At 43.1% G+C, this 288358-nt stretch overlaps 4 protein-coding genes across 8 annotated transcripts; 2 read left to right on the top strand and 2 right to left on the bottom strand.

Annotated features, from left to right (window-relative positions):
- Positions 1-124314: 124314 nt before the first annotated feature.
- XYLB (xylulokinase) lies at positions 124315-210249 on the bottom strand. Its single transcript, XM_082046303.1, has 19 exons — positions 210172-210249; positions 207691-207773; positions 206727-206796; positions 205307-205387; positions 203305-203391; positions 202013-202141; positions 200451-200516; positions 196529-196601; positions 190678-190796; positions 189446-189527; positions 188408-188448; positions 187885-188000; positions 185603-185718; positions 183279-183352; positions 181830-181926; positions 138912-138970; positions 135086-135173; positions 132771-132865; positions 124315-124594 (listed from the first exon to the last, which is right to left on the bottom strand). The coding sequence occupies exons 1-19, from the start codon at positions 210214-210216 to the stop codon at positions 124511-124513; spliced, it is 1605 nt and encodes a 534-aa protein (XP_081902429.1). The 5' UTR covers positions 210217-210249; the 3' UTR covers positions 124315-124510.
- A 10231-nt stretch (positions 210250-220480) lies between these two features.
- Positions 220481-226535, top strand: LOC309436441 (uncharacterized protein C9orf152; the record flags this gene model as incomplete). Its single annotated transcript, XM_082045606.1, has 2 exons — positions 220481-220709; positions 225982-226535. 2 exons carry the CDS (start codon positions 220481-220483, stop codon positions 226533-226535), a joined length of 783 nt encoding a protein of 260 aa, XP_081901732.1.
- A 5171-nt stretch (positions 226536-231706) lies between these two features.
- On the top strand, positions 231707-248376 carry NUB1 (negative regulator of ubiquitin like proteins 1). Of its 3 annotated transcripts, none has more exons than XM_082044009.1 (15): positions 231707-231744; positions 234540-234657; positions 234744-234905; positions 236450-236508; positions 237727-237797; positions 238646-238828; positions 241326-241414; positions 242799-242905; positions 243771-243957; positions 244316-244423; positions 244577-244729; positions 245655-245801; positions 246086-246181; positions 246899-247091; positions 247701-248376. In XM_082044009.1, exons 2-15 carry the CDS (start codon positions 234541-234543, stop codon positions 247865-247867), a joined length of 1839 nt encoding a protein of 612 aa, XP_081900135.1. In that variant the 5' UTR covers positions 231707-231744; position 234540; the 3' UTR covers positions 247868-248376. The 3 variants fall into 3 exon arrangements, with proteins under 3 accessions (XP_081900135.1, XP_081900137.1, XP_081900136.1); XM_082044011.1 differs by lacking the exon at positions 231707-231744 and adding an exon at positions 231789-231934; XM_082044010.1 differs by lacking the exon at positions 231707-231744 and adding an exon at positions 232031-232623.
- A 1731-nt stretch (positions 248377-250107) lies between these two features.
- On the bottom strand, positions 250108-273462 carry WDR86 (WD repeat domain 86). Of its 3 annotated transcripts, XM_082044019.1 has the most exons (8): positions 272900-273076; positions 272417-272452; positions 272152-272328; positions 269167-269308; positions 267240-267672; positions 257968-258103; positions 253261-253364; positions 250108-251392 (listed from the first exon to the last, which is right to left on the bottom strand). In XM_082044019.1, the coding sequence occupies exons 3-8, from the start codon at positions 272312-272314 to the stop codon at positions 251174-251176; spliced, it is 1197 nt and encodes a 398-aa protein (XP_081900145.1). In that variant the 5' UTR covers positions 272315-272328; positions 272417-272452; positions 272900-273076; the 3' UTR covers positions 250108-251173. The 3 variants fall into 3 exon arrangements, with proteins under 3 accessions (XP_081900145.1, XP_081900144.1, XP_081900143.1); XM_082044018.1 differs by lacking the exon at positions 272900-273076 and adding an exon at positions 273388-273462 and having other exon boundaries at positions 272152-272452; XM_082044017.1 differs by having other exon boundaries at positions 272152-272452.
- Positions 273463-288358: the final 14896 nt, after the last annotated feature.

Raw genomic sequence — 288358 nt, 5'->3', positions numbered from 1 at the left:
CTCCTTTTCATGAGACACAACACAGTGGATACCCTGGGACATGGGTAGAAACAGGCTGAGATTTAAGAATTGTGGTTTGCTTGTAGAAAACTACCTCCTTGAGAGGGCCTGGCGCCTTTCTCCAGGGTGGGGAGCTTTGCTCCTACCTTGCTTGTGAGCCTGCACTGATCCATTTTGAATCCCGAGTTATGCCTGAAATCTCGTTTTGTGTATGTGGGTTTGGAAAGCCTTTCCTTCCAGTGATAACTGTGCATATGCCCATGCCACTCTGGATCCGAGCCCTGATGTGTTCCATCAAGGCTGGGTCCCGCACCATGGTGCGGCCAGGCTCTTCATGTGGCCATCAGCTGTACTGGCCATCAGTGGTATCCACAGATCCTCTTGCCCTGCAAAGGTCCATTTGGGATGGTAGAACATGATCCTAAACAAACTCACCTTTGAAGTTTACGTAGAAACCCCCACCCTCTTCAGGGGGTATAGAATCATTTAACATCCTGTGTTGGAAGGAACCCACAAGGATCACAGAACCGACTGTGTTGGAAAAGACCTCAGAGATCATCAAGTCCAACCCTTGGTCCCACTCCAGTCCATTTACTAGATCATGGCACTAAGTGCCATGACCAATCTCAGTTTAAAAACCTCCAGGGCCGGTGAGTCCAGCACCTCCCTGGGCAGCCATTACAATGCCTGACCACTCTCTCCGTAAAGAATTTCTTTCTAATATCCAGCCTGGGAGAAGAGACCAATCCCCACCTGGCTAGAACTGTCCTTCAGGTAGTTCTAGAGAGTGCTGAGCTCACCTCTAAGCCTCCTCTTCTCCAGACTAAACAAGCCCAGCTCCCTCAGCGTCTCCCCACAGGTCTTGTGTTCAAGTCCCTTCTCCAGTCTTGTTGCTCTTCTCTGGACCCGCTCCAGCACTTCAATCTCTTTCCTGAACTGAGGGGCCCAGAACTGAACACAATACTCCAGGTGTGGCCTCCCCAATGCAGAGCACAGGGGAAGGATCACTGCCCTTGTCCTGCTGACCACGCTATTTTTGATACAGCATCAGATCATCGAGTCCAGCTCCAGTCCTTGCACAGGACAACCCCAAAATTCACACCATGTATCTGAGAGCATTGTCCAATCACTTCTTAAATATTGTCAGGCTTGGGGCTGTGACACCTCCCTGGGGAGCCTGTTCCAGTGCTCCAGCCCCCTGTGGGTGAAGAACCTCTTCTAAACATCAACCTGAACCTGCCCTGGCACATCTTCCTCCCATTCCCTTGGTGGCAGTGACCACAAAATAACATTCATTGCAGAGGCTCTTGAGGCTGTTCTGGCTTCTTGCTCAAGGTGTAATCTAACATATTCAAACTAAAATGTAATTCTTTGATGAGGGGGTTCACCCAGCCACTTGTCACTTCAAGCCCCCATACAAGGCATAAGTTGTTCTCAGAGACTTCCAGGAAAACAGTGAGCAGTAAGCAGGCGGCTTTGGCTGAGTGGGCCTAAATCCTGAAATTCTCTTGTTTTCTTGGTTCACCAGAGGACAACTTAACAGCCAGGGCATGGTGCAATGTTGAGTCATATCTACACATCGCAGCTGACTGAGGCATATATGCAGGTTTACTCCAAATCTCTGCAAAGCCATGCAAAGTCCAAATTCATGCAAAAGTTTTGCTGTTAAAGGGTTATCTGAAGCCTGAGTGAGCCCATACAGCTAGTAGTGCTGTTCAGAGCCCTGGGTTTTGTGGGGCAGAGAGAGGATGGGTATGCGGGGGGCTGGTGCTGGTCCAGTATCCCTCCCATAGCCCCCTACAGACAGAAGAAAAACTTTTCCTGCAGCAGAAGCACCTGTTGAAGAAAGAGACCTAACTAATAGGCCTGCAAATTAGCAATCCTCCATGAATACATCTTTCAGGATTAAAACATTTGTTTAAAGCTGGACCCCATCCAGAAACAAGCATTTGGTGAATCCCTAAATTAACATTTGCAGCCATGATAGACTCGGCCTAAAACACCAGGACACAATCAGTCAATTGAGTTGCAGCAACTTAAATTGGCAAGGTAACTAATTGCTGCTTCTTGTGAGTTAAGCACAATAGCTTGTCACAGTGAAAAAGGGGTAAGCTAAACAGCAGGTCTCGTAACAGAAATATGCAGAGAATATACACAAAGATAGCTGCAGCACAACATTTGACAGATAGGAACTAGATAAGCCCATTACTACTTTTCATGTTCCTGTGTGCTATATCCCTATATATGTTTTGCAAATCCATGTGATCCTTTCATTTAGAATCAGTTACATTTCACTGGCATACGCCTTAGTGCAGATGGAGTTGAATAATTATAAAAATGTCCCGTGCTTGATGCCAGCCTGGATGGGTCATGGATCAACCACTCAATAAACCAAGTTCTAGGGTGTCCATAAAAGGCACCGTGGCCAGAGAACACAAATGTAACCCTAACTAAAAAAACAAACACTAGCCCTCCCCACCCCAAAACAAAACAAACCACAGCCAAATTCAGATTCAAAGGTATCCGGATGTTATCTAGTCCAAAAAGACGTTATGCCAGATGTGGATTGTTTGTCCATATTCTCCTATTCAGGTTAGGATCTCCATCTTCTTGTGGTCAGCAGATGGGCAGTGTGAACACCAAACTGCACACACTGGCTGTGGAAATGTAATTGTGTGCTCAAGTCACATCAAGCCACCTCATATTGATGTAACTGCCTGTGTACTTCAAAAGCCACATCCTTTTTCTATACAATGAAAGCAGTGTGGACACATCAGGTGACATTTAAGTGTCTATTTGTGGTCATCTGGGCTGTCTTAGCTTATCCTATGTGGACCCAGCTGCCACTGCAGAGAGGCACAGGTCTCCAGTGGGTCACATCTGCCTAACCCATGAGGACATCTCAGCTACCCAAGGGCACATCAAGTGGCGTGAAAAGTTGCCTAGATATCATATTTAGGAAACTGAACCATGTCCATGGTGATCACTGGTGATGCTGTAAAAGCTACAGTCGGGTGTGCACATCAGCAGCTGAAGTAGGGGAGTAGTTCTCCTGACATTAGCTGCACATACCTCAGACCAGCTGGCATCATGGCATTTTTTTGGGAGATTTTAATTTCTTTTAAATACTTCATTTCACAAATCTGGCAAAGAGTGCAGTCATATGATGAGGTGACTAGGTAATGCCACAACAGCTGGATTTCCCCCAGGGAAAGAAACTGATGGAGCCAAGGGTGAGCAATCCTGAAAGAGACACCTGTAACTGTATCATGAGGGCTTTCATGAGGCAAGTGGGCTTACGTAGAGATCAAGGCCACCTCAAAGTCAGGTTTATCTTACTTTACATTTTGTTTTATTGTGGTTGTGAATGATCAAGACTCATCCTGATAGTTCTTCTGTAGTCACGTGCTTATCTCTAATGAAAGTTGAGAGACAGATTAAACCACAATTCCAGGAACTGGGTGTTTAAGAAAAGTGCAAATAAGTGGACAAGGTAACTGCGCTGAACTTGGTGTCTCAGCCTTGGACTAGCTCTTCACATCACAAACTTTGCACTCAGCCGTTACACAAGAGCTGAACCAAATGCTACCATCACCATAGCTTGGGCCCATGGGCTACTGAAAATGCCCTTGCCTTCTGCCTGAAGGTTCTTGGAGTTCATCAGTTAAATCCAGAGTACATCTGGCCTTGCAAGCCAAGATTACACAACAATTTGAGCTTAACTGGAGTCAGGCAGAAGACAGGTATCAATTAATGCCAAACTTCATGGCTTTCTGGGGTGACTGACAGAAGGCTGAGAGGGGACCTTATTTATGTTTATAAATGTCTCAAGGGTGGCTGTCAAGAGGATGGACCAGACTCTCTTCAGTGGTGCCCAACAACAGGATAAGGGGCAACAGGCAAAGACTGAAGCACAGGAGGTTCCATCTGAATATGAGGAGAAACTTCTTCACTTTGAGGTGCCAGAGCCTGGACCAGGCTGCCCAGAGAGGTTGTGGAGTCTCCTTCTTTGGAGACATTAAAAGCCCACCTGGACACGATCATGTGCGATCTGCTCTAGTGAACCTGCAGGTGAGTTGGACTAGATGATCTCCAGAGGTTTCTTTCAAACCCAACTATTCTGTGATTGAATGTGGGCCACACTGTCAGCCCTCTGGGGCAAATTCAGGGTGATTGTGAGCCACAGCAGGGGACAGAGTTATAACAGAGATGGTTTGTATTGTCTGCTTTACATACACATGAGGGTTAGAAAAGTCACAAATACTCAGAGTTGTGCAGTGAAGGTTGTGGTTCACACGACAAGGTTTCACAGCTCACGGTGCCAGTTCAACTTCAAAACCTCCTGGTGCTTAAATGGTGACGTTCACACTCCCTCTCTGGAGGGGACAGAAGGTAATGGTACTCAGCTGTGACTATGACTATGCCAAATACCATTTGCTCATCTGAGATGAGCACAGATGGTCATATTTCCCTCTGTTTATTTTTGCTGAATGGCCTTTTCAGCCTGCCTAGTCTGTGACCTTCTCCTAAAAATGGGTAGATACGCTTTTGCTGGGATGCTGGGTTTCTTCTTTCTTCAGGAGGCAAAATAAACTCTTTGCTGGTATCAGCTGTGAGGACACAGGTGGACCACATAGTCTTGATGCTTTCAGTTAATCCCCTACAGAAATGCAATTGTCAGAGCAACAAAAGGATCCAGATACACATGTGAAGAGTGTCCAACTTGCTGCTTCTCAAGTACAGGTTATGCAGACTGTGAATAACATGAGTTATTGCACCATAATTTAATACATGGCACTTTTCATCTTCAAAGTAAAACTGCAGTCTAATATAAAAAGATATTCTAATCACTACATTTAAATACAAGGGGGAGTAAATCACTAAACAATATTTTAACATGTCAAAGGTAATAAAAAAAGGAATGAATAATAATCAAACAGCACCTGCCACCTTGGCCACCGATGAAAAGGCAGCTCTGGTGGGGTGTGGTGGCCTCTGAGGAGCTTTCAGACTATAAGGCAGAGAGCTGGTGGAGTCCAAATATCATGAAAACCCAGCACTGCCAACCCCAGCAATATTGCTGTGCACCTCACACTGCTTGAAGATCCATTCTGCTCCCCTTTTAATTTTTATTTAATTTATTAAGCTGTCGGCTTCAGTATGGCAAAGGCAGTATTGAAAAGCATGTCTGCTGCATCTGTTACTGAATAGTTTGAGACCCTTTGTACTGGGTCATTCATATACATATAATGAGAGGCACAGCAGATCAGCATTCACATTTTGTACAAAGTAGTAAACATAAAGAGTGAGAAATGTCTCTTCTCTCAGAAAGCAAACCATCTAAAAAGAAAAAAGCAGTATCATCTCAATTTTAAAGAGAGGGAAGAGGTACAGAGGCTAGATCTGTGTGATCTCTGTGGGACAACAATTCCTTTCTTGGCTGTTGTCCATGGAGACAGCAAACCCAAAATAATTGCCTCAGCAATCACTGAAGTTGCTCCCTGGAGCCTGCATCAGTCCTACTGGACATGATAGGATGAATCACCCATGCATGTAGCATGCAAATGCAAGGGAACCTCCCTTAAAAGCATGATTGTTGAGCCAAATCAGGTGCTCAGCATGATCACCAGAGGTGTATGGAAGAACCACAGAATGAAACTACTCTCCCAGAGCTCCAACATCCTCCAAAATTCCCCATTTCAGTAGGATTTCAGAGAGCACAGCACTACATGGGTTCTGACCCACCACACGCCAAGACACCCAGTTGTATTTTGTACTACTTTAATGGTTCAGGTTCCCTCTTGATCCCTAACTGGGATGCTGGTTCCAGGCAAAACCTACCTGCTGTGTAAACAATGGCTCTGAGGAGGTGTCAATGGAGCAGTTGACTACAGTCCACATGGTTTGGATGACAACCAGCAGGATGGTCTCCAGCCACGCTGTTTCATTCATTGCATCATGTGGCTGTTTCACGTTGATAGGCAGTCTTAGATGATCCCCTCGGGGGTGTGTTGACAACAGAAAGTCCTATTGGCTCTGAGATAGTTTGTGAACTTCAGAAGCACAACCTTTGTTCTGTAGGGCAAAGGTGCTCAGATAACACCCTGATGGGATCTGTAAAGCATGAATAAATGAAGTCTCACAGTGGTCCTGTCTCCCTCTCCTGTGGCCACCAGCTCATTGCAAGGGCACCCTGAGGCTCAGCTCACACCAGACTGTCTTGTTTGGACAATATGTGGCCCTGCTGCCCATCTCTTTGCAGCCTGGAAACAGCCCTTCAGCTCTACTGAGACAACAGTCAGGCAGAAAGCTACTTTCAGAGGTGCCTGGAGCTCTGGTTTCTCAGCTAATTCCTTAGCGTTAGATGACAGCAAAGCCAAAACATTGGTGAGCCACAGGAATTTTTTAACACCAAACAACAATCAAAAACCACAGAAAGCAATCAATTATGAAAAGCAAACATGCTTTGAGAACATCTCCCCTCAATGGAGTCTCACCATTTGTAGGAGGACCTGTCCTGGACCTCGAGCCTGCCAGATTTTCTCAGGGGCTCAGGTGAAATTGCTGCCCTTGCCTCAGAAAAGCTGAGTGCCTTAATGATCTCTCTCACTTCTTGTCAACAGATCAAGCCATGATACTGCAAATCCCAAAGTACCCCATCTGTGGATGTCTAGGTCTTCCTCAAAACATTTCTGCACAAAACCCATTCAAAGTCAACTGTCTTCAACAACAACAGACCTAATATTTAAAGTGAAAGATCCCTCAATGGCTCCTTCTCTCTGGTAGCTGTCCAGAAGGTCTTCCAAGAATGTATTGTGCTATTCTTGCCATCATGCTGTATTTAATACTCTTTATTTTAAAACCAATGCATCTCAGAGTCATGGAACATCCATTCAACCATCTGCTGCACACTTGTGGAGATGCTTTCTCTACAAAGCAAACTTTGCTGTATTGGGAGCTGTATTGATGTCACAAAGACACCCCAAAAGTCAATTTAGGCATACAATAAGCTCCATACAGACTTTATTCTAACCAGAACTGTTTAGCAAAGAAACCAACTAGAAACAGGTCTATCCAAAATTATTCAGCACTCCAACAACATTACAAAACACAGGCTCAGATACTGGTTAGGAGTTCAGCTACTACACAGCCAATTCAAAGTCAAAGCATCAGATTCTACAACTCTAGAGTGATGATAAAAAATGTGCATCTTTTCCCTCTTACAAAGTGAGGACTCTCAAGGGTACCCAGAAGGTCACTTACTAGTTCAGCAAGGTGTGTCAGTCCTCAAGGAATGTTCCTCAGATGTCCAGTCTTAGGAGGAGAATCTTCAACTGCAGACCCACTACTCTAAAGAAGATAAACCCAATAGCGTTCTCCAGCAGCTCTATTTATACCCTAGCTGTTGTCATTTATGGTAGTGGTCTAGAACCTTCTCTCAATCAAGGCATCTCACTGGTCAAAGGCCCTGTCTGTCAACCAAGGGGTGTGTGCATGACCATAGTGGTCCATGAGCCTAGAAGTTTCTAATGCTTTCAGGGGCAGAGGGGTGCATCTCCTACAGGAGCATCCTGAGCTCACTGTGGCCAGCTCTAGAATCTCCATGAATAACACCACATGAAGAGCAGCTGCCAGGAGCTGCTGTGGGGCTCAGTAACCACAATGTCATTCTAGCAGCAAACACAGCTTACATTACTTCTTACTGATAATATAACAAACATGCCACTGTTACACCATGGCAGTGACGTTTGTGTATCACTACGAAGTGTGCTTCCCCACTTGGTACCCAGGCCAAGGTGGAGAGGAGAGGCAATCAGGATGGTCTAACTATTTGAGATGCATCTATCTTCCATGGAAAGGAGAAGGAAAAAGCATTGTTTGGTGGCAGTGAGTGGTACAGGCAGCCTTCTCACATGCAGGTGAGTGATTTTGTTTTAAAGGGGAGAAGTCTTGATCTTTTCGATGAGTCACTCAAATTATTACCAAGGAAAAAACAAGCGCTGCTCACTTCAGCTGATAGTCTCCTCTGAAAGACCCAGCTGAGATGGATGGCATCACCAGACAGAAAGCTATCAGACACTTCACCGTTATGCTTCGCAAATATTAACCCTATATAAATAAATACGGGTTTGACTTCACAGAGACTGATCATTAAAAACAGAGACAAAATTGCTCATTCTACAATCCCCTGCTTAAAAAAAAGAATACCTGGGTAATAGAAGAATTTTAAAAAGATTAATGGATGTTGTCACAACCTTCTCTAATGACAAACAAGTCTGTCAGGCCAGGTCTCTGGCCCAGATCATTCACATCGTAGCCTAGGCTTGGGCTAGGAAAACAAATACTCGCCTGTCACAGCACAGCAGTACTTTGATTTGAGTCCTTATAAGTGCCACTGATTTAGGCACAGGGAGATATTCTGAGCGGTTTTATCATCAACAACCATGTTAACTGGGCTTCTCCCTCTCTTTCCAGCACGCTGCACACTCATCCCCCTTTCTATAACCTACTACCTCCATGTCTCTTCCCTGCCAAGAGGATGAAATGCATGGAAAGTAGCGCTCTTCTCTTATCCAGCCTTTTCGAAACCGAAGCCACAGTGGGGACAGATTCAGTCTCGCATGGCTGGAACTGGGGCTGGGTCTACGCCAGAAGCCCATTAGATTAGCAAACATTCCCTTGTGCTCACTCCGTCGGCTCAGCAGGCAGGGAGATAGCAGGCATCTACTTTCACAGCATGTTTCTAGTTTGGGGGGAAAAAAAACATCCACACGTCCCAAGCTATTACATCAAATATAAATGACATGAGGGCTTCTGCCATCTTGTTGAGCTCACTGATTCCCGCAGCAGACAGAGATGAGGGAGGTTAAGTAAGGATAACAAATGGCCGTAGTGGCAAAAAAAAAAAGTCCATGATTTCCCAGAGGGAAAAATAAATGGTGACGCTCTCCCAGGATCTGCTTGTTGCTGTTGACTATTCCAGCACAGACTGTCATCTTCATAGAAAAATCATAGAAAGTAGGACTGGAAGGTGTCTTGACCATTCCTCTGCCCAAAGATGGGGTCAGCTGCACTCTCTTTTTGTAGACAATTTGCTAAGTTACGTTGTCCTTAATATCAAAACCAACACAAATGTCATGGCATTGCAGCACTTCCACCTGTTTGAGGAATGACTCGTGTTCCCTATTCCCTGAAGCCGTCTGTAGTCTGTCTTCAGACTCAGGTGAGCATCACTGTACAAATCATGTCTGGGTAAGAGCAACAGTGATAAGGTCTAGACTACTTTTGTTTATTTTAGGTGTAAAATTGGATTCTAGCATTTCAAAGCACAGGCAAAAGAAGGTCCAGGTTCACATAAACACTTATAGGCAGGGTTAAGGTATGTGAACAGATTGACACCTTTTTGGTTGTAACACAACTGAAATCACTTCAGTCAAGAACTCCTCCCAGTAGACCCACAGGTATTTCAAGACCATGACCTGAATGTCACCTCCTCATCTTTTCCTCCCATTGTGTCCAACAGAGAGTTATCTGGGCACAGAGAGGAGCAGAGATGGTGCCACAAACATCTTGAAGAGAAGATGGTACCCAATCTGAGAGCACTTGAGTAGGGACACTGTCAGATCTGCCTCAGGCATAAATCTATATGCATGTTCAAGAGAGGGTCTGATTTTGCCCCGGCAGACACAGTACAACACATTGTTTATGAACATGCTATTGCATCCACTTCTGAGAACCAGACCTCTAGCAGAGGGATTCATGGGTGACATACCAGGTTCAATATTCCCTGAGTACCCAAATACTCCAAATCCACAGGACAACCGTCATTTGTTTGGTGAATACTGCTACATCCTCCTGCTGAGAAAGAAGGATTTCACTGGACCCAAAGCAGACTTTTTACTATTCCAATTACAAAAAGGTACGTTTTTAAATTGTTTGTTCCTGTGCCATTATTGTGCCTGAATGGATTATATTAAGGGCTTGTGATATGTACAAGTACAAATGGGCTTTCTTAAATGGAGCAATGCTAATTAAATAATAATGCATCAGTTTGAGTCTCATTTTGTGACATGTCTAGCTGTGTTAAGTATTCCGCTGCATACATAATTGTCCTCCTTCATTCCAAAAACTTCAATAATTGAGTTTTATTTGCTCAGGAGTAAAATATATATCAGGACCTCTAATACACCACCCTCCATTCATGCCTTGGAATTTGCCACACCTGAGGTATAAGACGTTGTCTGTGGGAATCCACAAAGGTGCTTGTGATCCCAAAGTGGTTTATCTCCCAAGTGAGACTGATCCCCTTCCCAGAGATGTTCATAGTCATCTCATGCGTGAAGCAAAACAGAAAATTTACATTTAGGCTTTGCCTTCTCCACAAACAACTCTATCTTATTTCTTTAGCTGTAAAGAAATAATAAGGCACGTATCTCCCTTCCAGCTCCTCCTTGTCTTCAGCTTACCCTAAGCAGTAAGTCTGTCCAGAAAGAGGCTGTTTGCAGACTGGCTAAAACCAAGAGACTTTAATATTCACCATGGCCTACAGTTGTGAGCTTCAAATGGGTGTACATTGCAGTGACATAAAGTAATAACAACAGTGTCTGTTGGCTCCATCATTGCCTGAAATATACAGCAAGATCTGCTAAAGAGATGTACAGCTTGGTATGGAAATCTCTGGGTTCCTTCCAAGCTGGTCTAGCCTAATCATAGCCAGACTTCATAGGCAGGTAAGTGCATCAGGTATTTTTTAAACAACAAAAAAATACAACACATCTCAATTCACATTGCCTGATTTTGTTTATAGTCTAAGACAGAACTGTTCATTTCATATACATAAACATGAATTTCATACATGCTTCTTAGTCCTGGACTTTTTTTGCCCGGAGGGGTTATCAGTTACTCAGATCAGGTCTCAGTCACAGGTCAGACTCCTGGAGACCACCATGCTACTAGCTCATATTTAGGTGGCCTTTTGAGAATGGATCCAAATTGCTGATCAGCTAATCCAGTCAGGGTGGAATTACTCTCATACCTTCAGGCAGCTAAACATTGAGTATCTAATGTCAGCGAGCAGCCTAGGTTTCTCCTGTGCATGCCTGTGCATCTGCAGAGGATGGGCAGCCTAAAACCAGCATCTAAGCTGGAGGTCTTGTCATCGTAGCTGCCCTCACTTTTGACTGCAGAGGGATCTGATTAACTGTTTAGATTAGGTCCCAAATTTATCATAAGGCTAAAAACTTGGAGTAAGATTCATCTCAGCTACATGATGTCCTGAAGCCCAGACACAGACAAGAAGCCCAGACACACACATGAGGCCCAGATGGCTTTGCTAGGACTGACTTCCCAACTGCAGTACATGCAGGATGAGAGATGTTTTTGTCTCAATGGGATACTTGGAGTGTAGAGCTACCACTGACAGAGGAAATGAGGACACCAAGCTTGGGAATCCCAGTCTCATGCTTCCCCAGATTACTGTGTCTGCATTTTGGAAGTCCTTTTGGGACTGGTAAAAATTATGCAAGAACAGGCTGGCCTCCTGATACACTAAGTCTAAGGTTCACCTCTCTGACTATTACTCCTGAAACTTGCTCCAGCTGGAACCCAGAAACACAGAGCTCTTCCCAAGGGTTAAAAACAGCAGAGGAAAAGTGCTATATTATCTCCTTTACAGATTCACACCTTGTTGGGCAGCTGTCACTCACCTTCAGATATAGCCAAGGTTAGCAGGATTCATCTTGAGAGGCTTGATTTTTGGAAGTACTGGGCACCACCATCTCCCATAGGGAATGTGGCTACACAGAACCACCAGAAAACAAGATCCCAGATGCCCACACATAAAGTACAAGTGAAAAAATAGTCAGTCACAGCGTCAAACCCATCTCCCCTGGGCCTGCCCTGATGTCTATTACCATTACAGCTGAAGGCTTTGCTCCAGCAATTATCTGACAGAAAGAGCTCATTACCCTGAGGAAATAGTTTCCTCCCCTATTGACATTATCACATTATTGAGCTTTATATCAGATATTTTGAAATATTTATCAGAAGGGTTAGATATTATCCTATTTTTTAACTAAACAGAGTTGAAGGTACAGAGGGAAAGGATACGTCTACAGCTTTGGTGCCAAACTGCAACTCTGAGGTGTGCCCTGTTCTGCATTTGCCCCCGTAAGTGTCCCCTGGGCATTCTTGGCCTGATTTGCTACAATCATGATGGGATGGAGACGGAGGGGTTATCTTTCCCTGGATCTTTGTGTTTGGTGGTGATCTCCTCCATCTCCCCACCACCACTGCCATCACAGTGGTGAGACAGAGGAGCAGAAACAAGCGTTAGAGAAATTTCAGCTTGGCTGATAATATTTTACAATAACCCAGTAACAGCCATTCATAAAGCAGACCTTGCCACACAAAATTTACAATGTAAAGCAGACATATAAACAAAGTGGGAATAATATGATGATGGAAACACATGGATAGGGAAACTGTTGACCACAGCCATCCAGCCATGCATGGGCAGAGGTGAGAACTGATCCCAGACTGGGAATTTGGCATCCCTGCCCAGCACCCTGCAGAAAACCTGCCTCTACAGCAGTCATTTTCCAGGAACAGTTATCTGTCTATTGACTGTGATGCTTCTGTATCCAGTATAAGCTTCATCTCGCAGGCAGCTGCTATCAGCTGCAAAGGACTTACTTTCTCCAGGATATCCAAGGTCTATATCCATGGCAATTTCAGTCAGCTGAGTGTAGACAATAGCCACACTTATCTGAAATGCTACAACACTGGCAGCTAATGCACACTAAGTTAATCACTGGCATATTTGTAGACTGCCAAGTATATAATAGCACAATAATGAATTTGTATGGCTGGGCCTATAAAAACTTTGCTTTTTATACTCAGGCATTTTAATTGACACAGAAATACATTTTAAAAGAGAAAGCAGGCTTGATGAGGTCAGCTTAAATTCCTTGGTATAATTACCAAGTCCATTGAACACAAATCTGAAATCATTTAGGTTAAGTTAATAACTTATGCCTTTAGTTTATAAGCACCACATTACATTTCAGGCAGCTCAGATCTTGGCTTTGCTAAAGTGGCCTGGCCTTTAATAAATTCCTCCCCACGTTTTTCATGTTATAGTTCTTTTACAATCATGGTTTTCAAATGGCAGTGCAGGTACAGTGTGTTTAAATCACCATAAATTAGAATATTTTTTTTTCTGGCTATAGCACCTTTATTGTAAGTTGTCAACTTTTCTTTCAGCCATAAAGGTTATTACAGGCACAGATCGGAAATGAAAAATACGCCATGTGCCGTCTGCAAATGTCCCATGCCAGACCCCTTCTGGAGCAGAATCACTTTCAGAGTTTTCCAGGGGAGTTCAATCCAAGCATTTTTATCAATTTGATTAGAATAACCTTCATGTTTAACACCTCCATAGATGGACAGAATTATATTTTATATGGCTCTGCAGTACAGGGTAACTCCATCTACAGGACAATGCTCAAGTTGGGTCAGGTTTTCACGCATCAGACAGGGGTATTGGTAAAGCTTGTAGGAGGGAAAAATACTGTCCATCACCCATAGTCCAAACTGACATTAACCACTGGGACACACATTTCCCCGGAGGTTTGTTACCCACCATAGGATGGGTAAATAACTTGCCCACTGTCTTCTGATGTGCTGCCTTTCAGTTAGACAGATACAGTGAGTTAAAAGTGGGCAAGCAATAGAATCATAGACTCACAGAATCATAGAATCATTTTGGTTGGAAGACACCTTCAAGATCATCAAGTCCAACTGTTAACCTGACACTGGCACTAAACCATGTCCCTAAGAACCTCATCTACATCTACAAAGCCCTCCAGGGATGGTGACTCCACCACTGCCCTGGGCAGCCTGTTCCAATGCCTGACAACCCTTTTGTGAAGGATTTTTTCCTAATATCCAATCTGAATCTCCCCTGGCACAACTTGAAGCCATTTCCTCTCAACCTATCACTTTTCACTTTGTAGAAGAGACCAACAGCCTCCATGCTACAGTTTCCTTTCAGGTAGACAGCAATAAAGTCTCCCCTGAACCTCCTTTTCTCCAGGGTAAACAGCCCCAGTTCCCTCAGCTGCTCCACTTCAGACTTGTGGTCCAGACCCTTCACCAGCTTCACAATGATAATAAATGATAACACGATGTTGTTAATAAATAGGAAGGAGCTTGTTGGAAACTGTAACATGAGAAAAGGCTCTGCTTCTGCTAAGCAGCCTGGGGAGAGGCCGTGGGAGGTGTTTTTTGGAAAAATTGCTTAACCAAAGCACTCAGTGTGCAGGTAGCTTTGAGTTTGTCCATTCATTGAATGGGACATGCCTGCTGCTGGACTGAGGGCAACAGACAGGCAGGGAAAGTATCTCCATGGCCTGTGTGGGATGTGGGAACCATAAGAAGCATCTTAGGGTACCAGGAGGCAGCCACCTCTTCTCACCTCATCTCCTTTCCCCTGCTCTCTCCTCCCCAACCTCCCTCTCCCTGTGCACATCCATCTTTCCCAAGGATGTCAGGGGATCCCTGTGCACGGTATATAAGATAAGCAGCAAATAATACTGGGAGGAATTTGCTGAGCCAGCTGGTCTTTTGCACCCTGTAGGATGCACAGACCAAAGAGGCGTCTGCCACACATGTCACACAGATGAAGCCAACTTTGCATTCAACAACTGCACCAAACAAAAGATAAAAGCAGTTTCAGCATAATAGATCATTCAAAAGGGCTCCAAATCCATGCTCCCTCCCCTCCCTTTGTACCCTCTCTCCAGGTTGCTTAGCAAAAGCTGATTTTTATTTCCAATTAAAGGATTTCAGAGCAGCTTTTATTTATTATTTATTATTATTATTATTGTGTGACCACTTTGAATCACACTGCTTCATTCCAGTTCTTTAATCTAATAAAAAACCTGCAGCACACACAATTCCTTCCTGTGAAACGTTCCTGGGTTTTGTTTAATGTTTTGCATAGCTACACTGAGGTTTTTGGTGTATTTTTAACTGGCTCCAGATTCACGCCTGAGTCACCTCTAGTCCCACCAGTAAAAACGAGAGGAGCAGAAGAAGCCAAAAACTCCTCTCTAGCCATGTTCCTGGGATCTGCTTTTGTCAGAGATATACTGGCATCACAGAGTAGTCGACACAGCACTGTCATGTTTAGTGTGCACAGGCTGACACTAAGACAACAGCTTGAAACGCAAAGAAACACAAGTACAGTAATTGCAGCATCTTGCGGCAGTGCTCTAAACGCCAGCGCTCTCCTGACTGCCAGCCAAGAGGAATTTCCCAGGAGGATGTACAGCGAAACCCTCTTCTCATGGGGCCAGACAAAGTGACATTTTGTTATCAAACAGTAGCGAAGAAAAGTTTTTTTAACTGTGCAATGTGAGTATTCAAATTCCTACTCCGTGTTTGTGCTGTTTACTTTAGGGATGAAATGAGCACCAGCCACCGGAGCACTTGTGGAGTGATATGGAGATGCTGTGTCCAGAGAAGGGCGTTTTTCAGAAGATACCAATGGCAGAGCAATGCTCAAGTCCTACAGAGTGACTCCTGCAAGTTTGGTTCTCCAATCTAATCAGAACATTTGAAAACCCAGTGGTGCTCTCATGCAGGATATGTATGCACTGACAGGGCTTGCTGTGCTTGAGCAGCTTCTTATTTGAGACTCAAGAAAAGAGCCTGCAAAAAATAGTAAACTTAGTCCCACAGCCATTCTGGTAAACCAAGAAACTATGGTTTTAATGACTTGGAGACCAAATGACTCTGTGGCTGCTACAGGCAGTACAGAAACAGCAAAGGCCGGGTGATCTCTGGCCGTGGAGCATCCCTCAGTGTGACTGACAAGAAGCAGCAAGAGGAAGGAGCATAAGAAGGACTGGTGAGCAGAGGGGCATCCAAAGAAATGGCAGAGATCAGCATGACAAGAGAGAATGGCTCATCATTAATCCTGTTGCACGGGACACACCTTCCATCTAGCAAGAGGCACAGAGCTGCCTTACATCAAAACGCAATAAAAAAAAGACTTAAGAATTGGTCCTGTGCCCTAACTGGCACATCACAAGTTGCCACAGGGTATAGGACTCATTGGGAAGTTCCCCAGTGACTTGGGAATATCAGTCCTAGGATACTGTCCACACAACCCAAGTCACATGGAAGTAAAACTCCCTCTAGGAGCCTCAGAGAGCAGGTCAGCTTCCCACACTCCTGTGCCAGGTTCTAAAACAAGGCCAAAAAAACAGACTTGCTCTCATTTGATATTTTTCAAAAGCAAAATTTTACTTATCTCCTGCAGTCAGAAGAGGAAAAGCATTTTGCATTCAATTGCCCAGATGGGGACCATGTCATTAATTTTTAAGTGGCACTATTTTGATGGAGACATGCTGGGTGCAGTCCTATGGATTCAGTTTTGTGGTATGAGTCTCAGAGGCTACGGCCACCTACATCCCATTTTAGAAGATGTGCTTGGCTAGATGGGCTCGGGTTTCAATGGCAATTAGGCACCAAATATTTCAGGAATATTTTCAGAAATATTTCAGGTGCCAAATTGCATATTGAGATTGCTAAATGCCCCTAAAACTCCATGTCTTGTAGCATAAGGTAGGGTGCCAATGAAATAAGCTAACTCTCAAAAAAATGGGATGTAGGGATCAGATATAAAGGAAAAGTCAGCCACATCATGGGTGATGTAGCGGCTCGTGTGTGTACTTTCATCCCACAGCGAACACAAGGCAATTTGGATGGGCTGAATTTTTGGCAAAAGAGAGTCTGGCACCACTTCTATCCAGGGGGAAATTGGCCACAACTGTCAGGAGGGAAACAAAACCCTCTGGAACTGAAAAGTGAAAATACAATATTTTCCACAGCTGGAGATATTCTTTAAGGAAAAAAAAAAATCAACATTTTCTATTTCCATACTTTTCTTCCACAATCCCTTCGCGATCAGAAGAGAGTGGGCTGAATACATTGCAGCAGATTACGCTGCCGTTATTTTAGGACCCATCAGAAATACTGTAATTTTCCTGAAGAATCTTGTTATCACAAAATTGCAGCCTAATTTGGCACACTCGGAGATTTCTGTAGGTCAGATAAAATTTGAGTAAACATTTGAATCTCTATAACTGAACTGTACTTGTCAAACATAGTTAAAATACAGTTCATGATACAAAGGAGGATCTCCCCCTGACTTTTGAAACTCCTGTTTCATATTCTGAAGAGCCCTCCCAAGCCTAGATAATTCATTTCTTTAGAAAAATGTTTCCGGGGTACATTTACAGACAGCTAGAATTGTGAAAAGGTACAACCACTCATACCAAGACTACAGTTAACTTTTCGACTTTCCCTTTTTTTTAAGGTTCTTAAAATTAAAAAGGGAAGTTTCAAAGTTTTATTACAATTCTTAGTATGAGCAAACATTGTGCCCTATCTTCCAAGATCCCCCAAATCCATGTATTAACAGCATTTTAAGGGCTAGAAGGCAACATTACAATGATCCTTTCATTTGACCTCCTCTGTCACCCAAGCCAGATGAACACCTTTGACTCCAGCACCTCAAAGCAACATCCACTTACAAAATTGTTCATTTGTTCTGAGACACATGGAGATGTTTCTCTACCAGCTCCCTGAAAACATGTTAAGACAGGGACTAGGGAGCAACAACAGGATGTGGAGGCCAACCCCTTGGCAAATTGTCATGGATCCAGCCACTGATTTAAACTCAGCATCACCAGGGCCCATTAAACTGCAATAGTTTAAATTCTTCGAAGATAATAACCGGACTGGGCTTTTAACTGTTTATTTTACAATTCTGTTTATAATTTCTATGACACAAACAAATGGAAAACTCAAGAAGCAGGAGCTAACGGTGACTTCAATGGTGGTTTTCAAAGTGAGGTTGTCAGAAAAGAGGACATGCAAATACAGCTTTTTGTCTATTTAGTTATTTTCTTTACGTAAGCTTTAGGCATTTAATATTATTTAGTGAAGGATGATTGGTGGTATTTCCAATAGAATTTTCCTGTGGTCACTCAAAAAGCTGCTGCCCCAAGTACCCATCCTGCCAGTCCACAGGTAATGGTGACCCCTCCACATGTTGCCTGTCCTTCCCTCTGCTGCTTTGGTTTCCACACAGGTATCTTAGCACAAATTCACTTTCCTTGGACAGGTGAGATGCTTAAGCATGATGACACCTGAAACTGCAGCTACAGGGTTTGTCAGAGACCAGCTGTCAGTGATCCATGTTTCAGAACGTCCCTTTTCTGCAGCTAAACAGTGTTGTGTCCATCTTACGGGGAGCAGAAGGACAGATGACTACACTACACAACACCATGCAGTGACCATGCTCTTGCTCCATTCATCATCTCATGACTGCAGGTGTAAAATTGCTGTCCTACCCCAAAACTGCTGCTGTGGATATGAAATCCATGGAGGAACAGATTACGAGCTACATAGGGCAAGGAATATAGTCTAGCAGAGCTAGTCACTTTGGATAGAATCCAAACCAAAAATTTAAATAACAGTGATTAAAAAAGAAAGCCACAAAACCCCTTTGTTGCTTCTGCATTAAACTCAGGGAGTTTTCTCAAATCTGCCTAAATACATGTTATATTTAATTCCTCTCTGTTATCACTGTTACAACTCTGTTGAAATACTGTTGAAAATACTTGACGACCTAAGGCTTGATCCATAGTGCAATGAAGGCATACAGATATATTCCCCAATCTGTGATAAGCCATATAGCCAGCAAAAAGCATATCAAATTCCTATTTTATAGGAGTTATTCTTTGCTGGCTTTATAATAAATGTGACGATACAGAAAATTCTACAAGGAATGCAGGAAACCCCTTCTTTCTGCATGTTCTTAAAACATGAAAACACTTCTATTTAATTAAGAATTGGAAACATTGTCATACTGCATCAAAAAAAAAAATGTATAATTTTGGGAGATGAAAGCCTACCTGTCTTCTCTTTGGAGACAATCCTTTTAGCAAGCAGAGGAATTCAAAAAACCCACAGCCACTTTTGATGTGTTGAATATCAGAATCCTCACTTCTTTTCTTGTGAGACTCCATTCACACCCAGAAGCAGGAACGGGTCACATCTGTTCTATACAAGAGCCATTTTAGAGAAATTTGGCTGCTGTGGATATTTTGAAGTTGCCAGAAACAGCTGAAAACCAAAACAGTAGGAAACATAGCCAGAGGATATTTTGACAACTCGTTGTTGTTGTTGTTGTTTTGGGGTTTTGTTTTGTTTTGGGTTTTTTTTTGCTTGTTTTTTTAATAATTGATCGGGGAGGTCAGATTTCATGGCCATAAACCAGGAGTCAACCCACCCAAGTCAGTGCAGTTTCACCAGCATTCAGACTCTGTCAGGAGGACTCATGGTTACTCCGTTTCTATCTTCCATTGCCAAGGACTAACAGCGTGTGAACGATGCCCGTTGAAAACATGGTAACAATAAAGAGGGTAAAGCATGGTGACATTTTCTCAGCTAGTCGGTGTAAGCAAACAAACAAAAATACAAAGGGAGGAAAACAGTCTTGGCACAGATGGGCTCTTTTGCATGTTGCCTTCCACACACAGAGCATTTAATCTTGAGTCAGCACGAGTTAGCAAAGGAATGACAGGTTGTTACAATTACAAGCTGCTTTGGAAGTATTACTATCAGTGCTGCCGCTATTTATGTTTAGTATTGTTATTGATGTTATTAATACTGCTTGTACAAGCATTTAATGTTACTGTACCGATGTAAATAACATCTGGATTAACAGTTGAGAGAACAACATGATGCGAAACAGATTGACGGCTGAAGAAGCGGCATTTATTGGGTCACACTTCTGGGTTACATTCCTGCGGATGTTGTGCATTCATACTGCAGGAATCAACGGGAGGCTTTTCTAAATAAGCACCCCAGGATCTCGCTTGTGAAAGAGGACATGATGCTGTGACTTGTTTTATTTTCCTGCCTCTGCGAGGCCAGATTTGTTACCAGATCACAGTGGCAGAACTAACCACAGAAACTCCAAGCCTCAGTCCTTCTAAATTAGCCACAAAGAAGCATTATCCAAGAATTCAGACCAGACTTCACTTGCCATCTTGTTTGTATTATTTGTGGTCTCTGAGTGAACACCACAAGCCACCCTTTGCCCCAAACTGCTTTAATCACAATCATAGCCAGGGGCTCAGCAGAGACCTGAGCCTCACAGCACTGAACGCAGAGGAAAAGCTGATACATGCTCCCCAGATTGTGTATAGTCTAAATAGATGACAGGAAAAAGGCAACTGCAATATAACTTCTCTATCTAGCAAACCCCCAAGGGACTTGGATAAACGTTCACTTTAACAGGTTTTTCACTGCGATAAACTTTTTGTAAGTCTCTGCCTTTGATGTACGAAGAACTATCCCATTTGAATTAGATACCTTCCCAACACGCTGTTAGAAGCTCCATCCAGATCTCTGGGGCTCTCCCCACCAGCTGCCTCCCAAGTCACCCAACCACAGCAGCCTGATCTGTCTCCATGGAGTGTGATAGCACAAGCAGAAATGCAGCCTGGTCCTCTCTGGGTGGTCTGAAGATGTGCTGGGACACTGGTCACAGAGGATTGGGTTCAGCTCCTTCAGTGCAGGCACCTAATGTCATTTTAGGTGCTGTAGTCTGGCCTCCTGCTCCTACCCCGGGAGGGTGCAGGTCTCCCCAAAGTTCTGCATCATAGGTATGTTTAGGTAATTCAGTTCCACTCTAAGGGAAGGACCTAGTGCTCCAGGTTTGAGGTTTACTGCATCTTCCATCAAGGTTCCTGGGGGGCACATCAACATCAGCATTTTAATCTGGAGCACACATGCATTTTGGAAATGAACCCTCTTATGGTCCGTTCATATCATGGTGCAGCCTGACGGCACATGAAGGAGATTCCTTCTCACTTAAAGGGCCCTGGAAGATGGTTTTTGGGAGCACATCTAGTAAAGTCCTACCACTAACGGGTACTTAGGAGCGATTCTGGGGTAAAATCCAAAAACACAGTGCTGCTTATCGGCACTCTTCATTAAATGCCTGCTCCTCTGGCACTGCACTGTATCAAGTTTATGCTGCTTGTAAAGGCTGCTGAAGTCACAGATAACATAAAGTAAAGAGAACAGCACTGGACTGAGCTGTTGCCAAGTGAGTACACCCTTAGTCCAGAGCCAAAAGTCTGTCTCTGCACTGCTCCCCAACTGGCTGATGAGACATAGACACTTCCCTAACACATTCCCCCTGGCCCAGGTGCATTGCCCATGGGGATGCCACTACACCAGTTTATTTAGGGTTTATTCAAGGTCAGATGTCCCCAGGAGATCATGTTCCCTAATTCCAGTCAACATCACACTAGGGCTTCCTCTCCCTGTCCCAAGCCACCAAAGTCCCCCTCACCCCAAAACAAACACACGGGAGCTGATCCTACAAAGATAAACCCCTTCTTCCTGACTGGGAATTGCAGAGTTTAGAGAAAAGCCTTTCCACATGCTGAACATTAATATGCTTTATATTAATATGTAGATAAGGCTCGTCCCTGGCCCATCACTGTAACCAAGCATGACAGCAGTCCGCTGTTTTTGAGCCATGGTGTGGCTTTGGCTCTCGGTTTTCTATGGTGTCTGTGAGGGACCACTAGAGATAGAAATGGCCTAATTTAGTCAATATTTAAATTACAATTTCAAAATAAATAAGTAACATTTAAAAAAAATATCTGCACGTTAAATAAAACACAGCTGCCATATGCAAGCTGCTCTCCAAGCAGGTTTTCTCCAAAAAAAATGAGTCTTTTGCTGCTGAGAGTATAGTAAACAGGGGCTTGTGCAAGTGCATTAAAACTGCTTTGTTCCTTTGGTTTCTAAATGGGAAGTGAAGCCCCATGTAACTGCTCTCAGCCACGGGAAGCCTGTGGGAGCTTGCAAGTGAAGCCAGCTATTTGGCGTTGAAATGTAGTACCTGAAACCCAGGGCCATTTTCACATCTCTTCTGATCATTTCAAGTTCCACTAAGTGTCCTCTCCTTTATTTATGGAGCATTTATCCTGGCCATGTTTCTAGGGAATGGAAAGCTCCTCTGGAGAGGCTTTTTCAAGCAATCAACATTAAAAGTTAAGAATCTTAACTTCATACAGTGGAGTTGTCCCCATGATCCAAATGTACATGCTAAACCCTTTTATTCTTTGTTGTACATTGATTATATTCACTTCAGTGGCAAAAGGTAAGAAAAGTAATTTCCAGCTGCAGTTGCCCAACTTTTATGATATTTTATGTCTATCACTGAAACACATAGAATGACCCATTTAATTTTACATTACAGGCATTTCAGTAGCTATCATCACCAGATTGTGTGATTACCTCATCAGAATTAGCCATTAGAGAGGGAAAGTTGCTTCTTAAAATGTGAAGCCTGCAGGCAACACAGAAAGCCATCCTACATATTTGAAAAAGGCCAATTTTTAGCTTTTCTGGTTTTTAAACCTGTAGCATCAATAGGCAGACTGACATCAGGGAACAGTACGTTCTTGGCCTGAAAAGCAATGGGAGGTGAACTGTATGGTTTTGAACAGATACAAAGCAAGTACTAAAGCATCCCAGTGAAATATCTAGTCTAGTGTATGGTCTCCCACGGCATCTTTGATCAGGTGCTTTGGATAAAAACAGTCAGTACGAGGTATCCAACCCACGTGTACGAGGCTCGTTCAGCACACACCGGCTGTTCATTGTCAGCGTGCCAGCCACATAAGCCCCTCTGCATGGATACATCTCCCCATCCAGAAGGAAGCTGACTAGGTTTCTTTAAGACCAGGTATTTCACTTGTATTTAAAGTGAACCTCTTTGTTTCCTGTGGTTTCACTGTGATTTTGCTGCTTTCAAAGTATTTCTCCTTATTCCTTGAGTTCTGGTGAGGTATTTGGAGCCTTGTGAGATGTGACTGCACACCAACAAATTACCCCGTAGAGCATCTGGCATTGGCATCAACTAGAGGAATGGGCTGATATCAGAGCAGACCTATTACCTGGCATCTACACAAGTCTCTTAACCTTTACATGGAGCAGGGACTACCAACAAGATGAAGTCCTATCTCAGGTTGCTTTGAAATGTGGTGCGTGTGCTCCAGAGTCTGGAGCACAAAGAATGGAAAGATATTTCCCTTTGACAGTGTGGGCAAGGGAGCCTTGGAAGGACTTTGCTCAGCCTACAGAGTTAATAGGAGGATCTTTGCTGTTGAGTTGCATACAGAAGGACACAGAGAAGATATAAGAGTCAGCCCTGCATGATGGTCCTTTTGTGATACAGAGATTTTTATAAAGAATATGATAATCCTTTTACCTCAGTCCAGTTCTCTGCAGTGGTTTTCAGTCACCTAAAGAAAGAGCTCTTAATTTCAGTAATGCCATGATGTACCACTGAAGGTACAACTGGTTTATCCAGTCCTAAGAAAAACCAGTAACAAAACCCTCCAATATTTAGAACATATGTCCCACTTGTGGAATTTGGTCATAGATTAATTTTACTTGGTATTGTATCTAAGCTCCCTGATTCAATTAGTTTATCTTGAAAATCCTGCATTCATGGCAGCAGAATACTCAAAAATTTGGCTGGAGTGGGTCACAGTTTACATTCTGGAATATGAATAATTCATGTTCCAGGTGATGCCCATATGGCTACTTGAACAACTGCATCAATACATATCAATTGTTTCTACTTCTTAATTTGTTTTGGGTTTTTTTTTGTTTCTTTTCTTCTTTTCTTTTCTTTTCTTTTCTTTTCTTTTCTTTTCTTTTCTTTTCTTTTCTTTTCTTTTCTTTTCTTTTCTTTTCTTTTCTTTTCTTTTCTTTTCTTTGCTTTGCTTTGCTTTGCTTTGCTTTGCTTTGCTTTGCTTTGCTTTGCTTTGCTTTGCTTTGCTTTGCTTTGCTTTTCAAAACACCCGTGGGCAGGACAATGAAGGAAGTGAGGTGGCTATTCCAAATCCTTTATTCCACTGATGTCTAAATACAAAGATCTTCTGACATAGCATATTTCAATGTCCTTTGTTTAACCTTCTGCCTTGAAAGCTCCGAACACAGAACCTTTGTTTTCTCGTGCTTTGTAGGCTAACCTATACGTTATGCTCTGATAAATATCCAACGAGCTAAGGAAACATCGAGGATTTTCCTTTAAGATGCATAGTTGCTATTTTGTCTGACATCTTCCATTCTTGCTAGACATTATCATAAGTATTTAGGAGGTCCTTCTGCCTCTGAAGCTCCTGTTTGCTGTTAGTATAGCATATTGAAGTACCCGGTGCTGGTATTTTATCTGTTTTAGCCACTCCAGATTTCATCAGGTCCTTTAGAATTCACACTTGTGACTCCATCTCAGGAGAGGAGGAAGCAATTTTCGTCTTTACAAAACAATCACGTCCCTGGGGCTTGACACACACTTTAAAGCAAAAGCAGAAACCTGATAGGAGTGACGTTGCAGTGCTCTGGAAGCAGGAGACTGGTAGCAAATTACTGTTCTGGCATAACATGAATAAGCTCATGACAAAGTTCCTAGCACAGCCATGTCCATGCATATTATTTCTGATATACAGCAGAATGTACACATTCCTCCAGTCTTAGGCTCAGAAATTCCACCTTGGTGAGTTCATTGGTAGTTAAAGACCCCGTACTCTAAAGTTAAGACAGGGCTGATACAAGTTGCTGCTTTTGCTACCTTCTAGACAAGGCATAGGTTTGAAAAGGAAAACCATTAATATTGGCACTGGTGACATAAACAAGGCTTTGGAATAGAAATTGGTGGGATAAACCTGTATGATGACACAGGAGGAAAGGAATGGTTGCTGCTTGCTCTGTGCCTGTGGTTTGCTTTGCATCTTCACGGGTTTGAGATATTTGGGTGCACTTCTTTCCCAGATTATAAAGCACCCTAAGTGCTTTTCCTCTCCAGAGTCTTTCTTTGAGTAACATTTCCTTTCTGAGTTTGGCCTCACTACTTCCTGAGGTCAACTGAGTTTGGATTTTTTTTCAATGCAGCTTCAGGTGAAACTCAGGTTAACAGATAGTCCTTGTCAGCCTCCAAGTCATCAGGATTAAGACTCCTGCAAACAGTCATATTTCCCTCCTTCTTCCATGAGTACAAACATGCCACAAATTAGTCAAGAAATCAGAAGACAGTGTCTACACCTCTCAGGAGAAAGGTGACAGAACTGTCTTCAGCAGGCAAATGACCTGAGCACCTCCAAGATGAAGCATGGTCCATTCCTGGGAATAATTTGCATTCCTCTTTGCATTTTTGATAAGCCAAACATGTCCTTAGTTGCCCACAAGAATCTGCTTGTTTGGGTTTGCATTCCTGTCTTTGGGTTCCCATCAAAGTTAGTAATCTCAAATACCCCAGGTTCCTTGGGTATTTGCTTTCATATTCCCTGTTCTTCCTAGAACTGGTTTTGGTCATTATTTGAACATAGTAAGGGCTATCAAATGGCCAGAGAATGTTGCAGGTCCAAGGGGATGGTTTCAAAGCCAGTATGAGCCCATCAAGGGTTGTGTTGTTATCAAAAGCAACACCACCCATGGTCTTCTAGCCAGCCAACCATCCCTCTGCTCTACCAACTGCAACCATAGGGTTCACCTGTAATTTTTCAGCTAGACCAGAAAATAGAGCTATCCCCTCACATGGCAGCACAATTACCAGTGCCAGGTAAAGGAGGAAGCAAGAAAACATGGCTTGCGATGGTGAAAGGGTGCAGATGCCTCTTTCAGCTGGTTGCACAGTCCTCAATTTCAACTGCTCAGGAAACTGTACCTTTAACGATACTGCATGCTGAGGGGGCTTTTCTCTCACCTGAAATGTAAAAACAGAAGCCCTGACCTCTTGTGGTCATTAAACACTGGAAAATCAGTAAATTACAGTTCTCTCATTCCTTAATCTTCGGTCTGAGCATTTTCTAACATAAATGGTTACACTCCAGTGGCTGGGTGTTCCCATCAGTCACATTTTGTTGGGATGGCACAAACCATAATTATTCACATTTGGGCAAGCCCCCTGGAAACCTTATCTGAAACAGGCCAGGAAAGTAAGGCACAGTTCAGTCCAACCTACAGTCCAAGCAAACTTCCCTTTACAAACGTAAGCCTATTTCTGCTGGGGCCACATCATCGTTCTCAATTTCAGGATTGTTTTACAGACATTTAACAAACCACGTAAGTAATTCATGGCACGTTTGGGACAAGTTAAAGATGAGCTTATGCTTAAAAGATTCATATCCCCATTCCTGGGGCTGGAACTGAATAAAATACAGTCTCCTGGTTTATTGCACATGTTGAATGATGAATGTTTGTTTTAATGGTAAGGGACTCATCAGGACAGAATGGAAACCAGCAGTGCCAGAGTGTGAGGCTAATACATATTGAGATGCTGCTGTGGTCCCTGAGAGCAGAAAAATGCTTAAACTGGAAGGCTGCTTCACCTGGGCAGGTGTAGAGAGCAAGGCCAGAAGGTAAAGGGGAGGATGCAAATATCTGTACCACTCCAAGCACACATATCCAAAGATTTTCTGATGGATAAATGCACCAGGTTCTTCCTCCTTTCCCATGCGGATTCCTTCAGTGCAAGAAGTTCACAGCTAAAATAGCACAGAGCATCATTCGGAACATCTTGCTGTGCCTCCTGCAGCCAGAGCAGCCTCCTCAGGGTGAGCTCCCATCACAGGCTATTGCCGAGATAATTATTATTTGTGACAAAGTGGAAAACTGTACACTGTCCCTTCAGGGAGGTGGATTAAGCTGTAATGGGGAAAGAAAATGCGTGCTGCATACACAGGAGCGCTTTGTGTCAGTGCATTGCACACACGCTGTGTCCTCTCCTCATCCCATGGCACCAGAGGGGCCAAAATGCCAAAGAGTAACTGGGATGGCTCTTCTCCAATCAGGATGTAGCAATTGGCACCTCTGCGAATGTGTCACCCACGATGGCATCCCACTCACAGGCATTGTGTCAGTAGGTTGTATAAACCTCAGACCCTCAGGAAAACTGAGCTGGCCGAAACAAGGTTTTAGTGTTTACCCTCCTGGTTTCATCTTCCCTTCGCTGTTCAAATTGGTGTTTTGCAGTGCCAAGCACAAAGGAATTTGAGATAGGATCAGGCCACCTTGTGCTCCAGGAGCAACAGAAATAATATTAAAAACACAAAATGTGGTGATACTTACTTTAATTCTGCAAAGATTGGAAACAGCCCAAATGATAGTGCATTTCATCATAAAGTTATTAGATAACATGCACACATTTTGGAATCATCTAATTTTATACGTTTCTCATTAAATGTATTTCCTTCCACATGCTTTTTCCTCCTAAAGAGCACAGAGCATGTTTATAACTTCATTTCGTTTCAGCTGTTTTCCCTGAGAAGAAGCAAAACATGCTGTTGCTGGGCATGTTGTGATGTTTCCCCCCATCAAGCACGCCAGGTGAAGGAGCAGGATGAAGCCACCTGCAGGTCTGCACGATGAAGGTCCCCTCCATCCCTGGAGCTGCTCATCTTTCCTCTGCTCGAGTACCTTCTGCATGTGCGCCATCCAGGCTCAGGCAGGACTGTGCACGCACCCATGGAAATACATACGTATATTGCCTCTTCCAAGCACTTGTGGTCTTCAGCTTGTTGTTTTCAAGCACACAGAAAGCCCTCTTTCTTCAAAAAAGAAAAAAAAATAAAAGGTGTGTGAAAGAAAACCTCCAGAGTGAGGGCAGTGGCCTGGCCTGTGTTAGTGCTTGATTCCCATCCCATTCTGCTGTAGTTCTTGAGGTGTCCCATCATTTTAGATATGGGGAAACTGAGGGACAGAGGTGGGAAAAGATGGAGTAACGGTCATTCAGGTGGGATTGCACTGAGCTCTTCCACTCAAACAACTATATGCTGGAAAACCTCCAGTGTAGGTGCAGGCAACTGTATTAAAGATTTGGCCGTAGCAAACATGCCGGTGTTGTTACAGGTGGGCCGTGTCCTTAGTGAAACAGGTCCCTTTCCAGGGAAATAACCACAGATCGTCTCAAAACTCTGAATATAAAAAATACACTTCTATGGGGTTTGTTTTCCCTCCCCCTCTTTTCCCTCATTTGGGCAACACAAATCCCCTATTAATTTCCCAAAGACCTCTTCCACCATGGGGGTTCATTGCAGGTTTGTATTAAGCATCTTTTGACATTTATGAAACCCAGGAAGAGTTTTATGCACTTGCGAAGGCCATGTGGCTGCCAGTGAGGAACTCAACAGCTCACAAGAGCCCTAATTAGTGCCAATTACTTTTCTGATTGAGCCTCCTCGTCTCTGAGGGCCATGTTGTCATTGCAGAGTGAGGCGGGAGGTGCCATTGAGGCATCCCTGTTGGCATGGACCAGCCCTACATCACTAACCTATGGACAACACTGGGCCATGGGAGGCTGTGAGCAACCCAGAACCACATTTTGCACCCCACTGAGAGCTCTTGCAGAGCTCCTCAGGTCCTCTGGCCATGCAGGAGGGTCACAGGAAGGTAACAAAGAGTCAAGACATGAACAGTGTAACTTGTATTCATACAATCATAGAATAGTTTGGGTTGGAAGGGACCTTCAAAGCCCATCCAGTGCCACCCCTGCCATAAGCAGGGACATCTTCACCCAGCTCAAGCTGCTCAGAGCCCCGTCCAGCCTGGCCTGGGATGTCTCCAGGGATGGTTCATCCACCACCTCTCTGGGAAACCTGGGACAGTGTTTCACCACCCTCAGTATAAAAATTCCCTCCTCATGTCCAGCCTGAATCTGTCCTCTTTTAGTTTAAAACCATCACCCCTTGTCCTGTTACAACAAGCCCTGCTAAAAAGTCTGTGCCCATCTTTCTTATAGCCCCCTTTTAAGTACTGAAAGGCTGCAATAATGTCTCCCCAGAGCCTTCTCTTTTCCAGGCTGAATTCATCCTCTAAAACAGGCTGAGGTGTTGTAAAGCTTTCCTCGGTATTGTAGGAAAAGATAAATAACCAGTTTGTGAAGGACAAATGCACCTAGGAAAGAGCAGGGTGCTTGTTTGTGTGTGTGTGCACACAGACAAAGAGGGAGAAAGAACAGAGAAACAACGCAAACCTCACCCTGAAAATTAAAGCAAAGTCCTTTTTCTGGGTGTTCTCTGTCCTATGCTCTGCTGTGGGGAGAGAAGCGTGACTGGTGCTCCACAAAAATGGTGTGCACAGCATGGGAGAGATGTTCCCCGCATCCAGACCTACCCGACTGTTTGCTGCAATGCTTTCCTGGTGACAGAAGGGCAGAGCATCAGCGATTCTGCTTCTGCTCTGCAACGCACAGCTCTCACCGGGCTCTCTCTTTTTGAAACATATGATGCACTAATGACGCCACCCAGGGATGACAAGCAGCTTAAGACCTGGCTCTATGCTCTGGACACCTGGCACATTAAACTATGGAGCAAGTAGCATGTGCTTGCTTGGGAAAAAGCCATTACCACTTTGGATGGCCACCAGACCCAACTGTTAATCCAGTGCCTTCATATCCCTTAATGCTATTAATATCAGAAAGGAAAGGAAAAAATATCCAGGAGGAGGAATTGACTCAGGCATTGAAGCATGTTATTAGATTACCGATTCAAACCTCAGATGATGAGCCATGATAGGATAGAGTAAAATAACAATTAATTAAGCCAGGGAAAGCTCATGCAACGTCTAATCATTATAGAATAATGATATCCATCCCTAAATCAGCTCAAACTTTCTTTTCTGGGACTTGAAAATCAAAACTTGTCACAGATGTAGGAGAAGCCCCACACACAGCACCCAAACTTGGACACCACTTCTGAGGAGCTGCTGTAGCAGGTCAGGGCTGGGTCTCCCTGCCTGGCACTGCCAGGGCAGAAGGACTGGTGATGTGAGGGTTTGTCCCCAAGGAAGATCTCCTTGTAGCTCCCAGAGTGTGTTTCCTCCTCACACATGAAGGTTGATGTCATTTCCATTGCCCGTATTTTCGCAGCCTTCATTTAGTGTTCAATTCGACGCTGTTGCAAAAGGCTTCCAGAAGGGTTCAAAATCTGGACATTAGTCAAGAGGATCTGTGAGGAAGTCCCTCCTTTGACACAGAGGAGGGTCACAAGCTTAGATTAGCTTGGACATGGACTTCTGGAGTTCTTCAGCAAAGGAAGCTAAATCCTTTGTTATTTGCAGAGACCAACACCTCAACACTGCATCACTTTACCTGCAGAGAGAATTGGGTCCTGCAGAACTTCGGGGCTGCAGAAAAGACAATGAGGAAAAGTCACTAGACCCAGCCATGAGGAGAAGGGTGAGGGAGAACAATCCTTACACTGTTGTCTACATGGAACAGAGCCACAGGGCTCTGGGACATCTCCGTTCATTAAGCATACAGCTATCCTTCCTCCTCCTCAGCAGACCTCTGGGGTCTGCATTTAGTGTGTTTCTGCAGAGCCACCCAGAGACACCACGCACTGAAGTCATAAAAAGCAAAGGTTGCATATTCATCAGAGGTGGCTTTTGGACTGAGACTGCAACTGCAAGGACCCTCAGCTTTTATACTTGTGTCCTACCCATGCACAGAGAAGACAGAGCTGCTCTGTGTGGTCAGCCGCACAGCAAATACTCTAATGTCACCAAAGCCATCCACGCTTGTGCAGCTGCCTACAGAAGTAGTGTCAGCACCTGGTCTCAAACTCTGCCCAAGCACAAGAGGAACATGTGCTGCGGTCTCCAGCACACAGACAAACCACGAGCTACTAGGAGTCTAAAATAACATTCTACCACATACTGTGTAAAAATAAATAAAACAAAGCCCTTTTCTAATTAAATAGATGATGAAAGGGAAAGCTAAGAAGAGGTGCAGCTGGGAACCCTTTGAAATAATTAGATCTACCTACTTGGCTCTAAAGTTTTTTTACTATCAGGAACATCAAGAAGGGTGTCAGCAAGGGACCTCCTCATTTCTTAGGTGAACAGCACTGAAGGATTTAAAATCTATTGAGAGAAGCCTGGGATTCTTTAAATTCATTGAAGCCAAAGTAATTCACCCTGAATGCGGGCCCCGAAGGTGACTGTGGAGCTTAGAATAAGGATGTCAACACGATGCTTTCATCGTTTGCTAGCAGAGCTGGTACTGCACATGGAGCTTGTCTTGACCATTTAATTAATAAAGGGACCCACGCAGCTGGAATTAACGTGAACTTTCAAAGCATCAAAAAGTCCAGCAAAGGATCAAGCTGATATTTTCATTTATATATATTAGCTTATTCTGGGCCATTGTTGCGCTCCTCATTCACATGATACAGCAGCCTCTTATTCACACACACCCCCTTACATATTTCCTTTCATTTTACCTCCACAGTGCTTCTGTGTGATGGGGGCTATCACCAATTAACACTGACAATGGGAGCTGGAAGGGAATTTTAGCAAGCACAGCAGGGACGTTTTTTCTCCCCAAAATCTTTGAGGAAAGGGATTATTTCTCCCCTGCCTTTCTCCCTCAAAAAAAAATGGTGATCTCCATGCCAAAGTTTTTCTCTCATCTTTTTTTTCTATTCTTGGTTTTACTCTCTTTTCCTTTTTTTTCTTTCATTTAATGCCAAACAATAGCAAAAACAGTCCTTCAAAAATATTTTCATTGTAGTGTATCGAACAGAACTGACTTCAACTCTGCCAGGTCAAAATGTTCACTCCTCAGCACTCCACAGGGTCCTATAAATTAGCCCGTGAGAGTCCAGCATTTATTGCTACCTCCAGTCAGTGTAAACCCTGCCTTTCCCCCTCTTCCTGTGCCAAGGGGAAAAAGTCTCAATTAATATGATCACAAAATAATATTTGATAGCACATTGGTCTGTTTATAGACTCAACAGTTGCCATTTTGCTCCTGTAATTCTCAAGCAAGATAGGACTTCTGGTTAAAACAGTCTGCAAGCAGGAGTGACAGGGATTTTGAATTGATGTAGATGGTTTAATCAAACATGAGAACCTGGGCTCAGTGCAGGCATTACTGCATGACATTTTCTACCCTGTATGTTCATGAGAACAGAACATAATAATCTAATTGTCTCTCCTAGCCTTGAATCCTACTGACCTTTGGTACCATGCATTAATCAACTATTGTGGCTTTCATGGTTAAGCTCTGTAGATAACCATCATCAATGCCACACTGGATCGCCATCCCGGATGCCGAGAAAGCATGCACTTTAAATACATCTTCAAGTTAGGTAGGAAAGCAAGTAGAAATTGCTTCATATAAGTCCCTTGTTCTAGGGAATGTTACCTCTTTAACATTCATGTCTTCTTTTATTCTCAATGAAACAGCCACTGAGGCCATTGCAAAGATTCCTTGTGATACAAGTTTACAGACCAAGAAACTGATTCCCAACCAATGTCTTACCAAGTAGAGGCCCTTTGGATGAGAAATAAAGCTGAGACTGGAAGCAATTGTGAGCACAGCAAACCACAAACATTTTCTGAAGAGCAGGAGAGCTATCTTTGGTGTCCTCATCACTTTGCTTGTGTGGTGTTCCTCTTGGCTTTTCAGGTGGAGCTTCATTTCTAGTGCTTCAAGGCCATTAACCAAACCCCTACCTCAAGGACATGCCACATAGGTGCTGTGATCCATGTGTTCATCAGAGCTGCTACATTTCACCACAGAGAAGTAAAGTCATAGTTATTCACTCTTGTTCAATATCTGCATTTTGGGAGAGAGTGCCAGACACAGTCTAGGGCTGGCACTAGATCATTGGGGATCTAGAGGTGACAATACTCTGAGAGCAGTTGGGGCAGCTCATAGAAATATAAATAAAAATCCTTTGAAGCAGATTAGAAAAGTCAAAGAGAACAAGAAACCAAAAGAGTGAATGCAACTTGCTTAGCCTACTGATTTAAACTGATAAGCATGCATCGGATAATTCCGAAATACAGCTGTTCAGTGAATGGATAGCACTCCTTCAGGCATTGGTGTGAGACAGCACCCGACAATATCCCGACTGAGGTGCTTTGCAAATGCTAGGTCCTGGTGGGAGCAGGTTTAACCCCTCACATCAGTCATTAAACTATGCCCAGCTGCCCATTCCTTCTACCTCTTTCAGCTTTGATGATTTTTCTTGCATAGGCTGTTGTCAGGTCAGAGCCACAACTGAACTGGAGCCCAGTTTAGGTCTTCAGTCACTCATCCTTCCCTAGGCGGTCAGTGAGGAGCATGGAAGTAGGATGATTCTCCCTCCGCGGGGCATTTATTTGCCCCCAGGGAATACTTTCAAGGCAGACACTGAGGAGAGCATGGAGTTTAGCACACCAGGACCAGGCAGAAACTTGCTAGGGGGTGCAGTTTGCAAATTGCAGGGCTAGAGTTGAATGTCCCACATCCAACTGGAGCTGGATAGCACAACACAGCTCCCCTGCGCCCTGAACATTAAATACTTTGCAACTGTTCAGATACCTCCTGATGATGTCTCTCCGAAGTTTGAACTCAAGGAAGTTTCTGAATAAAACACTGCTCAGTGTCGAATGCCACTGCAGTATCTTTTAGTAGAAACCCAATGTCTCTCTGAGAGTCTTAGTTAAATATTTTGGTAGCTATTCTAGTTGTTCCTTTCTACAGCCCGACAAACATTTCATACTGGTTGCACGGCTTTTGGTTGGAAGAAATCCCAGCTTTGTTGACACTGACTTCAGTCAACTTCAGAGAGCCTCTTAGCTCTGCTTTTGGGCTTGTCAAAACGCAGTGAACTGAGACACACTGCCAGCAGGCAGCTCCTTCTAGAAAACATTATTTGAATCCAAATTGTCTCCCAGGCATTTTTTTTTTTTTTTAATTTCATATTGTGCGAGTTACATCCTTGTCAGAAAAGAAAATCTGGGTTAATCCTTCATTGTTCACATTTACAGAAGATCATCCCCCCATTCCTGCCCCACTGACCCCAAAAATATCCCATTGTGATCATCCAAATGGCTTCCACATGGCAATGTGCAACCAAAGCTAACGTGATGCTGCTGAATAATAACCATATGCAAAGACAGACGAGCACAATAGCACTTGGTAATTATTTATACTTAGGAAAATAACTTCATAAGGGGCAATTTTTATCTTCTTTTACCTGAATGATCAAATGCTATTATGTGGAAAGCTTACACTCCACCTTCTGCCTGTGGTCTCCAGTAGCAAAGCAACACCTCTACTTTTACATGGATATTGATATATTTAGCTCTGCTTAATCAATGCACTCCTGGGGTTCTCAGGTTAGATCTCTTTAAAAATAGTCCACCACTTGCAAAACAAAAAAAAAAAACACAACAGAAGAAGCACCCTTTATACATCCTTCACATATTTTCCACTTTATTCAAAGGAGAAAGTAGGGAAATAGCATAAAAAAGAGAACTTTGCTCTTCACTCAGTAAGACCAAAGACTGATTTTATTACAAGCTCTGTTTTACCAGAAGAAATTTATCAAGACCTAATTGAAGATGCTGTAGTTTATAGAAATTATAATCATTTGCTTATATTAAAGAAGAACCTAGAGACCTTCAAGAAGGTGAAAGATCCATGGTACTAGGCTTTGTACTAACAGTGGAAGACATCTAGGTTTTTGAAGAAATTCTGCTCTAAACAGTCCAGAACCAACACAGGTGAGAAAAGAAAATAATCAGAGAAAAAATGTTTTATCCAAGAGCTTAAAAAAGTCAAGAATAAAACTGCTTTTCCTGCCACAGCACTTGGTGCATTGACAGAGCTTCAGGTGGATATCTGGGAGGTAAATCTTTGTATTTACTCAATGGTTTAGATTTACCTACTGATTCAGCTAATTCATCCTCAATTTTTAATTAAGAGAATCCAAGTGCAACTTGGCTGGGGAATGGCATGTTTGTACAGAAAACCCAACAAACTCCAACACATGAAAGGTCCATCCTATCACTGAAAGTAGAGGTGGAAAGAGGAATAGAAAGACTGGAAAAAACATATTGTAATCTGGTTTACCCCTCCAGCTTCTGTCAGTTGGTAGCTCAGGGCTTTCTGAGCTGAAACTTGGGCATGATCCATCATGTTCAATGGGTACCAGTAATGCTATTCTTCATAACTATTCAGTTTTTTTTAAAGTATACTTAAACATTTGTTCTCTGCAGCATCCAGTGGCAACAAGTTTCATAGCTTATTAGGTGGAAAATACTGTCTTTTGGTTGTTTCAGGTATGTCACCTGATAATTTCATTGGCTCAAAGTAGGTCTTGCATTTTGAGAAAATGTGAATAATTCTTCACTCTTTGCTTCCTACTTTCCATTCTTTATTTTGGTGCCTTCAATTTTTTTCCCTCACTGTTGTCTGCTTTCCAAACCAAAAAGACCTGGCAGGACCAGTCCCACCAGCAGTTCCTTGTGATGGAGAACAGGATATGAACACAAGTTGTCTCCTTCCATGAGGCAGCACCACTTCACTAGTAGCTTCAGCAAATGGCTTTAGCTCTGTGCCCACCCAGAGAGGATGGATGTCATGGAGGTAAATGTCAACTGTGCTGGGGAAGCAGGATAAAAAGTGTTATAAAGAATGCATAGCTCTGAATATTGTGTCTGCTTCAGATGTAAATGCTCTCCGAGGCATTAATGGGGGGGAAAAAAGTGATTAAAAAAAATATTGCTTGCTTTTATCATGGGAAACCAAAGCTTCAAGTTTTTGTCCATCATGAATAAAGAGAAAATGGGATGGCAGTTTGCAGAGTGTTTTGAAATTTTCTAATTATTTTTCATTAAACAAGGTCTAGAGTAAGCTGCTGTGTTTTTTCCCCACACTTCAATTTCCCTTATGTTGGCTTCATTTTTGCCTCCTTTTTTCCCCAGCCATTTCAAAAATATCTGAAGATAAGTGGCTGAAATTGAAAATGAAAAGGAGAGGATGAAAGACAGAAGAGGCAAAAAGAGAAAAAAAGGAGGGGAAAAAAAGCTTGAAAATAATTTCTCCAGAATGCAGATGACAGGTATTTTCAGTGCTCCTTGAAAATGTCCCACCAGGTTGTGACCTCAGCTCCCATGGCCACGCTCAGGGAGCATTTCCCTTTTTCCCTCTTCTTGCAGCCCATCAGACTCAAAGCACCATATGGAAATGACTCATGTTGCTCTGACCGCAGATTTGGGCCGCGATTGCTCTTCTCTAAGCCTCATCAGAGACCAGGAAAAAAACTTCTTTCTGCGAGTGCCAGCAATGGTCCGTACCTACAAAACAAACACCAGATGCTAGAACGATAGGCAATAGTCCAAATAGATAAGACAACCCTAATTAAAAGAAGTTTTCTTGTGAAAAGCTGGAGATTATTAACAAAGAAATGCTTAGCTGGGCAAAACCCACCACACTGCTATGCAAGAGTGCACTGTACTGTACCATGAAGACATGCAGAAGTACAGTTGTCTGATGGCAAGTTGCAGCATAATCTGTGATTAACTTGCCCCATGTTGTCAGAACTGATCAGTCACTTCAAAAAATTCTGATTTCTGCCTCTTACCCTATGTCTGGCAAACTGTCATATCAGGAAGCTGTTCCCATCCCAAACAGCTCTCAGATTTCCAGTTCGTCTTGGCAGAACTGTAGGACCTTGGATCCAGACTGTCCAAAGCCAGCGTCTGCTTGGTTCTCCAAAGACCATGGACCTCTCAGCCCTGCAAGGGAAAACGTAGTTTAAACGGTGTTATTTTTCTCACCAAAGACAGCTCCTCAGCTCTTGGAGATCTGTGTTGAAGTGGATTTTTTGCTCCAATGGACTACATTAACTCTTTTCCATTATTTTGTTCACCTCTGCCAATGGACACGGGTTTTCTCCATAATTGTTCAGTATGCAGGGTGTGCTGATGAGTGCTTTCTGTCTCAGGGCATTTCCTTCCTAACTTGGAGTCAATCAGGGATTGAAGACATCAATAAAGGTTTGGGGGCAGAAATCAAGCTCTAAGAAAACTGGATGCAAGGAAAAACTTCTGGGCTACTGAGAACAATGGTACAATATCACAGAAATCTCCATCAGCATCTTCAGATGTTCATGCAGCAACAGCGAGCAACCTAAATGTACCTGAGTCAGCTGCTGTTCAGAAGAGTCCAGTATCAATATTAGAACTGCACAGATACTGAGAGTGTTTGTGAAGAGTAAGTATTTTTCCCAGGATAAGAAACAAAGCCCTTGAAATACTAAGGAAGCTTTTTACAAGCTTCAGGCTGGTATTATACAGACATAGGATGATTAAACAAGTTACCCTTTAGTGTGATTCAGTGATCAGAAGAGAGAACTGGGAGTCAAGACTTCCCACTTATTCTTCTATTTACCTTTAAACAAATCCCCAATGGCATCCCTGCTTTTCACAGACATCAAATACCCACAGCTCCTCTACACTTCAACTCAAACTGTGTGCGTGTGTGTGTGTGTGTGTGTGTGTGTGTGTTCAGCATCTTCACAGTGTGGACCTTTAGTCTCTCTGGGACATTAAATTAGCCAGTGTCAAAATAGGGGTTAACGCTACTGACCTTCTTTGGTAGATTTTGCACCTTAACTTGCAGAACAATTTGAGAACCTAAAATTGGCTGCTTTAGAGGTGCAGAAATGTTGCAGTGATGCTCCTAAACCAACCCTGTGACAGTTACCATGCAGAGAGAGCTGCCCCAGAGCTGAAAGAGCAAAGGGGTCCACAGCTACGGCTCCAGGCAGCCTGGCAGGCGAGTTCGTAACACAATCAGAAAAGCTTTTTTAGCATGGTTTTATCCAAAAATCAATAAAGGAACTCTTTCAAAATTGAAAGAAGAAGCACAGTCCTTTGCTCAGTCTGTGTGCACTTAACACACTCTGTGCCATCAGAGGCAGAACCTGTACTCTTGCAAGCAGGTGACAGAAGAACCCAGAATTTCTTTGGGCCACAAAATGTCAACTCAAATATGTATAAAACCAACAGCAAAAGAGCTTCTGATTTGTTCCATAGGGCACAAAAAGTGGAAAAAATATCAGCAAGTCAAATGCAGAACTGACACGGGGGACAGGGATAGGAGTTGGGAGAGTCATCTTGAGAAAAAGGATGTGGATGGAGAAAGGAGGGGGACAGACAAGAAGTTTTAGACAATTGCTTTTCATTGGCCTAACTAGCAATAAAAACAAATTGGGCAAGCTCCCAAGAATTCCTCTTGGATAATCAATCACACATAACAGAATTAGGCAGAGGCACTAAGCAAGTGGCAGGATGCTAATTCACGCTACATTTTTAACAGCCCTGGGTGAATAACTCTCAAGAAAGTATTTCCCAGCTGGAGTTTATGCACTTCTCTTTTTCAAATTTTTATTTGCCACGTGGCCACATGCAGAATACCGTTGTCTCCAAAATTGCCCATTATTTGGAATTCTGCACTAGATTAGTTCTTGTCACATATTTAGGATCAGTAATGTATCAGCAAAGAGCTTTGTTTGGTGGCTGGAGGAGGCTGGGATGTCTGTGGGAAGGGCAATGCAAGCAAAGCAGCACCAGGTCAGTATTCCTAAATTTAGCTATCCAGATCCTAGACTATGTTCATCCCTGCTTCTAACCTATTCAGTCTCTGGTGTACTCAGCAGCATCCTGCTCCTGGCAAGCCCCAAGCAGTGCTCCTGTAATAGCACCGCACACAAATGCTCTTGTATTCATACTAATATTTCTCCTCTCCAGTTGGAGAAAGTCTGATCTTAAAATTAGGTTTTTGCTGGGAACAAAAATAGTCACTCTGAATATTCAGTGTTTGTTTATGTCTCGCTGCTTACACTAACATTCCTGCCATTTAATTTGTTTGAAAGACTATTCAGAGGAAACGAATATGTGGCACGAAGACAGGAAGAGCTATAAAATGCTGAAATCTGAGCACATATTCAGTGATGTTATCCACATTATTAGCCTGGCTCTACTATTTAAAGTTCAAGTCAAAGGGGAAGTTTTGTTTTTAATAAACAAAGGCTTGCACATGTATGGACTGCACTGCCTTTCCTCGGAAGCTCTGCTTGGATCAGACAGGTTCAGCAATCTGCATAAAAATGAAGAGCAGCGATACTGCACTCGCAATTAGGCAGATTCAGATCTGATGCAAGCACAGCCAGCACAATTCCCTGGCTTTAATGGGAGTTGTTGCTGTTTTTTTCCAGACTTGTAGCTGTTTCTAAGTTTGCTAGCCTGTAAGTGTTATCGACCCTTTTACTTTTGGAAACACTGACTTGCATTGGAGTTTCCAGCTTCTGAGACCTTAGGTTGGCAGCATTTTCAAATATGAGATCACTCCTGTAGTCTGAAATAGGACAGAGAAAAATCAAGTTTTGACTTAAGTCAAACGTAAAAACTTCAGTACAAATACTAGGAAAGAAAATATATACCACAGCATTTGTATACAACACAGAGTTTTTCCATTAAATGTACTAGTCTTAGTGTGATATGGTGGTTTCTGTGGATTATTCGCAACATTAAAAGACAAAACATGAATATTGCATGACCTTTCTTTGGAGAGAATAAACAAACAGAGCACCTGAGCTTCAAGTGTGTGTTATTCCTGATTGGCTTGCTGTAAAATTTCCCTTTTAAAACTGAAATAGTCAAATCAAAGCAATTTTGCTGTGAAGAATGTGTGTGCTAACAAAAAATAGATTCCCTGCATAGTGTGTACATAAATAGAAGAGATTTAGCCTAACCTTCTGATCTCAACTTTTGTATCTACACAGTAGTTGCTCAGAATGGGCACTCTATTGTGAATATTAACTGGAGTGGCTAAGGCAGGCCTGGGGCTGATAATTATAATTTGGTCCCCTGGATGATTGAGAAGCCTTCTGCAGGAGTGCGCAGTGCAACTTTAACAGCCCTTCCCGATGCCTAACTAGAAAATCTGTTTCAAAGGGGCTCCATGAATTGTAGGGTACAGTCAATTAACTTGAATATTAATTATCTATAATGAATGTACCCTTCTTCGGGGCTTGAAAAGAAGCAAATTACTTGGAGAGGGACTAATTAAGATGATGTAATCTTGACCATGAAGAATAACTCCTTCCTAGTGACAGAAATGATCTAATTGAAGTATCTCATTAATTAATGTCTCATGAAATTGACTGATAAAATGCCTCTATGAATGTCTCCTGAACTCACAGCCGGCAGAGCATTGTAGCACATACACTCCCGCTCCAGACCCTATCGCTGACAATATAATTAGGCCTTAGAAGCAGGCGGTGCTCAGAAGGATTTATAACTCTGTGGTGTGGATAATCTACAAATGCGAAGTTAAGACAATGCAGCTTGCCACTGCGAGACTTCTGAAGTCAATGAGCGGGACCATAAATCAGGTATAACCCAATGGATGACAAGCGAATTCCCCCTCCCATTGGCTTTGTCGGCCGGTGCTGAGACCAGGCCACAATGTGCCGATAACCCTGTACCAGGTGCCGGCATCTCCGCACGGCTTCTTAGCGGCACCACGTCCATGTCTGTGTCAGTTTCCAGCTAAATAAAGTTAAATTGCAGGCATATTATTTTCACTTTTCCCTGTGGGTTTTAACTAATGATGCTACAAGCACTCTTTGAACAATGGGCAGCTGAAACACTCTTCCCCAGAAGGTCTTGATGGGGAGATTGCCATGGGTGATAATCAAAGCTTTATCAAGAAGACTTCAGTGGAGGGGCCAACACGCATGACCTGGCTTACCGTCTTTTTTGGAATTTGAAGAAGAGGGTTCCTGTTATTCAGGAGTCATGGAAGATGCATGATTCATTCATGCAAGTAGATGAAGTGGGACCTCAAAATGAGGAAGACTTCACACCTGCAAGTGTCTGTGGCCTTATCAGTTCATCTCAGTGGGATGAAACACCCCACGGTGCCCTCTGCAGCTGGGTTCTGGTGTGGTGACCCACACCCCATGGATGCCCAGAGCCATCTCACATGCCAGAGAAGGATGTGCTGACACATCCATAACAGCAGCAAGAAGAGATCTCTGCAGAGCTGTCAGCTTTCAGATGTGCAAGGTGCTGAGATAGCACAAATGCTATACAAAAGCTGAGGAAAAGCAGAAGAGTTTTAAAGGGAATGTTCTACACCTCTCCAGTGTGCCTGGACTTTAAACCTCACTTGCCTCACATTAGCTTACCATAAAGCAGAAATAATAACCAGAGCTCCAGGACTGCTCTTTCGACAACCAGTAAATACGCTAAAAATCCTTTTTTATTTATCCTGGTGTTATTTGTAAATTTAGGTCTCTAATTCAGACAGAGAAAATTGAACCTGAGCCTCTGCACAGAATCACAGACTCCACAACCTCCCTGGGCAGCCTGTTCCAGTGCTCTGTCACCCTTACTGAGAAGAAGTTTCTTCTCAAATTTAAGTGGAACCTCCCGTGTGCCGGTTTGAGCCCATTACCCCTTGTCCTATCATTGGTTGTCACCAAGAAGAGCCTGGCTCCATCCTCGTGACACTGACTCTTTATGTATCTGTAAACATTAATGAGGTCACCCCTCAGTCTCCTCCAAGCTCAAGAGCCCCAGCTCCCTCAGCCTTTCCTCATAAGGGAGATGGTCCACTCCCTTAATCATCTTCGTTGCCCTGTAGTTCTGCAGTTCAGGTGAACATCTCTCAGTTTATCTTGCTGGAGTTGGTCTGCTTTGAGCAGGTGACCCTCCTTCTAGGCATCCAGGACATCCATGTTAGCAAGTGGTAGACCCATATCTACCCCTGCTCCTGTGAATGTTTGATTGCATAAAGTGGAATGGAGCCAAAGAGAAATACCAAGTGCATCTCACCCAAGAACAGCTTCTCTCTCAGTGATTAAAGTCATCTTCTGGGAGGTGCATGAGCAGGTGCTGGTTTTCTCAGACCAAAACAGTAGCTCAGGTTGGGTCTCCAACATCTTCTGCAAGTCTTCTGAAATAACCACAGCTTTGGAAAGTTGGTCTTTGAGTCCTTTATTTTCTGGACAAATGGTCAAACAAAATGCATTCCTCCAGGTTGAAGGGAATGTTTTGATTCACATAAAATTGCATTTAGGGTTATTTATTTTGTCCAGATAATCTGAAGGAAAACATAATTTGTTTTTATCCAAATGGTATATATTTTATTTTATCTGTTCTGCACTTCGAGTCTTGAGCAAGGACCTCTAAAACTGGTGGAGGTTCCTAGGTTCCAGTGAAATATGATAAGCAGTAATAAATGGTCTGTGGATGGTATAAAGGTAAATTTGAATCTTAGAACTAACAATGATCAATTTACCACAAGCCTGCAGGAGCTCAAAATCATATCAGGAAACCCTAGAAACACAGCAGCCAGGCAGGCAAATGAGATGAAACTAGGCCAGTCTGAGGATGCAATATTGTTATTTGTTTATGACTTTTCTGTTGAAGTGAATTAAATGCCCGCAGCTGATAAAAGGTTCATCTACCAGTACTGGAGCTCCTGAGTATCTCATACTATTCCAGCACTAATTACATTTCGTAAAGCTACCAAATATACCATAACTAACATTTATTGGCCAATGAAATGTTGCTGTAAGTTAATAATTACAGATATACATAGACAATAAAAAGAGGAGCATCAGCCTGGATGCTGGATGGGAGATTAAATGCTTCTGTTCTTACTGAGTGTTGCTGAGAGGCTAAATTTAAGACTAGAGGCCCTAGTTACCCAGGAAATCCTGCAGAGATAGAGTTAAAAAAAACCCAAAACCATGACTTTGGGGAATTATGCAGGAGAGGGATATTTGCTGCACCTATCTGGAATATGCCCAATGCTCTGAGACTATGAATCCTTCTCTATCTCTGAAAGAAGAGCTCAAATGGTAGTACTGGGACTTCTGCTTATACCCAAGCAGAAACACCCACAACCCAAATGACAGGGGAATGTCCCATGTAGCTGTGAGCAGATAACCCCAAACTCTTCCCAGAGCGCTCAGGTCTATACCACGCACAGCACAAACATCTCTTCCTTGCATTCCCAACGCATCCCTCCAACTCTGCTGGTGATGTGGGGATGGATGGTCTCCTCTTTTGGGGCAGGTTGGGAGTGGGAAGGAGCCTGGCCAAAGCAGAGCTGCCAATCCTCCTGTGAATGCAAAGCAAATGTTAGACTTGCTGCAGATTTTGCCATGAGCCAAATCAGCCATCAGCAGTCCCCTATAGAATCAGAAACCAAGAGGTCACCTCCTCTCTGATGTTTCACCAGGACAAGTACGAATCCTCATTCTGGGAAAAGCCCAGGAGTCAGTGGCTGATTCTTGTTATTACTTTTCTTTACCCAGATGAATTGGAAAACATCTGGTTAAACCAAAGGGAAGCAGAGGGAGGTATCATCCTCCTTCTAAGTCTTTATGTCACTTGGCTGCCAGGTCACATCTTCACTCCTGTTGATTCCCATGTAGCCAGTAACCAGATACTGGGGTTTTTTCGCCCTGCAGTGCTTAGAGCGTTATCTGAGCTGGCCCGCTTGGGCACAGATTCTCCCTCTAAGGCTCTTACTTCCTTATGTAATGAGATTAAAGCAGACTTAGAAGAGCAGTAAGTAGATGAGGAAGGTCAAAAATGCCATTACCTATAAATAAATGTTCTGTCACTCTGAAGGCACAGCATCATCATGGTTTGGGCAAACCTTCACCTGGCTGAAGGGGTAGTGTTGAGGAGGCTGTCACTCCTTGTGGATGTGTCACCGTGCATGGGAGGGAAGGCTGGGAGAAGAGGGAGAGATCTATAGGGCACTGATAATGTAGGATGATGTTTTCCTGTTCTAGCTACTTTCTGCAAGTAGAGACAGGATCTCTGAGGGGCAGGCCAGGTTTGGTTATCATCATGACCCCTGTGGTCTTTAAGGTTTTGAACAGAGTAGATGCACATTCTTGGCAGCTACTATCACTAAAGCACTAACAAATCCCAGCAAAAGGCAACCTGGATTGTCTGTGCCAGGAAAGCACAAAGTGGTGCAAAGCACCACGACAACACAGCCCCCAAATTTATGGGCATTTTGAGGCTTAAAAGTTCACAACCACAAGGCTAGTCACCCTAACTAGTATGGCAGGGACAAAAATGAACTCGGGAGAAGGCAAATAAAATTAGATTTAAAAATGTTTAGGGAACAACACTAAAGAATTACAAGAAACCACCTTATTTTCACTAATTTTGTCTAACTAATTTTTTAGAATAACAGATTGTTCAGAGCTATGTCTAGAGCTGTACTGGTGATGTTGAAGGGGACACAAAGTGGGATCTGCTTTAAAAAATGAACCATTGCACAGTTACAATTGGACACATGCACATGCCTATAAGGAGACACATATCTACACCATCGCCCTGCCTGGGGCTGGGCCCAGGCTTGGTCTGCTACATGACGTGTGGGACACACTCTCTATAGGACAATATGAAAGTTTCCACCCTGCATGTGCATCTCCCTGGTCAACGGGACAGGTAAGATGCTCCAGACTCAAGACAAAATGAAAATCATGTATAGTCACACTGAGTTGCAAATAGGTCCCAACTGTGGAGCTATGCAGTTATGGCTCTAGGAGTAATGTAAGAGCAGATCCACCAAGTCCTCCTCTGGAAGTCCTCCTCCTCCACTGTCTTTCAAGGCTTGCAGGGAGCAGTCTTCTCCACAGTTGCCCCTTGCTTTTTCACACCTGTGGTCATGAGTATTGTTCTGTTTCTGGCTGACCACTCTTCCAGAGTTGAGGAAGCCACAAGACCACAGCACTCCTGAAGAAAAGAAATAAGTTGGTCACCGATTTGTATTTATCTTGGTTATAGCATAGATATGTCCATAACTGCTCTGTTATCCACAGCTTGTGTGTCCTGCACCAAGGAGGAGGGGACACAGAGATGTCCGTGGGCTCACCCTGACGCACCCTGAGGAGGGTCCCATCCTTTTCATATCCCACCCCATGACTGCTGAGCAGGGTAAAGTCCCCTCACAGAGGCTTCCAATTCTGTACACATTTGAATTCCCAAAGTGACAAGATTTCCCCTCTTAGAGACTGTTCTACGAGCTGAGAAATGCAACAGTAAGAAGTATGACCTAATATTCAAACTAAACTCCCCTTCCCCTCCAATTTTATCCCATTACTCCTAATTAATCCCCTTTGCAGCAACTGCTCTTCTTCCCTGGCATACATAATTGCTGATTGTTGCCACAGGGCTAATTCCTTTTCACGTAGGGTTGGCATAAATCTATTCTATGGAGGTGTCAAAGCATTTGGGAGGTTAAGTTTTGTCTTATTTCAATTCCATGGGGAAAACATTGTAAAACTATCTATTAGTTGTACTATTAGCAGAGAGAGAACAAAGATGCCCTGGGCCAGGCACCATCGTGGTGTAAGAGAGAAAGGATCTCCGGTCTATGTGTAACCATGGCACCATGCCGGTGTATTGGCGTTCACTCCTGACTCCCTCAATTTTCAGGTCATTTCAGTATCATAAATGATGAAACAAGATGTCAGGCATTGGGGAATAGCCTCCTGTGGACGTAAGCACATAACTCCCATTAATGTGGACGAGAGTTATGCACATGCATTGAGCTGAGGATATAGTCTCCAGCTGCAGAGCACACTCGGCAAGTCTGAGTAATCTGTGGTTGATTTCAGTTTTCTCCCCAGAGCTCCCGATGAAGGGTGATGCATGAGAAAGCCGGTGTACAAGGCATTAGCATCAAGGCGCAAATGAAAGGGTGCTCAATGGGATTATTAGTGCTTATGCAACACAAGTAATGGATGGTGTCCTATAGGAATACTTTACATTCAGCAGTCATGAGTCGAGTCCTTCTTTTCAGTGCAAATCAGGAGTGGTGGTTAAAGCAGAGGGGAGCAAAGCTAAAAGCAGAGGAAGAGCTTTTTCTCCTTCCCTTTTCATGGTCAGGAGAGGTTGTTTCTTGCTCCCTTCTTCATTTAACTGTTGGCTGAAAGCTGCTCACATTGCCCATGTACTCTGCACACTCACATCCTTTTCTATTGACAAAACCCCAGCTCTCTTGCTGCCAAACCAGCTCACCACCAGTGCTCTGGCAGGATCTGGTCATCACCCGCGTGGAGAAATGAGGGTCACATGTAGCAAAGAGAGAAAGAGCTGCTGGAGAAGAATCCTCACCTACATAGGATGAGAAGTAACAGCAGAAGATGGTTGATGTATTGAGCCTACACTGAAACACTCAGGAAAATTAATTCATTTTCTGTTCACACTTTAAGTTAATTTGGATTATTTAATCCACATTAGGCTCCTTTATGCACACTCTTATTCAGAATTAAAGTAATGCTAATTCAGTTTGCAAAGTAAATTAAGCTCAGCCAAATTAATGTGATGATAAACTTGAATGAGGGTCTATGAAGAGATTTAACGTGGTTTAATTATCCACTTTACATATCAAAAATTGCACAAAATATCACATTAATGACAAAAACAGTCCCTGGAGCAGGAGGGACTGGAAACCAAAGCTCCTCCTCCCAGAAAAAAGCAGTGGATGACAATCACAGAACCACGACTGGTTACAGTTGGAAGAGACCTCTGGAGATCATCTGGTCCAGCCCACCCACTAAAGCAGGTTCACCTGGAAGCTGGAATAGAGCAGGCCAGCTCCCCTGACCCTCATCATGACTGTGAGATAACTCTCCAGAGACATGATGGATCAAAGTCTCCTGGCTGCTGAGAAGTGCTCCAGCCTTTAGGTGAGACCGCTCACCTTCCTAGTTATGATACAGACTCTGAATATATGCTCCATGCATCTCCCAAGGATTTGCACAGCAGATGAAGAGTATCCAGCAGCCAAGAAGAGACAAAATGGCCAAGAAATCATGACATTTCAGAAGTGGGCTAAACGATCTTAGAGATTTTGCAGGGCTCAGCTGGATCTCCTGAAGGTTGGTGGTAATTACAGGGAACCAAAAAAAGTCGATGTAGAACGAAGGGAGAGAAAGAGTGGAAAAGCAATTTAACTCAAATTTCTATAAAAACACAAGCACAAATGATGAAGCTATTTGCAAATATCTAAGCCATACCCAGAAACACTGAGCAACACTCAAGTTTGGATTTTTTTCTTAGATGAAATAATTTCTAAATCAATCTGATGCACTTTGGCAGGGTGAAGGGAAGAAGAGCAGTAGAGATCATATCTCAACTTCAGCAGCTCATAGCTTTTCATAATGAGGTACAGATATATGGTATATGTGAAACTGCTATTAGAGTATGCAAAATTATCTGGAATAAAATATGTATTAGCACAGCAGTAATCAGCAGCTCACTTGCAAGAAGGAGGTATGTATCAAGAAAAAGTCGTCAAGGTTCTGACTGGGATGTCACACTACGCAATATTTTCCTTAACAATTTGGATGACAGCATAACCTTTTTGTTTACATATTCACACACATCACCACAGAGGGACGGGCTACCAGCATGCCAGAAAACACAGCGCTAGAGTTCAAAACCACCCTGGCAAACAAAAGAACCGGTCTGAAAAAAAAATAGGATGCAAATGAGCTTTTGTCCTTAACAAATATCAAGATCAGAGATGAACAACAGCTGCACGGCTGAGAGCCAGGAACAACAGACCGGGTGGCAGCTCCGTGGAGAAGGACTCGAGGGTTAGAGTGGATCAGCAGATAGATGTGAATCAACAGGGTTACGCTGTAAACAGCAAACACCATGCTGAGGCATGTAAAGAGCACCGTCATGTTTGAGATGTGTGAAGAAAGCCTTCTGCTCCGTTTGCTGCTGGTAAAGGAATTACTGGAGAACTTTTCCACGTTTTGGCCGATGTATGTCAGGAGAAGTTAGATTAAGGGGTGAGCGAGGAGATTTAAAATATATATATAAAAAAAAAAAATAAAAATTAAAAAAAAAAAATCCAAACCATTACCGGAAAACCAGAAAATACTATTTGTGTAGAACACGACTAGGGGAAATCAGAGAATATGGAAAAGTAACACCATGGTAGATTCAAACAAATACAAAGCAGCTGCAAAGACAAAGGGGATAAAATTTTTCCCATGACCATGATGGATAGGAGTTCTAGACTCACAGGTCAGACTAAATTAAGCAGGTTTTAGTTTGGGCAACAGGATAACTTTCTCATTCAGCAAGTGCAGGGGTAAACTTTGAAATTTATCCTCACTAGAGGATGTTAAGAAGAAGATAGAAAAGTTTTTGTTTGAATCGAAGGGACACAGCGACTGAGGAACAGATTAGATCATTGGTTGGGGTCCCTCACAGTCTTTTTACACCAGAGAGTTTTTAGGTTGGTTCCCATCTTTGGGATTTTGGCCAGATCACTACATTCCTCTACTTATCATTGTTCCTATAGGTAAATATATAGAAACAAAACTCTCATCCATTTCCAGAAAAAAAATAAATGCAACTAGAAAATCTGTCTGATTATGGATCTTTTGGGATGCTACTGACTTCTGAAAACAGGACCTGACCCACCCTACTATAGATGGAGATAATGTAGATCAGAGTCCTCCAACTAATTTTGTGTTTCTGCAGTAACCATAAAAGAAAGGCTTTGCAGACTAAACAATTGCCTGGTTTTAGCCTTAAAGCCTTATTTCCTGGCAGAAAATCATTGAATAAGTATAGTTCCTATAAAGATTCCACCCATTTGCAGCAAAGCAAAAACAGTTTTAAGAACACAGGACTGTATAGAAGTAACCAAGTGTAACATTGAACCTGCACCCAACTGCTTCTTGCTCAAAGGGCAGGAAAAAAAATGTGTGTAAACACAATGAAAGGAGGATTGTTTATGTGCTACCCACATACTAGCAACCATGAACTCTGGCTGATTTTGCTTATCTTCCATTAAGGGAAACAGCTATAGGTCATCTCCGTGATTACCTAACACTCAGGAGAAGCAATAAAGCTCAGCTGGAGGTGTCACACTGCAGCAAAAAGTAAAGCAAGCTCAACTCTCATTTTTGTTTTTCACTACATTACTTCAGTTAACATAGTGCACTGTTAACATTAACTCCTGGCCATATATTGCTTTATAGATAGACAATCAATATTGCAACTGAAATATGATTTTGTTAAAACGTCTAGGGGGCTGTATGCATTTAGCTTTCACACTATTTTCAGAAAATGAACATCAATATAAAAATAATGAGGCTCATAAAATAAAGCCTAGTTCATGTGGCTGAGCTGGCTTTTAAGAAAAGGGGCAGAGATTTATACTAAAGGCATCACAAAAGAAACAGCTTAGAACAACATCCAGCATCTCTTTCAACCCCAGTCGAAGGACGTTCAAGGCCAGCACTGGAAGACAGTTTGCCTTTGCTCACTAGGGCATCCACTGGGGTGGCAACACTTGGCAGGAGTACATGGAAACACCAGCAAGAGGAAACTGCAGCAGAGCCTTTGACAGGAATACAAAATCACCTCTGATTTGGAGATCATCATCATAAGTCACATGCCTCATTTCTGTTGTCAAGCTGCTTTTGCTTACAAAAGAACTGAAGAAGGTCAGCAGAGCCCAGCCTGGGTACTGCAGGGCCAGCAAAGAGGATAAAAGTCCACGGGACTATAAGGGTGCTGGTACCAGAGGTGACAACAGAGGGAAAGTCCTGCTCTCCCTTGGTGAACCAGAGCCTTGGACAGCAGTAAGCACTGTATGCAATTTTTGTTCAATTTTCCCCAGGACAAAAATACTGGGGGTAGGGTTGGGGTTGAAACCAGGTAAAAAGGAGCATTTCATCTCTTTGACAGGCAAGTGATGTAACATGAACCTTCATAGGCTGCACCTCAAAAAACAAGGAGTGTGGTCATGAAAACGTGAGTGCCACATGCACAACACGGTCTGTGCTAAACTGCTTGAGACACGAGCTATACATCAAAGCCAGGAGGAATTAGGACACGTACATTGAAAATGACGTCCTCTCCTTCTCATCCCTATATTTGTCAGGATTTCATGCTACTACTTTTTTTTAAACCTTTCTGAAACATTTGTAGTGAATGAAGAGGTGACAGCATTCCAGAAAGTAATGTTGAAAGGGAAGCCTGTAAAAGAGTTGAATGACAGTAACCTGAATCCAAGCAGACAGGGTACAGGTCCCTTTAGGATCAGATCCCTTTTAATTTATCTAAAGCAAGTCTTCCTCCAGCCCCTCCAGCTCTTTTCACAGGATGTCTTCATTCAGAAATGAAGGTACCAAAACACTTTCCTAAGCCGTGAACAACCTTCTGTTCATGGCTTTCCCTTTCTACTCAGGGGATATCACAGGCTGGGATGTCCCCAAGGAAAAGACAATCAAATGTGGAATACAGCTGGGACATTTCGAAGTTACACCTCAGACACAGCTAAGTCTGACAATGTAGTGGTCATTGGTGTTGGCAGAATAGCAGGAAGCACCACAAGAAGCTCTGCTCAAGGTGAGATCTAAATGTGTATTAGCCCATCAGTGCTTCCCTTAGCAGCAAAACAGAGGTTAAAGGTGTGCACATATCAAGAACGAGCAGACTGTACTTTGCATCAGAAGAGTTTGAAACAAACCGATCATATCTTACATATTGTAGATGTTCACCTGAGCTTGTTTTTTTTTTCTTTTTTGGGTGGGTGGCTGATACAAATTCACAGAAACTTTCATTTGTTTCAGACCAAATAAAACATGCTGTAGTTTTTTAAAAAACAATTAATCATTTTGAGTTTTCAATTAGGCATGTGCATAGACTGAACAACTTGCAACCCCAGCCAGGCACAAGGAGATTATTAAAAACCCTTCCTTTTTGCAGGTGCTGTACAGTACCAGCTGGTTTCTGCTTGCCTCAGGGAAAGTCCTTTCATCTATCACATGCTGTGTTATGGGTGTATTATGTCATATCAAATCCAATTACCTCATATCGTGTCAGCTCCTTACATAATGCAACAGAACATACATGTGAGGTGCAGCTCAATGTAGCAAGATGCATCTGAAATGTTTAAAAGACACAGCATTGCCTGCACCCATAGGCTGGCTTTGGGTGCTAAGTGCCTCTTGGCAGCTTTCTTGCTTGTGTCCTTTGCAGGAGGAAACTCTGACCTCACTATCCAGCCCCTACATGGACTCAAAAGCTGTTGTGAATAGTCAAACATCATATCCAAACCTGTTTCATAGAATCATCAAATCATCAAATGATCAAATAGTTTGGGTTGGAAGGGACCTCCAAAGCTCATCCAGTGCCACCCCTGCCATGAGCAGGGACATCTTCACCAGATCAGGTTGCTCAGAGCCCCGTCCAGCCTGGCCTGGGATGTCTCCAGGGATGGGGTATCCACCACCTCTCTGGGAAACCTGGGACAGGGTCTCACCAACCTCACTGCACAGAATTTCTTCCTCATGTCCAGTCTGAATCTCCCCTCCTTTAGTTTAAAACTATTACCCCTTCTCCTATCATTTGCAGAGGAACTCTTACCAGAAAAAGTCCCACTCTGACTTCAAAATTTTCAATTCACTGTACAGCTCAGGCACAAGGAGAAACAGTGATGAATACAGAGATAAAGACGTAGGGAGCCTGCAGAAAGGCTAACACAAACAGAAGTAAGCACAGAAACACAGACACACATACCTCCTTCCAAAGGCAAGCCAAGCAACAGCCCAGAGCCTGATTAAATCTGGGAGGCTGGTCTGTCTGTTTAATATTTGTTTACATGTTTCCTTTCCTTTTTTCATTTGTCCCAGAAAGGCAAGCTCCCTGGGAAGGAATTTAATCACTATCCGCTCTTATTTAAAAGCCTGTCTGAAAAGAAGCTCCTGGGAGGATGACAAGACTGTTGTCCTTTCCTGCTGAGAGCACAGGGAGTGGATTCCCTTTAATCCTCAGTCCTGCTACTCCATGTGTTCTCCACCAGCTGCATGGGCTACTGTGGATATGAAGCTCTGCCTCTCCCTCCTTGCACATGTTTGCCAGCTCAAAACTCACCTTTTTTCCAGATCTGAAACCAGACACTACTTTCCCCCCCACAAAAAGATGTTAACCAAGCAGGACTGTACAGACCTCAACCTGGTTCCAGTAAGGTCTGACTCAACACATATCCTCCTCTTTTCCCCTTCACCTCCCAGAGCTGGGTCCAGGGTGCAAATTGCTGCCTGCTTCCTAGCTGCAAGGAGTCACCAGATCCCAGCTAGCCCATCTGCATGTAAATGTGGGTACCACGAGAGTTTGTGATGGGACCCTGATGATCTTCATGCAAAGACCTAAGGGAACAGCTCTTGGCTCAGGTGAGATTGCAATGTCAGGAGAGTAATGCTCAAGGCAGGAGTAGGCTAGAGAAAAGCATGCACCATTTTGGAGCAATGACAAGGTACATTATTTCTTATCCCTCTGGAGTTTTCTTTCAATTGCCTTTAATGTACCTTATCCTTCTGTTCTGGTCCAGAACCAGAGCTGACATACTGGCTCCTTCCCGTTGTGCACAACAGTTCCCATAAAGTAACTTTTATTCCCGTAAAAGTTACTCTGAAATTTTTGGAGGTTTTTCTGGTGGTGTAGGGAGCTGAGGAGTGAGCCCAGAGATGGGAAAATGTCATGGTTTGCCATGGAGGTTCTCCCACCCAAACCAGCAGCCTTTGCCATGCATTACATGCCTTGCACGTCTTGCAAATTCCCTAGGGCAGGAGATACAACTTCACTTATTTGTGCAGTATATAACACAACATGGCCCAATTGTTCCTCATTTATTTTGCAGCATAAATATTAAGTAAGTAATGTTATGACCTTTTGCTGATTACAATACCAGGGTGATGAGGCTTTTGGCACAGGATGAGAAATGTGTCCTAGACGATTTTCATTATACCCCTGATATTTCATTCACTCTACAAATGGCCACCTGAAGAAATCTGATCATGCTAAAGATTTGGACCCTTACCAAAGAGATTGAGTCTCCTTCCCATATGACACATACCTTATATACTCATGTCCCATTTTGGCTGTTTTACAGCCACCACTAGCACAACTCCAGAGAGGGAACTTCAGGTCCTCAGCAAGCACTCAACTGCACTATCAAAGCCATCCTCTAAGTCAATGCTGATGGGTAAAATCTGACTAGGCAGAAGCTGAGTTGTGTTGAGAAGAGTAGAGACAAGAGAATAATAGCCCAGCCCGGTTAGTGAGTGACGTTACTGTGCAAAGGTTAATAACAAAGCTTCTGCCCAAAGATACGTAGAGTTTCTGACACCTTGAAGTGCTTTGAGGTGTATGTCAGGCCCTACACACCACACAAGGCAGTTTTATGCAGATGTTAAAGAAAAAGCTCCTAATGGGGAACAGTGTACTGAGATCAGCACGAAACTATACCTGAAATAATTAGTCAAGACACTTTGTACAGGTAATGACCTTCTCAATCATTCTTCAAGACACCTGCCTCTCATCGTTGTCTAAACAGGGACATAAGGAAATACTCTGAGTGCAGAGGTTCACAAGACTTACCATCCTATAAATCATGTCCTCTCCGGAATACCTTGGATTATTGCAGTTTTCATAGCTTTGGCCAGCAGGCTCCCAAAACAGAGAAAATCATGGGCGAAGATGAACTGAAGGTGGAGCACACAAGAGATGAATATAGGTTCTCACAGGTCTAGGGATAATGGTGAGAATACTCTAAGCTCAGAAGATTTACAGATTTGGCCTGATATCCCAAACTCATCTGACCTTGCTAATCTTCTGCATTTCCACTATCACTTATGATAAAGGGGACCATGAATTAGATGGAATAGTTTCACACACCTTTCAGTAGCAAAAGATACCGTAATTTACGGAGCCTTTTCTTTCTAGTGGAACAGTGAGCAGCAAGACTATGGGGCTTTGACAGGTTCCATATAACATTAAAGCAAACAGTGAGATAATAGAAATCACATTTAACTGCCAATGAAGAAGAGAAAAGCCCTGCAGTTCTTATCTCAGCTTTATTGGTCCCTGCGCAATGCTGTTAGCTTTTACTGTTGTTGAAGCACCCAATGTCCATTCCCATAATTTGTGCTGCATTGCTTATCACCCGAACGAGAATGTGAGAGGAATCTAGGTGCATCTGAGGCACAGAAATTAAAGCAACTGGAGAGGGGGAGCATCACTGCACACAAGTTCTTGCTGTGTATTAGAGCTGGAGAAAAATCTAGTGATAAACTTACATGGAAGGCAGGGTCCCTTGCACCTGATTTTAGGTATAAATCTAATCTATACATGTGCTCTCCTTTCAGTGAACACACTGTGATAATTTTCACAAAGAGCTTCAAAATACTCACCTATACTCTGAATTCCTGGCCTATCAAAATCACAGTTATATCGCAATGCCCTTTTCAGGCAAGAAGTCTCTAAGGTCCTGACTTCAACACACACAAAGACATATATCAGAAATCCTCCGGTGAGCACTGAATGAGCCACCTCAGAGCCAGAAGCCATAGCTGGACCATCGTGAGTCTGCTAACTAGTCTTGCTGAGAAATGGGGCTTGTTAAATTGGGCACAGCACCTCATTAATGTGCTCTTGGACGCCAGATAGATCCTAAAAGTGGTCCAATTATTGAATTGCCCTGCACAGATCAGGCCATGCTGTTCTGGTTAAAGGTAAAAGTAAACCAGGTAAATAGGACAGGCAGAAAGAAAAGAACAAATATATCTGAAACATCAAGATGGCACAGCTCTCTGCTACTGCTGGGTCACAAGTACCACAAGGGCTACTGGAATAAATTTTGAGCCTTCATATAACAAAACAAATCAAATCCACCACATCACAGTGATCAGCAGGATATTTAGAATAAAGTCTATCCTGCCCATCTAAGACAGGGCTAACACCTCTCCACAAGGCCCCTTTTAACCTCCACAGCAACTGGCTTAGTTCAAACAGTAATCTTGCTGATGGTCTCCTGAGGAGTCCCAGCTGATGGACTCATTTCCATTTAGATGCCAAAGCAGCAAAGTATCTATGAACTTCATAATCTTGATCATCTTCAGCCCAGGGAGCCAGAGACAATTGTTTCTGTTCAAGCAAGAAAAATGCTTGAAACACCAATGTGGGGAAAAACACTTAACTCTCTAAAGTCCCGGTCAATGTCCAGTGCCAGCTGTCATGTTTCACACTGTTCTTAGAAACAATAGCTTGGAAGGTAGTTTTTTTAGTGTAGGAGCAACTGAACCAAGAAACCTGTATTTCCATGCATACAGGACATGGAAGAAAAAGCAAAAACTGTAACAAGGTGCACTTGACATCTCTGGTCATCCCAAGAGGCTCCAATAAGCTCCCATGGCATGGAAGCCTTCCCCCATTCCCACCTCTCCCCAAGCCATGTGCCCAATAGCATCCTGGGCCAGGTACAGATTTATTCCCTGCAGAAGTCATGTGAAACAAAGCAGAGTTTTCTAGTCCATGCGGTGGACTGCTTCTCATAGCATGTCACATCAGACATTACTAATGAAGTCACTGAAGATACTGGAAGCTTAGTTAACTTCATACTTGCGATAAAGAGACTTCTGACTTACTAGGGACCTCAGCTAAACAGTCCCACTAATATGTCTCTTTCACATACAAATTAGAATTAGAACAACTAAAGTGCAGCCTGGGGCCAGCATTTGAACTCCAGTCATGCTCCTTCACCATGGGATCTTCCTGTCTACCTGGCTCTCCCTTACTCATAGATGCTACAACCCAACTAGTTCTGCTGCATTTTGAGACTCAATGCTCCACAACAGCATTTGGCTCAAGGATTCAGTTTTCAGGATTAGCAAACAACCCGGTGTGAGTCACCAAACGCACCAGACAGTACAGACCTGGAGTGTCATCGTGGGATATTTTTCCAGACACAATTGTCAGACAAACTCTCAGAAGCCTAAAGAGTCAATCTGTACAGCACCTATGTGCATATTTCTGATATCTAAGAAAAGGTCTGACTTGGAAAGAGCCTGAGCTGTCTGAGGTCTCATTAGTGTTCAAGGGTTTGAAAAATCAAGTGAAAGTTGCAGGGGTGCTTGAATGGCTGATTTCTCTCTCCAAGTTTCCTCCCTGGGGTGCTTAGTTTTAGAAGTGGCAACAGAGTTTGATTCATCAACATAAGGCAGCTTTGCAACATCTCAGCACCTCTTTCTTATATCCCTACAGCTGGGCCACCATGCAAATTGTCTTTTAAGGTTATGCCTGGGCATTTTTGAACTGTTACCTCCAGGTTAGCCCGACCGTACCAGCTCTGTATTGATCATTTGTCAAATATCATGCACATAGATCTGCAGCTGGTTACGAAGCATTTCCTCTAAAAGTCAATATTTATTCATTAACAACCTTTTAGCTGGTTAATTGAAAGTGACAGGATGCATTTTGCTTAACAGATTGCATTTTACTGAGTAATTTCTAATTTACAGTAAATATGATTGAAAATAAAAGTTCATTTCTGGTATCAGTTTAAAAATGGTTTGTGCTTCCAACAATTGTACCACAGGGAACTGCTGGGCACCGATTTATTTGTGTGTGTGCGTGTGTGCATGTTTTTTGAATTGCAGCAACTTAGCCGAGTTTGTCTCTTAATTCTGGGTATCAGAGCAAAGGGACCTTGTGGTGAAGGTGACAGCAAATAGTGTTAAAGAGTGATTATTCTGCTATTTCACCTTCTGGCTCTTTTTTAAGCAGGATTAGATTTTTTTTTTTCCCCTCTCTCTCCCTCTGGCATCTCTTATGCATTTAAAAACCTAAACACCCAGGGGTTAATATGCTCCAGATAATAGTGTAACAGAGATTTAAAAAACAAGCCAGATGCAGAGAACTCTGAACAACACTACTCGCATTGTGGAAACACTTATAAACGGGTACAGAAAGGAATAAGAGGTGCAAAGAGATTTTATTCCCTCAGTAACAAAGGCACGAGGCTTGTTAGCATGCTGAGCTCCTGCCTTCTCCTCAGCTCCTCTCACTCTTGCAGGTGAAGAGCATGATCCCTTTTGCTTCAAGTGTGTATCACAGAGCAGAAGAGATACTGAAGCCTCCCAGACTGTATTCCCAGCTCAGCCAGGCTCTTGTGGTGTGCAGGAGCTGCTATGAAGCCTCACTCTGTAAAGATACCCCCATTAAAATCCATTTTATTGTTGTCCAACAAGGTTATACCAAATGTGCTCCATTTCCAAATAAATCGATAAAGAGAGGGTCTCCCCTCTGCCTGCCACCTGCCTTGCAAACCCATCCTTGGTTTGGGATGTCCAGTGGGTCATGTATTGAGGAACAAATAAGCATGAGGTCAGGAAACAAACCCAACAAGGAGGCAGCACCAGCCGAGAGCCCGTCACGGGGGGTCCCATGGCCCAACTCGCATTGAGGGGAATGTCAGGGTGCAGCCCGTCTACCCTAATTTAAATATCCAAAAGTCTAACCAAGACATATTCACCCTTGGCCTCCTCTGCAGCTGACGGCAAGACGGGAAGTGATCTCATCCTAAAATAAGCACAGCAGAGAGGTCAGAAGAACTGCCCTCTAGAAAAGGACATGTTTTTTCCACTGAGAAAATGTAAAAGGATCCTGGCGTGATTGTTCCAGTGAACACAAAAGAAACCTGCAATCACCAACTTTAAACTTAAGCACCTCTATAACTTCACCATCGAAAGCGTATCTAAAGCAGATTAAATGACTCCTGCTTTTAATTGATCATTTATCGCACTGAAGTCCTTTGAATCTGAGCATAAATTCATCAGGCAGCTCCCGTTTGAGGTTGAGCTGCAGAGGGAGAAGCTGCCCCCAGCTGATGGAGTGGGCAGATGTTACCTGTGACTACAGGTAGTTAGCAGATCAGCGCAACAAAAAGATTATATTTTTTAAATGAAATATTCCTTGGAGACAGAACAATGCTTTTTGATCTCTGTAGGAATGGATAATGGACTATGAAGATAAACCATGCACAGCATTTAAATACCAAGCAGAATTGTTATGCAATTTAATTAATAACCACTTTGTGGGGTAGGAGGGAAGGCATAACTTAATTGCAATAGCCTTACATTCCAGTGGAGATTGCTTAGGAGTCACTTTTGGACAATTTTACCTAAGACAGCAAGCATGGATGTCCCAGAGGAGCCAAGGAGCTCCTCTTCACAGGACAGCTTGTCCCCTGTTCTGTGTCCAGGTTTCTAGGAGTTCCCTTTCTTCTAGGGTGAGAAGTAGAGGCAGAAGGCTGGGCTATGCAAATCCTAGGAGCATTTAACCCATCCATATGCACTGCCACATCCCCATCACATAACCACTAACATCAGGAATGCACCATAACAAGTACTTTATATATATATATCAGTCCTAAAACAGGGTAACATTTATCAAGCAGAATTTCTTCTTTCTTCATCCAGCTCCTATTAGGTTTCACCATAAATTTCTTTGATTTTATGGTGGATTTGTCAATAAGTGAAATTATAGAAGGCAAGATACTTTTTTTTTAACTTTTTAAATTTATTTTTGACCCATTTTGTAGTTGCTGTTGTTATTTTAAGACAATCATGGAATATCTCAAGCTGGAAGGAATCCATAAGGATATTGACTCCAACAGCACTACCTAAAACTAAACCATATGACTAAGAGTGTCATCCAGGTGCACCCTGAACTTTGACAGGCAATGTTTTCACTAGTTGTGATCTCAAAAAAAAGCAAACCTTCTTGTCATTCAGTCCAAGGTATGTCTTTTCCTTCTAGTCCAGTCACTCACATCAGAAGAAAAGAAAAATTAACTCTCCATCTGGCTGCAAACCACATTTCCTAGAGTAGAGCTGATGTGTTCACCCTTCACCTAAGACACAAGCACCCACAAAGGTGTTGTTATAAATGGATGGAGGAAAGACCTAGATGCTCCTTCCTTGGCATTTTGGGGCCTTACAGAGGAAGAAGAAGTACTGGCACTCCAAACCTTCAGCACAACTGTCTCAGGACCTTCAGCAATCAGTGTTGTTTATTCACAGTTATTTTGGTGAACATTACTAGGGCTGCCTGTCCACTTACCTCCTCCTCCACAAACCCCCAGAACATATCTTTCTCCCTTTCAGAAGGCAGCTCTACCTATCACAAAGCCAATACCCAGACGTGTCCCCTCCAGGTAGCGAGGGACATATGTCAGCTTTTGGGGATGAAAATATGTCCCTTAGGATTGTTTCCACTGTGTGAATCCTGGATGTGGGCAGATAAATCCTTTCATGCTTCTGGGCATCCAACACCCTCTATTCACCTTTTAACTTATGACCCTATCGTAAAAGTAACAGGTATAAATATGTCTGTCAGTCCTATAAAAAAATTATCACTAGTTTTCAATGGCTTTTTTTTAAATAATGAGAAATTCTATTTCAACATTTTGCTTCCTGAACAATCCCCCGGAATGGTCACAGGACAAGGTCCCATGTGGACTAATAACCTCATTCAAGGACAGTGGCAGCTTGAATACCTCGTGCAGTATCTTTTACGGCTCAGAACACAAGAAATGCTGCCCTTCCAGCATGACATTACAGGGAGGGGAGCAGTATGTTAAAACAGCACGTTGGGCTCAGTGGAGAGTATTATCGTTGCCAAGTATCACAGCTCAGCCTGGAGACAGACCACTTTTGTTTTAAATCTCTCTGGCTACATTTCCTTCGGGATGATGCAATCCTCAAAGCAAATTAGCGTACACAGGAATCTCCATTGCATTGGAATATGTCATTAGAAATAACTATTTTTAACAGCGTTTTACCATGGTTATGACAGAGTCAGAAAGTCATCTGAATACAAAGATGTTGCTCTTCTGCAGTAGCCCAAGTGGTGCCAGAAGTCCAGACTCTGTGAATAGTCTTTGAGTCTTTGTTGTTCTTTAAATGTCCTCCATATGGAAGTGGGAAAAAAAAAAAAGAGAGGGAAAAGAAAAAAAAAATGTTCTGATTGCAGGCCAGTCTGAGTTGAAGGTTACTGTTATTTTTGCTTTGCTTATATTAGTCCAGTTGCAGAAGAAAAATTTAGCTCCACTGCCTTTAAAGAGGTTTGAAGAAATGAGTGTTTGTACTTGGAAACCCCTGCTTCTCTCTCCCATTCCTACAGAAGAGACTACCAATCCTCTGTTCAGGGCTCAGGCATGGGACTCAGGAGACTAGAGTTCAGTTGTCACTGCCACAGATGTCTTGGGTGACACCTGGCAAGCCATTTAGGCTGGCTTTTTAAGGCTCATTTCAACAGGAGAATATGTCTGAAGACCTGAGCTTCAGTGGATGCTTCAGCTGGTCATCGCCAAATGCCTTCTACTGGCTGCAGAAAGTATAATTACATGATGTTAAAAAAACAAAGCCACATGATGGGCCATAACAGGAATGTCAGCAGTCAGGTGAGAAGTAACCCCAACAGCAATGCTACTGGCTGCCACAAACTTTGAAAGGAAAACAATAGACATGTGAGCTGTCAGCTCATGAGAGATGTAATTCACTGCGGTTTGTGTCTAACAAACTCTCTGGAGTTTCCTTAAACAGGACAAAGCGCTTCCTCAGCAAGCAGCCAAAAAGGCTGATTTTCCTCCTGATATTGGTTACTGTCTCCAGAGCTAAGAGAGGAGTCATCATATCCAGAGGAAACTAGGGGGAGGTGGGAATGTGTTGTCAACAGAGCTGTAAGAAATTAGGGAAAATCTGCCTGAGGAAACAAGCTGACCTGCATGTCTTCTTAGAAAGGTCATCAAGATTAGGAGTCTTGGGAAAGCTTCATTAAAGCCAGTAGGAAAAATTACAAGTGGGGAAATTAATTCAGGCAGCAAGAAATTAAACATATACAGAATGAGACCTTGAAGTCAGTCAAAAAGGCTCGAAGAGAGAGATGCTGGTGCTGCTCACCTGGCTGCAGGGGTGCAAGAAGTTAAGGGCAGGGAAGGTCTCGGTTAATGTGGAATAATGAGGTACGTGCCCTCATTGCTGGTGTGCACCCTCTCGCCCTGCAGACACGCAGATTGCTGCAGTGCTTGGAAATTGAACCTGCAGATCAAGAACCAGGGGAAGGAATCCCTGCCCCATAGTTTGGGCCAGGTGTGCGTTGCTTAACCGGACACTCCGGGTCAAGGCTGGTTGCAAACTGATCTTGCCAAGATGTGCAGCAGAATCTATGGAGGAAAAATCTCTCTCTCAGAGTAGGGCTACACAAGATCGCTTGGAAGTAGAGTTGCAGCAAGCTGGTCAAGATATGAATCTTATCAAGTGCAACTCATTGATTAACAGATACAGTGAAAGCCTCCTGCCCAGGGGAAGAAGGTTTGTAAAAATATAAACATGTAACTTGGGAAAGAACTGTCTGCATTGAATGATGGGGCAAGGGGTTGCTTAAAAGTCAGGCAGACTAAAGAAATGCCGTCTGACTTGCTCTTCTTCATGAGACTACTGGAAAAGCCAGAGGTTAGGATGCTGGGCTTGTGACACCTCACAACCCGCAGTAGGGTCTTGAACACAATATTTGCATGTCTAAGCCAAGTGTCTTACACATAGAATTGCATATTGGGCAGGAGTTAGTATCCACATGTCCCATTCTTATTTTATATAATCCTTACCTTGAGAAACTCACCCTTCAAAAGTGTCACTGATTTATATTTTTTTCTGGGAAAAACTTGCGTTTGAAAGATGGGTGTTTCCTGAGTGGAAATTTCTTTCATAATCATAACAAAAGTGAAGAAGAATCTGCATTTTTAAAGCATAGGTCCTCTGCGTGCCTTCAAAGACAACCGCTGAAGATGTGTCTTTCTCATGGGTTTTCACTGCACAAGTGAGCCAGGACTGAAACTTGCACCAATGCACCATTGCATGTTACTAAGGCCCCATTTCAGCTGGATTTCAGCTTCGCTGTCTAAGCCTACAGCAGCTTCATTATCCTAGGTGGAGCTTAAAACAGCAAAAAATGTAAGAATAGATTATGACCTTAAGCTCCTCCTGACCATTTTCTCAGGGGATTACCACTTATAAATAGAGCATCCCTACTAGGAAATACCAAAGAGGCCTCTTCTCCCCAGGAAGGGCAGGAGAAGACCTTCTGCTCATCCCAGGGCAGGATCAGGCTGGCACGGAGCGACTGGCACCATCAGAGCTGGTTTATACCAGCTTGTGAGCCACAGCCGTGTGATGCTCTAAGAAAAGGCACAGGTCAGACAACTCCTTTCTTTTCATCTTTGCGATTTCTAGCACTACCTAAAAAAGGAGTTTGACACCAAAGAGGTGTGAGACAGCATGTCAGAAAGGAGGCTAATTTAGGACAATTTGGGGCTGTTTTCTACATATTCAGAAAAACAAAAATTGAAAATTCGAGAGGGGTTGATCATGGTCTGTTAAAGTTTATACGTAGCTCTGTTCTGGCAGGGGACCCAAGGGCAGCACAGGCTAAGCACTGGCATCTCAACACCCTTTCCACCACTCAGCAGGATCAAGGAGCCATATACTCTGTCACCTTCCATTTCCAGATTCACATACCCAGAAATGAGCAGGGCACACCTAGCAGAAGAAACTAAAGGTCTCCATGTGCACCACAGATTTGATGGCCTCTTCTAAAGAGGTTCCAACTCTCTTCTCGAGCAACTCAGTCATTATACTTCCTCAAATGCTTTTTTTACATCTTTGCTACCCATATGCATGGAAAATGATGGCTATGAGCATGCACAGTTAGGAGTGGACACTTGGGGACACGATTTAGCGCTAGATTTAGGTTATGGTTGGACTCAGTGATCTTAAGGGTCTCTTCCAACCAAAATGATTCTATGATTCTAAAAGCCTTTTTATCCAGGGCTCAGGTATTGCATTATTGCTTTGGCGTGACTCCTACCTGCCTTGTGCTTTCCAGCCAGCCCTTACCACCGAAAAGTTGCCAGGTACCTCCTCTGTGTTCATAGCAATTTGCAGCTCTGATCCAGGGGATCTACAAGGGATAGGGAGCTCCATCCTCTGTTTTACAGGGCACCGAGAAGAAAGCCAACTCATACAGAGCTGGGTGACATAGTTTCCTTGCCAGTTCCTCCTTGCAAGGCTGCTGTGTGCTACAGAGTGATTAGGAAGACAAAAATACAGGTACTTTTGTTTAAAAAAGAGAACAAAGAAGCAAAACTGTTTGGAAAAGCTACTTTTGTCATGAAAGAGGAACATAATTAACGGCCTTTTATGTGGTACTAAATATGGAGAATAAATGAGCACCCTCTGATCTCCAGACTTTTGTGTTTACTTCTCTATTTTGCTATTGCTGGGGGACAAGAGTTGCTTTTTCCAACAAGCAGGGACTCTCACAATAGCAGGTAATTAGTCAAGGGGCCCAAAGGGATCGAATCTTGTCCAGGGAAACTCATTTATACAGTCAGGTGATTAAGCCACATGATTGCAGCTGAACACTGCAATGGTCTATTGAGATACAACTGCAGACTTGTCGCACGCCCTCAGTGGCGTTGAGAAATGGCTATTTTCAGACGTCCCCTTTCCCCTGCAAGAAACCAGAAAGCGCAGCAATAAGTTTGGGTTCCCAGGCAGGAACTGCATGCTGGGGTAGGGGAGGGATGGGGAGATGCACTTACTGCTGCAGGGGGGTGATGCTGCACAGTCCCTGCCTGGGAGGGGGAAAGCATTCGCACAGCGACGTTCCCCATGAAGGCTCTCCCTTTTCCTGGGAAGAGTGTAGGTCTGTTTATAAATATTGCCTATAAATAAGCCTCGTGCTACCCCATGTGAGCTGACCAAGGGCTATAATTAGGGCTGTGATGAATCTACATTGTTATGGACATGCTGGACACCAAATATCAGGCTTTAAATTTCCACGGACGCCAAATGCAAACGTGGCAGATCAGACACCCTATCTCATTTGTTGAAAATAAATGTCTTATTTACGTTGCCCTGGTTGTAATCTCTATCCCCAAGCTGCTATTATTAACTAACACGAGTTTTCTTGCTGAGCTGCATCGGATAGCTGAGAAGGAGACAAAGATCTTCAGGGGGGCAGGAATGTCATGGGTGAGGCAGGATTAGGAGCACGCTTTACACAGAGAATTATTTTCAAAGCCTGTGAACATTTAGGCCTTTATTATCTCCTTAAGAGCAGCACCGTTTCTCTCTGCCTCTAGAAACCAAGGTGCGACCAGCTGCTTTTGTAGCGTAATTCCCCGTACACAGACAGCACAAGCAGTTTCATGTGCTGAAACGGGAGAATATTCTGCAGCACCTGGTACTGACATAACTCAAATCCTCCCATGCACAACTAGTCCATCTCTACCACCTCTGAGCCCACTGTCCAGTCCAGGTCTACCTAACATCGATGTGGTTTGCACATAGTCCTGCGCCTAAGCTTTGCTCCAGAGGGCTCTGGCAGGGGATCAGCATGGATCCAAAACTCTATCCATGCAGGCTGGATAAATGAAATCCAAGCTCAAGTCTTCCTAACCAACATGGAGGTGTTGAACTTAAGCTACCTAACACAGGTGACACAGACTGAAGGTGGAAGAGTCAGGTTATTGTCACAGCTTGTAGCTTTCCGTGAGTCTGAGCATCATCTCACAAGGCAAACAGCAGCCCTGAGCTTTGCTCTGGGACTAAACTGGGGGTAATTTTTAGCATTTTCTAAAAGCCACCCTCAGCCTTTACCTCCTGCCACCAGAAGCTGAAGCTGCAGCATCAAACGGGGAGTGAGAATTTGTGCTGCAGGCACCTTCCCACTGTGTGCTGAAGAGACTTTCCTCCAGGGTAATTTAAAACTCAAGGCTGATTATTCTTTGCTTTGGGAACCATCCCAATTAAAACGGTCTAACTGAAACTAAGCTATGAGCTTAAAGCCTTTCCATCTGGGACCACGGCATGAGCTATTCCTCTCAAACAGGGGTCCCAGGGAAGCGTTCCTGTCCAGGGGAGAGCACTGCTAAGTACAGTTGTGTAGATGGAGAAAGGCAGTGTTGAACTCGCCTTCACCTTTGTGTCTTTAAAATGTCTAACTCCATGCATAAGCACCCTGTTTGTGCAGGCAAATATGGATTTAACATGCACAGCCAGGCTCCATGAAGTAATTTTACAGTCAGTATATACGTGCCAACCTCTGAAAATCTGTCCTCAAACATCCTTTAGATTCCAGAGTTTATCCATCCAGGAGTCAAAGCAACTTCTGTATTTGCACTTGTCATGAAGTGCCTCCTCGGCAGAAATGAGGCAGAACCAATTTCGTCCTTTCCTTTCTTATTTGCCTGGGCCTGGAAAGACTTAGAGCTGGAAATGCTGGTCACCCGGGAGCTCCATGCAGCCCTGAAGCACTGTGATGAAATGCTGCTCTAATGCACATGCAGACCACAGCCCAGTAGTGTTGAGAAGCTGACTGAAAACCTGCCTCGCCAGCCTGGGGCTCTGTCTGCAGCTGGAGGTATGCAGGTATTTTGGTGGGACGTGCAGAAATGTAGGGTATCGCCAGCCGTGCGGGCTGGGGGATGGCAGGTCAGGCTGAGGGCATCGGGAAGGCTTTCTCCATCACTCATTTTTAAAATCCCCTGTCAAGCACAACCACTCTCTAGCTGTGGTAATAAGTTCCCAGAGGCCATGAGAGGCCAGGGAAGCAGGTGGGTATTTGGGTTAAACCTATACGGCATGTTTTTGTGAAGTCTTTACTTCTGTCCTTTATGGACTCCCCTTTCCTTCCCATAATCTTCTTGCCACTCTCATCATCCTCCATCCCACTGGGCTCACCGGAGAGGCTCGGGGAGGTGAAGGATGTATTTCTTCATCTCCTCTCCTACTTTCCTAATGGCCTCAAAGAGTCAGAGACCAGGAACCCCAAATGCAGCCCAAGTTGTCCTAGTGGTGATACCACCGAGCTGAAGGCAGCAGTCTCATGGTGGAGGCTGTGGGGTAACCAAAGCTCAGCCCTGGGGACCAGCAGTCCAGCTCACGGTTGCAGTGACTTCTGTGCAAGCAGATCATGGGGTCCAATGTAAAGGTCACACAACCATGTGTATCTTCTCCCATAATAAAAGAGAAGAAAGAGACTACAGATCATAGCATAGACATGTATTGATGACTAGTTATTGACATCGAGACACTGACATCACCAGAGCATGTTATTTAGGATATTCAAGCTCCAGACAACTAGCAAAAGGGACGGTAATAGCCCGTTCTGAATTGATACAGTCTGTCCAGTAAACACTAACATAAAACCTAATTCAATAAAGCTGCTTTCTTCAGCATGACTAAAGCTTACATCAGGTAACGTATTAAACACTGTAAAGTAAAACCCCCAGGACACAAAGGTTTAGTAAATCTGACTGGCCTGCATCATTACATTGAGAGTGGGTATGCTGCTCTGGATGTGGCACAGCTTCAGATCCTACCTGGAGACCACAGTCAGCCAAGGGGACAGGAGTCAGGCAGCCCAGGGAAGTCCTCACTCCACTGAAGTCAGCGGCACATCTGCCATCAATGATAGTGGAGGCAGGATTACACCCTTCTTCTTCTAAGGGTTGCACAAATTATTCACCATTAGCCATTGAAGCCCCCTCATACAGATTTACGTTTTCAACTGCTGGAGTAGAGGCAATCCAGCCTGAGGCATCTAGCGATGGTTTGATCCCCATAAAGCATCAAGTACCTCTCCTGGGACAGGGCCTCCAACAGGTCACCCTAAAATTAACACCACTCTGAAATGACTAACCACTGTGGACCACATTTTCCATAACTCTGCTCAGATGGAGTGCCCAGTTTGCAGCAAACGATCCAATTCTACAGGAAACCAGCACATTTTTCTCCTTCCCTTGAGGATCATACAGCCCGTGTTCAAACTGTGGCTGGTGGGAGTTTTCGCGTTTAAAAATACACGTCCCCATCCTCTCACATACGTGCACGGCTTGCGCATGATGATCACTTATTAAAACTCCTCACTCGGAGGCGAGTGGCTGTTCCAGACGAATTGCTGCAGGAGAGCTGGCGACGGAGGAGGTGAGCACATACCCACGCCATCGTCGGAGGTGCTTCTGCAGAGCTGGCCATGGCAGGTGGGATTTCGCTCCCTTCTGGACCCCCATTTCTTGGAGGAGCAGCAGAAGGAACCTCACTGGGGCCCAGTCATGGTCCTTATGTTCTCCCTCCCAGTTGCCATCCTGTTTCCTCACATTATTCTGCCTCTTAGTTAATGATGAGCTCTGATGCAGCTAAACACTGACACAGCCAGTGATACTGACTACGGTGATATATTTTTATTATTTCTTTTGTACAGCGCTTCATTTACAGTGGTTCATATTGCACCGGGAATCAGTTTTAAACACACTCCAGGGTCTCTTCTTCCTATTCACTGCATCCCATTAATGCATCCTGAAAGGGTTTCTTGCATGCACATACTTTCTGTGGTTACTATTTTCTACTCTTTCTTCCCTTTACCAATCTGCATTTCTCCATCCTGACAGGGAATTAGGGCCATTGTTGCTATTTAAAACAGGTTCGCTTTGGTCTGTGCTCTGAAGGCTGGACGCTGGCCCATCACTTTCCCACCTGCTTGCATAGTGTCTGCTTGGTACTGAAATCCCTCATTATGTCCTTCACTTCAATGACACGCATCTGCTGGGGAATCAGGGCCATAAATAATAGGCAACCTCTCTGGTCCTGCCCCCATAAGTACCAAATCAGTGCAGTCTTTGAACCAATCCAGTTGGCCCACTGAAACTTAGAAATGATGGCTTTGTCTCCACCACTGTATAGAGGGTGGGCTTGGTTTCTCCTCTGTCTTACAGAACCAGTCCTGAACCATGCAGGTACAAACAGATGCAACTCCACTGACTGAGTCACATCTTCATTTCCAGCTGTGCTCACCTTGGTAGAAGATCTGGGATGGGAGTTCGGGCATTGAGGGGGTGAGAAAACAGCAATCAAGAGAAAAATTTAAGCCTTCTTACATATTTATATACCATATAGATATAAGATATGGGGAAGAAATCAGCTTCCATGCAAGTTCAGCAGGAGTAACCTCCACCAGCTGTGATTCCTCTCGAATTCAGCTCCCTCCAGCCTGCACACAGAGGAGATGCAAATAGGAGCTGCCTCATCTTTATGCCACCTGAACATTAAGATGACAAGACAATCTCTGATCGCAAGACTAAAGCAGCTTTCCGTCCTTTTAGTGTAGCTGGAGCAGTTTAAGAGACAGATCCAGGTGCTCGGGTCCAGCCCATTATGTTCAATGGAACTGCATCTATTTGCAGCCGTGCTACATTTGACTCGTGTAAAACATATCAACATGGGGAATAAATGAGTTTCTATAGGTCTTGGAGTTGTACACAAATGCACAATGCTCTCAGATCCGTCTGCTCCCCAAGGCCTGAAAGTGAAATCTGCTTCCAGTCTTATGTTTTATGCTTATTGCTGTCATGCTGTTTATATACCCGAATGCTGCACATTCTCGTTTTGTTTAACATAAACAACAACTATGCACCGTCTGCTGAAACTTTGTCAACTGCCTCTTCCTTCTGTCTGGATAATGAAAAGACACAATCTAACAAATGTATCTTGTTCTAACTGTTTGCTTCCAGACATAATACATCAAGCCTGAACATAAGAAGCAAGGGGAAAAAATTCGATGGATGTGGTTTCGATAGATGTAATTCAGCTTAGCTTCATGGAAGTCAGTAGAGCAACACCAAGAGAGCATCAGCCAACAACACAATACCCTTTTCAAACCCATCCCAGAGCTTGCTGACATGCTGAGCCAGAGTGGCCCAGTCCCAGGTTTATGCCTCATGTATGAACACTGAATTCACTGGGACAAACACAGTATCACAGTATGTTTGGGATTGGAAGGGACCTCAAAAGATCATCCAGTCCAATCCCCCTGCTGGAGCAGGAACGTCCAGGTGAGGTCACACAGGAACATGTCCAGGCAGGTTTTGAATGTCTCTAGCGAAGAAGACTCCACAACCCCCCTGGGCAGCCTGGGCCAGGCTCTGTCACCCTCACTGAGAAGAAGTTTTTTCTCAAATTTAAGTGGAACCTCTTGTGTTCCTGTTTGAACCCATTACCCCTTGTCCTATCATTGGTTGTCACCGAGAGGAGCCTGGCTCCATCCTCCTGACACTCACCCTTTATATATTTATAAACATTAATGAGGTCACCCCTCAGTCTCCTCTTCTCCAAACTAAAGAGACCCAGCTCCCTCAGCCTTTCTTCATAAGGGAGATGCTCCACTCCCACAATCATCTTTGTTGCCCTATGCTGGACCCTCTCCAGCAGCTCCCTGTCCTTCTTGAACTGAGAGACACAGAACTGTTCATTTTTAAGAAGTAAATCAAGACCTATATGTATGACAGCCTTCCCACGTCTGCAGTGTTAGACCTTCCCCTGATATATCCAGTTGTGGGCTGCATGGACATTGTCCAATGTAGAAATACAGGATATTGTGAACCTTTTAGCTACAGGATGTTTGAAGATTTGAATGCACATAGCTATTCTGCCCCATGATACATCCAGTCAACACATCTGCAGTGGCCAACACCTCTAGGGGAGCTGAAGCTATTGTTCTCCACATAGTCTCCATTAAACCAAATGTGCCATGCACTGTGCTAGGAATCCTGCTCCTCATAATTAGACGTAGCTGTGGTAATTCCCCTCTGAAAGTGAATTTTCTTCTAAATGAATTCTCTTATGGTCACAGTCAGGATTTGAGAAATTATGTGCAGAAGAAAAACCCTATCTGGCTGTCATTTTCCCCTGGACATCAGAACTGCAAGAATGTCAGTCCCATCCAAACAAAATGCCATTGCTGTTCCCTCAACAAAATGACATCCAGCTCCTCAGCTGAGGCTGCAGAACTTTCATGAAGAACAACAGAAAATACAGAGAATGAGAAAAGAGAAAAAGGAGAAGAGACATTGATAAACTGATTTTAAACTCACAATGTGCACTACTGTTCTAAAACATATGTATCATCTTAGCTTCTGTCATGCTAACTGTGCCAAATTCAGAGGGGAAAAAAATCTACTAAAAAGCTCAGCAAAGCCTCGTCCAAAAATACAGAGCCTGGAAACTTTCAATTTGGTCTTGTTTTCTTCTTTCTTTCTTTCTTTCTTTCTTTCTTTCTTTCTTTCTTTCTTTCTTTCTTTCTTTCTTTCTTTCTTTCTTTCTTTCTTTCTTTCTCTCTCTCTCTCTCTTTCTCTCTTTCTTTCTCTCTCTCTCTCTCTTTCTCTCTTTCTCTCTTTCTTTCTCTCTTTCTTTCTCTCTCTCTTTCTTTCTCTCTCTCTCTCTTTCTCTCTCCCTTCCTTCCTTCCTTCCTTCCTTCCTTCCTTCCTTCCTTCCTTCCTTCCTTCCTTCCTTCCTTCCTTCCTTCCTTCCTTCCTTCCTTCCTTCCTTCCTTCCTTCCTTCCTTCCTTCCTTCCTTCCTTCCTTCCTTCCTTCTTTTACATAGTTGTGTAGCTGCAACAAAACCAGTTGCCTAAAATTATGTCCACTCTGCTTTTCTTTAACTTCTAATGGCTGAAATTTGCAGAAGGACGTTGATTTATACAGGTCTCATCCTCTACTTACCTACAACATTCTTTCCTTCAAGATTTCCTATGAAGCTGCCCTCTGTTTTCAGTGACACCCCATAGCTCTCAGGGTCCCCCACTAGAACCTGCCCATCACAGAGTGCTGTATTCATTAATCCTAGCATCCCTAGCCCAAAAGACAGATATTTTCACCTAAAGGATGTGAGGATGCTCCCTGGTAGGTGAGCACAAGTCAAATACCCATCTCCACTCAGGCAGGGTAAGAGTAAACTTGGTGCCTCGCTGTTGCAGCATCCCCGGTACCACCTCTGTGCATGGATCCAGATTCCTGCTTTGCCAGTGCACTGCAAAAATCACTGTCTCTGGCTTACCACAGCCTCCAGGCAGATTGCAGCAGTATTTAAAACATCCTCAGTGCGTAGAAAACAAACAGAAACAGGCTATCAAAATGTTTCACAAACATAGAAAGACTCAGGAGTGATGGGGAAAGCAAGGGTATAAAGAGTCATAGTGATAATAATCGCTGGTTTTGATATCTACTAAGTAAACAGTAAAAAATACAGCATTACACATAGCTCTTCTCTGAGCTGTTCGATAATTTCATTTCCATTTTTGAATAAAGAAAAGCTTATTTTGCTATTTCGGCTTCTGAACCAATCCAAGACATATGCAGGGATGCCACGCGCAAAATAAAACACACACACATCCTCCACCAGAGACAACCCGACATTTTCCAAACCTAAAAAAAAAATAAAATAAACTGTGAATTTATCCTGAATGTGGGCGAGTTCTCGTTTCACTGAGACAACTTTTTGGTGAAGATGGCTAAATAATCAGCTGGGAAACTAAAGCTACTAAAAGTAGGCTCACTGAAGGATTCCGGAGGCCCTGGATTTGACATAAGACACAATTTATCCATGCAGTTCACTGCTGGGATACATCTCTACAAGCCACATGTTCAAGGTAGAGTGGGACATTTTGGTAATAAGAACAGCAAGAGTGAAAAAAGCAATGACTTACAAAATCCCCATCAGTTCAGCTGGGATATACAACCCCTTGGTTGGAGGGATGGGGAAAGGAAAAGAAAGCAAAACTAGAATTTGTAGAAAAGTTTCTGCGTAAGTTATTCCACAACAGCAAGGTTTTTAGCATCTGCCCTGAATCAGAGACAGTCAGGTTGTGATGGGTACTAAGTTGAACTGGACAATAGACTGGACATCAGTTTGCTGCCTCCACAAGAAATACATATTCATCTCAAAAGAGAAATGTATCTGGAAGCCAGGAGATTAACACTCAATCCTTTTGCTTCTATTCCAGGTATGTGTAAGAGTCGACCCTTATTTTGGCTAAAACCTATGTCTTCTGAGACCACCAAGGAAGCTCATGGTCCTTGACACATGGTGCTGATTTGGGCATGCAGGGACAAGCTGCTTGGAGGTTTCACGTCGGATGTGCTCACCAGGCTGCTCAGGTTTTACAACAACCGGTGCTGTGCACTCATGTTCCCCATGACCCACGTTTTGAGCTCAAAATCAGGAAACGGTGAGGTCAGTTCCTGAGGCAGCAGCCACGGGGCTGGAATAGAAGTGGCGGTAGCAGACCTGATTTGATCATAAAATCTCCTGTCGAGGGCTGTCTTTGCTGGCAGCAGCACAGTTGCATTGCTCATGTCTGGGAGTGCTGGGAATGACAATTTTTTCAGCAAAAACCCATCCTGAACCAAGGTGCAGAAGCAAGATGTCCAGTCTAGCAGCTGCCCCACCTGGAGAAGACCTCAACTCATTGCTGGAGTCCACAGAGCACAGTGTGGGATGTGACAATCAGGCCCCTACATGACAAAAAGGAAGAGTTTGGGGGAACTGATGCACTAAGACAAAGCAGTCATGAGATAAAAGAGCCCAGCTCACCCTTTCCCTCTTCATTATGAAGAACAAGAGGCTGACCAAGGTGAGCAGGTGAGGGTGAAGGGAGCAAGGAAATGCATTGTGGAAGCCTCATCAAAGTGAGCAGACATCAGCTTGTTATCTGGGGTGAAGCAATCGTTGAAAACTCCCTTCTGTTTGTGGCATTTTGTCACAATGAATATTTAATTAAGTCAAAGCATGCCTGACAGTTTACAGACACGTTCCCCCTGCCATGGGGCTGCTTGAGAGCCTCCAAGACAGAAGGGCTGCACAAAGGAGTCTACAACCTCAGGCCACCATTTCCACCCTAAGTCCCTCCTGTAAGCAGTTAAACCCTTGACCACCCATTTGAATACTTGACTTACTGGCCAGAAATGCTATAAGCACCAAGTGAGCAGGAAAAACAGGAGTTTCCTTATGCCTGAGCATGGCCAAGATTCAGAACTATCTCTTTTCTTGGCCGAAACAAGGATGTTGGTGCCCATTTTAAAAGCCTTTGTGAATGTACATCTGTAAGCGTGAAGTTCAGGAGGCTGCTTGCTCTTGAAGAAAGCCCTCAGGAAGCTTCATTACACTGAAAAACTCATTAGTCTTCTGGTCCTATGGTGGGCAAAGTGGCACCCTGTACAGAGCCAAGGTTAACGTTGTCCTGCAGAACTAGATGTGGCTGTGGGGATCAAACATCAATATTCGCAGTAATCAGAATCCAAATACAGCCACAGTGGCTGGTGGTGTCTCCAACACATTAACACCAGCTTCTCACATCCAGCCTTTTCAAACCAAGGTCTTCAGAAACATGAGTCTCTCATCGTCCTCCTGCCATTCCGATCCTCCCAACACTGGGGAGAGCAAACAGCACATGTCTGCAGCCAGCAAAATTGCATCTGGTAGCACAAGCCTGGCTGAATCCTGTGCCAAAGGCAGCCACCATCGTGAGGACGGTGGGCTTGAGGTCTCTGCTGGGACCTGAGCCTTGTCTAGGCTCCCTGAGAAATTCAGTCACAGCACACTGGATCTGGCAGGATGGATAACTTGACTCCAGGTCACTGAAATCTCTCTCAGAGATCACCACTGTCAAACCAGTTCTCATAAATGGGTAAATCTCAGGCTTCCCTTTCACTTTCTCACGTCCATTTTCTGGTGTTAGAGATGAAGGGAAGCATCTTCTTCAGCGAAAAAATATTTTAAAAAACAGGCCTAGTCTTTTCTCTTGGGCTCACATCTTTCCCATGAGCACATAAACCTCAATCATTCTGGCATTTTCATTGATTCCAATGAAAGGACAAATTAAAAGCTGATCATTAATGCACAGACTCCCTCTTCCCCTCTCTCACAGAGGAACATGGGCTTATTTATGTCAAATATTCACTTTGTGCTCCATCCTTACGCATGCCATTATGCCCCAGAAGTTTAAGAAAACCCTCTGAAATGTGGGGGCTTATTTGGGAATTAACTGGATGTCACCAGATCCTCGCCTGCCTGAGGCCTCCCCTCAACCACTCCACAATCATCATCACAATGAGTTTCGACTTTTCCAAACATTTAACCCTATGATGACCCTTCATCCCAGTTTGGCTCAGTTTTGAATTCACAGCAGGTTTCCAAAGGAGGAAATCAGCCTTAGGACCCTTTGACTCACATTTGCCTGCCATAGTCCATTGACATTTACTTTTCAGTGGTGAGCCCTTGGCTTGCAACCACTTTGTGCAAAACAGCTTCCCTGCAGCATTAGACCTGGCCGAGAGCTGGCTTGAAAACTGCCCTTGCACTAAACAGTCAGTGGGGGAAGAGATCTCAGCCTATCTGGGGCTTCAGCAGATATGTGGACATGTAATCGCATTGCAAACAACTCCAATAGATGTGCCCAGCAGGTGTGAATCCTGACATGGGACAACAGCTCATGTTCCAAAATGTCTTGCTACCTGTAGCCTAACTGCTTCCCAAGTCTTCACTTGGCCAGCAAGGGGAGGAATAGCTGGAGTGGGGCAAAATCCTGACTCATTTGGCCTTGAAGGCTGCATCTGCTTGTGCACAGCCCCTCACATGCTCCACCACCTCAGCACAATATGGTCTGAGCCTTTCCACCAAGACTTCATCCGCAATGAGCTGGACTAATAAACGGGATTATCTCTCCTTCGCCCCAGACCTTGCAACTCTGCGTGTGGCTTTGCTTTTGCTTGGGTTTTCCAGGCAGAAAACATGAGGTGTGTTAAAGACCCCAGAGCTGTAGCAGGAGGAGGTCAAACGAATTAGGCAAAGTCACAGGGGAATGCAGATGAGCAGATAAGAGAGGGCACGGTCCATCTAAGGTCTCTCAGCCCTGTGTATTAACCACAGCCATCCCTCTGCTTACATCTCATTTTATTCTCTAAATGCTGGAGGCTGTTTAGTGTCTTTTTTTCTTTTCTTTTGTATTTTTCTGTTCAAATATTACTAGCTGCACTGAAAAGAGAGCTACAAACAGTAGGGGAGAATCTCTCATGGCCAGAATACAATGAAGCGCATAAGTGCGAGGGATTGCTCCTTACAATCTTTGAATCAAAGATAAACATGAAAAGAGCTACCTCCTTAGAGCATAAAACAGAGGAAGACACCCTTCCCAAGGGAGCCAGTAATGTCTTTAAAAAATAAGCCAGCCACCTTGGAGGTCAGAGCAATGTGGGGAAGAATATTTTTTCATTCAATAACTCACCTGAATTTCAAATGCAGACAATTTTCTGGCAAACAGATTTTGGGAACAACACTGGGATACGAGACTCACTGCAGGCAGAGTCCATCTTCCAAGGACCTCAAAGAACTTTGCAGCCTTTTAATTAAGGGAACAGCATCATCTCTAGATGCTGGGTTAGAAAGATCTCATCCTTAAAATAATGTAATGCCTGAATTGGGCTGGCAGATCACTCCTGGGCAGCTGTGGGCACAGTGAGCTCCTCAGCCCCGGTTTTCCAGCCCAGCATTGCCTTCTGGACTTGGGCACCACTGTGGCAACCAGCGCTGGCTGTACCCTGGGGAAGTGGGGAGATTCATTCCCAAAAGCAAGGGCTGCCTTGGGTGCCTCCTGGCAGATCCTCTGAAGGGCAAGGGGAAGGCAGCATTTTCAGATCATAGAATCATAGAAACATTTCAGTTGGAAGAGACCCTCAGGATCGAGTCCAACCATAACCTAACTCTCGCACTAAACCATGTCCCTAAGAACCTTGTCTAAATGCCTTTTAAACCCCTCCAGGGATGGTGACTCCACCACTGCCCTGGGCAGCCTGTTCCAATGCCCAGCAACCCTTTCCGTGAATAATTTTGTCCTAATATCCAATCTGAACCTCCCCTGGTGCAACTTGAGGCCATTTCTTCTCATCCTATCACTTGCTACTTGGGAGAAGAGACCAACCCCCTCCATGCTCCAAGCTCCTTTCAGGCAGTTGCAGAGAGCAATAACGTCTCCCCCAAACCTCTTTTTCTCCAGGTTAAACAGCCCCAGCTCCCTCAGCTGCTCCTCATAAGACTTGTGCTCCATGCCCCCTCACTGGCTTCATCTCCCTCCTCTGCACTCAAATGCTTTAAGAAATTTAGCACTCAAAATATTAAAGATCCCTAAAACATACAGTTACACAAAATTAAAAGCCATAAAACAGTAACAGGCATTCTTAAATCACTAAGGTCCCACTAATGTCTCTCCAAGGGACCCCATTGCTCTAGGTGGATCTCACCGTACCAGCCTGGGTAATCCCAGCTGAAGCCCCCGTAGCAGCATGGTGCAGCATCCCAGAGGGGAGAGGAGCCCAATGTGCAATTCACTTCTACAAGCCCCAGTGGCCCTTCACCTCTGCTGGGGTCTGTGTCAGCATCCCCAGGCCCCAGGGTCAGCAACACAAAAATCACTCTTCAGCCCTTGGTTTGGGGTGAATCTGTTCCACGAGAGCATGGTTTTAGGAGGGGACTGCAGACCACTACCAGAGCTGCAGTAGGCTGAGGTCTTTGCTCCACTTGAATTTTCCAGCCAAGTTATCCGAGCAGTGAGACATTGGCATCAGGAAAAGAAAAGCAAGCCTGAGGTGTCTTCAAAATGAATACCCTTCTCTTCTGCCTACCTGCAGGGAAAGACCGATATGTTTCGCATGTCTTGGCCTTAGAAACTCATGCAACCTCCCAAAATATGGGAGCTTTTATTTGGCTGTGGGGAAAACCAGAAACCAGCATCATAGCAGTTAAACCCCAGGATGAGATGGAGTGGCACCATGTGTCCCAAAAGCATCAGGGCACTTTTGGAGCCCTGCATTGTCAGCCACCCAAGTGAATTGTTGCTGTGTTCAGGGAAAATGGAGGGCTAATGAATATTTATTGCCCTTTGAGAAAAGCTGCCTATTGCTGACTGGTTCAATACACTGTCAGGGCTCTGCCACCATCGGTTGTAGATGTCAACTATTCTACACTTACACCTAGCCTATAGCACTGCAACTGCCGTCCACCAGGGTCTGCATGCCTGGCTTCTGTTGCTGCTATCAATACCTTTATTCTGCAAATCATAGAATCACAGAATTGTAGAATAATTTTCATTGGAAGGGACCTTCAAAGCTCATCCAATCCCACCCCTGCCATGAGCAGGGACATCTCCACCCAGATCAGGTTGCTCAGAACCCCATCCAGCCTGACCTGGGATGTCTCCAGGGATGGGGCATCCACCACCACTCTGGCCAACCTGGGACAGTTTTTACACTGCAGGTGGTGAAACACTTTCTTTCTCATGTCCAGCCTGAATCTCCCGTCCTTTAGTTTAAAACCATCACCCCTTGTCCGATCACAACAGGCCCTGCTAAAAAGTCTGTCCCCATCTTGCTTACAGGCCCCTTTTAAACACTGAAAGGCCACAATAAGGTCTCCCTGGAGCTTCTCTTCTCCAGCTGAACACCCCAGCTCTCTCAGCCTGTCCTCCCAGCAGAGCTGTTCCAGCCTCGGATCATTCCTGTGGCTCCTCTGGCCCCTCTCCAGCAGGTCCATGTGTGTCCTGTGCTGAGGAACCAGAGCTGGACCAGCACTGCAGGGGGGTCTCACCAGAGCAGAATCACCTCCCTCTACATGCTGCCCAAGCTCCTTTTGATGCAGCCCAAGAGATGATTGGCCTTCTGGGTCACAAATGCATATTGCTGGCTCATGGCCAATCTTTCATCCACTAGCACCCACAAGTCCTTCTCCACAGGGCTGCTCTCCATCCCTTCATCCCCCAACCTGTATTGATATCAGAGTTTGCCCCAACCCAGGTGCTGGACCTTGAACTTGGCCTTGTTGAGGTTTGCATGAGGCCCATTTCTTGAGCTTGTCCAGGTCCCTTTGGATGGCATCCTGTCCCTCAGGCACATCAGCCACACCACTCAACTTGGTGTCATCTTCAAACCTGCTGGGGGTGCCCTCTAACTCACTGTCTACATCACTGATGAAAATGTTAAACAGTACTGGATCTAAACAGGACCCCTGAGGGACACCACTTGTCACCAGCATCCATCCAGACAGTGTGTCATTGACCATTACTCTCTGGTCATCTTTGCAAATGGTGAAAAGATGCAAGAATCAGTGTGGTGGGGGAGAGGCAGGGACAGGCAACTGGCCAGGATGGACACAGGCACGCTCAGCTGCTGCAGGCATGGCCTTGGGAACACCAGCTCTTGGTGGAGAGGAGAGTGTTTTGGGGAGGAAAAACAAACAAAACAAAAAAAAAACAAAACAACAACAAAAAACCCCACACAAATATTAGAGAGCATGAGAAATAAAATGAGGATGCACAGAAGGACTGAAGCAAAGCAGAGCTCCTTTCATTGGTATTCCCCTAGCACCCTGAGGCAGCCAAAAAGTTTTGGGGAAGAGGGTGGCGGTGTCTTTCAGTGACTAATCCTTTGAGAGAGAAAATCAAATTGATGCATTGCCCAGGGAAAATAGGAGCCCACCACCAGCACCAGAGGAATTTGATTGTAGGAGGGCTAAGTGAAGAAATTATTTTTTACTTGATTTGAAGACATATTTTCCTGAAAAAGGGAGGGAGATTCTGTTGTTAAGTTACATTAATGCTCTCCTCAAGTCCTGTGAAAGCTTTCTGCTGACAACCATGACCTTGGGTATGGGTTATTTGGGGTATGTCACAGCCAAGGAGAGCTCCCCTTGCTGGATAGATGCCAAACAGCTTTGGGTACCCCGTGGGACACTTGTGCTTTACGTTTCGAGTCTGAGGCGGCTTAGCCTGCATGGTTACTATGCAGTTATTTTGGACAATTTGTTGTCTTTTGATGGAAATTGAACCTTCTTGTCTTGCTCCCAGAGTCACAGCAGCCTTCATTCTTTGACACAGCCCTGGTCACCTTAGTGCTCCATCCTTGCATGTGCTACAATTTACTGTTTGTATTTCATCTGATATATGATGGGCAAGGTGAATAACACTCATGTTTCACAAAGGTATATAACAGAGTTACTCTAGTTAGTGCAAGAAACACACTGCTTTAGACAAGAGCAAGAAAACACCTGTATATTTTCACCTGCTTCAAACTCCAGTTTTTAAAACACAAGGCAAGCAGCAAAAGATAAGATAACCTTTAGCAGCTGCTGGCCTGCCAGGAAAACAACTCAATTTCCAGCTAGTGCCAGCAGAAAGCTGCTTCTGATCCTCCCTCTTGCAATGTGGACAAGTAACACAACACAAAGTTGAACGAGCACTGAAATGTGGTAAAGGGGGTGAGGTCCATCGTGTGCTCAAGAAGGGGTGAAAGTGTTTTGGCTCCAGTGTCACTGGACTGATATGAGTCCATGGAAACGACTGCAAAGATAATTTAACCCAGTTCACCAGACCACTCATCTCTTCCCCCGTGCTTCTTTAACCTCAAGAGATATAAAAGAAAAAACAGTTTAACTACATTTATGGCAAATTCATGATGTTTGTGAGAGCTTTAGCAGCCCAACAGGCCAAGCACAAGCAAGTCTTGGTCTCAAGAAGGAATAAATTACCTTTGTGCTCTTTCCATGTGGATACACCCCACTAGGAAAGAGGGAGCCACTGGGCCAGAAGTTTTCATATTCTGGCTTGAAATTCAGTTTTGCTTAAATGGGTCCATTTTAAAGGCAACCTGGGACTGAGTACATGTCACAGGCACATTTTTAGCAACGGCATCATTGTTTGCAAAGAGCACTGGGGAGACTCAGGCACAAAAACACACATTCACCCAGCGTCCAGGATGCCCAATATTAAAAGCAAAGGAGCTCCCAAAAGGCAGCGAACGTGGTTGCCAGAGGCCACCCGTTTGGGCTGCTCCAGGTGGCTGGGTTCCCAGGCAAACAAGCACGGGGCTGGGGGAGTAGAAAGGATTTTGCATGGTTCATGTGTCAGACGCAGCCCAGAAAGGTCAATCAGTTTTGCATCGGGAGCCAAAGGAGAGGGAAAACTGCAGCTGATTAGGAGGAAGGGGGGAAGGGGAGAAGGAATCTGCGGCGGTGCCAAAACCTTTGTAAATAAACTTCACTGCAATGTTGCAGATGAAAGAGCAACGCCTGGCGAGCGGGATCTAGTTCTTCGGCATAAATCAGGAGCCGCTCCAGCAGAATCAAGGAAGTCACGCTGGCACAAGCAGGAGGAGAATCACCCCCTCCTGCTCCCAAACAATAGCCCTGGGCCCCCAAACACAATTCCCCCCTCCCACATCAGAGCAGCTCGCTTGGGTGGTAGCAAGGCCGAGTGCCTCTGGTGTTGGAGGAGGAGCATTGAGTCCCCAAATGTCAGTCCCTACCTGGGTTTGGGAACCAAGGTTGCATCCACTAAGCCACAGCTGGTCCAGGGGGAGAGGGTTGTGCTTTCACTTCCAGCTTCTGGATTTCCTTTGTTCCTTCTTCCCTGTGGGTCTCTCAGATGTCTGTGCACACGCTTGCCCTGGAAGGGAAAGGGCAGTTGCCCCGAAAGCAGATGAGCAGTGACACAGTCCGCAGCTCGCTGACAACACGCTGAGCCACAAGCCACTTTTTGCACCCTTTTACAATAAATATTAGCTGGAGGGGGTCACTGCTTTTCCCACTCTCCTGCCAGCAAGGTCTCTTATTGTTTACTCTCCCCAGCAGTCCAGGCGCTCTTGTTAATGTGCTGTGATTGAGTATGTTGGAGGGGACAGGGTTTGGGGTTAGCTCCCGGCTCCCTTTGGAGAGATGTTTACTCTTTAGTGGTGCCTATGGCCCGCTGAAGACAGTGCTCCTTCACCCCTGCTGGGTCCATCTGCTTTGTCTGCCTGTTTTCCTGCTGCCACCGGCAGGCAGCTGGCCTGCGTGTTTCAGCTAGCTGTTCGTAAACCCCTGGAGGAAAAAATAAAATTAACCCTGTAAAGAAGGGGGCTGGGAAGGATGGGGAGGAAGGAGAAAGTGGAGCAGCCCTGCCTCCCAATGCTGGTCCCCCTCTGCAGCCACCAGCTCTCCCACAAGGACAGGCACCGGCACGGGGCCAAGCTCCGGCTGACGTCAGGACGCTGCTGGTACCAGGTGAGGATTTGGATGGGTTTTCTGCCTTGTTTTGTGGGTTTTTTTACCTGTGGCAGACAGCATGCAAACAGAAGGTTTTAGCTCTTCTCGGGTCCTGACTGACGTCCCTGCCCCCCAACATGGGCAAGGCAAGAGAGCTTCAGACCCCATTGCTCCCGGTCATGACGTTGTGTTGTGAGTTCCTGCTGGTTCCCCATCCCCCACACACCTTTTGGCCCAAGCTGCCAGTGGGCTCATTCCCCATCCTTCCCCCACAAAGAGTCCAAAGTAAGAACGTGACTACCAGACAGTACAATCAGGGCCATGGGGCCAGGTCTGCCCCCCAAACCGTAACCCTGCCTGTGCCTCAGTCATCACCCTGCCAAAATGCTGCTCTCTGGTTGCAGCCAGTGGCCCCTGGGAACCTACATTTGGTCTGAGGGCTCCAAAAGTGGTTTGAGGAGCGCTGTGACCAGAGCCACAGCCAGCACAAACCATGGGGTCACAGGCCACCAAAACAGAGATATCCTGACTGATGCCTTTTGAAAATCTCTCTGCATCCTTCTGCAAACCAGACCCTTTGCAGTCCAGGTGAGGGCCCAGGAGTCTCCCAGGTTTGCAGCATCACTGAACACACCAGTGCTCCCGGTCTCCCCAGAAACGTGCATTGCCAGCGGCCTCAGGGGTCAGCTGCCAACCCACAGGGACTCTCCATGGCAGAGCCAAGGATGACATGGAGTCACCATCTACATCCCGACCCTGTGGGGAAGGAAGGAGACATCTGGCATAAAGCTGGTGCAGTGCCTGGAAAGCTGGACCTCCTGCAAGGGGCTGGACTTTCAGGTCTGGTGAGGTTCTAGGCTACGGGCTCATCCCTCTGGCCACCACAGCCTCTGCTAGCAGAGTATCCAGACCCCTTGATCTATCCCCAAACCCTCAGAAACAGTGCTCACTTCTGCACAGACTGACATGATTTGGGAACTATTTATCCAACAAAAATTACAAATGATAAGTGAGCTAACAAGTTAACATGCTGGGTACACGCAGGCAGATGCAAGCACATACCTGCATCCACACTTCTACCATGCAAACAGAGCTACTATGTGAATAAATGTACGTATATCTGTGTTTCACATCCATATATACACTCATGTAGTGCTCACCCATTAGGGGTTATTCACATGGAGTTTCCCCCAAAACCCTCCAGCTCTGAGTGGAAACAGGGGCCATTCCTGGTTTGCCTTTGTCCTCCCTTAGATCTGCATGTGTATACACAACCTGCTCCTCTTCACACACAACGTTTCTGGCTAACAGGAAAAATAAGTGGAACCAGAAGTTAGCTACAGTTGTCAAGTCAATATTATATGCTGGGGAAACCAGCAAGAGTCGCTAATCTCCAGAGAAAACTGTAAGCCCCTATGCACACAGACTCCTATAGATAAATAGGTATGTAGGATCTAGCATCCCCCAGAGACCTCAGCTACTAAGCCTGCTCCCTGGGGAATCTTCAAAGCATCTTTTCTTCTCCTTCACGCCACCCACGAAACCCACTGAAGGCGCTGGCTTTAGTGGTTGCTCGGTGACACGTATCCTGCCCGGCGAGGCAGCCCTGGCAGCGGCAGCGAGCAGCGCGGTGCTGCTTGGCACAGGTAGAGCAGATGCCAGGTGCACATCGGCAGGGAATCACGCCTCGAGATCTCACGTGTGCACACCGCTGCTCGCTGGAGCTGCAACCAAACCCCTTTGCAAAATGTCCCCCCCGCCCCGGCCATGCCACCTCTGCAACAGCAGCTGGGCGAGCAAAGCCGCATTCCTTGTCTCGCATTTGCCCTTATATCCCTCTCTCCAGGTGTGCGTAGCTCCTACTAACATTAAATGGAGACACTCTGGTGCCTTCAACAGAAAACAGATAGCCCTCATTGCTTGAGACCGCATGTATAATAGTCAAAGGCTCTGTAAATTACAATCACGTGGAGGTTCTGCCACTGGTCTGGGTCCATTAGAGACACTTATTTTTCTTACCCTCATTTCCTCTCCCTTCTTCCAAGTAACAGGCTTTGCCAGTGCTAGTTCTATAGTGCTGCCCATTGAAAATAGCTGCAGGCAGAAGAGGCTGAGCGTATTTGCTCCTCAATGCCTTTGACTGTACAGCAAGGAGAGAAAATGCCACCTGCTACCTGATGGGGAATAATTTCCTACCAGGAAAAGCTGGTTGCTAAACATCTGGCCTGACAGTCTAGCGAGATGATTTCCAGCAGAGCTGGAAAAGGCAGCAGAATATGCATGTGCTGGACTGGAGACCCTGGCCACAGTTCAGCAGTGCCAGGCTGCCCGTGGCGATAGCAACAACAACAACAAAACTGAGTTAGTCTAAATCTCTGGTTACCAGAATACACTGCAAACTGTTCAGGGAGCAACAGCACCTTTATGTAGGGGCATACACCACCACAAATAGTATTTTGTGCAAATTGGGACCTCAAGCTGTGGTGAACCACAGTTTAGCCTGGTTCCACCTACCAGATGCATGTGCCTAGATTTTTCAATATACCCCCAACAGCTGATATAGTAACAGCCACTCATACCCTGACTGTAAGGCAATAAACCACTGACCTGGGGACCTGACCCACTGAGCTGGGGCTGTTCAGAGAGAAGAGAAGAGAAGCTGAAAGGGGATCTCATCAATGCTTATAAATATCTCAAGGGTGGGTGTCAAGAGGATGGACCAGGCTCTTTTAGTGGTGCCAAATGACATGAGGAGGGGAAACGGGCAGAGACTGAAACACAGGAGGTTCCATCTGAATATGAGGAGAAACTTATTTCCTTTGAGGTGCCAGAGCCTGGAACAGGCTGCCCAGAGAGGTTGTGGAGTCTCCTGTGGAGACATTCAAACCCACCTGGACACATTCCTGTGTGATCTGCTCTGGTGAACCTGCTTTAGCAGGTGGGTTGGACTGGATGATATCCAGAGGTCCCTTCCAAACCCCACCAGTCTGTGATTCTGTGGGGAGGAGGTAATCTGAATTTTCCTTCTTCTCTCTGCAGCCCTTTGAGTGCTGACATCTTAGCAGGGTTACTGGTTCCCTTTCATTATGGGATTTGGGCTCCTACTTTCACCCCAGGCTCTGTCCAGGCTGTTTCTGGAAGCCCTGGCCAGTTGTCTGATCCCACAAAGCAAAGGGACCCCAAGCAGCCGAAGATTTGTGAGCTGAGATGAATAAATAGCCTAGAAAAGTAAATGTGCCTTTTGTATTCTGGGGAGTACAGCACATTTCCAAAAGTGAGCCCAAAATTCACCTATAAGGCCCTTCACACATGAAAACTGGAAGCAGACCTGGATGATGAAAGTCTCCTTCCCTGGGGGAAAGGAGAAAAACAGGGAAGTGTCCAGGAAATAGAAATCCCAGCAGTGATGGGACACCCTGGAAAACAGCTGTCGTGCGGTACCTATAGCATCATGGTACTCTGTCTTTTGCAATGTGGCTTCACACTAAGAAATAAATGGCCTTGAATTATGAATTATTTTTTTGAAGCAGTAGGTTGTGAGGAGACACTTGAGGAGGGAGGGAAGATAACGTAGCTCTGTCCATGGCCACAGAAGTAGTTAAACATGAGGACCTCTAGGTGTTACAGCTCAGCCTCCTGCCCCTATTTCTTCTTCTAAGTCACAGCATCATAACAAGACACATAACCTCTGTCCAGACTTCAGAGACTGATCTGATTTTGCTAATTTTTTTCAATATTTGGATGAAACCGAATCAGCTTTTTTAGCAGTCTGACAACAGAGGCTTGGCATTGTCAGCACAAAGCATGAGAAAACCCATGAGCCAGGTTTGGAAATCATGAGATTGGCTTGAAAAGCAGAAGATTTCTTCTTTAATTTTGCATCTGTTCAGAACAGTGCACAGTCTCTATGTTCAGTTCCAGTTCTCTGAAATGTCAAGGTCTGGGCTTTTAAGGAAATTTATCTTTTTCAGCCAGAAGGAATAAGAACTTTCTTTTTTTTCTCATTAGTGATTCTTGTGCAGTTGCGTGACACTAAAATCTGGGCCTTGAGGTGGGGGAAAAAAGCTCCCAGCAACTTTCAGGGGGCTCCCTGTCAAATTAATCAGTGAAACGGCTGGTCGTTGGCATATAAATGCACACCTGACTTGTGCTCCCACCACGTGTGCATGGCCACTTTGCAGAGTTCACCTCCCATGCTGCACGGCTACATGAGCCAAGAGCATCCACCCAGGACATGTGAAAATCAGCTTAAAATAAGTGAGGTTATCCCCCTGTCCATTGCAAATTTCTGCTGAGGTTCGGCAGACCGGAGCCTTTGGACATGAGCACCCAACCAGGGCACTCAACAGTTTCAAAGAGTAGGTGGTAAAACCCTTCTTACTGCTTTGATGGAAATCTCATGGTTGAGAGGCCTCACGATGAAATGCATTAGGTCATGCAAAAAATAAACTCAAAACATTTTTCTGCCCAAGGTAAACCCCACTGTAGTTCTAGTGTTAGGCAGAACCTAACCCCTGATGCCAACTACTGTACGTCTGGTGCAAGCAAGACCAGAGTCAAGCCCTTTATCAAAGAAATGGGCAGTTTTCCCCAAGTATTACGGTAAAAAAACGGCCATTAGTTTGCATTAAAAAGAAAACGCAAACTTCGTATGAAGCGTTCAGCCATGGAAACGTGCTTATGTGGCTCTCGAGTTCCCTTTATTTTCATCAGAATTCACATGAAAAGCCCTCTCGCTGCTTCCTGTGTCAGCATTAACTCTTCCAAAATGATTGGCATCAAAGGTAGCAAACACTCCTTCCCGACAAAAGCCGTCCCCCCGCCTCCCCCCGGCAGCCCCTCGCCCGCCACCGTCCCTCTCCCCACCGCTGACAGGTCCCATTGTGCGTCCCTCCCAAAGCAGCTGCACCACGAACAAAGACATCAAGGTGCAGGGGCCGGGGCTTGTTGAAGTTGTGGGAGGAAACACAAGCAAAGGAGAAAAGTGGAGCTGAAGGGAAGGGAGCAACAGTCGTTGACTTACAAGGGCGCTTGGGTGCACGTGTAAAGCAGCTAAAACCTAAAGGTTTTCTGCAAATGTACCTGCACAGGCATTTCTGCCTCTGATTATCCACTGCGCTGGGCTTCCAATAGCATTGAAATCGCAAAGCTAATTGCACTGTAAAAGTAACGGCCTATGAAATTTTTAATGGAGCAGATTGCACTTATAATTCTTTTCCTCTGTGGTTCAATATACTTCAATATCTTTTCTCTCTTGCAGCATTTGATTCAGGCTGGCAGTGGGTTTATACAAGTGCATTTCTCCATGTGACAAAGACTGATCCACTGATCCACAGTCCGTTTTCAAGCTGGATCCAGGCAGCCAGGGGCCACAGCTGGATACACAAATATTTTGAGGAACATCTAAAAATACATCCTCTCCACCAAATCACTGATTCATAGATACACAGAGCAATCACTTACTATCAGTCATAGAGTTTTGGCACCCTTCTGCCATGGCACAGCACAGGATGAGGACAACAGTCAGTGGCCCTCGCACAGCACGACGTGGCTACTGGGCTTCTACTGCTCTTCCAGGAAAAACTTAACTAGGAAAGGGAAAAGCAGAAAATTTTTGAAGAGTCAGTGTCAGGGATAGAAGTAAAGCAGCATTTAAGGTAGGATGAGGATAAATTCTAAAGGCAACATGGACCTCTGTGCTAAAATGCAGCAACAAGAGTACTGATGGGGGCAAAAATCAAGGGAAGACTGAAGGCACCAGGCATCTTTCTGCACACCATTTAGGTCCAAAGTTGTCACATCTCACATTCACTTCCAGCCCCCAACGCTGAAAAAAGCCTGCCATTGGCAGATAGTTTGTTCCTGTCTTGCAGTCGTACCTCTTGAGCAGAAATGGATTGTCTTCTGTTGATGCTGATGTCCAAGAGAGCCAGAGACATCCAGCTACAATCAGATCCTACAGACCCATCTCATCCACTGCCACCTTCATGGAACTGAGGATATAAGCTTCCATCTCCCTCTGAAGTTCATCACTCATCCAGAAACGAGACATCCCACTGCCTGAGTCCCCTGAGGGACACACTCCATGTTCAGTTGTCCATGTTGCAAAAGGCAACAAGTCCTGCAAAAAGCACAGTACTCAGGGTCACACGAGTACAAAAACATGGCTAATGGAGAAGAAGGAATAGAATAAAGTGACGTATTGGAGCTCTGCATATGGAGCATGGAGAGCCAAGGAGTGCAGGGATCCACAGATGTTTTTCATAAGACATCAAAATGAAACATCCTCTCAGCTGTTTCATATCAATATCCTTAAATTCCTATTCCCTCCGAGATAACAAAATGGTCCATTTTCCATACTGCCTGAGAAAATTCCTGGGTGAAATATTCCAGTCCTAAATATTGGCAGACAGGTTGTAAAGCATCTACAGACCACAGCTCCACTAGGCTAAATCCTCTTAGAAAAGATGGGATCCCCCGATGGGAGTGTGTCATATGAGGTAAAGAGCACAGAGGAAAGGCAAATCAAGACATCAAGAAATATGCCCACACCCCAAAATTAACAAGCAAGCCAAGGTGCCAAAAATAACTTGATTTCCTAACTGAGCCCACTCTAGAAATGATCACCCATCGTCTGCACTGAAAAATCATTGTCAAATGAAATGACCACAGATACAGCGATGCCACCCACTTTCACATCTGCAGAGAGTATCAATTTTAACAGCGTTAGTGGTAAGCTCGTGTTGTTAGCTCGCACAAACACACGCACAATTTAGATATATTCTAATAGACAGCTCTGGCCCATGACATTCCTGCAGGTCAGAATTAAAATAAAACGCAGAGACGCAGAGTGCACCTCTGGTTAGACTGTTGGCTGGCTCGGCGCAGAGAGAGCCTGCAGTTAATCAGCCTTCTTTCTCCACTAACTGTCACTGCAAACAAAGGAATTAGCAGAAGGTCTGCAGGGAGTATTGAAATAATTTGGCTGGCTGAAGAAAAGAGAAAGAAAAGAAAAGCAAAACAAAATTACTGAGAAATTTACTTGCACTGACCTCTCCATAAATATTTAGATATAATCATCATTACCTTGGAGTAAATTAAGTTATAAACAGTCTTCACAATTGCACATGATGAATGCGTATCGGCATCAGAGAGCACGTTATTGCAAGTTAATGTGGAAACAGAGCACCTCAATCAATCAGGATGCAGAAGTGCTGTCTGATGATATCAGCCTATCTCAACCTATTCATACTTGACACCATACACTCGCTCACCCACCCACGCCCGCCCCCGATTCTTATTATATTAGCAAATACATATCAAACCGCGGTAGATCGTAAGATGTATGCTTGTGGAGCTGGAATAATGAGGGACGTACAGTACCTGTCCTCAGTTATGTTAGCGGTATTACTTATATTACAGTAATCTGTATATCTACACAGTATATCTACAGTGACGGAGGATATGGCCCCCCTGTGCTGAGCAAACACAGCCAAAAGCCATCTGGGTAGGATTCATCTGACTAGACACAGACATCCACAACAGGGACACTGAGCTAATCACCGTCAGTTCCTTTCACAGCCAGCAAAGAGAAATCAGCACTTTCTGAGCACAACTTCCAGACCTATTTTAGACATCTCGTTTAAGACGAGATGAATCATGCCCTGGACTCCTTCGGCTGCCTTGGCTCGATCTCTGCAGACCCTTCAGGAGCCCCGGGTGACTACTGCTGAAGTCAGCATCTACACTGTGGATGCCAGTTTGATGAGATGAGTCCCATCCACTCCAACTGAGAGACTTCAGAGTTTCAGAAAAGCAGGCAACCGCATGGCAAGTAAAAAGGAATTGTATCTGCATTTTTGGATGTGAAACCCATGTAGCCTCCCAAGGCTGATGACTCTTCTGGCTTTAGAGCTTGTCTGTTGAAGAGAAGAGCAGAAGGGGAGCATGTTGCAGAGACTTGTGCCGCTTGCACCTTGTCTACCCCTTCACTTTCAATGTGAGAGCTGAGAGATGACAGACCATGATCTTTGCCTTCCCTTCAAGACATAAAGGCTCGTTCTCTGGCTCTATCTGGTCCTTTACCTCAAGCTCCTGCCCACCCCAAGCTGAGGCAGTTGCAGCTGCACAGCAGGTTATCCAGAGGGCTCTGCCATGGCACTGCCAAGTACAGACAGGCCTCAGGAATTAGCTTCTTCACAATACCTACTAATCACCCATACCTTGGGTTGGGGAGGAGGAGGGGCAGGTGCCGATCTCCTTTCTCTGGTGATCAATAACAGAACCCGAGGGAATGTCAGGAAGATGTGCCAGGGGAGGTTTAGGTTGGACATCAGGAAAAGGTTCTTCACCCAGAGGGTGCTGGACACTGGAACAGGCTCCCCAGGGAGGTGTCACGGCCCCAAGCCTGACAGTGTTCAAGAAGAGACTGGACAACACCCTCAGACACACGGTGTGAACTGTGGGGTTGTCCTGTGCAGGGACAGGAGTTGGACTCGATGATGCTTGTGTGTCCCTTCCAACTCAAAACATTCTATGATTCTGTGGTTCTACCTTGCTATTGCCACCACCCAACACATCCAAAACTTAGACAAGCTGCACACACAAGACTAATAAGGGGTTTCCATGCTGCAAAGAAGGAAGGAAGGCGGTCTAATGAGACAACCGATGATTAAAGTGTTTCTAAAAAAGGAGCATGATCAGAGATTTTATTAAGGCTCATGACTTCAGCAAGGTAGTGAATCTTGCAAGAGAACAAAGATTTTTAACTGGAGGGTATACGTGCCTAAACTTCTTAAGAAAGTCATTGAAATCGGCCTTAATAGTGTAAAGTGCTGGACTTGGTTCAGTTCAAGACACCAGTGCATCATGCTGTGCTAAAGGTCCTAGGGAAAACTGTTTCCATCCAGTTTTTCACTTCAGCGTTTTCTCTTGTAGACTTCATATGCATTTTCCCACATAAACAGGATGCCTAGTTCATGGTGATGCAATTTACCATTGCAAAACAATAATAGATGACTCAACAGATTAAAAGTGCCAGACAGAAAAAATAATTAAAATGCAAACCAAGTGGGCTGAGAAGATACTTCTAGCAAGTGCGTATTTATAGCAAGAGGTGAAAGAGAGACAACATAGCACTGGCTGTTTCTACCCTGTTACAAGGTGAAATAAAAATATTCCTCCTCTTACCCACCTTGGATATAGCCTAAATAGAGTAAAATAAATTTCAGCCTGTAGCTGCCTTGTTCCCTAAGCTGCGGGATCTTTCAAAAGGTTTCATAGATGTCTTTGCTGCTTTTGCACCAAGCCCTGTCAGTTTCTTCTGACAAGACCCTATCTTCTATCAACGCTGTCCCTCAGTGCTGCAACACTGACCCTTAATCCAATAATTACCCAGACCAGTAAATTATTGCAATTAAGCCCACTTCTCAGCTGCAGCGGAGGACAACCTCCCAACGGGGCTCTAACCACCATGACACAGCCCAACAGAGCGACAAAGCCCATTTTCCCAAACCCAGCCCTACTGAGGTTTAGTCTGAGGGGAAAGAAAGAAATCGCTAAATCTTTTGACACAAAGCGAAGATTTCTATAGATACAGAAAATCTATTGATGGGCTCAGATCAAGGGCTTTTTAATTGAGTGAAGAACGTTAATTAGTAAATCTACTGACTTCTAAACGCAGCAAGACCTAGGGCTTCGGATTACCATTGTGCAAGGACAAAGCAGCTTTCAAGGTCTAGAGAGCATTTTTCCTTTTCTGCCCTACCCCCAAAATACCAAACACTATTGTAGCTAATTGTGGAGATATTTGGATGGCATGGTGGCAATCAGACATGGCTTCTCTTTAGCTGCGGGAAGTACTCAAAGGAGTCATTAGGGATGGTTATCTCTGAAAGGTAAGGAAGTCTGAAAAAAACACAAGGTGTTGCTAGAAAACAGAAATATCAAAGTTAAAAGTGTTTGGATAGACAAGTGGTTGCAAAGGTTATTACTTCTTAACATATAAATTACTCAAATCACTCCCATCTGTCTGCCTCCACAGCCATATGAAAGAGGAGACCAAAGGCTTAGCTCCCAATACATTAAATCCCAATAAATCCACCCACGTCTTAAGTTGTAATACATGAAGAACTTTTCCTGGGAAAAATGCCTGCAGACCAGCAGCAAAGGCTTTAAAACATGTTTGTTATGGAATCAGGAAAAGAAAGGATCAAACTGCAATGGCTCAGCAGTGAAGGATTGCTGGAAAAGCAGAAACTAAAAATGTAATAACGAGAAGATGAAGACAGGAGGAAGCAGCTTACCAAAGGGAATGGCCTTCCTGGGGAAAGGCAGCAGAGTTTATGGCCCCACTTTTTATTAGCTTAGGAAGTCAACGCTGTCTTCTGGGGGGGAAAAAAAAATAAGAAAGGAAATAAAAAGGAGTTTAAGATCATTTTAATGGTTTGAGGCCAGATTCACAGCAGCCCTGAGTTGTGTCTGGGGATCTCACCTCTGTTTTTAATGTTCCCTCATGTTTTTCCATGAAGTGATGGCTGGGAGGCTGATGAGTCCTGTGTTTCTCCCGTGCTGCTCTACATCCTTTGCCATGTATGTGCCACCCTGCCAGCCCACGAGATCCCTGCAGCAGCACTCAGCAAGCGTCCAAACCATTCTCCACTTTCAGGGGTCCTGACCCACTTTCTGGAGGTGTGGGCAGCCCTTTCCCCAGCTGGTCACTGCAGCAGTAGGTGACACACCATGCCCATGCTCATGACCCACGTTTCCCTGCCTAGAGACAACACTTTGGCTAAACTGTGGTGTCTTTGTGGAGGAGGGATGGTGCAGGGACAGGTTTCTTCATCTCACCTTGGAAGCCAGCTGAAGTTTTTGACCAGATGTGCAAAAGGTGAGAAGGCTGGGAGTGTGCAAGGAGGCTGGGGAGGGAGAATAGGGGCTTCAGACACATTGTCATACACATATACCATCCAGACAGCTTTTCTAGGAGGAGCAGGATGATATTTTGGACAGGTTTTAGTACCTGGGGGAAAGTACAAATAATCCACCATCAATAGAATCATGCAATCATATAATAGTTTGGGTTGGAAGGGACCTCCAAAGCTCATCCAGTGCCACCCCTGCCATGAGCAGGGACATCTTCACCAGCTCAGGTTGCTCAGAGCCCCGTCCAGCCTGGCCTGGGATGTCTCCAGGGATGGGGCATCCACCACCTCTCTGGGCAACCTCTTCCAGTATTTTACCACTCTCATTGTAAAAATAAGCAGCTTCTGGCCAAGTGCAGCAATGTCCAGCTTACACATTTTGCCCACATCTGCTCAGAAGAGGCCAGGAGTATCTTGACATGAAACTTCTACAGGGATGTGGATAGGTGGGGGACATGTTTCAGCATCTAACTGCAGATGTTTGCAGCCTGAAAATCTTTAATGGCCTCAAATAGCCAGAAAACCTTTGCGTTTTACTTCATAGACCAGAGATAGAGCACAGCACTTTGCAAAACACTTGTCCATGGCTACAATACATTATGCCCCTCGTCCCTGCATGGTCAGCATTTAAAGAGCACAGCAAACAACGTGGCAGTCCCAGAGTGACAATTGGACTACACGTAGCTCTTGCAGCAACCCATTTTTGTGTTGGTAAAGTCAAGCCCAAAGCTGAGCCAAGATACCTCCTAAGTTATGGACAGTTCGCAGCCCCTGGTGGCATGATGGCACGTCACCAAGACCCACAGACATTATTTTATTTAAATTCTGCTTAGAGGGATTTATTTTCTTGACCAGCAGAACAGACACTGGCACAGTGTCTGCTGGCCTATTTAGCATAATATAGAATTAAAACACAGAGGCAGTATTTCCAATGTCAGCTCACTGCTTCGAATCTTACCTGACATCCTGCATCATGTATGAGACATCTGCACTACACACTGGTGGAACAAATCTGTCAGCAGAACGAACATGCAGGGACAAATGCATCCCTGTTGCAACAGCAATGGTGTTAACCCAGGGGACCATTTTTGGCCTGCTAGACTCAAATGGGATTCAGAGCAAGCAGGTCCCTATATGCATCTTAGAAGACAAATGAATGACTAAAATAGCATTAGGGGAAGCAGGAGTGCCTGTTCAGTATGCTGAGATACACTGGCTCAACCGTGGCTGTGGCAGTCACACTACGTTTGGATTCAAATTACCACCAATCAGTTATGCCCTATACAAATCTGTCCCTTAGTTTAAAAAAAATTAAAAAAAACCCAAAACCTTCTTAAAACTTATCTTGTGTTATGCCTTCAGGGCAAATTTGCTTTTACGAGCATGAATAATTCATGCATGTTCATTTATTATTAATTAATATTCCATGAACATGCATGGTTTATTCACCCAAACAAAGCACCGCACCCCACACGCTCTCCCTGCAGCCTGGAATTCGCTACTTGCCATAGCCCAGCTGACCGAGGCATTAGATCAGTATCATTCATCACCTCTTTCTCCTCAGAAGCTACTGAGGACATTTTGACCCTTCTTGGTGGTCACTGGCTTTCTCCATTTCCAGGTCTGGAACAGGGAAATTCAACAGAACTGAGCTTAAACATTTGGGAGCAGCTGAAAATGTGGTTGCAAGAGGGAGGCAAGAAGAGGAGGTTGAATTTTTTTTTGGTGGGCTGTACCAGACTGCACCCATTTCCATTTTGGAGAAGCAATGCTAGGCAACCTGCAAAACGCTGGTCTCACTGGCTCATTGGTCATCAGGGCTGTTGGAGAACTTCTTATTCAGTGACATGTCACCAGCACCCACAGCAGCGTTTCCCACATGGAGGTATCTCCCATCAGAGAGACTTCATTGCTTACAGCAGGGCCCACACCAACCACATTTCCCTGCTGTGCAGGCAGTTTGCTCAGAGCACACAAGGATTCCCCAGCAAAGCCAAGAAACTAATGAAAATCTCTCCCATCTCAATATAGATCACCACATGCATCAACGCTGGCATCAGTTCATGCCATGGTGAGATAGCTCTATTTTTCTTCTTGGTGTCCATCCTCTGAGGAACCCACAGTTGCTGGATTTGCTCCCACTGCTGGATCTGCCCCCAACACATAAGAAATGCCTGCAGACCCAGTACAAATCATAATCCATCACTATTCATAGACAGCTGCAGAGGAACCCCAGCTAAGCTCCTCCAAGCAACATCAAACCTGCCATTCATAGCTCTCTGCAACAACCACCATCTAAAGACTAGGAAACCTCCACATTTTTCTGGTACAGGCAGAGCAGGGCTATAAATTGGTCCATATAGACATCACCCACAACACCATCCTCACCGTTGTCTCCACACAGGCCCAGGAGGACTTCAGGTGCAGACTCCCTTGGGTAAAAACACCACCTGGAGTTTCTCCACCCGCCCAAACAGTGCCCGCAAAACGCCACACAAAGGGCTGTTTAGCGCTTGAATATTCACCTGGTTGGAGCAGCCCTGTCACAAGACACTCCTAGAGGCTCCATTCATGTCCCAGGTCTCAAAACAACCACCTCACCTGCATCCTTTATGTTACAGACATAGGATGAACTGGATTTTCTTTATTTGGGCTGGAACATTGCAATATCTTTATATGGTCATATGAGAGTCCTGATTTCAAGTACAGGAATGCTGAGGGGAGATAGTAGAAAGCTGCTTATGTGCTAGACACTGGAAGAGCTTCAAATCAGGAGTTAGCTGAAGCAAACAGAGGAGACACGATTTTGGCATTTACTAAGGGTTGAAGAGCAGCGCACAGAGGAGAAGAGAGCATCACTTACATGAGATCTTCACACAGTGCTCGGCACAAAGGGGTCCCTTGATATTCCTGAAGTGGCATGTGGAAGAAGAGAGAAATGAAAAGCAACAGCAACCTAATCGATTCTAAATAGTGCTGGGTCCAAATCATGGGTCTAAAGGCAGACAAGCCCATCTTTGAGAGCCTGGAGAAGGGAATGGAGACACGGCATGAAACGTGCCATATCCCTCGTTTCTCTGCAATGGTTTGCACCAGAGGCCTGGGTCCACATTTCCCCGAGCATGGCAGGATTCAGATCTGGACCCGAAATGCCTGACTCCACTAAATACCCAGAGCACCCTCCTGTTGCCTCAAATTGTTTTACAAATAGAGATAAGTTCAGAAACACTCTGAGAGTTGCAGACGATTTAACACGCAGGGGCTGCTCTGGGAAAACTTAAAACTGTCATAATTCATCCTCCCCTTCTCCCAATCCAGAAATGAAAGATTAAAACTAGGAAGATTTATTAAACTGACATTTTAATAGAATTTTTAGACTTTCCCTGTTAATAGTTTAAATATAATTGAATTCCATGAAAGGGAAGAATACAGGATAGAGCCAGTGTGCCCCAACAATAAGAATGTTTTAAACACTGGGGCATCTAGCTAATGCAGAATTTAGTCTTATTTGCACGGCCCTTAGAACTGGGAGTAAAGAAAACACAAACCTAATTAGCAGAGTGAAAGAAATGCCTCCACCAGCAAACTTCATCACAAGCTCCACTACCACACACCCACCCTCCCCAAGTTACAAACAAGAAACAGATGGCAAGGAGGAGAAAAAAAATAAAAGACATCACACGTCAGCTCTTGGAGAGGAAGAGGAGGGGGGAAGGAGGGAGAAAGCAGAAGGGACAGGATGGATAACTACGCTACTTGACGATGCAGCAATTAACTTGCTGAGGGTGGAATAATTGTTGCCGTGCCTCTCCGGTCAGAGAACTCTCCCAACTTAGCTAAGGAGTAGATGTATTGAGTGCAGCGGAGAGTAAACCAGTTTTCATAAATCCCAGCAGGACTCCGTTTCGCTTTATGAGATCTGTGTGAAAAATTGAAAATTCAGGTTTTTCCAAATGCATCTGTAATCAGCAGCCTGAGCTGCGCGGGTCCCCAGAGGTAAATGATCACAGCACAATGTAGGGTTTCACAGTCTCAGTGAGCTTCTCCGCTGCATTTTTAAAGGTTAGACATTAATTCCTGATCAATACAAGGAACAGCAGGCTATCCCCTACCCCCACTGCCAGAATTGTCTTACATTATTAACTGAGCCTTGGCTTTGTCCTAGAATTACTTCAAATCACAACTTGGGGCTGTAAGATGCACAGTCCCTCCAGATCCAGAGCAGAGGGTGGTGAGAAAGTCCCTCCTCAACACCTTCTTCCTCCACGCAGAGACAAATTCACCCTGTCCTAGTTCTGACATTTACTTTTTCTAGCCCTCTTTTATTTATTTTTTTTACCCCTCCATTAGCAAAATTGCTGAAAGGAGCTGCTGGGCTGCGTATGGTCCTCCGTCGCTGATCAGGGACAAAAACCAGCTACTGGTTCACCCAGCTCACTGGTGGGTTTTAACTTCCTTTCTCAGGAGGTGAAGGCAAACAAGGCTCATTGTGCTTGGCATGGCCCAGGCTGACATCTGGTTAAACACGGAGAGCGATGAAGACCTCTGGAGCTCAGCCATTCACCACAATCCTCCTTCTACTCAGTATTAAAACCGCCATGAAACTGAGAGCACAATGCATCCTATTCCAAAAGAAATGGTTAAGTTGAACGACATGAATAACCCTCCAAAAAGGTCTGTATTTCTGTCGATTGCTGATACATTTGGAATAAATATTGGGAAGCTTTCTAATTTAGTTCCTGGAGTACACACACACGCAGGCATGCACATCCATATGCACATATTTCATATTTTGCATATTTCAAAAATAAACACCAGAATTTGAAGCTTCTCCGTGTCTCGTTGGACTGTGTAGAAACAAGTCGTTCCAAATTAGTCTTCATGTTTGATTTTCCATCACTTAACAATGTGCCACTCTAAACTTATTTTTGCTGGGTTCCTCTGGGCCGTTACCGTTACAAATTTAATTGACATCAAAGCAACGCCCTTGAGCTCTGAAAACAAACTCAGGGTGTCCCAAGCATCAAATTTTTCAACAGCATTAATATAAAATTAAAAAAAAATAACAATTAGAAAAAGAAAAAACTCCAGGCTATACAACAGCCTTTAGAGATCAAAACATTTTCTGGTCTTCTCTACGTTTTCACGTCGGGCTGTCATCTGCTTTCCATTCACATGATGGGTCATGGCTGCTCTCATGTGAAGACCCAATACAGTTTGACACGACATAGGTCAGTGACAGGAGGGATGCGAGCTGGTCGGTCAATCAGATTTAGGATCAGTTTTTGATCGCTGGTCATGCCGGTTCCTCCCCTGCCTCTCTTTCCGTCATGGTAACACTCCTGCAGCATTGAAGGCTTCAGCTGCAAGAGATTCCTGGACTTCAGGCAGCATTTTGGGGAGTTTTCAGAAATCTTCGCAGTGAGGCAGGCCTGGATTCATTGGTATGCACTCATGGTCTTGTATTTTTTACTGCCTCTCTTCAGGGCTCATTTATTCCATGGAAATCAAACACAAGAATTCCCCCAAGGCATCCTTGTCGGACACAAAGCGACTGAACTACACGACACACTCTTTCCAGGTACTGCAGCAGGTACAGGAAGGCTTACAATGGTTTTCAGTGTTGTATCAATTCATTATCAAAAGGAAATTGACGGAAATCCACTTTTGCTGAGTTAGAGAGAGTCCTGATGGTTAACAAGGGTGAATAAAATGTTATGCTAATTAGTGGCTGAGAAGAGAATTCTGGAACTGAGCTTGGATATTAAATTGGTCATTAATACTACATGTTTTTAACATCTGATGATTGTTTCTAGTGCTACGCTTGTGGTGAAAATATCTATGTTAAGATTCAGTGAGAAGAACGTGAGATGACTCATGGACCGTCTGCCATGCTCAGTGTGAGAAAGCAGGAACGACTCTGGTAAATAGACCAGGTCCCTACTCCTAGTCTAGATTGCTATTTGTTCACCTGTTTAGGACACCTCAGTATTGTGTGTGCTTAGCTGGCTGTGCAGAGTTTCTCATAAAATATGAATACTTCTTCCAGATACGGATGGTGCTTAACTTGCATTTACTGTATGAACAAGTTTCTATTATTATTTATAAGCCTACAGTGTGATAAGCTTTTCTCTAATGTTTAAGAAGTGGCAGACAGACAAGAGGACACAGCAAGAGAAAGGGAAACAACAAAGACGACATGTAGACAAGGCACATTAGATTTTCTGTAAGCCATACAGGCCCTTTAGGTGTTCAAAAACCATTAAAATCGGAACGAATTTGGGCTTTGTGGGCTTGGTAGTGTAAGGTGCTGTTTATGTCTTGTCCTGTTGGCACAATCCAGTCTGTCTGGGTTCCTGTGCATGGGATTGTTTGGGGTTTTTTTCCAGGTTGAAGAACAAGTGCTGAAAGAGAGCAGGTAAAACAGGAAAAACCCTGTTCCTGCAACAATAATCTCTGCTGCTTATAGCTGCCCCAAAGGGTCTCTGACACATCACAGGAGAGGAGTGGTAAGAAGATACTTGGAGGGAGTGTGTCAATGGTCTTTAAAAATGAAAAATGAATACTGTGACAAAAAGGACAAAGAAGAAAAAATGGAGTGTCAAAATAACTGAAATGTTCCCTGTGGAAACAGGCATTGGGGTACCCAGACGTACTCACACCTCTCACCTCACCTGTGGCAGGAGGGCTGGGTCTGGGTAGGAAATGGTGATCATTACAGGGCATTTTTAAATCTGGTTCTGCAAAACAGCAATCTTACAGTCTGACAGACAATCGAAGGAGAGAAGAAAGGAGGGACGGAAGGAAGGAAATCTCGTTCCTATCTTCAGAGAATGGTTGGGTTTGGAAGGGATCTCTGGAGATCATCTAGTCCAACCCAGAGAGATCTAGACCAGCTGGATCGTTGAGCTGAGGACAATTGTACAAGGTTCAACAAGGCCAAGTCCTGAGTCCTGCACTTGAGTCACAACAACCGCAGGCAGCACTACAGGCTTGGGGAAGAATGGCTGGAAAGTGCCTGGCAGAGAGGGATGGGGGTGAACATGAGCCAGCATGTGCTCAGATAGCCAAAAAGGCCAACAGCATCCTGGCTTGTATCAGGAATAGTGTGGCCAGCAGGACCAGGGCAGTGACCGTCCCCCTGTGCTGGGCACTGGTGAGGCCAAACCTTGAATCTTGTGTTCAGTTTTGGGCCCCTCACGACAAGAAAGCCCTTGAGGAGCTGGAGCGAGTTCAGAGAAGGGAACGGAGCTGGTGAGGGGCTGGAGCACAAGTGTGATGGGAGCGGCTGAGGGACCTGGGGGGTTCAGCTGGAGAACAGGAGCTGAGGGGAGACCTTCTGATCTCTGAACTGCCTGAAAGGAGCTTGGAGCATGGAGGGGGTTGGTCTCTTCTCCTGAGTAACAAGTGATAGGATGAGAAGAAATGGCCTCAAGTTGCACGAGGAGAGGTTTAGATTGGATATTTGAAAAAATTTCTTCCTGGAGAGTGTTGTCAAGCACTGGAACAGGCTGCCCGGGGAAGTGATGAAGTCACCATCCCTGGAGGGGTTTAAAAGACATGTAGATGAGGTTCTTAGGGACATAGTTTAGTGACAGTGTTAGGGTAATAGTTGGACTCAATGATATTAAAGGTCTCTTCCAACCAAAATGATTCTGTGATTTTTACATCTTCTGTTGAATGGTTCTGCCCAACCCCAGCCAGTCTCTGTGTAGTGTCTGCACTTCCTTCTTAGGTATGAAACCTCAATCACTGCCTGATGTAAGAGATTTATCTGATGGATTGGTGCCTCAGGTGATGCAATGTGCCAAAGCCCACTATCCCACAAGATAAGGATCACAAACGTGCCCTTCACCAGGGCAAGCCAGAGGGCAGAAAAACAGCAAGGCAAGTACTTAGGTTTTAGAGGACTCAGGTTGTAGAGATCCTCAACAAAACCCAGGGTAATGATTGCAAAACCATCATTCCAGATCAGAACCACCTCTATAAACAAGGGCCAAGAAAACATAGTAAGAAGGTTTCTCCATCCAATGTGTATTGCAACCCTCTGGAGTGAAACTCCAAGTTGGCATAACGAATTACAAATTATGGTTAGGCAATGAAGCCTGCAAATCATGCAACTGAACCACAGCCCAGAGGTTGGAGATGCCTCGACATCACACTACCAAGACCAAGAGTTACCTTATTTCTTGAATGAGAACCCAGAGCCAAGTTTAAATGACCCTCACCAGGTTCCTGTAGCTGCTCATTGCCTACTCATAAGTGCTGACAGCCACCTCAGTAGCTTCACCTCCATTCTACAACCCACAGCAGTGGGCTACCATATTTATCGTCCCATCACAATTAACCACCTCTGATTAGTTCAGCTAAGTACTGGGTGCTAGCAATTACCCACTGGCAGGCCGCCTCGGGGTCTTTAATAGCCGTTTCCTCAAGATCAAACAGGTGAAGGCCAAAAGAAGAAAGCAAAACAACTAAACAAGTGGGAAATGAGGGAAGGAATTAAGAAATCCCTGAACAGGCCCAGGTCCTTTGATACCCAGAGCAGCAAACAGCCCAGGTAATCAGCATGCCTGTTGCCTTGCTGGGATGCATGGAAGTTTTCCCTCCAGCCCTTTTTCTTGCAGAAGTTCATGATGTGGGATTCCTCCACCATACATGCACAAGACAAGATGCATTTGCACATTCTCACTTCAACAGTGCAATGGCCCTCCAAAGCATTAAATAATGTCTAAGTAATTTTGTTTAGAGAGTGAATTTTGGATCGTAGTCCTGCAAGTGGAGGGAATTTCTTTGCAGCTGACTGAAGACCTCTGACTATGGGAGGGATTATGGGAGAATGGAAATGCTGACAAAAGAATAGCCTTAACTGATGGGGAACATGCTTCTTTTATGGATCTCAAAGGCAAAAATCCGTAGGAGGATGCTCTACACATTGTAATAGCAACTGTACATTTTCAGATTCTGCCAACAGAACTGAAAAGAAAATAAATTGTTAAAGACATTCATAGAAGTGATCTTCATCTGTATTAAATTCTATAGGATGCAGAAAAATGATCATAGAATTGTATCTGATGCTTAGAGAATGCTCTTGCTCCTATTCCCACTGAATTTTATGTAATAGTCCCAAACAGGAAAGCTCCCAAACAGTATCTTTGTTTCCAGGTGTGCCTTTTTGCACCTCTGGTGGGGTTTTCAGGTGGCTGGTGAAGGTCACCTAAGATGCCAGCACCATCTTTACCTTTGGCTTAAGTCAGTCTAGTTTGAACTTACATTTCCACGATAGCCGTGGACATGATAGTTTCTTCCTTGTGATGCAGATGTTTGCTTTCCCCAGCTGTGCACTCACTTGGACAAAAGCAGGTCTGATTACAGGCAGAGCTTGAAAGTTTCTGAAGACTGAAACAGTTCATCCTCTTTTCTCTGCCTCTTCTCCCTCCCGGCTCCATGTTTCACCCCATGGCTTCCAGGTGGCTTGTTAACCAGAAGCCAGCTAGCCACAGACAACATGACCACAGGTCCTGAAGCACCTCAGCATCCCAGAACCAGCCTCTGAGCACAGCTGAGACCTTACCAGGAGGACTTTAACCCTGGGGAAGTTGCTGGAGAACAGACACCAAGCAGCTTGAAATACGGTAAGTTGGTTCAGTGCCTTACCCCTGCCTTGCTCCAAACATGATTTTCCAAAATGCTGAATGACAGTTTTGCAAATAATGGTTTTGCATTAGAAACACACATTGTTTCCTGATTTGCCTCTCCAGCCTGGAAAGACTGCTGCCAACACAGGGGAACGTGTCCAACACTTGGAGCCGAGCTGTGCCACACGTGGTGATGGGACAACTAGAAGGCTGACGTAGGACAGGTTGTCTAAAGGGCACTGATGGAAAACATGACCATCCCATGAACATCAAGCTTTCTGAGCATAGTCCTTGCCCCTGGGAATGGGCATTGGACTTGGGTATCTGCGTTGGGTGGGATTAACCCCTCTCAAATCCAAGAAAGACAGGATCATCTGCAGACCATGGAGGGAAGAAACACCTGTCCCACATGTACAGGACATTATTACCCAAGTGCACTCCCTGCTTGAGTGAGAAAGGACAGCACCCATGATCAGATCTCTCACACCCTGACAAACAGCACCAAAAATGTCCTTTCCCCTTTTGAAGAAAAACAAGGAGGAAAGAGGAGGAAAGTACAGCTACAGCTAAATTGTCCCATAAAACACTTTACTACAACAAACCGATTAACATTTGACTCTGCTATAGAACCCGAACAATGCTGAAGGCTGCAAAATGCCTGCCTGAAAAGGCAATGCAAAACAATAGGGTCACACAAAGAGCCCTTGCTGAGGCGGGAAGGGCCCCCATTACAGCCCCCCTGCCCAGCCAACGGGACCGTTCATGCTCATGCTACCTACCCATGCCAAAAACACAGGAAAGGTGTTTTGTTTCAAAGTAAGGTCTTTCTGGATGAAGTGTGCACTGCAGAAAGGTGAGGCACATGATGGCATTCCCCTTTTACAGGAATGACAAGAGCCATTTGCTCTTGCAAATCAGAAATACTCCCCAGGTCCTGCTTTCTACCCTCTCCACCCACGCACGAACCCCAACAGGCTCAGCCGGGGGGTTTTCCCCCCATCCTGCTCACGTGGAGGTGGGGAGAACGTGGGGACAGGGAATGCAGCTGCGCAGCCACCCCCAAAACTCAGCCAATCTGTTGTACACGGTAGATCTTCTCCATTTCCGCAGGTACATTCAACTTTTGCAACTTACATTCTTCTACAGTACTGGATGAGTTTGCTAGACCTAATGGGATTATCATCTGAACTGGATTAGAGAAGACTGAGTTTCAACTCACGGGTTTTTGCTAATAAATTCAACACTTGAAATCAGCTGAGACTCAAGCAGTCACAACCATCTCTAAGGTTAGATTTGATACTGTTAGTCAGCCATAAGCAATATTTATGCTTTTTATGATCAGAACTGCCAGAACATCTCCTGGTGGGAGATCTCAAGAGCAACATCTCATGGGGCCAATCCCTGCACAGGCCTTGCAGGCACCTCCAGCAGCAGAAGCAGAGCTGCAGGTGGCCTCCAACATTTGGGGACCCATCAGGAAAGCGAGAGGAGCTAAAGCACTGCCATCTCACCCACCCTCCAAAGTACAGCAGGTTTCGCTGTCCCAGGCTCAAAGATAAGCAGGGCTGGCACCCAGGACCAGCAAGACATGGCCTGAGGAAGGTGGGCACGGGAATTTCCAAGAGTGGCTGCTGTCAGGAAATCAATATCAGCAAGAAGCCTCCTGGGTGGGAAGATGTCAAACCAGCTTGTCAAGCAGAGGGCAACATCTGACAAAGGCAAGCAGAAATTCTGGCTCTCCCACATTGACTTTGAGGCACCTCTTGTAAAGCATCCCCCACGTCCCACCAGGCAGGGAGCAACACAACAGTGGTCAGGTTTGACCTAGCACTCCAGGTGTCCCCAAAAGCAACAGCAGGACAAGCAGTGCCAGGTGGGGACCCATTTTGAGGGCCGTGTGCCTGCAGGACGGGAGCTGTGTCCTTCAGGAGGGACATGTGCCCAAGGGAAGCCCCTCTGCTCCCCACCACCAGCCCTGAGGAACAGGTGGCCACGGCGTGAATATCCACACTGGTATGGGATGTTTAATATCAAACAGAGATGGAATTATGGTGTTTGGGTCTGTGACTGCATTACAGGTTAACTCCAGACAGGATAAAAAAAAGTAACCCGCTGGTTTTGCCTTTATAAGCAATACTTGGCTTATTCTGTTCCCGAGCTTGTCTGCTGTGCAGTGTATTTCTTTCGCCGATAAATATTTATGCTCCACGATTTTGATTTATACAAGGGGCTTAAATATTGTAAAGCTGGATATAACCAGCGTAAAATAACATAAAACAAAGCGCTGGTATCCAGAATGGGGCGGACTAAAAAGGCCTGGCTCCTGCAGCGGCCAAATTTTACCCCAGAAATGACCTCTTCTCCCCCTCAGGACTGGCACAAATTGGCAGCATCCCCCTCTCTGCTTTACAATCGAGATTCCCAAACTGTGTGTATCAAACAGCAGAGGTGTTTGCAGTATTGCCAAGGTTACTAGAGTGAAAACATTGCAAATGGCATTTGCATGATTGTACTTTCAAATCCTAACTTGTAGCAACAGTGCATTTTAAATGAAGGTGATTTATAACTCAAACCAGAACACTAATCATATTCTGGAGTAATAGGATTTATTTGTTGGTTGTTTGGTGGTTGTGGGTTTTTTTTCAGCTTGGAGACAAGCTATGTACATGAAAAGGGAGCTGGCTGGGCTTACACCCTACTCCAACAACATTTTGAAAGGATTAGGAAAAAAAACACGAATGTGCTCCATTTTCAATATGCGGTTCAGAGTCTGTGTAGTCTTTAATGCTTTCCTGCTATGAGAACATCCTAAATAGCCAAGCAAGTTCAGACAATTGCCGTTTTAAATGAAAAACTCGGATTAGCACAAAAGAGAAGGAGTTGTCTGGGGATCAAGAATAGATGTTTAACAGTGCCCAGCTGTTCTCCAGCTATGAAACTCCTTACCCAAAGCACACTGGGCACATTATGGAGCAATGCTCAGTCCTCCACCAAGACTAGGATTTACAGCCCAATATCTTGACCAACTAAAAGTGGAAGCAGTTGCCATGTTCCCCACGACATGGGATTTCTGGGATTGACTGTTAAGGTCCTGGGGCACCTAACTTGAAGTCATGCAATATTTATGGGGAGAAAGAGGTCATTTAGGCTGTAATTTAGGAGGTGCACTAAATCTCATGGCCCGTATCCTTATGTGGAATAAATGGATAAAGTCAATATACAACCCCAAAAGAGCTTGATTTTAACCTCCATGCCCTGTGCACACCAGACTTACAGGGACAAAGGTGCTCCATGGGGGATTGAAGGTTATCAGAAACAGTTCCAACAAATTCCCTGTTTTTTTACAAACAAACAAACAAAAAACAAAACCAAAAGCTTTTCCAGGCATAAAACACACATTAAAGCCACCTTCTAGGGCTTGTTTTGATATAACTATTCACAGTGGGGGTCTGTTAAGCCAGCCTGTCAGATGTGGGTAACCAGGAGTGCATCTGAAGGGATGATAAACTTCACCTGACTTGTGGGAACTTCAAATAACACACACTAACCTGGTCACTCAAGTTGAACGATCATATATCGGTGATTGAGTTTGGTTTAGTTAAAGGGGTGTCAAGTTAGGCACCTAAAAACAGCACCTAAAGTCTCTAGTTGTGCTTGGAAATTTTGGCATTACGCATATTCATACACACACTGACTTTATACAGTGTGTGTATATATATGTATAATTTCACATGCACATATACATACATCTATAAATGAAAAAAATTAATCTAAAATATGTCACCCTACAATCTGTCAAATAAAGCTGATATAATAAATATGTCACTTTATTTAACAACTGATGCCGAAGAGAACTAGGCAGAATGAAAGAAATCAAGACAGGGCTTACTAAAAACACTGAGGAAGGCAGAAATTAAAGCAATCAATCACATTCTCATGGAACGTCTACATCACTCGAAATAATATTTTATTGTCTACTATTGATTGGATGCCACTGAACAAAATTGCAAACAATGAATTTGGTGTTATAAACAAGAATCACAATAAGAATAAGTTATTTCAAAGCCTCGGCTGCACAACAGTTTGCACTCTGCAGAGCCATGCGTGGAGCACTGGGCACTTGTTTTATTGCTGTAACCTAAGAAAACATCCCTGCTCATTAACAACAGAAAGGCTGGTGTGCAATGGTACCCAAAATAAGGACACATTCCTCTTTTGCCCTCCTTTGCATTTTAAGCATGAACATTCAAAGCTTGCAAACTTTGGTAGGCCTAGAGAGAAGGACAAAGGTGCAAAAGAGAAGTGGCACTGTTCTTTTTTTCAGTGAGATCTCTGTTCAGGAAGGAAGAAGAGAACGCCTCAGATTTTAATCTCCCATTGTAATGAGAAAAATCAAGGGAATTACGCTAAATCAGAGAGCTAAGCATCGTTGTGGTGGGCAGCCAAAGCCAGGCAACTTTGGGGAAAATGAAAGAAAATTCCTGCCGCCCTCCAGCAGCTGTTCCCAAGTCTCTTCCCAGGTTCTTTGCCCTCACTGGGACGGGATGCCACCACCTTGACTGGACAAACAAGTGAGACGGATCAGAACCCAACCCAAGCCTGATGGAGAGAACTGGGTGCAGGACAAGTCATGAGAGAATACGTCCTCTCACTGCTAACCAAACCACACATTAATTGTCAAATACCTCATCTAACACCAGCAGGACAAGCTGGGAAGAATGGTGCTGCTCACACTGGGCACTGGTCCGACAGATTCGCCTCCAGAAAGGACGAGTTGCCGCAATACTTTACAGCAGGGAGAAGCAGGACCCACAGTTGGTTCCCCAAACCCTCTGTGCTTGGCTTGTTTTAAGGAGCAATTAATATGTGGCAGGGTTTTTTGTGCAACTGGGGGAAAGTTCTCGTTTCTTGCCCCTCTAAAGCTCAGAGGTTGATATAACAGAGCAATAGGATGATAAAACAGAACACTACAAACAGCTCTAGAAAAACCAAATAGGACAGCGTTTAGATGAGCCAGCTGCTCGTCATAATGTTCAGACTCCAAAAGTGGGCAACTATGAATGTAAAAGGCTGGATGAAGGAACAGGCAGCCAGGGTGGATTAGCGGACACATCTCCTCTTCCTGGGTTGTCCTATGATGCCAAGGGTTGCCACACATTAGCCATTTACAGACACATGCAAATGGTATGAAAACACTAGGACAAATCCATCCACAGCGCAAATTCATTGAGTTCCAGCAGATCTACACTGGGTGCTAATTCAGCTCATTATGTATAACTGAACATAATTCTAATTGACAGGTTTGATTACACCTCACATCACTTCTGCTCTAATTTACCCACACAGGATGAGGAAGAAGTAACGCGCAGATCGAGGTCTGGCTCCACAGGTGGCAGTAACAGGAGGAAGAAGGAGAAACAGCCCTGGACCTGTGCATGATGGGCAGGGATGGAGCTGGAGGCACCACCCCACCAAAGAAACATTTACACTGCTGGTACTCAGGAATCAGATCAATTCTAACACACATTCTAATTACACAACTGTACCTACCCAACAGTTTGCTACCCACCCTTGTAATATTCAGTCTCTACTATCACTACAGATTTTAGGGAGTTGGAGTCCCTATAGGAATTTGGGGCATAAAAGCTCTGATAGTATGTTAGGGAAAGCCTGTTTGTGCATGGGTGGGATTACAGTTCAGGGGATTTGGAGTTTATAATTATTTTCTCCCTTCTGTCTCATATAATCCCCCTTCTCTTACAGACTCTTCCTGTGTCTCACGTTAGGAGACAATTTCCAGCCTACAGGGATCCATGGTGCCAGTCCCACCTTTAAGGGGAGGAGAGGTACTTCCAGTTCATGTGGATGAGAGCCTGGTACACTGGATACACCCACCAACCAGTTTGGGAGAAAAAGCTCCTCTCCTAATTAATTACAGTTATTTCAGAAAAGTCAGCCTAGACCCCAACCAGGATGGGAACGTCCTCGCAGGGCTCGTAGTGTCCATGGGGACATCCATGGATCTTGGTGAATTCATATGATGGTGAATTCATACTTTGTGCCCAGAAAGCTCAGCTGATAGCCCCAGGCTGTAGGAAAAGCTCAGAAGGAAAGAGCACAAGTGGTTGAAAGACAGCATGCAAAGTGGTTAGCGATGGCTTGCTCCCAAACCTGCAGAGTCTTGCCTCAAATCTAGGTCTGGCCAACATCTTGATTGATGCCTTTGATGAAGGGTCGAGAATGTGCTTGTGAAATGTGTGGTGGGACTAAGCCCAAAAGGGGCGCGAGACTTGAGAGGAGCAGAATTCAGACAGACCACAACCTGAAATGTAACGATTCAAAATAAGCAATAAAAAAAATCCAGAGAGGCAAGTTCAACCTCCTGCTCTTGGGAAGGACATCTCCAGGCACAACAAAAAGTGCTGATTTATGGCCCGGGGGCCAGGCAAAATGGCCACCAGGAGCCAGCAAGGAGAGCAACATCCCAACACAGCCGTGGGACGTGCTGTCTGGAAGGGGTACACAGGAGGTACATGAACCTGCCATGTTCCGGCTGGGGGGCCTGAGGACAGCTGCTCTCATCCCATCCTCAGGTCTCCCTGCCGAAGCTCAGGAACGCGTCCTGCTACCAGCTCAAGGCACATCCCACAAACAACCCGATTTACTGTTTGACCACTGCTGAATTTCAAGCAGCAGCTCTGGCTTTGGGACGGAGCCAGCCTGTGCAGAGGACACCACATGTCCATGGCACGGGTTTTGGGGTGGTCGGTGCCTTGCCGCAGGGCTGTGCACGTACAACAAGCATTTAAAGGGGTGGAAGGAGCCCATCCATATGTACAAAGCCAAATCTGTCCAGCCCTGTGCGAAGGAAGGCAGCGGCGCGGAGGAAAGCAATCTGGCACCCTCTAGTGTGATGCTCCGAGAAAAGCTTGTCCCTCCCACGCCCTTCGCCGTACCTCAGCTCTCCTCGCAACCACACAGGCTGTCCATGCCCACAGGCTCACTTTTCATCAGCCCCTCTTTAATTGCCATCCACTGTAGCAAGACACGAAACTCATTAGCGTGAGGAGCAACGCATTGCAGCGAGTCTGTTGGGCCATTTGCCTCCCAAGACTCGCAGCAGGCACAAGACTGATCTGTGGGAGATGCGCAGCCTGGAGAGGCTTTAGAAGAGATTTTCAAAGTTTTGGGGATGTGGCGTGGCTGAGAGCGGAAAGGTGACCATGGTGGGGTGCACCGTGTGTGCGGGGTTGAGCTTGAAGACAGATGTGTCCCTGGGCACATACTGGGAAATGAGGTACATCACTGTTTGACAGCATTAAGCTGGCAGAGAGCTGGTTCAAGCAACTGTATAACATGTGGGGTAGGACATTTGTATTAAGAGTCTCTGAATTACACACAAAAAAAGCCCCAAGGACCACCCAGGGCCTCCCAGCCCGTTCCCAGTGGTGTGGGCACAGCTAGAGCCACCCGAGAACATCTCCCCTTTCATGACTTGGCTCTCAAGCCATTGGAATAAAAACAACTTTCTTCCCTTCCTAATCACCTTCACTGTTCTCCAGTGAACTTTTGGGTAATGTACAGTGTGTCATCAGAGCAGCACCGCTCCGTGAATCGTAAACAGGCGCCTGTATATATTTCTCAGGATGACAGTTCACATTGTCATTGAACCCAAGGAGCCAACGCAGAGCACAGGCAGGAGGAAACAAAATACCCCCAAGCCAGAGAGCACCATCCTCTCCCAGGGACCGGGATCGCTTCCACAATGCTACTGGGCAAAAACTCCTCTTTTCCCAGTGTTTTGCAAGTGAAAGGGTTTTGGGGTCAGACCATGCAGCTGTGGGACAGTTGGTGGCCTGACCTTCAGCACCTGGGATGGTGTAGGTGGGAGGGCTGTCCCAGCAGCAGCCATTGGAGACAGGACAGGGCTAAGCCTCAAAAAGCCACAATAAATATTGCAACTGGTACTGCAAACACATTATTGTGAGTGTCCCTGTCAGCCTTGGAGAGCTGGCATCTAACCAACTTTGATGCCACTGAAGGTCACCCCTTCTCGTCATATCCTTGCTGATGTTTTTACATGCCGGAGATTTCTATGATGTGCATAGAGCTTTGTGTTTGGTTTAGGACAAGCTTATCACCTCAAAACAGTCCTCTGTCCTCATCCCTTCTACCACGCTCTTCCTTGTCCTGTTAGTCCAATACCGAAGGACCCTGCTTGGGTAAGGGGCAACCCAGGGCCACGGGTTTCCTGCATCAGCTCTGATATCCCCCCCTGCCCTCCTCCAGGTCCTGTGCTCCCCTGCACCAGCCAGGTATTTCCCACAGAAAACAGCTGCTGGTAACACAAGCCATGGATATGGCTCAGCTCTGGTTTAAAGCTGGGTCCAATTTTGCTAAACCTATCTCACAAGCAAGTTCGTTTCCTATAAATAAATGTAGAACCTGGGATGTTTGCCTGGACTCTGAAACAAAAGAATTTTTGCTACACAACTTAACTGTTTATTGCTAGTTAGGATGGGAGAGAAGAAAAACAAAAAATGCAGGCTGAGCCAGGATCTACACAAGTTTTTGCAGGCACATCAGCCAGTGTATCCCCCTTAATGACCTTTAAAATGCCTCCTGCCTGTCACGCTAAATTGCATGGTCATTTTGTGACATAGACACATGTTCACAGAAGACTAAGCTGAGCCCATCCATGAGATAGATTGCCCTCAATTTATATGCATATTCCAAAAAGTGAGGTTTTTCTGCCTTAAATATGTAAGAGTCCTTCTTAAAATCAACTTTTCAAAACCTAGACACACCAGAAATTAATATATGGAATTCAGCAGGCTAAATTTTTCAGAGAGGTGACTTAAGCCATGATGATGAAGACACTAGAGTTATGACCAGATCACCAGCCTCCATCAGAAGCAGCAACGTTTTTTGGAGGCCGGACAGGAGGACAAACTCCCCTTACACAGGCCTTTCCACTTGCAAAACGCAGCTTCCTTGACAAATGTGATGCTTGAATCTTTTTGGAAAACCACAGAAAGACACAGTCTTGCTATAAAGACGTTACAGGAGTAGTGCTTCATTGGACATCACTTTAAAAACAAGTCTTAATAAAATGCAATGAGGATAAGTAGTGCCCTCCCCGCTGCACACCAGGCTGGTGCTGCCACAGCAGATACCGAGGGAACAGCAGCAAAATGACAGCTCTGAGAGTACAAAATTGGGTTGCATTTCTTCTTCCAGAAAACACAGGAGGAAGAGAAACAGAGGCTCAAGCAGCATACTTCATCTACATTTGTACAACAGCTCAACATCACTCTTGTCCATGTCTACAGCTGTTCAGTGCTACTGCAGCAGGAAAACCAATATGACAATACCCAAATCAAATCAGACATCTTTCATTTTTCCCCCACCCTCCCTAACAATTTTGAACGAGAACATTTAAAGGAAAGCGGGGGGGCAGGTCATTGCTCAAGGTCAATTGATGCATCTCTCTCCTGGTCAGTGAATTGCATCTGGTGAGGTCTTGTCCACAGAGTCTCAGGAAGGTTTGGACAGGGGCTGTGTTGGTGAGAATAACATGAAATCAGTGACAAGAGCAAGAGCCTGAGCTCTTGTAAAACTGAGGAGCTGAAACCAACTCTCAACTCATTGTCCCTACTTCTCAGCTGGGAAAACAGAGAAGTGCGTGAGCAACAGCACATATCTGTGTTTGTGCCATTAGGGGAAAGGCTTTACAGTTAACACATTATTTCTTGGCTTCCAATGATTAATGAAACAGATGGATTTTTCTCAATATGCCTATTACCTTATTTTTCTTGCTTGTTCTTTAGCCATTACTTAGTTCAACTCAAACTTACTGTTAAATGTACTCCCATCAATGCTGGTCAACAAAGCATTCAGGCACGTGCTTAACTCAAAACAGATAACTAAGGCACATTCAGCAAAACTCACCCATATGCCTCACTTCTTTCTTTTTTCTTGTCTCTGAATAGGGGTCCTGCATCATTTTAAAAGCTGGATTTCTTTTCAGCATAAAGTAGTGCAGTCGCAAAAATCAATGCGCTCTGCTCCATCAGCGTGCATCTGTCACTCGGCTCCCAGCTCGGGAAAAGGGAGAAGCACACACAGAAAACGCTCACCCAGTTCCCTTCCTTTAAGAACAGCCAAGAGTAAAAAGATTCATAATTTAGTAGAATGGTTTTATTTGTGTATCGGGTTGTTTTAAATGTCAGCTAAGGTTATGTTCTTGTCTCCAGTTGCTGCTGGGTGTTGTTTCAAAGTCATTCTGAGTCACTGCTCTCCATCTTCATCTACTGATGGGCCCCCAGGTAGTGATGGAAACATAACTTCTCTTGACATGGATAACCTCCAATAAAGGAGCGACTTCCCTTTTGACATGCTGATTAGAATAAAAGAGGGGAGGGGGAAGGGAAGAGGAAGGGGACCGTAGCTCTCGAAAAGCAAAGAAACGGGTCACATCCCACTCTCTGCTTCTGTGGCATCAGATTCACTCTGAGCTATTTGCAAAGCAGCAAGAAATTCATTAGATTGCTGCTAGGGCTATTGATGGAAATGCAAGTCTTTACCTACAATACCTTATTCCACAGCAAATGAACAGCAGGCTGGGGAAAAACAGAAAGCTGCAGTCTCAGGTCCAGGAGTCTGGCAGACTGAAGTATCATGTCTGTTTTTCAGATCTCAGTCCAAAAAAACCTCAAGGTCTGACTTCACTCAAATTTTCCATTAGTTGCATCAATACTGACTTGAAAGAAATTCCTCCAGGTTTCCATGAGCCTGAACAGGGGAGGATCAGAGGCTGAGCGTTCAGTAGATCAGCCTCAGCCTGGTGCGATATGGAAGGGCTGTGCTCAGAGGGATACGGCCTGGCTGGAGCTCTGCAAGACCAAGGGAAGTCTCCTCCAGAGTCGAGCTTTTGTTCTGGCCTGACACAAGACTTGCCAGAGCCAGTAATTCTTTCCATTATCTTCCATGGGCTTTGGATTATTAACAGGTTGCTTATAGTGAATTCAGCTTTGGCTGCCCAAAGTGATACTCCATGAGATCATCTAGCTCAGAAACCAGGTAGAAAGTTTCCAGAAAAGCCTTGCCCTGGTCTTCTAGGGGACAATGACTAAGTCATTACACTGGTCCCGGTAAGGCTACCTGCAACTGGATCACACGGCCAGGGGCTCCCAGTCTCTAAGAAAGAGCATTAACACCCCCCATCCCGACCCCTCAGTAGAGTCTGCACTCGCCGTCACACGCTCATTTTCCGCAGAGCGCCAAACATTGTCATTTACACCCATAAAAAGCTGAATTCAGCACTCTTTCCATAAAACGGATCGTGAACCCTTAACACCACTTGCCTCTCCTTGGAATAATAAATTATGAGGACAAATGGCAGAATCATTATCAGTTTCAATATCCAGTCATAAATAGTCTTGTAAGAACACTCAAATGATGGTGTTTTATTGCGTTAGATATCACTTGCCATTAATTACAGCATGAAACTTTTGTACTTTGATGAAAAGCATTTTAGCCAGCTCAGTTATAAATTTAAAACAATCTTAAAACAAAAGTCACCTCAAGTTGTTTGGGGTTTGGTTTGTTTTGGTTTTTTTTTCTCTGTAGATCTGAACACAAAATAGGATTTTAAGCTTGGAATGACACAAAAGCAAGGTTTTATAAAAGCTATTTTACCACATCCACATTCAGCTTTAATGCTTAGAGCAAACTAACAGTACCCATGGCTATTTTTTACAGTGACATTGTTGGCAGCTGGATTTCACTGCTACAGAGACTCCATAGCTTGTTTGGTTTAGTAGAGTTTTTCTTACTAATGATGAAGTGCTCTTGTGAATCAACGGATCTAGTTTACATTTCTACCCTGTTTCTTTTGTTTGGATCATTTCTCCTTCCTTCTGTCACTGTAACTCACCAAGCAGGACAGACAAGCTGCAAAGCAAGCCTGATGTAAACAGGACCTGGTGGGTTCAGCCCCTAGAAAACCTGAGATACCCACAGGACCTCTCATACAGAAGTCAACTTCAGCCCAGCTTCAGTGGGAAAACCCATGGGAGTGATGCAAAAATCTACATTTCCCAATAAGTTGGGGAATGACCTGTTGGAGAGCCATGTAGGGGAAAGGGACCTGGGGGTCCTGGTGGACAGCAGGGTGACCATGAGCCCACACTGTGCCCTTGTGGCCAGGAAGGCCAATGGTACCTGGGGTGGATTAGAAGGGGGGTGGTCCGTAGGTCAGAGAGGTTCTCCTGCCCCTCTACTCTGCCCTGGGGAGACCACACCTGGAATATTGTGTCCAGTTCTGGGCCCCCCAGTTCCAGCAGGACAGGGAACTGCTGGAGAGAGTCCAGCGCAGGGCAACAAAGACGCTGAAGGGAGTGGAGCATCTCCCGTGTGAGGAAAGGCTGAGGGAGCTGGGGCTCTGGAGCTGGAGAAGAGGAGACTGAGGGGTGACCTCAGAAATGTTTACAAATATATAAAGGGTGAGTGTCAGGAGGATGGAGCCAGGCTATTCTCAGTGACAACCAATGGTAGGACAAGGGGCGATGGGTACAAACTGGAACACAAAAGGTTCCACTTAAATATAAGAAGAAACTTCTTCTCAGTGAGGGTGCCAGAGCCTGGCCCAGGCTGCCCAGGGGAGTTGTGGAGTCTCCTTCTCTGCAGACATTCCAACCTGCCTGGACACCTTCCTGTGTAACCTCATCTGGGTGTTCCTGCTCCATGGGGGGATTGCACTGGATGAGCTTTTGAGGTCCCTTCCAATCCCTGACATTCTGTGATTCTGTGATCAGTTTTCAACTTTGCAGGTCAAAAGGATTCAGGCTGCAGGAATTTAAGTTGCTGCTCCCATGGAACAGGGTATCAGCCCATGGCATTGATCACATTTACGTTCATTTGCCAAAGGGATTATTCCACCCTCATTCTGGACACGGCAACATTACAGACACCACAGTCAAACCCTCCAGAGACTAGGATTCAGAGCTTCTACTCAGCTGAAATCCGTACAGAGGGATTGCTAATGCCCCTATATCAATGTGCAGTCCCAAATCCAGAGGCACAGCACCAGCTGTACTGGCTCCTGTGGATTTTTAAGTAGATTTGGAGAAGACATTTTGCTTTGCTTTCTCAACCCTCCAGGAGGAATCAGGGATGGCCCAGTTTTTCAATTACTCTCATGAGGCCAAGGTTGGGCTCTTGTTCTGCCAAAGGCTCTTCCTCTGCCCAGAGTCACAGAAAAAACAGCCAGCTTCTCAGAGGTATGGTAGATATCTGCTCAAGCTTAAGAGAGACAAATTCCCATGACAGTCAACGGAGATCAGGTCCCCACATTCATCAGTGACTTTTTGTCCTCACGTGCCTGGAAATGGCTTCTGGGAAGATTTGCTCTTTAACTTTCCTGGAAACAGAGGTGAAACCGACCCGTCTGCAGTTTTCTTGGCTGCTTCTTACTCTTTTTTGAGGATGAACCTAACATTACCCTTTTCCCACTGACTGGGGACCTTCCACAATCATCACCAACTTTCAGAGATAATAGAGAGCAGTCTCACAATGACATCAACCTCAGCACCCTCAAACACATCCCATGTATGCCCATCTTGCTTCAGGAGTCCCTAAATTGATCCTCCTCTACTACAGGTAGTACTTGTCCCTCCTAAATTCTGCTACTAGGTATGGGGATAAAGAAGCCTGACAGCAGAGCCTGCCAGTAATGACAAAGGCAAAGAGCACTTCACCTTTGTCCATGCCCTTTGTCAATAGGCTGGCCAACCCATTCAGCAGCAAATTGATATGTTCCTGTTTTCCTTTTTCTGGTGATTTACCTACAGAAATCCTTACTCTTGCCCGTCACACCCCTCACCAGTTTCACCTCACCTTTGGCTCTTTAAATTTCATCCATGTTGGACCATATCTGAGATCCAAGGACAAGGGACATTCCCCAGGACTCATCAGCCCCTGTGAAAACAGACGTCATTGTCACAACTCAACTGCTGCTTGAAATGGTGACCATTTGCTTTTTGACACAAAAGTGAGAAATTGAAGAAAAACAGTCTAATTGCTCATTTAAGGCAGCCTGTTCTTTCCCTTCTGCTTAGCCAGTTAAAACCTCATTTGACAATCTGAGAGTTTAGCTCCCAGTGCTCTTGCTTAAAATATAACAGATGGCCTCTAATAAGTAAATTGAAAAGTGCAAATAAGGTTAAAACAATTTTTCTTTATTGAATATCATTAACTTCAAGGCTGTCCACTTTAAAATGCTAATTAAACCTCACTTCCTTTCGCAGGGTTATAGTGAAGAAAGATTGCCGTGGGGTAAATTCCCCTTGTTTGTAGAGGACCAGCCCAACAAACAGAAAACTGGGCTATTACATGTCCCAGGCTTAAGAAGTAGAGCTGGAAGCTTTCCATTGATTTGTCCCTTCCATACTAGTTCCTTCCCACAAACCAAACACAGTCAAGAAGGAAATTCAAAAGAGGCCAAGTGTGAAACCCTGCTCTGTACATGTGGCAAACAACAGTTTCTCTAAAGGTCACTACTAGTCCAAGCCAAATGCAGTTTTCAGCACAGGATTTCAGACACCGTGTTATAGTCCTGCAAAATGTCACGTGGCCAGTATGGGGCTCTATATTCCTGGCACGACACACAGAGTACAAGAGGTCCTTCAGCATCACACACCCACCTCATTCCTAATTTCCAGTTCAAATTTATTCCCAGTCAGTATGTGCCACTTGTTCATGTGCCAACACCGTGCTTTGGCTTGAACACCTTTCCTCCTGCTCTTTACCTCCAACCTGAAGGATTTATACTGAGTGATGGTACCACCTCCCAGAATCCGCTTGCTAGGCGAAGCAAGCTAAGCTTTTAACCTCCTCTCCTGGGACAGCCTTTCCCTTCCCCTGATCAATGTATGACCCATCTTCCTCAGCTGTTCCAGTTTTAATTCTTCTTTGCTGAACACAAGAGAGCAGATTAGCAAGAGCCCTCCCAGACCAGATCTCACCAAAGTCTTGCACGAGGCAATGCTCCCATCTCAACTGGAAAGGCACAGGGGTAAGCTCAAAGACAGAACCATAGAATCATAGAAATAACATTCACCTTCTTCACGGTCAGGTCATACTCACAGTTTCTACCTACTGTGTAAAAAAAAAAAAAAAAAATACGCTGAAATCTTTCCCTTACCTCTGCAAAGGTTGAGTTTCCAGTCCGATACAGGTCCAAAAGGCACCACAACTCAGCCCTGAAGAACTAAAAGCACTGGGTGTGAAGCAGCCAGCTGTTTGGCCAGTGGCCTCAGGACATCATCGGGAGCAGAGAGCCCCACTGCCTGGTGGGCTCCCAGTTACCAGTTTGCAGGTCGGTGTCCATAGGCTGAAAGAAACTCAAGCACGGAGCAGTTTCCGTGTCACACGTGATCCTGGGCTGCCATGGAAGACAAAAACAAGATGTATTAGGCCAGAAGAAGAGGAGCTGGAGTGAGTACCTGGGTCCCCTCACCAAGAAATTCCTAAGTATGGACGCACTCTCCCTCCCTCTCTAAACACAATTCTCACTCATCTGAGGAAGTTAATTTACTTTGTCCCATAAAGTTTCAGAATATACATTATGAAACACAAAACTTGATACAAATTACCTGTCCAGTCTCACCCCAGTGATTTCTCACTGAGACAACGTGGCTGAACATCAACAACCCTTACGCCAAAATCATGCTATGGACAATCCAACATCACCTGTCCAATGACTTGGTGTTACAGTAACATTTCTGGGCCAAGAGAGGAGAAAGAAAGGAAAGGAAAGAAAGGAAAGAAAGGAAAGAAAGGAAAGAAAGGAAAGAAAGGAAAGAAAGGAAAGAAAGGAAAGAAAGGAAAGAAAGGAAAGAAAGGAAAGAAAGGAAAGAAAGGAAAGAAAGGAAAGAAAGGAAAGAAAGGAAAGAAAGGAAAGAAAGGAAAGAAAGGAAAGAAAGGAAAGAAAGGAAAGAAAGGAAAGAAAGGAAAGAAAGGAAAGAAAGGAAAGAAAGGAAAGAAAGGAAAGAAAGAAAGGAAAGAAAGGAAAGAAAGAAAGGAAAGAAAGAAAGGAAAGAAAGAAAGGAAAGAAAGGAGAAAGTTTCTTGACATTTACTCTGGTCTTTACAGAAAACACTTGCCCCATGGTGGCTCATCTCTCTTGCTGTGGAAGCCCATGAACCATGAGGGTTCACTACCAACAGGCTGGGCAGTTGTTAGCAATGCTTGTTTAACTGGTTCTTTTATAAACCACATGAAAACTGCACACAACACAGATTAAAATGAAAAATCTGCATTCACTGGGCAAACAGCAAAATGAGTGTATGCTGAAAGGCTTTTGGGAGAGTCTGCCATGCCGCAAACATGGTGAGATGGAATCAAACAAAACACCATCGTTGTATCTTCTGAGCCAAGGGTCACTCTGTGGAAAAAAAACACTTTCACAGGAAGGGAGGTCTTGAAATATTTGCTTATTCGTTCAGTTGAACTGTCTAACTAGATCACCTATTGGATTAGCTGCATTCAATTCAGTGTCTTCTCTTCCCTCTACTTGAGTAGGCATTTCTTCTAAGGGACAGCAACGGCAGGGACCAGAACAATTAGGCTGAGAAATGGAAACTGGGAAAACCTACTTAGGACAACAAAGATGCTGAAGGGAGTGGAGCATCTCCTGTGTGAAGAAAGGCTGAGGGAACTGGGGGGCTGGCGCTTGGAGAAGAGGAGACTGAGGGGTGACCTTATTAATGTTGATAAATATGTAAAGGGTGAGTGCCACGAGGATGGAGCCAGGCTCTTCTCAGTGACAACCAATGATAGGACAAGGGGTAATGGGTACAAACTGGAACACAAAAGGTTCCACTTAAATTTGAGGAGAAACTTCTTCTCAGTGAGGGTGCCAGAGCCTGGCCCAGGCTGCCCAGGGAGGTTGTGGAGTCTCCTTCTCTGCAGACATTCCAACCCGCCTGGACACCTTCCTGTGTAACCTCATCTGGGTGTTCCTGCTCCATGGGGGGATTGCACTGGATGAGCTTCTGAGGTCCCTTCCAATCCCTGACATTCTGTGATTCTGTATTGTTGCCTTTCAACAACATCTTTCTTGACCAAAAGTGTATTTCTGCTCTATGCAACTGTCCACAAGTAGGGCAGGGATCTAACAAGGAAATTACAGGAGGAGTGACAGGGGAATGTCCCACCCTACCCTAACACGCTATGGCAGCAGTGTGAAGAGATGCTCTCAGGAAGCATGAGCTGTGATACCAAAGTTGTGTGACAAACCTTTGCTTCTTATTTGTTTTCTGCAACATGTTTTATTTTACGGTAAAATCGCCAGCTAAGAAGGAGCCCTGTTTCTGCCCTGGTTCTCTCTCCAAGCCCTTCTGTTATACAACATGGCTTAGACCATTTTTCAAGGAGAATTCAATCTTCCAATACACCAGTATTTATCAGATCTGGAACAGAGTTGAGGTTTCAGGAGGGCAGCGCGTATTTGTCAGTCAAAGAGTAAATATTGTCTCCAAACAGCAAGTTGAACAGACCTTTGTTTTCCTGTGCAATGCTTGTCTAAGTCTTAAGGGAGCTTGTCTTGCACTGCACCGGGGTAACTAAGCTTGCGGGCACAACACAAATGTCTGAAAGAGTCCAGCTTGAAAGGATAAACACAAACAAGTGCTCCAACAGAAGGGCAAAAAGCAAGAATGTCAGTAAAAAAGCTCCTGACCTGCATCTGCTGGCTATCTCTGTACAGAGAGGGTTGTCTGAAGGGAGTTGAGGAGGTCAATCTCATGGATTTGACAGTAAAAACAGAGCAGTCCTGGGACAGGAAAGCTTTATAGTTGTACAGTTGTAACCTGGAACAAATCCTGTCTCCAAAGTTGAGACCAGCTTTCAACCAAGCCTTCAGGATTTTTGGTGCAAGAAGAAATACTGGCTTTTTCTGTCCTCTACACCACTGCCTTTCGACTCAGAAATGGCTCACTCAGGAGACATATCACCGGATCTGCTGTAGACATCTGCCTTAGGACAAGATGAACATCAGCCAGGAACTCCTCTCCCTCGTGGTCCTCTCCTTTGACTATAAAAGGAGCCCACATGAGAGCAGACACAGATGCCTACACTGGTCAGATCAATCCCGCACGTGAGTGACCACAAACTTCTCTGTTCGGTGATGCTAACAGAGAAACAACAACCAGACGGATGCATTACAGAGTACTAAAGCACAACATACCAAATCAAAGCAGAGTTAATCACAGCATCTTAACAACGAACATATAAAAAATACCCGTCATCTAAAGAGCTTAGAGCAAGAAACATTGTATGTAATTAATAATATAATTAATAATATGCCCAGTTCTTCTAATGGGCAGGCTGACACAACAATGGATGAGGCAAATTAGTAAAAGGCAGAAATCAGAGATCATAGCAGTGTCCATGAGCAGTGACAGCTGCTCCTTCACCCTTACCCCTCTGGGTATGTGCTTCAAGAACACTGAATAAAATCACTGAGTTCCCGCAGTGGTCGAGATATTCCCATAAGTCTGGGATCGCTGCAGAAGTATCATTCTGTCAAGGCAACTTTAAGAAGCAACAGAGGAGCAGAAGAACAAGTAAAGCAAAATGAGTCTTGGGGCTGGATCTCAGTCCACTCAGGAAACTATCACATTAGATAAGTTCTCAGCATCCCTGAGAAGTGGAAACAGCTAATAACCATAAGCAGGGGCTGTAACCATTCTGAATGCCCCAGTCAGAGATGCCCTACTCGCACACTTTGAAGACATGCTCAGAAAAAAAAAACTGGTTATGGAAAAAAATTCATCCCGAGTTCTTTTGCCTTGCACATCACTTTGTGATTTTGACCTGCACAAAATCCGTGTAAAGTAATAACAAGGTAAGATCCTTTGGTGCAGATGTGATTTTGTTTTGTACCCAATTTGCACAAGTAAAAAACACTGTTCTGAAATTTCAAGCCAAGTGGAATCAGGACCACAGTCACCTTCAGAGAAGCTGCTTAAGGAAATGCTCCTCATGGGACAGTGATCTCCTGATATCTGAGGGAACATCCACCCACCTGCTAATCATCCTTAGCCATATTTTTAACTTGTTTGCCAATTTCCACCCAATTTTAACGGAGGGTTGAGACCTATCTAAAATCAAAATCCTGAAGTTTACATAAAAAGTCAGCAGCTGGGGAGAAGAAAAATCCAAATTAGCACCTTTCTGCTAGGGAAGGGAGTATAACTTGACCCCACATTCATGACAAGAACCAACAGCAGACAGTTGCGTTCTCTAAAACGTTACTCTTTTCTTCCCCCACCCCTTTACCTGCATGCAGCAGTCTGGGGACCAAGGTAATAGAAATACAGATAAAACAAACGATTTGTTGAAAGTTCTGCTTTGGCTTTTTGTGGCTTTAGATACACATCTTTCACTGCACCGCTCTGTGATGGTAGCCACAACTCCAAAGGAAAAGAAAGCTGGAAAACAAAAGGTCCCCCTGGGATAGCACACAACGGTATTCAGCTCAATTACTTATTAAAGCACCGACAGAGCATAGACTTTTTTCAGTACATTACTTATTCAATCAGAGCTCCAGCTCTCTCAGACTGATCCCTTAAGAAAAAGTAAACATCTTTCCCTGCTTGTTTCCAGCTGCATCACAAAAGATTTAAAGACTTCAGGTTGAAAAGAAAACTGTTTGTCTTTGGGTCACGGTACAGCGAGAGCTTGAGGACGAATCCAGCGCAGCTCTGATGAACTGGTGAGGGCACAGAGCCATCGAGCTAAGGAAGCTGCTTGGATTTTTTCATGTAACTTCATGACCCACCTCCAACCTCAAGTGGCTTTGCTTGTGCAGGACAGGAGCTGCGGGTCAGACATCGATGAACCACCTCACTATGGCAATAAAGGCTTTGTTTGGGGGTTTGGGGTTGGTTTTTTTTTTTGGTTGTGGTTTAGTTCTTTTTTTTTTCCCCCAGGAGGTGAGATCAATTTTCCAGTAGATTGGTCTAGACTGGGAATAGCTCAGTAGGTCTTTAAACACAGAAGCCAACCTTTCATCTAGACAAGATGGGGACACCACATTGCTCATCTTGAAGAACAGTAAGGTCACTCACAGGGGAGGGAGGGCATCAGCCTCCATCAAATACGCTGAGGTAGAAAACATTGGCTTCCCTTTAGATTTCTGTTACCTAAGATGTTGATTAAGTCAGTAACCTCTCTACTCCAGACAACCAGATTAACACAAGGTAGACAAGCTGGCAAAGGAACACACAATTTTAGAAACCAAAGAGCACCAGATCCTTCCATCACTGTGCCTGGGAGAGCAAGAAGCCTGTGGTACCTTGGCAGGTTCATGTGCATTCCTGGAAAAACAAAAAGAAAAGAGTGGTGGAAGTCTTACAGCAGCATTTCTTCAAAGGACCTTTCTAGGAGGAGATTTATTGAGTCTTATTCTATCTGACACTAGTAAGTGTACATGTGCAACTTTGGTGAGCTGGAAAAAAAAAAAAAGAGCTTGTCTATAAATTCTTATACCCCAGACACCATTCCTCAGAGGCCAGCCCTAATAAACCCATCACCACAGCAATACTGTAATTCAGTGGTGCTCAACTCCTGGCCCTTCAGAGCTTCGTATCCAAGTCTTTTCTCAGGGACTCCTGCAGTGAGCACACACTGCATCAGCCAGCCCAGAAAACAGCGTTTTAATACTAATATGGGACCCATCAGAGAGCCCCAACACAGCCCAACAGAGAAGGAAATGTTTCCTTCTCCCTACCTAGATTAAAGCTCAGGCCCAGAAAGTAGTTAAACAATCTAGATGAGACCCTACCAGCACTACGTAACATTTTGTTAGGAGGCAATGCATTATCTAGAAATGTTCTAACATATGCTATGAGCTGGGAAATATGAGGTTTAACCTCCTTCAGCTGAGTAAGGAATTGACCCCGAGTTTCCCATTTCACAGGCAAATAAAGCCACAAAGCTGTAAGAGATGTCAGTCTTGTCACTCTGATAACTCAACTGGGCTACTCAGGAAATTGTCACCAAAACTGCACAAAAGTAAAACACCTCTGTCAATCCCTTCCCTGTGTGGTTTAACCTTTGTGTTAAACCAGTACCCAGGCAGAACTGAAGACTAATGATGATGGTGATACTGCTTGAGCTAGAATCATAGAATCATTTTAGTTGGAAGAGACCCTCAGGATCATCAAGTCCAACCATAACCTAACTCTAGGACTAACCCTAAGAACCTCATCTATGTGTCTTTTAAACCCCTCCAGGGATGGTGACACCTCCACTGCCCTGGGCAGCTTGTTCCAATGCCTGACAAAGTACTAGGCATTGTTTAATTCACATTAATGAAACCTTATGTATCCCTCTGCAGCCTTGCTCAATGACAAAGCAAGTGCTGACAGTGGAGGCCTGTGAGAAGCATTATACATTTTAGCTCTGTACCTTGGGACCCAGAATAATAAGCACATAAAAGAGATAGATGTGTATTTGCAATGCCACCTTTTAAAGCAATTGCTTGAAAGAAGCCTGCTTTAGAAAGTCAGAAATGTAATTCTTGACCTTCCTGAGTAATCATGCTAATATCAAGAGAATTTATAATTATTCAGTTGTGATCATAAAAAAAAAAAAAGGCACTGTTCATACTTGCAAATGAAGCACTTACATATAAAAGGGAGAGCAAAGGAGGAACGTGCCCATTCCCCTGCCACTCCGGGGGTGAGTCACAGCAAGGGGGTCCCACCCTCGCTGCAGAGACAGGGACGGTGCTCCCAGGCCACTGTCATGTCCAGAATACGAATTCGAGTCACCCACCTCCAGCAGGGACATAATCGAGCTCACAAATACTTAATAGAGAGATCCTCTTACTCCCAATTCCCTGGCTTGCTGCCTAGGCACATTACAACTTCTACAAGAAAGGCTTCAGTCACTTTCATTAAACAAGTCTGCTTAATTCCCAACAGAAATTGTATCCCAAGGGAAACATACTGGCAATACAGAATGATGTGGTAAAGCGTTCCCACTTGCACAGGGTGATTTAGGATGTTCATTCAAATTCTGCAACTTCCACATGTCTCTGTAGAAACATCTCCTGGCTTGTATTTTCTCCAAGATTTTCTGAGCCAGAGTCTACTTAATCTAGACTAAAACATTTGAAGTGGAAGAGCAGCAACAGAGCAAGACCAGTTCTGCTCAGGATCTCCGAGAAAGAAATGAGATATTGGTGGTATAAAGAACCCAGTGACCTTCATGCCTTGCTGGGAGCAGAGCCCTATTCTGCAGGCACGTGCAGCACAACACAAGTCATTTCATAGCCGTGACACCTGAGGAGGAAAGGAAAACAGTATAACCCCAAAGCAGCGTGCAAATAAACTGACTCTCTTTTTTGAAACACGTAAAACTTCATGTTTGTTCCCTTTCTTTTTTACAAAGCTAATGCCAAGTAAAGCATTGTGCAATGGTGTCTATCACATAAGGCCTCTGCGCTTTCCACAATTTATAAAATCCAACCACATTCATGTTTTATCGCACAATAGACTTTCCATAGTGTCATGGAACAAGAATTCCCCTTCTCTGAGCATCCCAGGGAGTCTTTAAAGACTTTAATCAGCCTTCACACCACAAATCTCCACATATTAAAGAAAAATGGGATTAAGTCAGTGCGCTTACGCTTTCTGTTGGTTTCATGTAGGCAAAGATATAAACTTCGACAAGGTACAGACGTACAGAAAGATAAGTTTCAAAAGATTTAAGCATGAGAAGTTGTGGAATTAAAATACTGTGCTAGATAGGTATGCAGAGAGGCTGGCACACTAAACACATGAAATCAAAGCTGGTAGAGATGGGTAGAGTGATTTATATACCAACTGGACTTGATTCCGTCATCCAGCTATTCCAAAACAGCAAGCACCCAAAGCATCCAAGAAAAACTGAAGTCACAAACACACAGAGCAACATGATGCTTTTTTAATCGGGTTTTCAATCACCATGTAATTTTTTCCACTGACACACTCAAACACAGAGATTTAAAAATTATTTGTCTGCAAAGAGGAACAAAATGATTTAAACAGCTCCAGTTAAGTCTGAGCAAATCCTTTCTGATCTTCTCCTTGGGAGTCCACTCTTCAGCCAACTTATAAATTTTGTTTCCTTCTATTTCACAAGACAAGATGAGGTTGGGCTGCAGACAACCTTCTGTTCAAGCTCAGCGTATCTTTTCAGAAGTGGACGATAGAGCTAAAAAGGAAAAGAAATAATTATGTCTGGGTTGAAAAATCAGACTTTTAAATCACGCTGCTGTTAAAAAACATCTTCAGACCTGAAAAATGCAGCATCTTCACAAGTACCTGAAGGTTTAGGAGTTTTTTCCCCAATTGTCATGAGGATGGAGCCAGGCTCTTCTCAGTGGCAAACAATGATAGGACAAGGGGTAATGGGATCAAGCTGGAACACAAGAGGTTCCACTTAAATTTGAGAAGAAACTTCTTCTCAGTGAGGGTGACAGAGCACTGGCCCAGGCTGCCCAGGGAAGTGGTGGAGTCTCCTTCTCTGCAGACATTCAAACCCACCTGGACATGTTCCTGTGCGACCTCACCTAGGCGTTCCTGCTCCAGCAGGGGGATTGGACTAGATGATCTTTTGAGGTCCCTTCCAATCCCAAACATACTGTGATAGTGTGAATTTGCTCAAGAAAATGTTGCAGAGTCTTTCATCTTCAAATGTCACGGTCCTTTTTACCATCTCCTTTACGGCTTAATTTTGTGACACACACAAGTTTGTGTCAGTCACGTATGGTGACTGTGTTCTTGCTGTAAGTCATCACTTCCAGGGGAAGCGGCTCTGCTGAAGTCACCTCTCCCTGTCTGACACGTCCCTCGTAACAGCCGTCCTACCCACCCAGGCAGAACTGTCCTTGCCTCCCTCCGCTCCCTTGGGACGGATCATCGCCTCTGTCCCTCCTCCGCTGCCCTGCTAATGAGCACAGTCAAACACCACCCGCAGAAAAGTCCTCCTTGGCCAATCTGCTGACCAGGCCTTCTGAAATACACTTGCCGCCCCTCTCATATACTCCTTTACCTATTTAACTTCTTCACGTCTTTCACAGCCACGACTTTTTCCCATCTACAGTCCGCTCCATGGCCAGGCTCCTCACCCCTTCATCCCAGGGGGACAAACCCAACTTCTTTCCACAACCACACCGAGTATCCAGGTTGCTTTTGGTTGGAATTTCCCTAGCTAGATTTCCGCAGGAATTTTTAGATCCAGAATTGTTACAACCATAAAAAGAAGAATCGAGACTCAAATGTATGCAAAACCCCAGATTCAAACACACACTATGCTTTTGGATATGGGAGAGATACATGTTGGGATTTGTTTTGTTTGTTAACATTTTTTCCCCCCTCTCTGCTTCAAACTCATCACAGGACACATCGCAGAAGATAAGCTGCTTGTACGTGACCAGGTTACACAGCAGAAACCCTGAATAGAGCCCAGCCCTACTGCTGGCTCCAACCCAAAACTGTACTTCATCTAGATCTTAGAGATGCGCTTTCTTCCTTATCTCCTCCCGCTGGTTTTAACTGCCCGCCTAATAAAATCAGCAGCTTGACAAGCCATAATAGCAGGACAGCTTCACCCACTTGCCGGCTCGAGCACAAAGAAGGGACCGCCAGGAGCCAGCGCGGGGTCTGGTGCAGGCTCGGGCCGTCGTTAGGAGGATGCCGTAAGGTCGTATCTCTGCCGCAATGAATCCTCGGGGCCGCCAGTCTCGTCTACAAGCCCTCTGCACTGATGTTATTCATAATCAGGGCAGTCTCGCTCCTGGCTTCAGGTTCAGAGAGGTTATAGAGCCATAATGAATCATACGCAGTAAACTGAATTACTGCTCTCATCAATAAGTGAGATCCAGCATTTAAATGCATTTTATCCTTCTCCAGATAAGAGCCATGACCAACAACTGTACGTGCATGAGAAATTCAGGAGGAAGATGTTTCAAGTGTAAACTGTGAGGCTGTAGGAAGAGACAGGGTTGTTGGTGCTCAGTTTTATGTACAGGCCTACAGCTGCCTTGGTGTTTCTAACAGCCACACTTTCTCAGATGAAAGAAAAAGATACCAAGAGTTTGCAGTGTTCTCATCTAGGAAATAAAGAATTAGCATTGTCTGGTTCTTGTGTTTCAATTGTTAGCAAAATACCCAGTTTCTGTGTTTCCCTCCTCTGAACGACTTTTTCAGTCTGAGCAGCGAAACGTGGATTTATCCCTTCATTCCCACTTCCACCGTGACAGGTGAGAGCGACTTACTGGACAAATTCTGCAGAAAGAGCCTGTTTTGATCAACTCTTCCCTTTTACCAACCAGGTGTTACAGAAGCTAAAGCACATTTCTTGAAGAGATTAAGTACATTAAGGGGAAGAAGGGAAGGAGCACCTATAGCAAATGCAAACAGACACCGTTCGCTAGCCAAGGCCTCATCAGGACAGTTTTTAAATCCATACCACAGTATTTAACTGAACCTTACTGTGTCTTAACACTGATTAAAACAGAGAACTTACTCCTATCTCTGCAGCAGACTCATTCAGTGACACTGGGCAAGTCATTTAACATTTAAGCAGCCCAACTCCTCCCCTTCTCCACAGAAGTAATACTGAGATCCGTGGAGATTTATGTGATTAGAAAATAAAATGCACCACTATTATGAAATGCTACATGACTCCGCATGGTATTTTTAACCGACTACATAAAGGGCGTTGGGGGTTTGGTGAAGTACATATATATACTTTTCATGTTCCCAAAGGACACTATTGCTCTCATTTCTGCTAAATATGCACATCAGAGTAAACAAAATACTAAGCAGGCAACTACGGTTATATTGGGACTATCAGTATGTCAAACAAAAATGGCTTCTTCAGTCACTGAAGTATCTACATTTAAACCTTGCTATTTCTTACTCTGCTATTCTGTAAATTCAGTCAATCCTGGGCACTTCTCAACAAAAATTGAGCACAACAGAGCTGCTTTGGTGAGCGAGCTCAGCCACTGAGAAAGCAGGCTCCATATTACTAACCCAGCAGTATTTTCACAAAATACACAACAGCGCATTTACTCGGAAAGCTGGGAAGTATTATTGTTAATACATCACCCTAAATTAAAACGTGTCAAAACAAATGAACTTGTTTACTGATTATTACTGGGGCAATAATTTACTGAGCAGTTACTGATACAGCTTCTTTTCCTGTTTGACTTAAGCACTTAGCTTGCTAATCGAGAAAATTCAGGCATTTGCAATAAGCTTCCCAGCCATTAGCGTGAACAAATGCTGCATTATGGACCATCTGAAAAAAAAAATAATAATAATAAAAAAAAAGGTTATTCCTTGTATTCTATCCCTGTTCATTTTGGGTAAAGCCAAAGTCTTAAATTCCTCTTCCTCAGGGAATTTGGCTGTAATTTGGCCAGTACGTCATGGCCGACACGCACAGCAGTACCACAAGCTTTTCACAAGCTTTATTTTACACGCCAGCTTGACACCGGCTGAAATTTGGGGCCACAGGAGCGCAGCTCCTCTGAAGTACAGAGAAGAAAAGCCGAACTGCGCGGATCGAGAACCCGGCCTGAGCGCACACACGTGTGGCTGTGAAAGATGCTTCTCCGCATCCGCCGCGACTGAACTGCCCCCGCGGAACCTCCGGCAGCTCCTCCTGAGCCATTCCAGGAGCCTCTTTCCTGAGGCCATTATATAGATTTATTTTTATAATTGAGGCCCAAAGGGAATAAAGAACTCTCAATGATGCATAAAAACTCAGGAACATAAATTCCCTCTCTGTCATAGCCTCAAACGTAATATATCAAACCGTGATATTTAACAAAAGTAATTACATGTATCACAACATGAACCTTATTATTGTCCATAATTTAATTGTCTTCGCTACATTATGGCCTTTTCTCCTGCTTATCTCTATAGCCTGCTCCACAACATCAGCAGTACCCTGATGGCTTCATTTACAAACCCTAAACTTGTTCCCTTGGGACAACTTGGCCACACTCTGACAGTCCCATGAATAACTAAGAAAGTGCTAATGATAAATATAGCATTATAACAGAGAATAACTTAACCTGCCCTCCCTGGAAAATGCATTCCAAGAAATGTTACCTTGCTCTCTACTCCAAATCAAATATGTCATCCTCAGACTGTATCTCACCATCACACCAGCCTATGAACTCAATGGGGATTTTACTGTTTCTTTGTACAATGTCTGGGACAATGGGGATGTTGTCTCTGTCGCCATCCGAAAGCAAAACCAGCTACAAATTATTACTACAAGTGACAATCCACATGGATCCTTCTACTCCTGCAATGTTACGTTAGCCAATGATTGGAGCAATTCAAAATTTACAAATTAAAAAGATGATGCTGATGATTATCTAATTTTAATCTACCCGAGTACATTTAATCTACCCTGAATAGATTTAAATTAATCAGTCTCTCACAAACACTTGCTACTTTTGATAGGTTTGTGGGGGGTTTTTTGAGTAAACCAAACTCAAATTACTCAGAGATTTGCTTAAGAAATCAAGAGACACTGATGTTTTATTTTTGCATCATAGCAGTTTTCCATCTTTCTTAAGACAGAAAGACTACTCTTAAAGCAGAAAGAATGTGACAGTGTCCTGAAATACTCTGAAGACTCCTCCAAGGAACCACACCTCAAACTGTCACTTTATTTACTTCAGATATTCCCTTTGTAAGCCTACATTAATCAGTTTAATAGATTTTTAAAAAATTATTGGCTACACAAATCACCTTAATCAAACTCCCATCAATACCTATTGTATTTTGTGGTTGTGTTGTTATTACCTACTTTGCAGAAAATTACTAAACTAAACCAATTCTAGAAAACAACCTCCCCCCTCCAAAATCTAACTCACCAAAACTATCATTATTTTAAATCAATAAATAGGTCATTATAACCTTTCTGGGTAATAAGGTCACTTCTATACATCTACCTACAAGGCAATTCAGCACAGTAAAGAAAACCTGTTAGGTCTACATTTTCCCTTCTTGAATTTTTGCAAGATTTATACATCTCAGTAGAGCAAATAATGCAATCAAAAATTATACATCCAGAGGTAGTGAACTGCACTACACCTTCTCCCTACAAACCCCTACACGACACTATTACATTAAATCTGACAGTACATGACAGGCACACAGCTTGTATAAACACAACTGATCAACTCCAGATAATCATGTTCACTCTCATGCTTTTTTTACTTAATTAACCAACTAGCCAACCATCTCTGTTTTAATAGATTACCAAAACAGAGCTGAATTCTAATGCTGGAATAATGGATTCTTTCTGTCGGTTAACATATATTTATTGCTCTAGAATCTCCTGGTTATTTCTGTCATGCTTAGTGGTTCTGATTGATCTTCTTCCTTGAGGGACAGAGGAAGCTCCAAAGGGGTGAGATGACTTGTTAATATTTTCTATTCTGAAAAGAGGGGAGAAGTATTCATCAGGTTAACCCAGAGATGACTGACTTCAGCTAACCCGGTTGAGTAAGTGACCAAAGACTACCACCATGGTGGTTAGCACCAGAATACTTCATGACTTGTTTAGGTCTTGAATGAATTAGAAACAAGTTCAACTTGGGTGAGCCCCCACACCCTACAAATACACTGTGCAATGAGGTGCAGCTCAGAGACTTAAGGTCATAGCCACAGAGAAGGATTTATCTTCTTGGAAATGGTCTCTTCCAGGCAGGCTGGCCTGCTACAAGATAAAGTCACCTTTTTGCCTGACAAGTTGGAACTTACGGGACTTCAGTTGCTACTAACTCATCACCCATCACAAGCTCTAGGTCTCCCACCTTGTGACTTTGTTTTACCTGCCCATCAGCTTGATTGAACCAGAAGAGCTGTTTTGCATGCCCTGCTTTTCCTTTTAGAAATCACACTCATCACAAATGATCCTTCAGCGACCAAAGAAACACTTCTTGCATTTTTGGTTCCCGGAAAGCCCTACTGCATGCAAAAGCTTTGGCTGTGAAGCTGCATCAAGCTGTTGTTTGACCTCTGTCTGTATGAGATTTACCTCCCTCCAATGATTTAACACATGTTGCCTCCAACCTATACCAGGAAAAAAGGATGAAACCAGAGCAGATTGCTGTGTTATGACCTGCTTTTTCTCCATCCTGCCAAGATTTAGCTGTAGCCATCCAAAAAACGCAGGGAAGGGGTCCGGGGAACTTCACATTGGTTAGCCAGGCTCTTTCAGAAGCGCTCCTCAGTGAGACAGAACTTAACCTCGGGATGACTTTGAAGTTTATAAAAAGAACCGTCATTTAAGTGAAAGCCTCTAACCTCAACAGAATGAAATTGGATGGACAGGGAGATGCAGCTCTGTAAAAAACAGAATCAAACTGACTCATCACATTATGAATTTTTACTGCAGTGTTCATGCTAACACTCTGTATTACTGACAGGCCCTCTGGCTTTCTGCAGTTTCACAGCCATGAAACTAGCCTGGGAATCCACCATCAACTGTAAAGTTATAACAAAGGAAGGAAAAAAAAAAATGGTGTGGAATACGTAATTACAAGAAGCTGCTTTTAATGGAATGAAGCTGGCAAGCTAAGCTAAGGAGCAGGAACACTTATTCCTTCACATGCCGTTTGGCCACTACCTTCTTCATCATTCACTCCTATCGACTGGGGCAATAATTCACTGCTGTACATCATTTAAAACCAATAAAAAGATGTGCTATGAGAGCCAGGTCTAACCAAGTGGAAAAGGAGAAGAAAAGTATCAAGAGGGAGATAATTAACTCTTTTAGCTTCCGGGCCATTTTATGCAGACAGTAAAATAGAAAGAGGTAAATGAATTCCCTGCTGATCCTTCCCGTTGGGTTTGCTTGGCCCCTTCAAGCGCACAAGGTCTTTGTTGCTTGTGCAGGTCCCTGTGAGTGACAGCTGTATCCCCTGTCCTTGAGTTTTATAGCTGAAGCAGCACCAGGGGGTCACAAACAGGTCTCTGAGCACTCCCCACCTCCACGCAAGCCAACCTGGCAGCTTTTCGGCAAACAGCATTTTGGGGGTGAACAGGGCAGCAACGTGAGGTTGAATCAGACACTGGGGATCTGCTCCTGAAGTGTATTCCCCGCGGAAGGCTTCAGCTGCAACACACACACAGCACAGGCCACTGCTGTTAATTATTTTATCTTTTAAAATGAGGGGGGAAGGTTGAGTAAATGAGATCAGATCAATCAAGTTTAAATTATTCAATCTCTTAATATTTCTGAAGGGGACTTCTATTCGATTACTGAGCTCCTCCGTCTCAGTTAATAATTAAATAATACGCTGGCAGGCACAATGCAGCGTGATCATTTCTATTATTACTCACGATGATATCTGGTGCTCCACTACACATGTAGCTGGGAGTTAGTAGTTTTGGCAGATCATTAATTTCCCAGTTTAAATAAAAGCTTTAAAACCTTGTTGCCTGTAGTTAGGGCACATCCAAATCTCATAAATGGAGAGTGTAAGGCTGTGTTGATGTAAAAGAAGTTTCTGCACAGCTGAAGACAGAGGTAGATTCACCTTTGCTTATTTAAACTTGTTCTCTGGGAATCTTGCTATATTGCATTGTTTATTTATTACTAGACATTATATTTCAGAAGCTGTTGTAAACCAAGGCCTTTGGCACCTCGTAGCGAGATGTGCAGGGCTGCACTGGAGAGCCTGAGACAACAATTCCTTCCTTGGTTTTATGGGGCCTAGAACCTCATAATTAGCAAGAAATGACAATTTATTTTGCTTTACAATAAAATATCTAATTTATATTTTGCCCCATAAAGCACAAGCTTCACCTTCGGATGTGCTGAAATTCCCAGGATGGGTACGATACCGAAGACCTGTGCCTACTGAATCCTCCCTTTCCAACTGGGAGCTACAAGATACACAATTGCTGACCTCTGTTTAATATCAGACAGGAAGGATTTTGGGGAATGTTTTCCAAGAGGCCCGAAAGCACCGTCATGCCTTTTTCCATGCTGCCTGCCGCAAACAAGTTAAGACTATTTTGTCAATATTATCAGTTACAACCTGATTGACGTGTGTCCAAATTCAACTATGTTATAACTTTTTATGTCCCTTAAGGAAGAGATTTTGCTCTCTGATTACACCCAGTTAGGAAAAATCACTGTCATAGACTTGGATGGAGTGATCAGATTATTGCATCACTAAAACACTAAAGATCTCCCAAAAATCAAATCTATTTTTACAACAAGGAGTAAGAACTGCATAACCAAATATTTCTTAAACTAATCTATTTTACTAGAAGAATTAGTAAACCATTACATTTTGAAGTAGACAGAAAATGAGAAGAAAAACGGTATTTCCAAGCTTCCTCACCTCCTCAGCCCCAGCGGTCGGTGTAACAGCCAATCGAGGCTCCGGTGCTAATTTCACGACATCGGCCAAGGACACATTCGTCTCAGCTACAAGCCCTGCAATGAGAATCACAACCCTGATCAATGCAAAAAGCACAATGTGGGATGTGCCTTGACTCCCTGGCAAATTAATACATTATATTGATCTTCCCTGGTCAGGTCAGCATTCAGGATTGAAGGATAAATGGCAGAAGATCTTACATTCCTACATGCTGGCCCGGGAAGTGGGGACTCTGTGATTGAGTTTTTGCCAATCACTCAGTTCATACCCTGGAGAATAGGTAAGCAGCAGAAACGCTACTCGACAATATCAGTAATTATTTATGTTTATAACAGTGCTGCAAACAGCAATGAAAATATGTGGAAGCAAAGGATTCAAGACAAAATGTGACTAAACAAAAAAGGAAGAGAAGTGAAAACACTGTCAAGAAAATAGGCTACAAATTATTAAATATATTTATGTAAATAGAAACAGAATAATAGGGGAGTTCTGCTACTACCACATGTTGCTGTACAGGTGAATTGCAGCATTTCAGGAGCTAAGAACCCCAGGCTAACTGTAGAACACCCTACTCGCAGATGTATCCTCTAATATTATTAAAGAGCCCTTGCCATCAATATTTCATTTATATTAGCAAGTCTTCACTTTTACTCAATTCCTTTGCCTGGCCAAAAGTGAGTCAGCTGAAAGCATCCATCAAAAATGCCATTTAGAAACACACACAGCACACCCCTGGGGCTCAGCTGGCGCAGTACCTGAGCTACGGAGTCCCTGCATCAGCCTGGCATCTGAAATCTTCACTCCAACGCCCTGTCAAACAAGCCTTGAGATTTCATATGCCAACTTGGCAGAGGGAATACACATCTTCCATACATACAAAATATCTGCACAAACTTTAATGATTCCACGTTGCCATTCATGGGCAAGGAATCTGCCTGTAGCATTAGGGAAGCTTCTGGTGGCTTCTGCTGCAGTAGACAAAATTTAAGTACAGAGAAAAGCAGTTTGGAAACTTGGGCCCCAAGGTGGAAAAACAGTCCCATTGTGGCTTCTAACATACTGATAATGTAACAATACTGATTCCGCTGTCCTGCAAAAGCATGCTTTGCCTGATAGGAACACTTTGTCTTCTAGAAATACAGATGCTGTGTGCATTAAACACATCCACTCAAGTTTGGGCTGTGCAATTTTCTGTGCTGTTTTCAAATGCAAGAGAGCATGTAGGCTTTAGATGCTTTAATGTGACAGTAGAATTTGTTTCCAAAATTAAAACTTGGCTGATTTCTTCTGATGGCTGATGTTATCTTTTCCGTGCTTGTTGCAATCCCGTGATCTTACAGAAACTTGTACAGAAGCTATCCATGTATTAAGGTCCAAATTCTAAAGCTTCTAATCAGAAAAACTGAGACTAACAAAAGTTGGCCTAACTAAGGACTTCAGAATTTGATACATACTCCTTGATTTGTTTAGCTGTAAGACATTAGAAACTGTTTTAAAATATGTGAATAAAACTTCTTTCCTGGGATTCAACTCTTAAGTGGCTGATGGACCGCCCTTAACATACACCTGCATGCATTAATAGATATAAGCTAATGAACACTTTAAACCTGGGACTTGGACTGTTGCATGACAGTGAGTGATGTGGTACGGCAAACAAAATGACTGGTGAACCTTGGTGTATCCCAAGATTTATGCTTTTACAAGAGAAAGCGCATACTTGAGCACTGAGCCCAGGACACCTTGCATATCCTTCGTCTTGACATTTAAGAGCTGGAAGATACACATAGGTTTAATAATATTTACTTGGCCAGCAGTATTACTGGTCTTGTCGTCCCTGCCCTCTCTGATCTTCTTTGCTAGGACTGATCTCTTGTTTGGTTTGACCATTTCAGAAATCCAGTTTACAACCTGCTCCACAGACCGGGGCCACAGGCTACACAAAGACCTTTATTTGGCTCTGTTCTTCCAGGGGTTCACACATGGAAGTACTAACTAAACACATTAAGGTCCTAGACCTGCCCCTGTCAGTATCAACACTTTCCACACCCTATCCCTTGCTTGAGAAGCAACCACCAGACTTGAATTATAATGTAAATGTTATTCTTGACCTTGATCCAAGCATTCTAAAAGCAAAAAACCCTCTTTGACCTGAGTGACCTTCCAGTCCGATCCACACAGCTTTGCTCTCCCCTCATTTTCAGTAATGTTAATCCAAAGTATTAACCAACTTAACTTAAATGCCTGTACCACCCAGAAGTAACTCTTTACAGTCTTACCGTGAATTGCTCTGTAAGCACTTCCTAAACAAGCAGAGTTGGCAGTATCGATGGTGTACACCGGTGCGTTGAACACATCAGACAGGACCTGAGAAGTATCAAAGCATCAGTTACACGTGTCCATGAAAGACAAGGGATAAGCGATCCCCTACCACTTCTTAGGAAAGCAAATAACTACCGTACACCCCAGCCAAGTATTTGGGGACCCACGGAAAGAAGCGCTGCAGGCAACAATGAGTCCTGAACTTGTCACACAACAGTATACTGGTAAATCTGAGCTAGAGACAGAACTGCAGCCAGCAAGCAAAGTCCCATGTCTCTTCAGACCTCTTTATTACAGTTTCAGAGAAGTCTGGGTTCAAGCATCGTCTCCCTCATAAGCCCAGACAATCTGCTCATGCCAAGGGCTTACAGCAGGGCAAGGAGATCTGCTCAGGAACCACAACTGGTGCCTGTTTTCTTCCATTGCGTTTATGGCTGAGCCAAGTGGGAAGAAGAGAGGAACCAGCCACTGCTCCTCAGTTCTCAATTTTGATAATATAAAAGCTCCAGCAGTAAGAAGGCCTGCTAAGGCTGTCGTGTTAGGTTAGCAGGAAGAATGACACAGGAGCTGCCTATACAGCCTCCACATCTACCAGGAATTTTCCTGTATTCAGGGGAAACTTACCTACCAAGATATACCAAGACACTTCTCAATTTGGCTCAAGCAAGACAAAGAAAATTTTACAGGCAAAGAATTTGTAACGGCATCCAACAGATACTAAAGTTATTAGACCACACGTCATTCTGCATTGACATCAACACCAGGCATTCCCAGAGTCCATGTGCTCTTCCTCACAGTGTAGGTTGAGAAAAACTGATACAGAAGGGGAAAAATCAAGATGTATTTGGATAGGGACACAGGAGGTTCAATAACACTTTTCCAAAAACATTCTCAACTAACTCCTTCCATTTCAGTTTCATCCCCCCTAGGACTGCAGGTGCCCCTCAGGCTGAGCAAGGCAAGAAACAGGTAACAATTCAGATTTAACTTGTGCTGGTTTTATTACTTTTGCCAAAGGGAACATTGTATCACCCGATTTACAGCCACACAATCAAGACTAAAATAAGGCCAGAGTGTCTGGGAATCCAAACCATTTGGATCAGTGATCTGCAATCCCCATCCAGGAATTCACAGCCCTACCAATCACGGGCCCCAGGGCTTCATAAAAGATGACTAAGAAGTTCAGTCTATATATGCTATTGAAAAAAATAGTATGTGACACTTCTGAAGGATTTTGCCTCTTCCTCTGGAAGTCTGTGGGGAACCTGCAAATCAAAACCTTTGAAAATCACCAATTTTTATCATTTTAAATAAAAGTGGGTGGTTGTTAACTAGAAGCCAGGGAAAGCCTGAGCTTAAAACACTCTCTTCTGGTAAGACAGCCAAGTCAGTATTGCCTAACTGCGCTTGTAAGCAAGCACTGAGCAATACATGAGCTTCAGTGCTAGAGGACAAATGGAAAATTAATCATGGTATCTATTAAAAAGCCCTCTGGAAATTATAAGGTCACATAGCGCTGGCTCCACAGCCCACCCTGCCAGCCAGCGCTACCGTTTTGTTTCAGCACATCCCCATCTGCTTCTTCATCTCATCTCCAATAGGTATTTTTTGTTTTAAGCTTGAATTGTACAATCCTTTGGACAATACAGGTGCTTATTTTTAATTTTGCATCTCTGCAGAGCCTTATACAATATAGCTCTACTCTATACGGAATACTAATAAGTGCTGTAATACTACAAATAACAACTACCTTTTGTGCCACTTGATTATAAAACTCATATTATTCAAAGTTCATATATTTAGAAAGTCATTTGAAACTGTAGTCTCTCTCATGAATAATTTTAAAAGAAACTGTTAGAGGTTTTACTGTTAAAAATATTTCACTGTGTTTCATGTGGTCATTAATCAAGCACCATATATGTTGTAAAAAGCTTCCGAGAACCATGGAAAAAGCTGCCCTACTATATTTTCTTAACAGATTTTCCTAAGTTGCCTTCTTTGCAGTGTAAAATATGGGAGTTACCGAATGTTGATTAATTAAATGATAGTCTTCTGTAGCCCTCAAACAAATTATCCAAAATTGACCATGATAAGGGTGAAAGCTATTATTCTTCATGCAACTGATATGGTTTCTGAGGTTTTGATTAAATTAAAAAGGATGATCCAATTAACCAGTGATTGAATTAAATGAATGACACTGTATTGATCATATTATTTTAAGACACTTCTAATGAGTTTTAAAAGCAGCTGTATTGTTACACGTGAAGAAGAAGCACCACAGCCACCACTCTCCCATCTCCACAATTTTTCAGCTGTGCATGTTGCAGAATTACATGTTATAAGAACATTCAGTTCTCTGCCCTCATTCTACAGTAAGGAAATACTCCTGGCACCTAAATTGGAAATACATCTTTAAAAACAAACTCATCTATTAATCCAATCTCTCTCCTGACATATTCTTAGCAGCATTGCTCCAGCAGGGACCAATGTTTTTAGCAATTAACCTATCAGCTAATTTTCCAACGTCAAGTTCCTAAAGCAAAACAACCAAAGCAGATGAAGAGAAGTGACATCTACAGGCAAAACATGCCAAATTTGTTGTGTCCCAATCAGCTGTACAACCAATGGTTATACAAACCCGTGGTTTAGATGCCTCAGGAGAGAGAGTTTTTTCTCTTCAATTTATTCTCCATTTATTCCAGCTCAGGTTTTGCAGAGCAGCCAACCTTTCTTTCATATGATTGCAATGGTCAAAGAGTATGGTGTGGAGTTGCTGTTGGCCTCTAGATTCTTTGTAGTTCATGGAAAGGGACCTTGTGTTGACTAGCTTCAGTGCCAGGACTTAGGCCAAGACTAAGACAGGTGTAAATGTCTACCTATAGGCTGAGTGTTGGAGCCTCTCGTCAATGGGGAGCTCGTCGAGGCAGTCAGTGGAGTACAGAGAGCTCTTGGGCTCACCTGGAGGGAGACATCTACATTTGATAAGTTAAAACACCACCCGGTTTCCTTTGCCCTGTCACTGACTGGATCTTCCCTGACCATCACAGGATTGACAGATCATACACCACATCACGGATAACTGGATTCCCAAACCAAACGTTCTGCGATGGCAAAAGCCGGGTGAGAGGCCTCTCGCCATTCGTGAGTAAGGCTTTGCCAGATCTCAGCAGGCGGAAACAGAGAGAATGTGGTTCTCTGCTTGAGAAGATGGATGAAGGATCTTAACCAGGGCTGGATGCACAGCAAGAGCAGCAGAGGAGGAAGGTGGGAAGAGGGAGGACAGACTATATGGAAGTGTAGCCTCCTTCCAGTATGGGACGCAATGCTAATAAGGAACAGATATTCAGAATAACAAGGGCAGAGGCTTGAGGTTTGTTTGGGGTGAGGGGTTTTTTTGTGTGTTCAGCACCAGCATAATCCCTCTGTAGTTGAAATCCATGGTCCAACTTTGATCTGAATGACAAAACCTATCAAGCCAGTTTTTCTCAGTTTCTTTGTTGATTGATTTGATGCAAGCAATGAGACCTGGAAATCATCCGTGCTTCAGACACACTTCCATAAAACTAGTTGAGTGCAAATAAACCTTTAAAGTTCAATACAAAATTAGCATTGAGCTAATGGTTTTCACACTAAACCTGAGGAAAAGCCCCAAAGACCCACAGCAGATTCACAATCCCATGTCCACACCTTCCTGTGGACCTGCAGTGATTTGGGTTCGGTACATAAAGTAAAAATGCACATGTAACTGCAAGTTCAGTCCAATGGATTTCATTTTCTACTTACCTGCAAGATCTTTTTATTGTGGGATGCGCCACCGGTAGCCAAAATCCTTGTTCTGGGCACTGCAAGGCAACACAACATACAGATCAGATTGAAAGTGCACATTGTCAAGATTTGCACTACTGAACCAAGCAATGAGAACAAGGAGGTGGGAGTCAGATGGTCTGGGTTCTCTCTGTATCTCTAATTTACCTTCTGTAAAAAAAGGAGATAAGACTAATTACCCACCTTTCCAAGGCACATTAGAGCACTTTCTTAGAAGAGGTAACAGAAATATTGCAGATCTATTATTATTATGGCGCTATCAAAGTCAGGGGGATTTGCAAGAGAGATATACAATAAGAAAGGCAGAGTGTTATTATTCTACAGCTCTGATTTGAGGTCAGATTGGTTTGGCTCCTAGCTGTATATATACAAACTGACAGATAACCTTTAAAATCAGCAGTATCTTCCAAACTTATCTCCTTGTGGTGTTCACAGTCAGAGTTCACTGAAGCCTGGGCAATCCCTATACGCTTGAATGACAAGGAAGTGTGCAAAAGGTAATTAGAGATGGTCTAAATCACTTTAATAAAATAAAAAGATATCTGAATCTTCATCCAAGCAAACCCACAGCTTTGAGGGTGTTAAAAAAAATTATCCTGCACTCTTTAGCCTTTAAGGAAACCCACCCTTTTTGTCGCATACCTGAATATCTACCCTGTGTCTCTTATTTGTGTGCATGCTCCTCTGGAGCACAGCTTGCAACAAGCCATACGTCTACCCATAACCACAATTCAGTAAGGCATTAGGAATGTGAGTAGTCCAAATGATCTCACTGAAATTCTTTAAAGGCTTAAAACAAAATAAATGCATAAATACTTTGATATTGCATATTAATAAAATCTAGACACTTAATTACCCTGATTTATGACATTAATAAGTGATACCATGATGGTATCCTACCAGGATGTGTACCCTCCCAAAAGGGGAATTTTATTGTGGTTCTTGTTTTGTTATTTTAACCTCCTTTTTAATAAAAGCTGAAAATAATTTATTTCTTATAAGGGAAAGTTGGTCAACTTACACTGATGCCCTAAATAACTTAGTCATTTATCCTTTCAAGTACCTTAGTGACAAAAGCCCTGAAGACAGAATTAGAAACAAAGAGAAGATGCAGCTCACCATGACACCTCTAGACCCCCAGCTGGGTGCTCAGGTGGAGTCTAAGATCCAGACAAAGCATTGCATGGGGGACCCTATTTTACTGATAAATTGAATTTTATTTTCCTCTTTGGAGGATATTCAGTGATGCACAATTGGGTTTTAAAAGCCATTAGAATCTCTGTCAATGTCAGTAAACAAATAAAACAAACAGCAGAGTGATTCCTCAGGGAAAACAAGTTTCAATTATACCAACAAAGAGTGACAGATCCCTGCCAAGATTATCACAACAACATAACAGCACAGAAACCAGTGAAAAATAACTAGTAAGTCTCTGCGCCTGGAAACCAAACTGGACTCCAAAGGATTTGCCTAGTAGTTGCAATTCAGTCTTCCTAAACCTTGTCGTGAATATAAATTCTTGCAGAGCTACCATATACAACATCAAAACACAACTTTTCAGAGACAGCCAGCAAGACAGATTGAGAAACAAACAAACAGCTTTGCTATAGTTTGCAGCAGCTAAAACCAAAGGATAATGCACGGTTGCTCTGCGCTGCCTCTGGAAAGGGGCCTAATAAACTGCTGGGCTACCACCATCAGGAACGAATGGTGGACAATATAAAAGTGGGAAAGCCAAGCAGCAACCACCTCTGTGGAAAATGCAAACATATCTTAGCTCAACTGCTTCTCACACTTCCATCTGCAGGCCAGCTCTCTGTCTGAGGGCTTGTGTGCACAATTCTCCAAACATTTCAGGGCTCTGCCAGTGTAATTTGCTGTCTGCTCTCACTGCACCGTAACCAACTGGCCAGGTAGGGCTAGTATGTGCCTCTTATTGGCTCCAATGCCCCTGGAACAGAAAACATGTTTGCATCAAAAATGGAGGACTGGACAGGAGACTTACTGCTCGCAAGGTCAGAAGATTTGGGTTTTGGTTACACTACCAATTTATAGAGTCATAGAATCGTTTTGGTTGGAAAGGACCTTTAAGATCGAGTCCAACCATTAACCTCAAACTGCCAAGTCCACCTCTAAACCATGTCCCTAAGAACCTCAACTACACGCCTTTTAAACCCCTCCATGGATGGTGACTCCACCACTGCCCTGGGCAGCCTGTTCCAATGCCTGACAACCCCTTACATGAAGAATTTTTTTCCTAATATCCAATCTGAACCTCCATTTGAGGCCATTTTCTCTTGTCTATCACTTGTTTCTTGGGAGAAGAGACCAACCCCCTCCATGCTCCAAGCTCCTTTCAGGCAGTTCAGAGATCAGAAGGTCTCCCCTCAGCTCCTGTTCTCCAGCTGAACCCCCCAGGTCCCTCAGCCGCTCCCATCACACTTGTGCTCCAGCCCCTCACCAGCTCTGTTCCCTTCTCTCAACTCGCTCCAGCACCTCAAGGGCTTTCTTGGTGTGAGGGGCCCAAAACTGACCCCAGGGTTTGAGGTGCAGCTCAGAGCACTTCTCTTCACGTTACTGTAAGAAAAGCCGGGCTTAATTTACAGTGCATTAGCTATTCTATGGAAATCAATCATGAGTATGCATTCACCCTATTATTAGTTGAGTTAGATATCTACAAAGAGGGGAAACAGACCTTAAGCCTGAAAGTGTTTAGCACCCTGATTACCTATACACCTGCCTTAATCCAGACTAATTCTTCTGTAGCAAAATACTAAGAATTATTTCTGTGTACAGCTAACCGACTTGATAGAAGAAACTAACTTAATTTACACTGTGAAGTTTCTTGCGTGGGTTGGACAACTCAAGTTCTAAATTGGATCAGCTTGTGAGTACAACAGCACGTACACAGATTAAAAACACAAAAAGTAAAACCTAGGATAAAGCTACATGAAGGGCAAAATCATTCGTACTCCTTCACTTCGAATAATTAGGAAGGTTTGCTTCACCAAAACACATCCCAGCAGGTAACAGCCCGGTGAACTTCAGCCATCGCTGTCTGACAACTGGGTTTGACCCTCTGTGCTGGTGGGACTGCTCCATGCAGACCAGGTGGAAGAGCGATCCCAGGTGAACCCAAGTGCACCGTGTTTCCCGACGCAGATCTGCGTGCGGCCCGAGCAGAGACAACAGCTCCCCTGGCTGAGTTTCAGCCACTTCTTAAAGATGAGCAGTCGGTCCCAAAAGAATTTACTTGAATTCGCTGAATTTTAGATTTATGTCTAATTTTGACCTCTCTCCATAGAGTGAGGAAAATTCATTGACCACTGATTTCAGGGATTGTCTTTTTAATGCCAATATTGTGTGCTTTACTGAACGGTGGACATTTGCTCTGAGATGCGTAATTGGATACATCTTATAAATAAATAAAGCAAGCCCATCATTTATGTATACAGAGGCATTAACAAAGACATCGTTCATCCATCACTAGTGGTGTTCTCAGCCAGCTGTGTTTGAATTTGTCAGGAGCTACCACCTATCCCCTACGGCAGTGCATAGAAAGAATTTAAATACAGTGTTACTGAAAAGAAAGAAAACCTGTAGCAAACATTTTTCATTAATTCAATTCTTTGACAGTTGAATCAGGCTTAAACATCTTTTAATTAAAAGCTGCCTGCATAGTACCTAACCAACCAGTTGATTTCCTTCCTATTTAAAAATTAATGATTTTTAAAGAGCTGATAGAGAATTTTAACCCTGTGTAGAAAATGTTTGACAGCTGCATGTGCCGTGGTGTCACCCTGCAATACGCACATCTTCTGCAGATCTATTACCTGCTGTGGAACGTGGTGACTGATCTCATTAAATTCAGTTAAAATAATAATTCCCACTGGACAGGAGGAGAGGGGAAGACCCAAGTAAAGAAGTTCACTGATGTGTGAAGACTGAGCATAAGGCACTTTCCCACACAAGACTGAGAAGTCAGCCCACTCCATGGGTGTTACTACTCACACAACAACCCCCATTCTGCCTTTTGCACAGATCCAGCAAGAACTGAATCATGGTAAAGTTCATTTCCTGGCTCTTGTTTTCAGCCAAAATATGACTTTCCTTGAAAGGCACATAGGGGAAAAAGAAATAAATCTGTCACTGAGGACAGAAATTACTGTTATTTGTGTTCAGTTGTTGTGAGTGGTCTCAAAAATACTGAAGTTCTGCATCACTGTGTATTTACAAACACAGAACCTTCCCAGAAAAGCACAGTTTGAGCAGAGTAAGACAAATAGCGGTGGGAAAAACAAAGATTGTAGTCCAGACTCAAAAAGCATTGCCAAAGGGGATTCGGCAAGTGAGACAGTGGAACCAGTAACCCGGGGTGAGTCTCTCCTGAGCCGCCCGACACTCCCTTCATGCTCTTGGCACAGAACCGCAGCTATTAAGAAAAATAATCACATAAGCAAACTCTCATCAATCAGAATGTTAGCACTGATAATTAGCACCAAAAGTCTGCTGCCACATCATTTGCGCAAGGAGACTGGAGGGACCCCCCAGGAGCGGGGTCAGATCATTCTGCTAACGGGTCCGGACGCCAAAAATCGATGGGATGACTCCTGACCTCAGGGCTTTTGGATCTGGCAATATTTCAGCTGGATGGTGACAATGTGGCTCTGTCAGGCCGGAATTCTGCTGGCTCATGCGCCGCAAAGTCCAAAAGTAGAATTTGACCTTCCATTTTGAGGCTGAAAACTCTTCAAGTTGTTAATCTCAATTTCCAGTGCTACTACACGGCTTGTACCCCAAACTCCAGGTGCTCGCTGACTTTCAGAACTCCTAAAAGACGTTTCCAAGGCTTCATCCAAACAAATTCATAACGTTTTTCTCATCACAACTGAATCCATAAATAAAACAGAACAATAGAACATGCATTCAAAAAGCAGCTGATTATGCACATGAACCCACGCCAGCTATAAGCATGATTGCGAATAACTGCAATTTACAATTTGCAAGCAACAAGAAAAGTATCGGCCCCTCCTTTTTTTCCTCTGATTAACTCCAAACACTATAATTTCAAAAAAAAAGTATTTTCTAGCTTTTTATTAAAGAAAAACAAAACAAGAATATGTGATTATTTTGTCCCATTTATAAAACAAATGTTCCAAAATGGTCCTCCTTGCATATCAACTCTTCCAAAATTCATGCTAATCTCTCTTATTCATGTAAAGACTGTGAAATTCAACTCCCGCTCTGGTAAAAGGTTTCTCTTGTCTATACCCTTTTAAATATGAAAACGTACAAGGCACTGAGCGCCCTTTGTGTGCCTGTGAGTTCTAGGACTGGGTCCAAAGGCACTTGCTTCTCTACCTCCTGGTGCTGCACCCGCTTCTGACATCTCCAAGTATTTCAGAGCACAGAAATAAAAGGCTGCCACAAACCAGCCTTCAGCATATTAGAAAGTATCTACCTGATCGAGGTAAAAGTAATGCAAACTGAAGCACACTTATTTTTTAAATTTTCCTTTTTAATTTAGACCATTACAACTGCCCCAGTGAATAAATGACAAGCTTGAAGTCAAATATTCAAACAAATTCAGCCAGTTTTTACCATTCTAAAAGCAATCCAGTTATTCATAAAAAGCTATTTTAAAGCTATTTTTTAGAAGTGTCTCTGACTTTCACTTTGAAGCATCAGCAAGAAAAGCAAACAGTATATGCCATATAGGTTGGCTGTTTCCTTAGAATCATTTTGTTTGGAAGAGACCTTACTTTTAAGCAAAGAAGTTTTCATATTTCTTAACGTGCTTTAATTTCACTGAGGATTTCAATTGCTCAAATGTACATCAGAAATTTTCAAGACATAGAATTTCTTCTTATTTATTAAATGCAGCGCCTGGGGAAGAAAAACAACTTTTAAGGATAGAATTGATCATCAGCCTCTGAGGCTACAGCTCCTATCGTACCAGCTGTAATTCAACAGGGGAAAAAAACCTCGATTTTCTCAGGAGCAATGACAAATATGGGTAATATTCTCAACATTTATGCTACTTAGATAAAGTCTCTAGAATGATGCAGGGGGGAACTGCATGATGCTTCTTGATCACCCTGCTGCAAGGCAAGGATAATACCAGTAAAATGGGTAGATGCGCACACACCTACGTAAAACAGGGTAGGAATAGTATCTGTAGTCAAGACTCATATGCTACTGATCGTCTGGGTCACCTTATGTTCTCAAGCAACTTCTAATAGCAGAAATTGTTCTACATGAGGATGCCAAATTTGGCTTTTCTGAGACCTTGCTTCAAGAAAGACAAAACTTTGTATTTCACAACCTGTTTAAAGACAGCAAATTACTGAACTCTGAAAATCCTCTTGGTCGAGCTCGCTTCAGATACAAATTTAAAATGTAACATTGACACAAAGCTTTCAGAAAAAATAAACATAGAAAAACACGTACAGAAATTCTCTCTTAACAGCACCTTAAATAATTGCAGATTAACCAAAACCGCAAAGAGCCTAAATATGTACCACAGGAAACAAAATCTACTCAACATACAGTCCCTTTGGGAATTCAAATTCATTGACTTCAGCGGAGTTATACAGCAAGGAAAACTTTGGTACATGAACGTTAAAGACTTATTTGGGAACAAGCAGATCAATAGTCATAACATTGTTATAACATTGACACGCTCACCACAAGACCTCTGAAATATTTGCACTTCTTGCAGAAATACCACCGCGCTGCAATTGCTTATGAATTCGCTATGGTTTGGGTTTTTTTGGTTTGGTTTTTATGAGGCGCCGATTTCTATTTGACAGACTATTTTGATGAAGCCTGGGATAAATTCCAATGGTAATGTATAAAAAAGAAAATCCACAACTCAGCACTAGAGTTTACAGCAAGAGGGGGAGAAATGCAGCAGATTCAGAACAAAAGGTTTTGGAGATATGGGGTGAATATTTTGGAAGACTCTTTCTGTGAAAGGAGATGAAAGACAAATTACAAGGACCGCTGAACATCTGTTTGGTCGAGACCGAAAATGTATTTGGGGAAAAGTCCTTACCTGAAGACATTATTGCTAGAAGTAATTTAATAAACCCTCGTTGTCTCTAACTTCTGTAAGTTTTTGGTTTTGAATTAATTCCTTAAAAAAAGTAATACAATTAATGAGTTAGTAAACTAAACTGGGTTCACATACCAACGGAACTGCCTTACATCTTATTTTTTGGCCACTCCAAGTTTTCCTCTTTTGCTATCCAAAGTCTGGATATGGTAAGAACTGTGAAACTTAAAAATAGTATGTTGGGAAAAATACTAATCACCATGGAAACTATTCAGCAATTATCCAAACATCCATTAAATAGTCAGGGCTCCAGTTAAAGGCTTAATATAACAAAGCACAACCTGCTTTGATTTACTCCACACTTCCACAGTTATTCATAGGCTCTTGGCAACACTCCTACCTTCACCTTCCACTTTGGAATTCCCGCCATTCAGCAAATAAACGTGAAATCTGGAACCAACGTGACAAATTAACTGACTCTCAAAAAAATGTTCTGAAGTTGGTGGTAACAGTCTGAAAACAAGATCTAGAGGGGAACCAAACCGGGCATTTGAATTCTGGCCATCACACCCAGCTATTTAATAACTTACCAAGAGCTCAAAAAATGTGAAAGGTCAGAGTGGACACAGAATCTCAGCTGAAGGACTCCAAGAAATTTACTGTATCTACCGGCCGTTTTCATGCTTAACGACCTATAAAGTTAAATATTTGCACTTTTCCCATAATTTAGATTTTTATTATTTAAACTTCTAGTCACTTGATCTTTGTGGCTTTCGCCTTCCAGTTAAAACATTACTATAGAACTGGGTTTCCCCTGCACATCTTGGCACTTACAGACCACAGCTAAATTGCACCTTGTCTTTCGTTTTGACAAGCTACAGATATTAAGTTCTGGTACTCATTAAAAGGCATAATTTCAAGACCACAAACCACCGATGCTCAATGCTGCTGGTATACTACAAGTGCCTAGCAGAAACATCTTCACCACTGAAACCACTATAAAAAAGAGCAAGAGTTGGTAAGAGAATTAAAAATGTCTGTCCCAGGCATATCTGACAGTGCATGATGTCAGTTTGCCTACCTCAATATACAGTAGGAGAATGCCAGCTTATAAAAACTGGTGTTCAAGAGGGCTCTGCACTGAGCTACACACCAACATCTCTGCGATGCCTGGAGATGCAAACTCCATTTCTGCTGCTCAGTTCTCAGGACTGCAGGTGAAACATTCACCCAAAGTCAGGAGCATGCAAGATGTTCCCCGAAATTTTGTTGTTTTTTAAAAGAGGTCACTACTACGTTAGATGTTGTCCGCTGACTAAAACCAACATTTGTTTAAAGTGCTCTGTTGCATTGCAGCACAGCTCAGTATTTCCTCCAAATATTCTGACACATGAGAAATTTGTGCTTGAAACTCGGCAAAATAAACACCCCTCCATGCCTATCACAACTCCGATGTGTATAATTACCACATGTGGCTTGACAGATCACACCATCAGTAAACAATGCTTGCTACTGAGTTATTTAGAAACACAAAAACCACCCTTGTTTCATTTTTACAAACTTTTTGTCCTCATACACAGCAATATTCAGCCTTGCAAATCTTCTAAGGGAAACAGAAAATTACATTGGCGAATCAACATATGGCACCATCCATCGAAGGTTAAAATGAGAGAAGCAAGGAAGGAGATAAATGAGCCGCCCAAGGTCGCACAAAATCAGTAGAACAACCAAGAATAGAACAAAGGCCTCTTCATTACTTAGATCACAAATGCATTCGATTCTGCATTAGTTAATCTACAGAGTCTGTGCATCAGTAGCAAGACATGTCCACGGGAGAAAATATAATAATAATAATCAGCTGCAAGTTCAGCATTACCTAAAGCCACAGGATATCATTAAAAGCACAGAGTGCCATGACCCGACCTTAAATGTCACTTGAGCGAAAAGAGGAAAGAACATCCTGACAGGTACTTTGATTTCAGAGAAACCCAAACCACCACAAACTTGGGGAAAAATCAGTTTGGGACCTAGATTTGTAAACCAGATCTCAGGATTACTCTGCTTCCCTCAGCACCCGTCTTTGCGTCTTATCAGCAACATTAACAACGGCCTCTAGAAATGCAACACAAGACAGTCGAGGCCCAAGTATGATTTTATTTTTGCAAAGGATAAGCCAGCTGAAAACCAGACAAGAACTTACAAAACAAGGCAACTTGGATGTTTTCTTTACAAGATTTTTCAAAATAATTATTACATTCACTATTTTGGCACCCACAAAAATTGCCTTTAGCTCTTCTCCTAGTCCTGTGAGACTGTTTCAACGCTTAGTGTTGCTGAAGAACTTTTCTTCTTGCTTTTTAATACCTCCTACTCCTCTCAATAGAAATAACCCACCGGTTGTAAAGTAGTTGGCAAGAATGAAATGAATTGATAGGAGGGTGTACCTGCTTATAGAATACCAGGCTGAGGCAGCCAGAAAATGTGTTTATTTTGCTGGCTCAAAGAAATTCCATATGCCAAGAAGGGAAGCAAATACATTGAGTAGGAAAGATGTGCTCTTTCTCCTCCCTAAAGACAACACAGAACTTACTGTAGCAGAAAAAAATCCCACACGAACCTTCTATATGTGACTATGGCGGGTTATTTCATGGCTCTGAACCTCTCTTTCTCTGCCCACATAGTACAGCACTGGGGACCATTTGTACCAGTTGAGGCTCCAAACACTCCTAAACTCTTCTGCTATTAATAAACCTCCTGCTTTCTGAGTGGATTATTTATAAATTAATTTTGTAACCTCTGGCAGGCTAGAACTAAACATAGAATACAGGTTTTTTCCCCCCTTCACTGAGAAATAAAGGCTAAAGAAAGATGAATAGAGAGAAGCAATTAATATTTCCCAATGATTGTCACACTGAATGGAAGAACTGCTATATTTCTCAGGGTTTCTGTGCAGAAAGGTTCCAGGTAACTATTCATTCACAGGGCTGGGTTCATGTAAATCGGATGCTGTTGCCAAGCAACTATAGGTGCTAAGGAATGAAATAGAGTCTGCAGAAACCTAATAGCCTGCAGAGAAAAAGAACTACAATCTGAGATTTACGGCATATATAAAAGGAAAAGAGTCACTCTCCCAAACACAAAGAACGCAGATACTTTATAATAAATGTCCTTAGCATAATTAAGGAATAAAACCCCCACTCCGCCCAAAATCAAACAGGTAAATTCTTTTTTTCTTTCTTTTTTTTTAATGTTTTCTTCATTAAGCTTTCCAGAAATAGATCCTGAGAAACTAGCTACCAAGACAAAAGCTAAAATTTAATGCAAAGATCCTTCTTTTGCACGAGAAAAACGTTAACTATACAGACAGCACTGCAACTGCCAATCAGCTATCTACTTTACCTTCTTATGTTTTTATACCATGCTCATTAACATTGCATCTGATCATCAGAAAGTCTCTTTAAGCTTATTAAGATTTTAAAATATTTTTAGCAAGTTAATTAGAATACATTAACAGAGCTCATCTGTGTTCACCCATCATGCATATTTTATTCAGGCAAATTGCTTTTAAATGAAATATTAGGCCTAGGAAGGGAACACTGTTGGGTCCTGAACAATACAACCCCTTGGCACAAATATCCACTCCCAAACACCCTAATAACTTCACGCCCCTGGAAAGTGAGGAAATTTTCTGATGGCAAAACAATTATTCTTTTTTAGTGCACAAGGGCCTGGTAGATCAGCCTCCTATCTGAACCAGCCTTAGTTGCCATCAGAGAATCATGGAATGGCTTGGGTTGAAGGGACCTCCAAAGCTCATCCAGTGCCACCCCTGCCATGAGCAGGGACATCTTCACCAGCTCTGGTTGCTCAGAGCCCCGTCCAGCCTGGCCTGGGATGTCTCCAGGGATGGTTCATCCACCACCTCTCTGGACAGGGTTTCACCACCCTCACTGTAAAAAATTTCTTCCTCATGTCCAACCTGAATCTCCCTCCTTTAGTTTAAACCATCACCCCTTGTCCTACCACAACAGGCCCTGCTAAAATGTCTGTCCCCATCTTTCTTACAGGCCCCTACACAGCAAAGTCCAGCTGAGGAGAAAGAAATAATGTCTTTGACCCCTCATACTGTACTTCAAAGGCTTTTACAAATTCATGTTTGTTCATTTTTTCTCCTGCTGACAGTCTCTGAAGATACATTTGATATTAAGGCAGGAACCTAATTAGAAGCTCCGGCCTGGTGTGACACAGGTTTCTAACAGGCAGAGGTGCACATGGATTTGGCAGAACAGCAAGAAAAGCTCAGAAAGAACAAGCCTGAAATACCCTTTGCTTTAGGCAGCATTATAAATCCTTTCCTTTAATGTGCATTAAATATCACTAAATTCAAACACGTAAAACTAAATAACAGTTTATGAGGAAAAGAGAGACAGCAAAAACTACCTTGGGGTACCTTCGCCATGCCACTTCCAGAATTTCACTCAACTGAGAAGAAGTCCATCACTGGACACTGAAAAGTAACTATGATAATACTAGAATAAGACATTCCTCAAGCTCCTGCTATTCCTTCACTCAGTCCAGTCAAACATGACATCTTTCAAATTGTTACTTTAGACTCCACACAGTCCAAACCCTTCCTATCTAAAAAATACGGAGAATTGCATTAATTTCATCAACAGCTCCCAAACTACGTGGTTACTTTTAGAGATCTGCATAAATAAAACAACGAACAAAGTTTTCCAGCCTCATGCTTGATTCAGATTTTGCGCTCTCGCTGCATTTCAATTAACCTGCCACAGATTGCGGAGCTGACATATTTGATTCAGATAGTAAAGAAAATACTCTAAAAAACAACAGGTCTGAAGCTTTTGATGAGCGATCATACAATTCATATCAAAACACACATTCATATCTAAGTCACCGCACATTTCACGATCTGCATCATTAACACTGTCTGCTTTGAGGGATTTTGATAATCTCTTCTACAATCTCTAACAGTTCTTTATCTCTGAGGCACTGATGCCTTTTAACCAATGATCGTTATTTAGGTGTTCTTTGCTCCTGCAGCCTTCCTTGAGATGTTAATCTCTTTAGTTCTAGAGGCTGCTCTTTTATAAAAATGTCTTCTTCCATCGAAGAACCACCAAACAGGACACATTTCATTTAGCATCTGGGTGAACACATCAGCCACACTGGCACAGGGAAATTTTAATCACAGCTGGGTGATTCTACAGTGAGCTCTTCCAAAGGCCAAGATAAGAGAACCCTATCGATGGGTGGAGTCTCTTTCCTCTAAATAAATCACTATCGATTGCACTGAGTCCAAACCCGCCCTGTCATAACCTGTTCCTTCCATTTCTATGTGTATTAGTCAGCCCAAACATCAAAAGCATAAGCTGCAGTCTGTGCTTTTTCCTCAAGCTTGACAGAGCAGAAGTCTTGATTTTTAGAGGAATTCTCTGCCTTTGATGGCTAGAACAGTGATTTCACCTCCTGCACCAGATCAGCTGGGATCTCGCCCCCGGCACTCGCTGCACGCTGAGAAACGAGTCAAACAATCCCAACAGCCTGTTTGTTGGCATTGAAAAACACAAATTGCCTTGGTTTATTTTGTAACATTTAAGCAGAGATATGTCCTGTCTACAGGAAAACACCCACTTAGAAATCAATACAAGTTTTTAGCAGCATCCAAATTGCAAAGAGTAGGGCTTGAATGAGCAATGAAGGCAAAATGACATTTTAATGTCATTTAGAGTGACCAAAGACACTGAAATACGTTTACAATTAAGAGTATTCACTAGCAAAAGGAGAGGGGGAAGAAAAGCCTGACTACCGGGCAATAGTAAAATTAAATGCGATGTAGCAAAGAATGTTTTGTCACTAGCCTATCATGATGTGCACTTGTTGTTCCTACAATGGAAACAGTGACTCCACTATCCAAATCAGCACAACTTTAACAAATCCCTGTGATACCACCATTAGAGCTGCCTTTGTAGTAGAGCGACACTCAGGCTCGCCTGCCTTGGGATTTTAATGAGAACATGAAGCTCCCCAGTGCTTACAGAAACATCCCTGTTCACCCAGCCACCCCCAGAGCAGCTCGGAGGGCATTATCCACTGCAATCCCCCAGTTACCTTCATTAAGAAGCTGCAAAACTCCTCATGTCCATCTTCTCTCTCTTCACATTCCCTCAAACTCACAGCACAGAGGACTCATGACTAGTTTGTAACTTCAAATTTTCTTTTGCAGAGGCCAAAACCTTCCACCACCTAAAACCCAGCCCCACCTAAGTATGGGATACCACTGAATAGCCACTAACCCTATCAATCAATTATTTTGTTTTATTATTACTTTTTTAAAGAGGCTGCTCATGTTTTCCATTGAAATGGGAAAAGAACAAGGTTTTCCAGCCTGGGTGTATCCTCTGGGTACCTGAGATGCGGCTCACCACATACACTAAAATCCAGCATATTCTCCGGGTCCCATTTATACGTTATATTCAACTCTTGCATCAAACAGCAGTCAACAAAAATGCACAACATCTTTTCCCAATTCCTCGCAGTTAACACATTAAGTGGCAATAAAGGGTGCAATGACTTTCCAAGGGCATGTACCTGTTTAATTATTCAAAAGAAAATTGACTCAGGCACCATGGCATGAACCACTAAAATATGCAAACGAAGTAAATTATGGGGAAAAGAAACAAAAGAGGGAAAAAAAAAGGGATCACGGTGAGAGGAACATATGGGGGCGGATTCTGATCTCCTTGTGTACTTCAGTATCTCTATATACTTGTGTATAACAAGAAAAGGTTTTGAAGTGACAGAGAAATTATTATTTACTCATTTCAGTACTCTAACTAGAGCCTTGAAACAATCTAACCATGCCTAGAATTTCCTAAGAGAGTGTTATTTTCATCTATACACATGAATCAATTTCAGAAAAAGGAATGTTTACACCTTCCTAGGCAATCAAATCTTACTGCTGGGAAAACACTTACTTGTTTCAACAGGTACTGTATAGAACAGAAGTAAAGATGCAGGATCTGCTCCATGAGCAAATCTTGTTTATTCTAAATTAAAGGCCTGAAATAAATCACTAAAATAATAAGAGGTTAACAGAACAGTATCATAACACCAGTTCTAGTTATTTGTCCATAAAACATGAATGTCCCATTAAAACAAAGAGCATTTGATTTTAGCTTGGACCAAAGCAAATGTCTTGCCAATAAAGACATCCAGTGAATCGAATATCACTTGTAACCAGGTGCTACTCTGTTATATTTTCATCCAAACTGCTGAGAATAAGCTAGAAGAAAATGACAAAGTAAATTGAACAAGAAAGAGTCTGATCTTGATGAATAATTCAATGATGCAATGCAACAAATACTGATTTTTTGCCTGGTAAAGGCAGTTTACAACTGTCCTTTGCTTGGAAAAATGACCTTCTCGTTTTAAGTATGCTTTTGTCTTTAGGCACTGGATGACAGTCTCAATAATACTCTTGATTCAAGTTCACAGATCTATTGCTGATCCATTCCTGCTATGTCATCTAATCTTTTCTTTAATAAGATAATTCAACTACTGAAGAACTTCAATATAATATTAGGCACAGTCACTGACTGTTCTTTAACTATTTTGGTCACCTTTCTCAGGTGTTAAAAAGCACGGGAGTATCTTTTAACAATGCCATCACCCAGGAATACGGCAGCTCAGTGGACACTTGACAACTTCTTACAGCAACAGGGAGAACCTAGATGCTCAGCATTTTATGATCCACATTGAGGATCGTCTGAACTCCAACAGAAGCACGTTTTACCTACTTTTTGTCTTCTGTATGATAAAAGGCATTAGATTAGAACTAGAAAGCAGGATTTAGGGTTGATGGATTGTATTTCTGCCCCACACTGTTGATGACTTCTTGCGTTACCTTGGGCAACCTTCCATCACCCTTAAGCATCGAGCTTCTACTTCTATAAATGGGCAGTATTAACACTAAAACTCGCGGGGACACGGTAAAAAAATCCTCCACAAGGAGAAATGGAATAAACTCTCTTTCCCACAGCCAGGATGGACAGAACAAAGCCTGACAGTGTTGAGCTGTGACGTGCCACCGTTTCAATTGTTATGAGAATGGCTTTCTGATAGTTAAGATACCACAACATGGGAATAAGTTGACCATCACTCCCATTCCCCAAGGTACTGCCCAGCTGCATGTCCACCTACAGCGCAAAACACAGACAACCACCATTCTTTCCTTATAGAAAAATTACCGCGCAGCCAGGACCACCACAGGTCCACCACAGGCCATATAGTCTAATGAGACGAGAATTTACTTGGGAAAGGGCTTAGCTAAATTCCAGTCCCTGATCCCAAAAGTACGTCTTTTGTTCCCAACAATTAAAATAAGAATTCACCTGCCAGCTCTGTCGTGCCCACAATAACGACTGCATTGGAAAAAAACCATCACTGGAGGGGGGTTCAGCCTGATGATCTAATAACCAGATAAATCTTCCTGAGAGTAGTGGTAAAACACACTGTATTCAGGTCCTTCTGTAAGTGACACTTGGCATGTAAGTATTAAAAAAGGGATATTCTTCACTAGAGGATCATGACTGAGAAAGGCTCATTTTGCCTTCTCTCATTTATTCTTTGCTAATTGTGCTCTGTATCTCTTGATGCATAGCCTTGTTGTAACAAAAATATACAGCAAATAATCCAGCCTACAATAGAATGCAAATCCAGCTAGAAGAACACCAAAAAAATTAAGAAAAAAAAAATTAAACCTATGTGTGGCAGAATGCAAACCCCCCTCTCTGTCCCCCTCCCTCCTTCAATATGGAGGGAGTAGACACATCTCCCTCTCTCCCTGCTGTTTGAGGCCAACAGCTTCTTTCGTTTGGCCTCAGGAGCCCCCTGGCCAGGGCCATTATGAGAAGGGAGCACCGAGGCACCAGGGAGCCGCTGGGCGCCCGCGGCCAGTGTGGGGGATGTTTGGAGGCTTCAGGGGCACCCACAGCCAATGTGGGGGTGCAGAGAAGCCTCTGGAATGCCTACAGTCAGATCTGATCAAGCTATAAAAAATGGGACTCTCGTCGAGACTCTGTCCTTTGTCGCAGATCTCTTAGAGCACGAGCGAGATGCTGCCACCGAGAGCAACCCCGGGATGGAGACTCCGCTTGCTGTGCCGCCACGGCTGTGAGTAAAATTCCTCCTCGCAGGATCGCGAGTGTATCTACTTTCCGTGCACATTTGCACACATACTTTCCATGCTCAAGATGAGCACGTGTAAAATCAATCCTCGCATAATCGTGGGTGTATTTTCCTCCCGTGCTTCCACATAAGTACATGTAATACTCCGTGCACATTTGCACGTGTATTTCTCCTTGCAGGATTGCAAGTGTATTATAAATTTACCCTCTCAGGATTGCGAGTGTACACTTTCCGTACTCAATACGAGAACGTGCATCCCTTTAAAATAATTCCACACTGTGTTCAGGCAAGCGTGTACTCTTCCCAGACTCAGGGGCGGCTCTGGCATTGTTTTTGGTGATGCCACGTGTATGCACACTATGGACCTCCTGAATTACTAGTTGCTGCCCCTTAATAATTTTCCTCAAGTGATATCCGAACCTGTATTCAGGTCACTTTTGGAACGCTAAAACCCTGTTTCTCACCGGTTTAATAAAAGTTGTTTTGGACCCTGTTGTCCCTTAAACTAACCTCAGGGTGCCTCCATGGGATTATGAAAATCTGCAATAGGCATAACCAGTAGGACTGGCCTAAATGCAAATAAGGACACCCAGGTGCTCAGGTGCACATTTTCTGTCCCCTGCAATATATCAGCATCTCTTGCTTATGAGCACTCAGATTACATTTGGCTCATTGGCAGCACTTAACACCTAACAATCTAATAGAAATATTTTTTTCCTTTGTGCTAGACAAATCTGCCCACCTTCAACCCCTGCTACCCATAAAACACACGATTTATTCATGTACCTTTACTCTGAGTACAATTAACCTTTTCAATGTACAAAAGCTTCTGCGCCTCTCAAATGAACAAAGAGCTATTAATGAACAAAACACACTTTCCTGATCAAACGCTTAATACTATTTCTGGGAACACAGAGTATAATAATACTACCCATACACTGTATATAATACAACATATAGCTCATGCATCTTCTCCCAAAAGGTTTCTGTTTTCCACGTATCATTCTATTAGGCTGATTTTTATACACCATGAGGATACTTTAGCCAGGTTACTGCAGATTTACACTGACAATCAGAAACGGAATGACATGATCATGGAAAAAAAAAGCCCATTTGTCCCAGTTTCAAAGCCAAAGGATGAATGCAAGAGGAAAACAAGATTAATTTGATTTTACTCTTTTCAAGGTTAAACTGCAAGGAACCTTAACATCACATACATGGACATAAGTTTTCAATGCATGGTCTGTGAACTCTTGGCAGCCCATAACATAAGAGAAGCAGGTTGGTTGTCAAGGAAACTTGAATTTACCACCTAAGAGGTCCAGTCCCATACTGTAAAATTTATGGAACCTACAAATTTTAAGTTTGAAAATCACTGACCAAGAGGGAAGAAGGTGGCACGTGAGTGGTTTTCATCCTCCTTTCCCTAATTTCTTACAGGGATGACAGATGAGAATTGGACTGGAAGGCTTGAATTTGCCAGTGCTCCACATCATCTGTTCTGTACACACATTACATCGACGCAAATGCTGCTTTAGTTCTGTATTTTTAGCTGTATTTTAAATGAAAAGAAGCACTGAATTCTGCAGTAACACAACTGTTGATCACACTCTGTTTGGTAACAGAAGTCCTGTCAGATATTTAGCCTTAGTTACCAAAAACTATCTTCGGGGAGTACAAACATTTCCCCTCTGGCATCCTGTCAGTCACAGCAAATCTGTAAATAAACTGTCAAACTCCATTCCAATCATTCCCGAATCTGCAAGGGAAAAAAGTAGTAAAATTGGTGCAGCTGGTTGTAGTCCCTGTAGAGCAGGGCTGATTTCACAGCTTTAATATGGTTCACTACTTCACAGCAAGTCTGATCTGATATACAGCACGCAGAAATGAGTGACACCTTTGCTAATCATTTTCTTAAACTTATCACATGTGGAGGTAATAACGGATGCAATGACTTTTCAAGGGCACAGACTGGTTAATTTTTCAAAAGCAAATCGACTCAAGTTCTGCAAAATTAAAAATCCACTAAGACACGCTGTCAAGCTATCTAAATTATGGAGGATCACACAAAAAGGCAAAAACAAAGCTCTGGTCATCAGAAAGACAGTGTTAGATCCTGTTCTTACATTGCCATATGCAAAGTAGGAATATAGCAGCTGCAAACAAGCCAAGGATCTAACCAGAGATGCTGACTTTAGCGAAGACTCATTCAATCAAGCAGGAAACCCTATGTACTATTACCTAGAACACAGTGGCACCCTTGTTCTATAATTCATAACTTACTAAGTAATTCTGAGACAGCTGGTCAAGAAATTTTCTGCAAGATATTTTTGTTGGACCTCGACAGCTAATCAAAGAGTCTTTCAGGGCCACGACAGAAAAGGAGCTACAGAAGAAAGATCAGAACGAGGGCAGACAAACGCTACCACCTCACTGCCTCTGGACTCACTCAGGATGTAAATCACCTAATTTAGAGCAAGCACAGAACCCAAACTGGGGTCTGCTCTATCCCACAAATCTTCCTTCATCATGAAGTTATGCAAAGTCACACTGTCTCTCTGGACCAGTGAATATTTCATAAGAAGCAGAATAGCCCCAAGCAGAAGACAGACTGACTCTAAACCCCATAGGCAAAACCAGTGGCTTGATTTATGTCAAATTTAGGTTCAAGACCCATTTCTGTTATCAGTCAGAAAAGGGATCTCCATCTTGGTCTCCTTCCTGTTTGTTCACAAAGAAGCCCTGAAATGTGACTTTAATTATGAGACAGTTTGAAAGATATTTTGAAAGCACATTATTTCTTAAGAAACAAAAATATAGGTATTTGATTACACATGCTCACTCAGTCTTTCTGCTCAGGAAAGCAAACTTTTCATGGGAATAGCTGAATGCACCATAGGAAAGAGCAGTGAGGTCAGTATGACTGCAATGAGTTTGAAGGTGAAAAAATATCACCCCCTTAATTAGGGTTGCCATATGTTCAGATTTCTGATTTCATGTCTTCTTTTTTGAGTTCAAATCTTGACTGGCTTAAAAAAAAGAGGGGAATACAAAATGCATCAAGATTTACCATATGTGCCCTGGGCTCCTGTGTGCTACATGTGTCAGAGATCTGACATATCAGAGACATCATGCTCACCATGCAAAGGCTACATGGCCTGTCAGCTACTATTTCCTTCCACAAATTCCCAGAAGAAACAACGGAAGCCCTGCCCCACATCTACCCTTGTCCTACCACACAGAAATGCAAACCATATGCTACAAAAGTTTTCAGCAGAAGCAACAACTGCTGCTGTCCAGAATTGCATGTCCAACTGGTTTATTCTCCTCTACTTGTACACAAGCATCTCATCCAAGGGGCAAATAAACCACTGTGAACCTGAAAATTTCAGCCACCCTGGTCTAGACCCCTGTATTTGTTGGTGAACAGAGTCCCTGGCAGATCTTTCATCTGAGAATTAACCACAAAAAAAATCTCTGGGTCTGAATCTCATTTCCCATTCAATGACTGAGTTAGTTTATAATCCCAGTCAAATGACAGGCAATTAATCCTCAGAACACTCTTAACAGATAGGAATTATCATCATCCTGTTTTCAGATGTGAGAAGAAGGTACAGTGAAGATACTCATCTAGATGAACCAGGATTGAAGGCCAAGTCTCCCGGGTGTCAAAGCAACACCTAAATTGCACAACATTTGCATCGTGACCTACAGCCAAGGCTTTGCTTTAAAATCAATGAGACATCAAAATCCAGCCTGTACACTTCTTTCCATCCAAAAAAAAGCCACATTATTTCAATTTCCAATTAGAAAGAAAATAGTTTATTGGATTGTCCTTCCAGTATCAAAAAAAAAATTACTTTGCATACAAAAGTTTCAGCCCTACAAAAGCCCACAGTGAACTACACAACACAACACAACTCGTGACACGAAATGAACCCTAAGATAACAGCTGACCAAAAGGGGACTTTAAGTAAAAATAATACAATTATCCCAATGGGAGTTGCTCCAGGGCAGCTGTGTTAGCACCCCTGCCAAAAGTATTTTGAAGCCTCTAATGGCTACAAATGATAGGAAAAGCTATGATGAGAGAAAGTCCGTGAGGCTACACCTGCAAAGTGAAGTATTTTTAAGAAAAATGCTTCAGATACAGAGACGGAAGCAATTAAAAACCCCAAAGAAAAATGCATACTGCTGTCTTTGTTTTCACCCAAGCTGAACTTCCCCTGCAATTGAATCGCTGGCTCCCGGGGCAGCCGGCTGGGATCCTGAGCCATGCACAGGAAAAGCTTGTCTGGGAAAGCAGCACAAACCTCAGGCTTGTTTGTTTGGAAATGAGCCCACATGAAAACACACTTACACACACATACAGAACAAGGTCTACAGCATGTGACTGCAAACTAATGGGACCTGGTGATAAAGGACTAAAGTTCTCAATGTTGTCTTTACCTCAGTCTTTATTGCTAAGATTCGCTTTTGGGAATTACAGGCTGTGAGGAAAGTATAGAGCAGAGAAGACTGTTCCTCAATAGAACAGACCAGGTTAGGGAACATTTATATAAACTAAACATACATAAGTCCATGGGAACTCAGAGGAATGCACCCAGGAGTGCTGAGGCAGTTGGCCAATATCACTGTGAGACCACACTTGATTATCTTTGAAAGCTCACGGCAATTTGGGGAGGCCCCTGAGGACTGGAAGAACATAAATGTCACTCCTATCTTCAACAATAGCAAGGAGGAGGATACCAGGAACTCCACGCCACTCAGGTTTACCTTGATCCTTGGGAAGATGGAGCAAGAACTCCTGGAAACCATTTCCAAACATATGAAGGATCGAAAGGTCATAGACATTAGTCAGCATGGCCTTCTAAGATGAGATGACTGGTTTGGTGGATGCAGATAAAGCAGTGGATGTTGTTCACCTCAGTTTTAGCAAGCTTTTCAACACTGTCTCCCACAGTATCTTCACTGATTAACTGATGAAGTACAAATTAGATACATGGACAGTGAGGTGGACTGAAAATAGGCTGAACTGCTGGACTTAAAGGTTGTGATCAGTGGTACAAAGTTCAGCTGGAGGCAACTCACTAGTGGTGTACCCCAAGGGTCAATATTAGCCTGATACTTTTCAACACTAATGACCTAGATGATGGGACAGAGTCTATCCTCAGCAAGTTTGCAGATGATACAAAACTGAGCGGAGTGCTGATACACAAGAGGGTTGTGCTGCCATCAGCAGGACCTCAACAGGCAGGAGGAATGGACCGACAGAAACCTTATCAAGTTCAATAAATGGAAATGCAAAGTCCTGCACCTGGGGAGGAAACACCTCACACACCAGTAGAAGCTGAGGGTCAACTGGCTGGAGGCCATCAGCTGGAAAGCAGCTTAGCAGAAAAAGACCTGAGGATCCTGGTGTACACAGCAAGGTCAACATGATCCAGCTTTGTGTCCTTGCAGAAAACAAGGCCAACAGCATCCCGGGTTGCATTAAAAAGAACATTACTAGCAGGTTGAGGGAGCACTGCTCAGCACATGTGATCCATACCAGTAGTGCTGGGTCCATCTGTGGCAAGAGAGTATAAGAGAGACATGGACATACTGGAGTGAGTCCTGTGAAGGGCCATAAAGATGATAGAAGGACTGGAACACCTGGCACACAAGGACAGCCTGAGAGCTGGGACTGTTCAGCCTGGAGAAGAGAATGCTCACAGGGTGTCTTATCGATGTGCATAAATACTTGATGAGGGGAGAATAAGACAACAAAGCCAGATTCTTCTCAGTGGTCTCCAGTGACAGAAGAAGAGGCAAAGGGCACAGACTGAAATACAAAAAATTCATTTTAAACTAAGAGCTTTTTTTTTTTTAAACCATATAGGTGATCAAACACTGCAGCAGGTTTCCCAGAGAGGTTATGGAACCTCCATCATTGAAGATTTTGTAAGCCAAACTGGACACAGTCCTGGGCCACCTTTTCCAGCTGGCCCCGCTCTGACCAAACAATCTTCAGAGGTCCTTGCCATCCTCATCTATACTGTGATTTTAACTACTCTTACCATAACTTACTACATGTAACTAGACAGTGTAAAATACCCTGTATGACTAATTTGCAAAAATCAGCCTAAACTGAGATACCAATTTAGAAAGATCCATTTTTCACCATCATATGTTTCAGTCTGCACAGACAAAAATACTAAACCACACTCTACAGAAACTAAATACCTAGGGAGCAGGGAGTCAGGGCAAAACAGAAAACTGGCCATATGCCTGTAATTTGACGTGCATCTTTAGCAGATTTAATGAAGTCAGGACAGGATAAGCTCAAGATGACAAAATTACTCAAGAAAGCACCATTATGAAGGTAGCTTTTTGACTAGTAAGTAATGACACTCTTGAGGACATGACAGGTATTTTGTGCAGCAAAAGTCTGTGAATGCAGCCACCTCTCCATTTCATCAGAAAAAACGTGGTACATCCCAGCATGCATAATACTATGGGTTTTTAGCGAGGAAAAGGAGGGCAGAATATGTACAAAGGACATGACTAAATTAATTTTGAGAACTTGATTTTCAAGTGGCTGGTATTTAACGTCATGATAACTCCGGGGAGGAGAGTTGCCCATAACTTTATAATGCGGAAACAAAAGGAAGCACTTAGATACTGCGAAGAAACAGAGGGATGGACAGATTTACTTGACGTGCTCTACAGAAGCCCTGCAGGCCTCAGCAGCAGCACTTGTAAGGTCTTTGAAGTGTAGCTGTTGCACAGCTTCTAAGTCCCTTCCTCTGGAGCGAGCAGGCTTGTGGTGTTATAAGCTACTTAAGCTCCTTAGTCTAGATCTAAGCAAACAGCTTGACGCACTTACAAGCTTCACTCCCTCTTATTCTGAAGATGTTAAGCTGCTTAGCTTACTGTCTTCAACTTTCAAATTCCTACAACCAAATCCTGCCCGTACACCATGCACCCGCCTTTATTAGTCTGATTCTCCCCTCTACAGAGGATTCTGAATGTCTTGTGCCAAGTCAACGATGGAACAAAATAATCTTTCATAGCACAGTCCTTCCAAAGTCAAAGTCATAGCCATAGCCTATTGCTTTGGCAACACCACTCTGCATTTTTAGTGGCCGCAGATTTACTGTAAACCAAACATTTTATCTCTTCTAACAAATATTTTTCCATCAATAAAGTCTATTAAATATTTCCTATATGATTTAAAAAAAAAAAAAAACAACCTCCATATTGGTGTAACTCTCTTCTCACATCTGTGAGTTTTCACTATTAAATTTTGATTCAGTAGGAACTGCAGCAGCTTTTGGAAGAAAGGCTGCTTATACAGGAAAGGCAGTTTTCATCTAAATCAAGCTGGTACCAGACTACTGGCATTTACAATTAATAATGTTACAGGAGAATCTTTAAACTAAGTGCAGTAAGGCTGGCACAAATGGACATGACACATTTTCTAGGGCTGAAATCATTAAAACTTTGTATCTATAAATAAAAGATAGAGCAGACATTAATAAAGCTGAACAAGAAACCATAAAGAAGAATTAATTCCATTTTAATCATAGCACAAAAAATAGACTACTGAGCCAAGCGTGGAAGTGTTACTGTACTGATACTAGAAATATAAGATAGAAAACCTTAAAATGCCTGGTTTTGGATATTGACAGAAGCAGCTTACTGGTGGAAGGCAGACAATCATTACACGCTGTAAAATAAAACAAATTATATTGCAAAGATATAGGAAAACTACAGCAGTGAGTGTTGTTAAACATTAATGAAAACCTGAAGTCAGAGCAGACAAACAATTTAATTGTACCAACTTGTAACATAATCCATATGGTTTGGATGCCACATCAATATTGGCACTATACAACCAACCACTCGCCCAGAATGACAACAATGACTAAAACACACACAAAGAGATCAGAGAGGCTGCCTGGACAGACAACACAGGAACAATGAGATACTACAGTTATCCCTATGTCAGTCTGGGTAAATGTCATACATCTCTATATGAGCTATGTTAAACATCACGTTCACAATTTGCTTTATGCTATGGCTTCTCAAGAACCATAGGGAAAAAAGCAGCAACTCCTGAGCTGTGTTTTCTCAGGACAAAAATACATGGGATCAGAAAGTAACTACTTAAGAACCATTCTAACAGTTACCATGAAATACTGAGTTGCAGTGGTTCAGCCTGGAGAAGAGAAGCTCCAGGGAGACCTTATTGAGGCCTTTCTCTACTTAAAAGGGGCCGATAAGAAAGATGGGGACAGACTTTTTAGCAGGGCCTGTTGTGATAGGACAAGGGGTGATGGTTTAAAACTAGAAGAAGGTAGATTTAGACTAGCTATAATGAAGAATTTTTTTTACACTGAGGGTGATGAAACACTGGCCCAGGTTGCCCAGAGAGGTGGTGGATGCTCCATCCCGGGAGACATCCCAGGCCAGGCTGGACGGGGCTCTGAGCAACCTGAGCTGGTGAAGATGTCCCTGCTCATGGCAGGGGTGGCACTGGATGAGCTTGGGAGGTTCCTTCCAATCCAAGCTATTTTACGATGGAATAAAACCAGAAACACCATTATGCCACCTTTTAAATAAAAGGTTAATGTCTGTTTGAATACTCAGTGTGGTGCCAGTCCTACATGTCAAAAAGAACATCATAAAAATGGAACAATACAGAGAGGCACAAGAAGGCCGATCAAAGGTGTGGGACAGCTTCCAATGAGACAGGAATAAGTCTTGATTACCATTCTTCAGCCAAAGAAAGAGGATAGGGGGAGGCCAGCAGGACACAAGCAGCCAAGGAGATAACAAACACAGAACAACTATTAACTGCTTCTCCTAGCACAAAACCTACAGAGCAGCAAATTAAATTCTCAGGTGACACACTCAACACAAACAAAAAAACAGGGACTTCTCACACAATGCACAGCTCAGCTGAAGTTCTCAGTGCTACAGGATACCAGGGGTGCCAAAAACCTACCTGCTTTTCAAAAGCGATTAGAGAAGTTCATGAGAAAAAGACTGTCAACAATCGTTAAATAAACAAACCTCAGGCTCAGGAAGTTTCTAAACTGCAGCCTGGTAGAAGCTGGGATGATACTATAGCTGTGCAAGCCTTGCGTGTGTACTAGAGACCAGCCACTCTCAGGGGAAGACTCCGGCCTAGCTGGCCCTTAGGCCTGACTCAGGACAGCTGTTCTCACCTTCACCAACAGCAGCTAAACTATTTCAGCCTTAAGCACTCTTGAAAGAACCTCCCCTTAATTCTCTGCCACTTTTGAATGAAAGCCCACAAATCAGGTCAAACCAGAGGTGGTCCAAAAGAATTCTCAGTGGGGAAGACACACCTTGCACATTTTTGCTTTCCCTACCACAAAATACGTGAAAATACTTTACACCAAGTGTTTAAAAAATTCACCATCAAGCCAACAAATAAGGCACCTTCAGATCTTGCAAAGAGACATTTGATTGTACCAGCTCTACATTTCCAAGTATAGCCATTTCCCCACGACAACGTGTTTGTTTTAAAAGTTATGAGAAGACGGAAGTCTCAAAAACTTAATTATATTTATCATAATTCTGGAGATTGCAACAATCTTGACCTTTTTTTTTCCACATCCGAATGCAATTTGAAATTAAACTTCTCTGCTTAACAAGAGACACCAAATGCCACATGGCATGTAAACTACACCTTGCTTGCTGAGAAAACATCTCTTTGCAGAACGTTATTTAGGCATGTGTTTCCATTTCACTGACCTCACAGGTACATAAGCACTTTCTTGCATCAGGTATTTCTAATCCTGACAGCACCAAGAGTCAATGGGAGCTGAAAGCCTGTACTTCAACCCTGAGACTCCCAGTCCATAATATCCTATGCAAAGGGTGGCTGGTCAAGATGCTGCTTTGCCTTTTTCCACCGTCATGAAGGGCACAGCATAGCACAGCTAAAAAGAGAAAGCGTTCTCTATTTGTCAGAAGTAATTAAACATGTCACTGACTTTCTGCAAAACTCAAGAGCCATCTGGGAAAAGAGCAGTATGTCTCCACATCCATCTGAGTGACAAGGTCAGAGCATCCCTCACTTCCTTGGTTGCATCTCCATCACTGACTCTGTTCATCATGCTGTAAATTAATCCGTAAAAATTTGGATAAAGTACCTACTGTAATTAGCTCTATCTATCCAAATGAGATGGGGTGGCAGCTGAGGGATCCAATTGGCTCGTGGTTGCAGAGTGACAGAACTAGGTCAATGTACCAACTTTATTCAGGAGAACAATATAAAATTAGCCTTGTCTTGTTACATTTCTGAGACAAGGTTTCAAGACCAGTTACCAAGGGCTCACTAATAAAATGCTTTATATTTATATTCCTCCCTGTGAAAGTTTATATATATATCCCAATAAAAACTTTCATCTATCAATTTATAGACATTGTCTTACATTCTTCTGCCATGTGAACCTCAGCAAAGAGCACCTCAACAGACTGTCATTGCAGACTGAAGCACAGGAGGTTCCATCTAAGCATGAGGAGAAACCTCTTTACTTTGAGGTCCCAGAGCCCTGGAACAGGCTGCCCAGAGAATTTGTGGAGTCTCCTTCTCTGGAGACATTCAAACCCACCTGGACACCTTCCTGTGTGATCTGCTCTGGTGAACCTGCTTTAGCAGGTGGGTTGGACTGGATGATCTCCAGAGGTCCCTTCCAACCCCAACTAGTCTGTGATTAGGTCCCCTGAAACCTCCTCTTCTCCAGGCTGAATAAGCCCAGCTCCCCCAGCATCTTGGTGGCCTTCCAACTGCACACGGTCCAGTTTATCAACACATTTCTTGCATTAACAGTCCCCAAATTGGGTGTAGGCTCCAGATATGATCTAATGACTGCTGAATAAAGGACCAGAATTCACTCCTGGTGGTACAGCCCGTGTGCTGTCAGCCTTCCTCCTTGCAAGGACACACTGTTGGCTCATTTTTAGTGAGCCCCTCCATGTTCTTTTCAGCATCCCCCTGAGATTCTTATCAACGCGGGGAATTTATGTGCCCCAGGTGCAAGACTTGACATTTTTCCTTGTTGAATTTGATGAGGCTCCCAACAGACCATTCCTCTGTTTAACATGCAACTTAAATGATTTATTTAAGTCACAAGCATGAGCTTCTCATCATCATATCAGAGGATAAGCCTGGAGATAGAGCTGAATGTGTAACACAGGATTAAGTGTACATCGGATGAAGTAGTGTGATGCATAACTCACCTCTTTGACCTTTTCTCATTATATCATAAGACCTTTTCTCAGTGTTTATATTCACAGTGACTAACACACTGGAAGTCTCTCCGCTAATAGTTCTCTGTTCTGAGAAACTTGGCCCAAGCCACATGTCCCTGTTGAAGGGATTTCTGCCAGGAATTGCTAAGCACACACTAGGTCACAAATGACACAACTCTTGTTTTGTTGCTGGCTCTCAGTAGGTGAAAAATGAAAGCCAGGGACTTAGGAAACTGCTTCAGAGCACGCTTGAACACAAGTAGCATCACTAGCATTAAAGTCAATGAGATGACAATATGTTTGTATTGAAATCTAGACACAAAAAATTTGGCTGGACTAGAAATAAAGTCCATTTGTATGAAAATACATACATTTTCTTCTAAATGTGCGTTCTTAAGTCAGGGCTGGGACTGATGGGTGGGGAAGCTTAGCCTGCTGCAGAACCTGTCAATGTCTCTGCAGAACCTGTTCTGCAACCAAAGAAGCAACTGCAGTCTCCACCACTGTTGATCCTAGAGAAAGCGCTTTCTCTTGGTTTCTGCTTGCCTTCTAAATATTCTGTGAAGTTTTAAAGCAGACAGAAGCATTTCAGGACTGGATGTCTGAACTGGTAATGCCAAGTGAAAGAATACAAAAACAAAAAAAAAGAGAAAGTTGCTTAAGAGCCTAGGAGACTTAAATAAGTGTGAGAGGAGGTACTGCTAAACTGACAAGTCAAGGAAGCGTACGTATTTGTATCTAAGCAAACCCACAGTTACTTATGGATATGAACCAAGTGTGTCTCAAGGTAAAATTACTTCTGCCACTAAGATCAGAATAGCAGGACACCTATGTAATTTAAATACCACTTTCAGAAGCTTTCAAGGCAACCTTTTCACTAAAATAAGCATTCCAAAATAACTTACCCAGGATGATTTATTAAAATTATTAATAACACTCATGAACTTTGAATTCCCTTTGAATCTTTGTCAAGACTTATATATCAGACAACTGCTCTGCTTGCAAACTAGAAGCACTTTGGCTTTTCATGCCTGAGTGGCACTAGGTCAGGAAGAGGTTAATGTGTGGAAACACAAAATGGATTTGGCAAGAAGGAAGAAGAGGAAACACTGCGCTTCAGCTGACAAAGATGACATTTCAGCACATGAAAACATCAGCTATTTTCTTTCTAGGCAACAAGGGAAGCGCACTGCTATATGCTCCATACCTTGGCAAACTGAATGAACACTACAATTTTTAGAAAACATGGAAGGGAATATGAGATTCATTTCTCAATACAGTATGGGATTTGGGTGAGCTGGTATCCAGTAAGGATCTGGAAATCTCCTTTTTATCCCTCAGTTACAAAACTATTTTAAACATGGTGCAAAGGAAACAGTTATTCCCATCCTGTTCCATAGCTGACCCATAAATTAAGACCTGAGGTGTCAATTTACCCTCAAGAATCTTTTGTTGCAATTTAATTTACTTGTCCTCCTAGGTAATCCTGGTGTCACCTTACTGTTTAATATTGCAAGGTATTGACAAAAGAAATGCTGATTCATGCAAGTAAGATTTTGCTCTAATGTATTCATGTGAAAACAAATGAGCCTGTACCATTATATGATTCTTCCTCTTGCTCAGATCTCAATTCAGCCCTGACAGAATTTCAGATGGGGTGAGTGAATCCTGCACAACCCCTGCAGAAGTTTTCCTCAGTCATGGGCCAAGGAACAAATTTGATTTCAAATAAAAGCTTCATCCTCAGTGCACTAAGAATTGTCCTTGGAGTGTAAAAGGGCACAACTACTTACAGAATGAAGTAGAGCTGCCTCTGAAAATACGGAATCTGTTTAGCTCGTTTCCTATTCATACAGCACGTTCTGCTCCATAGGTACATATTTGCTGTGGCTTAATCCTGATTAAGTTTTATATTCTAATCCAGCATTACTTACCCTCGCTATTCATTGATACTGGGCTTGATTGCCTGGGCTGCAAACCCCTTTAGCCACCTGAAACCAGCCTGTTTTGCAGGAGGAAGCAATACACTTATTGTGCAGCATGGTCAAAACTTAAAGTTCAATACCAACTCACCTTTCCCTCATGCCAGTCTTTCCAGGACTTTTCCATAATCGATTCCCATTTAACTACTATGCATTGAAAACAATCTGCTCTTTGCTCTTCCTACATGCAGAGACCCTCACTCTTTGCAGATGGCTGCGGTGCCAAACCATTCCATTCAGTTAAGCAAGTACAAGGTGATGCCATCACAACATGGTGCTGCATGGCCAGAGGATCGATCATTCTGGAAGTCTAGTGATTGTTCAATCACAGTGTGGTAAAAAGACTCATAAGTTTGGAAGAAGCACCTGAAAACATCTACCTAAGAGCATTTTCAAAAATCTTCCAGAAGAGAAGCCCAAGCAATGTCAGCCTCAACACCACAAGACATCTCCTGCAAGGTCAAGATCTCTGTTTGCAACCCACCTCCATGCCACCACTGCAAGGAGACACTTGAGAGCTGGTATCGCCCTCACCAACAAACCCAGCAGAACATACGGGAGGATTTTGAGCTAGAATTTTCAGTGCAGGCACAGAAGAGGGATTCTGATGACCATGGGAACAGAGTAGCAGAATAAACTAAACTGACAGAGACAAAAGTGTTTTGGGGGACATTCTGGAGCCCACTCCAAGGATTTGTACAACAATGGGCATGGGAGGAAATCATCAAGAAAGGGAAGAAGCATTTTGCTAACTGTACAGTACCAGTTACTGAACAGTCAAATGTGTGGAACAAAGCAACATGGCAAATATCACCAAGTCCTCATGATGATACAGAGAAGAGGGGGTTCTTCATTCATTCCAGCAATGAAACATTACAGTCTCTTTCAGTGTCTTCACAGAACCATTTTGAGTGACTCTGGATGCAGGCTCATCCAGAACAGAGAGAAACTGAAAGAGGAGGAGGAAGAGGACAGAGAGCAAGCAGGGGAAAGGACTGGTTTCCAGTATTTGGAGTAGAATGGGCAGAAGTTTCTCTGGGCACAGGGTGAGAAGGCTGACAACCATGCTCAGTGCCTTGTACTACCTCTACCACATGCTCTCCCCATAGACAGACACATCACAAAGGACTTAACCCCAGCATGGAAATCCCATCTCCCAAAGCCAGCTAGCACTTCGGATACACTCACTATGCCCACAGAATCACAGAGTGGTTGTGGTTAGAAGGGACCTCTGGAGATCATCCAGTCCAACCCACCTGCTAAAGCAGGGTCACCAGAGCAGATCACACAGGAAGGTGTCCAGGTGGGTTTCAATGTCTCCAGAGAAGGAGACTCCACAACCTCTCTGGGCAGCCTGGGCCAGGCTCTGGCACCTCAAAGTCAAGAAGCTTCTCCTCATGTTCAGATGGAACCTCCTGTGTTTCAGTCTCTGCCCGTTGCCTCTCATGCTGTCATTGGGCACCACTGAACAGAGTCTGGTCCATCCTCTTGACACCCATTCTTGAGATATTTATAAACACTGATGAGATCCCCCCTCAGCTTCTCTTCTCCAGGCTGAACAGAGCTTTTACACAGACGAGTACCTTGACTACGCACCAAGCAGACAAGCCCAAAATGCCATATCCATTTTACTCTTTCCTACCTAGATTTCTACTGATTTGGGTCAGTTTAGGATGCAGCACTTTATAAAAATACAAACCAAAGGATAAAGAACAGCGTGGAATAATTTAGTGCTGATGCTTGCAGACACACTTCATTTATTTTGGATGATTTAATCATATAGGGAGATACATCATGTGAAACTAGCATCTTCCTCGCTAGCTACTAGTATTTAAAGTTAGCGTTGCATAAGCCACTGAACATTTATTCAGGTGAACTCATGTATGTAATGGAGTTGCCTTTAGCAACTCTCCCTGGCTCCTGGGCCCCCTGTGACTACACTACCTAAAGTTTACATTTATTTTTCTCTGATCATCACAGCTGGGGAGGATTTTAAAACTTTAAACTAGAACACCTTGCAGCCTGCATTAAGCACGGTGCTAACAGCCCAAACAAAGAGGCAAAAGCAGCAAGAGGTTTATTGTAATACTGGTATTTTCCAAGCTCTTATCGAGCAAAGCATTTAATCTAATGTATTACATTTAATGAAGAGTCAGGAACTTGTACTGCAAATAACAGATCAGATATAATTGGAATTTGTTCCACACCACTAGCCTACATATATCAATAAAAACAATAATCACATTGGATTTTGGGCTCACTTCATTTGCATTTCTTAATTTAGTGTTTAACTAATTTAACAATAGTAATGATTTAATTCAAATTAAAATGTAAGGAAAATAAAACAATTTTAAAAAGCCATTAAAGATTTCATTAAGTTCCATCTAAATTAATATTAGCTTTCTTAATATTTTCAGTAAATGATTTTTTTCTCTCACCACTGAAACAAACATGAAGTTTCCTCTGTGCAGTCAAGCTTTAGACAAACCTTGTTAGATTTATTGGTATTATTTCAAGCAACTAATTAATATACATTGGAGTTATTTAGAGGAAAAGCACAAAAAATGGCAGGAAAATGGATGAAGCTGTTTTTAAAACACTGCATTCGACTTAGATAATTGTTCTTTGAGCCTTTTATGTGGAGCTCTTAGGCATACACTATCCATTAGATCACATTTCCCATACATTTGCGGTATTGCTCTAAGCATCAGACACACATGAGTTACTCAAGCCACAACAGTTTTACAAGACATTTTCTTGCATCTCCGCATGTCGCAGTTACTTGCACATGAGTGACTACTCAGACAAAAGAACGCATTTCAGCAATATGCCACTTATAACAACTAAAAGGCTTCTGGAAGTCTCCGATCTTGCCTCCCATCCTCTAAATGATACAGAAAACCTATTTGTATGACAGAGGCACTACTATATATAGATATAGTGTGAGCGTGCATATGTGTAAGTGAAAACTTTATATATAAAACCAGTAGAATACAACACATCCTTCCTCAGTCCTCAACATAGTTTTGCTTTTGCAGTTTCCTGGCACGTGCAGCTGATTTTGGGGTGTTGGATGTGCCATCAGGTGGATGCACAGAGGAGGCAGACGCAAGAATTCAAACTGAGGCCTCTGTAATCTGGAACTACTCACTCTTACCAGTTTAATCCCTTGGTTAAAGTGAAAAACAGTTAAAAGGCCAATGCCTCTGAGGAGCTATCTGGCTCATCTTCAAGCACATAACAAGGGCTGGAAATGAGGGTTGTAGTCCTGCACTCTCCTGGTTCTCATAATTAACCTTTCCTCATGCAAATGGTAACACAGAAATGAACAGGAACGCCCTTGCAGTCATTACACTGGCCCAGGTCAGATTTAAAATTCGTATTGACCTGTATCACAGCTCATAGCAGCTACTGTAGCTGGAAGAATTTATTAATATCTTTAAGTAATTAATAAAAAAAATTGAATTAAAAACCCAAAAATAAACATGAAGCCACTAGGTCCTGTAATTTACTTAAAAACAAAATTCCACCTTTTCAAATAGATATGCCAGGAATTTTTTATGCTAATGTGCCTGTGGCTTCAGATGTTCACCTGCATTTCAGAGGGTACCAGGGTTTTATGTTCACAGACAAAATCAGGTATGAAATACAAAGCTTTGTATCATTTCTTCTGCAGCACAAGTGTTCACTTGCAGGTAAACTTAAATCATTTAACTACAAGTGCACTTAATTTGAAGAGATTATTTAAGCAGCTCTCCACTCGTACATTTGTATTACCATTATAATTAGAACTACTTCAAAATAACAAAAAGTTCATTTTTGACCAGAATAAACACAAAGGAACAAGATCAAGAGCATCTTGAGTGAAGAGGGTGAATGCTTTTGAAAATATCCTTTAAAATCCCTCCAGCTCTGTGACCAGTGAGCACCTTCATTCCAATAGTACTCACAGGGCTGCTACAACACAGGCTAATATATGACATTATTTTCTGCTTGTTTGTATGTTTTAAGTTGGCCACTGAGAAGACTGAAATACATCACTGATTTGTAACAATGCTGAGTGCTCTCCAGCTTTCCAGAATTACTTATTGAGATGCATAAAAGGAAATTGCTATGTACAGATAAATACTGACATTTAGCTGGTCCATAATAAATACCAGCAATGGAGAGGGAAGGAACTGAGCGACACAATCCTGGAAACACACAGGAGGCATGAAGATGTGTTGGAATAAAGCCCCCAGACGCCTTCCTTCAGCACATGGATACCTCTAGGATCCAAAGCTCTATAAAAACAAAGCCTATATTTCAAATGTAATAGAAATTATCTTAATCTGCTGAAAACAAGACATGAGAACACTCTGAAGAAAGCTGCTATCAACAATGGAGTCCATTGACTAAATAGGTAAGTACGCTGGAACTTTGGCTGCCAACTTTAGGCTCAGGAAATGGAATGCACATCCAAGTCAGTTCACTTATCCAAAATAATAATGTCATTTGATACTACTTCTGTAATGAATATATACTGCTTAGTAGTGTTACCTTTGTTAATATTGTTGCTTTGCATAACAATAAACAACATTATGTGTTTATGCACGAACACCTTCTAGTGGAGTTTTTCAGACAGAGCATCCAGCTCATCCAAACTTGGAGGCAGCCACTTCTTGCACTGTCACTGCAAAAGTGGAAATAATAAAAGCAAGCAGACTCATATTTTAGAAAGACGCTAGCTGGTATCAACAGACAGGGGCTAATTGAACTTTCATTCACCAGAACTTCCCGAAACTTCTAATAATTATGCATTTCAGAAGAATCAACTGAGTTTTCACATGGAAGTGAACTATTAGGTCACACTTTAACATTTCAGATAAAGCTTGACAAGTGCAGTTAGCTGCAGTAGAGGTATCTTCTAAAGAACTATCTCACTTTGAGATACTATCAAAAATAAAACCATCACAAACCCACCCTTTGCTTGTATGTATATCCATAATTCAATTTTTAATGTCAAACTTTTGGAAAGGTCTTGAAATTTCTTACTAAGCTTCAAACACGGCCAAAAGGAAGATAAAGACTTTAAAACCAACCAAAGAGGTAGAGAAGAGGCCATTTTTCCACCCACTCTCTACTTGAGCAGTAACTGATGTACAACACTCAGCACAGACTCCTGAGTTTAGTTTTACTTTAAGTCTGTCTGATGCTGTACAATCACTGTAAGTGAAGTTGGAAAAAGACAACTGCAGATTTTAGCAAACCTTATCTTTGTGTTCTTTCATCCATTCTTTAGATTTTCCAACTTGGAAAAGTACAGCACTGATGAGCTGAAGGCCATTGTAAGAGACCAAGTCCAGCCTTTTGAACATTAAAGAGAAAAATTATACCAGTGTCCAGAAGCTGGGATCAGGAATTTCATGTCATCTACCATATCATTACGGGACTTAATTCTGTGGGTGCTCTAATCTCACTCATCCATACATCTAATTTTTCTGCTTCAGATCAGTCCTGTCACTGATCCCAAATTCCAGCCTCCAAGTGCAAAGCCAAACAACTTCTGTTCTCACAAAAAGAGAACTTTAGAAGTACGCACTGCACTTGAAGCTGATTTTTCATGAACTTCCCATCCTTTGCCACCCTTTACTCTTGGACTAAACTGACATTATGAAAGCCTAGGGGCTGAGACCTGTCATTTTGTATGTGCCATGCATACCTTTGCTAGTGTATAAATCAGACACACCACATACAGGCTAAATAACATCACAGTTTAAAGGCAGAAAAACAAATATCCTTCATGTGCATTCTTGAAAACCACAGGCCAGAAATAAGAAAAAAAGCTGCCCAAATTAATTCTTTCATGTCTGAAGAGAATTAAAGTTACACAAGTAGACTGAAATCCCCCTTGTACACAGACGTGTGAACTTTTACTCGGTTTTCACTTAAACAAGAAACGTGGAGGGTGGATTTTTTTCCCCCTAGATAAGTACTGAATAGCTGTTCTCTGGAAATCCAGGCCTGGATGGAACCAAAGATTTAGATATTTAAAAATGTTTTAAAACTTAGGCAATACCCTCTTTCAAACTGAGACAACTCTGTGTTGCCTAATCTCATGCAATAAACAGAATCACCACTAAAAAAGAAATCACTGTACATGGAGGAAAATAGAGCAGGTAAGGAAAGAATTGACTTAGCTAGTAGAACTCCTGTTAACACTGAAAAACCTCCGGTGTGGGCTGATGTAGCTGAAAAGATTGAGACACTCAGTGCTCAGAACTGATGCATAATGTGAGATGTGTAAGAGAAGCTGAATCACCTTAAACCAGAAAAAGAAAAGGGAAAGACAGCTGGAAAGACTGGGGAATCTTGGCGGAGCTGATTGGAGTTCACCAACAGGCCTGTCACACTGGAGCAATGGAAATGAAAATACAGAAAGACATGGGAAGAAATATTTTAAATAATAAATTTGTAGCATTTGACTAAGCGTCAACTAAGGTAAATGTAGTATTTTACAAGCACAATGATCATCACAACGGGGCATCATTTACAACGATACCAGAAGTGGCTCTTGGTATAAATGATTAATACAAAGCAGTATATTTTATATATATAGCTGCGAATCAGATGAGCTTCCTAGCAATGGCATCTCTTACAGATTCCTATGTGTCTGAGACAGAATGGACCACGATGATGCTTTGAATTCACCCTTCTGTGACATGAATTACCTCTTCGGACCAGAGGGACTGTTTTTAGAGAAAACAAACAAACCTTGTTCTTAAAACTGCAAGTGCTAAAGAATTCACTGCACCACTGTCAATTGCTGCACTGTTTGAGTTCAGTTTCTGTTAAAAATCTGCACCTTGCTTGTCATTTGAGGTTTGCCCACTTCAGCTTCCAGTTACCGAACCATAATGTTTGTCTGTAAGGCCCAAGAGTCCTATATTATCAAGCCTCCCTGCCACAAGAAAGTACTTATAGACTGCAATCATGTCATTCCCTTGCTAATCTAAATGGATTTAAAACTATAGATCAGTCTCAAAAAACAAGTGACAAAAGGAGATATATCAGATAACCCAACTGATCTCCAAGTCCCCAGCTTCTAGAGATCCATGAAGCTCTAACAAAACCAGCCAGCTGACAGCTTGACTGTTTTTCTGAATACAGCTTGAACAGTACATCCACTGAAAGAGTCATAAACAATCTCTCCTAAGATAAGGGCACAGGAATTGAACCATTTACATACTCGGTCTTTTGCTGACCAAACATTAAAAGTGATTGTTCGAACAATGACAACATTTTATCATTGTGTCAGGAAAGAAAGACAGATAGTAACCCTTCCAATCTTTTTATTAACTCTTCAGAGTTTCTGTCTTCATTGTGTTTCCTGTATATGTATAACAACAATAAAACAAAATAAAAGCAAGACAATAGCCACTGCATGAAAAATTCTAGAGCACGTAAGCAGCTTCCTTATAGCACATTAGGTCATTTCCTTCAGAGACATTTTATCTAACCCCTTAAAAATTATTTAAACTAATACTGTACTCTCCTGAGCCAAGCAATAATAAAAAGCCCTTTTTGTAAAACACTTGGTCAGGGAATTTATTATGAGCTAACCAACCTTTCCCTCCAGATCACTGGCTTAAAACCAAGCCTTGCTTGATCGTGCCTAGAAGGCTCTGCTACGTGATGAAAGTCTGATGCTCTGTGGGAAATACGAGGGGATACAGTCAAGTTCTTGGCAAGGCCTTGCCCATCTCGCACTGGCACTCTTATCAGCCAGAAGTTTCATCAGAAAACACAAATATCCTCTGCAGCAGAATCACTGGCTTATCTGGGAGGAAGATCCTGCCCTTTGATGAATTTGAAAGTACTTCTTGAGTCAACACTCCTCCCTCAAAAATATAGGCTTAAAATTCTAACGGCAAGGGTGGTATTTATGGTCTGTTTGTACCACATACCAAGTGGTATGCTCTGCTCCATCACTATTCGTATATGTTCCACTCTGATTGTTACCACTATTCACTATTGTTCTAAACAGAGAACTTCAACCTCACATCAAGAGCACTATCCTCTAATTATTTTTAAACTGTTTTCCCTCACTTGCTGAAGCACAAGGCCCCTAACAAAGCCGTCACCCTCGTGCTGCCAAAACACCATCAGAACTCTCAGCAGCAAACAGCAAGAGACAAGCACGAAGCCAACACAACATTTTAACATTGATTTCTCTAAGAAATTTAAATCCTGCAGGGCATAAACATCAATTTAATCTGGATGCAACTACAAAATGGCCTCACTCACAGTGTTCCTTATCTCAGCCAAAACATGGCTACAACTGGAAGAGAAACACAGCTGTGAAGGCAAAGGTGATGGACGGAACAAGGACCCCAACATTCCTGATAATTCATAAGAATTTTGGAGACTACGATGACAGAAACCAGTCAGCCAAAGACAACAATCAGCAGAAAAACCCATCTCATGGTCTGGCACAAAGCCATACCTGGGGTGTTGCAAGGACCAGTGTCACCCAGCCTTGCCAAACCAGACAGTCACTTCATCCTCCAACAGACCAACACTTCACTGTGAAGCAGCGGCCTCATGTCTCACCTGCAGGTTTCTGTGCCTCATCATGGCAAAACAAATGATGAAATACAACCCCTAGTTGGTATTTTCTGAGCTCCCCTCACTCTGTCAGATTGCCTTTCCAAGTAGACAAAGAGTCACACATTATTACTACCTTCAACCTGCCAAAAAGAGCATCAGAAGAAAACACCATCTTAAGAAAATGTGGCACCTTGGAGTTTTTTCTCGTGTAATCTCCCACTGGGTTCTTCAGAAAATGTGAGTTCCCACTCTGGTCCCTGTCAGACCCCAGCATGCTCTGGCATTTCCCTTTTTTTCCTCATGCTGCAGGACTGCTGTTTTGTTTAAGAATACATCTCACACAGAATCACAGACTGTTAGGGATTGGAAGGGACCAATCCCCCCGCCGGAGCAGGAACACCCAGATGAGGTTACACAGGAAGGTGTCCAGGCGGGTTTCAATGTCTGCAGAGAAGGAGACTCCACAACCTCCCTGGGCAGCCTGGGCCAGGCTCTGGCACCCTCACTGAGGAGAAGTTTCTTCTCAAATGTAAATGAAACTTCCTGTGTTCCAGTTTGTATCCATTGCCCCTCGTCCTATCATTGTTTGTCACCAAGAAGAGCCTGGCTCCATCCCTCCTGACACTCACCCTTTACATATTTATAAACATTACTGAGGTCACCCACTCTCCAACAGGTCATTCCCCAACTTACACTGGAACCTGGGGTTGTTCCTGCCGAGATGCAAGACTTTATACTTGCCCTTATCTCATTGTATAATAAATCCAACCAGAAAGATGTAGTTTCACACATTTGAAACACTGACAACATGTAACACTTAAGGAAAAAAAATCGGCTCATTCTTACACCAGTGCAAAGCCATTTCTGCATCATCCCAGCCAGTACTTCAGCACTAAGGACAGCCAGGAGAATTCAGGGAACCAACATTATTTGCACGTGATGGATTTATGTGCGTAAGAAACTGTAAATTACATAATAAACACAGACGCAGGATTTTATGGACAAAGCTTGCGCTTGTAAAATTTGGCACCTTCTATCCATCTCCCCCCCCCCTGCTGATGACACTTAGGTGGCAGAATCAGATTGCTAAAGGTATCAATGTGACACGAACAGCCCATCAGGCAACTGGAATACCATGAACCCACTGACAGGCACAACAACATGCAGGCAGAAAGCCCTGTTCAAAGCTCACAGCTTCAACACAGACCCCAGCCCAGATAATCAGCCAACCTACAAGGCAGGATTTATTAATTGCTGTTGCAGTCCCACAAAAGCTTATTTAACACAATTCTAGCACACGCCTGACCCAGTATGTATAGATTAGTGCTCAGATTACCATTGACATGAAGGTTTCTACACTGTAGATCAGCACAACACTTAAATATCTATTGAGTACACGTGCGATCAACACCAGAACCCTCACTTGTGTGCTGTTTTCCTTCAGCACACAAAACATACATCATGGCAATATTCGTTTCACCCATAAGCAGGCAGGGGGGTGGATTTTGCTCCCAAAAATAATCAGTTTTGTGGGTGTTCACAGGGTCCAAGCAAGGACCATTACAATATTCTCCAGTCAGCGTCAATATGAATTTTAGGATTGCTTGGCTAGGAATAGAAGGAACTCTGAAGTGATCATAGAGATTATTAAAGTACATCCCGGCAGATCAGTCTGAACCACTGACAGCTTTATAGCTGCTGTGATCACCTGTGTCACTGAGCTGCAGGCGCTGTCATTTCTCTATAAAGTTGCCATGGGTTTGACTTCAGAGTCCTCAAATCACGCAGTAAGCATGTCTGTATGACCAGCCTCCGAACCCCAGTTGTGACTTCAGTTTTCAAAAGGGGATGGCTGCAAGCAGAAACAGGATGTGACAAAACAGAAGGTGTTTATGATACAATCAAAATCCAGGAAAATAAAGGCAGAACAGCAAATCTTCACCTTATCTACATGAATCTCTGAATCGGAGGATGTAAACAACAGGGACAGACCAAACTTTACTTGTTTGTCTCTAGATCACAACGCTCTATCCGCCCCTTGAGGACATAAGCAAAACAGGATACAGGGTGTTACTGAATGATTTCCCCTGAAACCTGATTGAGAAAGATTAGAGCAATTAGAACAGAGTGACACACACTTTTAAAACCCTTAAATCACGATTAATGTAAGGTTTAACTTTTCTCCTCAGGATCATCTGGTGACTCTGTGCCATTTTCCAAACAGGGCTGACACACACATCCCAGCCTCAAAGAAGAAAAATCACAAGAGAGAATCCCCTGCCCTCTACTGGCACACAGGCCGCACAAACCTGTGCACAAGCACAACCAGCACCTGAAAAGCTGCTTTAAGGGTTTTTTTAACTATTATTTGTAATTTATATTAGATCTATAATGTACCAGACACACCAAACCAAGAACAGAACCTCACCTATAAAACACCCTTTCAGCACCGTTGAGCTTCTTGCTGCAGAGCTACCTAGACCAAGGATTCAAAACACTGCTCCTAGCAAGATAATACATTCATTAACTGAAAGTAAATTCTAAGGGATTATCTAATGTTTGTCATGTCCACAGTGCGTAACCAAGAATCATATATGACAGACTTTATTTTTACAAAATTCTCTTTGACGGCCGCTGCTGCTTTGCAGATTACAGCCATCCAGGCTGCGTTTGGCCCAAGAAGAGAGCGGCAGGTTCACGCCTCTGCCAAAACGATTTTCCAGCACCTTGGTGCCAGAGCCAAGGAAATTGTCAGCCAGGTTTCTGACTCATTTGCACCACTGAGATGGCACCACACAAACCTCAGGATACCGTAGCAAAGCATTTGTTGTGACTGGCCATGTCATTGTGTAACTCTGCAGATGTTGTGAGTATTACTGTATTCTGCCATTGGTGTGAACAACAAAACCCAAAAAGCCAAGATTTACACTGCTGTGATTATATTTCTGAATGTAAATCAGCTTGATTGCTGAAAAATATCACAATAAGTTCTCCACGTAGATAAGGCCTAAAAGGAATTGAATAAACGCGATGGTCTTGACTATTTATTTCATCCAAAAGATAAATAAGCTTTTAAATCACATTAAAAACAAAAAAGCAGCCTGAAAAACAGCAGCTATTGAACAAGAGAAGGTCTGGAAATACCAGAGTAATTCCCACAATGCTCCTCCATGCCCTGAGATGCGTTCAGAACACACCCTGTTTTCAGAGCTGTCACACAACAAATGCAGACGTAAGCCTGCCATCACTACACAAATAACAGAATATGACATTTAAATAATACCACCAAGGAAAAGTGGGAGATGCGTACAGCCTACACTACGCACAGCAGTTATTTTTTAAAGCAACTCATGTGTTACCAAATAGCTAAAAGACCCTTGGGATGCAACAAAACAAAAGCATACAGGGTTCCAAGGAATCTACAGGAACACAACACAATCATACTCATCTTCTTTTTACTGTAGACACCTGCAGCATAAAAAAAAACAACAAAAAACCCAACAAAAAAACCCACCCACAGTTTTTAACGCTTATTAAGCCACATCCTCAAACTACTTGGCCTAACCATATTTACAGACAATTTCTACCTATTTTTTTCTTTATCAGAGTTGTCTGATAGTATAAATAGTCAAACACCAGAGTGCAAGAAGAGCTAAGTCCTGACATTTACAGAATGCAAAAGTATCCTCTTCAGGCATGGGCTTTATAGGCCAAGCTTTTGGTGCAGCAGAATGAAGGATAAACAGGTATTTTAAACACTGTCTCCATAAATAACCTCCCCAAATAAATATGGTTTCAAGTATATAAGATAATATATAGTAGGAAAACCTTTACAGCATAAATTGATAAGGTGGTGTTGGCAAGCCTTGTGATTTGTTCCAGTATCTCTATTTTCTCAACTTTCAGCTCCTGAAGTTCTGTCTTAAAAATAAAAAATACATACGTTCTGTCTTTCCTGACTAGTGATGAAAGCCTGGAGGTTGGAGTTAAGCAATGGCTTGTAACGGAGGAGGTCTGCAGTGGCTTGTAAAGATCAAGATGTAAAGAAAAATTATTTTAAAAAACAAAACATTAGTTAAAAACCCTCAAGATGATTTGGTTTTTTATAAGATGCCAATGGCTGATACACCAACAAAAAATGCCAATAAAACATCTTACCAACTTGCCTGTACTCTTTTTGTAGAAGTGCACAGCTAGTAATGATCTGATCCCACTTCTATAGGCCAAATACTGGCTTTTTTGGTTCCAATGTGCTAAAAACTATTCATATTATAAATTATAGGGAGCAAGATCTCTTGCTTCCTAAATCACAGAGAGGGAAAGGGCTTCTGCCTTATGAGAAAACTGAGGTAAAGAGCTAAGTGACCAGCTTATCCAGGAACCAAACATAGATTTCAGATTTTCTGAGTTCCAGTTTTCTGCTCCAGGCAGAAAGCTCATCTTCTTTTCACTTAACAAGCTACTGAAGCCCTAACTCTTATTTAAAAATTGACAATGCAGCTCAGTAACAATGAAACAGCAAGAATACTTGAAAAAGAAGTCATCTTAAAGTCAAACCATTGCTCTTTCTATAGTCATCATCTGAAAAAACTTGCCTTCAACACACCATCAAAATGTTTTTGCAAGAGGCTAATTTAGAATACATACCAATTTATGTATCCACCAGGCAGGACAAGAATAACAATACTGCCGTTACTGTTGGGACTCCTACCTTTGTGGTTTTGAGCTCTAGTGCCATTAGTTCTGCAGCTTTTTCATTACACTTACTGACTTTATATCCCAGCTTTTCAGCATGAATCCTCTTGGCCATGAACTGCCCTTCAATCAGCGCTCGTATTTCCACCTCCTTCGGAAAGTCTGAAACCTGTATCAAAGGGGGAACGCGCTGAGTTAACAAGGGCTGTACACAGTGCGCAATGCCAAGCTGGAGACTAATTAAAAACACAAGACAGATTTATAATTAATTAATTATCCTTGTCTTCACCCCGAAGTCTGCTTTCAACTAGGCCCAGTTCTTCACTCAAACACACGAGATGGACCTAAAGACTCGTGAGAGAGAATGCAACCCATAACCTCAACACTGGTGGCAAATCCATCAAACTTGAAATCAATGCACGATAAGAGGTTCTGGCACAAGTCGTAAACTCTTCTCTATGCACTTCTAAGCACCAAAGGCTGCTTAAGAATCAACATCTCAAAAATATCATAATAAAGCAAGTAGATAAAATTCAGATGCATTAAGCAACATCACAAAAGTGAAACTGTGTAGTCTCTTCATTAGTTAATTTAGTTGCTGTATATAACATTTTTCTGTCCTTTCATCAACCAGACAATGGGAAAGGCAACAGAAACAGGAAACTATTGAACTGCAAACAAATACAAAGAATCTTGCATAAAAAGTTGAGTTTTTTCATGCACTACAATAAGTGCCTGCAACTTGTATAACAGCTAGAAGTGATTAAGCGTTCATTGAAACAGCAAACACTGAAGAGACCAGCGCTACTCTGCAAACACAAGATAGCATCTGTCTCTGTTCACCTAGGTGAGGTCTAATCGACCAGGAGTCATGATTGATCAAAGACATCTGTTGAGCTTCAGTACCACCCAGAAAGCCAGACTTTAAACAACATCCATTCCTCAAAAGAAAGAAGAGATACAAAGAACTTTTCTTTCTATAGCATAATTTCTAATTTAATTCCAATTGGACTTGAGCCTGTGTTTACTTACATAGCACTACATGGCTTGTAGGTTACTCCAAAACACACAGGGCAGCCAAATGAGATCTTGTCTTTACATCCACATTCAGAGCAAGATAAAAGACAAATAATACAGCCCAAAGTTTCAACACATCCTTATCTCTGTGTCTGAAACTTAGAAGATGGGGACTAAGTCATGTAAGTGCACTAAACTCTCAATAAGCTTAAAGTTAATCCTGTTTCAAAAATAGTGTTGGTTTCAGTAAATCCACATTTTCCAGTAAAGGAAATATTTCCTCAAAAAAATACCATATAAGTTCTAGTTCAGACTTTGCACTGTAGATACTCTCAAGCTACAGACCAAATACTTCCTGGCAAAAATCATCCCAGGGACTTGCATCAATAAATGAAACTTGAAAGAAAGTATCTCAGATTAAAAAAAAAGAAAAGATAATGGCAAAGATTTCAAGCCTTGGCAGTACTTCTTCAAGGTTCAAGATGTTAACTAGAATATCACTACCTTTTGGTTGTCTCTGTTGAATCTGTGAATCCCAACTGCTTCAGGAGTAATTTCCCTCACATCAAAGTAGAAACCTGCATCAAGGAACATTAAAGAGTGTCAAGCTTGCTCCTAGCCCAAAGTTGGAATCTTATTTTAGCACACAGCTAAAATGATAATAAATGTTTGTCACGTATTTCGAAAGACATTTGAGTCACCACACAGCCTGTTTCTTAACTATTTTCAGTCCAGACTTTCATCGCATTTAACTGCTTTCAGTTTACAAAAATTTGGGTCTTAAAGCACGTCTGGCTCTAGGCATCCAAACAATACAATAAACTAAAAGCCTATAAAAGAGCACGTGTTCACCAGAACACAAACATGCAAGTAATGTAGATAATATAGAATACATCTCAGAAAGTTTCAGTATGTCACATGTAAGGGTGAAATAAAAAAAAAAAAAAAAAAAAAATGAAGAAAAGGGTAAATCAGTAAGAAGAGTACAGGAATGCTGGAACACTTCATGCACTGGATTAGATTTCATGAGCTTTAGAGAACATCAGGTATTCTACATCATAAAGCAGAGCTGGTCTCTGAATAGTTTTGAAACTGAAGAAACCCAGTAATGCTTTGTAGACAGCCAGACAAAAACCATGAAGATTTCTTTTGTGTTGACAGCAAGAAAGGTCGGTCAGAAAAGATATTCAAAAAAGGAGACCAAAAAAAGGACTGAAAAACTGAAGAGAATAGCTAAGAAAGTAAGGAGAGTTTCTAAGGTTCAGATCTTCAGAATAAGAGTATTCTGTCCTAGCAGCCCTATTAATATTAGCCAAAACCACAAAAATAGTACTTTAGTGCTTTAGCACATATGGTCTAAAAAGACAAACATTCTGCAAACCTGCGGGTTACAGATCCGCAGGGACTGTATATCCCAACATTTCCTTTCTGAACTTGGTCCACCTTGAATCTGGCAGATGCTCCAGGAGCATCTTCTCACACTACGGCAAATGGGTGATAAAAGTGACAGTGCCTCATCAGCGACTTCCTTGCTCTGCTTCCCTCAGGAGCTCAGATTACCAATAAATATTACTGTATTTTTACATATATACTACAGCTTCAAGAAACCCAGAGGTTATCCAAACATGCAGCTTATTGAGCATGACTTTCACCAAACATCCATTTTTGCAAGGGACTGAGATGTTTGGGTGAACATGCCATAATACGAATTTTAAAACTTTAAGGCAGTGTCCTGGTATATCCCTGAAACTAGCAAAAATATTTCCATCAACTTCCAATGTTCTTAACACTGCGTAAAGTGGCTGACTTCGGAGTTTTGGAATAACTTCTTCCCACTTTCTGAAACACCTGAATTGATTTGTCTTTTAGTGAAAAGAGATTCTTGGTCATTTTAATACCCTACAGAGACTGGATTTTAGAAGCTCTGTTGTCTATTAAAATGAAACCAGTGCTCACCTCACAGTGTCAAGAAACTGTATCTTAAATTCTCTTTCCTAAGGAATGAAGTCTTCTATAGCTTAAATATCTACATGAATAAAATTGGCTACTTACAGGTTTTTTTATATCAATTTTAATCATATCAGTTCAGATCTAGTATGACTGCAATGATTTCAAATCCAGCTCTCCAATAGTTAATTCTTCATCTTACTTACAAGTATGTTCACCTTTAAATACCTTATTTTGGAGCTATATACTACACCAGTGAAAGGTTAAACTGTGGGAAAGAAAACTCAAAACTTCGAATACATGGATTTATTAATATTTAAGATATTTCTAACATCATTTTTTTGATCCCATTCACTTAGCATAAAGCAGGAAAAACAAGGATGAAATAACACTGTGACAGAAAATGGGGAAAATGCAGGAAATCTAGACACCATTTGAAATTACTGCCTTGTTCACATGCACTGAACAAGATTCTAGAGTATTGTTTAGAGAATGAAACCAAAGACTGAGGAAGAAATAGTATGTAGAAACTTAACCCACTTGGTTTGAATCTTCAGCAAAAAGAAACAAACTTTAACAAAAGCCTCCTTCAGAAATCACTGTTTTTAAACCTTCTATGGCTAAGATGCTACTATTGCCCTCTCAATGACCAAAAGAGCCCCATAAATGTCATTTTCTTATTTACTGAATATTGAAGAAAATAGTATCATGATACTTAGCTTGCCAACAGAGCATTTCTAAGTACACATTAGGAATTGCCCTTGCTCTAGTTAGCTTAACTCTTCGTCTTTATCATGACACAAGTAAAAAGTAGGTACAGCTCCCACAAAACCATGTGTCTAAGCAAACCCTGGAACTCCCAGCCCTGCTAAGGCTCATACCCAAGTTTCCATTGTTTCCAGCAACCGTAGATGATAAAGCTTTGGAGAATTCATCCCAGGAGCCTGAAGCACAGTCATCTCTGATCCTCTCTCTCATTAGAGAACCATTCTTGAAACTGAAACACACAAACATACCATATGCATTTTCCAAAACGTTTAGCTCTAGATTTTTTAGAGAAATTTGTTGTTTTATTCAATATTGGAGTTTATTGCATCAGCTGAATACAGCTGGGCAAGCTAAAATATACGATCATTTCCTCATTATGGAAAGAGATGCAGAGGGAGAAAACTAGACAGGAGAGAAAACAAACACTACAGGACGTTTTGAGGAATGCAGCGCAGAGATGCTGGTATACATCTTTCCAGAGAGCAAGCTTAGACCCAGCTTGGCAGGCCATGCTAAACCCAAGTTATCTCTGAACAGAGCTCAGCCCACTGCCTGACTAACTGTGGTCTCCTGAAGCTCAAAGCGCTGGAGAACACATGGTACACATTGGTGGAACAGCAGAATCACAGGCTGGTTGGAGTTGGAAGGGACCTCTGGAGACCATCCAGTCCAACCCACCTGCTCAAGCAGGGTCACCAGAGCAGATCACACAGGAAGGTGTCCAGGTGGGTTTCAATGTCTCCAGAGAAGGAGACTCCTCAGCCTCTCTGGGCAGCCTGGTCCAGGGCTCTGGCATCTCAAAGTAAAGAAGTTTCTCCTCATTTTCAAATGGAACCTCCCATGTTTCAGTCTGTGCCCACTGCCCCTCATCCTGTCATTGGGCACCACTGAAAAGCGTCTGGTCCATCCTCTTGACACCCACCCTGGTCTAGAGCCAGCAAACCATGCTGTCAAACATGCATCTGTTCAGTGTTTGTCTTTGTACCCTTTATGCAGTCACTTCCTTTGCTTTCGCCATGAATGTAACACTCCTGCAAAATACTGCAGCACTGGACTCAGACCCTGAGGAACACAGTTTGAACACTCTCCAGCACAGAGAGTTGTCAAAGCAACTCAGCAGGAAAAACACAGAAAAATCTAGAAAGAGGGCAAGGAAATCATTAAACTTGCTCAGCAGCTGAAGTTACTAGAGTTTTCTGTGCAAATACTCTGCCTGGTTGCTCAGGTACTCTTTTCTACTAACTCAGGTAAGTCTCCTACTAACTCCAGGGAACAGGAACTCCTTATAACTGCACGGCTACAGAAATACTTTGTGTTCTGAAAGGCAGGTTTGGCCTTTTGCAATGTTAAGCTGCAGCAAAAGAATGTCAGTATAACAGTTATTTATAAAAATGCCTCTGCATCTCCTTTCTTATGACAAGCAGGTTGTTTATATAGCTCTTCCACATAGTAAAAGTGGGAAAAACAGCAGGTGAAGAGAAACTTGAACGCAAAACTTCAAAAACAACCAAAATCACACAAGGAAACCCAGTAACTTGTACTTGACATCGAGCTTTTAACTCAACTTCACAAGCACTGTTGCCATTGTCAGCTACAGCATCTTTTTACTGTACAGGTGAGACTCTACAGTTAAAGGGCAGATTTGAGCTTTGCTGAAGTTACAAGCACCTACAATCCAGCAGATTTAGACAAAAAGTTTATCTGCATAAGACTTGTAAATATTTGCCTAAGCACTATGACCTCTTTCAGAAGTTTTTGTCCTGAATGCAGTGACTCAGTGAGGGAAAACACAGCTTCAGGCCATCTTTCTACCTACTAGGATGGTGAGGAGCCAAACAGTTCCCAAATCCCAGCTGCCAAAAGCTACCATGAGGGTCATTCTCTTAGCTGGGTTTCTGGAGATCTCGGTCTTTTCCACATGCACAGCCTAATACATCCCTGAGTAGCACTGATTACACTCCTCTACAAAAAGGGAATCTCCACCTGCTCCGTTATGTTCCCTCTGGACCACTAGAAGAGCACAGAAGTTCTACAGCCTGGTCAAGCTTCTGACATTTCACATTATTATATTTCAGGAAATTGTTATTCCTGTACATTAAATGTATTATTATGCCTTAGGTTCATAGTGAACTGGCTCTATGTATATGTAACATAATTTCAGCTTTTTATTGCCATGAGAATTTATTCTCCGCAACTTTGCACTTCCAGTTACTCAAATTAAACAGTAGGAATGATATAACGTTGATGCAAATATTTCAGCAGTAGATTGCCATATACTGTACAGAATGCGGAGTGTTCTATTCATTATCATTTTACAAAAGAAATAAAAAACACTAACACAGAGAAAGAAATATATGTTATTGATCCCAGATGTGCAAAAAAGAAATGATATTACCATAAAAGTGCCATATATGCTTGAGAATCAACAGGATTGCAGAGGATATGACCTTCTAAGGCAGGAGTTGGTTCTTGGATCCACAGAAACAATGTGTCACTTGTGCCAAGGCTGATCTGGAGGGGGAAAAAAATAACTGAAGCGTTATCACAATGTGCATGGAAAGCAATACAGAAATTAAATTAAAACCATTTGTTATTACCACTAATTGTTTTTAAATTACACATTAAGTCAATTGGATTCGTGTTGAAGCTAGCTCTGACTTGGGTTGCCACGTCACTGAAATACATCCTAGATGGAGATGTAGGTTTTAATGTCTGGAGCATTACTTAAAAATAGACACAAGAGTTTACTTAAAATATTTCAGGCAGCTAACAGATTGATAGAAATAAATCAAGCGTGAATCCAATAAACAGAAAATCAACACTAACAGATAAATTTAACTGATCACCTACGGCTGATATTTTGTGTATTTCACTTATTTGGGGGTACGGACAGCTTCTGGGAGTAAGTTTTGACTTACTGCGATGTCTCCTTCTTGAAGTCTCATCCCTGCCAACGATGCTGAAAGCAAAGGGTCAGAATACCAGAAAAAAGTTAGCTCTTTTGACTCAATTATAGCATGCTGCATGAGACATCATACTACATTATGTTCACCATCTCAAAGTAAAATATAAATGGCAAATACGCCCATGTTTACCTTGGCCTATACACTGTAAAAGATGGGCAAAGCATTTGGGCGAGGGAGTGATTTTTAACAGAATCAAAATGCCCAAGACAAAACACAGAACCACATAATTCTCTAATATTTTGTGTATTTGGGGTTTAAATATAGTGGATCCTCGCTTAACGACACACTTCAAAGGAGAAACCTCCCACTTACATCAGGCTACTCACATTTATCGGACTAAGCTGGATTTGAATCTCTGGATGAAAAATTGGACTTTTGGGAAATGCAGTGTTTAAACATCTCCAGAATATGAATGTAAAACAACCAACCAACCAACAACACCTGCGTATGCTACTGTAATACAGGTATTTTATTTTCACAGTCTTAAGAAACTTTGCTCTACACTGAAACAGTCTCCAGGATTCCAAAAAACTGAACCCTAAATTAACACCTTCCTTTATACTGAGATCAGTCTGACAAAAGGGCAGCTCTAATTCTTAACAGAAAGCCTGTGAGGTCCACCTCCACCTTTTTGCTTGAAAAGATGCAAGAGCAATTTCAAGTTCATATTTTCTAAGTTTAAACGTTAGCAATTCATAGTAAGAATAGCCCCTGAGGGGCAGGCAAACCAAAGTGGAAGTTATCAAGAAGCAAATTAAGTCATCTCTACTACTATGCAAAAGAGAATTCATTTGTCAGCCCCAGTTTATGCAAGATGTCTGTATCTCAGAAGAACCAGTGATGGAAGGCTGTTTGAAAAAGGTATTAATGCTGATAAACACCATATTCTTTCACTGTATAGGGAGCATCTGAAAATCAATGAGATTGATTTGGAGTTTTCGTACATACATAATCATATTCACTGAATCTTATACATTTAAATCATCTCACCTGGATTGTCTCCTGTAAATGCTACTACTTTACAGTCAGGGCTAAACCCATAACGCTGACTGTAATATGGAGAAATGGGCCCCTACGGAAAGAAAGAGAGAGGAAAAAAAAAAGTCTCAAAAAATGGAAAATAATCTCACCATGTATGACACAATGTGTTGTAACATAGAACTGATAAACCCTGAGGCATCTGTAAAAATAATTTCTGTGTATTTAAGGTAGGAATGAATATTTTAACAATTTTGAACCTCATTTCTTTTGTTGTTGAGAGCCTCACAGAAATACCCTCATATTGGATTTTGAAAGAGGTTAAGTAAATAGTAGCATTTTAGCTCTGAGTCTCTCTCCAGTTATTCACATCAAGTAACATAAAACACATCCATCTATTTTGCACACATACATGAATATTAATATACAGAAATTAGAAATTCAATGCAAACATAAGAGGAAACACAACATTAATATACATCACAACATCAAATCCTGGAATATGACCCCTATTATTTTAGGGGTCAAGAACAGTATTGTTTTAAGTCACATTTGATAGTCATAGAGAAAGATCAGAAGAAAACTATCCATAAAAAACAGAAGGACATCTATAAGGATTATTTCTCCATTATAGAAGATTGGCACCAAGTTCAGATGGATATTTACACTGTCTTACACGTGCACCAGCTAAAGCAATAGCTCTTTCTGTGTTGGGCAGTAAGACTAAATTCATTTATGAGATGTGCGGCTTGATTTGATTTCACTATTACGCTACGTGAACTGAGGAGCTTTAAATATCCCAAATTATTCACAGAGATTACCTGATTAACTTCACAAACAGTTTAAAACCAGGTCACTGTCAAGAAATGCAAACGTTGGGCTCTGTTTCTGCAGTAAAAAACACTGTGCATGGTTCTGCAGTGACCAGGTGTCTGTGGGCATGAGGAGGGACCCCAAAGATTCTTATCACTGGAGCATCTACCAAAACTTTTCTCATCATGCAAGAACCCGAAGTGATCAATGATGAAAGCTACGGCAAACAGCAGTTTTCAAAGGCTTCTGTTTCTGCTCTGGCATAGACATTCACGACACACCTGGAAATATGAAATCCAGCAGCGTAGCTCTGAGGATAACTGTGCGCACGCCTGTGCGCACACAAATACACTCCAAGAAGGTGCTATTAGCAGAACTCTCAGCACAAAGTCCTATTTGCTGCTTACAACTCTTTCTAGAAAGGCACATACCAGGACTGAATGGGATGGCACAGGGCATCCTAGTTTCTCCTCTAACCCAGGCGCACAAGCATCAAGGCAGGATGCCGACCACGCTTTTTCCCAAATGTGCAGCAAGTTCATACCAGAACCTATGAGACAGATCAGAACAAGAGGTATACAGCATTAAACACAAGACACTACTGTATCAGAAAATTCCACCTCATTGCAGGCAACAGAAGATTTAAGGATGCATATTTTTGAGTTATAAGAGAATGGTTCCAGCTCTTCTAAGTGTAAAAGACACTGATGATTCAGTCTCTGGAAAGCATGCGCCTCTGAAGGTAACAGAAAAAGGCTTCTCTGATGCACAGTGCACTGGACAATGCAGTTATTACCAAATTAAAAGCAAAAGGAAGAACTCCCCATCAACTCCTCCCCAAATTTTCAACCTCAGACAAAAACTTCACTAAAACTATCTAAAGGTGATGCAGCAATGTCACTCAAAGGTGTGTGATGCTCACCTGAGGCCTAACAATGAAGAAATTCCTCCCCCGGGTGCTGTGGCTTTACACTAATCCTATCTTTGAGTATCACATAACAATCTAAATCCATGCTAACATTTCTCTATATTGTTTCCTTCTTCAGAAATTACAAAATAAGGGCTTAAAAGTAAAAAAAAAAAAAAAAAAACAAACCAAAAAACAACAACAACAAAAACACACACAAAAAAACACAAAGGCAAGAAGTCAAATTGGAAGAGACCCTCAGGATCATTGACTTCAACCATAACCTGACTCCAGCACTAAACCATGTCCCTAAGAAACTCGTCTAAGCGCCTTTTAAACCCCTCCATGGATGGTGACTCCACCACTGCCCTGGGCAGCCTGTTCCACCGCCCAACAACACTTTCTGGGAAGACATTTTTCCTAATATTCAATCTAAACCTCCCCTGGCACAGCTTGAGGCCATTTTCTCTTGTCCTGTCACTCGTTACTTGGGAGAAGAGACCAACCCCCTCCATGCTCCAAGCTCCTTTCAGGCAGTTCAGAGATCAGAAGGTCTCCCCTCAGCTCCTGTTCTCCAGCTGAACTCCCCAGGTCCCTCAGCTGCTCCCATCACACTTGTGCTTCAGATCCTTGACCAGCTTCGTCGCCTCTCTCTGCACTCTTCTTATGATGAGGGGCCCAAAACTGAACACAGGATTTGAGGTTTGGCCTCACCAGTGCTGAGTACAGTGGCACAATCACTTCTCTAGTCCTGCTGGCCACACTATTCCTGATACAAGCCAGGATGCTGTTGGCCTTTTTGGCCACCTGAGCACACACATGTTCAGCCACTGTCAATCAACACCCCCAGATCCCTTTCCAGCCGCTCTTCCCCGAGCCTGTAGCGCTGCCTGGGGTTGTTGTGACCTAAGTGCAGGACCTGACACTTGGCCTTGTTAAACCTCATGCAGTTGGCCTCAGCCCAACAACCCAGCTGGTCCAGATCCCTCTGTAGAGCTTTCCTGCCCTCCAGCAGATCAACACTCCTGCCCAATTTGGTGTCATCTGCAAACTTACTGAGGGTGCACTCACTCCTCTCATCCAGATCATTGATGAAGAGATTAAACAGAACTGGACCCAATGCTGAGTCCTGGGGGTAACACCACTCATAACCATCTGCCAACTGGATTTGGCTCCATTCACCACAAATGATTGTATCATTCTAAATGAACCCACTCTATCACCTGCCAGCAGCCTTTTTCACATAGACTTGATAATGAATCTAATAAAATTTAGAAATAAAGTATCTATTTGAGCAGTCCAATCCTAAGCAGCATCAGCAAGGTCTGGACCTAAAGTTTTACACAGTGTGATAAACAGAAAGTGTTGCACACCCCAGCAGAGACACTGGAATAACCCAAGCCAAACTGTAGGATATCCGGGTTACACTTAAGATATAAAATAGAATTAAATATATTAAATTTAAATCACTCATTTCAGGCAAATTAAACACACTTAAATTACACACTGTTTTATTTGGTCTATGATGCAACAGCAGGAATTTGACAGAGCAGAAAGTGCAACGTGCCTCCCACAGACAAAAGGTGCATTTCCCTTTTCTGCTCTCAAAATCACTACCACCCACTGAAAAGGAAAGATGGGAAGATTTACTCAGCTTCTCTCAGCTCCCTACATGAAACCACTCTTAAATCCAGCCAGACCCTCCTTCCAGGGTTAAACTGAGTCCTCCCAGGGTAAACTGAGCCCAGCGTCACTGTCTGCACCTCCCGGAGGCACCCGGTGTGAGCAGCGTCGTGTCTCAAGCTCTCGGGCATAACAAGGCTTTCTATGAGTAAATACATAAATCTAAAAGTTTTCCTGGAAAAGTCCTAAATTTAAAGGATCAAGAACTCCTTTGCTAAATTAAATTAACCAGTAAGCAACAGAAACGCTAAATAGATAGAAATTTGACTAGAGAAAGGTTAGTTGTTATTTTCTGTGTTTGTTTGTCTTTAAATCATTCCCTCCTCCACAGCAAGTCTAGAGAAATATTTAACCGGTATCCTCCAATGCAATTTTGCAAGACGCAAGGACAGCCTCCAATCCTTTCTGCATAAAACAGGAAAAGCACTGACCTTTGTATCTTAAAAGGTCTACGTTTCTATTATATAGAAGCAACACTTCAGTTTATTGACTGGTTGATATAGTTGCACAAAGACTTTAAATATGCCCTGAGAAAAGAGAGATGAGCTACTTTACCCCACCCTCAAAAACTCATTTAAAAGATGTGAAACAACTATTTTACAAGAACTATTAATCTGTTGCCCTGGATTGATCCCATCCAGCTGCAGGCACTTGCACGAGAATCTCTAGTTGGTGGAAAATAAAAACCAGAGCTGGATGTTCCATGGAACAACTTCTTTTTCTCCTTGGATTATACAGGGAGTGATGCTCAGTGAATTCCTAACTCCAGCACCTCCGGTCATGATCTACACTGCAAAGTTTAACAAATAAGTAACAATCTGAGAATTAAGGGGAGAGGAAAAAAACATGAATGAATAAGTAGAAAAATCAAAGGCAGCCCTTTGACTTGTCACTCCACACAGATCCCTCATCAGCAACGAAGATCAAAAGCCAAGGCCACAGTCTCATAAGGACTGAGGAAAGGGCCAATATGTGGATGAACAGCATTCAGTATTTCCCTGCAAGCACCACTGACTTTTAACATAAAATGACCAGGAGCACAACCAGGACTTGCTAATATTTACTACATATACCAAAGCATACATGCTTCAATGCTGGGGGAAAAAAAGTTATATTTTATATATATATTTATATATATAGATATAGATATATAAAAAAGTCATTACAAAGACCGAACAATGCAGACTAACTGGTTTTATGAATCAACAAACTAAAGATCAATATTTGCGTACATTTATAAACAGTTAAGTGCACCTGTATTCCAGCGCTCTGGAGCTGAACTCACAAGTAGTGGAACTGCTGCCACCTCCCAAGCTCCAGTAGGAGAAAATTCAGCCCAGCACGTTTCCTTTTGAAAAGGCTTCAGTTCAAAGCATCTTTGTTTGATACAACAACAAAAACAAGTATGCTAAGCTATGATTTGCCTAAGGCTCTTAGAACAGCGTTTCAAAAGATAAAGCTTCTCCAGGTCAAGAGCTGAATAGCTGCTCTTTAAGGTGTCTTCTAAAAGGAACAATGCCTCGAGTGTTCAAGTTGTTTAGGTCCCAAATGTATCTTACTTTTAACTTCTGCACAATATAAATGAAAATCATTCTTCATTCCATCAGAATGTAATTTGATTTTTTTTTTTCAATCAATCACCCAGGGTGTTCAGCTATTCACGAGGAGTGATTTGAACCTTACAAGATTGGACCTTTAAAAAGAAAATCCTAAAACTGAATAGCACGTTTCCTATAATAAGCTGCAAATTTAAAGAGATAAGTTATTGTGCAGAGCTAAACAATTTGACAGAGTCTTTTAAAGACAATATGACCTGAAGTTAAACGTACAGAAATGAAGAATAGGTCTATTATCTGAACATTATTTTGAGAAATGCATTTTAAACTACAATATACAGCTGCAATGTAAAAGATCAAGTGAATTGCGAAAAATCATAAATGACAAGAAAACAAGTTTTTCAGCTGGATCCAAATAACTACTGCATACATTATAATTATATTTTATTACTGGAATTAGAATTCTCATTATGTTAACAGAAGAAAGGAATGAACAAGACAAAATATAGCTTACAATGCCCAGAAATCTTTTGTCTTGTAAAGAGAACTATAACATCCTGTTTAGTTCTCTTATCTTTTTTTTCACAAAAAAATAACAATAATAATAATCTTACATGCTCTGAACAGTAGATAATATTTATTCAAGTTCTGTAAATATCTAGAGGTGTAACAGAACAGGCTCTCCCAAAGCTGTTTGAAAAATGCAATACATATTCAAACATTTTCCAGTGAAGAAAATGCCCATTTTCTTTAGTTTAAAATGTTTTGGCTTTTAACCAAACACAGGAATTTCCATGTTCCGAAACTGAAGCAGCACAGCTTTCTCTGCTTGCTTCTAAGTAGAAAAGGCAGAGGTAACATTACCAGAAAAAAAAAAAAATGCTTATAAACATTTGAATGAAATGCAAAATTACCATATTTAGCAGAAAAAGTACCTCGAAGGTCTCACCATCTCTCTTTGAAATGCAGCACATGGTGCAGTTCTGTGCGCTGCTGAGCGACTGAAGCACTCAGTATTGGGCCCAATAAGGAGCAAAGCGCAAATCTCCGAAGACTTATTGTTGCCAATAATATATGAAGAAATAAAATTCAGCTGTGAAAATACACGGCTAACAGAACGGGACCAGAAGACAGATGCAATCATCGCAAAACTGCTGCAAAAAAAGCACAGATTGCCTTGCAGTTTTTAGGGTCTCGAGTACAACTGGGAGATTTGATGTTGAAAAAGTTGTCCATTAGCTAAAATTGAGGTGTCTTGCTTTTTCCTATGAGCTTTGATGGAACAACGGAGGAGAAAAAATGAGCTAGTCTTAACACATGGGTGCCAACTATGGCTCTTTAATGCAAAAATTCCTTCGAGGGCCTTGTTATCTAACCTTGCAGCTCTGAAATGTATCTTTTAGTTTCAGAGCAGGAATCAAAAATGCTATTTAGAAACAGCAGCACAGCTCCCAGGAAAATGCTTTCCTTTGTAATTGCCATTTAAAATTGCATTTAAAAGCTGGGTAACTGAGATGCCACACAACAGAAAAGAGAGACACTAGCCTTGTCATTTTTTTTGTCTTTGTTTTGATGAATGAGAGAGATATGGAAGGTTAATTTTCTTCTAACTGCGTTCAGGATTTTTTTGCTTGTTTTATGCTTTTTCTATGGTCTATTTTTAAAAAGATATTTCTATTGCCCATCTATACTCCACTTAGGTGAGAGGAAAAATAATCACAATATACATCTTGTTCACATCCCGTGCAACACAGAGCTCAACCAGCAAAATGAAAGAACAAGCATCGGAACTATGAAGTCAAGCTAAAGAATCCCCAAGCTTTTCATGCCTTTAAACAGACATTTCAACATTTCTCTGTATGTCATAAAGTAACAAGAAAAGGTACAATTTCATTTCAGAATATTTTCTATTTTGTAGAAAGGGGAATCCTAATATGATGGGGATAAATAAGCACAGCTGACAGCAGTATCAAGCGCAGCAACAAATTAAAGGGAGTAACTTAGCTTAAAACCTAATATACTTGTTAAAGGCTGAAAATAAATAGCAGAGACCTTGCCCTCCTTTTATGCAAGGTGAGAAAGAAAAGGAGAATGGCCTTGTTGAATTGTTACTATGAAAAAAGCCCACACACTTACCATCACTGTAATCGATGGGTGCATAAGCTCCTAGGAAAAGGGAAGCTGCAAAACTACTAACCAAGGAGATTCTCTGAAAGAAAAAGTGTGACATAGTGAGTCCCATCAAGTATTCACTTCAGAGAAAGTAAATAATTAAGTAATTGGAAGCACCAAATGTTAATAGATGCTTCATGTTAGGCACAGAAAGCACACAGAAATACAGCTACTAGCATTATTCGGTTCTATTTTGCTGCCTAAATAATACAGCAGATATCAATCTAAAAGTAACCTCATGATAAAAACTGTTAATAGCTTTGCATTCTGAAACATGCAAAATACACCTAGTATATTAGCATACTCTCTTATCATGAATTAATTCACAACATTGGTGTATCACAGAATTGCATTTCAAGGAAAAACACTAAAATTAAACAAAAAGAAGTCTTTATGTTGACGGAAGGGGAAATGCACTGGGTTTTTAGCAGCTCTGGCAAGGCTCTGCCAGCACCTTTACATGAACTTCTACCTCCCAGCTGAGATCCCAGACCTCCCAGGAGTTATAACATTCCCAGGAGCTGGTAACAATCAGCTTTGCACTGAACTGCTACCTGCAGCTCTGCCTCAGGGTGTGTTCCAACAATGCATTAAACCCAGCTGTAGGGCTTCTAGTACTGCCCCAAAAATGTCCCCGCCACACGACACAAAGCACTGATCTCACTAAAAACTCACCTCCAGTACAGATCTGTTAGAAAAACTAGCAAGTTAACCAGCTACCACCAGGATTTCCGCAGGATCAAGTATTATCTGTTCCCAAGAAGCTGGCGTAAAAGCTGACAAATTCCTCACTGTGTGCTCTGACTAATCCAGAAAGAAATATGATGGTCACCTAATAACTAATTGAAATCAAACCTCTACTGTAGAGTAAGCCAGCAGCGAGAGGTTTTTTATTAATGATCACAAAACCACTGCTTCACGCAGCATTCAAAGATGAGCTATAGCCAGAGCTCTAAGAGGTGGTTACAATGGCCAGGAAACTTAATGATGCACCTGCACTTCATGTGTCTCTCCCCAAGAATATATCACATTGTGCTTAGATAATGAAGGCCTACCTTCTGCAGTGCCCCAGTGGGCACCAGTTGCCTGAAATGGAAGGAAAAGGATGAAGTTACACTGTGAATCAGCCAGTTTAGCAAGCTGACTTAGAGAAGGAAAAACATCCACCTTCCACACAACATTGAGATTGCCAGGCTGCTAAGAGCTTCTTGAGAGACCCCAAAATCAAGTCGGGCACAGAGGTATTCTGTCATTAGAATCATAGAATAGATTAGAATCATTTTCGTTGGAAGAGACCCTCGAGATCATCAAGTCCAACGATAACCAGACTCTAGCACTAAACCATGTTCCTAGGAACTTCATCTCCACATCTTTTAAACCCCTCCAGGGATGGTGACTCCACCACTGCCCTGGGCAGCCTGTTTCAACACCTGACAACCCTTTCCATGAAAAATTGTTTCCTAATATCCAATCTAAACTTCGCTTGGCAAAACCTGAGGCCAATTCTTCTCATTCTAGTGCTTGTTACTTGGGAAAAGAGACCAAACCCCTCCATGATCCAACCTCCTTTCAGGCAGTTGTAAAGAGTGAGAAAGTCTCCCCTCAGCTCCTGTTCTCCAGGCTGAACACCCCAGGTCCCTCAACTGCTTCTCATCACACTTGTGCTCCAGCCCCTCACCAGCTTCGTCACTTCCTGTGCACTCTCTCCAGTACCTCAATGTCCTTCTTATGATGAGGGGCCCAAAACTGAACCCATGATTCAAGGTGGGGCCTCACCAGTGCTGAGTACAGTGGCACAATAATTTCTCTAGTCCTGCTGGCCACACTATTCCTGATAGAAGCCAGGATGCTGCTGGCCTTCTTGACCACCTGGGCACATGCCAGCTCATATTCAGTCACTGTCAGTCAGCGTCCCCAGATCCCTTTCCCCACGCACTTTCCAGATGCTCTTCCCCAAGCCTGTAGCACCGCCTGGGGTTGTTGTGATCCAAGCACAGGACCTGGCACTTGGCCTTGCTGAACCTCATACAACTGGCCTCAGCCCAACAACCCAGCTGGTCCAGATCCCTCTGTAGAGCTTTCCTGCCCTCCAGCAGATCAACACTCCCACCCAATTTGGTGTCACCTGCAAACTTACTGAGGATGCACTTGATCCCCTCATCCAGATCACTAATTAAGAGATTAAACAGAACTGGACCAAATACTGAGCCCTGGGGACACCACTGGTGACTGGCCACCAACTGAATTTGGCTCTGTTCACCACAACTCTTTGGGCCTGGCCCTCCAGCCAGTTCTTTATCCATCACAGATAGCCTATCCAGCCATGAGCTGCAGCTGCTCCAGGAGAATGCTGTGGGATATGGTGTCAAAGGCCTTACTGAAGTTTAAGTACACAACATCCACAGCCTTTCCCTCATCTACTAGGTGAGTCACCTTGTCATAGAAGGAGATCAGGCTGGTCAAATAGGTCCTGCCTTTATTAAAACCATGGTGACTGGGTCTGATCATATGGTTCTCTTGTAGGTACCATGTGATGCTACTCCAGATCAACTGCTACGTGACCTTGCCCAGCACTGAGGTTAGACTGACAGGTCTGTAGTTCCTAGGATCACCCTTCTTGTAGATGGGTGCTTGAACACAACTTCTTGTATATTGTGAAACACTGGAACGGGCTGCCCAGGGCAGTGGTGGAGTCACCATCCCCAGAGCGGTTTAAAAGATGCATAGATGAGCTTCTTGGGGACATGGTTTAGTGATAGACTTAGGTTATGGTTGGACTTGATGACCTTAATGGTCTCTTCCAAACAAAATGATTCTATGATTCTTTATTGGTAAAAGGTGCCATCAGTGCAACCAGCCCTCAAAGCCTGAGCTTGGTCTGACATTCTCCATTTCACAGACCCACTTCCCATCCACTAATCCATTTTTCTCCAAATTTAGTCTTAAGCTTATGATCAGACTGTATTTGTGTTCTGTTTCACCCCATCACTTACTATCATAAAGGCTGTAGAACTTAGAAAGAAGAAATGGGAAAAAAAGCAGCATTGTCCCACAAAATACAACTTCACAACTCATTTCCCCAAGAAGTCAGATTTTAAAAACCACCAAAAAATTACGATCAATGCTAAAAAGAATTGCAGTAATACAAAAACACCAGCAGCCTGACTTCACTGGTCTGGATGTCTGGCAGATTCTAATCACAGGACAGGAGCCCTTTCCTCATTTAGATCATATTTCCACTGAGTTTTCACCTTGCTTCAAACCATGGCATTTCAGTCACAGCCAGATGCAGACTCAACACACTGAAACAATAATAGAACCGCAAGCTGATTTCTGCAAATTAAAAACCTCAAGGAAACCAGCTACACAATGTAATTCATTTGCAATAATAGAATCGAAGTAGCTCCTCAAGGGAAAAACTATGAAAAAAGTATAGAATCGATTGCAGTTTTTTCCTATGCATATCTGCAAGAATGCCAGCTTGGTATGGCAGGGCAACCACATTTCCACATGCAAATGACCAGTTTTAAGTGTGAGAATTTCAACTGTGTGCTTAACTACACGCTTGCATTAGAACTGCTGTACATACAATTTATTACCACCCAAATTAAAGTCTCTTTTTAAAAGCTTTTTCCACAAAGGTGAGATCCAGTGGAGCCCATCGTGTTAAGTGTAACATTCAAGACAGAACTGAACAGATGCTCGATTTTTATCTGCCCAATGACTAATAATTTAACAAAATAAAAATAAATTCTCAATTTTAATATTAAAATCAAACAAAGAATCAAAATACTCTTTAGCAAAGAAAGTCTCACATCCCCACAAAATTAATTTCAAAAGATTTTTCAACTGCGTTTTCCAATAAGTGTATTGAAGTTGAGCCAACCTCAGTTTGCAGGTAGACCTCAGGATTCTGGCCGTAAATCTTTGCTATCTGGTTTCCTGTAAAACGCTGAGAAAGAAATGCAAATGCTTAGAAACACAAACCTTAAATGGAGTCAATAATCATTAACTCTGTGTAATGAGTTCAGTACATTGCACTTTGGATATTTAATTTGCCTGATGCATGATGAAAGTCAGTGCACAGCAGGCAATCTGTACTGAACAGGCTATAACGTGTAGTCTCATTATGAGAATTTTGCTCACCTTTTGGAAAAAAAAAGCATGTGAAAAAGCATTACTATCCATAATTTACCTTTCAGAAATGACAGTTCAATGGCATGAATCACACTCACTCTGTTCACAGGAACCAGCGCAATTCAAATGCCGTTTTCAAATCCTTGAAAGGATTTAGGCTACCCAACCTATGGACCTCTGTGAGGCAGATGAATTGGGAGTAAAGCAGGAAGTTTCATATTCAAAAAAAGCAGTTGTAAGAATAATTATTTTTCATCCATGTATTATATAAATAAATGAAAACTTTTACCACTGAAAGCTTAACCTTTAGCAAGTTAAAAATAAACTGTTAGTGGTACACAAAGTCTGATTTTAACACTGGCTACAAACCTTGCATGATGATTCAAAAACAGAATCAGCAATTTGGGATGTTAGAGCCTTATTCTGTTGAACAAACAGCAAGAGCAGCCAGGTGCTGAGGTGCCTGGAAGGCAGCCCCGCTCCCACTGCACAGCTCTTTACAGTTACATGAGAGATAAGTTCCAGGAAGAAGAGATGAGTGACAGAATAATCTCTAATAGCATCCAAACTCCTAAAACCCTCTTCTCTTAGGCCAGCAGCTGCTTGTTAGCCTTCAGAGAACATTAAAAGGCCAATCTTTTAATTGCAGAAGTAACCTAGAGCAGTGATCCACAAACACGTGGGTCATAACTCAAAGACGGAGATTCAGGTTGGACATGAGGAAGGAATTTTTGACACTGAGGGTGGTGAAACGCTGTCCCAGGTTGCCCAGAGAGGTGGTGGATGAACCATCCCTGGAGACTTCCCAGGCCAGGCTGGACAGGGCTCTGAGCAACCTGAGCTGGTGAAGATGTCCCTGCTCATGGCAGAGGTTTGGACTAGATGAGCTTTGAAGGTCCCTTCCAACCCAAACTGTTCTCTGATTATATGATGACCTCAGGTAAACCTGTAGCACAAACTGGATTGTCATCCCACTGGAAATGGGGCTGCACAGGAGCTCCCAGGGTAGAACCAGGCCCTGACACCACAAGCAAGGCCACCAAAAACTCTACTTCAGAACACTGGCCAAATGCAACAGCTCAGCCCAGCTGCTTCCTGCAACAACATTTTCAGTGTTTGTCTAATTTCACTTTAAACTTTCCACATCTTTCTTTGTGAAACTACTGCAAAAGCAAAGTTTCATTGAAGTTTCTTCAAAAACTCTCTCTTTCATAGTAAATGGCTGATAGTTTTCTGCTGTGGTACCACCGCAAAGGCATAATTGCTTCTCTCAGGAGACCACTGAGGACTTTATTTCCACCTGCTCCTCACCTCATAGGCTCGAGAACCAGTGATGCTGGCCAGGCGGTGTGCTCCCCCCACAGCTTTCTCCAGGGTGTTGCACTGGGAAGCGGTGCTAGAATCCATCCAGATGGGGCTGTTACTGACAGAAAAACAAGCCTGCAATGAACAATATCTGTCATTAGTAAGTCTGACCTCTACAAAGTCCCTGCTGGAGTCATAGCAACACAGCAGCCCTACGTTATCAGCTCACAGTTCAGGTCTCTGACATGTCTTCTAGTCTCTCAATAATTACAGGAAAGCAGATACTGGGCAGCATGTTGGTCAGTGGTGAAAAGCACAACCCAAACTTCACATCAGAGGGACTCAACAGGCTTTTTCTGCTCTTACTTGATATAAACTGCAGCACAATGTGTATTTCACATACCGTGCAGCATGATGTCTCAAGTCCCCTCCTTTGGTAGCCAAAGCCCCAGGCACTTTTACACAAGTTCAGCCCCACTTTTCAGAACTCCTCTCTTAAAAAAAAATCCCATTATATTTCCACAGCTCTAACAGATTTCTCTTCAATGACTGCCATAACCACTTGGAAACACAACTGAGGCTTAGTACATCAGCAGAGAGTATTTTAATTCCATTTCCATGAGTTTTGCACAGATATTTCCAAAACTAATCATTTAACAGATCAGTTACACAAATGTCTTGCTTTAAACATACAACTGCCCTTTCTGATCGTGAAGTAAGGAAGGTAAAGGTCTTCAAGAGGAAAACTGATTCCTCCCTACTTTTATTTTTCAATAAAAGTCAGTGTTCAGAAAATTACCAACCACACACACAAAAAATGCTGAGGTTCAACAATGTCCTTGTTAGGAGTTTATGTTCACACAGCAGAGATTAGTGTAAACTGGTCTTTTTTTAAAAAAAAATATTTTCTAATTAAATCACAAGCACTGCAAGGAAAGTCAGGTGCAATACTATTTTCCACCACAATCTTTTAAAATAGAAATATATTTTTAAAAGTAAAATATTTACAGGTGGTTACATTTTGTAAAAGTAAAACAGGCTGTTACTCTGACACGGAAAGATTCTGGGACCCCCACTGGTACCTGTAAGCTTTTAAAGCAGCAAATACTGTTACTCAGGAGAAAAGGAAATGTCAAAAGCCCTGGAGCTGAAGGAATAACCAATACATTTCACTTTATGCTACAGGGGTGTGAAACTGGGCCAAACAAGAGGAAAGGCTTGCAAGGAGAAAAGCCATGCGTAAGGATCAGAAAAAGGACAGTGTTGCTCTCCCTTCAGAGCTCTTTTATGCACGTTACCTTTAGTGACTGATGTAAAGGCAGTTCGGATGATGCATTCTTCAAAATTTGGATGCTTCCTTTTTTCCAGTACACACTCCCATGTTGCTGTAGAAAGCACAGAAAGTTGGAGATCCCCTCCCAAGCCATGAAGTTCACATCCTGATCTGAATTTCTAACTCTAAGGTTAGACACAGAACTCTCTCCAAACTAGGACCAAAAAAAATGCACCTTTTCAAATCAAGTGCCCTATTAAAAGGCTCTTTAAAGATTAAGCAAAGCATATACTAAACCGGAAAATGTAGGAGTCAAGAGACGATGATGCTGAACTACTGCATCTTCTAGTGGGAACTATTATTCTACTGCTAATGGCATCAGATACGTCTTTGAGGGCTCTCTGAGCTGTAGCCAGGTCTTCACAGCCAAGACTATTCTGTGCTATTTCAGTACAGCCCCCAGATTCTTCAGCTCCATGCCTGCTCCAGTCATCACTAACAAACTGTAATCCTGACAAAGTTATTTAAGCTCCATCTCTCAGGTGGCTTCCTCAAGCCAGGCACCTCCAGTTCTGCACCCGCACGAGCCCCTGGGCAAACTGCAAAACACCATCCAGTGACCCACACATAGTTCTGATGACACCAAGTGCACACAGAATCCCCTGGGCACAGAGTTCTTGACCACAGTGTCATCCAGACTGTATTTTACATCTCTCTGCCCTTTCTGCAGACAATCGAGAAGAAGTTTATCCCTTCTTTGGGACTAATTCTGGCACACTAATGCACCTCCGTAGTGATCTGCAGCATAAAGACATGGGTCTTCAAACAGAAAAAGGGGAGAGACAATATGGGTTGGAAGGGGGCAACAAATGAAATCTGTTCTACCTAAAAGAATCTGAGTATCGCACCAAGTTGATACACCCATCTTGTTGGAGGACAGGTAAAATAAAGGGAATACATGCAGTCTGAAAATGTACTTCTTTCACTTGAGCAAGCTGGGGTTACTTGGCAGTCCCTAACTTGTGTTCCACCGAAGAATTCATAACAGAGCCTTGACACTGGCTGTGATTTTTCAGACATTTTGCACAGACTTTCAACTGAAGTCAATGAAACATAGAGATCACAGCAAACGTTTTGATTAATTAGTCCCAGATATATCAAGAAAAATAAGGAAAAACTTCTTTGCTTTGAGGTGCCAGAGCCTGGACCAGGCTGCCCAGAGAGGCTGTGGAGTCTCCTTCTCTGGAGACATTCAAACCCACCTGGACACCTTCCTGTGTGATCTGCTCTGGTGAACCTGCTTTAGCAGGTGGGTTGGACTGGATGATCTCCAGAGGTCCCTTCCAACTCCAACCAGTCTGTGAACCATTCTGGGAACCTAAACCTGATGTGTTGGAATTAGCTATCGCTTTCGTGCTGTCCTCACCCTGAACATCATTACTAGAGTACAAGGAGACTGACTAACTGATTAAACGTTAGCATGGGTTGTATAAATCTCAGTAAAAAGGCACTGTTGTGCACTACAGGCTAAATCATGGCAGCACCTTTGCCATTTCAGCATCAAAGACTATCATAATTTGTTTTTTGTTGTTCTTAGGCAGATGTCTACTCCAGGCAACAAAAACTGTGCTCAACAGGATGTTACTTTGCCTTTAGCAAACCGTGCTCCTCCCTGCTTTTTCTACTCCATTTCCACAAGCACCTGGATATGCTGAAATTCCAAATGACCACAGTCATTTCAGAATCTGTATGACCAGAGAATTCAAACAACGGGAACCAACTAGTTACGCACTATACTGGTCTAAACAACTGCACTGTAAACCTCACCCTCCACTCCCACTACGTTCTAGCAACTGCTCTGGGTGCTTCAGGTTTTAAGTTCCTCTGAGCAATGCATCTTCTAATGGACAAGTATATAGAAGCTTTGATCTTACTTGCTATCATTATGGTTTTCTCCAATACAATTATTTAAATGAAATTTATCACTATACCTTATACTCTATTGAAGAACTAACTAACAAACTAACCTGGCCAGCACCAGACAAAGCTCTGACTTGAGAGAAGTTAAAGCCCGAAGACTTCATCTTTTGCAAAATCATATCCAGAGCCTAGGAGAACAAACAGAATCAAGAATGACTTTAACGAGCTATCAAATTATGCATACACACAATCTCTGGAATTAAACAGTAAATTCATGTCATCACTGATAAGAGTTCATTGGCAGATAATGAAAAATTAGCTAATGACTATGGACTTCTCAAGAAGCTGCATAAATTAATTTACTAAGTAAGAGGCCATAAAAGAAAAGTTGAATCAAATGGAAAAAGAGTCTTTAAATAAGCTGAATCACAAAGATTCATTATTTGAAACCTAAGTAAAGGGTTAAAGAATCACAATTCATTAAAAAGCCACTTTCAAGAGTGCCAGGAACAAAGCAGGATTATATCTTTCTGTTCTTACTTTTGGAAATGTATGAAATCTTGAGATCTAAGATTTTAGGTATCCTCAATACCACTGACCCCAGTGCCAGCTGAAAACTCTTGGTCTTTTTAATATAAGGTTAATTCAAGTGAATTTTAGCTCTTTAAGCAATCAGGTTAATTTTGTTCATGCCACATTTTACTGAAGTTTGAAACCAAAACTTAATCTTTCATCTTTACATAGTCTCATTCACATGAGCATTTCCCAGACTATCTTGACACACGGACTTCAAAATTTCCCAAGAAGCATTATATAATTTAATATTATTATATATTAATTTAATAATTACTTCTGTTGGTGTTCAACCAAATTTACCCAACTTCCGTCAGCTGCTGTGGATCACCAGCTGGGGGTTCTCTGAATTTTCAAATATCTTAACTATTCAAATCACACTTGTAAGACAAATTTACATAGTACCATGTGAAAGCAAGTGTTGCAGAACCTGCACAGCAGCAAGGAAGGCCTTCTATTTAAAAGAACAGAAAAGAATGTTGTATGTCAAAACAAACACCAAAGTGACTGGAAAGCACTGAATAAAATGCTCTTTAACCACTTAGCACCTGAGACATCAATTGGTTAGCAAAGCTTATAGCACAAGTAACGTGGATGCTACAAAAAAACAGATTTAAGCCAGGCAAAGTGACAGCTGCTCGTTTGACATCTGAAACAAGAACATGAGGAAAAAAAGAACAGCCTTTTTCAAATGAGGGAAAGTCGGGAAGGGATTAACTACACATACAATGCTATGATAGTAAAGAGTGAAGAAACAAATGAAAAACCTCTGGAAGTGTTGATAACATAAATATTTGCATACCAAAGACACAAAGTAACACTTAAAGGAAACAGAACACAAACAAAAGGACTTTGTTGATTTCAGTGATGAGTTTCACTATTGCTTGGAACACATTTCCATTTCAATAACAGCAAGGAAGAACTTGAACTTTAATATATAAAGTTTGTTCATACCTTAACCCACATGAGCACAGGAGAAGTGACTGTCAGTCTGTCACTGTGAATATAGACTCCACCTTGAGTCCTACAAAAAAGGGTATTTTCTCTTGGTAAATTAATCATTTTTTTCCCCATCAAGCAAAGTTCTTCAAGTTTATTAGTAACCAAAGTGAGTTTGCAATGCTTTTACATTAAGAGCAAGGATACCATCAGTTTTTGAAAGCTGAAAAAGCAGAAGCCAGCTCCTAGGAAGTAACGTTAAGAGATGTTTGACCCAATTGCAACGTAAATAATGTGCAAGGACAGGCTCTAATTCTGAAGGACAGGCTCTAATAGACTCCAATGATCATTGGTTCCATGTAATACATAGTTATTTCTAAACTTCTTAACTGTCACCATTAGTGGCTTGAATCTAGAAAATGAAATTCAATTTTTGCTGTTAAATCATTAAGTAAATGAGTGTACTTCACTGAAACTTGTGACTACAGGGGATGACATTTTTAAATTCTAGTTGATTAACTGAAGTGAACAAATACCATCATCCTACATCCTATTGTGATATTTGGAACCACTGAATTTGTCTCCAAATGCCTTTTATATAAATTCCCCTTATGCAATTTGCTTGCTGTTCTCACAGCAGCCCACCCTGACACAAAGGTGGCACCCACTTCTGTGGCCCCAAAGGAAACAGTTATGTCCACAAGTCTAAAGTCCGAAAGGAAAAATAAAAGCTCATTTATACATAATATTTTGGGATAGATTTTTTGTTTTATTATTTCCTCTTGGGAGTTCTTGCCATATATACATACCAAGGAAGGCAAGAGCACCAACTACCCTTGCCAAGTACAAAACATGAACATGGCATGAACTTTTCCCTGTCTCCACACATATCAATGAGACCAAAAACGGCAACAGCCACCCTGCCCCAATCACCAAAGTTTCAAATGATATTATCCAAGTAAAACACAAAAAGTCTTACTTAAATTCCGGAAGGTCTTTATCAAAATGAACATTATCCTCATAAATGACTCTCAGCTGTTCATCGATAGCAATGACTTTCAGCTAGAAGATACAAAACAGGATGTTAATAAAACTAACAATAATTAAATAATGCTGATAACTCACTTAGAATGATTTAATTCTCATAGACAAAATGGGAAGGAAGATCACCCCAATCCATACAACTTGCTGAAAGTATAGGCAAAATTTTACTTTAAACAAGTTATTACGTTAATTTCAAGCATGCCACCCATTCAGCAACATGTCTATTTGTTTGTTTGCATTTCTCCCCTCATTTTTTTTTTTTTTTTCTCTTCTTAATCACACAAGATCCAGATGCAGGCATATGCTAAAGAACAGCAATTTACCAGGTTTGTAGATTGCATCATGGTAACCAATTTTTCCAGTTTCTCCAAAGAATACACTACCTTAAAGATGCCATATGCTGGGGGGGGAGGTTTAAACCTCTACTTTTTTTTTCCCCCCTCTATCTTACCAAGGAACCTAGCAGGCCCTTAGGATACCTTGAGAATCTTCCCTGTTCCCCAAATGGTAAATCAAACCACCAGTCTGGCAAAGCTCAGAGCGCATTACACAAGTGTATTCTGAGCTTCTGCAACATACAGAAAGCAACACCGCAAACAGGTAACTCGATAAAGCTGAGCTTTATTGTAAGGCCATACTAGAAGAGTATCACAAACTTTACTCCTCTATCTTCACTCAAGTCGACTTAGTACAGAAGAAAAACATTAAAAGCGTAGAAGAAGCTTGAGAAGGTTGTGCACATTTTGCACACATTTCAACAGCAAACTGCTGCTAAAGGAACAGACAAAAAAAACTGCAAAGACCAAGTCATCTCAAAGAGTTGTATTCAAAAAACAAGGCCAACTCCGTTTTAGCCAGACTAACGCACGGCCATTATTTATGCACTGGAACAACTTATTACTGATCTGATGCCCTGCACTCGCTTAAAAATGGCTCTGACCCACTGCAGCTTAATAGGCTCTCTGCTTGCAGCAAGCCCCCTTAAAAAAAACACTTCATCAACCTAACCTGGATGTGTCTTTTCCTGCTCCAGCACAACCATACTGAAGCGATTTATTCTCATACACCTATTCTAAACATATTCAGGCCTACACACAACTTGGGCAAAGTTTCTGTTTGCAGTGTAATAATACCCAGCTGTGCCAACAAATCAAGATTTCAACCTGAGCGCCCAGTTTCACAACCCTTGGTTCACACGAGGACATTAAACAAGCTGGATTCAGGTGCAAATCCCAGCTCCCAGCCTGCCTGATGGTGCAGACGGAGCTGTATCCATGCCACAGCAGCCCTTTCCACAATATAATGCACCCCTGGAAGGATGGGGAAGCAGGACATATGGGCACATGCAGCCCACAGCTCCACACAAGAGATGAACAAAGGAATGAAGGATGTGCTTTTGCAGGCAAAGGGAAGGAGGCATGTGAACAGCCAGGCACTGTGGCCCACAGAAGCCTTAGAATCATCGAATGTCCTGAGCTGGAAAGGATCATGGAGTCCAACTGCTGTCCCTGCACAGGACACCCCACAGTTCACACCGTGTGTCTGAGGGTGCTGTCCAGTCTCTTCTTGAACGCTGTCAGGCTTGGGGCCGTGACACCTCCCTGGGGAGCCTGTTCCAGTGTCCAGCACCCTCTGGGGGAAGAACCTTTTCCTGATGTCCAACCTAAACCCCCCCTGGCACATCTTCCTGCCCTTCCCTCGGGTTCTGTTGTTGGTCACTAAAGAGAAGAGCTCAGTCCTGCCCCTCCTGCTCCCCTTGTGAGGAGCTGGAGCCGCCATGAGCTCTCCCCTCAGTCTCCTCTTCTCCAGGCTGAACAAACCAAGTGACTTTAGCTGCTCCTCATACAGCTTTCCCCTCCAAACCCTTCACCAACTTCGTACCTTCTTCTGGATACTCTCCAGTAGCTTTATCTCTTTTTTTACCCGGTGTCCCCAGCCCTGCACGCAGTGAATGCTCCAGGTGCAGAGCAGAGCGGGACAATCCCCTCCCTGCCCTGCCGGCCGTGCTGTGCTGGGTGCACCAGGACACGGGCGGCCCTTACAACACATGAAGCACCAGGAGCTGCTTAGCAGGCTGCAGGGGTGTGAGCCCTCAGCGCCCAGCTGTGCCTGAGGAAACCCCGCAAACTAACCCGCCGCTGGGCGGAGAAGAGGCGCGGCAGCCGCTGTACGGAGCAGGAAGGCCCGTTCGGCTCCCGTTCCGCGGGCAGCGCGGCGGCAGCTCCGCGGGCACCAGGGCGGCCCGGCCCTTGTCCCCTCGCAGCTCCCGAGGCCCGGCGGGGTGTACCCGCCCGCACCCTCCGCGCTGCGGAGCCCTGGCACGGGTAGTCCCAGCCCCGGGAAGGCGCCAGGCCGAGCGCAGCCGCCGTCGGCTGAGGGAGGGGAGCGGAGGGGCGGGGGGAGGCGGCCGCGGTACCTGCTGCGTGCTGAAATCCCAGCCCAGGTAGCGGGGAGCGGCCATGGCGCGGCGGGGCCCGGCCGGCCCTTCGCCCCGCGGAAGGGGTGGCGGTGGTTTGCAGGCCCGGCCTCCCCGGGCAGAGAGCGAGAGCGGCGGAGTTAATGAGTGTTCGGTGCAGAAGAGACCGAGCCGCCATCCCGGAGGGGCTTGTGGGCAGGGAGAGGCTCCGGGAGGAGATCTGACGGTGAACATCAGTTGTGTGCTAAGGGATGGTGAGGAAACACAGAATCACAGACTATTAGGGACTGTAAGGGACCTGAAAAGCTCACACAGTCCAATCCCCCCAGAGCAGGAACACCCAGATGAGGTTACACAGGAAGGTGTCCAGGCGGGTTGGAATGTCTGCACAGAAGGAGACTCCACAACCTCCCTGGGCAGCCTGGGCCAGGCTCTGCCACCCTCACTGAGAAGTTTCTTCTCATATTTAAGTGGAACCTCCTGTGTCCCAGTTTGAGCCCATTACCCCTTGTCCTATCACTGGTTGTCACTGAGAAAAGCCTGGCTCCATCCTCCTGACACTCACCCTTTACATATCTATAAACATTAATGAGGTCACCCCTCAGTCTCCTCCAGCTCCAGAGCCCCAGCTCCCTCAGCCTTTCCTCACACAGGAGATGCTCCACTCTCTTCAGCATCTTTGTTGCCCTGCGCTGGACTCTCTCAAACAGTTCCCTGTTCTGTGCAGCAGCTGTACAGTGACCACCAGTGAAGAAAACAAAAAGAGCAACTTCAAACCACAGTCCAAAGAAATTCACAAAATTGTAATATACTATTAATGTGCATCAGTCCTGTTGTGGTATTCACCTAATCACAGAGTGGTTGGGGTTGGAAGGGACCTCTGGAGATCATCCAGTCCAACCCACCTGCTAAAGCAGGTTCACCAGAGCAGATCACACAGGAAGGTGTCCAGGCGGGTTTGAATGTCTCCAGAATAGGGGACTCCACAACCTCCCTGGGCAGCCTGGTCCAGGCTCTGGCACCCCCACTGTGAAGAAATTTCTTCTCAAATTTAAATGGCACTAGTGCTCCCTGGCTTTGCACAAACAATTCCACGGAATTCTATTAAAAAAAATCATAATTAAAAAAAAAAAAAAAGCAGGACCATTACGCTGGCTGTAGTTTTGGTTTGTGGTTTGCCGTTGTTGGGGGTTTTTTGTTTGTTTGAGAAGGTTTGGGGATGTTTCAGGGTTTTGAGTTACCTGCCATAGCATGTGACGAGCAAAGTGGAATTGCTCAGGCAAACAAAGGCTCATCTAAAATACGCTTTCTCTCTGCAATCAAGGCACAGCCTTAATGAAGTCAAATAGGTTTTTCATACCCAGGATCTTAAGCTGTTTTAACAGTACAAATACTTAATTTGAAACACCCTTTAGACTATAAAATGGTACTAGATTTTGGCATATACTGAATATTTTAAATACATTTTAAGTATTCCCAGTGATTTTTCAAAGCCTTAACTCCTGTAGGTTAACACTTTTAAGAATTCGAGTTATTGAAGCAAAGAAAAACCTTTAAAACATTAACCCTAAAAACTCTCAACCTACAATGCAAACATTCTAATATACTGACTTTTAAACCAATCTTACTCTTATCATACCACCTTTGAATATTCTGTATTGAGAGCAGCTACATTAGAAATGTGATCACAAAAAACTTTAAAGAAGACAAGGTTTAATTTAAAGTTATCTGAAAATTATTTACAATGTGAGAATGCCTTCAAAGGCGCAGTGATGCTGGCCTGCATTTTAAAGTCTAATCCTGCAAATTTATCTGATTAGTTTGCAATCAGAAACATCCCAGTGAAGCAAGATCATTCAAAAATAAAGGTATGTAGAATTGTCACCAAGTTTGTAGTTTGTTTTCTTTAAATCAGGTGGCCACCAGGTACTGGTGGAGTTTCCCCATGCCTGAGGAGCTCATGCAGGATGGACAAAGTTCTCAACCCAAGAAACGGCTGTGAAAGGAAATAAAGATACCAAAAGCTGTTTCCTCAGTGTAGCTCCTACCAGTCAACCAAGATCCAAACAACAGGCAGAGGCTGTTTTTCCATTAACAGGGAATGTGGCTGGTGAGCCAGGGAGCAGAGGCTTGTTCTGCCCCTTCGCTTGCTGCACATTCCCTGTAAACAAGAGGCTGAGACCTGAAATGTTGCAATTTTCAACATATAACTACTCGCAAAAAGAAACTGAAATCAGTTCTGAAGAAAGCAATAAGAATGATAAACGGCTTCGGAAAAAGAGACATTAGTGGGGTTTAATTTTCTTTTTCCAAAGGAGGCATTGGCTAGCAGAAAGGAAACAACAGTTTATAAATAAATAAAGCAATCTTATCAGGATGCAAGAATCAATTATATTCTTTAGTAATCAGATTGGAAGACTAATCCTGAATAGCAAGAAATACTTTGCTTTAAATAGCACAGCAAAATTGGGGCTGGAATGACCACCCTGGTGTTATCAGATCTCTTTAAATTAGAAAGAAGGGGCGCAAGACAATAGGGTAAAGAATCCACTACAGGAATATTAATGTTGCTACTTTCACTCTTAATGTTTTTCTAGAGAAAACAGGGAAGTTTGGAGTATCATTGCCTTACCCAGTCACTCTGTTGCCCATCCTTCCATCAAGACAGCGTTCTCTCAAATTGAGTTTTGTATGGAAAATGTGCATTGCTGATGTTCTTTTTGCATTAAAGTTTATGTTGGCAGATATTACCATAACCTCCAAAACTGCTTCTTGAAAGCAAACAAGGTTTAGCTGTGCCGTGATCAGTGAAGCCGCAGTCATGTGCTAGTGATGCTTTAGCACTGACAAATCCAGAATTTCCAGAGGGGATGGACAAAATGCCGTTTATAATTGAAATGTCACCACTGCAGATTAACAGCTTGAGGCAGAGCACAGATTAATCACTCAGGACACATGGAGCAGGGTAAAAGGAAAAGCAAGTTTGTTCCCCTTTTCCTATTAACTAGTTTCTGGCCTGATGGAGAAGCAATACTTCCATGCTCTCCTAGGCCCGTGGCTGTTTTGATAAGTTATAACTAGTATGACAATTAATGTGCTTTATTTCTTGCTCCACTGTCAAGTTAACTTCAACTGCAAATTCGTTTCAATTCATTGCAAATCATACCTTATTTTATTGTATTCCATATTCCTACATACTGAGGTTTTTCACTTTTTATTTTCACTTTGAGTACCAAAATCTGCCTCTAAGTTGCACCATGATATAAATTTAGATTTAACTGCATTCTTCGGCTTTACACAGGTGAACTCCTTCAAAACCAGTGACAGCCTAACTACTGTGCTTCATTATCATCACATCATCTTAGACCTGCCAATAAGCTAGAGAACAAATAGACCAGAACTTTGATATAATTTAGGATGAGTATATTGACAGCAGTCCAGCTATCCTGATTTACACTGGCTACATAATTAATGGGATATGAAAATACACCTTCTTTCAGAGGAAACAACAGAAGTCCATGGGCAACTACGTATCTCCCAATCTTTTTGCTTCCAGCAGCAGATCTTGGGCATCTAACTAGTTACTTGAAGTAGCAGAGCAGCCAAATATTTCTAAGCCCCAAACAGGTATTTCACATTCATACAGCAGCACAGGTGGGCACAGCAGAAACAACAGTCCAGGTAAAAGTCACTGCGCACACAGACATCAGTTATACACATGAAATAAAGCCGCGGCAGCCCATGTCAGACCTTGCACTGTTAGGCCCACTGGCACAATTACCCTTTTCCCAATAAGAAATCTTGCGGGTCTTTAATTAGCCGCAGAAACATTAAACATACTAAGCTGGGTCAGAGCAAAGCCAACCTATTTGCCAAGTAACCTGACAGTCACGTGCAGCGCTGCTAATTAGATGGGAGATGTTTACAATGTTAAGCTCCAAGTAACACAACATTAACACAATCTTAAAAAAAAAAAAATCTCAGCTTGAGCACTAGACCTACCTACTGAAAAGATATCTGAACAATGGCACTGCTCTAAAGGTCATTTCTACTTAGCATTGCAGGTACTCTTATCACTAAATCTCCAGCAATGTTTAACCAAGTACCACAGTACCATAAATTAAGAGATAAAGCTGTTGTTCTTTTAATTGAGATGGCATTACAACACCAAAATATTTTCCTTGCCCTAAATATGCACTTACCTGTTGAAGTTGCGGCTGCATGTGATTTTGCGGTAACTGTTGTGTTTGTCCAAACCTCCAAATGCTGAGGGGTCTCATTATTCGCTCTGTAAGAACAAGTACTTGATGTTTAAAAGCAATGGATCGAGGTGGCCGTTATCCACTGCAATTTTACTGATTGTACTGATCATGGATGAAAGGAGGTATCAAGATCCAGCAAAACCCTGTGTGTGAGTTCCACAAGAGCATAGCAATTACTCCACATACTTATTGGTTGATTTAATTATTGACATGTTCATATCCAAAATCCCCGGTGTGGTGCTGCGTTAACCAATTAAGGCCCTTTACAGAGACCTCATGAAGAATTGTCACAGGATTCCATATAAAAGCATATACACAAACAATGGGTACAATAAAAGAATTTAAATGATGGCTCAACTACACAATCTCAATTATACTGTCAGTTCCACAGGTACTGGTCAATTTGCAGCTTTTATTTAATCATGTACATAAAATTCTCCAATTTCACTTCTATTGAATTCAGCAGAACATGTGTTGACTTCAGTGGGTACTGACTCGGGCACTGTGGAATTGTATCTGCTTTTACATACTCTAGTTTTACAGATGTAATTTCATTGACTCAATTAGGCTACTAGTGATTCTGAAGTGCAGTACAAATTCCTCATGAGATCTCCACATGGAAGCGAAGTGAAGGATGTTTCTGAATAGCAAATTATTTTTAGGATACGTTCCTCCCCTGCACAGATTTCAAGTCCATATTCATTCTCACAATACTAATAGTACTTAACCATCCTTTTTGGAGGACTATCTTAACTATAGTCATTTGCAAGGCTTATTGAAGTTAACTTACACGTCCAGCAGATTTCCTTGAAGATGAATACTGAAGTGGTTTGTGTCCTAATGCTCAAAGGCAAATATCTCAGAAGCAAGATGTTGTCATCTAGATAAAACTTTTCATTAACAACAGATTAACCAGTTCTTTCATGCTGTACTTGATTCTTATCAAACTCCACTTACAGATAAGTACATTTTATTGATTAAAAACAATCAAAGAAACTCATTCCTACTCAAACAATGCCTGAAGTGGAAACTAATAAGGGCCAAGCCTTGTGCTTTTCAGCACCATCCTGCAAGGATCAAAAATCATTTTGCACTCAAGAATGAATCAAAATCACGTAGCTTACAGGTGGGAAAATCAAGGTGGAAAATTTATATAGCTTATCCAATTTGGTTTAGACCCTGCTTGAAATTCTCACAGAGTTCCTATATGCATATTATGACTGTTGGGAAAACAAATCCAGAGCTGTAGCCATCATAACTCTATGGCTATGAAACAGTTGGAGAAGTAGCTGTTATAGGAAAGATACCAAGATAGCAGTACCAGAAATGTGGACTCTCCTTATCAATAACTGGAATTATGGCATCTGTAGGATCAAGGAAGCATCAATGAATTTCCAAAATCCTCAAGAAAACTATTCAAGGCCAGTTCCCTCACACTTTTTTCTTATGGACAATTTCATGAGGTCAAAATGGAGGAAACCAACCACCTCGTGTGTCACGCTAAGTTACGAAACCCGAGAACTAAGAAGGAAGCAAGGAAAATGATAAGGGAAGATGGCAGGGTTCATTTCACATCTCTAACTGGTGAACAACTTCAGTTTCTTCTTAGACTTGCCTCTGCACAGTGTCACTTCTGCAAGGGAATCTCAGAAGTTCTCAGTGGGCAAGGACAGCAGAACCACAAAAGGAACAACTCCTGACCCAAAGCTTTGGATGCTGAGTGTTTACACAGAGGGAGTAATAACACAGGCAAGCAACAGGCTGAGCAGCCCTCTAACAGAGCAAATTCCAGCATTTTAGTTCACTTTCCACAGCAAGTAACACCCCAAAGGAAGGTCAATGCTCAGCACCAGAGTCAAGACAGAACAGAGGTTTTTAAATGCTGCATGTGCCAGGCACAAAAACCACATACAGAATGTCTGCCTCCTTTAACTCCTCAGGACCAACACAATTCAATTTGACTTAGATGAATCCAGTGATTTCAGTGTGACGGGACTTACCGTCCCCAAAATAAAACACAGAATGCGGTTCTGCAAAGGGAACTGGATATCACCAAGTTCTCAACACGTGCAAAGCCAGGTACGTGAGTATTAAAGGTGAACCTCAGGGATTTAAGGAATAGAAAACTGGAAAGCCATTTTACAGCCTGTACTAACCAGGCAACCTTCTCTGGCCAGCTAATAAAATAACATTCTTGATTAATTTTTGATACACAGACTATTGATATATACCTGTATGCTCTCACATGACTTAATTAGTTACATAAAGACCCCAAGGGACAAAAGGGGGAAATAAAGCGTTAATACTATCAAGGAAAAGGGAAGGTGGACTACACATGACCCAAGCTCATAAAACCTTCAGGGGGACTTGAAGGAAAGCTGAAAGCTTGTGAAAGGTCACATCAAAAGAAACATCTTGAGATTGTACTGAAAACTTGCATCGTAGGTGCCTTTACCCCATTAGCATGGACAGAGAGAGAGAGCTCCAAAAATAATCACGCAGTATCAGAAAGCCTCGTGCTTTAACTATTTACACCAATCCCTAACCGTGGCATGCTTTAAGGTTGTGCTTTCAAATAACAGAAATACAAGTGCTCTTATTAAAAAAATCTCATTAAACAGTAAACAATCACTATTGATTCTACTAATACTGTCTGGAACTCAAATATTGGCAGCCACCCTCTTTCTACCTCTCTTTTTATAATTATATTTTCTAACAATAGAACAGTCACTTTCTAACACTTCAGGTCTGCATTTAAACTAAAAGAAACACAACTATAGAAAGCTAGAGAAAGAGGATTATCACAGTAACTTTGATTTTACTTCTCAGTGCCTGTTAAATCTACAAATATTTGTATTTTATTTTTGTAATCTGCATTAACAGAGTTGGACACGTCTATAATTATGAACATGAATAATCGTATATACCTCTGGTCCCAGGTGTGCAGTAAAATCCAGTGTTACAGGAAGTGCATTCAGTCAGTTAACCACTATAAGCACTTTTAATTATCTTTAAATCAACAATTATTCCTATAAGGTCCTCCAAACGTTTTTTTTTTTTTTTCATAAAAAACTAATTTACTACTCACAAATTAATGAGATAAAAATTAGTTGCATCTTTTTAAACGAGTTTTTCCAACCAAGGTCAAGGGCAGTAAACATCTACTTCAAGTTCTAACAGCCATTGCTTTTGGATTATGAAGCATTCTCAACTTTTTTTTGCCTCAAGGAAATGAAGAATCGCTTCCATTGTGTGATGGAAAAACAGACTTAAGGGATGTATGGCACTTCAGTGGCTAATCAAACAAAAATCACTTGTAGACGATGTTTTTGACAGGAGTTTGTTCAATTAGACAAGTTTTTACACAAATCTAACCATGGCAATAAATTTTCAGAACCTATAGTACTGTTAGGAAATATGTGTATCAGTGATAGGAAATGGTTTGACTGCTCATATTCCTCAGCAACCTACAAGCCAAATGGGGGACTCTAACATTTAAGACTGAAGCAAACATCATCATACCACTCCAATAGTGCCACCTGCTGCGTAGTTTAAAAATGTACAATGGTCTGCAGATCCAAGTAATTCAATTTAAAGATGACTGAAGAAATAATTTTTTGTGTATGTATGACAATATGAAAAAATTATTTTCTTTTCTATTAGTAATACCTAAGCAGGCCAGGGGTACAAAGGAAGTTGTCCCACTAGGGTATAAGAAGAGAACCCATAGGTAATTGATTTTCAAGTTTGTGTCAGTGGCATAACAAGGATTTGTTACATCAGCCCACTGCACATCAAAACCACAATTAACCCCATGTACTTAGTGACATCATGTAGACTGGACCTGCAGCTCATTTTATGAATCATATCCTGGTTGAAGATTATTCACAAAACACACGTGTATATGAATGTATGTGTATATGTAGACACACACGCCTTGATAGCAAAGTATATACACACAAGTACATGTATACACACAAACATATATATATACACACCTCTTGAGACTGAATCAAGATGCCCGTTCACAAGCTTTCTCTGAAAAGGAAACACACTGCAATGAGAATGGGATTGGTTCAGCAAAACAAAAGCTGTTCCCATTTCCACCACACTGCTCTACCACCTGGGCTCGGGCACTTTATTTCACCGGGAATCTGCTTTCTTTTTGTGGTTTCTGGTTTTGCTTGGGAAGAGGCTGCTCATATAGCACATTTATGTAACTAAATGTGATGGCTCTCCCATGATCCCAAGGGAATGCTATGATACAAATAATTAATAATGATTTCTGATCAAATACAAACTCATATTTTAAATGGTTCTTCTAATGAGAAATTAAGCATACAACTTTTAAGACAGAGCCTACATTTTGCGCTCAAGGATGCGACCCTGGCAATCCCTTCTGCACCACACAGGTTGCACAAGGTACTTTCACAGGAGGTCAGCGAGTCAAACAGTGTGACTGGAATTTTAAAAAGGTCGGGTAACTTTTACGACCATTAATAACGTTTGTATTGAATGCCAGCTCAAACTGTAATGAGGTTAATTAAATCTCCTGCCCCAATGTATAAACCAGCTGCCTGAAGGTCCAAAGGAGGACTCCATGTGGCAACAACTCAGAACACTGAGCACAGAAAGCAACTCAGGTGCTCCTGTCTACAGAGCACTCAATATTCTGCCTTTAGTAGTGACAAACAGGAAAATAGATCTACCAGAGCCAGGATACATCAGAACAACTCTAACACGACATGTGCTTTTTCCAAGGTAAAAGGAGAAGCAAACTTGAAGAGTATCTATGGTGTCTGAGGAAGTATTGCTGAAGGCGACTGTAGCTGAGGCTGGCAACACAATCTGCAAAACACAAGCATATTGGGAAAGTAAAAGCAATTATTAATAAGTCAATTAGAACTCCATGCGCTGCACAGCTAAATCTTGTCACCTGCATATGCACAGCTTCCAAAGGGATTCCCAAGATCTGCAGGATCTGAGCCTGATTCAGTAAATCATTTATGATGCACGTCACCGCATAATTTCTGCTGGTAACTGGAAAAACACAGCACACCGGCATTCTTTCCACACGCTGCCCTTTCACGCTGTTTTTTATGCAATGTTTTTCACTGCAAGGAACCTAGCAGATGCACAATTATATTAAAACTAGTGTTGAACTGCATTATTTTTCACATACTACTCTCTTGGGCCCTTGCAACAGCCATCAGATGGGAGAGAAACTTGCAGTTCATAGTCTCCTACTGTATTTGATATAATCAAAAGCCATGAATTTTTAAAGTTTTTGCCTCGCTGGTAGATAATACCATCACATGCATGGCAAGGTTCAAAATGTGGCTTACTGTGCATTAGAAGAGTTTGTTCAGCTCTCAGGAATGAAACAAATACTTCTATAGTTTATTTTCTAGAAAGGCAGAAAAACGGAATGACTCAGAGCATGGCATTCCTACCTCCAGCCTCCCAGTGCCAAGTGCCATTGGCAAATACTGTTTTGACACTGCACCCAAGCCTGAATACTTGTAACACATTCTTTAAAGGGAGCAATAAGCAAAAAATTAAGGCTTTGAATCCTCTCCTTCCACGTCGCTGCCCCAAGAAGCAACAACAAGAATGGAGCTGGAAGGAAGTTAAGGAAAGGGAGAATGGAGGGGAAAAGACAGGAAATATGTGGAAAGAAACCTGAAGAAAGTTTTCCCTGGTGTCTTTTACTATCTTGGGGAGGTCACCATGACAGCATCCCTTTAACATTACTACATAAACCAGTATTACCCAGCCCTTTGTGCACCTGTGTTCAATGAGGTTTTATATTTCACTGTTTTTTTTGGCAAAGCCTCACACACTCACAACCTTAAGTCAACATGAAATCCAACTATCCAGTTATGATCATGAACTCCCCAGCTCCCGAAAACAACCTGACATCCACAACTTCAGCGCGGACCACGCAACTTCTGAAAGAAGCCACCGCGCTTACAAGGAAGTTACTTCTTCATTTCGGAAGATTTCAGGTGCTTTATACTTGATTTGCCTTTTGTTTTGCCGACACAATGAAGGAAATATCCTGCTTCTGCATGACTTTTTCTTCCTTGTTGGAACAGATGGCGAAGGCTTACAAATACGTGACTGGTATTTTTTCAGTGACTCATAGCCCAGAGCAACAGGCTTCAGAGCGTGATAAGCAGCCAACCAAGATGGATGTGAGCTTGCTCGAGGAGCAGTATGACCACATCAAACAGAAGCAAAAACTGCAGCCACACATTATTGTCTTTAAAACAGGTATGTCATAGGAAACAACGCAAATGTAGATGTAAAGGCTATTGCTTTAAATCTTGAATAACTCCTACCTTTGTTCTTTTCATGCTCAGCTTCGGGAGAGGCGGAGAGTGAATTCTTTTTCGGTCATTTTGGGGTTTTATTTGTCTCGCTGACAAACTGTCTTATGTTTATATCAATTAGTTTCACAGCAGTGAAACATGAATTTGAAACATGATCATATCTGAGATAAGGTTTTACAGGTTTTATGTCAGTAAAGTACAATTCTAAACATAAAAGGCAACGCTTACAGGAGCCACGTACTTCATGTCTATCATCAGTGTATTTGTGCAATGTACTGTGTAACATTTCCCTTCTTTATCTGTGTAAAGAATTGTGTCGTACAAGACTACGGGAAGCAATAGCAAATATCAAGTGACTAGCACAGATTGGGTTTTTCTTATAAAATAACTTATACTAGGAGTCATAGTGGATAACTACAATACCAGTTTTGAACTAGAGGTCCTGTTTTGAAAGTATTTACTGCATATTGCTTGGAAAGCACATAAATAGAAAAACAAGTAACAATATGTGACACTCATCTACCTGCTATGTCAGACAAATTTAAAATATTTGCAAGTTTTGTATGTAAAAGTTTTTAGTTAGACCCTGATTACAATATTACATGGATATTTTCATTTACTTTCCAAGTTAAAGTATTGAGAATACCATGTCAATTAATGAAGTTGTGTTCTGAATTTAACTGTAATATGAAAAACAAGCCTCATTCACCTCTCATATTAGTATTCAGCTCAACAAACGCAGAACTTTCGTTATTTCATTCCTTACATTTTCCTCTAGGTTTTTCGGCAGCTCTAGATTTTGGCTGTGTCAGACTATATCATCAAAACACATCATTATGAACTATACAACAGATTCACTTCTTCAATATTCTTTCATTCCTATGTCTAGGGATTCTTATGTTAAAAGAATTTAAATCTCTGTGAGAAAGATACATACAAGCTTATTTTATCAGGTACGAAATGGCAAAACTTGAAGACAAAACAGCCCATCTAATCAGCTACAGCAAAAACATAGGTCAGTTAAACAAAGGATAAAAAAAATCTGTATTCAGATTCAATTCAAATTAAGTTTCATATATAATTAATGTAATCAGATTTTTGCAAGGACACCATTTGAAGGTTAGACATAATAAAGTAGGGCTGCACAGTTTCTAAGACATAGGACTGGAAGTTCACATACAAATAGTGTCATAAACATACACTTAACCCTAAACATTCACAAAACCACATAACCTACTGCACTGAACTTCTATCTTTAAACAACCTGTGTGGAAAGGATTAATGTTACTGTTGGAAGCAGCTGAAGTTTGGTTGGTTTGGGTTTGTGTGTGTGGTTTTGTTGTTGTGGTTGGTTGGTTGGTTTTTGTTTTGTTTGGTTGTTTTTTTGTTCCACTGGGTTCTCCATGTCCTGAAAGTTGATCTTACCTATTCCTATGGTTTGAAAGCTGGGGAAAAATACATAGCTCAGCACCTCAAACCTGTTATATGCATCAGTTTCCAAGAGCATGTCAGGAAGGAATCAACAATGAGATATCAGGATAGCCTACTGCCCTACCCACCTAAAGTTATGAGCTTAAAACCATCCAGAAATTCCAGCTATACCAAGAGGTAGATCATGTATGTGTCAATATTTTGTACTGGCAGCAAATTGTTTCCATACCTAGAAGGTGAGATTATGGCTGGGGAGGGGATGACAATGACAGCACCACCACAACCCCACGACAACACACGAACCTCAGAGACCAGACACAAAAACCTCATGAGATTCAAACCTTATGGAAGAAGGGCACCTTCAGTCCCTCGTGCTCTTAAAAATCCCTGCCAAAGGTCTTTATTCTAACTAGTAAAACCCTGAATTATTTCTGCCAACAGACCAGCTTGTCCTTCCATGATAGCACAGGGATTCTGAGCATTTGAGTCTTAAGGCACCACAGTTGGAATGGTAACTCCAAGCTCCCTTGAAGATTTTTAGCTTTGTATGTCACTACCTATTTGCCAGAGTTGTAGAATTGTGGACCTTTAAACAGAACTTTAGATTCTCCAACTTCTCCAGGTTTTTGACTGGTGGGTCAGTAACTGAGACGTGACCTGAAACCAACTTTCTGATCCTTTCCCAACACTCACAACCACGTTCACGCTTCTGCCTGTTCCCGATTGCCTGAGAACAAAGGGCATGACAAGGTTTGAAAGTCACCAGCTAGGGCATAAAGCAGCAGCATATTCATTATTTATTGGCTAAGAAGCTGAAAGGCAGTATTTACTTTAGGAATTAAATGGGAGCATTCAGGACATGCAGTCACAACAGAATAAACACTGGGGTTCTGATTGCAGAAATCTCTCCCAAGAATTTCCCATGCTAACTTGAAATGAGATTAACTTTTGTCACTCCAGAAGCTCAAAAATATCTATGATGACAGTGTATTAAAAAGGCCAAATGGTAAACAGTCCTGCAACAAGGCTATTATGCACAATTAAAAATAAATAAATAAAACTGAGCAATGATTTGTCTTAATTAAAGCTTTGTTTCAAAGTGTAGAGAGTGCTGAATGTGTGTTAATTCAACACACAGTGGTTCAGGACTCATATTTCTATCAGAGGTCATTGCTCAATTTTGTGTGCTGCACCGGTAGCCAAGGAATCAAATCAAACCTGAACTCAAAACCAGTCCAGACTGTTAAAATTGGGCTAGATGCATTACTTTGAACTCTCTGATCAAATCAAGGCAGACCATAATTCTTCCGATGACCAGTCATTAGGGTCAAGATAAAACCTGATGTTACCCATCAACTCCAATTCAGCCAAGAGTGCAATTAAATCAACAAGAACATGCAAAGCTGCATCACCTGAGTCTCTCCACTGCTCCTCTCTTGCTTTTTCTCTTCCATATGCAGAATAAGCTCTAATTTTTGCAGCCTGGTGCTACACTGTGCTGTTCTGCATCTATTTTGCAAGTGGACTTTTTGCAGCCACTCAAGCTCAGCTTATAACCTGGATAAAGTCCAATCATAACTTTGATTCTCACTGTTCCATGATAGAGAACAGTGTGTTCTTATCTCTGGGAATGGTTTCACCCTTGGAAATTCTGTTGACATACTTCACTGCATAGACATATGCACAAACACATCTGTACCTCTAAGCTCTGCATGTGTGTTAGTCTTCTTTCTCCTGGTAACGCTGCAGGGGAGCAGAAGACGTGAGCTGACATAGTTCTCGCTTCCAGAGCCGTGCTGCAAAGCAACTCTTAACAGATCAACGTGGCCTACCCAGGGAGCAGAAAATACATATACATATATATATATACACACACGTATATACATATATATACGTATATATATATATATATACACACATATATATATATACGTGTGTGTGTGTATATATATATGTGTATATATATATATATATATATTTCTGTGCTGGGGTTGTTCCTTCAGCAGCAGGAGCCAAAGGGAGCACTGAAAACCCCTCCTTACCCCAAGCCACGTTGTACAGGTTCATTTACTGCCAGTAAATCAGCCGGGGCTGACATCTTCAAATATTTCCCTCTAAAGATGGTATGAAAGACAGTTTATAAAGGTGGGGGGTAAGTTGTGCTGTTGATTTTTTAAAGGCAGCATCTTAAACTGGCTTCATTTCAAAGTCAGGGTTGCAATTCCTTTAAAATGCCTATTCAGATATTCTGTTTCAGTGTTTTGGCATTCTGCTATGTCTACTTTGTTCACCTTAATATCCTTCACAACTCATACTGCAACTGACACAGCTCCTATTACTTAAACTCGTAATTAAGGTCAGCACTCTGCACATCTACTTTAAACTATATTTATACTAACTGGAGTATATTTCATTAATACTTGCAATGTCAACAGCACTTTATCTTTAGTGTGTCGGTTCAGTTTCTCTTCATTTTCAAGGCACAGAAAGCCAGTCACATTCAGTAATTTGATGGCTGCTACATGTAATTAAAGTAGCATTAACATTTCTATCCCTAATATCTTATACAGTTCAAACAGTAACTTCTATACTGACCAGACTTTCTCCTACTGTTACAGAGATTCTATACCATTCCTAGAGCAATTCATTTTCTTCTCTGAGCCATCATTCAGGCAACACTAGTGTGATAATCTATTAACTTTACACCGTTGATACTGATTACAATAGTAAAATTGCAGTAAAATGTTAAAATACAAGCCCCTGTGTTAATGATCCTTCATTAAGAAAAAGAGGAAATGAATTCACAACTTATTGCTTCTAGAAGCAGTCACGGTATTTTTAAGTTGTGAATACAAACTTCAAACAGTATCAGACAGAACATTTTTGTCTTTCAAACCTCAGCATCTACCAACACACAGAGAAAGTCCCTGCTCACCTTAAGAATTTTTGCTTACAAGCAAATAATTACTGAAAGTCAATTCTTAATCTGTGTTGTTAATGAATCTTAGAGTACTAGTTAGATCAATATTGACTTGATAAATCTCCATTTTCCTCTGACTAACCCTAGGTACCATTTATGTCCTCAGAACTGCAAAACTGAGCATGAAATATTTCTGCTCCATAACCAGGGATCAAAGGAACTTGGGCTACTCCCAGCCACAGGTGGAAAGAGTACAGATAAACTCATCTGTTCAAGCTCTTCAGTTGAGTTTATGCAACAGAATCACAGAATGTCAGGGGCTGGAAGGGACCTCAGAAGCTCATCCAGTCCAATCCCCCCATGGAGCAGGAACACCCAGATGAGGTTACACAGGAAGGTGTCCAGGCGGGTTGGAATGTCTGCACAGAAGGAGACTCCACACCCTCCCTGGGCAGCCTGGGCCAGGCTCTGCCACCCTCACCCTGAAGAAGTTTCTTTTCATATTTAAGCGGAACCTCCTGTGTTCCAGTTTGTACCCATTGCCTCTTGTCCTATCATTGGTTGTCACTGAGAAGAGCCTGGCTCCATCCTCCTGACACTCACCCTTTACATATTTATAAACATTAATGAGGTCACCCCTCAATCTCCTCCAAGCTCAAGAGCCCCAGCTCCCTCAGCATTTCTTCACACAGTAGATGCTCTGCTACCTTAATCATCATTGCTCTGTGCTGGACTCTCTCCAGCAGTTCCCTGTTCTTCTGGAACTGAGGGGCCCAGAACTGGACACAATATTCCAGATGTGGAAACTACATCCTTAATTTTTGCCACCATAGTAATGTGCACATCTGCATTTCTCTTGCAGGTGAACACAAATCTGTTCTCCCAGAATCGATGGTCAACACTGTTTTAATTAATAAAAAAGTTAGAAGATCGAAGTCCTTTACGGATCACGTTCCTGTCAGAAAGGTCAGCCTGGGGATGACCGGCAGTGGCAACGTGCATGACAACTCACCGTGGCGAACCCACCTGGGAATCCACCGCCGGGGGGTGACCTGGGATCCCTCCCACCGCAAGGACCGGCCGTGTGGTTTCGACAACCAGAGACTGATTTCAACAGGAAAAGAGACACTGCAACCCCCAGAATTAGAAGGAGCGAGTGAACTGGCTGCCCTCAGTCAGCTGGGAAGTTCAAACACATCAAACAGTTTCAGCAAAGAGAATGGCAGCGACATTTCGAGCACTTGCCAAAAGCCGCCTCCGAAATCAGCTGCTCCAGCAGTTTGGACGCAGCCATACGCTTCTGCTACGAAATGCACACCAGCCTGCAACAACCTCAACTTCTACCCTTTCCCCAATAAAAAAGGACCAAGAATTTCCGAAGCAGCAAAGAGGCTTGGATTGTATGTCTCACAATGAAGACATTCAGTAACACATAAAACTTAGTCAAAACCTTGACTAAAATTTAAAACAGCAAAATAGTCTTCCTGTTACACTGATTGACCTGCTGAGGGCCTACTACTTTATAACCTGTTGTTTTACTGTACAGTATAAAATGAGGTGTTCTCATGAAGACACTGGGCTGTAATGACAGATAATCACTTTCTGTTATTTGAGATATAAGAGCAATTTTTAAAAATTTTATATTTTTTTTTACTATTTTAGAAACTAAGACTTTATCACAACAATATTGGAAATATCTGAAAAAGGCTTAGCAGGACTAATTAAACAGCTAGGCTAAATTTCAGTATAGTACTATTTAATCAGACAATAAACAAGTTACAAATGAAACAGTATTGAAGGGGACTGGTACACTTCACATGATTTCATCATTTACTTTCCTCAAAAAATATATATTCATGATACTTTCTGGTGTATTTGTAAAATCAAAGAATAAAACTTCTGCTCATTTCTGTCGTTGTTTTAAAAGGACTTAGTAAATGTCAACTCTTTTTGAAAAATAAGTTCTATAATACCATAATTCCCATTTATCCCCAGTATTTCATTATAAAACAAAAGTATGAAATAATTACTTAGCTTCCTGATACCATAGATCAACATACCTTCCTTACTAGAAGTCTAATGCATTTTTCTGCTGCTGCAACTGTGTGCACACAAAGGGGATAGAACCACTTCAACTGCACAAGTATAACCATAGTAATACAACGATTTTTTATAGATAGGGTTTAACATTTTCTTTTGTGGCTCAACGGCACCATAAATACGTGAAATTATTCAAAAGTAGCTATTTTGCATCTCCTCTCCTGCAAGATCTTTAGAGGATGGAAACGCCCTTTTGTGGGTGCTTTCAGTGACAAAAACATGAGGTACGTATCACCCATTTCTGGCTGCAAGTCTTCAGACAGGTCTCTTTCCCAAATGTAGACTTCAGGAAAAGCTGAAGACTAGAAATGTTTCCTCATGTCACAATAACTTTAATTTTGAGCTATACACGTGGCAGCCACAGGCTCTCCTGAACCCTTCCATATCAGCAGGAGGAGGATCAGGTGGGCATCCCCAAAGTTCTTCACAACCCCTGCAAACAGCTCACAAGCACCTGTGCCCAGTTACTACCATCATCTCAAAAATCACACAGTCCACACACAAAACATGAGCAAAACCAAAAAAGATGCAAAAGATACTCAGCTGTGCCCTCTAGACACAAACTCTTCTCAGCAGGAAAGATAACCCTTAACTTGTAAATAGATTTATTACCAATGTGCAAATAAAAGCCTAAGGAGTGTTATCCATTCCTAAGAGAAATTCATTTTCTTTGCACCCAACACAACTTCAAACCATGAATCCTTCTTACAATTCCACTGGCTTTCGTTGTGCTTCATGGAGGATGCTCCATCTCAAGATGTTTGCACAGATCTATCGCAGCCTGCGATTCCATTACAGGAGATTCACAGCTCTAAATGTATCACGGTATTTTTCAAGTCCACAGAAACAAACAAACAAAAAATCATGCAATATAAAGCTATTTCACTCCCTCTAGCCAAATGCCCTTTTCTCTATCCCACTCAACACTTACAGACCCAAACTTTGTAGCATCCTACACTGACCCAGCCACCACCAGTAGGTAGGCAGGAACCTTGTCTCCTGCAAGGGACAGTCACAGAATGATAGAATCATTTTGGCTGTAAGAAACCCTTAAGATCACCAAGTCCAATTGTAATTAACTCTGGCACTAAACCATGTCCCTAAGAACCTCATCTAAATGCCTTTTAAACCCCTCCAGGGATGGTGACTCCACCACTGCCCTGGGCAGCCTGTTCCAATGCCTGACAACCCTTTCCAGGAAGAAATTTCTCCCAGTATCCAATCTGAACCTCCCTTGGTGCAACTTGAGGCCATTTCCTCTCATCCCATCACTCGTTACTGGGGAGAAGAGACCAACCCCCTCCATGCTCCAAGCTCCTTTCAGGCAGTTCAGAGATCAGAAGGTCTCCCCTCAGCTCCTGTTCTCCAGCTGAACCCCCCGGGTCCCTCAGCCGCTCCCATCACACTTGTGCTCCAAGTCCTTAAGATGGTGCTGAAAAGCACCAGCTATTTACTAATAGTGATTAATAACTCCTGAAGAATCTTCCACTCATCCTCAGTAAAAGCAGCAGAATGAAGACACAGGTTTGGGAAAGAGATGCTTACTGTGATTTGTCAGGTTTTCTAGTCTGTTCAGTTAACTGGCCTCCTCAGATCAGTTTCCACCTCAGATGCTGATTTCTTCTTCTGGGTAGGCATCAATAAAGAAACATAGCTAGTTGGTTTGGGGGTTTTGTTTTGTTTGGGTTTGGTTTTTGTGTGTGTTGAGTCAGTTTTTGTCTGGTTGGGTTTTTTGTTTGTCTGGGGGGTTGTTTGTTTTTAACACAGTGGTTACATTATCTAAAGAAATATTAGGCATTAAGAACAAAACAAAACACACAGATATACCTAATAGGTATAGGTATAATAGAGAGAAAATACTAGATAACCACCAGTCCATACAAAACAAGCAATTTCCTGGAGGGAAATATTAAAGTGCAATGAAATTTTTTAAGTGTGTGGCATACAATAGATTTCTATTTACTTGCCTTGCTGATTACAGAGTACACCAATTTGTACTTCTGCCTAACATTACTCTGGAGTGTTATTTTTATTATATCTCCAAGTCTGTAAACCAAATAAAGATAAAAGAATAACTGAAAGAAAAATACCATGTTAGCAAGAGGCCACTATTAAAACTATTAGAAAATTAATTCAAGGTAATTTTGCCTAGATACTTGCAACAATACACATGAGAACATTTCAGCAAATTAATCTTAAACTTTTAAATCAGAATCATAGAAAGTTTATAACCTTATCTAGCCACTTACTCTATAAACCCATTTGAACCAAGAGATATTATTTTCTGCAAGAACTTTTACATCAATTTTAAAGTGCTTTGATTTAGTTATCTTAATTAAACATGGACCTAGAATACCTTGAATTAAAACTCGGTGCAGGTTTATGCAAGGACTACGTAACTAACTCCTTTGTAAGGACTTTCCTACAAACACTTTGTCCTTTCCTAAGGCTTCTCGTTTATAAAAGGCATTTTGCCTTCAGAGAAGTCTTCCTATTTATGGAAAGACATTATGAAAGAAAAACTGCAGTAAATTTTGATTTGTTACTGGAGTAGTTTTAGTTGCAAGAAAAGCCGTTATACTTACATTTCAAGAGACAGAAATATCACACAGGCACACCATCTAATGAGAAAGTTATTTTATTTCCTAAAGCAGCTGTAGTGAAAATGAAGCAGGGAAACATAAGGAAAAAAAAATGTAGAACTCCAAATACTAAAAGGCCCACTTTTCAAGTGCACTTGATTTTCAAAACCCTTTATTCTTAGCATCTTCATGTTTGGCAGTCATGGGACAGTAACTTTCATCACTCTGTTACCAGAGCTGTTATCTCAGTTTCAAGCACTGAACTCAAGACTGCCATAACAGCAACTTTACCCTTTTTCTGTCAGTAGGCAAACTTGACCGATTTATGCACACAGGTGAGCCTAGAATCCTGAATTTCTAGTTCAGTGTCTTGTTCACAAGTCACAACACCTGTGGGGCTCCCATTTCCAAAGCTGCAGCACCCCCACTTAGTCTGCATGACCACCTAATAAAGTGGTTTATATATTGACAGTCCTGCAGGCCTGTCCAGTCTGTAATAAATAATACACCAGCGCAATGATTTCAGTCACACAGAGTCACTAGAATAAAATCCCTTTGCTGCTGGGACAGTTGGGCACATGAAATAATTAACCCACAAGTTATTTTTTTCTGATGTAAGCCATTAAGGAAATATGTGTACTGCAAGCACCAAGAGTTCCAGGAACAAGCCCCAACCCTTTGAGGGCTTCATATACAAAACCAATATTGAGCAGTCAGCATCGCACAGCCAAGTGTCAGTGAAGCCCCAAACCTGCTCTGTGACATTGTGGGGACTCAAAGTGACACACCAGGACCCCCTCATCTTGAAGTGGTGAGCACCAGATTTTCTATACACATGGAAACGGCCTCAAGTTGCACCAGGGGAGGTTCAGATTGAATATTAGGAAAAATTTCTTCCTGGAAAGGGTTGTCAGGCATTGGAACAGGCTGCCCAGGAGAGTGGTGGAGTCACCATCCCTGGAGGGGTTTAGAATACATGTAGATGAGGCTCTTAGGGACATGGTTTAGTGCTAGAGTTAGGTTACAGTTGGACTTGGTGATCTTAAGGGTTTTTTCCAGCCAAAATGATTTTATCATTCTTCCAGCACAGCCTCTGAGCCCAGGTGAAGTTTTAACTGCCCCACAACCAGGCAAGAACTTTCCCACCACCCCTGAGGGGAAATGTGAGCACACACACCAAAGTCCACCCCAAATGCTGCTGCTCTCAAAGAGCACAGAAGACAAATTAAAATAAATAAATAAATCACATATTGATCCTTTGAAGCACCTCAGCTTTTTAGGAAAGTTTCCCTCTTAGCACACACAGTTTCTTCTCACATTTAAGTGGAACCTCCTGTGTCCCAGTTTGTACCCATTACCCCTTGTCCTATCATTGGTTGTCACCAAGAAGAGCCTGGCTCCATCCTCCTGACACTCACCCTTTACATATCTGTAAACATTAATGAGGTCACCTCTCAGTCTCCTCTTCTCCAGCTCCCTCAGCCTTTCCTCACACAGGAGATGCTCCACTCCCTTCAGCATCTTTGTTGCCCTGTGCTGGACTCTCTCCAGCAGTTCCCTGTCCCTCTGGAACTGAAGGGCCCAGAACTGTAAACAATAATCCAGATGCATGGGACAAACAAACTAGACTGGGTTATTAAATATTCCTGTGTAACCTCATCTAGACCGAGAACAACAGCACCCGCCGCCGAGCGACAGCAAACCGACACACACTCCACCTGCAAGTGAGGGCAGAGCACCAACATGGCGGGCGAGGCGCGGCTTCAACCACGTGACGAGTGCCCACATCACTCCTCTAGGCCTTCTGGGTGTCCGTGGGAACCCGCCTCTCCCCGACGCTAAATATGACACGCGCGCGTAGGCCCCGCCCCTTACCCCCTCTTGGCCCCGCCCCTCGCCCCCTCTTAAACCCGCCCCGCGGGATGCGGGCGGCCGGTGCGCAGGTAAGCGCGCGACAGTACTGCGGGGGGTGGGGCTTGTGCGTCGCCCCGCCCTTCGCCGGTTCGGGCCGTTGGTCGGGCCTGAGGTGCTGCTGCCGCGGGGAGCGCGGCCCCGGGATCGGGCTCGGGTGGGGGCAGCAGCTGCGTGTGGGCCTGAGCGCCGCTCAGGTACTGGCTGGGCCCTGAGGCGCAGGTGGGTGCCCCAGGTCGGTGGGAGCCCCGACCCCGCGGTGGCCGCTCGGCTGGGCCGCCCCCCGCGCTGGTTTTTCCCGCTGGGCTGGGTGCGTCAGCACCGCGGCCGCCACCGGAGGCTCCTGCTGCGGCTGCCCGAGTGCTCCCTGTGTCAGGGAGGGCCCTGGAAAGGGCGGTGGCTTCGTGGCCGAGCTGAAAATCCACTGGGGACACGGGTGGCACTAGTGGGCTGTGTGGAATCCCTAATTGTGGAAAGGAAGGGGTGGATGTGCCTAAGGACGCCCTAGGCTGGGAATCTCTGAGGTTCCATCCTCTCATGGAGCATCTGGCCCGGGGTTTTGCACGTAACGCGGCTTTTCCCACTCTCCCTTAGCCACTGAATTCAGTCACAGTTCACCAGGTAGCTTTCCTCCTTGTCTTTAGCAAAAATTAATCATTATTGCTTTTTTTATTCCCCTGAGAATCCTCCGTGCCTTCCGTCGAAAATTTGGCTTTCTGTAATGGTTTTATTTTGTGTCATATTATAAGACTTTAGAGGATGACATTTTAGTTACGAAAGCTCAGTCTTGCATTCAGAATGGCCGTTGGGAAACACCCCTGGTCGTTCACTCAGTTTTGAGAAAGTCCCTTTGAACTCTTAACGAAAGTGAAACCGTCTCAGGAGCTGTTGTAGTGTTGATTGATCCAAAAGTAAGTCATAGATGTTTTTATTAAGGATTCTCGTTATGGTGAAATAAGAATTTATGATAAACGTTAGAAATGTTACATATAAAATGATAGCTTTTCTGTTTTTTGTTTTTTGTTTTTTTTTTATTAGAGGGTTGGAAACAATAAGTCTAATTGGGGACTCCAGCGGTGTTTTCTGTTTTAATAACTTAGTAAGGAATCACAACCTTAAAAAAACATAAAGTGTTATTGATTAAAAGATGAATAACCGGTTTATAAATGCTACTTATGTTAACAATTCATAGTCTTAAGTGTAGTTGGAATTTTAGACTTCTACCTTAATGTTTCAAAGCCATGGATATCTTTTTGTTCCTCACCTTAAGTAGAATAATCTTTTGAAAATTGTGCATGTCTGTTACTTTCTGTTTTATAAATGACATGTTTTGGCTTGTCCCTAAAATAATAACAACAACAACCTTATCTCAGTAAGGAAAAGAATGCATGGTTGTCCCTCCTGGTTCAGACTATACAAATTCTAGAGATCAGGAAGGATTGTTAAACTGTTCACTTGCTCAGTTAATCCTTCTGGCTTCTCTTTAGAAGAGACTATTGTCTTTCAGCGTTCAGAGATTCTTTGTAGCTCACTAAAGCTGGAGTTAAGGTTAACTTAACACACATTGATGTTTGCCTGCGTTTTTCTGCTCTCAAATAGTGTTTGTCTGAGCGAGGAACAGTCTTTAAAACAGGAAAAATGGATAGAAATGTTGGATTCTTCTTTTCTGTCCCCCTTTTCTCCTGAGAGCAATGTGCTAGTAAACAAGAATGAGAAAATGAAACCACTCTGAAAGTGAAACTGGTTGATCAAATTTCAATGCCAACCTTAACACACGAATGTCAATATTTAAATGTTTTTCTGCATAAATTAAAGGACATCTTTTTCCATATGAATCCCAGTGTCCAAGACCCAAAGTCTCCCATGCTTAATGTGCACTCATATTAAGATTTTCTTTGTTTTTTTCCTCTGTTGAGATCCTGCATCTGCCTTTGCTTGCCCTCTATCCTCCTTCCCTGCTTCTTGTGGGGTGTTTTTTTGTTTGTTGGGGGTTTTTTGTTTGAGGGTTTTTTATTTTGGTTTGGGGTTTTTTGGTGGGTTTTTTGTTGTTTGTTTTGGGGTTTTTTTGTTGTTTGGTTGGGTTTTGTTGTTGCTTTTGGGAGGAGGGGTTTTGTTGTATTTTTCAGGAGCATGTTGATTCACTGGTTCCTCCTTTCTCTGAGCACAGAGTATTCAGCTTAAACTCTTACCCCACTGTCACCTTCTCCTTAGTGATGGGTATTTAATGCCTGGTGCAGATTTACAGTGCACATCTCTGATTTCAGCCTCTGCTCTTTATGGTCTTTACTTTATGATCTCTTTATGGTGGAGCTTGAGGTTCTGAGATGTTCTCTTAACACCTCTTTTCCTCCCAAAGAGGGTTAATAATTCATGTTCAACCGTCCGCTGGTGTAGAAAGGCTGTTAAAGTCTAGAAGTGGGAGAAGCGGAAGGCAGAGGTACCACAAGGACACGTTTTAGTGGGGGATTGGGTCGAGCCATCCTGTCCAGGGCAGAATTGAATTGTGGATTTTGATGAGTTGGCACCTTTTGCAATTCCAGCTCATGTGAGGAGTTAGGAGGTTTAGTTTCTCTTGAAACTGCAAGGAATTATCCCAGCTCCAGTCCAGGCGTCACTTCACTTCCAGTTTCTTACAATGGCTTAGAATCAGGTTTCCATCCTGACCAAAATGCATGTAATGCATTCTGTACTCAACTTTTATTTTAAAATTCCAAAATGTCATTTAGACTTTTTTGAAGAAGTACAGCATCTAATTACAGGAAAGCTATATTAAAACATTATTTATCTTCCTTTTCCCTTCTAATTGTGTGCTTTGTTTTTTTAAAAGAATGGCACAAAAGAAGTATTTAATAGCAAAACTGACCAGTTGCTTAAGAGAGGACAAAATTCAGCTGTGGAAACCACCGTATACAAATGAAAAAAAAGAAGCTGGTGAAGAGATGAAGGTAAATATTCTCTTGGAGTTGTTGTGATGCATCTTCCATGTTATACTGCTGGTGCATTTTCCCAGTTTTTCTTGCTGTTTTCTTAGGAGCTTGTACAAAAGTATTCATCCAAGCTGAATATCAATGAGAATGATACAGAGAATATGCTTGAAGAAATACGATGTAAAGCAATTGAGCGTGGAACAGGAAATGAAAATTTTAAAGTGACTGGAATTGCGAGACTTGATATATATCTGCCTCGTAGAAAAGTAAGTGACATTGCAGAAAAGTCGGGATAAGTAGCTTTACTTTGATGGCTTTTGGAGTCCTAGATATGTATCTAATGCAAATATTTTCACTTCTTCAACTCTTTCAGGTGTTTCGTATCAGAAATCTGCATTAGGTGTATAAAATATGGGGATGGGGGAGGTATGGAGGTATATTTCAGTTTCCCAGGCATGTCGGAATATCATAGCAGATGAATATAATGTGTAATTGTCTTTCCTTTAGGATTTAATGATAAATTATCTTTCAGTTAAGAAAAGTAAATTAGATTTAAGTGCCTATTAGTTCAATTTGATTCCTTCTGATGTTACTGTTCCTATTAGCAGTAAAGAGCAGATTATTTTTTTCAGCTGCAGAATGCCTAAAATTGAATTAGCGTGTGAATATCACTGTATTACCACGGCTTTTCTTTAACCGACACCTTTAATTTTAATAAAATTCTCTTGAAGTGCAGTAAGCAACTTGAACTTGCTGTTGTCTTAGACAATGAGTGGTTGATGACACTGAAAAGAACTTTAGCTTTTAACCATGGCAATGTTCTTTCAGTGATGATGTTATCTTTGTGTAACTATTCCAGCCCATGCAGCTAACAAAAATTACCTGGTTTAAAGTATGTCCAGTGTCTGAACTTAAAAATAAGAAGCAGGATTTTCTGTTGTGATGGTGTACTCATCTGTTCTTGTCTAAGTCAGGCTCCTAAAGCTTCACAAAAATAGAACTGGGCCCTTGGTTAGGTTCTTATTAACACAGAGCCTCTTACCTGGGAATATTTCCCCCTTAAAAACAGTCTGTAGCAAACACAGCAACCGTCTCAAATCACTCCCTAGTTTTGATCTTTGGCAACAGAAGTGAATGCTCACTCTGAAAAAGTGCAATTCTTTTATTTTCCTAGAAGATCTTAGATGGAAACTTATACTTCAGAAGGATTTTTTTAATTTATTTTTTTTTTTTTTTTTTTTACTGACACATAGTCATAATTATTCCTTCTCCTGTAGTGAAAAATAATTATCAGGGAGTGTGATGGGCTAGAGGGTAGAGGGTATTAAGTGATTGCCATGCAGTTAAAACAAACAAATAGTTTCATAATTCCTCTTTATAATGCTACTGAGCATAAGGGAATGAATTAATTTAAAATTCCAGTTTATCTAATCTGAGACCAGAGACACTAATAGCAATTAATTAGAACTTAGCCAGTTGCAGGTGGGTGACATAATTAGAAACTGGAGTTAGGATTGGAAGTGCATAATTAAATTAGTGAGTTTAAATTGTTTTGTTCTGAGTTTAGATTTATCTAATTCTGAATCTTCTGCTGTTATAATGCTTATTTTTATCACTGTAAAGCAAGTACAAGATTCCTTACATAGAAATTGCTAGTACGTATGCCCAGCCATAACTCTGTTAACATGATTACGATTTGAAAACGAAATTGTACTTGTTGTAAAACAATTAGTTAAGAAAATGTCCGAAGTATCTTGAGACCATGTTTGTTTCCTTTCATCCTTTTCCCTGTGCAACATAATTACTACAGAGCAGAAAAATCCCACTGGAAACGAACCTGTTCATCACAGGCAAGGAGCTCAGATCACAGTAAGTGTAATCACCCTTGGTTCCTCTCTAATGGGACAACATACTGTCACACAGTGCAAGAAAGAAGGACAAGCAGAGCAGTATTTGTTCAGTTAAGCTTTTTTTAGCGTGTATGTTTGTTCAGTGTGCCTGAACAGGATGTCCAGTGTCCCTGTGGGTCGCTTCTTCACGTAAGAAGCTCTGGTTTAACAGGTAGAAATGGGAAAGTTTCAACTGTGGAAAGAGAACAGTTCTCTGTAAATCCCCAGCAAGTACCCGAGACATCACCAATGAGTGATGTTCCAGATCTCTAACTAGACATGTCCTCTGAACTGTCAACTGTTGAGGGTTTTGCTTGCAGCTTGCAGGGTGACAATAAAACCATGGCAAATGTATTGTTAACCTCCTCTTCCCCCCGCTTCTTCCTTCTTAGCCCCTCCCTCTCCCTGCTTCCCACTGAGGACAGGCAATCGGGAGGGAAAGAAGGACAGTGAAAAGAGTTGGAAAAGCTAAAAAAATGTTTTACTAATGCTACTAATAAGAATAGAGGAAATAATACAAAATATACAAAACCAATCTTGAAAGTCCCAGCAACTGCAGAGCTGGCACCTGAAGTCCTGGACTGGACTCTGCAGCCAACCGGAGCTGATTCAGTCTCTCATGAGGCCTCAGTTCACAGGGATGACTAGCAAGGTCCTCTCCTAATGTTGGCCATAGCAAAAAGGTAAAAAGGACAAGATCCTCGTGATGTCCCACTTTTATATGAAGTATTCATGTGAATGGAATGTTATATGCAGTTGGTCAGTTTCTTGGTCACCTGCCATCTGTGCTTATCAATATCTTTGCATTCCATTGCTATGTTTACCAAAACATGTATCTGGTTCTCCAGGAAAATGCAGCTAATATGAAGCTTTAGCTGACAGGCAAATTCACTAAAAGAGAAACTTGTTTTTTAACAGAACCAGGACATCAACGTTAACTTCTCTTCCTTTTGTGCTTTTACGCCTAATGAAACCGGATCCTTTTCTGTCTGTTTTGCTTTTTCCCGTTCAGTATCCCAGATTTCCCTATATGATTCACGAAGCTTTCTGATGATGTTACTTTACTTCTAGCAGCCTTTTATAGCAAAAGTTTTAAACCAGTTATGAGCATATTCATTTTTAAGCTTTATTGCTTTCTAACAGCAATATGTATAGCCTTACAAATTCATATTCATGGATGAAATTATTTATTTCACAGGATAGCACAGGAACATGCATTAAAAGAAAATGCTATCAAAATAATCATAAACAAGAAGCAGCTTGACCTGGGTATGTATCTCAAGTATACTTTAATGATAAGTTTTTAGTTTACTGATTTTCCGAAGAAAAGTTTCTTGCAACTCAGAAATTCCCAAGGAATAGCAGTTGTATTTGTCAGGTTCTGCTCTGCAAGAAATGTAATAAATTATAGTAATCAAAATTCTTAGAGTTAAACCAGTTATAGGAATCCTGTAAGAAATGTCAAACATCCATTTTTCAAGTGCTGAAACACTGAAAATACATTGTTTGAAAGAAACCCTAAATTTCCTCAAAACCTGTATTGTATAACAGCACATTCAAAAACTTCTTATAATGTTTTACACGTTCAACTTGTCAGACATGTGGGAGGTGATGACAGCAGCTTCCTCTTTATTGATGTCCTGAGCATCTGACTTACTTATTTCCCTTAGAATATGTCAGAATTAGAGCCATGGAAGTGACAAAAGGAACTCCGATTCAATTCCCAGTTCCTCTGTCCTGGTATTGTTGATCCTGGACATGTTGTTATTCCAGTTTTTCTCTGAAGATTGATTAACTGAAATAGAAACAATTGCGTTTTTCAAAATGTTATGAAAAAAGCAAGCAGAGAAACATACCAATCATTTTAAAAGCACTGTAAGATGCAAGTCGGATCCTAATTTCTGAGTTTGTTGACTGTGTCAGTGATTGGCAGGGATTTTGATTGAGTTCTTGAGTCTAGTAATTACTGTGTTTCTAATACTGTACTGAAGAACTACAGTAATTATGAGTAAGGCATGGGCTGTTCAGATTTTGTTTGTTGGTGTTGTTTCCCCCTGCCCAGTCTCTCTTCACAAGTAAGAGCACCTGGATTGTATTCATTGTACTCAATTTTGCAGGCAAAACCCTCGAAGACCAAGGTGTAACACACAATGCAAAAGTGATGGTGCTTCAACTGGAACAGAGCGATGAGGAAACTAAAAGAAGAGTTCAGGAAGAAGAACTTCAGTGCAAGAAAGAGAAAGAAATAAATGACAAGATGCAAAGAACTAAGAAGGGTTTGGAAATTCTAGCAGAGAGAGGTAAGAGGGCTTCTTTTGTTGTGGGGTGAGAGAAGTTGGGTGTTCATTAATTTTTGCACATCAAAAAACATCTCACTAGACTTTGAGCATAGAAGAGTGCTTGTACTGTGGCTGGATTTCCGTTGATACCTTTTTAGGGTTCTCCCTACTTGAAAACTGGATTTTAAGTTGACTAAAACTTCGTCAGCTCTTTTTACGCAGCTAGAATGCTAGAAAACACTTGGCAATTAGAGAAGGATATAATATGAATCAATTGTTATTTAACTGGCCCTTGACAGTTAAGGGACTGATGACTCTTGAGAACAGGCTTTAAATTTATTGTAGAATAATGTATTAAAAGTCATTAAGCTTTTTTGTAGTTCACTTCTGCTGCGGCTGTGGGTAACCATAGTTTCATTGTGCAGAGCAGCTCACTTATTACTCTCATCTGTCACGTGGCTGTTCTGTTCTCATGGTGTTTGATGTTGATTGCTGGCAACTGTGGATTAAGTTGGAGGCCAGTATCTAGTGCAGTGCCTCAGGAGTCAGTACTGGGGCCAATATTATTCAATATATTCATTAATGATTTAGACGAGGGAATTGAGTGTACTATCAGCAAGTTTGCTGATGACACTAAGCTGGGAGGAGTGGCTGACAGGCCAGAAGGCTGTGCTGCCATCCAGCGGGACCTGGACAAGCTGGAGGGTTGGGCGGGGAATAACCAAATGAAATTTAACAAGGGAAAGTGTAGAGTCCTGAATCTGGGCAGGAACAACCCCAGGTTCCAGTATAGGTTGGGAGATTACATATTAGAGAGCAGTGTAGGGGAAAGGGACCTGGGGGTCCTGGTGGACAACAGGATGACCATGAGCCAGCACTGTGCCCTTGTGGCCAAGAAGGGCAATGGCAACCTTGGGTGTATTAGGAGGGGGGTGGTTAGTAGATCGAGAGAGGTCCTCCTGCCCCTCTAATCTGCCCTGGTGACACCCCATCTAGAATATTGTGTCCAGTTCTGGGCCCCTCAGTTCCAGCAGGACAGGGAACTGCTGGAGAGAGTCCAGCGCAGGGCAACAAAGATGCTGAAGGGAGTGGAGCATCTCCCTTATGAAGAAAGGCTGAGTGAGCTGGGGCTCTTTAGTTTGGAGGAGACTGAGGGGTGACCTTATTAATGTTTATAAATATATAAAGGGTGAGTGCCATGAGGATGGAGCCAGGCTCTTCTCAGTGGCAAACAATGATAGGACAAGGGGTAATGGGATCAAGCTGGGACACAAGAGGTTCCACTTAAATTTGAGAAAAAACTTCTTCTCAGTGAGGGTGACGGACACTGGCCCAGGCTGCCCAGGGGGGTTGTGGAGTCTCCTTCTCTGCAGACATTCCAACCCGCCTGGACATGTTCCTGTGCGACCTCACCTAGGCGTTCCTGCTCCAGCAGGGGGATTGGACTAAATGATCTTTTGAGGTCCCTTCCAATCCCAAACATACTCTGATACTGTGAAGTTAGAGGGATATAGTCAATGTAACAGTAATAATTTTTCAAGATGAGGTTCTATTTGTGAATTGCATTGCTAGATGTTGAGTTTAAATCACTTCTCTATTTTATTGTTTCAAAAATCCACAAACAAGGAACTGTGAAACTGAGTATGTCATGAACTCCTACCAAATGCAAAAATACCTGAACAAAGCTGCTTTTAATGGTCAGTGACAGCCTGTTTCTTACTATAATATCAGATTTTGAACCAATGAAACAAGTGATTCCTTTTATGGATTTAAGGGGTAATTGAGACCCCAGACCTTGAATCCTGGATGGGGCCTCTATAAGGTATTTACCACTAACTGTCAGTTATAGCACAAAACCAGAGTATAGAGTGGAGCCTCTAATGGCCCACAGGCTGCAGGCTCTGTGTGAACAGTAGAAAGGATCTAACAACTCTTTGTTTCATCTGAGAAAAATTGCAGGGCAGAAGCTTTTAATCAGAGCAAACTCCTGCTTAACTGCCTTGTTTACAAGAAAAGCATCTTTTCATGTAAAATCAGATGGAAGTGGAAACAAAATGATACTTTGGTTATAAGCATTAAAGACGTGGGAAAAGCAAAATACTGAGCTGTATTTTTTTGTTGTTCTATCAACTGTGCTTAGTTGTGTAGGTTTTTCTTTCTATTCTATGCTTTATTTGATAAAGCATTTCAAATGTTACATTGTGTAAAATGTAGGTGTTTTATCTCTGCAAAAAATTATTTACAATTCACGTAACTTTTAATGTTGTGTGTAAATTTCTGGATGAGCAGGACCTTTTCCTTAGTGACTTTTCTAGAAGTTCCTCATGTTTGTCTGATCAGGGCCATTGTTGGTAGGTATGTCAGAAAAATACAGATACAGCCTTTATATGTAATCCTGATTTTTTTGTTTATTTGCTTTTTTGTTTAAACATGTGCTTACTGACATAATCTTAAAACAGCAGAGATACTCTGTTGAAGGTGGTCCTTAAAATTTAAATAATTTTTTCATATCTTTCAGAGGAGTACTTGGATCCAGATTCTGTTCCGTATCTAGACATAGCTAATCAGACTGGAAGGTCAATCGAGATTCCTCCTCAAGCCAAAAAAGTAAGTAAAAGTATCTTACAAAGGTACTAAGACAACTTTTTAAAGCTTGGTTCACGAAACATTTCAATATGGAATTGAAATGCAGTCAGAATTCTTGGGAATATAAGCCCAGGTCCAGTAGATGTTTGCTTAATAGAAATAATTTTGAAATAAAATTGCAGTGAAACTCTACAGTGGGGAATACTTCAGTTATCTGGAGACAGACCTCTGGTTGCTGATCTAATTGCAGGTATCATCTTGCACTGACCCCTTTGTGCTCCGTATCTTATTTTGTGTTTTGAGATGAGCTTTTAATTTATATCTTAGCACCTATTTTAAATATTGGGTGTCCCAGAACAACGTGAAAATAACTTGTTTGTTGGGCCTGAGCTGGAAACTTCTTGAGTTTCAAAATTGGACTCTTTTAAAATAGTTTTGAGATCTTTTGCATTGTGACCCCTCTCAAATCTGTTCACCATTCAAAAAGGTTCCACGTTCTCATTTGAAAACATCTTTGGTTGGGCGTGTGCATTGAATTACAGTAGGAGTGATGTACCTGATGCTGGCTGCTGAAGTGGGAGAATAGTGATAGCATCTGTCTTTTAAGGTTGCTGGATTTTCTGAAGATGAATAAAAATCTTTACGAGTACCTGGAATTATACCTGATAAAAAAAATACCTTGGGAAGAAATGAGCAGGCCCCAAGACGTGTGAACTGCTGCTCCAGCCTCTTCTGAGGCAAATGGTGTTTTCTGCATCATCTGGAGTTTCTGGATGATCGGAATAACAACTGTGCCGTCTCACAAGGCACGCTTTTCTGGCCAAGTGCTGAAAGCAGTAATGCACCTGAAGAGTTAAAGCATCAAATGTTCAAATGCACAAGATTTCATCAGTATTGAACGTGGGTGAGAGGAAATATTGCGGGTTGTTTCTATCCAGAAATGCTATTTACATTTCCATTTATCATACTGCAGGAGCTAGAGCATTTTCTGATCACATTCAAAATTTAATTTTCAATTCTGAGGTTTTCTAGGAGGTGAATCATTAGATTTTTACAAGATAGTTGTGATAGCAAAGCTCTAAGCTACACTGTTAGGAAGTGTAGCACCCAGAAAAATGCTTAGCTCTTTCTCAGTCATCATTGAAAATCCATCTAGGGTTGCATTCTTAAAATAAACTTGGTGCCACATTTCATGTGTCAATAGCATTCATTGCTTTTAATTAGACAAAATGTTAACAGTAGCAGATGAGAGAAAAATGTGATGTGAAATAGTGCTGCTTTTACAGAACTTGTATCGTGGTATTTTTCTAGGAAGAACAGGGGCTCTTAATGGATTAGCTAGATATTTCTTTTTAGTTATTAAAGTGAGTTTGAGAGATGTAAAAAAGTCTCAATCTTTTTCTAGGCACTTGTGCTGGCAATGGGTTATCATGAGAAGGGCAGAGCATTGATGAAGAAGAAAGAATATGAAATAGCACTGCCATATTTGTTGGATGCAGATAAACACTTCTGGTAAGAACCTTTTAAAGTCCTTGTGTCTCTCTCTACTGTCAGCCAAATACAGGAACAGCATTAGCTCCACCTGTGCATATAATCAGGGACTGTTTTTCAGGGGTTACTTCACACCCCCCCCTCTGCAGATGGGAAACAGCAAAGGCTCTGACAAGCAGTGACAGGTGGCTTCATGTAAAACAGCTGAAACAGATACTGCCACTGGGCAATTTAATCTTTCATACCAACACAAACTGTTAATGTTCATGTACTAGGCTATAAATTGCATTAGCTTGAGAGACAGTTACGGATACTCGTTTGCAATTGCTCCTCTGAAGTGATAATTTCTTGTAAAAGGTGGAGCAGATAGCTGAGGTCAGTGACCATACCAGGGTTTCTGTGGGTAAATGAGTTTCATGTCAGCAGCCAAAGCCCTAAACTGCTCTTCAGAGATCCTCAAAAGTAATATTATCCCATCTGTTTCTCATCTGCGTGCACGTGCAAGGAGACTGGCACAGAACTTGGCCTGTTCGTGTGCACTATGGAAAACAGTTGATCTCTGTCCTTTCAAAGATTACACGGGGTTTAATACCAGTCTGCTTTTAAAGAGATGCTGTCTTGAAAAGTAACACAACGAGTTTCTACTGTGATTCTTTGAGACGTAGTATTGTTATTGGTGCCCGGTGTATTAGTGAATGTGATGGGAGATCAGTGCTTTATATTACAGTTCCACTGAACTCAGTTTGTTACCTCAAATATGAAGCCTGTGTTTTCTCAAATATGTGAGTTTATGTACTTCTAGCATGTTGTTTCATTAATGTTAAAAAGTATGTTGGAAAAAATAAACCACCCCTCCCAGAAAACCAATAATTGTTTTATTTTGCAGTGAGTGCAGCACAGAACTGCTGAACACTGTTGATAACTATGCAGTGCTGCAGCTGGACATAGTGTGGTGCTACTTTCGCCTGGAGCAGCTGGACTGCCTGGATGATGCCGAGAAAAAACTGTCCACCGCACACAGTTGCTTCCAGAGGTGCTACGGGGAGAACCATGAAAGGCTGATTGATATCAAAGTATGCCAGTTTTGATTTAATTAGGGTGCCTTTCTTTTCCTTCATGTATTCAGTTATTGTTCAAGAATTACAACACTGACTTTTAGAAGTTCAAAGTTTTCTCGTGTCTCCTTAGCCTGTAATGTAGTTTTGTAATTGTCAGCATAGTGAAAGCATTGGACTTGACAAAAAGATTGTGGTAAACATGCATTTATATGCACAGACATCATCAGTGTTTTAGACGCGATACCTTATCTGCGTGTCACATATTAGTGACTGTGTCTTCTTTAAATGGGTAAAGCATTCTATTGATAATGAGGTGATGTTGTACCGTATGCTTTTAACCATGTGCTCCCCCCTTGTTTAAACAATTCTTTAGGGAAGCTATGGTCGTGAGAAGGTTTTATTTCTACGGCTTTACCTCCTCCAAGGGATAGGACACTATCACAGTGGCAGAGAAAAGGAGGCTGCTGAGTATATTCAGAAGGTAAGGCACTGCTAGGTAAAACTTTTGAGTTGTTCACACTAGCTCTTGTGTTTGGGCTCTGCCTTGCACCTGTCCTTTGCTTGCTCAGAAAAAATTGGTTCGTATGTTCAAGCAACAGTGCAAGTAGTATCATTTTGTTCCTTTTCTGTACAGGCATCTTGTTTATATAAAGAGCTGTCCATAGATCCTGATAAAGTTGATCGCCTGTCACTCCTGGGATTCTCCGAACAGGAAGCTCGTCTTGCCCTGCGAGCATGCCAGGGGAACGTGGAGCACGCTGCCAATCTCATCACCAACAGGAGAGAGGTACAGTGCGGTGAGGGTATTAAATCAGGATCATCTTAATGAGGGTGTTCGTAAGATCATGTTTTGTGTGACTAGTGCATCATGGTGCTAAATTAAGGACTTTGATTATCCTGCTTGGGCATTGTTAGTGTAATTAACAGTTTGACATTTGTTGCCACAAGTTTGAAACCAAACCTTCATACAACGAGGGAAGGTCTGTCCCAAAAGAGGTGGGGTGAGAGAGCCAAAGACCTGGGTTTGCACCACGGGAATGCACAGGAGGACTTTGCACCAGTGTTTGCTAGTCAGCAGTGCTACGTATGGGAATAAACACAGTGATCAAGCTGTCACTTCTAGGCTTGGCTGATCTGGAACATGAGAGGCTGCACAGTAACGTGCTACGAGGGTAACCATCAAGCTAGACTGTATTAATGGCTTTGGACTTGGAACATTCAGGAGGGGAGAAGGACTTTTTTGGGTGGAAGTGCAGACATTGTTGCCCAGATCTGAAGTGCCTGAAGTTGCATTTGGTAAGCTGAGGTGGCACTTTTAGACTTCAGACAGTGAAATGTGGATGGAAAAGTCAACTGGCTGAGAGAAGGGCTGAACAGAACTCCTTGGTTCCATGCGCAGTTCTGGCTGTATGTCCTTGGCAAGTCTTTTCTGCAGGCCCATCTGCCAAACGGGTTTATCACTTACCACACAGGGCCTATAATAGCTGCGACAGCCTAAGATCCGAGCTGCAGAGCGGAAGTATGGCAACATGGAAATGCAACTTTATTTAGTAATGAGTGTCTGGCAGCACAGTCTCTATTTAAAAAGAAAAAGTGTCTTTTCCTCAAGAGCTTCAAACTTGAAGAAGTAAATCCAGAAACCCCATATGCGCATGGGGGAGGGTGAAGCATTCCCCTGCACAGTGAGCTCTGTCATGGCTGTGTTCTTGCAGGAAAAGGCACAGATCAGGAGGGAGGAGAGAGCTAAAAGGCGGCAGCGACGGGAGGACATAAACACCTTGAAAAGTATGGGCTACCCAGAGAGAGCTGCTCAAGTAGCTCTTCATAATACACAAGGAAACCTGGACCAAGCCTTTAGGGTAAGTGATTTTCAAGAGTAGTACTTTTGTATGGAAGAAAAAAATTGTTTGCTTTTTTTTGATTTATCACACAGCAGATTCTTATTTTCTGTAATATCTATTTGTTAGTTGATAGCAACCTCTTCTGATCTGTAATGACTGAACTTCCACTTCCTGACACAGTGAATCAAATATCATTTAAATTGGCTGAGGTTTGCTTAAATCAACTCTTGGGCTAAATACATTTCCAGAAGGAAGACTATATTTCTCTTGCTCTATTCTGACTCCTCTCTGTTTTATTTTAGTTTATTCTTGACAATCCAGAGTTATTGTTGGAAGATGACGATGATGATTCTGTGGCCACGGACCAGTTTCAGGTTTCCCAGGAGAGTATTGATCAAGTAAGTTACAGCTTTTGCTTTCTTAGGAGTTGGTTGTCTAGTTTCTGAATTAGGCTTTCAACACACCAGATCTTCCTTGAGCAAAGCTGTACACATTTTCTTTGACCCATGTCACTCAAGCTGTCACACTTCCTCTGTCTGGCATCTGCTCTTCACAGTGAAGTCCCACTCAAGCTAAAATAAAACTCTTCCTGCCCATTACACCAACCTGTCGTGTCTGGATGTGGATTGAAGTCTGTGCACTAATGCTCTAGCCCAAAAAAGACACCAAATGAGAAATTCAGGTCTCTAAACACTGCAGTGCACAGGGAGAGTTGGAATGTATGTCTCATCATACGCCATCTGAAAAGCTCTTCGGTGGTTAGTGTGGCTGCATAATCAATGTCAGGCAAGAAAACTGTGTCGCTTAGAAAAAGTAAATAGCACATCATACGCTGGAGTGCTTTGAAGTTTCCTTTTGAAAAACACAAACAAATTGGTCTCATATTAAACAGGAGGCTCTTGATTTTGCTCAACATCCCCATTCCTTTAATAGGTCAGTGCCCTGTTGTTAACTGTTCCAGTAAACCAGAGTCAGTGTCCGGGAATTCCTGGCATGCAGCTCTTGCCTCTGTGCAAGAGGAATGTCTGTCAGATTCCTGTCAGACTCTGGTGCTGGATGAGCTTGGATTTCTCCAGATTTTTTTATTATTTATTTTTTTCCCCCCCTTCTTGTAGCTGGTGTATATGGGGTTCAGCCAGGAGGCGGCAGAGCAAGCCTTGAAGGTCTTTAAAGGCAACATCCACGTAGCTTCCCAAACCCTTGCTCATTACGGGGGAGTTCTTCCCGCCTCACTGCAGCCGTCTCCAGACGGGTCCAGCCCTTCCGAAGAATCAGCCTCATCCAAAGACTCGCCTACAGAGTCTGCAGGTAAGAAATGTTGCAGAGGGGAGTGGAAAGACTCTCTTGCTGGGTTTTGTACACAACAGCAATGATGATCTTGAGGGTCTCTTCAACCAAAATGAGTCTGTGATTCTATGATCTCATTGTACTTGCACCAGTTCTCTTGAAAAACCAACCCACCCCTCCCTGCCTGTGCCTCTTCAGAGAGCAAGTGCTGAGTTGCTGGAGCACATTCCCTGGACCTGCCACTGATAATGATGATTTTGTGGCTCTCTAACACCTGGGTTCTGACTGCTAGGAAGTATATTCTAAATCTGTGCTATACAGCCAGCTGCTGTGACCACATACTCCTTCCTTGTGTCTGCGGTTGAACTGGAGTTGATACTCACCATTTAGTAAAGGGGAAACTTGTGCGCATGCTTCCGTTATTTGTCAGAGCTGTAGTGATCCCTGCCGTACAGCTAAAGGCTTTCCCATAGCTTTAAATAACAGGAAAAAAGGCCGTCCTGTGATATCCTTTGCAGAGCTGTCCTATATAAGAGGTGGTTTTGCAGTAACAGACTCACAGATCAGTCACGCTGGAGGAAGAGGGAAAGTATCAGCTGCTTTGAATTCACTGCTGCTTTTCTTTGCTAGAAGCTTCTTCTAGTTCCCAAACAGATGAAGACATGGAGACTGATGCTGTCAACGAAATCCTGGAGGATATTCCTGAACACGAAGAGGATTATCTGGATTTAACACTGGAGGAAGAGGAACAGATCATTCATGAATACTTATCCTATATACAAGTACCACAGCATTAAATCCCATTACATCTACTTCAGTTACATGCATTTACCTTGACAAATTGAGTTTGGATTACAAATGCACCTTCAGCTTATCTCCTACTAAATGCCTTGAATTCAGTTAAACTCTAGGTGGAACACTTAATTCCTGCTTATTTATAAATCTGCTTAAAGCCTACATTTGTGATACATTGTAATTTATTGTCATAGCAGAAATATAGAAACATTTATTTTCAGAAGAAAATTTAATAGAACTAAACTATATTTTTATTGTGAATTAAGTTAATTCACTTAGTATTCAAGTAAAGAAGCATTTCTATACCATTTTAAAATACCAGCTTTAAAAAAAAAAGTTTGTAAATCAGAAATGTAGCTCATGAGGTTATAGAGGTCTCAACTTACACACCGTTCTTTTCTTCTGAAAGATTTCTAAGAGTCATTTACGTCTCTGTGCATGGATTTATACTGTGCTCTGCTTGTCACTTCACGCGGGTGTTACACAGGCAATAAAGGTAACTCTGTGCTGCTGCTGCTTTTCAGGGTCTTTTCTGTGCTTTGGTGTTTCAGACCAGCGGGAAGGACCTGGCCAGGCTGTGTCCTGTCAGACCCTGCGACCCAGGGACTGCTCTTGCTTTCTATAGCTCCAGAACCAGCTTCTTCAAGCAGCAACTGAACCCCATGCAGGTGTGGGGCTGCAGAGTGCTGGATTTCATGGGGAACACAAGGTTTTCTTCAGTCAGCTGTTGGAACAAAACTTGGCTCAGGATCTGTCTCAGTAGTTGCACCCAGCCTCAGCATTCTGGGGAAATATTTGGGGTTTTTTTAGTGTGGATTATAACATCCCATTTTGTGCTCTGTGAGCACGCCCCCCCCAACTGTGAACAGAGCATCCCCTGCTTGTCAGCTTTTCTTAAAAACCATTTATTCCTGTGTAACCTCATCTGGGTGTTCCTGCTCCGGCGGGGGGATTGGACTGGATGAGCTTTCCAGGTCCCTTCCAATCCCTGACATTCTGTGATTGTGATTTGTGTTCCGCAGTTCAGTCCCACAGCAGAGGGAGCCCCTGCCCTGTTTTTTCCAAGCGTGGTGCTGGAGCTGAGTGGGAAACCAGCACTGATCTCTGCTTAGAGCCGGGCCTAACAGCAGCTGCTGGAAAATGAACCTTCTGTGCAGTGACGGTTTATTTGTATCCAGTATTATTTGTGGGGAGATGGGGGCTTGAAGTTCTGTTCGGGTAAATGTGGAGGAAGCAGAGCATGGGCCCCAGGGACTCAATGGATTCTTTTTTCTTGGCTACGTTAGCCAAGGACAGCAAAAGCAGGCAGTGAATACACAGTTAAGGAATTATTTGTATTTCATACTTGTGCATCAAGACATGCTGTAAAAATTGTAGTTTTGTATCTCCTCCCAGAAGGCTGAAGCATTTCTAAAGCCAGTAATAGGAGCTTCTGAGGAAAAAACAAAACAGCCCCAGCAACCATAATATCCCAGTTCTCTGCAGGGGAGCACTGAGGCACCACCGGAGAGCAAAACTATAATATGAAACAATTTAAAATGAGACAAACATACAATGTGATGCATGCAGTTTAAAGAATAGGTAGGAAAGTGCAACTTTATTCCTTCCTTCAGCCAGAGGGGTTTCCAGACCTGTAGGCATGAGCAGTTTTCTCTTTGAAGTGGCACAGCAAACTGGCAGTGACAATATGAAAAGTGAATGTTTGTCCTTGGAGAATTTAAAATGATCATCATAACACACTGCTTGTTGGAGAAGCCACTCTTCAATGACATCATTTGGCCAGCACTGTCCCTGAATAAGTGTTTTAAGTGATCAGCAGGACAGGAAGCACTGGCTGAAAGTTTTCAGTTAACTTTGAGAATGTAGTTGAAGACACTGTGATATGTTTAGTGACAGGCAGAAGTGTTAATGAGTCAGTTCCACTCTTTACAAGATGTGTGTCTATTCCATCCGTTTGCTGAGTCCACGGGCAGCTGCTGTATGGCTGGATAAGTTCTCACGTCTAACATGCTGTGTGTGATGTTTTAAACAAAGTACAGCCCTGGCCTTCTGTGCAACTGTCCATTGCTACTAAAGGCCTCCAACTTCACATTGACCTTGTACATGAAATACACATATAATTAGCTGTGTTGCAAATCATGTTTATTTTTTTTCCTCTGTATTCTAGCCATTCTTACCCACTGTGCAGCTGCAGCCAGCCCATCCCCTCTAAATGAGAAGAAAATCAAAACTACACAGGTGCTTGTCTGTAGATGCCACAAGTTTATTAGTCCATTCTAAAAAAGGATTACAGCATTTTTATCTTGCTGTAGTACAGAATAAATAAAGCCATAAAAATAAAAACATGTGCTTAGATATTTTTTAGTACTGGTTCTACAAAGAGTTATATCTGCAAATAGAAAAATAGAAGAACCCTTGTTTATTCATGGCTCAGTGGTTATCAGAGACAGATGAACCTGGAACAAGACTGGGAGAACCTCTCTCGAGTGTGACTGCTTATCCAATGCTGCTAACGACCCAGCAAACCTCGGCAGGAGCAATGAGAACAGATCTAGAGCACCCAATAGATCTTCCTCTTCTCTCTCTTCTCGTGCTTCCTTTGCTGAAGTGTGAGAATGTAACAGGTAAAAACAAGAACCCACTAGGTTCCCTAATATTCTGTGATTCTGTGTCATTCTGTGTTGGGAGAAGAACTGCTGCACCTCAGCAAACAGCTGACCTTGGCACAAAAGGTCTGAGGTTTAGCTTGTTTTCTAGCTTATGTTTTGTTAAAAAAAGAATTAATTGCTGTCCTACTACTCCCAGCTTCTCAGAGAGGTGTCCAGTCTGCTTTGAACTCCTGCTGCTGCGCCATACCATCCTCCGTTAGTTGGTATAATTAGCTGACCTGAAGGTCAGCTCTGAAAATTGAATTCATACTCGTACTGCAGAGCACCCCCTCATTTCTGCATTTGGCTGAACGAGGGCATCTGAGGGGGCAGCAGGAACAGGAGAAATCATTTCTCATTAGATATTAGACCAGCAGTGTGCAACGCCTCTGTGCCAGCGGGAACTGAAAACAAGCAGTTGTGAGTTCTTAATTACCCACCCCCAGGTACATCACCTGCACCGCACCGCAGCCCCTGCCGGGCCCAGCTGAGCCCTCGGCGTGACTCCATCCGACCGTCACAGCGCATCCCGGCTCCGAAACGAGAGGTTTGAACAAAGCCGCGTCCCAGCCCTTTCCAGGTTCTGGTTTACATGGACACAGTGGTGCAGAAAACAAAAGGTTCAGCTTTGGTCACTGAGGGGAAGTCTCTTCTGGAGAGTCACATTAGTTCAACGGCCTCGTGTTCCCCGTTTTCTTGCTGTACCATGCAGCCGACTTTATTGTTGAAGAGACGAGACAGGCTTCCCTTCTGAGAGCTCCTGCCCTGGGTAGACCTCTCCTTCTTCAAACGCCGCTTGTTTCTCTTGCATATTCCCCGGATGTCCCAAATCCTCAGCGTGCCGTCGTGGGAAGCGGTGTAGAGCAACTCGTTGTGGATCTGGAACAACAGGGGCATGTTTAACACCAAACTGTACAGCTCGGAATGGGCACAACTGAACTGTCAAAAATCAGTGCAAACACAGCTTGAGCCTAACGCTTACGGCCTGACAGCTCATTGCAAGGCCCGGTATAAATTATCATGAAAGCTGCTGAAGCAGGATGAGACTTTACCAAGTCAGGACTCATTTCTCAGCCACTTCACAGAGCCATAAAATATAAACAGCGAGAGTTATTTATAACCTAAACCCACCAGAAACGCATTGGGGAGCTAAACTCAGTGTCAGGATGGGCTGTGGCTGGGAATTTCTGTGCTGGTTTCAGAGCTCTAGTTCTGAAGATGAAGCTTACGGAGGCACCACAATCAGCATCAGGGGGCAGTGGCAGGGGTTCAGGAATGTTTTCCTTCTCACTTCCCTCCTTCCTCTGCAGGAAGCTGTAAGTACAATTCCTCCTTCAAAATCCACTGTTCTTCCAAACCTACAGTAACTTAACCTTGATTCCCCCCTGCAGTTTCATTTCCTTAATGAAACATTTTGTTGCAGTTGGTAAATGTTTCCAACTGTCCTCACTCAGCCCTCGGTCTCGATCACCTTCCCCTCCCTGCGTCAGTCTGTCCACCGCGGGCACTCACGGTCTCCGGAGGGAGCGGTGACATGGAGCATCCCGCCGGCAGCCCGCCTCACGTCAGCCCCCTCCTCCCTCCTCCCTATATTTATGATCTTATTAAGGTCACCCCTTCTCCGTCCTTTCTCTTCCCAGGATTTTTTGCCCTGTTTACACTTGAAATGAAATTACACAGAAAAAAAAATACAAAGCCAAGCTTTGATCTTGTCAATATTTAGGGCTGCACAGAGTGATTATATCAGTTAGCACCCAAATCCATCCATCTGCTACACACTCAGTTGCTCAATACCCGATTTAAGACCAACTAGCCACTTGCTAATTCAGAACAATACAAAAAAAAGACAACTATATCTGCAACCCTATATGCTTGGGATCGACTCCAAAAGGAGTTTCACCTCCTCTCCTTTTTTTTCTTTTGACTGTCAGCCTGCCAGAAATACTGACAGTGTCTCACGTTCTTAATCAAAATCCTCATCCTGCCCGCAGCTCTCAGATACTGATACAGGGAGATGTGGATTCTTAAATGCACAAAGCATCCAAGGATTCAAAAACTTCCCCCCCAGGATTCCAGGATACTGGTCTTTGCATTGCCGCCAAGCATTACCAATTCCTCCCCTTTTAACTTTTAAACACCAGTATCACTCAGGCCTAGACAATGTGGAAACAGCTTTTTGGGACTTTTAACTAACTTGTAGAAAATTTTTACTCCAGTGGCAGAGACTCTTCTGTTTGGCTGGTAGGATGTGGGTCAGACTTCAATACTGAGCTGCTCTGTCATCTTTATAACTCCAGAAAAATAGACCCCAAGGGAACTATTTTATATAACTGTTTATATCAGCACTAGCTCTTCACCAAGATCAGGAAGGATGGTAAGCGGTTTCTGGACCATCCGCAGGGAGGTCAGGGGGATAATTCTGCTTATCAGACGCTTATCAGTGTCCTGTAACGCAAGGGGTCTCATGAGGCCAGCGCCCATTCCCTGTCCCTACACAGGACCAGGTACATTGCCTCATTTCTCCTTGTTGCTCGTCTAACCTGACCTGAAAAACCTCTAATCACAACCACAGGCCTGGCTCTGGGGACTCGTTCTGTGGTTTCACTTACCCTAATTGAGATTTTCTAAAATTACATAAGGAATATTCAAGTCTACCCTAGAACATCCAATCCAAGACACGCTGAACCGCCAGCCAACGAGGGAGTGATCAGAAGCACGAAACCCCAGCAAAGAAACCCCTTCCCGACCTGGATGCAGTTGATGATGAACTTGTGTCCTCGGAAGATCTTCTGCAGGACGCCGCTCTTGGAGTTGAAAGCCCTCGCGCAGGCATCGCCGCTTCCCGTGAACACTGCAACGCAACCACACAACACGGCCACACGTGAGCAGATCACGCGAGTTCAAAATGTACCTAAAACCAGTTCACAAAGGAGCGTGATGTATCATTTTTAGGCTTGATTGTCTTCTCAGTTATAGCAAGCTCAGACGGTTTTCATTTCACTGACCCCAGCACGCTTGTTTTCATTTGTATTTTTCAAAACACTGAACTGCCTTAAGCCTGAAATTCCTACATAAATCAGCATTTCAGTCCACACACATTCAAGTACCTATTTCTGCTCTACTCTTCCACAAAGATTTCACTGCCTGAACATGCCTCAATAATTCTAAGCAGGCAATTTATCTCAAGTCTGGTTTTAAGGATTTCCACTAAGCCTTCCATTTGTTTTGCCACAGTTATTTCCAGGTTTCCAGTCAGTATTACAGTGTCTCCATCACTTCTGCTGCTGCATCACGCTGCAGGGACACTGCAAACCACAATAACAGCGTTACCCTCTCTCACCCTAACGACATGAATTCAGCCTTAGCTTCATTAAAACATACCATGCTTTCTTCCCCCATTTTCAACAAAAGCTTACTAGCAGTAGGTAGGGCCATCTCTGTTGAAATAGCACCGTTGAATCTTGTGTCCTCGGAGATGAGCGGCACGTGTGGGCAGCTTTACAGAGAGTCTTTACAAATTCTTTCAGAGCGGCAGATTTCTTTGGCTAAATCCCGTAGCTTAGGATCTCTGCATACAGCAGAGCTGGTAAGTGATTGAAGGCCCAGGCTGTAACTTTTGTATTCTGTGTGCTATATCATCTATGTGCTACAAGGGGGATTGGGAGGGGTGGGATTTGGGCTGTTCATCAGGTTTCTTGAGGGTGTCTTAACGTGTTTGAAGAATAATTTCTCAATACCTTGGGATCTTCACATTAGATCCCAAGAACTGCTGCATCCAGGCAGCGTTGAATATCTTGATTTTACACTTAGCGATATGCCCAAAAAGGAACACATTTGTGTCCTTTAAGGGTTACAAACTGTCTTTGTAAAAACTCATTTTCCTTCATTTAACCCAAACTCCCCGAGCTTATCCAAAGAGAAACATTTCAGAGCTGCAAATGCGATATATTCACGGTTCCCTGCCTTTGCAAAAGCCACTACCATGAAAAGATTTGTACAAAACTGAAGTGCCTGGAGACAAGATACCTTATCTTTTGGGACAAGTCAGGCACTGGGTTCCTAGATGTAAAGAAACCATCACGGCAGTAAATTCAGGACTACAACAAGAGATGAGAGAATAGGCCACCTACTGCCATCAGCTTTTCAAACGGCACAGCAGGAGGCTGGGTACATCCTGGGTACCCCTTCGAGAAACATCTGGATGTGCAAAATCAATGTCACCTCATATGGGTCACTATCAATTCAACTGCCAGCGCAATCCCGAAAAAGCAGCATGTCCCATTCTGCAAGTGAATAACAAGGGTGTAAAGCAGGGAACAAGGTGCCGATTTTATTCCAGTGAATGGAAATTACTTAATACTATTACACACACGCAGAGCGCAGGAACCATTGAAGAGCTGTTTTCGCTATGCAGCTGGGAGTTTATTCCAGCTACCGCTATCAGGATCTTGCTTTTGACAGACACCTTTTATGTCTTTTGAGCTGTCACTCTAGATTGAGGAAATCTCTTTGCACCTCTGAGTTTCAAAGGAGAGCTGTTGATCTAACCTAGATTTAGCACTTAAATATCTGCTAATATATACCACCTGTGAAACAAACAACCAACAAAATTAAGCAATTCATTTGTATTTTTTAGTTTGATTTCGCAGACCCTTGGGAGGGAGAGCAGTTTTTAAACGTTCCCTTGGAGTTTTTGCAACATGAAAAAATATAAACGGTATTAAATTTTAAATGACTTTGCACATACTGGAGGAGAAGAATAACCAACATAATATCATTAAGTAAATTGCATTGAGAACCAGCTTTAATATTCCCCATGCTATTAATTAAACAAGTAGACTGAGGAAAGCCACTAGAAACACATTCTGATGATTTAAAGCTCAGTTCTCAGATCTGTCTGGACTCCCTGCACACTATAAAGCCATTTTGGAAATACACATATAATTTTCCTCTCATTCTTCTACTGTATTTTCTTACTTAGCCCATAAATTCTTCGGGACGAGCCTTTGGGTACTGTGCAGAAAGCAAGCAACAGAATTAAGATCTAACCAAAAGCCACCATTTCTCAGCTGAAATACTTTCCGTGTTCTTGGGCTGGTGCAAATGTGACACAAACCATAGTAAACATCATTTATATTGAAGTATTTTGTCCACATTTTTTGAAAGATAAGGAATGGACACACATTGCTGACCTGTCCGAGGTGACCAGCTAGAATTTAAAACTACACTATCTCAAACTCTTGTTATCCAGTGAACATCTCTTTGTAATTCTAACTGAAACAAACCCATCAGATACTCTGTAAACAAGTCATCAATGTATTCCAAAAAGGCAAGCATAGCATATAAATTCATTTTTAAGTGGAAATGTCCTCTAAAATGCATCTAAATTCTATTCAAACAAGTCCTTAATATTCTTTCATGACATTTTTTCTACCCTTCAAGTGGAATAATTCAGTTCTCCCAGTTTGACTCTTTTAGTATTTTTGCATTTGATTTAAAATGAGATCCTAAATAACTCTGTAAACGCTTCCATCACACTATCAGGGTGTTCTTCCCAGATCTGACTAAATGCAGCAATATTATCTGTATGTTAAGAAAAAAAAAGAGTTCTATGGAAAACTAATGTATGTGGATGGCAGGGACAGGGTGCTGGGCTGGGGGGAAGAGAGAGAAAGCTGCAGAGCTGATGGAGGTAGCACCAGATAATGAAACTTCTGTTTGAGCCTAAACTTTCTTTATGATGGTTTTAAACAGTCTAGTCAAGTCTACACTGGTTGTATGAAAAGCAGCATAAATACTGGACAAAATGCAGCTCTGGAGGTGGCATTAATGAAGGAGACAGTCTCCCCATCTCCCACCCAGATATTAAGATTCCTCGTGGCATCAGGCAACAACAGCTCCGCATGGTTATCCTCCCTTTGGGTAGGTAGTCGTGATGAATTCAACGTTTTGTATCTTTATAATTAAAATGGGAAAAAACATATCCTGGATTACAGTTCTGGGTTCATTTCCCTACCTGCCTGCATCTTTGAGCAATAACTTCAGGGTTAGACTCAGACTCTTTCCCCTTCCATCCCCTTCTTCCAGCCAACTGCAAAAACTGCAATCGGCAGAAATTATAACCTGCAGGTAGGGGAGAGCGGGGTAATTCTGCAATATGGGTGAGGAGAACTGAAATTAACCGCATGTTATGATTAACTATTTTAATTGAGAGAAGTAGTGCCATAATGCTGAAAGGAAGACTAAAAAATGGCTTCCTGATTAAAATCAAAATCTACTTTGGTTACATGTTAAGTTTCCAAACATTATTAAGAAATCAATTCTGTTACTGGGTTATAAATGTGGTCGGTCAAGCACTGCCACTAAACTGGAACCTGTCTGTGCAGATGCAACTATCGCCTAATGTGCCACCGTCTTGCATTTGTCAGCCTTTTATCACTGATGATCTGCCAAAAGATGTATCGAGGACCCAAATAACAACTTTCATTTGGTGTTACACGTTGGTTTCATAGTACAGAAAACGAAACTGGAAAAGGACTGCGAATTTCTAGATTAGCTTCAGATGGGCATTGCCATCCCGGTTATCCTGAAGGAGGGAAGAACTTGTTTGGGAAGCAAATGAAGGCACAACAGGTTTAACATCAGAGTCAGAATGAGACCAGGATGACACAGAGAGAGGTTCAGGCTGATAGAGGCGCAGTCTTGTAACCCAAACCCAGAAATGGATGGATGACGTGCAAAGGGAAACCCAGCCAAGAGAGGGATCTAAAGAGGGCAGTTTCATGGTCAGAATATACTTTATGTCAACAACAGACAGTTAAGTAAAGATACCACTTGAACAGGAGTAGCGAAAGCAGGGGAACCAAGTCCCAAGTGTTAGTAAGGCAAGCAATGCTTGGCTGCTGCAGAAAGGTGTTTTGGGGAAGAAATACATGCAACAGGATAGATAAAGCGAAAAGAACTTGTGGCAAATGAGCCTGGGAGATGGTCAGAGCCTGAACGGGAAGCCCAACTGTTAGAAAGGAGCAGAGAGCATCTGAGACGCCGCTCTGGTTTAGGACAGTAGCCGGGGCAGGCACAGGGCTGCAGATCCAGCAGCAGCGCTTGCTGTCCCCAGGCACGCAGCAGTGACAGCCATCAGGCCAGCGGGGTTAAACCACGGGTACACAAACAACCCACAGACAGCTCGGGATTTAAGCCACTTCCCTTGGTAACACAAATAAAGCGACTGCCTCTTCATCTGCCAGAGGAGGGAGATGGAAAATGGAGGGAAGATCTAAGCTTCCCACACGGAGCAGCAAAGCTTGCTGCTGAGCATAAACATGCTGGAGTCGGAAAAAAGTGACGATTTTACAAGCCTTCAAAATTACTGTATTATCTATTAACAATCTTCAATCAGAGACACACATGGAAAAGGAGACAAGGGATTGCTGAACATAGGAAAGGCAACTTACAGATCCCGGCGTGGTATTTCAAAGTGCTAACGCTGTGTTTGTGAGCCTTGTATGTTTGGATTCGCTCCCCAGTGTCTACTAACCAGCACTTCACTGTCCTGTCCGCGCTTCCCGAATACAAGTGCCGATTCACTAGCTGAAGGGAAGAGAAATAGAAAAACATCAGCAATCGTCTCTTGGGCACGTTTGGGAGAGAACTGCACTAAAGTGACTCATACAAAGTCATGGTTTCCAACTCAACGGTTACAAAAAGAGTGACAGCTACACCTTGGAACAGAGGGACGGTGTGCAAAACCAACTTTGCAGTCTTCAAGATCGCATCTCACATTGACTTCTGGGCCTTAAAACCAGCTCCCACGTTTCAGCAGATGAAAAACTTAGCCTGCTGGTGCACACATGCAGGATTTCAGTGAGCTTAACGATGCTAACCCTACTTCCATAATTAGTTATCTTAATATAGCCCCCCAAAAGTCCCCTGTGGTGTAGTTTCTGCAAAGCATGCAATCTGATAAGAGTTCTTGTCAAGTAAGTTTTAATTACAACAAAAATTTCAGAACCATTTTGAGTAACAATAAAAAATAAATTAAAAATAAATTCCTACACAACATAAACTAGAGTTTAGCATGATCACTCTGCACAAGGTCAATATTTGGCAATGCTAACTCTTCCTTGAAACTATTTTGTATCTTATGAAATGATGAAATAATTAACTATCCTTACACAGGTTTCTAAACATCTTCGATCAGATTGTCTTCTGCTGTCTGTTTAGAGCACCCCTGCCTATAAATCTCAAAGAAGAACAGAGCAGTTATCCTGCACACTGTGTGAACTCACTGGGGTAGAGGTTGGTTTTCATTCCACACAGACACCACAGAGAAGGACAAAAGGAAGAATTGCAGATGGGAAACTCAGGCAGAGAGAAAATAATTCACCTTTGCAAGACTGAAACTAGCCAGTACACAGTAACAAATTAGCCAAATGCTGGCAGCTCACAGGGCAGAGAGAAATCTTGCAGTCTACCTGATGGAGAGACACCAGGGAGAACTCTGCCCTCCCCTCAAAGAAGAAGTTGAATAAGGACTGATACTACCATTTTCCCCCTATGCACACAGATCAGAAGGCTCCAGTGACCAGCAGACCACTAACCCCTTACACTCCTCATATGTGAACCAACTTCAGAACAAATGACAAATCAACTTGACATGGGTTTTGCTCTCAGGTCACTTTCAAAGGTCTGGTTCTTCCACCACCCTAGATTATTATAAACACTTGACCCCCACTCTTTGCACACTCTGTAAGGTTGAAATGTTCTTCACGCCCTCCCATCTCCACCACCATTCCCAAAAGGCATCATGAGTGAGCCTTGTGCAAAAGAACATTTGCGCCATGTTACAAGAATATGAAACAAAAGGTATTTTAAGACACAAAGCCCCACAGTGACGGGACCGTGCTAACCCACGTAAGACATGTACGCGGGCAGACCACAACGATCACAGGCCACAGCTCCTGCCACGCTTCCTACCAGCAAAACTTGGCCCATGGGACCATTTTCATATTATAGCTAAACATCAGGAGCTTGTAAAACACCTACCACTGTCAGAAGCCAGCAGTACATTGAAATGGCCACATCCTACTTCAAGCTGGTTTAGCAATGGCATTACAACTAGATCTCAATGACAAGGAATGACCAGCAGCACCAACAAAAACTAAGATCTATAGAGTTAGCCTGAGGAAGATAACCTGACTTTTAACTTCCAGGCTTAATTTCCATTGTCACATTGCACCTGCTCAATGGAAGAGGTTGCTGAGTTGAGATCCTGCTGCATTGTTCTTGGCCAAGTCATTGCATTTCTTTTTCAGACATCTTGCTAGCAGCATCTGAACATGGGAAAACACCAAGTTATAAGCTCCTGCATGTAAATGCCACTCTGCCTTGATGGCACATTATGTTATGCTCCTTCATTTCTACATTAAAGTGGGTGTATAAATGCTGAGGTGAAACAAAAGCTGCAACTTGCCTAGATTTGCTAAGTTGCTCGATATAAAAATGTGTTAAATGATGTGGGCTTACTCAGGTAATTCACAGCACCAGGATCCTAAGAGCCGTAAAAGCTTCTGATGCCCAGTCAGAGATCTGGTGAGATGGCCGGTACACCAACCATCTTCATTAAATTCAAAGCCTCTGTGCTACCCCAGCTACTGCACACCACGCTTTTATGCACTTTCCTCCCCCTCGCCAGTTTAAGCAGGTGAGCACAGGAGCAAAGGACTCTCAGCCTTGCATGGAAACAGCAATACTAAAAGGTTACACAATCTACCGGGTGCCACAGATGAAGCCTGCGGCACAGCCAACAGCAACACCCAGCACAGGCTCTGACTGTCACCCAGCTTCTCCTTTTTTTGCTATTTTTAAAACATAGAGCATGAAATAGCTATTAGTGCAGAAAGCCATCAAGAGCTATCAGCTCAGGCTGAAGCTGCAAATCAGATCTACTTGCAGTGATACGATGCAGGCATCATCTCCTCTAAACGGATGCAGATATCCACAGCTAAGTCTCTTTGTAGTCACCGCAGTCTGGGGCACAACTCATCTCATCCTGAAGCAGATGTCTGAAACAGATCACCCCTCGAAACCCACTATTTCTGCCCCCTGACAAGGACAATCTTCCTACTTGGAGCCATCTATATGAATTCAGGTGAGATGACTCCTTCACTTGACTAAAGATAGGTCTAGTTTACAACTCCACCCTAAGCCACAATGCTTCAGATTATCTATATTTAATCAAAATAATAATCATCATCACATACTGCTCCCCTAGCCAAAGCACCTTATAAGCAGGCACTTATGCTCTGTGTAATAGAAAAATACTTTCCCTACTTTATAGATAGGGAACCGTGATACAATGCAACTGAAGTCCATCCAAGAAAGGACTTGAAATTTATAGCGTCTGACTTGGGAGGCTCATCCAGGCTGCAAACAGCCCTTTCTACAAGGCACATGAAGCATTACATGCTTCAGGGCAGTTGTGACAGTGTATCCCTGAAAATAGTATCCCTGAAAATGCTCACCAGAGCGTGTGAAACCCAGATGGGATTCTGTCTGAGAAGTGCAAGACAGAGGCACCAATCCAATCTGACCCATATCAAACAGTATTTTTACTCTGTCTTCTTTCAGAGGCTGCATCTAAGAGGGGTGGCTCTCCCCCAGAACAGCCCTGGCTCTAACTCACCAAGGCTGGACACACTGTGCAAATGCCCTCACGCTGCCTGGGCACCAGTCACTGCTGCTGTGGAAGCTGCGCAGGTGCAGGGTCAGCCGGCAGCACAGGCCCTTGGCTCCTGTCATCCTTTTCCTTAAGTCATAACTGTATTGAAAACTATCTAAACAGACCACAACTGTAACACAGTTCCCCTGCCAACTTCTAGCTGGGTGCCTAAAGCACTGACGATTTTAAATTAAAAGAAGGAGATTCAGGCTGGACATGAGGAAGAAATTTTTGACACTGAGGGTGGTGAAGCACTGGCCCAGGTTCCCCCAGAGAGGTGGTGGATGAACCATCCCTGGAGACATCCCAGGCCAGGCTGGACGGGGCTCTGAGCAACCTGAGCTGGTGAAGATGTCCCTGCTCATGGCAGGGGGGGCACTGGATGAGCTTTGGAGGTCCCTTCCAACCCAAACTATTCTATGATTCTATGATTTCCAGTTAGGCCACGTTCTGCTGGTTCTCCCGCTCGGGAGCGAGATGAAGTCTACTGGCTTCTTCACCAAAATGCAAGACCGTGCTGCAGCTTTGTTGGGAGCTAAGCCTCCCTGCTGCCAAGACTGGCACACATTTTTGTGTACGGGCATCCAGGCACAGCCATTTTCGGCAAATACTTGTGGGCCAGGTCCTCAGGTCCATAAATCCTGGGCCTTTCTAGCACAAAGACTCTAAACCTTGACCCAACTCCCTAGGCCCCAGTCCTATTCTTACAAAAGAATTTAATTTTCTTATGATTTAGAAGGAAAAATGTAAAATTTCACTCAACAGATTTTTCCAGATATACCCAAGTCTGTCAACTCTTGGTTTAAAAATGATCAGTAGAAACAGTTTCATATTCTAATCTGCAACCACCTGGAGAAGTGGCGATATTTTCAAAGCTGTATTTTCCTTGGCTGGCTTTTCAGCACTTGGTTCACTTTGGCTAACTGCCCAACAAAGCTCCCGACAAGGAACAGCAAGGCAAGGCCACCTGTAGCAGAGCAGACGACACAGAACAGACCTGCAGCTCAGATACCAATGAGCTGAGTGGACATTTCAAACCCAAAGAGCTCCAAAAGAATTTAAAAACCTGCTGACAGTCAGATGCTCAGTTCTAAAGCCTCAGCCAGACAGCAAAAAAAGAATCACTGCACTGATAGCTGCAATACTGGACTGTTAATTTTGCTCATTACTCTGAGGGACTTTGCTTTGAAGCAGATGGAACACTGAGACACGTGAATGGAACAAATTTGTCTTAATCCTCAGGCCAAAGTTCTGGAGATGTATTAATACTGTTCCATTAAAAAGTTCTGTCAGACTTGTGAGCAGCAAAGTTACAGCAGTAGCAAAACACAGGTTGTAAATGCTGAATTAGTTACAGGTTTCAGTATTAAAAATTGCCAGTTTTATGCAACTCTGACCTCAGTTGTAGCCCCTAGACATGCCACAGTTTGAATATAAAAAACCCAAATGATCATATCTAGGGTTGGTGTCTCAAGACAAAGATAACTCTATTGCCACACAAGCTTGGCTGAACTGAACATATGCAGCAGCTTAAGACAATTTCTACCTGTCTGAATGCCAAAAACACCTGCAAAAGAGCTGTTCAACAGGTATGTCAATCTTACACGGATGGATTTCCCTCTCTCAGCGAACCTTTGCTATAAGAAACAATTTAACCCTCATCCAAGGAGAGGCAATTGGTTCTCCAAACAGACTTGGACACATCCTCTTTCTGCAGGTCACTGCACTCAGAAGGGGTCCCAGGAACCTCAGGATGAGTTCACGTCAACAACCACATGTCCCAGTACCAGCTTATTCTTCACGCGGGGTCAGTATTCCCAGTCTGCCAGCTGGGTCTGCTGTTCACAGCCACGTCCCAGTTCAAAGTCACCAACTTGGACCCATCTCAAATTATAACTCTGTATGCCTTCAGCCGAGTTAGACTTTCAGGATCCCATTCAAACCACATTCATTTTAACAAGCTAACAAACTCCCTATGGGCAAGAAATAGGGGTTTTTTTTGTTTTTTTTCTTTTGCTTTTTTCCTTAGAATTCATCTAGAATAAGCTCTCTGGTCTGGCTCAGAACATTTTTCAACTTCTTTACTGCAGTGCAAAATAACAATCCTAGAAACATGTTTCTTTCCGACAGGTGTTGTGCACATTTGTATTCCTCTAATTCACTTCTTTATCCTTTGATGAATTATGCAACAAATACCAACACAAATTACAAAAAATATGTGCACTCTAATTGGTGTGACAAGAGAAAAAAAATCTGTCCCTGTGATCACAATGGTTAAGCGTATAAACAAAGTTCAGGCAATGGCTTTGTTCAAAGCATTCTTCTCTGCTAGTCGGCTTTAAAAGGCAACTAAAGGGAATGGTCTCAACAAAGGATCTTTTGCAGAAAAAAACAGACGCAAGCCCTTGCCCACTCATGTTCATTTAAAACCCCTTTTGCAAGAAAGGATTTTTCTTGCAAGAATGTTTGCTATAGGATCCAAGCTAAATTCCAAGCTGGACCAGTTCTCTCTGCCAGCTTTTGGCAGCACAGTTCTGATAAATACTCAGAGAAAGAACAATCAGCAAAGGACAAAGCAATCCTTGTGAACAGTTTGCAAAGCTACTTTGGAGACATTTAGAAAAACATATACAAGTAAATATTTGTCAGGGTTATTCAGCCTATTGCAGGCAGCCACATTAATGAAAATGCATGTTTGATTATTAATTGCAAATCCTGGTCTTTAGCCAGGCCTGAAATTTTTAAGCAGAATAACTAGCATGAGCTGTGTGATTACGCTCAGCCCACCCTTGCTTTTTCCCATCACCTCCTATAAAATCTCATCACTGGCTCTTATATGAAGAGGGAGCACTCGAAGCAGCTGCTGTCCTTTCCCTGCCAAGCTATCAACGCACTGCGGGAGGCACGGAGTGAAGAGTTCTGGCTGCTCCGCTGCCGGTTACCTTGCCTGACTATGAAAGTAAAGAAGTCGAGGCCACCAAAGCATCCAGTGCGCACACGATTCCCACTGCAGATAGAAAGTCTCCTGGCAAAACTTCTGCCAAGTATAATTCAGATAGTGGAAAAGTGGTATTAGTACAAGCTGGTACCTGCAACTATTGTCAAAGCTGTTCTGCTACGAGCTGCTCTGACCACACACAATCAGTTCAGCTCATAAATTATCTTCATCACACTGACCTCAGGGCAGCAGGACAAGCCTGGGGAATATCTGAACATCTCACCCTCTTCCCTCCACTATCTAGGACCACCAAGGGTGAGAGAAAAGGGAAAGCTACACCCCATGCTTTCTGTTCTGCCATCAGAGTTCCTTCAGGCTCCTCTAACTGGGGCTGGCTGGCAACAGCACCTACAGGATCTTAGAGCAGCGGAGAAACATGCAAAATCTAAATGTGTCTGTGGCATCACCCCTCTGCCTCCACACACCAGCACTGCAGGAAGCGTGGTGGAAAACATGGGTATGTTTTATGGAGAGGCTCCCTCAAGACGCTCCAGGAATTTCCATTCACTGCTACAGCGACACTATTGGTATTTACTGGAAAGTAATGGGAGATGACTGGAACAGTCCAGACCTAATTTGCAGCAGTTCAGAACATCCTGGGGCATTCCCGTTAAAAACAGTACTTTTTGAAGTTGGGGAAAATATGGTCTCAATATCCAATTTTTTCCTGATCTGTGTCCAGGCTGAGAGATCACACTGAGCATTTCTCAGACTTTGAAAGGTCACCCTCCCGTAGGGACCTTTATTTGAATACATAAAATGAAGTCTTTATTTTTTTTCCCTTTATTCTCTCCACAAAAGCATTATACCATCCAGAGAACAGGTAACCACCTTTAATTGCTGGTACCAACTCAGCTCCACCAGGACAGGGGAGTGAAAATCTAGTTTAATTAGCAGCTCACTTCTGCCCTGAAGAAAATGAACTACTGTCAACAATTAAAACTGTCTGCTGGCTACTGTGAACAACTCAACTCCCTTCAAGTCCTTCCTGACCCACAGTTTGAAAAATATTATCCCAACTCACTGCCACAGATTGCAACACTGTCACTAAGAAGCCCTAGGCAAAAAAAGGCTCCAAGAGCTTTTTGAGAAGAAAACAAAAAATTTTAAATTTTAACACCTCTATTCAGGAAGTTCCCCTTCTGTTGTAACATCTTTGTATGGATTCTGGTGATTGACCCCTTTCTGAAAGAATGAAAATACCATGTGGGCTGTGCTGAGAGGCAGCCAAGTAGAACAGAAGGGCCAGTGTTGAACCCAGTAAGGGAGAGGGAGGAATTAGGAAAGATCGACAGCCTAAAGCTATTCAGTAGTACAGTGACTGCTTAAGCTGGGCTGTTTTAGAAGCCTAAAAATGAAATGCTCTCTCTGGGGGCAGCGTGTACCTCAGCTGGACTCTTCCAGCCTCAAACATCAAGTGGTGATGAGAGAAGTGAGGGGTACCAGTTACTCACAGCTACAAGGAGATTTGGCCAGGACTGTTGCCAACACAGTCTTGGCAGCAATAGCCTTGTGTACTTTGAATTGTTCAGGTTTTCCAAGTAGATGTGTTGGTTTTGCTTTTCCTCTCCCCAACGAGAAGTTCTGTTTGTTTAAAACCATTGTTTAACTCTGTGCTCACAAGCAGAGAAGGATTGCTCATTCTTGAGCATTCAGAGAGTGTAATTGAATTTCCCAGGCTTCTGGGAGAGGGTCAAGCCCGTTTTGTGTAACAATTTTAGCAGGAGCCCAATTAAATTAAAGCAAGTTCTCTTGTTGTCAATCCGTGCCTTGGAAAAGGGTTACAATTCAACAGCGAAACATAGCGCGACACTAAGAACAGCAACAGATTTACTTGAGCGTCCTCAAAATACATTACCACAGTATCATAAAAACAAGCTTTAACACTGAGAATTTACCCAAGCAAGACAAACATTACTCCAGGGTAACACGATTTTTGTGGTATTTTTTCCTTTCTAAAACTGAAGGAAAACAGAATTCCTTCAGTACTACCAGGTTTTCAGTCTGCTGGTGTCAGCTGTGACTGCTTCCTATAAAACAAAGGCAATATTTATTATACATCTATTAAAATATGTACTGTAGCCTCTGCAAAAAAAAAAAAAAAAGCACTTATGGAAAACAAACACAAACAAGGAGAGTAGTGAGAAAAACTATTGCCATTAACTTCCATCAGACATTTAAAATCATTTAAGGTTTGCTGACCTGAAACTAAGTTACAGACCATCATTAAACATATCATTTTCTGGTGTGGAGTGTACAGGACAAGTGCCTGTGCGACAGTTCCCCTTCTCCATCTGCCTAATCTCCTTCTCTCCTCTGCAACATTGCCAAACCTGGCAGCATTCACCAGAAAAATACTGCATATAGTTTTAAAGGTCACATTAATTTTTTTCCCCTCTCCTTCACCATTTCCTGATTTTTCTCCCCCACCCTCTGCTTCTTTTCCACTCTCCTTGCCCATCTTGGCCATCTCTTTCTCCCTTTCTTCTCTTGAATTATGTCTGTGTGGTTTTTAAAGCAAGATTTCTTTCTGCTTTATGCTTCCCTGTTATCTTTTGCCCACAATTTTGGGTTGGGGTTTTTAGAAGGTACCAAGTTTACCCTGAATTTTTTTGCCCTTTCCATCTGGTCTGCCCCTGCGTCTGTTTCCTTGCACTAGCACAGCTCAGGTTATTGTTCTTCAAAGTCTGGTGATCCTGTGTACACAATCCTACTGAGATGAACGGTCCTCCCAACAAACCTGCTCATGAGTTGCAAGAGCTAGAAGGATTTAAATAAATACTGAGCTAGAAGTTAGACCAGGCCAGCCACTAGAAGCCGAGAGAACACCAGAAAGTGTTTTAGGGAAAGGGGATTTGTCTCAAGACCACAGAGCACTATTATTTTGTTACTACACAAACATATAAGTTCATCACTTATAACCTGTTTCAGAAGAGCTTCTTTAGGAATGAAAAGACAATAATGAGTTAGGATATGGACACTCCTTTTGAAGAAGCTTCTGTTCTTACCTCTAGGCAAATTACTGATCCTTGATGCTCTTTGAACACTTTCAGCTGTTCACCAGTGACAATATTCCACGTTCGAATGGTGTAATCCGTGCTGCCAGAGAACAGCTCCCTGTTTGGTGCGTCAAGTATAAGGCATAAAACAGCCCCGGTGTGTCCCAGCAGAGTCTGGTAACAGCGCCCACTGGACACCCACCAGACCTTCACAGTGCAGTCGGTGCTACCTGTCACCAGAAGGTCTCTGCTCACTTTCTCCTCCTCTTCCTCTTCCTCCTCCTCTTCTTCAAGAACATCCCTGGAGGAATAGTGAGCTAGAGTCAGGACACAGTTCCGATGGCCCCGGAATTCCTGGATTTGTTTCTCCTTGTCCACACTCCAACAGCGGGCCGTCCTGTCATAGGAACCACTAAAGAGATAGTCCTTGGCAACCAGGATCCTGCAAAAAATAAAGTTTGTAGGTATGAATAGTACTGGGCTTTTTACATAACCATTTCGTCACAGTATCAACACCACTGAAGTTAGAAATGGTAGCATGAACACAACATATATAACCCAAATTCAGCATCCCTGTTTAATACACATTGTTTATGAATTATTTTCTTTTATTTGTTCAAACACCAAACACTTCCCTATTTCTACTTTTAAAATTGACACCTCTTATTCAGGTACGCTGATGCAGACATTTTAGCATTACAACACTTTAACTTTGGGCAATTCTATTTTTCTAAAATATAATCCAGCAGCAGTATTATGTACTTTTCTTAAGTTACATATGCTAACTAAGAGTTGGTTCTTTTTTAAAAAGAACTCATTGATAATTATTTACTAGTATTTCTTTACAAATAATTCTTTATAAATCAACCCGTGAAAATAGCTTGGAATTAAAATAACAACAACAAAAAAAAAAACATTCCAAGAACCAGAACTGTAACTGATAGTGTGCAAAGATAATAATTTTTCCATCATCGAATAGAGAGAGTGCAGGAAAAAAAATGTACACCTAATTTCATTTAGTCCAGGATCTCAAAAAAGGGAGAGCAAGAGCACCCCACTTATTACATAACTGAAGAATGAATCAGAGACTACAGCTCAAGAATTCAACCAACTAGGCTTCCAAAATGAGTAAGTAGTAGCTGCACAAACATGTAACAACAGAAAAATAGTCTACAGTTTGTATTTCTGAACCAGAGATAGGGAACATCATAACCTGTCATCTCTGTCAGCTGAGTTTGGTCCTCTGGAACCTTTCAAACTGGCAACAAAGTCATATGAACAGGGAACAGATTTCCCATTTGCTGATTCAAGCAAAAATCAGGCCAGTGCCAAAATACAGACCGAGCCAGCCTTCCTAACTATTTACACAATCCAGCCACACATCGTATTTGAGTTTTGTAAGGAAAACCACCCACCCCCCCAAAAAAAAATTAAGAGAAGAATACCAATCTTTGACTGCTCTACTTGTCATTAATTAAATCCAGTCCAACTATTAAGAGGCACTTTAAATTGACAGGCCAATCAGTCACGCACAATCAGTTTAATACTAAACTCCACTTGCACAAAAAAGAATAGTAATTCCAGAAAACCCCTGACTTTGTCCCTCTTACTGACACAAAGGCTTGACATGATGTTTTTAAATCTATTTATCAGAAGCATCTGTTATCAATTGAACAATTTCTTCTGGAATTTCATTCCTAGCCCTGGATTCAATTCCCCTGCTGTATGCCTTTCATTTCTCTCCTATCTGCTGTCTATGGATGCGTCAGCACTGTTGCTAGGAAAACTAATCATTACAGCACAGAACACGTGTAGCATGAACTCAAAGGTTTACACAACCCATTTTATTAGTGTAGTAATGGAGAATTACAGGAAAATGATAATAGATGGGATAACAGATTCCAGGAACACAAGGGAAGAACTCCGCGGAACAAACCTGTTAACAATTGATGTGTGTCCTCGGTAAATGGCCACGCACTGACCTGTTACCACATCCCACTTTCGAATGGTGTGATCTGCACTACACGTGAAGGCAGCCTCATTTTCCAGGTGGCAAAAGGTGATGTAGCTTTCATGTCCTAGGGATAACAAGAGGAATACATTCAATCGCTGTGCACACAAGCAGGACGGACTAGTCCAGCTCTTCAGCTTAGCTAAAAGAAAAATATCATAAACAAATGGACTCTAGTTTTAAATGCACCACCCATGTTCTTCACATTTAAGGATACATATAAAACAGAACATTTTTAATTAACAGCAGAAAAGTCTGCTTCATTGATATATGGATTTTTTTAAAGAGTAAAAAAGTACAGTTCCACCAATCAGGTAGATAAAACAGTATTATAAAAACATAATGAGCTAAATTAACATCAGTATAATAAAACTCAGACTACTAAAGTTTAAAACCAGTAAAAAAATGGCTTAGTTTTTTAATATAGAAATGCTTTTGCTTCCTTCTTCTGAGGTCAGGAACAAAAAGCTGCATTTCAACCCAGCCCATTGATTGTCAGAACACAAACAGTCCTAAATTAAAGCATGAAACTATGAATAAAGTAAGCGACATGAGACTTACCAGCAAGTTCAGTTTCATTATCCAAGCAGAATGAAACACAAGCAAAAAAACATATCTGGTAAAAAGTCAGTCAATATTTACCCATTTATGACTGATAACTTTAATAAAACCCATAATTTTCAAAATACCAGTATACCTTTAAGAAAATGATGAAAGGAAAGGGGAAAGGGGAAAAGGGGAAAAGGGGAAAAGGGGAAAAGGGGAAAAGGGGAAAAGGGGAAAAGGGGAAAAGGGGAAAAGGGGAAAAGGGGAAAAGGGGAAAAGGGGAAAAGGGGAAAAGGGGAAAAGGGGAAAAGGGGAAAAGGGGAAAAGGGGAAAGGGAAAATTTATACAGTATTCAGAGCATATTGGGATTCTACACTTACAATAAAAATAGACAACACTGCTACTCTAAAAATTTCACGCTGAAAAACAGAGTATTGCTAGCGAAGAGGATTCAATATTACAATTTTAAGCTTTTGTTGTTACTTAGGAAGATGTGTCTTTTCCTATTTGTATCATTAAATGCATCTCATTTAAAAATCATCTTGGGATTCAAGTCCCAGCTTAGTACCATGATCTGTTGTGTGAAATCGCGGTCACCTATCTCATTGCTGGGACAGTACCTTGCACTCTTCTGTTTTCATTATTTAGACTGTAAGCTTTCAAGATCAGAACTATTTCCTCTTAAGTAACTGTCACAAGAGAGCCTCAGACTTCAGTTGAAGCTGGTGGGCCCTACTGTGATTTAAATAACACTATTCTTTGAGGAGAAAAGAAAAAAAATATAGGAAGGACGAATGCGATTAAAGAGATACAGATGGACGGACAAAGATATTAGAAAACCAGAAACATTTTGTAGAATAAAGAGATGGTAAAAAACCTGAGAGCAAGCAGACTGCCCAGTAAAAGACTTTGTTTCACTGACTGCAAAAAAAACCAGATTTTACTACAACTCCTGCAGTTCAAAAGCGAACCAGAAGCCACACTACAAACACGTCTTGTTTCCTCTTCAGAAAATTCACCAGATGACAAGAATTAAACAGATCACTAGGGCTATAAGCAAAACTACGCCAACCCACACATTTTTGCAAAGTACCTTAAATGGGGCAGGTTTCAATCACCAGGACTTTTCTCACAGCGTCATGTAATACTAATCCAAGGAGATCAAAAAAGGATCTTGGTTACTGCACCAAAGTCTGCCAGTCAGATTTTAACCATCGATAATACAAAGGATGACAAAACCCCCCGTGGCAGACAACGTCTGGTCCAAAGTAGCTGCCACAGAATCTGTTGGTTATGCTGTGGTGGAAGTTTGACACTGTGTTATAGACACAGATTTATCAGTAATTCTAGCACGTACCATACAAATTTATAGAACAACTGTGTGGATGCATAAATATAAAATACATAGGGTTATCTGATTCAACGGACAGTTCGCAAACCATCCAGACAACCTCCTTTAGGATTTACCCCAAACACCAGCAGCGCATAGGCCAGATTCTGAGTATTATCCAATATAGTTCTCTTCCTAGTTAAAAGTTCATTAATGGTTTAAAGGGATTTCTAAGCCTAAAGCAAATGCAGTGAGTTTTCCAGGAGCTAGAACCATGGCAGGATGTGGGGGGAAAAAAGACAATAAACCATAGTTAAAAACAAGCAAGAAAGCAACCAACCAACCACAAAACATCACAGCAATGTGATTTCTTCATTGGAAGAAAAAAGGATTAGAAATTCCAAATTTCAGAGCTTTTTTTCTTTCTGTATTGAGAAAAGAACACGAGTGAGTGAGAATACAAACATCCTGAATCCACATCTGACTCCTGCATGACTGTACTTTTTCTTTTCTTTTTCATTATCGAGATGCTAGTCTAAAGATAGTAATTTTTGTTTAAAATGCAAAATCAATTTGAAACAAACAAGCCCAGCAATTAGGATTTGTGTGTGTCAAACATGGGAGAAAAAATTGCCCAGTTAGTAAGGTTTCTTTCCATAATTCTGGGTCAAGAGGATCTAAAGAGAGATTGCCTGGAAAATGAGATGATAAAAAGGAAAAAGGAAGAGAGAGATGGTAACAAAGTCAGTATTTCATCAGAGTATAAAAGAGAGAGCTTCCAGAAAGAGACTAAGTTAAATCACTGCTATATTCCACACCCTGAGATAAAGAGATGCACGCACTCAGTAGCACTGGTAACCTGTTGTAGGTTGAAACACCTTACATTACTGTAACAAATACTCAAAAAACCACAAAACAAAACAAGCAAAGATTTTCACTGCCCAGCAAGCTGCAGGGACTGAAAGACATGAACACGATGTGTGGCCTGTGCCATGCCTTAGACTCAAAAACTAGGGGAAAAGAAGCTGTCGTACCTTGGAAGTGGCCGTGGCACTGGCTGTCGGCAGTGCTCCAGAGCCGGGCGGTGCCGTCCTCGCTGCCTGTCAGCAGGCGCTGCCCGTCGGGGCTCAGGCTCAGCCAGTTGATGCCTCCCTGGTGATCCGTGCAGACCTTCACGGCGGAGCCGCCGTTCCCCATGCCGAAGGCGGAGGCTGTGGGTCGAGATCACAGGTGCTGTGCGACCTCCAGACACCGCTCCGGGCCTCCAGCCATCGCCCACCGACCAGCTTCAGCCATTACCTCAACGCCCAAAAATCAGCAGGGTCGTCCAGGCTCCTGCAACGGGGACACGAAGCGGGAAGAGGAGGGCACGTTAAATCATTTAATGTCTTCCAGGGATGCATCACTTTCTCAGTCAGGGTGTGCCGAAGCCATTGAGCTCCTTTCTGCACAGGAACCCTAGCCCTACGGTGGAAGATGCCCCTTCCACCACACCGATGCGCCTTCTCCATGGGCAGAGCGGGACATCCAGCCCTTCGGAGCGGACCCGGCGGTGCCGCTACCTGGAGCCCGGAGCCTGCCGGCAACGCTGCGGCTTCTCAAAGCGATTCCGAGGAACACGCTGAAGAGCCGGCGCCCCCGAGCCAGGGAAGCCCCGGCCTCAGGCGGCACCCAGCGCCCCGAGGGGCCGCCTGCCCCCCGGGGTCACCTCAGCGGCCCCGGCGCTCCCCGCCATCCCTCCCACACGCTCCCCCGGCATCTCCGCCCTCAGCATTTACTCACCGCCCCAGGCACGGCCGCGGCTGGAGGCGCGGGGCTTCTCTCCGGCGGGACGATGGCGAACTCACCCACGGGGAAAGGGGGAACCTCCCGGAGCCAGCGCCGGAGCGAGCCACGGGATCCCCGCGCCGCCGCCTCCACCCCGCGGGAGGCGGGCAGGGCTCCCCTCCGCCCCCGCCGCCGCCGCGCTCCCCTCAGGCCACCTCGGGGCGGGTCCCTACCCCCAGCGCCGGCCCTCTCTGCGTTACCTCCCCCTCCATGTTAGAGCCGCTTCCAAACGCGACAGCCGCCCCCCCTGGCCGGGCCTGGAAGCCGCGGCCTCCCCCCCCGCCCGCACCGCTTCCTCGGTGCTCCCGCTCCTCGCCTTGTCGTCCCGGGACGTGCCCGGCAGCTCTGCCCCCCCGGGCCGGCCTCCCCCCGCAGCAACCCCTCTTTTCGGGGGAAAGAGGCATCCCCCACGCCTCTCGCCTCCCCAGGGCTGAAGCCCTTACCTCACTTCAGTCACCCGGCGGTGGGGAGGGAAGAGTTGAGTGGCGGGAGGGTCTTTCCCAGCCGGGCACCCTTTAATAACCGCCCGACACCAACCCCGCACCCCCCGCGGTGCCCCCAGCCTCGGTCCCGGGGGAGGCAGCGCTTCCTGCGGCACGTTTCGCCCCCTCAGGCCGCCGCCCGGCCCCGCTGCGCGGCTGCGCCGGCCCCGCCGCCCCACGGCAGCCCCGGGGCACCGGCCCCTCGGCTGCTCAGGCCGGTGGCTGCCGGGGGACACAAGCCCAGCTGAGGGCTGGCTCTGAGGGAAGCCATCGCCTTTTGTTCCTCCTCTCGCCCCCTCCCTGGGCCAGTTCCTGCCACACTTCTCTTCAGGAGCCCCTAAGCCCCTTTCTTGCTCTGAGCCTTCTCAAAGATCACAGAATGACAAAATGTCAGGGATTGGAAGGGACCTCAAAAGCTCATCCAGTCCAATCCCCCCATGGAGCAGGAACACCCAGATGAGGTTACACAGGAAGGTGTCCAGGCGGGTTGGAATGTCTGCAGAGAAGGAGACTCCACAACCTCCCTGGGCAGCCTGGGCCAGGCTCTGGCACCCTCACCCTGAAGAAGTTTCTTTTCATATTTAAGCGGAACCTCCTGTGTTCCAGTTTGTACCCATTGCCCTACCATTGCTTGTCACTGAGAAGAGCCTGGCTCCATCCTCCTGACACTCACTCTTTATATATTTATAAACATTAATGAGGTCACCCCTCAGTCTCCTCCAAGCTCCAGAGCCCCAGCTCCCTCAGCCTTTCTCCATAAGGCAGATGCTCCATTCCCTTCAGCATCTTTGTTGCCCTGCGCTGGACTCTCTCCAGCAGTTCCCTGTCCTTCTGGAACTGAGGGGCCCAGAACTGGACATAATATTCCAGATGTGATTTGGGGGTTATTTCTTGTTAACGCAGCATCTTGTCCCAGCTGCTCCTGGTATTTCTGCGCTGAGCTGGCAGGGAGAGTCATAGAATGTCCTGAGTGGGAAGGGACCCACAAGGATCATCAAGTCCAACTCCTGTCCCTGTACAGGACAACCCCACAGTTCACACCGTGTGTCTGAGAGCCTTGTCCAGTCTCTTCTTGAACACTGTCAGGCTTGGGGCCGTGACACCTCCCTGGGGAGCCTGTTCCAGTGTCCAGCACCTCTGGGTGAAGAACCTTTTCCTCATGTCCAACCTGAACCTCTCCTGGCACATCTTCCTGCCATTCCCTCAGGTTTTGTCACTGGTCGCTAAAGAGTTCAGCACCTGCCCCTCCTCCTCCCACTGTGAGGAAGCTGTAGCCGCCATAAGCTCTCCTCTTAGGGGGCTCCTGCTACCCCAAATACCTGGCCAAGGGCTCTGACATGGTGGGGTGATGGGGTGGACCTGCTCTGAACTGGGACTCTGCTGCCTCAGGAGCTGTGCAAAACATAGGCCAAAAGGGTCCTGTCCCACCGTGCTATAACTAAATGTAGAAAAGATAAATCCACCAGGCGGAGAAAGGCGATGCAGGGAGGCTGAGAGCCCTCAGCAAGATGGCATCAGGGTCTGACGTGGATGGCCTCTATAAGAAATAGGCAGCTGAGGCTAATTTGCTGCTAAAAACATGCCAGTAGTGGTAGGATAAATCACAAAACGCACTGCTCCCAGCTGCCACCCCACTTCATCAGAAAAGCACCTTTTTGTGTCAAATCATCCGCCTCAAAACAGGCCCATCGTCTCCATTTCATAGTGTCATGTTCAGTATAGGGGTTCGGTCACAGCCATTTAACAAGGTACCGGCCCCTCTCCTGCACGGTATATTTCAGTGCAGAAATGCGCGCGTTAAATGGAGACTTCATGGGATATGTTATTTCACACAGCTCGTTCTGGCAGAGGGAAAACTGGCCTAATATGTCACACCCAGCGCAAACACGGGGTGATCCCGATTCGGCCGCCGATTGCAGCCATGCAGCCGTGGAGAAGCTTGCAAGACAGAGCTGCTGGGCTCTAAATTCGGGTTTTGCAAGGGTCAAGTCGAGCCCTGTGGCATATCATCACTAGCCAGCACTTTTGTAAAGGCAGGCTTTCTCGCACAGCCACTGCGTGTTCAAGAAATGATCGAGAAGTTTTGGTGTGAGACGTGAACACTGTATTACTTCCCTCTGAAAATCACATTATCTGTGGAAAGTTATTTTTTTGGACACGGAGGCCTGGGAATCGGCTGCTTTCAGGGAGTGTCCCTCACCATCTGCTCGTACATCTGTCAAATCCACTCACAAGCCCCTGCCCGGAGTCCTCGTTCGAGTAACTGTAGGATAGATTAGCACTCCTTTTGATTTTCCTGCGCTGCTGTGATGTGAATGCAAGGGGAAATTCAGACGGAAGGGGTATTTTGTTGGGTTTGAGGCAAGTATGTGCATTTTAAACACAGGCAGTTGAAGGCTCCAGGGGAGGCTGAGCTGGAGGGGAAGCTCTTGGCCACAGCTCAGCTGTGCATCGGCTGCGGGAGCCCATGAGAGCAGAGGTTGTGCTGTTCGTTCCCCCCTTTTTAAAGCCTTTTAAAGGTTTTTTTTATTACTACTTCAAATTAATATTTCCCTCCTGTGGTGACTGATGAAAGCATACAAGCTTTTGAATATTTGCATGAATATTTATTCATTTTCTTGAGGTTTTTTAATATTTTTTTCTGTTATTTTTACCTGCCTGAATTTTAGGTAGTTTTTCCGTATTACATTTGTGTTCTCTCTCTTTTTTTTTTTTTTCTTAGTTGTAGTACAATGAGGAATGCAAAGGAAAACTATCTGCTGTTTGATTTGCTCCTCAGGTCCCAAATCCTGCAATGCATCCACTTCCATTCAGATACCTGAGGATGAGCAAGTACGAAACTCAGAATTGCTGGCATTCATGTCACTTATCATTGTCCAACCATTTTCTGGTAGCTATTTACATAAATACAGATATGTGCATACACAGATGCATGTACTGCTCCTATAACATCCAGATGAATATGAAACCTTGAGAAGGCATCTAGATGTTTATGGCTATGATTTGAGGGATCCAGTGGCTATTACTAAGTTTGGAGCCAAGTTTAAAATCTTTTGGCACTTACCAAGGAATAAACAAAATATATGGGGTTTAGATCAGCTACATTGTCTTTTGGAAGGGGAGAGGAGGTGCCTCTGTCCTTCACCATGGACTATACCAGAGATCCAACATAGCAGGTTCCTAATTCTCTTCCATTAAGTAGGATGAATTGGGACCTTTGTCTTTTAAAAACTTATCTTCATTCCACTGGAGGTTCAACCTGTTCTCATGCCTGTGATCCAGAGACAACAGAATGCAGGGAAACTCCTTAAATCCCCTCCAAGACAGTAATGCTCAGGTGCAAAAGACTCTACGAGCAACTTCATCCCAAATTATTTGTGTTTAGACTCACTTGACAGACCTTCAGACACACAGAGTAGGCTGCCAGCCCTGCTGTGAGTTTTATTTAAGTCAGCGTTTACATCAGGAGCCTCACCGATGTAAATGCTGAAGAATGTTTCCCTTGATAAGATTTCAATAATGATGTGAATTATTTCAATAATTTTATTGATGCTGTTTGTGGGGGAAGGACCACAGGCAGCTCCTCCACGTCTACCTCCGCTCCTGGGCCCTTGGGTACATGGATGGATTACAGTAGTCCTTGGTGGACAACAAAGCCTCTTTTGTTCTGTCAAAGAAGCAGAGCCAATAATGCCCCGAAGAAGTCAGCATGAAGAGCTGTGCTCACCCACCAAAACCAAAAGAATAAAGTGTGCAGCAATGCAAATTATCTTTCTTAGAGAATTAACCCTTTCTGTCACCCCAACCCCTCCACATTCCTACAGAAGGACCTTTCTGTCTTCCAGTGCCTTTTCACTTTCATCCTGTTGCTCTGCTTCAGGCTGTCAACCCCAATCACTGTCAGAGTTGCTGATAATTAAGTATTCCCTCCTCTTCACCTCAGAAGATTGCAAAAGCCAACTAACTCTCTTAAAACTACTCTCAGGGGCCAGGAAGATCAATAATGGCACATCCTGCACTGACATCCAGCTCGTTTTGTTTTGGTTTGTTTTTTGGAATCAAGCACATTTTATAATGAATGGGAACTGTTAGCCGCAAAAGCATGTTGCGTGATGTCTCCAGAGGCAAGGTTCTTCACTGAGGAAACCTAGTGTATGCTAAGAAATTGCCGTGGGAGGGCTAAATTTGATTTAAAAATCAATCCATTTACACTGGTACAATGTAAATAAAATTTACCTTTAAATAGATTTAAATGTAGCTTCTACTGGTTTGCTTTAATTCAGAGTATTATCTATGTCTAAGTAGCTTCACTTGCATCAAGAGTTGGCATTGTTGAAGGCCGACTGATTTTATGTGGATTTAATTATCAAGCAGATGTAGCCTTACTCTGAAATGAGGATGGGGGAGCAGAAGTCAGCACAGCTTCCCGACCAGAACGTGACCAGGCTCTGCTCCACAGACCCAGCAAGAGCTTCTCCTTCTCTTCCGTCCGTCCTTTGGTACGCCCAGTAACAGCAACGTTCAACTTTTACTGGCAGAAACATTCTTCAGCTAAAAGACGGGCACTGAGTTTTGTGTTAAAATGCCACAGCATAGCTTTGTAGGATAAAATGTCTTGACTTCCCAGTCCATTGCCACAAGTATGAGGGCAAGTCAGTGGAAGGCAGATAATTCACAATTCTGAAAGGAAATACCTTTTAGGCAACATGTAATCAGCCTGTGGAAGCCATTGCCACAAGATGCCGTTGTGGCCAAGAGTTTAACAAAGAAATTCCCAAACAATTCATACCAGTGGGGCCTCGCCAGCCCTTAGTGTTTATCGTAGACCACCCTGTAGCTCTAGATCCATATGGGACTTTGCACCCCGGTCACAGCGCAGGGGAAGGCTGTGTGTAATCCTGTTCCACAGACCAGCTGCAGTCTTCTTGTCATAGTAGTGTCTATATATGGGACCACAGGCTCTTTAGACCAATCCTCTTGTTCCCCAGATTAGAAGACCTGTTTGAGGACACTGTGATTCCCCTCCAGCCTGTGAGCTGAGGCTCGGTTCCCATGTGGACAGCGCAGAAGGGATGGTGTGTGCCTGTACCCCTCGCTGTGGTGCCCAACATGGTGTCAGGTCGTAACTGGGGTGCAGATCCAGGCTGCCCACCGTAGAGCACCAGTGGGGTGTGAGGCACAGTTTGGGAACAGAATGCCCTGAGCTGTAAGGGACCCACAAAGACCATTGAGTCCAACTCCTGTCCCTGCACAGGACAAGCCCACAGTTCACACCGTGTGTCTGAGGGCCTTGTCTAATCTCTTCTTGAACACTGTCAGGCTTGGGGCCGTGACACCTCCCTGGGGAGCCTGTTCCAGTGTCCAGCACCCTCTGGGGGAAGAACCTTTCCCTGATGTCCAACCTAAACCTCCCCTGGCACATCTTCCTGCCATTCCCTCGGATTCTGTCGTTGGTCACTAAAGAGAAGAGCTCAGTGCTCCCCCTCCTCCTCCCCTTGTGAGGAGCTGGAGCCATCATGAGCTCTCCCCTCAGTCTCCTCTTCTCCAGGCTGAACAAACCAAGTGACTTTAGCTGTTCCTCATACACCTTCCCCTCCAAATCCTTCACCACCTTTGTGGCCCTCCTGGACACTGTCCAGTAGCTTAATATCCTTTTAATCCTGTGTTCTCAGCCCTGCACACAGTGAGGCTGCACCAGTGCAGAGCAGAATGGGATGATGTAAAGGCACACAGACAACTGTAGCATTGGCAAATGTATTAGGAAACACCAAAAACTGTTTTGGAAGCCGTGTAGACCCTCCCCATCTGCCTACTCTGGAATTCCATGCATTCTCCCAGGGTCATCCAAAAGCCTTCAGAGGCTCTGGGCACGGTGCCTGTGTGTGCGGTTCTGCACGCCATCTGAAGTTATCCTTTCAGACTTCAGGCCCAGGCTCCACGACTTAAGCCAACATTGCAGCTCCTTCTGACCCCTCTGCAACTGACCTCTCGTACAGGCAACACAGCTCTTCCTTTTCTCATCTAAGTGTGGATCCTGCGCAGTTTAAAATGTCCCGGAGTGCTCAGAAGTCTAGCCTGGGTATAAAGTTTTAGCAAACTTCCCCTACACAACAAAAGATGGTTGGAAACTGTCACGTGTACCCTAGGATTTCCTGCAAACATCTGCCAAGTTCTTTTGGTTTTCAATCAGATCTGAAGGAGCATTTTCAAACACTACTTTTTGAAAATCCTTGGTTTTCTAGGTTTCCTATTACAGCTGTAACAATGATACCTGTTTGCAAAACCTGTGTATGTCTCTGCTGTCCACTGCTGCTTTACCTAGGTGGCTGGACTACTCCTGATCAATGTCAGGAGCCTGAAAGCCTGGCCTCTGGAAAAATCAAGTGGTATTCAATGACCTAATGGATGGTTAAGTGATGGTAATATTGCTGCTTGATACAAATGGGGTCTTAGCACCTAATTTAATGTCAGTCCCTGGTGGCGACGAGAGTTTAGCCGTGAACCTGGAGCTGGGGGGAGGCTATTGCATTAATTTTTTGCTGTGGTAAGCTGATGGCTTAAAAGCTGCTGCTGTGAAGGCATCTTATCTCTTATCTGCTAAGAAAGCAGATGCAATTTCCTAGAAATTTTTAAGATGCTACATGCCAGGAAGCGTAAGACCTCGTGGCAGCTGTTTCAAAGATTTCTGTAAACAGCTTCCCCCTCAAATAGTCTGTAGATGGGAAGGCCCTTCCATCATGTCACTGCATACTGGGAATTTTACTGCATAATTCAAAATTACACATATTTACAAAATTACAAAATAATAGTCAAGAGCTCATTTTACCCTGTTCCCTGCTTCGCTGGGAGCCCTGCTGTTTCTTCCAGACGGTAAGCTGGCCTCTTGCCCAGACCATATATCTCTTATGACAGGCTCCTTAAGGACCAAATCTAAATGGAAGCCAAAAGAAATATGTCTCCCTAAGTGACACAAGGGTAACTTTCTGAGTCTGATTCTGAGCCCGTTTTAACTTAGTTTGCACTGATACAACTCTGCTAGGCTTTAACTGCATTAATCCAGATTTGTACTGATGCAAGCAGAGAGTCCTAGTGCCTTTGACATTGGTACAAAAACAAATTTATAAAAATGCTGAAGTTGCAACCAGTGACCTAGGCACTATTTTAACAATTGCATTTGCATCTGGCCTCTGGAAGATTTCTCAGTTGTTTGTGTGCCTCGCTGTTAGCAGAGCCAAATCGCTGTGTTACCTTAAGTGGGGGGGGAACATTCACAATCTCTTATAGCTCATTGCTGCTAAGAGAGTTACACGAACAACTGATACAAAACCCACTGCCCAAAATCTTCTACAGCCTTGACTGAGCTTTGCACCAGGGTTTCAGGGCCAGACTGCCCCTGCTCCTGACACAGGAACCGCAGGAACTGCAGACCTGTTCCAGAAGCTCTGGGAAGGGCAGGGAAGGGCTTAGATGGGTGTTGCTGCCGGTGGGAGAAAATAGCACCATCTCAGGGGGTGTCAAATCTCTGCCCCCTTCTCTGCCTCTGACAGAGCTTATTTAGAGCCAATACTGTCCATCATGTCTCTCTACCAAATGCCCTGATGATCCTTGACAAAGAGAAGGACACCAGGGTAAGCATTCAGCCTACCGTGAGGATTACAAGCACCTCTGAAGCTTGAGCTGCTGAAACACAGCATCCCAGGTTGGATTCATAGAGAAAATATTCACATAACACACCTGATTTTCTCTTTTCTTGGTGCATTTCTCATGCACAAGGTGTGGCTTTGCCTTCCCAAATACTCTCACCCTTAGGGCTGGATTTTACTTCTACCTGATCTAATGTAGGTTTGCTCAGGGAAACTGTGCGCTGCAAGAACCTCCACCTCTATTTGCGTGAGTTTGGGCTCACCAGTGGGCATGGTCTGTCTCTCTTCTTGTTGCTGTTGTTCTGAATAGAGCTGGAAGGAGCTGCAGCAGCAACGTCAGGCCCACAGCGCCATTGCCAAGCGAAATCCTACTGAAATCGGTGGCACCATGAAAGTGCAGAAGACTAGATGGTGACAGATGTTCTCTTGGGGAGGCACAAAATGGCATCTGTGGAGTAGTGCGAGGAAGCCCGATGCTACTGGTACCAGCAGGATGGGTAAGGTAACGGGATGTCAGTCTGCTTTCACTTCCCGAGCGTACCCCACATCTTGTTCAGTGAATAAATCATTCCTCGTCTCTCTTCTCCTTTTTCCCTCCCCCACCAAATCTGCAGTAGTGTTCATCCCTCCCCTGTTTGAGGAAGGCACCCCGACTGGAGTCCTTTCTGTCAGGAGGAGAGAATGCAATTTAGCTGGTCTGTAACCGTCTGTTTCCATTCATTCCTGAGGTTTTCCAGCTGCCCATGAAAACAATGCACTGATACACTCTGTGTGGACTTGAACCACATCCAGAGCAAAGGGTTAGGTGGGGCTGGGAGATTTGGGGAGCGTTCTTTGTCCTGGAAAATGGAGCAGATACCGGCACGACATGATGAGAAAGACGATGGTGGAGAAGCAGTCTGTGGATTCCCAGCCCATATGCCAGACTTCAGGGTCAAGCATCCAGCTCCTTGCCAGGCAAATGTCAGGAGTACCAAACTCAAGCATCTAAGCACCAGAAAGAAAAACAAACTGAATTCCAGGGGAGGCTGATGCTGCACTTTCATGGATGTAAAATAGACCGATTTCATCAGAAAGGGTGCAATATTTAGATAATTCTTCTGTTAAACTCTCGCTTCTTTTATCTTCCTTCTTTTTCACTGAGAGGCATGAAGTGAGTAATAAAAAATGCTAACAGCTCAATTTCTTGATTTATACCGCCAGCGGATCTCAGGCAGAACTCCCTGTTGAGTTTGAGGGAACCGCCTGATTAAAAATTGATGCCACAATATGGTCTGTCTTAGCAACAACACTCACAAGTGAAATTCATCTAGGATATAAACCGTGGCATTTAAAATGCCTGTTGGGTGAAACTTGACCAAAAAAAAAATGATGTGCCCAGCTCTGGGGAATAAAGGCAATTGCTGTGCCACTTCATGGAATATCGTGTGTGAATCACCGCAACTATTAAGTCTTTTGCTGCCTTTTTCCTGGCCTCGAGAGGTTAACTTCTTCCCAGAGCCATTCATTGGGGTGGGAAATCAGACCCGCCTGAGTGTGCCACAGAGCTGTGTCTGGCCTGGGTATGTGGGGGATCTGCATTTCGTGGTGTTTGCCTGAGAGAAACACTGGAGAGAATAATGAGGGGGTTCATAAGGAGAATATTCCTTCTGCCAGAAGTGGTCTTTTAATCAGGCCTTTGCTTATTTGTTGGGGGAGATTACTCACGGGGTCACCTGGCAAAAATGACTGAAAGTTATGAAAGAAAGGGCCTCCTGCCAACTATTTAAGAGAAAGAGGGAGAGAAATGGAGAAGAAGTGGGAGAAAGAGCAGTGAGTTGGCTGCAGGGAAAGGGACATTTTGTGATTCAGAGGAGAAGCCAAGAACCAAGGCTGTAAAGGGAGGGAGAAGACCCTGGACTCCTCAGAAGCCTGAGCACTATATTCTGGTGGCATTCAAGCATAAATTGAAAGCTGTGGCCAAGAAAAAAAGGCACAGGCACTTCCACATGCCTCATGGAGCCCTTACGGCAGAGACGGAACGCTAGGAAGGGGTGAGCACAAAGCACTGGAGTGGCCTGGGGCTCGGCACTGCTTATGGAGGGGTAGGACAGCTGGTCTTCATCCCACCTCCAAAGAGGGGCAAAGAGAGCTTGTGCCATGAAACCAAGACCAGGAGGCTTAGCTGAGTCGCTCCCTGGTTGTTAGTTGTTCACTGTGCCCAAAGAGATGCTTTGAGACTGATGAAACAGGAGGGTGCTTCTGAGATAGCCCCATAAATCTCAGCCTGGGCGGTTGTCACGCCAGCAGGGACCTCCTGGGGCCCAGGCAGGACAAGCTCCCGGCGAATTTGGGTCTCGAGCACGCCAAGAAGGAAAGCTGCTCCAAGGCAGCAGCGATGAACCCGCTGAGATCCAAAGACAATGAAAATACACAGACCCAGCACAGTTTCCCTGCAGCTCACACCGCTTTGACAAAACATCTGCTCACCCGGAATAAAATCCCTCCCCTGTCTAAGCAGATACAGTTTCGCCCTGAAATAGCAATAGGAGCTGCTGCATCTGCTCACACCATGGCCAGGCTTCAGCCCCAGGAGGATGAGGCCTTCGCTAAATCAGGCTGAGCTGCCTGCTTTATCTTACACTCTCCTGTGAATAACTTTTCTTGTCACACCTCTTTACACAAGCGCCAAACCCCAAGCAGGCAGGAAAACAGTCCAAAACTCAGAAGAATTACGACGGAGGCTGAAACGTTACGGGGTTTCCAAGAGGTTATTCATTTAGTTGAAAAAAGTAAACGTGCAAAGCAAACTCTGGCGGCGTTTGGGTGGCGATAATCACGCTGATTAAGTGTTCGAGCCTCAGGATATGCTGGGAACGGCGCTAGGACCTAGAAAATACCCAGCCTGTGCTTTTGGAAGACAGCTGCAGGCTCTTCCTGTTCTGCTCTGCAAGTGATCCATCTCCTCTCACAGATCTGTTCATTTTGGATGCAATTGCTCAAAATATACATTACTTACGGTCATACAGATAAATACAAAGGAGACTAGCAGTTGTGCTGTTAACCCTTCAGATCCCCGCTCCGCCTAGCCATGCAATGAGAAAGGAGAAGATTCAGAGCTCGGTTTTTACCTACAACTGACTTTGATAAAGCCAAATTGGTTACATTAGCTAAGGGTATTAACCATAGGGAATACACTTTTCCTCTCTCCTCTTTAAATTTGGCTCCATTACCATTTGCTAATGAGACAGGTGCTTTTCCTCCTGATTTCTGTGTTGGTGAAGGAAAGGAGAAGCTGGTTCAAACCAATGGCTTTGATTCACTGCCAGCCTTGAATTTGATATGTCATTTTCATCCAATCACTGTTCTACAAGTCTATTAGTGAGTATCTGATGTTTAAAGCATGGAGATGAGTTCCCAGGGAGTTACAACGGCACAGAAGTGGCAGGAGGAAAGAATCAGGACAGAAAAGATGCTATTTGCCTCAGCCGGCTGCTTTGGGACTTCTCCTCAAGCATGAATTTCACAACCAAACCACTGAAAAGATAAAAGACAATAGTTACTTTGCAGAGGCACTACTCAAATATGCAGTCTTGGAACTCCTGAACAGGAACAGAAATGTGGAGTGACTTTTCACCGTATGGGAATACACACACGCTGTGTGCCAGCTATTTGGCTGCAGTAAATCAGACCAGTCAGGCTAAACAAATTTGATTGAACTACCTGTTTTGCTTGATGAGCCAGTTCTGCACCGGGCCCCTAAACCAGCCGGTGTCCCCTTGGCACAGGCTGCAGTGGCCATCGTGCAGCTCTGGGTCTGCCCTAATTCACACTAATTGGCACTGATTGCCTTTGACACTAGTTAATCACAGTTTACACCTGGTAAATCACAGCTTCCCTGTCATGTCTGCACCCAGCAGAAATCAAGAAGAGCAAAGGACTGAGGCCGACATCTTCTGACACAGTTTTGGGTCTTTTCCACGCAAGCTAAAGTGCTCTGCTGCTTCTTTCAAGGGGCTAGATGGACCCAAATGGATAAATCAATGCTTTGAATGTTTTTATTAGTGATGTTATTATTATTATTCTTAATATTGTCATTCTGTCCTCCTTAGGACATGCTGGGAAAGGAACACCTTCCACAAGGAATCAGTGCAAGCCTTGAGAACCTGGTAACCTATCCCCTCCCCTGGAGCTTCCAGCATCTTGACAACAAGTTTGTGCTAAAGAGTCAAATGCCAATTTAAAAGGAAAAAAAATACCCCAAGAGGTGGAACAAGGGAAACTCTGTCTGGTATTTCTTTCCAGCCAAAGATCTATTTAATAGCAAACTATTAGACTAATCCCAGGCCTGAGGGTTGTTACAGAGGTTTTGAATTCCTATCAGGGTATTTTTTTTACGTCTCCAAACCTGTATTGTTTGAATGCAGCTGAAAATAAGAATCATTCAGCGTAAGTTTTTCCAGTATCATGGAAGTCTCTATTTCTGATGGGATGTGTGGTCCTTAATTGCCAAGAGAGCTGACTGTTAACTATTATTTATTAATAAGCTGTAAGAAGAGAAGTCTGAAACCTTTGAAATGCAGATTGTCAGCTCTGTAATTAGACTTGAACCGAAATGCTAAATTCTGGAAGTCAAAATGGTGTTTGCCTGCTTGTTTTCCTCTCTTTTTAAAAGGTAAGTGACAAACGAATCTGGCCCCAACCCTCAGTGAAAAAAAGAAGCTCTATTATTTTCAGAAAAATAATTTCAAAGGGCAAGTCAATAATGGCAGGATACACACAAAATAAAGCCTTTGGAATCCTGTTATTATTAGTATTATTATTATTGTAGGTTCAGATGGCTCAAATGTTATTGTTTTCTTCTTGCATTACCAGCCAAGAAAACCAATGACAACGGCATAAAGCTGTGCAAATCTCAGCAGTTTTGATTCCCAGTTCCATTACTGGAGCAGCTGTTGCACTCGCATAGTTTAGCAGGTCAGCTCTGCATCTGGACTGGCCCACACTGTGCTTTGTCTTCTGGAAAACTTCAGCTTGATTTAAGAGCAGGATTCATGTACAGCCTACCCTGCAAGAACTAAACCAAGCTTATAGTATCAGGCACGTTGTTGTGTCAGAAGGGACTCGGTTATGTGCTAGTACCTTATGGCTTATATACCACGTAGCACTGGTTCATGTACAAGTAAAAGACTTGTTTTGGTGTTGGCCACCTTCAGTAGGGTGTGCAAGGAAGATGTCCATTCCACAGACACTCTTTTGCTATTTCTCTATCTAAGTCGTTGGTTTCCAACAGCACCAAAAAAAAATAGAAGGGGAAAGTCAGCTGAAACCACAGAGTCTTGCCCATCTGTGACTCAGGATCATTCACCCACCTTCCCACCACCATGATCATGGGGCAGAAATGTCAAAGCTTAAAAGCACCTCTCCCAAAACATGAATAAACCTGTGCTGACCGTGGGCTGGTTGTCTTGCCTGGTGCGGCCTTATGTAGTGAAAGAGTTGTGCTGCTCTCTTACTCCATCACAGACAATGAGCGATGCTGGTGACCACCAAGAACCAGTCACACAAGAAAACAGCTCTCTGAGTTTGTATCAGGCTAGACAAACTGAGTGGTGGCATCCCAAAACTGCTGCGATGAGTTAAACAGCTGTTTTTTTAAATGCCGTTTTTCCATGAAATAGCGGGGGCTGATCCTTCACCATCCCAGACAGAATCACAGAATCACAGAATATTAGGGATTGGAAGGGACCTCGAAATCTCATCCAGTCCAATCCCCCCACTGGAGCAAGAACACCCAGATGAGGTTACACAGGAAGGTGTCCAGGCGGGTTGGAATGTCTGCAGAGAAGGAGACTCCACAACCCCCCTGGGCAGCCTGGGCCAGGCTCTGGCACCCTCACTGGGAAGAAGTTTCTTCTCATATTTAAGTGGAACCTTTTGTGTTCCAGTTTGCACCCATTGCCCCTTGTCCTATCATTGGTTGTCACCAAGAAGAGCCTGGCTCATGACACTCACCCTTTATATATCTGTAAACATTAATGAGGTCACCCCTCAGTCTCCTCCAGCTCCAGAGCCCCAGCTCCCTCAGCCTTTCCTCACATGGGAGATGCTCCACTCCCTTCAGCATCTTTGTTGCCCTGCGCTGGACTCTCTCCAGCAGTTCCCTGTCCTGCTGGAACTGAGGGGCCACAGCTGGACACAATATTCCAGATGTGGTCCCACCAGGGCAGAGTAGAGGGGCAGGAGAACCTCTCTCAACCTGAACGGTAGAGTGTCTCAGCAGGATGCAGACATGGACATGGTTTAGTGCCAGTTAACAGGTGGATCCAGTGATCTTGAGGATCTCTTCCAACCAAAATGCTTCTACACTTCCAGGAGCACATGGAACTGTTCTGAGTGAGGGGAAGCATTCAGTGCGTTTTGGATGGTGTGAGTGCAGGTGTGTATGCCTACACAAAGTGCAGATTTACCTCAACCCACTAGAGACCATCATATTTAAAGAAGGAATTTACATTAACAATTTCAATGTGATTCCATGTTTGCTTCATGCACAATTTGACTGAATAGACTGGTACATTCCTCCATATGTTAACGTGCTTAAACCAGGACAGCTTGACTTAATTACAAACTGACTTATGCCGAACCACATAAAGCTGGTCAGCTGTCCGTGGAAAACGTGATGCACCCATTTGCTCTTTCTTCAGTGGTTCTGTTACTCCACAGAAAATAAATGCACATTTTAGTCCTTTTTCACTTTCTTTCATGTGTGCTTGGTTTCCTTCATAGCCAGCAGTAAATATGGGAACAGTTCACGTTGTATGACATGTTATTGCACCTCCTCTGCTGGTTGAACCGTTACTCTTGGAACAAGAGGACACCAAACTACCTGAGTCCCAACCACTGGAGGCTAATTTAACTGAACTTAACCTCTCCAACAAACTGGATGATTTGAAATTAAAAATCAAAACAAATAACCATTTGCAATGCTGACGATGCTGACCACATCAGGCAGATATCATCTGAATCAAGAACTTGGTGCCTGTTTCAGATTTACTCCTGGGCAAGAGTTTGAGCCCATGGGTAGAAAAAATTCAAAGCCAAACCTGTTTTGGCCCAAGTTAATTTTCCCTTTACTTCAATACAACAGTGAAAAGAAAACTAAGAACAAATCAGGCAAAGCGTGGGAGCTAGGATATCTGTCAGTGCTCCCAGAGTATTAAGATATGTCCCCTCTACATTTTCACCCTGTCATTGCTTGGGCTTTAATGGTAACCGTGGCTCTCCTCCTGGTACCAGAGGTCAGCAATGTC

This window comes from Streptopelia decaocto, assembly GCF_964273445.1.
Source record: "Streptopelia decaocto genome assembly, chromosome: 2".
NCBI classification, from domain to species: Eukaryota; Metazoa; Chordata; class Aves; order Columbiformes; family Columbidae; genus Streptopelia; species Streptopelia decaocto.
Note: the sequence above shows the minus strand (reverse complement) of the source record. Positions and strands in the feature narration are given on the sequence as shown.

Bases quoted from the DNA above. Each gene is read 5' to 3' on its own strand.
- XYLB (XM_082046303.1), bottom strand. From the start codon at position 210,216: ATGGCCGCTCCCCGCTACCTGGGCTGGGATTTCAGCACGCAGCAG. The intron at 196,602-200,450 runs GTTGGCTCAACT...TTTTTCTTTCAG, and splicing joins AGGTCTACCTGCAAACTGAG to AGAATCTCCTTGGTTAGTAG. The intron at 188,001-188,407 runs GTAAGTCAAAAC...TTCCCCCTCCAG, and splicing joins TTCAAGAAGGAGACATCGCA to ATCAGCCTTGGCACAAGTGA.
- NUB1 (XM_082044009.1), top strand. From the start codon at position 234,541: ATGGCACAAAAGAAGTATTTAATAGCAAAACTGACCAGTTGCTTAAGA. The intron at 242,906-243,770 runs GTAAGAACCTTT...TTTATTTTGCAG, and splicing joins GATGCAGATAAACACTTCTG to TGAGTGCAGCACAGAACTGC. The intron at 245,802-246,085 runs GTAAGTGATTTT...GTTTTATTTTAG, and splicing joins ACCTGGACCAAGCCTTTAGG to TTTATTCTTGACAATCCAGA.
- WDR86 (XM_082044018.1), bottom strand. From the start codon at position 272,314: ATGGGGAACGGCGGCTCCGCCGTGAAGGTCTGCACGGATCACCAGGGA. The intron at 267,673-269,166 runs GTTTGTTCCGCG...TATTTTTTGCAG, and splicing joins CACACATCAATTGTTAACAG to GATCCTGGTTGCCAAGGACT. The intron at 253,365-257,967 runs GTAAGTTGCCTT...GTTGCGTTGCAG, and splicing joins GAAATACCACGCCGGGATCT to TGTTCACGGGAAGCGGCGAT.